Source organism: Phocoena sinus, chromosome 20 (assembly GCF_008692025.1).
Source record: "Phocoena sinus isolate mPhoSin1 chromosome 20, mPhoSin1.pri, whole genome shotgun sequence".
Classification (NCBI taxonomy): Eukaryota; Metazoa; Chordata; class Mammalia; order Artiodactyla; family Phocoenidae; genus Phocoena; species Phocoena sinus.
The window spans coordinates 11,682,967-11,944,158 of NC_045782.1; the positions used below are offsets into that span (position 1 = coordinate 11,682,967).

The 261,192-nt window shown below is 49.3% G+C and overlaps 10 protein-coding genes across 19 annotated transcripts; 7 read left to right on the plus strand and 3 right to left on the minus strand.

The window, feature by feature from the left end:
• Window positions 1–684: 684 nt before the first annotated feature.
• On the plus strand, window positions 685–32,614 carry NCBP3 (nuclear cap binding subunit 3). 3 transcript variants are annotated; one of them, XM_032615550.1, is made up of 14 exons: window positions 685–1,041; window positions 3,007–3,072; window positions 4,971–5,076; window positions 13,878–14,003; window positions 15,820–15,948; window positions 16,160–16,236; window positions 16,979–17,087; window positions 19,436–19,535; window positions 19,835–19,938; window positions 22,042–22,336; window positions 23,848–24,002; window positions 25,504–25,669; window positions 26,796–26,954; window positions 27,421–32,614. In XM_032615550.1, the coding sequence occupies exons 1-14, from the start codon at window positions 859–861 to the stop codon at window positions 27,527–27,529; spliced, it is 1,884 nt and encodes a 627-aa protein (XP_032471441.1). In that variant the 5' UTR covers window positions 685–858; the 3' UTR covers window positions 27,530–32,614. The 3 variants fall into 3 exon arrangements, with proteins under 3 accessions (XP_032471441.1, XP_032471440.1, XP_032471442.1); XM_032615549.1 differs by having other exon boundaries at window positions 692–1,041; window positions 25,504–25,665; window positions 26,792–26,954; XM_032615551.1 differs by having other exon boundaries at window positions 692–1,041; window positions 25,504–25,665; window positions 26,792–32,614.
• Window positions 27,520–97,452, plus strand: ITGAE (integrin subunit alpha E). Its single transcript, XM_032615537.1, has 31 exons — window positions 27,520–27,583; window positions 51,219–51,339; window positions 58,936–59,027; window positions 60,263–60,330; window positions 60,683–60,800; window positions 61,023–61,166; window positions 61,579–61,694; window positions 62,294–62,445; window positions 63,649–63,802; window positions 64,331–64,481; window positions 64,987–65,054; window positions 66,338–66,473; window positions 67,014–67,156; window positions 67,521–67,661; window positions 68,329–68,565; window positions 69,582–69,712; window positions 71,354–71,484; window positions 72,691–72,854; window positions 74,252–74,380; window positions 77,630–77,703; window positions 80,919–81,051; window positions 83,096–83,194; window positions 83,715–83,794; window positions 84,492–84,569; window positions 85,090–85,153; window positions 85,236–85,343; window positions 88,751–88,807; window positions 89,124–89,219; window positions 90,829–90,924; window positions 95,448–95,558; window positions 96,503–97,452. Exons 1-31 carry the CDS (start codon window positions 27,547–27,549, stop codon window positions 96,596–96,598), a joined length of 3,525 nt encoding a protein of 1,174 aa, XP_032471428.1. The 5' UTR covers window positions 27,520–27,546; the 3' UTR covers window positions 96,599–97,452.
• HASPIN (histone H3 associated protein kinase) lies at window positions 85,584–88,570 on the minus strand. The gene has a single exon (XM_032615548.1). It carries the CDS (start codon window positions 88,541–88,543, stop codon window positions 86,198–86,200), a length of 2,346 nt encoding a protein of 781 aa, XP_032471439.1. The 5' UTR covers window positions 88,544–88,570; the 3' UTR covers window positions 85,584–86,197.
• Window positions 97,453–113,790: 16,338 nt separating the features above from the next.
• Window positions 113,791–128,593, plus strand: P2RX5 (purinergic receptor P2X 5). Of its 5 annotated transcripts, none has more exons than XR_004347269.1 (14): window positions 113,791–114,451; window positions 118,003–118,041; window positions 118,425–118,575; window positions 119,211–119,282; window positions 119,568–119,643; window positions 119,730–119,826; window positions 120,085–120,165; window positions 120,409–120,547; window positions 121,010–121,146; window positions 121,603–121,696; window positions 121,846–121,911; window positions 123,943–124,025; window positions 124,227–124,975; window positions 126,418–128,593. XR_004347269.1 is itself a non-coding variant. In XM_032615556.1 (14 exons), the coding sequence occupies exons 1-14, from the start codon at window positions 114,315–114,317 to the stop codon at window positions 126,485–126,487; spliced, it is 1,392 nt and encodes a 463-aa protein (XP_032471447.1). In that variant the 5' UTR covers window positions 113,796–114,314; the 3' UTR covers window positions 126,488–128,593. The 5 variants fall into 5 exon arrangements, 2 of the variants coding, with proteins under 2 accessions (XP_032471447.1, XP_032471448.1); XM_032615556.1 differs by having other exon boundaries at window positions 113,796–114,451; window positions 124,826–124,975; XR_004347270.1 differs by lacking the exon at window positions 118,003–118,041 and having other exon boundaries at window positions 113,793–114,451.
• A 13,144-nt stretch (window positions 128,594–141,737) lies between these two features.
• Window positions 141,738–146,225, minus strand: EMC6 (ER membrane protein complex subunit 6). The gene is made up of 2 exons (XM_032615564.1): window positions 142,504–146,225; window positions 141,738–142,316 (listed from the first exon to the last, which is right to left on the minus strand). Exon 2 carries the CDS (start codon window positions 142,266–142,268, stop codon window positions 141,936–141,938), a length of 333 nt encoding a protein of 110 aa, XP_032471455.1. The 5' UTR covers window positions 142,269–142,316; window positions 142,504–146,225; the 3' UTR covers window positions 141,738–141,935.
• On the plus strand, window positions 142,786–148,101 carry TAX1BP3 (Tax1 binding protein 3). The gene is made up of 4 exons (XM_032615563.1): window positions 142,786–142,920; window positions 146,236–146,355; window positions 146,748–146,825; window positions 147,132–148,101. Exons 1-4 carry the CDS (start codon window positions 142,882–142,884, stop codon window positions 147,267–147,269), a joined length of 375 nt encoding a protein of 124 aa, XP_032471454.1. The 5' UTR covers window positions 142,786–142,881; the 3' UTR covers window positions 147,270–148,101.
• CTNS (cystinosin, lysosomal cystine transporter) lies at window positions 147,888–168,063 on the minus strand. Of its 3 annotated transcripts, none has more exons than XM_032615558.1 (12): window positions 167,924–168,063; window positions 166,250–166,505; window positions 165,099–165,178; window positions 161,068–161,146; window positions 159,800–159,884; window positions 155,345–155,448; window positions 155,096–155,227; window positions 154,078–154,177; window positions 153,868–153,987; window positions 152,635–152,805; window positions 150,739–150,856; window positions 147,888–150,473 (listed from the first exon to the last, which is right to left on the minus strand). In XM_032615558.1, exons 2-12 carry the CDS (start codon window positions 166,294–166,296, stop codon window positions 150,340–150,342), a joined length of 1,170 nt encoding a protein of 389 aa, XP_032471449.1. In that variant the 5' UTR covers window positions 166,297–166,505; window positions 167,924–168,063; the 3' UTR covers window positions 147,888–150,339. The 3 variants fall into 3 exon arrangements, with proteins under 3 accessions (XP_032471449.1, XP_032471451.1, XP_032471450.1); XM_032615560.1 differs by having other exon boundaries at window positions 149,057–150,473; window positions 166,320–166,505; window positions 167,924–168,016; XM_032615559.1 differs by lacking the exon at window positions 166,250–166,505 and having other exon boundaries at window positions 149,057–150,473; window positions 167,924–168,030.
• Window positions 168,064–168,444: 381 nt separating this feature from the next.
• Window positions 168,445–189,814, plus strand: SHPK (sedoheptulokinase). The gene is made up of 7 exons (XM_032617555.1): window positions 168,445–168,687; window positions 172,094–172,235; window positions 178,075–178,258; window positions 178,800–178,952; window positions 180,214–180,389; window positions 184,341–184,541; window positions 186,989–189,814. The coding sequence occupies exons 1-7, from the start codon at window positions 168,520–168,522 to the stop codon at window positions 187,399–187,401; spliced, it is 1,437 nt and encodes a 478-aa protein (XP_032473446.1). The 5' UTR covers window positions 168,445–168,519; the 3' UTR covers window positions 187,402–189,814.
• A 1,698-nt stretch (window positions 189,815–191,512) lies between these two features.
• Window positions 191,513–223,403, plus strand: TRPV1 (transient receptor potential cation channel subfamily V member 1). Its single transcript, XM_032616759.1, has 16 exons — window positions 191,513–191,690; window positions 199,993–200,311; window positions 201,051–201,205; window positions 201,280–201,432; window positions 201,814–201,954; window positions 202,100–202,398; window positions 203,262–203,441; window positions 206,217–206,375; window positions 207,238–207,333; window positions 208,762–208,832; window positions 211,921–212,086; window positions 212,484–212,550; window positions 215,398–215,720; window positions 216,628–216,755; window positions 217,371–217,486; window positions 223,231–223,403. The coding sequence occupies exons 2-16, from the start codon at window positions 200,025–200,027 to the stop codon at window positions 223,401–223,403; spliced, it is 2,514 nt and encodes an 837-aa protein (XP_032472650.1). The 5' UTR covers window positions 191,513–191,690; window positions 199,993–200,024.
• A 6,253-nt stretch (window positions 223,404–229,656) lies between these two features.
• Window positions 229,657–255,397, plus strand: TRPV3 (transient receptor potential cation channel subfamily V member 3). 2 transcript variants are annotated; one of them, XM_032617589.1, is made up of 17 exons: window positions 229,657–229,772; window positions 234,369–234,473; window positions 234,643–234,729; window positions 235,656–235,810; window positions 236,577–236,753; window positions 238,971–239,111; window positions 241,278–241,558; window positions 243,632–243,808; window positions 244,747–244,905; window positions 245,622–245,717; window positions 246,756–246,829; window positions 248,997–249,162; window positions 250,559–250,625; window positions 252,353–252,627; window positions 253,663–253,775; window positions 254,977–255,056; window positions 255,300–255,397. In XM_032617589.1, the coding sequence occupies exons 1-17, from the start codon at window positions 229,657–229,659 to the stop codon at window positions 255,395–255,397; spliced, it is 2,367 nt and encodes a 788-aa protein (XP_032473480.1). The 2 variants fall into 2 exon arrangements, with proteins under 2 accessions (XP_032473480.1, XP_032473481.1); XM_032617590.1 differs by having other exon boundaries at window positions 255,303–255,397.
• Window positions 255,398–261,192: the final 5,795 nt, after the last annotated feature.

Genomic DNA, 261,192 nt, shown 5'->3' on the forward strand with positions numbered 1-261,192 from the left:
TGGGAAGACAGACCAGAAAGGGGTCAGAACTAGCTCAAGGTAACACAGGGAGGAAGGTGCAAAATCAGGACTCAAAGCAAAAACTGACCAGTGGCGCCCTCTGGAAGCCTAGAGGACACTCCCTCTCTCCCAACCAGGTTCTTGTTAGAAATGTCCGCAAGAAACCATGCTCAGAAGTCTCCAGTAAACCGAGCCCTTGGGAGACACGAAATTAGCGTTCAAGCTCACTACCCTCTTGGAGTCTCAATTTTGCGGTATGTAAAATGGGCCAACTATGGGGAGACTTGAGACAAAGGTTGTCAAGGCAAGTGCATTGTAAACCTACAGACTTGCCCAGAAGTGACAGACCAAGGCTCATTCTGGTTGCTAAGGCTCGCATCCGGATTTTGTCCTTTAAATAGCCTGTCACCTTGGGTAAATTTCAATGCCTCAGTTTCCTTAAATGTGAAATGGGGATAGTAAAAGTAGAAACTTCATAGGGTTGTTGTAAGGATTCAAGCACTTGGAACAGTCACTGGCAGGTAATGATAATTCAGTAAAATTAGCTTTGATACAAGTTTACTGCTCAAGGTGTAGCTAATTTCTAAGCCCAGACTGTAGCGAACTGCTCCAGGCCCCGCAGGGGGGTGGCCCTCCAGCAGGCCCTGCCTCCGTTCCCATTCGGTCCCGCCTCCTCTTCACCAGATCCGCTCCAGCCGTCCAGGGTTCCTCCCACCACCAGAGGGCGTCGGCGCTGAAGAGAGCCTTCTAGCCGCAGCAGGCGACGCTCTAGGTAGCGGCTGCTCCGTGGCCTGTGGCAGTGGCGCTCTAGCCCGCGGTGTGCGGGCGAGCTCTCAGTGGTGCGGCCGGCGGGCGGCGATGGCGGCCGTACGGGGCCTGCGAGTGTCGGTGAAGGCGGAGGTCCCGGCGGGGCCGGCCTTGGGGCCACCGTCGCCTGAAGCAGAGTCAGGTTTGGACCGCGGCGAGCCGGAGCCCATGGAGGTGGAGGAGGGCGAGCTGGAGGTCGTGCCGGTTCGGCGCTCGCTAAAGGAACTGATCCCGGTACGGGCGGGGGGCGGGGGCGAGGGCGAGGAGGAGGTCGCTGAGCGAGTGTCCCGCGCCGGTGGGGGCCGGAAGGGGAGGTGGCCGGGGCTGGGGGAAGTCTGGGTGAAGGGATGTGGGGGGCGAGCGCCCGGGGGGCGGGGGCGCCAGGCTTGAGCAGAGACGGGCAGCGAGAGAAAGGACGCTGGGGCGCCCGGAAATGGGTGTTGAGGGGGCTGGAGGAGGTGGGGAAGAGCTGGGGGGTAGTTGAGGACACCCCCTTCGCTGCCCCTCGGAGTCAGTCTGTGCAAGAGTGTGAATGAGGAGGGGTTGGGTTTATTTGGGGGCTTGAGATAAAGGGCGAGCCCCGGGCGGGAACAGAACCAGGAGCGGCCCAGAAAGAACTGTCGAGTGGCGCGGGCATCCAGGTCTCTTTGTGGGTCCTACTCCGGTGGAGCTGGTGTCTGTTAAACATAGCACTCGCGGTTTCCCTTGGGAGAGCTGGGCTTGTCAGCTGCAGAAACTCTGTGTTTCTGTTGTGACTTGAGGGTCATCTTGTCCCCGCGCGGCTCCGCTGTTACACCGTGGCTCCAGCATCTCACCCTTAATGAAAACAAAACATCAGTGAACCAGCAGTGGTCCTTGGTCCCTCTTTTATCACGATGGGGATGCTGAGAGGTGTTTTTGCTTTTGGTTTGGTGGTCTTGTGTCCGGTTCTTAGGGCTGGTCTCAGGCCTGCATGGCTTCTCTCATGTACTTAATTTCTCACCTAACATGGACTACTTTTTAGCACATGTCTGCTAGTCTGGCTTTTAAATTAAGATTATGGAAAAAGATTTTTAAAAAAAAAGGTAAGAGCACTAAAGACAGTAAATTATAGTGACTCTGGCAACAACAACTAACATAGTGGCATTTTACCATTTACTACATTATATCATTTAAAATATCACTGAGGTTGTGAAGTAGGTGTTATCATCCCTTCATTCCTTCAGTTCAACATGTACTTATTGCGTCCCCCACTTAGTGCCAGCCACAGTCCTAGGCACTTGACCAAGATCAAGACCAGACTGTGTCCTGGCGTTTATGTTCCAGTTGGGGGGACACAAGTAAACTAATAATTTACGGTAGTGGTGAGTGCTGTGGAGAGAATAAAGCATGTTAATGGGATGGAAGTGTGCAGAGGGCAGGGAGGGTGTGCAGAGCAGGAAGCAGAATGGCATAGGATGGTCAGCAAAGTCCTCTGAGATGGTGAAATTTAAGCTGAACCCTAGGTGACAAAAAGGAGCCGTCCATGTGAAGATTTGGAAGAGAGCGTTCCCAGCAGGGGCAACAGTAAGTGCAGAGGCTCTGAGATGGGCACAAGATTGTTTTGTTGGAGAAAGGTCAAGTTCTGTAGCACAAGTGGGAGAGCAGTTAAAAGAGGTCAGAAAGGTAGGCGGATACCACAGAGGAAACCTAGGCCCAGAGAGGCCAAAGGAATTGTACAGTGTCATGTAATCAGTGAACGTCAGAGCTGTGATATGAGTCCCCAGGCTTCCAAATCCCATCCTATTTTCATTGCGCTGTGCTGTGTTTTCCCCAGAAGGTCGAGGTGAGTCCTGACTTCCTGCATTTTGGTGAAGACTTGTGCTCCATCTGGTGGCCTGGCACAATGAATTTGTCTAGTCTGGGTTGGGGAGATAAGTGACTGTGCCTCATCTTGGATATTTTTCATGAACGCCTTTAGATTTTCATTTACACGGATACCTTCAGTAGATGGAATTACTTTATGTTGTGGCTAGGCCTAGAAAAGCCTTCCTGGTATAGTAGTTGATTGCTACATGGAGCCACTGGGACAGGCTTCCCCATGATATGAGGTTGTCGGGGCGGGGGAAGGATTGCTGAAAAGAACGACTCTCCAGAAGGAATGGGTTGTCAGGCTGTTGTTTATCATGTGCTGGTCGTCCGTTGCTCGTTAGCAATTCTCACCCGTCCCCTTCTTGTTAGGACACAAGCAGAAGATATGAAAACAAGGCTGGCAGCTTCATCACTGGAATCGATGTCACCTCCAAGGTAAGACAGACCACGATTAATTTATTCATTTTGAGAAGCAGGTGAACTTAATGAACGAATCTCTAGGAGAACAGCAATTACCCTTTACCTCCTTTTTTCTTTTGCTGTTGGATTGAAACTTTTTTTTAGGTTTAAATTTTGTGTTTTACCGTGATGGCTTCCTGCATCCTGAGAACATTGAGACAGCATTTGTGTGTCGTTGAATCCATGAGAAGATGTAATCACTGTACCGAGATGCCTGTAATTAACCACATCCAAGAAAAAGTTCTGCGCTGGAGTGCTTTTTTTGTGCTGTCCATTCTTTAAAAATGTGTAAACTGTTTCCACTTTAAATGAAGTAAAACATCAAAGTGCCTTGCACGTAGTAAGCCCTTAGTAAACGTCTTTATTCCTCACTGGTTGAGGCCAAGAAAAATACGATTTCCTGAATGTGTGTGTGTGGCTAAACTTTGAAGGCCAAGTGGACTGAATTATTCCCAGTACCTGGGAGTATTGCCTTTTATCTAGTGATTGCTGTTACTAGATTACCAGCTTCACTGTAACTCCTCACAGAACGAAACATATTATTTTCTTTACAATAAACAGTTGATACTTATTTATTGCTTTAATTGCTGATGATATTCAGCTTAAACATTGTTTCTGACTTTAATGTGTGCAGTTAAGTTTCGAACAGAGTTTAAGTTACAATTCTGAATAAATAATACTGTGTTACTATATTGGATGTGTGAAAGCAAAAATAAAAATAAGTATGTCATGCTAACTTTTTTGTGTTTTATCTGGGTCTCAATCTCTGATTGCTTAAAGGCCAAAAGAAGGAACTGATCATCTTTTTTGACAAGAAAATAGAATAAAGTGAAGATGTTTTCTTTTTGTAATTGAAAAAGAAGTATACAGGACTCTTCTTAAGCCCACACCATTTACCATTATATGAAGCAAATATATGGGGGAAAGGGTGGTAGCCAAGAATTGGTACTTCAGTCTTACTAAAGGAAGGTAGATTAGTTGTTTCCACTGGGAAAACTTAAGTGAAGAAAATTAGCATAACTATTGGGAAATAACAGAATTGTTGCTGCTTTACCAATCCCCACAAGCTTTCTATAGTCAGACCTTCAATTAGTGTGGCAAAGTCGATATACAATTAGTGAAGCTTCCTAAAAGCTATCAGAAACCCATAGTTGGACCTGGGTTTATTTTACCTCTTGGAAAAAAAATTTAGGAAACTGATTCTTTTGTTTTTTAGAGAGCATCAATGCTTCTTGTCACTTACAGATGAAAACTGGCAATTCCATGGGCACAAGTTTAGAATAGAGGAGAGAGTTTCTTTGCTTCAATGTTATTTTCAAATGCAGAAAAAGCTTTAGGGAGTGGACTGCTCAGGCAGACATAATGTGATAGGTGTGATTACCATGCACACAGACTTTGTGAAATGGGGGTGGTGGGGGTGCTTCTAGAAATAGCACTGAGATCAGAAGATCTGCCCCTTATTAACTGAAGTGCCTCTGGCAAACCTTTTAACTTCCTTTGTGCCTCAGTTTCTGCACCCGAAAAATTGGAATGTTAAGATTGTTTAGATATAATTTGTTTACAAGATTTCTAATAATAAATGTCAAACCATTATTCATTACTCACTGAATCAACAAATATTCATTGAATTCCTACTGTGTCCCGGATACAGTGATAGGCAATGAATCATTGTAGAGATTATTACAAATTATAACACTATTAGTGTATACCCTCCCAGTCATTGACTGTGAATATCTAGTTCTTTGCAAAAATTATTAAAGGCACAGTGTTGCTTATTTCTTCTAAGTTACTTGTCACTGATGCATCATTTTGTGTTTGTGATTTAACTTTCCTCTTCCATGTTTCACTTCTTTGGCTTTTTCTATACCTTCTAGGAAGCAATTGAAAAGAAAGAACAGCGAGCTAAGCGCTTCCATTTTCGCTCAGAAGTAAATCTTGCCCAAAGAAATGTAGCCTTGGACCGAGACATGATGAAGAAAGGTACAGGGTGTTCGGGGGGAATTTTTCCACATTCTCCCAGAGAATGACTTTTCCCTGCCAGGGCCTCATGCTTCTGGCCTTGCCTTGCATGTCCAGTCCTCATCCAGATACTGCCAAAGGAAGGAACTGGTGAATTCCCCATTTCTGAGGTGACCTGTTAAAGTTGAGCTGCATTAGCTGTCTCTCAGATGTCAGAGCTAGGAAGGAGATTGTCTTCTCTGAGAAGCCCCAGAGAACGTCACCTAGTTGGAGGCAGAGCTGAGATTAGAGCTGTGCTTCTATGGACTCTTACTCATTTTCTGCTTTTAACATAGAAGTGTTAACTTTTCTTTGCCTTTAAATATAGTGGGAGTGTATCACAGTGAGACTGTCTTTTAGGGGAGTCAGATTGGTCGGGGGGATACCATTAATACTTCGGTTGATACAGGCTTGTGATTTTATTTTATTTTTGTGTTTTGTTAGGGTAAGTATCATGCTTCCTGAAATTCACCCTGAATTATCTAGTAACCTACCCCAGTTTTCGAAAGCAATTTATGAATAGAGGGGAAAATTATTATTACCCTTTTAGTGAGTTCACAGTCATATTTATTATTCCATAAGTGCAAATGACCGCCCTCTGTTGTATTTGCAAATTTGGGATTTGTGACGGGCTTAATAGGCAGCCTTCTGAATGCATGTTAAAGGTCTGTGCTCTGCTGTGTGAGTTTCTCTAGGCTTGCTTGTTTGATGAAAACATGTTGAATGAATGAAAGAATAGCGACTATTTGTTGGGAACTTGCTCTCTTACCAGGCACTGTGTTAATTAGCGGGTTACATATTTGTTTCGTACTCATTTCTCACAACAACCCCATGAGGAATGTATTTTTATGCCTATTTTACAAAGGAAACAGGCCCAAAGAAGTTAAATAAATGCCCAGGTTTACACAGCTAGTAAAAGTAGAGTCAGGGTTAGAACCTGATAAACCAGATAAACCCAGGTTTATCTGACTCTAAAGCCTTGCTGTTAACTACTTTGCTCTGTTGCCTTACAATATGTGATATGACACCAGAGACCCAAACCTCATTCCGTGCCAGTGGACAGAGTAGCTTGGACACAGAGCTCAACTCTGGATGCTGCTTTACTCCTTTTTTCTGCATAATGAGTTCAGTTTGGAAATACGACCTTGCTTCCCTTGCAGGCCAGGCGTCCAGGCATCTGCTTGAGTGGATTTTTCTGTTTCAGAAAAAGTCCTGTGAAGGCATAGGCATTCATGTGCCTGCACAGTCTAGACAAGGCAGGTGTCGGAGGCCTTTCTTACAGCTCCACCTTGAAAGCCCCCCTGTTTCCTTCTAGTCCCGTAAGCAGTCCTTGTGACATCTTGCTTCTGACCTTGCTCATGCCTGTCGCTCTGTTGATTTGCCCCTCCTTGTCCCATGCTTTTTCGTTTCAGATGTCACTGCCTCTGTGAAGCATCCCTAATTACCCACTTCAGCCTCTCTTCCCACCTGTGTTGGGGCTCTTTAGAGTGCTGAGCCCTCCTGGGATCTAGTCTCAGTTCCTTAGTGAATGCGGGCGAGTTAGTGAACCTTTTTAGGTCTCACTTTCCTTGTTGTAAAATGGGAATAGGATACCTTCCTGAAAATGATCACTTTCGGGGTTAAATTTTAATTAAAAAAAAATGTTTTTTTGAAAAGTAATCCCGATCTCATGGTTTTAAAGATTCTCTTAAAAACAATAGATCTGCCTGGAATGTCAGTTGCTCATTACAACCTGTTTTTTGATCCAGGAAGCAGCATGGTTTTGGAGTGTGTTCTTGAACTCCAGAGAACCCTGCTGCCTTTCCCAGATCAATTTAAATTAGAGTGGGGGAATGGGTTTGGATAGATCTCAGAGATAGTTATTATTTTTATATCTCCTCAGGTAATTCTAATGTGCAGTCAGGATTGAGAACCACTGGTGTTGTGGTTAAGAGCGTGGGTTCTGAAGTCTGACTGCCTGTATTCAAATCCTGACTTGTCACTTTCTAGCTCTTTGACCTTAGGTAAGTTGTTTAGCCTCTAAGAACCTCAGTTTCCTCATCTGGAAAGGCAGGATAACGTTCTTATAGGGTGGTTGGGAGGCTCTGACAAAATGTTACGATTCTTAGAGTGGTGTCTGGCATATAGTAAATGTTAGTTATTATTATTATCTGGCATTCTCCATCTTCCAAACAGTCATCTAAGTGGTCCAGCCTCTTGGGAGAATGGGGACATTGGAATAAGCATCTTGATTCCTGCAGCCACAGTAGGTGTCAAGTTATTTCTTCTTATTAATATCAACAGTAATAAAATATACCATTTGATAAATGCTTACTATGTGCCAATCACTGTGCTATGTGGTTAGCTTATCTTCCAACAACCCTGTTGCGGGGAACGTATTTATCATTTCTGTTTTACTGGTGAGGAAAGTAAGGCGCTGAGAGGTTGAGAAACTTGCTCAAGGTCCCACAGGTAGTAAGTAGCAAGGCTGGGGTTCGAAGGCTGGTCTGACTGAACCCTGTGTTCCTGATCTCTGCCAGCTTCAGGGATGTGGTTTGGGATGCGCTGCACTAGGCCAGTCCTCATCGAGAGTAACTCGCTACTTTTGAGTGACAGTGTCAAGCAGCTTCTCTTTATCTCCAAGATCAAAGCTCTCATGGTTGGAAAGGACCTTAGAGGTCATCTGGATCCCACCTCCTGCCCAGTGCTGCAGGCCTTTGGGCAGAGTTCCCCCGTGGTCCTTTGGCCTCTGCCTGAACATTTCCTAGTGGTGGCATGAGAACTATTTATGAAGCAGTCAGTCTTTTTGTCTTTGTTTTAATTAAGGCATGCACACTGTTTATTTATTTATCTTTCTTTCTTTCTTTTTTTTTTTTTTTTTTTGGCCGCACCCTGTGGCATGTGAGATTTTAGTTCCCTAACCAGGGATCGGATCTGTGCCCCCTGCAATGGAAGCGCATAGTCTTAACCACTGGACCTCCAGGGAAGTCCCCACGGTCTTATTTTTGGATACTTCTTCATGTTGAACAAAAATTGCTTTCTAGTAATTTCTGTCTATTAGTTACTGTGTAACTCTTAGAACAACATTAAGTCCTTTCCTCATTCACACAGTAACTCTTCAGGTGAAGGAATGGACAGCCCATTCCCTAAACTTTCTTATGCGGCATGACTTTCTGGTCTCCCTCCTATAGACCCTTCCCAGTTTCTAAATGTCCTTCACCAGATGAGGTACAGGTTCCAGATTTGGTTGGATTCGTGCAATGCATGGCAGGACTCTGACCACGGTTTCTGTCCCAGCCATTTCATAGTAGTCATCTTCTAGTCAACCAAAGCACCAGTTCTTTCCCTCAGGAAGTGCACCTATCAAAACAGTCTTTCTCATCTTGTACTTGAGACATTTTAAAGAGTTGCCTTTTTATTTATCCCTATTAAATTATATCTTGATTTCAAGACTCCATTTCAGCTTACGGAGTTAATTTTCATCTTGACTCTGCCTTTCAGCATTTTAGCTGCACTCCTCACTTTGTTATGCATGGCTTCTGCATCTTTATCCAGTTGTTGGTAAATGTCAAACAGGATAATCCCGTATCATGCCATGACACACAGATCCGTGAATTATAGTCTTATTCTGTTATCAGGCCCACCTATCATTTTATTGTCATGGGGAACTAGATGACATGCCTTAATAAACTTGAGATAGAACATGTCTGTGGTATTCTTTGAATTTCTTGGCCTGCTAATCCAATCAAAAAAGAAATGAGGTTAGCTGGCTTGCTTCTTAGTGAACTCATGTCATTTCCTATGGGAGAGACTTAGTTTCTTAAGGGATCAGAGATTCTGTCTGATAAGCTATTTTTTAAAAATTTCCGAGAATGACAATCTTTTGCATCGTTTGGGAATTTCTCTTTTCCTCTTTTCTGAAAATCAGTACGGGCTTAGTCCTTCTCGAGGCTTTAGGGTGCCTCGCTCCATCCCTGCGGCTTTCTAGAGATTACTGCCTAGTTCTGAAGTCACTGGTTAGTACAGTGGGGCGCAGTTCTAGCTTCGAAGACTCAAATCTGTTAAAACTATTTCTGAAGCCCTTCTTGTCACCTATCTTGGGTTTTAGTTCTCACTTAATGATAGCTATTCTACTGCCCTTCAGTAGTACAGCAAAATAGATCAACAGTTCTGCCCTTTTCCCCAAAGCAACGTTGCTCCAAACACTTGGGAAAAAAAAAACCCACCATTGCCACACACACACACACACACACACCCCCACACCCCCATCCCCGCCGTGCCGCTTGGCTTGTAGGATCTTAGTTCCCTGACCTGGGATTTAACCCGGGGCCATGGCAGTGAAAGCGCTGAGTCCTAACCACTGGACCACCAGGGAAGTCCCCCATTGGCATTTTTTTTTTTTTTGCGGTACGTGGGCCTCTCACTGCTGTGGCCTCTCCCATTGCAGAGCACAGGCTCCGGACGCGCAGGCTCAGCGGCCATGGCTCACGGGCCCAGCCGCTCCGCGGCATGTGGGATCTTCCCAGACCGGGGCACGAACCCGCGTCCCCTGCATCGGCAGGTGGACTCTCAACCACTGCGCCACCAGGGAAGCCCCCACCATTGGCATTTTTGATGAGCCTGTTTGCTCTGGACTGTAACCTTTTCTTCATCAGATGTTAGACAAACAATTCGTGTCCACCAAAGAAAATTTGGAAAGTAAAGTAAGAAGAAAAATTGCCCACAGCGCACCACCCAAATGCAGTCATTGTCAACATGTTGTGCATTTCCTTCTAATCTTTTCTGGGTATGGACTTGTTTTTGCTTTTCCCTTTGTAGTCCTACTGCTTTCTTCCTTTTTCACTTGACAGTCTGTCATCAGCATTTTCCATGTTATTATAGAGCCTGATGTAGTCTTTCAGATTCGTACATTTCTTACATTTGTTCTCTTCTATTGGTAATTTACCCTTTATCTGTCTCCCATATGTGTTCTTTGGTGAGTTGTGCTCACCTAAGCTTTGTTGCTTTCTCTTTTCTTGGGATCACCGCTCATACTCTGAGTCACTGTATTTAGTGTCTTCCAAATTCTTTGATCATCCTAATCTGAGGCTTTGAAATTGGCTACTTTTTCTCTGGATTTTCAGAAATCTGCTTTCTTAAAGACTTGAGTTTTGTGTCCTACGACCTGTCATTCATTGTCTTCTTTCCTGTTGGAAAACCCAAGATGATTCCCTCACCACCTTGCTTGTAGTCAACACTCAGTAAATGCCCGGTTCTCATTCCCCAGTTCATTTGTTCACTGCCACCTCAGCAATTAGTCCTTTCTCATCATCTGGGCATAAATCTAGGCGCCTTCTTTGTTGCTTTGTTTTATTTTAAGCAGTGACATTGCAGGCTTCCATCAGATCTTAAGCTTGTCTCATATATGGTTAAATCCTTCATATCAGCATCTCCTACAAGATTTTCTTCTGCCTGCTCCTCAGTCTGATTCCTCTACCCTCGCCAGGAGCTCTTCTTGTTGTTTACCCTCTTCAAAACCATCTCTTTACTTCCCAAAGGATTTTTTCCTCCAAAATCATGGCTTTTAGCTTGAAGAACTGAGAAGATCCCCTGGGCTACCTCTTCAGTTTCCCATCCTGCGTGGTAGAGTTACTCTGCATGTCCAGTGTGGACATCCATCTCATTTGGGGTTCTGTTCATTGTTGCACTGCTGGTCACTAATAAGGACTTGCTAAGGATTCATAAGTCTTTTTTTTTTTTTTTTTTGGCCGCACCATGCAGCATGCGGGATCTTAGTTCCCTGAGCAGGGATTGAACTCATCCCCTCAGCAGTGGAAGCACAGATTCTTAACCACTGGACCACCAGGGAAGTCCCAGGATTCATAAGTCTTGATGGTATCTCTGTCTTCATGAATCTGAGTTGGCAGGAAGATACTTACCTGATTTATTCTGCCCACCCCTAATGGGCTCCCATTAAACCTATCTTTTACTCTTCAAAATGACAAAAAAAAAAAATTTAAAAAGAACTTTTATCTGAAAGTATTCACATGTATTTCAAGTTCATTTGTTTTAAATAAAATATATGACATATAAAAACATACTTAGGAGTAATGGATGCTGAATTCTTTTTTTTTTAAATTAATTTATTTTTTTGACTGTGTTGTGTCTTCATTGCTGCACGTGGGCTTTCTCTAGTCGCGGAGAGCAGGGGCTACTCTTCGTTGCGCAGGCTTCTCGTTGCAGTGGCTTGTCTTGTTGCGGAGCACGGGCTCTAGGCGCGCGGGCTTCAGTAATTGTGGCACGCGAGCTCAGTAGTTGTGGTGCACGGGCTTAGTTGCTCCGTGGCATGTGGGATCTTCCCGGACCAGGGCTCGAGCCTGTGTCCCCTGCATCGGCAGGCGGATTCTTAACCACTGCGCCACCAGGGAAGTCCCAGATGCTGACTTCTTGACTGAACTACTTTGGAGAAGCTCGGGGAGAGAAGGGACGTGGAGCACTTACACAGGCCCTAGGGGTTTTTTTTGTTTGTTTTTGTTTTTAAATTTATTTATTTATTTATTTTTGGCTGCGTTGGGTCTTCGTTGCTGCGCACGGGCTTTCTCTAGTTGTGGCGAGTGGGGGCTACTCTTCGTTGCGGTACGCAGGCTTCTCATTGCAGTGGCTTCTCTTGTTGCAGGCCATGTGCTCTAGTCACCCAGGCTTCAGGAGTTGTGGCTCACAGGCTCAGTAGTTGTGGCTCGCGGGCTCTAGAGCACAGGCTCAGTAGTTGTGGTGCATGGGCTTAGTTGCTCTGCGGCATGTGGGATCTTCCCAGACCAGGGCTCAAACCCGTGTCCCCTGCACTGGCAGGCGGATTCTTAACCACTGCACCACCAGGGAAGCCCGGGCCCTAGTTTCATATGTAGTGTTTTATTTGCCTCAAATCTTTTTTTTTTTTTGTGGTACGCGGGCCTCTCACTGTTGTGGCCTCTCCCATTGCGGAGCACAGGCTCTGGACGCACAGGCTCAGCGGCCATGGCTCACGGGCCCAGCCGCTCCACGGCATGTGGGATCTTCCCGGACCGGGTCACGAACCCGTGTCCCCTGCATCGGCAGGCAGACCCTCAACCACTGCACCACCAGGGAAGCCCTATTTGCCTCAAATCTTTTTAAGAATTTAAGCGTAAAGCTAGGTGGTAGATATACAGGTATTTTAAAAATATTTTTTCTTTGTTGATATATTTGCGTATTTCACAATTAAAAAGATTAAATGAGATAATGTGCTTAAAGTATTTAGTAAAAAATTAGCACAATTCTGGTAAGGCTGAGGTTCCTTTAGACCACAGCCTTCAATGTTTCTTCCTTCCCAGAGGTAACAGCTCTTATCAGTGTGGAGTGAATTATTCCAGACTTTCTTCTATGTATTTGTGTACACAAATATATACCCTTAGAAAATATATGGTGATATTTATGTTTTAATTTTTTTAATGTATGTATTTTTCTGCAGCTTTTTTTCACTCAGTAATGTGTCTTAGAATCTTTCCATGGTATATAATAAATTATCTCATTGTTTTTAACTGCTTAATATTCTATAATATGGATAAACCATGATTCATTTAATATGGATAAACCATAATTTATTACTCTGATAGCTACTGAGTTATTAAAATAGTGCTGCAACAAACATCTTTGTGTGGACCACTCTGTGAACCCATGTGTGTTTAGGATAGATACTGAAGAGAATTCCTTTGCGTATAGGGCATGTGCTTAATTACATTTGTAATAGACACTCCTAGTTGCCCTTCAGAGTGGCTGTGGCAGTTCACACTCCCACCAGCAGAGGGAGGGGCTTTTTCCTCCACACTGCCACCAATTGATACTAAAAGACATGAATTAAAAACATAGTCAGTGGGCTTCCCTGATGGCACAGTGGTTAAGAATCCGCCTGCCAACGTAGGGGATACGGGTTCAAGCCCTGGTTCGGGAAGATCCCACATGCTGCGGAGCAACTAAGCCCGTGCGCCACAACTACTGAGTCTGTGTTCTAGAGCCCGTGAGCCACAATTACTGAAGCCCGCATGCCTAGAGCCTGTGCTCTGCAACAAGAGAAGCCCACGCACCGCAACGAAAAGTAGTCCCCGCTCACCACAACTAGAGAAAGCCCGTGTGCAGCAACGAAGACCCAACGCAGCCAAAAATAAATAAATTAAAAAAACAAACAAACAAAAAAACCTGGTCAGTGAAAACTGATACCTTGTCTTAAGGTGGATTATCCTGATAGTAGTGAGGTCAACCATCTCTTCATGTTTATTGGCCTTTTCTGTTTCTTTTTGTGTGAATTGCCTGCTCATGTCCTCTGCCCATTTTTATTTGGGGCTGTCATTTTCTATTGATTTGTAGGATTTCTTTGCTCTACTTTCGTACTTTGCTTTACATCCAGGGGCAGTGCCTCTTCTTCTTCTCAGAACTGTCTTGACTGTCGCACATTTCTCATTGACATATCTTTAAAAAATTTTAGAATCGGTGTATCAAGTTCAATGAATAATCCTGTTGAATTCGGTATTGCTTTTATCATTACAGGTCATTTTGAGACGAGGTGTCATGTATATAATCAACACCATTTGTTTAATCTTCCTCAGCCTAATAAGCCCATTCTGAATAGTCATTTATTTAATGCTATTGCTGTGTGATAAAAATTAAAATAGTTTACCTTACTGTCAAGTCTCATTTTCTTTTGAAATAATTATTATCTCTTTCAGCATATTTCTTTTTAAAATACCTATTATCTGAACTGTTACAACGGGCTACTGGTGGATTGTGCAACAGCAGGTGTCTTGTTTTTCTAGCAATCCCCAAAGTGAGACTGGAGACAATCTACATTTGCGGCGTAGATGAGATGAGTACCCAGGATGTCTTTTCCTATTTTAAAGAATATCCTCCGGCCCACATTGAGTGGTTGGATGATACCTCCTGTAAGTAACCCAGGTTACTTGAATATGCTTCTATTTATGATTTTAAAATAATTTTTGCCATCTCAAATGGTGAATGATTTTGGCCAGACTATGTCTAACCTCTGCCTTTAGCCTAGGAGAGAAAAAATTGCTCACTGCTGAGAACCAGAGTGCGTTAACCAGTCTGCCAGATCGTACTCCATGCGTATTCTAAGTCAGCTCAGAGGTGGTTATCCGGCCTCTAGGAGGATGGTTGTTGGCAGCTGAGTCCAGGGTACATGACTGAGGCCTCTCTTAACACCCACAGTTTCCCAACAAAGGGGTGGGTCCAACTGCATAGACTTGGGGCTGCATTTTCAGGGCTTTAGACTTTGTCATTGCAACTTGCCATACAGCTTTTCAGAGGGCTATCTCTGACCTAGAACTAGACCAGAACCCTCTGACACAGTGCCAGACCTCTCATCTCTGCTTGCTTTGGACTGTGTTTTCTGGAGCTTCATCTGCTGGCCCTAATCTGGGGGCTGTTCCACTTGTGAGCTAACTGTAATTTTTAACTTGCATCCCCTCTCCAAGTCTGGCCTGACCTTTGGTACCCACTCTGCTGGCTTCTTGTCTTGTCTCACTTCTAGTCTGGCTTTACTTTCTGCCAGTGTGCTGACCTGCTTTTCCCGGCTGCTTTCTTAGATGTTAATTCATTGAAAGAAGAAGAAGCGTGACTGAGTAAAAGTTTTTCTCCTTTTTTCTTAACTTAGACCATCCAAATCAGGGGATGGCAAGCCTTTTTTATAAAGGGCTGGATGATAAATATTGTAGGCTTTGCAGGCCATACAGTCTCTGTGGAATCTACCCAACTTTGCCGTTGTAGCGTGAAAGCAGCCATAGACAATATAACTGAATGAGCGTGGCTGTTCTCTGTAGAACTTTGTTTACAAAAACAGGTGGCAGGTGTGTAGTTTATTATACGTTAGTTATAACTAAATAAAGCCGGTTCAAGTATAAATAGATAAATGGATGGGTGATGGATGGATGGATGAATGAATCAATGATAGCAGGTGGTGGGCTGGATTTGCTAACGCCTGATTTATCTAATGAAAACTGTAGCTAAGGGATGTTAGAGTCAGAGGAACCCTTAGAATCATCCAGTTCACCTATCTCGTATTGTACATCAGAAACTGAGAAACAGAAGCGGGAGGTGATTTGCTCAAGACCATGTGGCATATTATTAACAAAGATGAGAATCTTTAGACCTTCATTTCCCAAACTGAGATACAGGAGTGACATAAGTTTGAGAAACGCTGCTTTAAAGTTAAACTTCTCAAAAACCTTTTCTTGCTAAATTCTCTTAAAGAAGCAAATTAAATTGATTGCTGCAAAGCCAGGTGGCTGTCACGCCTGCCATCGTCACCCACACTTCACAGTAGGGAAACATCATTTAGCATGTCTGGATAACAAGGAACAGCAGAGGGCTTCCATGTAGGGGGCAGTAGAATAAAGGATAATCTAAATTTATTTGAGAATTTTCACCATCATCATCATCAAGAACTGCTAACACTTATGTATAACAGCCACTGTATACCAGGCAGTTTTAATATACAGAACTCCTTTTCATGGAGTACTTGACCATTATTTTGTGGACCCAGTTTGGGAATGTAGCTCTAGGTTGATTTTATCAAAGAAGTTTTACTACCAGGTTCTGTAGTTCCTTTCATTCGTTGGTGTGTACATTTACTGATGCCAGTCCATACCTGAATGAGACTTTAGCAGTGAATATGATGTAGTCTCTGTTCTCAAGAAACTTAACCGTTTGGATGTGATGTAACGTGTTATCTTATTTTAGGTAACGTGGTTTGGTTGGATGAAATGACAGCCACACGAGCCCTTATCAATATGAGTTCCCTGCCAGCCCTGGATAAGATAAGAAGCAGGGATGCCAATGAGGACAAGTCGTCTGAGAAAAGTAAAAAAGGTAACTGACCACAAAGGAGGGACTTTGGGGCTAAAAGTCCTGTCCTTTACAACTTGAGTTTCTGTGCAGTGTTATACAGCATCTCATCGCCAGTTATTTCTGAAATAAGCTATGATGCTTTGGATCATTAGTAAAGAGGAGGAGAAAATATTAGACTTAGCATGTATGAGATGGAGTTAAGATTCATCTTGTCCCTCACGTTCCATTTTAGACAAGCAGGAAGACAGTTCCGATGACGATGAGGCTGAAGAAGGAGAAGTTGAAGATGAGAACGCAAGTGATGTAGAGGTCAGTGAGAGGGCAAAGGTGTCTGTAAGGTTTCACTGTAAACAACTGCTTACTGTCTTGGTATTTAAGCCTTAAAGACTTAATACAGTACGTTGTGTTCTTCCTCTGGCTTTCACCGTTATACCTCCTGAGGGGGCACCAGGCTCTTGGCCTTTAAGTTCGTGTGGCTATAATGAATGATTCATCTTGAGATCTTAGTACTCACACTTCTGTATGAAAGGAAATGGTTTTATTGAGAAATCCTTTGAAATGCTATCAAATCAGTAAAATTAAGGAATAGCAAGTAATGGCATATTTCCTAATGGCATATGTACTATTGTTGGAAATATTAAAGTGTATTCATTTTAAAATTATTTATTAAATGCCTACCATATACCAAATTCTAGGTGCTGGGGGTATAGCGTCAAGCAAAACAAAGTCCTTGCCCTTTCGGAGCCTACATTCTAGTGGGGTAGACAGACAATACACTGATACACAGATATGTAATATAATGTCAGGAAGTGATGAGTGCTGTGAAGAAAAATAAAGAAGGGTAAGCAGATAGAGAATGATGGAGACGATTCTTTTAGACAAGGTGGTCAGCGAAGACCTCTGACTTAGACATCCTGCAGAGGAACTGGTGCTGTAATGCTGGTGGGTATTAGTAAAGGTAGATTGCTTTCTTAATCAGTGGTAACTTTGCTGCTGAATGAATATGAAAAAGGCTTTAATTTTTATGTCGAAAATGCTCTTTTTTCTTAAGTTGGACACGTTGTCTCAGGTAGAAGAAGAATCTCTGCTAAGAAATGATCTTCGTCCAGCGAACAAACTTGCTAAAGGAAATAGGTTATTCATGAGATTTGCTACAAAAGGTAAATGATAATTGGTATTGATTTTTATTTATTTTTATTTTTAATCAAAGTGATTTTTATTGAGTGACACCTCTCTTGAATCAGAACTTAGGTCAAGTAATCTGCAAGCTCCTTCAAACTATAATATTCTGTGCTTATAAAATCAATGACTTGCTGCCTGAGTTGGAATTTCACACATTGAAAGTGAATATTATTTGTATACTTTTGTGGTTTCTAGCTAAAGTAAGTTATTTTCTGTCAAAGCTGGTTTGTCCCATGTGCTTTTCAGCCAGTTTATCATCTGAACTATGAAAACTTTAAAACTGTATTTTAGGTATCATAGCAGTATCTTCCTGGACATTGCTAGTAGTGCCATTCAACTCTCATTCTCTAAAGAATTAAATTAAAAGCCTCTTAACAATTCATAAGGCTTTTTACACATAATGATTTGGGTACACATTTAATAATGTGTGTGTGGTGGGTGGGGGGTTGAGTCAGTTGAGAGTTAATTGGAAATGACAACTCTTCACCCCTGAATACTTCAGTAAGTATTTCTGAAGAACAAGGACTTTGTTTTACACACAGTTATCAAAATCAGGGAACTCAGCATTAATACAATACTGTTACCTAATTCGGAGTCCACATTCAGATTGTACCAGCTCCCCACTCTGTATATTTAAACTACCCGGGGGAGAAAAAAACTGCCTGGCACACAGTGAGTGCTGTGTAAGTGTTAAGAGTTCATGCTGCTGCTGCTGCTGCTGACAATGACGATTATCAAATACATTGGGATTATTCTTTATACTACTCCCCCGCTGAACTAGGATCCACTCTAGGACTGGGTGTTTAAGTCTGCCATGTCGCCTTAGTCTCCCTCAATATGGAACTACTCCTTTGTTTTCCTTGACTGGGACATTTTTAAAGAGGACGGGCTCATTATTTTATAGGCTGCCCCTTAGTTTGTCTGATGTCTCCTAATTAAGTTCGGGTTGTGCGTTTGTACCACAGAAGTGACATTGTGTCACTTTCAGTGCATCATATCAGGAGGCACATTGTGTTTATTTATCCCCTTCCTGAGGATGTTAGCTTTTATCACTTGGTTAAGGTAATGATCGCCAGGTTTCTCCACTATAAAGTTACTCTTTTTCCATTTATAATTTAAAGGTTTGTGGGGAGATGCTTTGAGGTTATGTAAATAGCCTGTTCCTCATCCAGCTTCCATGCAGTAGCTTTAGATCCATTGATGACTTTTCAGCTCTCTCATTTATTAGTTGGCAGTCTGCCGTAAGGAAGAGCTTTCCCTTTGTACCCATTTGTTGATGTATTTACTTACCTTTTTTACTTATATCAGTTTAGATTCATGGAGTTTTATTCAGTGGGTTATCATCCGTTCTATCATTATTTTGATTCACAAATTATTTTGGATTTGGCCAGTAGAGCCTCTTCAAACTGTGTTCTTGTGACACGCCTTCGTGATTCTTTGAGTTCTTTCTTTATGGCACAATAAAACATCTTGTTTTGCCAGACTCAACTTGTACTTTCCCTGCCCCAGATCTGGAATCAGCCATTTCTCCAAGGAGCTGGTGGGCATGTTTTTTGTAGGGTGCACATTCTGGTTTGTGACACCAAGTTTATCTCTAGCACTGGGTACATTCCCATTGGTGTTCATCCGTTGCGTTCAGTGAGTGCCCAGGGAGCTGTCAAGAGACCTTTATATTATGAAAATATGTGTGCTCACTGACCACCTTTTCTTCCTGTTAACTGGCATTTTAACTTGATAAATGGGGTCTTTTCTTCATTTACTTATTCGAGGGACCATTTGTGTGCATTCTGGATATATGGTGCTCTGCTGTTTTCCTTAAGCCATTTTGAGGAACATCACGGTAAACTGGAAAAAAAATGGTTTGCCCAATACATGGACCTGTGTATAATCTGTTTCTTTGACCCTGATTCTGTGTTATTGGAGTGTTGTCATTCAGAAATGAATATCATCTTTCAGGGGGCAGTGAAAATGCCGCCTCTTCTAAAAGCCTTTTTGATTCCTGAACGCTGGTGATAAGTGATGCTCCCTTGTGCTTCTTGGAGCCTAGTATATTGTATTGTTGTTAATAGTATTTTCTCTATGGAGTCAGCTCCCTAACAGCAGCTTAACCTCCCTCACCTCTGAGTTTTGCTCCACCCCCTCCACAAGGCACTGCGTTAGGAGGCGCTCAGAGAGTGAGTGTTTCTAGTGCGTCCTCCCCTTTTGTCGGCTGATTGTGCTGATCTGATCCCAGCCACGAAAAACATTCTTTTTTTTTTTTTTAAACCCATTCTACATTGTCTTCACACTCACAGGAAATCCTTGGTAACTTGTAATTAATTTTTAGATGACAAAAAGGAACTTGGAGCAGCGAGAAGAAGTCAGTATTACATGAAATATGGGAATCCAAATTACGGAGGCATGAAAGGAATTCTTAGTAATTCTTGGTGAGTCCAAAACCTTAAAATACAATAGTTTAAATAGTACGTAAGCTTTTCATAATCCTTCAGTTGGTATTCTGCAGTGGAATGTCAATACCATATGTAGACGTGAAGGAAAACAGGAAGAAAGAATTCAAGATTTTTAACTGTGGTAAATGGTGTGAGAATGCTGACTTTCAGTTTCATGTGAAATATCTCAGTTTCAGCACCTAACATTGTGTCAGGGTGTAGTTGAAATTAACTAGTGGATTTCAAGGCCCTTCCTGCTGGTTTTTGATTATGTGCTTGTTTTGGCAATGTTGCAGGAAGCGAAGATACCATTCCCGTCGCATTCAGCGGGATGTGATCAAGAAGAGAGCCCTGATTGGGGACGACGTTGGCTTGACATCCTATGAACACCGACATTCTGGTAGTTGCCTGCTCAGCTCTTGGGTAGACACGTGTTTGGCTCCTGAAATCATATTTTTATTCTTAATACAGTCTCTTAAGGTTCCAAACTTTATCATCCTCTCTTCCTTGCCCTCACCCTCTGCCAACATATAGGAAAGTAAGTCAAGTCACAATTAATTTGAAATTGCCCTGTACAAAGAGGTCAAATGATTTTATAAAAGCCGTTCTAACAATAAAGGCAAGATGTAGGAAAAATTAAAACTTTTCTTAGGAATCTAATTTTCCTATTAATATCAAAAGCGTGAAAAAAAATTCTTTAAATTATTTTGTTGGATGAGTTGATTTGATCGTTCCTTTGTCTGATGAAAATAAGCTGCTATGTTTAGCGTTCTGTGCTTTATTGGCTTGTGCACGTGAATGCCTCAGTAAAGTGGGATATCATGACTTGGGTTTCATTTTGTTTCTTCCTTCTTTTTTCTTTTTTTTTTCTTTTTCTCTTCCTCTCTCTCCCTTCCCTCCCCCCACCCTCCCTATCCCCCCTCCTCCCTTCCTTCCTTCCTTCCTTCCTTCCGTCCTTCCTTTTGGTGCTTATTGTGAAAGAACCATTTTCATTATGTTTTATAAAGATTTATTTATTTTGAATCTGATCTGTGAAAATCTTCTATATGCTTTGTAGAACCAGCCAAGTCAGCATACAAACACAGAATAACACGCATACACATTTATCATTGTAATAGGGACAGGGAGAGATGAAATCTCTACATTTTAATTTCATGTGAATATCCAAACTTGTATATTTGAAATCTGCAGCTTAACGCACATACTTTTCTGATACACAGTTAGGCTTTTCCAATTTCAGTTACTTTTATTTTCATTATATAATCTTTATATTCATATTAAAGAAATTAAAAAACAAATTGCCTCTAATTCTAGCACTCCAAGATTAACAACTGATTTCATTTTACATTTTTCCTTTGTCTCTTTTCACAATAAATACTGTAATAACTGTTGTGGACATATATTTTATATTCTGCTTCAAGCATTCCACTTACAAGCATTTTTCCATGACTTTTAAAGGTACATTTCATTATTCATGGCGGTTATGTTCTATAAAGTCACCGTGATCATTGAAAACCATTCAGAGACTCTAATCACACCATTTTTTTTCTTTTTTTGTGGTACGCGGGCCTCTCACTGTTGTGGCCTCTCCCGTTGCGGAGTACAGGCTCCGGATGCGCAGGCTCAGCGCCCATGGCTCACGGGCCAAGCTGCTCCACAGCATGTGGGATCTTCCCGGACCGGGGCACGAACCCGTGTCCCCTGCATCTGCAGGCATACTCTCAACCACTGCGCCACCCGGGAAGCCCTAATCACACCATTTTTGTCAACTGATCAATATATAACTTTGTTTGATGTGTCTTTCTGCTTAAAGACACCTCATTTACTACATACTGTTGATTCATTAACATTGGACTCGAGGCCAGCAGCAGTGTAACTCATGCCCGAGCAAAGCTTATCTATCTAACACACGTATTTTCTCCATACGGCTCGTCACAGCCTTATTGTGTTTAGGAACACTAGACAGCTTTGGAACTATGCTCAGAGGCTATTTTAAACAAGGAAATCACCAATAAAAGCCACAAAAGTGTTAAAAAGTAGCACTCACAGGACTGCAAAAAGGACACTTGTTTACAGTGTGAGAGATAAAACAAAAAAGATGTGGCTTTGCTTGCCCGCAGCTGGGAACATGCATGGCTGGTGCCTCAAATTTTTTGCTGCTCCTATGCATGTCCACAAATGACCACGAAAGTGCCATGGGTTTTGATTCTGGAGTGACACATACAATTGGCAAATTCACAAATACAGACTCTGTGAATAATGATGAGGGTCTGTATTTTAGATAACTTTGTAATATGGCATCAGGCTGCTCGTTCATACTTTACCTAGACATTCTTTGTTGTCGGGATCAGAATGGTAACCAGATTAGCACTATTGAACATAATGCCCCAATAAACTCTAAGGATGGGAATCCCATCTTTTAAAAAGGTCACTGATGTAGGATAGAAAATTGGATTTGTTAGTTTTAGGGCTTTTCCTAATGTTTTTTGGTTAAATTCCTTAGGACTAGTGAATGTTCCTGAGGAACCCATCGAGGAGGAGGAAGAGGAGGAGGAGGAAGAGGAGGAGCAGGACATGGATGCTGATGACAGGGTGGTGGTGGAGTACCACGAGGAGCTCCCAGCCCTCAAGCAGACCCGGGAGCGGAGCACCTCTAGGCGGTCCAGTGCCAGCAGCTCAGACTCAGATGAGATGGACTATGATCTCGAACTGAAAATGATTTCCACCCCTTCGCCAAAGAAGAGCATGAAAATGACGATGTATGCGGACGAAGTGGAATCTCAGCTGAAAAATATCAGGTAAAAATATTTTTTTCTTTTTATCAGTGCTGGCTTTTAATTTGATTTAAAAAATTACTAAGTTCTTCTTAATACCAATTACTAACTTCTTCTTAATGCCTCTTAATTTTATATCCACTTTTATGTTTTCTAATTTCAGTCCTTTGTAGAATTTGAATAAAAGCATCTGATTTTTCCTCTTAATGTACGAGAGGTGATCTTTGTTATAAAAGCTATAGACGATATAGAAAGTGAAGTCACCTGTAATCTCCTCTTCTAAGAGAACGACTGTTAGCAATTGGGTGAATTACTTTCCTGCTAGTTTTATGTGTATACATAACACATAGAGAAATTATAGATATCTTTGTACAAAAATTAAGTTATACTGTTTATCTTGTTTTGACATATGCTTTTTCCATTTAATGTAGTGTAGACATCTGCTAATTTTTCAAGTGTATGCAGTCCATTGTTTTGAAAGTGTCATTGTTTATTTAACCAATCCCTTATTGATGGAGGTTTCTGTTTTGTTTTTTTTTCCCTTGGCTGCGCCATGCGGCTCACAGGATCTTAGTTCCCCAACCAGCGATCAAACCTGGGCCCTCGGCAGTGAAAGAGCAGTGCCCTAACCACTGGGATGCCAGGGGATTCCCTGGATTTCTGTTTTCTTACTGTTGCAACAACTAGATAAATTCTAGTTACTGCATAAGTCAAGGCACGTGTTTTAAAATGTGATGTTGCTAAATTTCCTTCCAAAAAGGTTTTACTCAAATTACCACCTGTTGCCTACAGAGTTCACCAACCTTAGGTATTATCACTCTGATTTTTGCTATTCATGGACGAAAAAATACAGTTATTTTAATATGCGTTCTTTGATGACCAGTGGAGCTGAGCAGATTCCTGAGGGCAGATCGCATATGCATGGCTCAGAGAGGGCTCGAGGCTGGGGTGCTCTCTAAGAGTTCTTGATGGTGTGTTTGGGAAAAGGGAAGAAAAAACTTTTAAGCTGGTTGGTTTGTATGGCCTTGTTCACATCCTTATTTTTAGTTTTCAGAGAACTTTCCAGTGGCAAATGCTGCCGAATAATGGAACCCGTCCCCTGACATGGTGGGAGAGGTCTTTGGCAGAGACGCCTGTCCTTTAACGAAAGGGGTTGTAGACTCCGTTGTGTCTAGACTGTAGCCAGATCACAGCCTGGGTGAGCAGAGGCCTCCAGCCCTCTGCAGGCCTCTACTTAGCGTTTGTCCCAGGAAGAGGGGGCTCGCAGGTACGTGCTCTGCGATAGCTTGCAGATGCCGTGTGCGGAAACCACCCTGGAAGACTCAGGGGCCTGCTCAACCCCAAGCAGCCTCTTTACAGCAGGCTGGTCCTGGCTTTTGTAAGCAAATAATTACTGGTTTATGGTGTTGTAAGTGAATGTTGGCCATGTTAGATTGGGTTTCTTAAATTGTTTTTCCAGAGTGTATGAGATTGTTGTATGAGTGTTATCCCACAGTTCAAGTTGGTTTACTGTTCCCCCACCCCCCTTTTTAAAGGAACTCCATGAAGGCAGATACTCTATCTACAAGCAATATAAAAAACCGAATTGGTAACAAATTAACACCTGAGAAATTTGCAGATGTCCGACATTTGTTAGATGAAAAACGTCAACACACACGTCCACGGCCACCTGGCAGCAGTACTAAAACAGGTATTGTTGAGTTGTGTATCTGGGCTTCATTCTGAGTTCCAGAAAGCAAATGCAGACAGGGATAGGTTCTTGGATAAAACGCTGTCATTTACGGACCAATTTAGTAGTCCTGATTCATCACTTCTAAATTTTGGGTTAGGCATTGGCACTTTAGGACATGAAATTTAATCAGACTTTTGCAATACTCGTTTTCGATATTTTTGTCCCAAACAGTTATTTTACTCTGTATGTCATTGGTATACTTTATACATAAGGATAATAGAAATTAACTCGGGTTGTTGTATAAATGGTTAAGAGTTTGAACTGGTTAGTTTATATGTGCAAACACGCATATAGTGGGTACTTGGCCATGCCTGCTATGTGCCAGGGCTAGATGCTGGGAGTGTTAGAAGTCTTTGCAGGGGATGCAAAGTAATCATAGAACTCAGATGGAAAAACATAAGGGCACACATTCAGGTAATTCCACCTGAAGCAGAATGGAGTAAGTGCTGTGATAGGGCACTGTAAGCAGTGGGCTGTGGGAGCAGAGCGGGGAGGTGGATCTGTTGGGGGAAGATCTGTTGTGGGATGCTTCTCAGAGCATGTGGCTGTGGAGTGAGGCCTCGGAGAGGAAATAGGATCTCAGTTGGCAAACCTCATTTGTTGAGGCGGGAAGTAACATGATCTTATATCTATTTTAGAAGGTAACTTGGTGGAGGCGTAGCGTGTGACAGAGAGCTAAGTAAGTAACAAGGACCTGAACTAGATCAGGGACAGTGGAGGCAGAACTGATGACAGTGTCAGCCTTGGAGAGGAAGAAGACTCAGCGCTGGGAATTGCGGGAGGAAAGGGAGAGAAGCCAAGGGGCCCAGGCCTGAGGGGCTGAAAGATGGGGGTGCTGTCCTCAGAGAGCATAGGCAAGGTGGGTGAAAGCCCAGCACAGGGACTTGTTAATAAATGTGTTTTTGTGGTTGCTGTTATTGTGAGAAGGAGCTCAGGAGGACAGGCAGGTTTCTGGGGGGGGCGGGGCTTGGAGGAAAAACAAATACGATTTGGGACATCTTCCCTTGATCCTTTGCTTTTTGTCAGTCTCATTACAACTATTGTTCAATGTAATAGTTTATTGAGAACTTCTTACATGTTCAGAGATTGCGGCTTCTGTCCTCAGGGAGCGTGCAGTATTTCTTGTCAGCCGAAATGTTCGTAAATCATTTGCTCTGCTTGATCCTACTACAGAAAACACAAAGCGGACAATTCTGCCTCAGAAGTTCCTTTCTGGAGCAGTCAGCTAAGGTTTTTTTCCCCCTGTGAGCCCCTGGGGATTCTCATTTGAATTTTCCCAGAGAATCCAGACTCTGTAGAGGGAAGGCTCTTAAAAGCTTGGTTGTGCTGGGCCCCATGTCCAGCACGTGTCTTAAATCTCAGGGAGATTTGGTACCAGGTCCTGCAGAGATCTCAGGTTGACAGTACAGATAGCAAAGCATACGCACGTGGTCACGGTAGTACTTTTTTCTTTTTCTAGATATACGCCAGCGATTAGGAAAAAGACCACATTCTCCGGAAAAGGCTTTTAGTGGTAACCCAGTCGTTCGGAGAGAGCCCTTTTCTGATGTACATAGTAGGCTAGGTGTTCCCAGGCAAGATGTTAAAGGCCTCTACTCTGATACTCGGGAGAAGAAATCAGGTTGGTAACACTGAAAACTGATGGGGAAGGGAATTGGGTAAGAGCAGAGACAATGGGTGTAGCACAGAAATACTTTGTTAGCAGAAGGCAGGAAATAGCATATGACCAAAATAAATTACTTTTCCTCTTTCATTATAGTCATCATCATCATCATCGTCATCGTAATGGTAACAGTGTGGAAAATTTAGAAAATGGGAAAGAAAACCCACCCCTGATTCTTTCTGTTTAACACAGATACTTTTTAGTTTCATGCTATTCCAGTCTTTGCCCATATAAATATACTGTTATTTTCATATATCATCTTATCATAGGCATTTTTCCACATTGTTACAGCTCTTATAAATAAAACTTTTTTTTTTTTTTTTTTTTTGCGGTACGCGGGCCTCTCACGGTTGTGACCTCTCCCGTTGCGGAGCACAGGCTCCGGACGCGCAGGCTCAATGGCCATGGCTCACGGGCCCAGCCGCTCTGCGGCATGTGGGATCTTCCCGGACCGGGGCACGAACCCGTGTCCCCTGCATCGGCGGGCGGGCTCTCAACCACTGCGCCACCAGGGAAGCCCTTATAAATAAAACTTTTAATTGCCTTACAGAGTGTCTATCTTATGAAATTCTGTGTATTTCTCTATTGTTAACTATTAATATTTGAAAAATTAATGGAGAGTGGGCAGAATCTGAAAGTTGACAGTGTAGCAGGCCCATCAGTTTGCAGAATGTTGTAGCTGGGAAGATCTGGGAATGGCCCAGTCCTGGCAGAATGAAGTTGTCCACGGACGGGATGGTGAGTCTCACCAGGCAGGGGCAGGTGTAGTATAAGCAGCCTCCCAGGTGATTCTGATGTGCCTAGCATGGGGTAGGGTGGGGTCGGGGGGGCACATATCCCCGAGCTGAGAGAATCTCCCGTTGGGTCCAGTTGTCTCAGTCTGCAGGCAGGGGACTGCAGCCAGGGAAAGGAGAGGATCTGCCCAAGGCTGCACCATGGTTGCAGGTGCCACGGACAAGCCCCCAGCCGCCCTGCTGGCTCCACCCCCGCCCCCCGCCCCGTGCTTCCTGCATGTCAGGTGTTGCCAGTGCCCCTGTTTCTCAACATCGACTGCCAGAGCTGAAATGCCTTCTCACCCAAACAGGTAGTTTATGGAATCGCTTAGGATCTGCACCCAAGACCAAAGAAAAGAACACGAAGAAAGTGGATCACAGGGCGCCCGGCACAGAGGAAGATGACTCCGAGCTGCAGAGGGCATGGGGGGCTCTGATTAAGGAGAAAGAACAGTCTCGCCAAAAGAAGAGCCGGTTAGATAACTTACCATCTCTCCAGATTGAAGTTAGTCGGGAAAGCAGCTCTGGTTCAGAGGCAGAGTCCTGATGCCCTGGGGGCCCAAGGCAGCTGCCCTGAAGCCTGACGTTCTTTTGCAGGGTGGGGTGCACAGTAGGAACCCCCCGTGCGGGAGTTGGCGCCCCTCCCGTTCTGGCTCACGCAGTCACCCTCCGCTCTTGCTACTTCAGCAAGACATCTTAAGAATGTGACATGTTTTGAAGGGCATCTATCTAATCTTTTGCTGCAGAGTTACAGTTCTGGGCCCTCATTTCTTTTCCCACCACCCCACAAGCTTTACCCTTTGAGGAAAAGGCAGCCCTCCAGATTTTGTAGACATTTTTCTTAATATTTTTAACCTTGTGTCTTTTAAAAGAAATGTTTTACACAGTTCATCCAAAGAGCAGAGAACTGAACTTCTCACTATTGCCTTGGCCCTGACAGCTGTTACCAGCACCCTTTTCCCAAGAAAAGTCAATTCCCAGGTGCTTATTGGACAGCCTTCGAGGGGGAAGATGAGGGAAGCTGCCAGCTCACCCTTCCAGGATCCTAGTGTGGGGGCCGAATCTCATGGACCTGACCTCAGAGGTGCACCCGTGCCGCCCAGGTAGATAAGAGCCGCAGCGTCGATCGCCCTTCGTTCCTCCCTGGGGATTTCTGTTAGGGGGCCTTGTTAGCAATCAGCTTGCAGTGAAGATCAAGTTCAGTGCTGTGGGATTTTTAGGAACAAAAAACTGTGACTTTGGGGTGGATTTTTGTGCTAGGGGTGGGGTCATGGGTTAATGTTGAACAATTTTTAAGTCTGTATTATGTTTAAAAAATATTAATGATTTAAAAGTTTAAATTTTTAATTTTTATATGTGAAAATATTTCCTTTTGGCTACGAGGGAAGCTCAAGTGGTGTCTTCTTATGTGCTGTTAAATATATATTATATACTTTGGAAGAAGGCAAAGAGGGGAGCCGCATTATTTTTAAATGATCCCAACTGTATAGTCTGTCTGTTGTACATAGAGCTTAACTTGCTTTTTGGCCGCTGTAGGGAAAAAAACCCATCCACCTGAGAGGGGAACCTGTCATTTATTTTCACTTCAGAAGTGATACACTGATATTTATTCTTTCTGTCTCCAAGTTCTGGCACTTGAAGACTTTTTCAAAACTGGCAAATAAGATAATAGTTACAGAAATTTTAGTTCATTTATTTCTAAACTCCTTTCAGATTATTTTACCATGAGAAGGTGGTAGGTTATTTTGTCTTCCTGTCTGATTTTTATTTTGAAGTATTTAGTGTTGTATTCCTCTGCAGGCTTAAAAATAGTGTCTTACTTCAATTCAGTAGAGCTTAGGAGTTAAAGACAATAAAGCCTGTGTTGCTTGTGTGATGTCACAATCCCTCACCTGTCTGGAATGTTCAGCACCCAGTGCAGCTCAGGGTCTAGAGCTCTTTGCTCTGCCTGAGCTAACGGTCACATGATTAGTTGATGGCAGTGCGGTGCGGTGTAGGGCGGAATGAACGCTTTGTTTAATAAAGAAAGGTGGGGAGACTTGAGAGTTGCAACAAGAACTGTGTTGTCCATATTTTGTTGGTTAACCTGCTTTTTCCCTCCCTGTAGAAAGATGAGAGCATGTAACCATGATATGTTTCAGCTTCCTAGTGGGATTCTAGGAAAGAGCTGGTTCTGGTTTCCCTGCCAGTTGAGACCTGAGGTTTCTGAGGTTTCTCAACTCTTTGCCCATGAAGCACACAGCTGGGAACCAGGTTCTTGAGGAGGGGCCAGGGTCTGGGCGGTTGGTCAAGTGAGAAGTGCAGGGGCTGTAGAGTCAGAGACGCCGACCCCTGGCTCTGCTCCGTGGGCCTGAGCCTCAGTTTCCCCTTCTAGCAAATGAATGGGCTGGTACCAGAGCCGCTGGCTTCGTTGGTGCGTCTTAATGATGTTTTGCTGTCTCAGAGCAGTGGCTGCAGCGGGCTGGCCAGCACCAGTGTCTGTGGCAGGTGCGGGGAGGGTCAAGGAGACAACTGAGGGTGTGCATGAGGTTGTGGACGGGACTACCCCCACCCCACTCCAGTCTCTGGGCCATTAGTGAGACAAAGAGGTCCCCGTGGTCAGGGTCCCCACTGACATGCTCTCTGCAGTGTTCAGAAAACTCCCCTTCTCAGACTTTCCCTTGTGTTTCCCAGTCATGACCCTTTCCCACCAGTAGTTCAGGCCCACTTGTCCCATGGCCTTTCAGCCCTCACCAGTCTTTTGCTAGGGATCAAGGAAGGCTTTCAGGAGGGGCGGTGGTGTGTAGTTAAAACTGTTGTGACCAAGAAAAATGCCTACTTCAGCAGCCTTGCAGTTCTCACAACCACGCACAGCCCAGAAAATTACCTTTAAAGACGATAAGTTTTATTTCCCAAAGTTACTGGCCTTGGCCTCTCACTCTCCAGCCCACTCGAGCACTCGGATCTTGCAGCGTCTTGCGAGTGTTCTGGAAGCCCAGGCCCTTTCCTGGGAGTTGGGGAGCAAAGGTGGACAGTCGGTTTAGTCTTCACACATATGAGATTTTAGATACGTTTTGCTGCTTGATAATAATTACAGATACCTCATTTCTGTTTTCCACTCTCCACCTTGGGAGAGGTGCCAACTACCCAGGAGAGCTTGTGGAGCCCAGCACACAATGGAACCCCTCCTCCCCTGGCCTCCTCTAGCCTGACCCCATGAGTCCCTCGCCTTAGGTCAGAAACTGTCTTCTCCCACTCCATCCCTGCAGCAGCCTCTTTACTGGTTCCTCTCCCCTGTCTCTCCTTCTCCATTCTGCACACTGCAGCTGGGATGAACTTTCAGTGTTGCTAGCAGCTTCACTGAGGTGTAATTCACATGGCATACAGTTCACCCATTTAAAGTGTACATTTCCGTGGCTCCTTGTATATCCACGGAGTTGTGCATCCATTGCCATAATCAATGTTAGAATATTTTCATCATCAAAAAGAAACCCTGTACCCATTCGCAGTACCCCATTCCCTGTTCCCCACTGGCAACCACTAACTACTTTTTGTGTCTATGGATTTATCTGTTCTGAACATTTCATATAAATGGAAATCCTACACTTTGTGGCTGTTTGTGACTGGTTTCTTTAACTAAACATACTTTTGAGGTTCATCCATGTTGTAATATATATCAGTACTTCGTTTCTTTCTATTGCTGAGTAATGTTCCATCGTATGGATATACCATATTTTGTTTAGCCATTCATCAGTTGATGGACCGGTGGGTTGTTTCTACTTTTTGGCTGTTACGAATAAGGCTGCTGTGAAAATTCATGTACAAGTTTTTACATGGACATATGTTTTCATTACTCTTGGGTTATATACCTAGGAGTGGAATTGCTGGGTCCTCTGGTATCTCTATCTTTAACCTTTGAAGAGCTGCCAGACCGTTTTTCCAAGTGGCTGCATCATTTTCCATTCCCCCCAGCAACGTATGAGGGTTCCAGTTTTTCCACATCTTTGTCAAGACTTGTTATGTTTCGATGTGAATTGGTATCTCATTATGGTTTTGATTTGCATTTCCTTGATGACTAATGATGTTGGGCATCTTTTCATGTGCTTCAGGATGAACATTCTTACGAAGGTCATTCCTATTACTCCTCTGCCTAAAAGCATCACCATTGCCGATGGGATAAATTCTGAACTCGTTTGACAGCTCACGAGGCTGGTCAAGATCTAGCCTCTGGCAGTATCTCTAGCCTCTTCTCCCCATCCTCCCCGACCTTCTGCCTGCTGGTTTCCTGGAGGCATCTTGATCTCACCAGCCTCCCAGACTTTGCTCAGTGCTGTTCCTCCCCCCAGTGACCCCCTGGTCCTCTCCTCATCCCACTTAAGCTTTGCCTTCTCCTCTCCCTCATCCTCAAGGACTTACAAACCTCTCCAGGAAGCTACCTGCAACTTCCAGAGCAAGGTTATTGGCCCTGTTACGTGTCCCGTGGTACTGCCACGAAGGAGTCTTGTTACATTCCAGGGTTAGGTTATAAAGTCATGCCTAGGATAAAAATTGAGTGTAATCAAAACTCCTTTCAGACACCTTGAGGAAGGCGCCATGTTGAAGACCATTCTCGCAGGGTGCAGTGCGGCTGGTTCCTGCCTGTGCAGGAATAGGTCACAGTTTCTTTCGCTGAGCACCAGGAGAAGTGGTTAGCCTGCAAATAGGGCCGTGTTATGCAAGCAACACTTATTTGTAGGTGTTAGACTCACACTCAGGCGAGCAGTTCGCTTTTGAAGAGGCTCTTGGGAACTGAGACAGGCCATGGGAGCAGCAGGGGCACAAGCTCACCTCTGGCCCTCCCGCCTGTCTGCTCAGGGAGCGGAGTGGCAGATGGAATGGCCCAAATGACTTAAAACTGTTTTCCTTGACTTTTTTTTTTCCTAATTTTTTCAGACAAATACCATAATGTTTGCCTAAGTGAAATATGTATGTAATGCCAAATCTCTGTACCCCCTCAAGCCAGCACACCGGTACACTGGATCGCAGTTCCGTCTTCCTACTTTGTCTTCTTGTTAGACTGTGAGCTCCGTGAGAGCAGGGCCACATCTGGCTTGGTCATGGGCTTCCCCAGTCCGAGTGCCGTGCCTGGCACCTGGCAGATCCCCTGTACACATAGCTGGATGTGTGAATTCCCCAGCTGCTGGAGCAGCTCCATTCTCTGAAGCCCCGGCATCCTCTTACAGGCTAGTCCTCGTGGTTCTGCCTTGTACACACAACACTTTATTTTCATGTTTTGTTTTCCCTGCTAGCAGCCCCTGTGAGCAGGCTTCTTCATGTTGTTATCTCTGTTCTTCCTACCAGGCCAGTCCAGAGTAAATGGTGCCTAAAAAGTGTTTGGCAAATGAATGAATTGTGGGAACCCAACCCAGCTCTGGCACCTTTGTCTGCAGGCTAGTCTGCTTCTAGCGGAGACTACCACATTCAAAAAAGAGGAAGGTTGTTCACAAGTGCATAAATCGCGCTTGCATAAGAAAGAATCTCATTAAGTAGACCTCCATGAAGTTCAAATTTTGATGATCTGGCTATATCTGAGCTGAAGCTTACCTGGCTTTGTAAAGAATTTGCTAGAGAGTCATGTAGATAATCCAGAATATTTTTTAGAAAGCATTCATCTGCACCCAGGAGACCAAGAAAGGAAGCCTGCGGGTGGATCAGAGGCCCCAAAGAGAGACTGCTGGGCCGATTCTTAGCATCTGATCCAATTGGTGAGGAAGTGACAGCAGCCCAAAGAAGACACAAAGAAACAACTCGTTCCTGGCAACAACTCTTTTGCCTAAAGTAGGCTTCCCACTGTCGCGCGGAGCAGTTTTAAAGTTACGGTGAAATGCTAACAGGCAATTTGGATTAAAGTTAACAGCAAATGACGGCTTCACAGGTTAATTAATTGCTGCACAAATAAGTTGATGTACAAGTATTTGCTTTTAAATCTTACACAATAAGAAGTAAATTAGAAGTCAAACCATTTTTTTCTTTGAAGAACTAAAAGGACAGAATGTCTTTGATGAACTTGGGAACAGCATACTGGCTTCAAGGCAGACTGTTGTTGTGTAGTCTGGCCAATAATAATGTAGAACTTTTCTTACATGTTTATAAAATAAATCTTAGAAGAAAAATAATCCTGTAGCCTTTTTAAAAACAATGAAATTCTATGAACGTTTCACAGAACTTGGATGTTCCTGGGAGCGGTCAGGGAAATGCTGGCTCAGAAGCTTATTGCAAATAGTGGTGAGGCATTGCAGTGGGCTTTTGCTCTGCTATAAATACAACTCTAGGGTATGGGTGGTCTTTAACCCACCAAAGTCAGCACCCGGGGTTCTTACCTGGTTTTGTTGGAGCAATTCCAGAGGCCCCCTCTGGATGACAGAGTCTTCAGTAGTTGAGATTTTGTTACCTCAGACTGTGTCACCCCTGCCTCGGGACCAGTGTTGGTTAGAGCAAGGGACCACACCATCGACAGGAGAGGTGATGAGGCCTTCCCGTCCCTCCCTGGGGCTGTCATGTGTTTAATGCGTCACCTCTTAGTGGCAAGAGTTCGTCAGAGGGCCCGTGAGCAGGAGACGGCACTGTTTTGCTCAGGTAGAATGTCTTTTGTGGGGGGGGGGGTCAAATGGGGTGACGGCTGGGGCTGGGCCCGCAGCCTTGGGGACTCGTTCTATCTCATCTGCAGACTTGAAAAAACCCAAACGAGTCCCTTCGCTTCTTGGGACCTCAGCGTCCCTGCCTGTCAGATGAAGGGCTCAGGTGGGATGACCTCCAGGTTTCCTTCTAGTGCTAATGTCAGTTCTAGGATCTTTGCTGAGGTTTCCCAAGGAGCATCAGGAGTGTAAGTTGGACGGGAAGGAGTTGGGGGCAAGCAAGAGGCCTAAGCCCTTGCACCCTTGGTTCCATGAGCCGGTGCGACACCCCCGCTCCAGCCCTCCGTTATGAAAGGAGAAGGAGATCCTCTCCCTTGCTCCCTTCCCCGCTTGGCCCCCCTTCCCCAGTGCACACACACACCATTCTGTGTTTTACTTGGGAGATTTTTTAGGAGGTAGCCCAGTGTCTTAATCAGCTCAAGCTGCTATAACAAAATACCATGGACTGGGTGGCTTAAATAACAGAAACTTATTTTCTCACGGTCTAAAAGTAGAAGTCCAGGATCAGGGTGCTAGTAGTTGGGTTCGCACGAGGCCTCTCTTCCTGGCTTGCAGACAGCATCTCACTGTGTGCTCACATGGCCTTTCCTTGGTGCGTGTACTTGGAGAGAGAGATGTCTCTTCTTCTTCTCAAGCCACCAAGCCTATTGGATTAGGGCCCTACCTTTTTTTTTTTTTTTTAATTTTATTTATTTTTGTCTGCATTAGGTCTTCATTGCTGTTCGCGAGCTTTCTCTAGTTGCGGAGAGCGGGGGCTACTCTTCGTTGCGGTGCGCGGGCTTCTCGTTGCGGTGGCTTCTCTTGTTGCGGAGCACGGGCTCTAGGCGCATGGCTTCAGTAGTTGTGGCTCGCAGGCTCAGTAGTCGTGGCTTGTGGGCTCTAGAGTGCAGGCTCCATAGTTGTGGTGCATGGGCTTAGTTGCTCCATGGCATGTGGGTTCTTCCCCGACCAGGGCTCGAACCCGTGTCCCCTGCACTGGCAGACAGATTCTTATTCAGTGTGCCACCAGGGAAGTCCTGGGCCCTACCTTTTTGATCTTAATTATCTGCTAAAGGCTCTATCTCCAAATGTAGTCACATTGGGGGTTATGGCGTCAACATATGAATTTGGGGAGGGGGGCACAGTTCAGTCCATGGCACCCAGTAATGCAAGGGTCCCAGTGTGTGTTTGTGGAATGAGGTCACTGCTTTTTAAAAGCTCACAGACTGGGAGGGATTTTGATCCATGGGTCTGAAGGCAGTAGGGTTTGTAGTTCAGAGTCCTGGTTCTGGAGGAAACAGACCCATTTGACTGAGTCCACCTCGGCCACTTACTAGCCCTACGGCCTTGGGCAGATTACTTAACCTCTGTCTCTGAGCCAGCATCCCCATCTGCAAAATCGGGGTAACCAAGTACGGTGGCTGTGAGGGTCAGACGAGGGCTTGCGCGGAAGCCCTTGGCACTGAGTCTGCGTCCCCTCCTGACGCTCAGTCAATGCGAGTGATTACCACTGCTTTTCAGTCTTCCCGGAGCCCCTTTGCCAGCTCTGTCCTCTGCTGCAGTCCCTTGTCTAGTCTCAGTAACATCCTCACTCTTCCAAACGCCCTCCTCCCAGCCTCCTAGGACTCAGAAGGCAAGTGGGTAATTAGAAATATTTCCTGTGTCTGGGGGCGATGAGGCAGGCCTGTGGGGACAGCCCCCATCCCCTGGTGAGTTGTGCTCTCCACTCACTCTCCAGACAAAGCAGTTGGTCCTTTCACCTCAGGCTGAACATGTGTCCTCCATCCCCTAACTTTTAAAACTGTTTATTGTGAATTAATTTAACAATTACAGAATAGTTTCGAGGGTAGAACAAGGAACATTTTGCCACATTTCATTATTCATTCTTTTCTTCCTCCCCTCCCTCCCCCCTCACCCCCTTGTCCCCCACCAGCCACGAACTGTTTGAGAATTACCTGCCTACATCGCGTCCCTTTACTCCCTAAATGTAATACTTTAGTGTACATTTTCTAAGAACAAGGACATTCTCTCATATGACCAGAGTATTGTTATCAAATTCAGGAAATGTATAATTTTAATCAGTACAATAGTACCTAATCCACGGTTCATGCTTCAATTTTGCCAACTGTCCCAATAATGTTCTTTTCTGGTCTAGGATACAATCCAGGATCACACACTACAGTTAATATCCTGTCTTTAGTCTCTTATAATGTGGAGCAATTCCTTTGCCTTTCTTTGTCTTTTATGATGTTGACGTTTTTGAAGTGTTCAGTCCGGTCATGTTGTAGAATTCCCTCAAGTTGGTCCCTTACCATTTGTTTAAAGTAAAATGAGTTAAGAAGCCATTTTCACATTGCTTTTGGATGTAGCTACTGAATGCCCAGCCTTGCATTAGGCTCTGTGAACCGGGAGCATTATATAGCCTGGCTCTGACTTAGGACCTTAAGTCTGGGTTTGTGGGGACAGCAGTTACTGTCAGAAGGGCTTGAAGGGCCCCTGCGTGCTCGTGATTAGCGGTCAGCTGTGCCGGCACCAGCAAGCTTGGAAAATACATCTCGGATGGATGCAGGATGAGTCAGCATTCTGCAAGTCTCCAAAGATGCAGAAAATGGCCCTGCACCTGTTCCAGCATCCACTCATCAACTTTGCCTGGCCTCCAGAGATGTCCTAAAGTTCACACTCCAAACCAAAGTCCTGTTTTCTCTCAGAAACCTCCAGCAGGCTGCAGTCGTGGGTTCCAGCCTGTCCTTACTGCTGCTCTGCTCTGCGGCCTGGGTCTGTTCTCTCCCGCTCTGGGCCAGTGGTGGGAGGGGAGCCCCTCCTTGCTCTGCCAAGTGCCCCTGGCACTGGGAACAGGGAGGGAAAGAGTCACTGAGCCCTGAGTGTGGGAAGACAGCCAGCACCCTGGCCTGTGACGAGGTTAAGCCAACTTGGGGTGATCTTCGTCGTGATCTGGCAGACAACTCATCAGACCTGGAGCTTTGCTTTTTCATCTGTTTAACTTCTCTGTTGGATGGTATGTACTGTGAAAAACAGTGAATCGTAATCTCTATTCAAACAACCGCGTAACATCAGGGAACTATCGTGCTAGTTGGAGGTATTTTGTCAGACCAAAGCAAACAATGCAAGAATGTTATAAGTGACATCAGTCTTTACAGAACTTTGGCCAAGCAGGCTTTCCCTGTGAGAAACAAGATAAAATTGATTTTCATCTAGTCATTAAGTCATCACCATTGTCTGCTGTGTTTTAACACTTATATTAACACTTCAAAGTGCTCTCCCTGGAGATGCAGGCATTCATGTGAGAGAGACATAGAGTCCCCTGCCTTTTTGGTTGTAAATTAATTAAAATTAAATAAAATTGAAAATTCAGTTCCTCAGTGACTGGTGACATTTCAAGGGCTCAGTAGCCACATGTGGCTAGGGGCTCCCATGTTGGACCGTGCGGCTCTAGACCCTCATCGCCGAGTTCTGTTGGACAGCGCTGCTCTGCACGGCCAACAGTCTGGGAAGTAGAGGTGCGGGAGAGACTTCCTTCTGCGACAGACGTGGTCACACAGGGAAAATTGGACAGATCGTGAAGTTGGCATTTAAGTATGACTGCAGGCTGTTGGCAGTGTGTCCTCTGGGCTGCTGGGTTGGATCAAAGGTGTGCTGAAAGATGCATGGAGTGTCACTTCTTCCGTTGTTCTGGTAGCCCAGAGCTCTGTTAGGTTAGTTCCATATCATGGGCTGTAGTCAGGTGTTAAAGAGAATGCAGCCAAAGCTGCACTGAGGCAGCGATTCAGGCAGCTCGTGGGTCTTTCCACTCACCTGACCCTCTGCAGTCTCAGGGCCTGGCGTGCGCAGCCGAGTGTCGGAGCCCCGAGCTGTGAGGGTGCTTTCTGTAGGAAGGACCCCGGGCCAGGCGCTGGGGTGAGGTGTGTAGTGGCAGGTTCCGGGGCAGGGCATGGGGCTGGGACCCACCCACGTGGGTGATAAACAACGGCTGGATTAATACTGCTCCTGCACCTCACACATGTGCTGCTGAGATCGTCCAGCCCTGTTCCCGGGCCAGACCTCGGCTCACTGTTCCACCAAAGTGTGGGTGATGGGGCAGGGCTGGCTGGTGTCTCTGAGCTCCCAGGACCCAGCCCACAACTGCTGAGGAAGCCACGCAGCCAGCCGTGTACAAGTGAAGCGTCTGTGTCTACTTGAAAGTGCCTGCCTGCCTGTGGTCCTTGCCTGTGTGTGCGCCTCTGTCCCCGCCTCCTGGCTGCCCGAGCCCTGGAGCTGCGGAGGGAAGCTGAGCAAGTCGAGGCCCACGCCGCTGCCTCTGCTCCAGCTAGGATGTGGCTCTTCCACACTCTGCTCTGCGTGACCAGTAAGTCAGCCTCACCCCCTGCCCCGAGGGGCTGCACAGCCTGTCCATCTGCGTGTCTCTGGTGGGGCTCAGAGCCTGAGGGCAGAGAAAGTCTGGGGACTCCCCCTGGAAGCCCGTCTTGCTCCGTGGGTCAGACCCCCAGGTAGGAAGGACCTCTGAGGCTCTGTTGGCTGCCGACAGCGTGTGGCTTTGGACTCCAGGGCTCTGCCTCCTGTTCCTCCCGCCAGCTCCCCTCCCCATGCAGGCCCTCTCCCCTGGAACCCACTCCAGGCAGCCCCTCAGGTCTGTGCCAAGCTTGTCCCCAGAGTGTGGAGGCTGGTGCGGCCCACCCGCCCAGCGGAGCCCCCCGGTTTAGCTGAGGAGGGTGAGGACCCCGTGCGCAGGTGAGCACTGATGAGAGACCGTGCGGCGAACGCGTGGGGGGAGCCTGCTTCCTGTTCCTGACGTTAGGGCCCCTGAGAGAACCTGTATGGGGGAGGGGACACTCCCTCTCCACTGCTTGGGGTCCCATATGGCCTTTAAAACTCCTCTGGAAAACCCCTTGGGGCAAGCCAAGCCAGGAGCCTGCACCTAGCCACTAGGCCCCAGGGATGAGAATAAGCGTGGTCAGCGAGCCCCTGGGCACTGCTCAGATCCAGCCTGAGGCGAGGGTGGTCCTGTGTAGTGATCTGGCAGGCTTCCCGGGGGCCTCCTGCGCTGGCCAGGAGCTGGTCAGAAGAATGAGACTGGACATCAGGCAGGTGTAGCTTCAGGGCTGCTGGGAGCCTGAGTTCTCCCCAAGGATGGGTGGGGGCTAGCTAGTGAACGCCAGACAGTGGCTGAGAGCTGAGGCCAGGCTGGGAGGGGGCTCAGAATTAGCACCCACCATGGGGCCAGATCACCCAAGAGGCAGGCCAAACGTGCATGGGGCACGAGCAAAGCATACATTTTTGGATACCTTTTAATATTTGATATTTTAAAAACATCAAAAGAGTCATCGTGGAAAGATCAAAACTTTGTTGAACTTCCTTTTCCTTATTTTACAGTTTAGACTTCCCTTTACTTTCAGTTACATATGGTGTGTGGAGAAGGTCTCAATGCTTTTTATGGTTTATGGCTTTGATCCCCCATCACCAAGTGTGTCCATACCCTGGTCCACCCCATCCCAGTAGAGAGGAGGTGACTGAGGCCCAGAGAGGGGTAATGACTGGCCATAGTTACAAGCAAGTACTAGTAGAAGCGGGGCTCAAGCCCAAGCCTCTGCCTGCCTCCCAGCTCTAGAATACCCCATGGCCTGGGACACTAACCCTGGTGTCACTCTGGTCTCCTGCTTGTCTCTGTCTCCTGTGGCCTCTGGAAAGACCATCTATCACCCCAGCACCTTTTTCAGCAATGTCAATCCAGATGACATTTATCAAACCCCTTCTGAGGCTAAGGCACTCCCCAGGCTGACCGACAGCAGAGAGCAAGATGGAGCAGACTTGCAATGAAATCACTTACCCCGCTTGGCTATGCTATGGGCTGGGGGTAAGATCAGGGCCCCAGCAGCGCCAGTCTGAGTGGGAGAAATGAAACTGTGACAGTTCTTCTCCAAGCTGTGAGGTCCTGAGATTTAGGGATGGACCAATCATGAAGAGCTTCCTGGAGGAAGTGAGATTGGCGCTGAGTCTTAAGGGCTGGAGAGAGTCTGAGAAAGTGACAAGGAGATGCCAGGGAGGGTGGAGGAACCCCTCAGACGGTGACCCCACGCCCAGGGCCCTGCATCCTGTGCCTGGCTGCACCTCCCTAGGCTGGAGAGAATCCAAACCGTTCCTGGCCTGACCTTCCACCCTTCCCAAGCACCCACTGTGGTGATGCCCACTTCTCATCAGTGTGAGCAGATGAGATAACATCAGTTGTCTGAGACAGTCAGATGTAGACACAAACACACTGAAACCCCGGAGCTGCCCATCTCGTCCTGCTACCATGCAGCCTGCTGTTCTGAGGTCAGTCTTCACCCTGACTCATTCTGTGACCACAGCCACTCACTTCTCCCCCCAGGGTCTCAGAGGTTGCATTTACATCGCTCGTGTGAGGAAGGGAACTGTGCTAGTGGCCTGTAAAACCTTACAATGGTACACGAGCCAGCAGTCCAGGGCCGGCTCTGCTGTTGCACCAACTTCAGGCTGGGGCCTGGGGCCCTGCTGCGTCCTGCTGGGGGAGTGGGGAGGTGTCAGACCTGCCTCTGCCCGGGGCACAACCCCAGACCTGAGTGCAAGTGTGTGATGGGAAACCTTGGCCATTGAGGATGGGGGACTGTAGTGTCCACGGTGGCCCTGAGGATGGAGGAGGTGCTTAGCAAGTGCAGACAGGTGGTGCGGGGTGAGAGGGAGGCTTTCTGTGCAGGAGAAACAGTATGGACAGAGACCCGGGTGTGAGGAGTGTGTTTAAGGAGACACAGGGTGAGGTTTGAGTGGGAACAGAAGGCTGTCTGCTCTGACGCTGCCTGCGCCCCACAACCAGGACACGCTGGGCCCTAGTGGGGAGCAGGCCACACACACACAATAACCCTGACCCTCTGTCCCCAGCCAGAGGGCCCACTGAGAGTGCCTTCAGCTGACACACAGGGGATGGGGAAAGGGCATCCCAGGCAGAGGTAAGACAAGCACAGTGTTCGTGGGCCAGCCGGGTGTGGAGAGCGGTCCACGCAGGAGCCAGACGCCTCCGACCTTCTCTGGGAGGCTGGCTTGGGGAGTAGCTGGGGGCCATGCGGGTGGTCAGGGTGCTGGTGGAGAGTGTGGGGGCCCTAGAGTGCCAGGCTGAGGGAGCTCGGGCCACACCCTGAGGGCAGTGGGAAGGCCAGCAGGCCCCTAGCCTGGAGGTGACAACGGGACGTGCCTGTGGTGTAGAAGGCAGAGTCCTGGAGAAAGGGGAGGCAGACAGGCCCGTGAGGAGCCGCTGCTGAGGTCCCATCCAGGGGGGTTGGGGCAGGAGGGCATGGGGAGGGAGAGACACTTACGAGAAATGTTTAGGAGGAAGAAGCACTTTAGCACAGAGCACAACACTGTCTGCTCTAGACCATGGTTATTAGGTAGCCTGTGAAGGGGGCCAGGGTGGGGGACCGAGGTATGAGGTTTGGGGCTGAGACGATGAGGCTCAACATGGAAGACCCAGGCGGGTGGGTGGAGGGTGAGCTGCCCCACGGGACAGGCGGCCTGCAGACCTTTCTGGGTGCTCTGGACTGGGCGTCAGGAAGGCTGAATCTAGTCCTAGCTCTATGGCCCAGCGCCTTGTATACGTGCGGGCAAACCATTCCCTGCCCTGCATCCACCCCTCCGGGTTCAGTTTGCTAAACGGAGAACAGTACTGTGAGAATGTGTATTTAAACTGCCTGGTGTGATGGGGGAGATAGGGGGTGGGTGCAGGCAGTGGTGGCTGACAGGATGGAGGGGACTCTGACTCAGCGGGCCTGTGTGGCCGGGACAGCTTGGAGAGGTGGCCCTGTGGGCGCTGTGGTGACAGGCTCCGGTTCAGCCAGGCTCTCACCACTAGCAGCCCAAGAAGGGGCCTTGAGCTGGCGGGCAAGGCTGTCAGAGAACGTGGCAGGCCTCCCTGGTGGTTATGGCACTGACATTAGCACCCACATACTGAGCCTGCAAGATGTCAGATGCTGCGCCCGGCCTTGCCCCACTAGTCTGCACGGTCCCACGTCACAGATGGGGAGACTGGGGTGAAGTGACAAGCCCAAGGTCCTTCGGGGACTCCGTGGCAGAGCGAGGATTTGAACTCAGGACTGTCTCCCTCCTGGGCTCATGCTCTCTTCTCTGAGTCGAAGTGGGAAGTGGGAAGAGAGGGGGTCCCCTGATGGAGGCACAGCCCGAGCAGAGGGACCACGGCAGGGGCCTGGGGGAAGTCTGCCCCAGCAAGGCGGCCCACGCCTGGTGGACCCCAGGCACTGGCTGGCTTTGTGGGAAAGCTCAGCGGACCCGGTGACACTCCTGAACACACACACACACATAAATATGTTCTTACTGACCTAATTATCAGCTCGATAACCCAGAGCTCTGCCCCAGCTCTGAGCTGCTGGCACGACAGGGAGCCAGGTCTCTGTTTACAACATACCCCCCCACCACCACCACAGTGCCTCCAGCTTTTATTAAAGGCTTTAGAAATAGGCAGACCTGGGCCCCAGACACAAATTACAATTTGCTGATGGGCCATGAGCAATCACCTGACCTCTCTGAGCCTCAGCACCTGAGTGTGGTACCTGGAAGACAGCAGGTGGTCAAGGAAGGTGGCTGTAATGGTCTCTCTGCTTATCTCCTCCCCTTTCCCACCCCTCAAGAATCTTGCACCAAGATCCCACCGTTGAACAAGGCAACATGGGGATGTGGGGGGTGGGGTAGGGGATGAGGAATCTCTGTCCCTCTTTGATGTTTCCAGGACACTTCATCTGGGCCTGGCACTCTGCTGAACGGGACTCAGTGGTTGGGGGTGTGTCATGGGTGACTCAAATCAGATTACAGTTTTGGGGAGACAGACTTTATCACAGACACGATTTAGTCAGAGCCAGACAGAGACCTCACAGGATGCCGAGGGAGCTCAGGGACCACTGGGGTACTCTGGCTGAGAATCTGGATTGGCTCCTGGGGCAGGGCCCCAAAGGATGGGGTAGAGGTGGGAGAGTGATGAGGAAGGCACATTGGGCAGAGGGAACCGCTTGTGCAAAGGCCCTGCGGCGGGTGGTATGCAGATGGTGTTCAGGAAGTGGGGTGTTGAGCCAGAGAGCAGAGCTGGCAGAGGGGACACTGGGCTGGGCAGGGAGGTACCATGGATGCCGGGGGAGGAGGCTGGACTTACCACAGGGGTTTCAATTCATGTCTCTTAAGTCACACAGATGGTAAAAAGGGGAAAGAATGCCTTCCAGTCACCCCTTGTAAGAAGTGGGTAGTTCTACCTTTTTAGTTTTTTTGACCTGCCCCATTATTTTAAAACAAGTTTTATTTTAGCACATGGTGTATTTTTATGAGTCACCACCAATCATTCCGGGCAAGGCAGAGGTATAAAGGGAAAGGAATAAAGTACAGATGTCTATTTTGTGCCAGGCTTGGGGAAGGGGACTGGGAATTGAGAGGAGAGAGTGGACACTACCCTCTCACAGGGTGCCTGCTCCTTCAGCCTTTGGAAGGTTGGGTTTTTTTTTTTTTAATGTTTTATTTATTTCAGCTGCACAGGGTCTTAGTTGCGGCACGCAGGATCTTTTAGTTGCAGCATGTGGGCTCTTAGTTGTGGCATGTATGTGGGTTGTAGTTCCCGACCAGGGATCGAGCCCAGGCCCCCTGCATTGGGAGCGCAGAGTCTTACACCCTGGATCACCAGGGAAGTCCCTGGAAGGTTGGTTTTTAACAAAGTTTTAAGCATGTACAAAACTAAAGCAAATAACATTAATAAACCCAATATACCCATCACCCAGATGACACAGCTATCAAGATCTTGCCGCGCTTGCTGCATTTATGTGTTTCACTGTCCCTTTTTGTTTCCTTTGCCAAAGTATTTTGAAGCCTTGCTGCTCACAGTTTGGTCTGGGGACCAACAGCAGCTTGGCATCACTTAGCGGCTGTCAGACTAGGATCTTAGCACCACTCCCTGACCTACCGAATCAGAATCTGCATTTTTTTTTTTTTTTTTTTTTTGTTTTTTTGCGGTACGCGGGCCTCTCGCTGTTGTGGCCTCTCCCGTTGCGGAGCACAGGCTCCGGACGCGCAGGCTCAGCGGCCATGGCTCACGGGCCCAGCCGCTCTGTGGCATGTGAGATCTTCCCGGACCGGGGCACGAACCCGTGTCCCCTGCATCGGCAGGCGGACCCTCAACCACTGCGCCACCAGGGAAGCCCTGCATTTTTAAGAATATACTTGGATGATTCATTTGCACATTAATGTTTCGGAAGCATTGTTTGAAAGAAAATCCCCAGCATCAGTCATTTCACCCTTCAGTACTTCAATACGCATTTCTGAAGTACTTGGGGATGTTTTCTTACACAGCCATAATGTTCTCATCACCCAACAAAATTAATAGTAATTCTTTGGTATCATCTAATACCCAGTTCCTAACTCAAATCTTCCTGACTCTCTCAAAATGTCTGTTTCTAACAGTTCAGATCAAGAGCCAAACAAGACCCACACACCACGTGTGGTTGCTATGCCTTTCTTAGTAGAGAGTGACCCCCTTGCTCATTTTTGAGGTTTGTGTGTCTGTTTCACATCTTCTCTTTACTGCAGAGCGCAGCTGCTTGTCTTGCAGAACATCTTGCAGGGTTTGTGCGTTTGCTTCCTCTCGATGTGATTTGTCCTTCAATCCCCTACATTACCCGAAACTTGGAAGTTAGGGCTAATGCCTTCATTAAATTCAGGTTTAACTTTTTTGGCGAGCATCCTCTAAACAATCAGGAGGATTTTGCCATACGTCCTGCATTTATCTCACTCCCTTTTTTCTGTTTCCTTTGCCGACGTATTTTAGAGAGTTGCTTCTCAGTGTGGTCTGATGACTGGCAGCCTGGGCATCACATGGGAGCTGTTAGAAATGCAGCGTCTTGGGCCCCAGTATTCTTCCTAGGGGGTCACACTAGGAGGCACACATGCCTGGGGGGCCCACTCATAGCGGCACTGAGATGAACTAGTGGGCTGGGGTCGGGGGGGGGCGGTCAGCTTAATTGTGAAGTGCTCTATCAAAATTTCATCTAAGTAGTTTTATCCATTGATGATCGTGGCCTGAATTAATTGTATTTCGTTATGACTTGGAAAATTGTGTTTTTATGGTTCTATTATTCCTTCCGCATTCATTAGTAACGATTCTTCTGTAAAGAACTTTTTCTCGTCAACTAGGACCATTTGGTGACCCTGAAATGCAGCGCATACTGGAAAGGCAAGAAAATTGCTTAATGCTTTTCCTTTAATAGTCAATTTTCAGAGTAAGGGCATAATGCCGTCATTACTTCCAATGGTGAAAAATGCAGCGTTTTGATTTGTTTTTGTTTTCTCTCTGTCTTTTAAGTACCATTATGAACCCCTGGAATTTTTGTGTATTCAGTGTGCTTCAGACACTTGCAATTATTACTTTTTTATTGAACTGTAGTTAATTTACAATACTGAGCTAGTTTCAGGCGTACAGCAAAGTGATCCCGTTATACATACATACATATACATATATATTCTTTTCATATTCTTTTAATTATAGTTTATTACAAGATATTGAACATAGCTCCCTGTGGTATACAGTAAATCCTTGTTGTTTACCTATTTTATATATAGTGGTGTGTATCTGTTAATCCCAAACTCCTAATTTATCCCTCCCCGCTCCCCACAATTATTATTTTTTAATGTAAACTTTTTTGAAGACAACACATGCAAAAATGGACAAATTCAGATCAGTGAATTTTCAGATTAAATCAAATCCACATGCTGATACCAATTTCGAGAAACAGAGGACATTACCAACATCCCAGAAGTACCTCCCATGGCCCCTTCCAGTTATTACCTTACCCCCAAGAGTAACCACTCTCCTGACGTCTGATACCATGGATTAGTTTGCCTGTTTTGAACTTTGTATAAATGGAATTATACAGTATGTTCTGTTTTGCTCCTGTATTTATGAGATCCAACCCACCTTGTTGTTGATTATTTTCATTGCTGTAGAGTATTCCACTGGTGAATATACCACAGCATATTTTTCTACTGTTGATGGATATCTGGGTTGTTCCAGTTTGGGGTTGTTATGAATAGTGAGGCTATGAAAATTCTTGTACATATCTTTTTGTGAATATATGAACACATTTCTATTGGGTTTTTGCCTTAGGGTAGGATTGCTGGGTTATGAGTTATGCATGTGCTCAGCTTTAGTTGATAACTACCAAACGGTTTTCTAAAGTGATTGTACCGATTTACATTCCCACCAGCAGTATTTGAGGGTTCTGATAGCTCCACATCATTGTCAGCACTTGGTATTTTCTTTTTCATTTTAGCCTTTCTGGTGGTTGTGTAGTGGTATCACATGGTGATCTCAGTTTGCCTTTCTGTGAAGTCTAATGGTGCCTTCTCATATGATTGCTGGCTATTTGGATAATCTCTTCTGTGAAATATCCTTTTTCTGTTGGCTTACATGACTTTTTCTGTTGATCTGTAGGAACTCTACAGATTCTGATAGGAATCTTTTGTCAGATGTTTGTATTGCAAACATCTCTCTCTCCGTGGCTTGCCTCTTCATTCTTAATGATGTCTTTTGATAAACAGAAGTTCTTAAGTTTAATGAAGTTCAGCTTATCAATTCTTGCCTTTATAGCTAGTGTTTTTTGTGTCCTGTTTAAAAAATATCTGTCTACCCCAAGGTCCTTTGTTTTCTCTTAAAAGCTTCATTGTTTCCTTTTTCATATTTAGATATATGGTCTATCTAAGTCCACATTTAAATCTTCAGTTCATCAGGAACTGACTTTTTGTGTGTGATGTGAGAGAAGAGTCAAGATTAATTTTTTTTTCAATATTGATATCCAAGTGACCCAGCACCATTTATTTAAAAGAGCATCCTTTCACCACTGTTCCTCACCGTCACCTTTGTCATAAATCAGGTGCCCATATGTTTCTGGACTCTCTGTCCCATTGATCTATTTTCTATCCTTGTGCCAATATAATTCTGTTTTAATAACTATAAATTTATAATAATCTTGATGAATGATAAGTCCCCAAATTTTGTTATTCTTCTTCAAGAGTGCCTGAATATTCTTGCCCTTTGCATTTTCATATAAATGTTTAAAATTGGCTTGTGAACATCACCCTTCCCCCAGTAATTTGCTAGGATGTTGATTGTGGTTGTATTGAAGCTATAGATCAATATAGTGATAACTGACAACAACACGGAATCTTCTAATTCATGAACATCATCTGTTCCTTCATTTTAGATCTTTAATCTCCCCCAATCTTTTAATAGTTCTTAGTGTAGAGGTTTTGCATATGTCTAGTTAGAGTTACTCTTAGACATCTGATTTTTTTATGGCTTTTGTTAACGGCGTCTTTTAAACTTTTTCATTCTTCATTTGATCATTGATGGTTCATAGAAATACAATGGTTCTTTGTATTTTGCCTCTGTATCCCATGACCTTGCTCAGGGCACTTATTAATTCTCAATGTCTGTGGATCTGTTGGATTTTTCAATCTACTTAATCATGTCATCTGCAAATAATGACAGTTTTATTTTTTTCCTTTTTAATCTTTGTGCTCTGTATTTTTTCTTTTTTCTTACTTCTGTAAAACCTCCAGTAAAATGTTGAATAGAGGTGGTATGAGTGAGCATCCCTGTTTCATTTCTGATTTTAGGGGGAAAGCTTTCAATAACTCACCAATAAGAATGATGTTGGGAATTCCCTGGTGGTCCAGTGGTTGGTTAGGACTCCATGCTTTCACTGCCGAGGGCATGGGTTCAATCCCTGTTCGGGGTAATGAGATCCCACAAGCTGCGTGGCATAAAATTAAAAAATTTTAAAAATAAAATAAAATAACTCTGGCAGTCCAGTGGTTAAGACTCTGCACTTCCACCGCAGGGGGCACGGGTTCTATTCCTGGTTGCAGAACTAAGATCCCACGTGCCGCGTGGTATGGCCAAAAATTTTTTAAAAAATAAAAATTAAAAACAAAGAATGATGTTTTCTGAAGGATTTTTGTGGATATTCTTGATTAAAGACATTCCCTTCTATTCCTAGTTTGCTATGAATTTTTAAAATTACAAATCAGTATTGTATTTTATCAAATACCTTTTTCAGCATCTATCATAATGATCATATGATTTTTTTTCTCCTCTTTTTTCTGTTAAAAAACGTGATAAATAAATTGATTCTTTTCGAATGTCACACCTCTCTTGCATTCCTGAAATAAACTCCACTTGGTTGTAAGGTATTATGCTTTTTATATACCCCTGGGTTTGATTTGCTAATGTTTTGTTTAGCAGTATTGCACCTACGTTAAAGAGAGAGATGGCTAATTTTCCTTTCATGTGTCGCTCTTGTCAGGTGCTAATATCAATGTCATGCTGGCCCTACAAAATGATTGGAAAGTGTTCTCTCATCTTCTCTTCCCTGGAACAGTTCATGTAAGATTGGTGTTGCTTCTTTACGTGTTTGGGAGAGCTCACTAGTGAAGCCATCTGGACCTGGAGTTAATGGATTCAGTTTTTAAAATTTGGGATTATTCAGATTTCACTTCTTTTGTCAGTTTTGGTAAATTTACTTTTCAAAGAATCTGTCCTTTTCACCTAAATTGTCAAGCTCACTGGCATAAAGTTGTATATACTATCCTCTTATTATTTCATAAATGTCTTAGGCTCTGTTCTGATGTCCTCTTTTCATTCATATTGGTAATTTATGTGTTTGCCTTTTTTATTTTTCTTGGTCAGTGTTGCTAGGGGTTTTTATCAGTTATATTACTCTTTCTAAAAACCAAACTTTAGCTTTGTTGATTTTCCCTACTGTAGGTTAGTTTTCTATTTCACTGATATATGCTCATGTCTTTATTTCTTCCTGTACTTTCTCTGGGCTTGATTTGCTATTCGTTTAGCTTTTTGAGAAGGAATATTAGATAACTGGTTTTCAGCCTTTCTTTTTTTTTTAATTTTTTTTTTTTAGCATATGCATTTAAGGCTCTGCGTTTCCCCTAAACACTGCTTTAACTGTATCACACAAGTTTTGATTTGTCCTATGTTAATTCTCATTCAGTTCAAAATATTTTAAAGTTTCCATTATGATTTTATCTTTGGCCCTAGATTATTTAGAAGTACATTGCTTAATTTCCAAGAAGTTAGAATTTTAAGCAGTGGAATAGCATGCTTTTAAAAATTCTTTCTGGCAACTGGTACAAAAAGGATGTACCCAGAGGGAGAAGTCTTGGAAGAGAAAGGTCAGGAGACTAATGAATGGGTCCAAGCAGGAGACAGTAAGGTCAATGGGGCAGAACTGAGTCCCTGGAGGCGCCAAAACGCACATGAGAATGATAAAGGTGGTATTTCAAATCTGCAGGGATAATATGAGCTATTTGAGAAGTAATGTTGAGACAATTTCATCTTGGGGGGAGAAAAAGTAAAGCTGGATATATGCAAAAATAAAGTCTAGATGAATCAAAGACTCAAGCATAAGAAATGAAACAAAGAAAATATCGAAGAAAACATGAGTGAATTATATAATCTCTGAGTGGGGAAGCGTGACACAAAACTCGAGTCATACAGGAAGAATAATTTGACTACATAATAAATGCAGATGTGGGGAAAAATATAAGCCAGTCAAACAGAGAGCTAAGTGAGAAACAGTCTCTAACACATTGACAATTTCTTTTGGACAAAAAGCTCTTATAAATTAGTAAGAAAACAATAAAGACCTCATAAAAATGGATAATGTATATGAATAAGCAGGAAACAAACTTATAATAAGAGGCTTGACTTTACTCATAATTTAAAAAATAGATTTTTTTTTCAAATTTTCTTTTTTTTTAAAGAGCTGGGCTTTTAAAAATTTTTATTTAATTGTTTTTTTGGCTGTGTGTTGAGTCTTCGTTGCTGCACGCAGGCTTTCTCTAGTTGCGGCGAGCGGGGGCTGTTCTTCCTTGAGGTGCGCAGGCTTCTCATTGCAGTGGCTCCTCTTGTCGCGGAGCATGGGCTCTAGGCGCACGTGGGCTTCAGTAGTTGTGGCACGCGGGTTCAGTAATTGGGGCACGCGGGCTTCAGTAGTTGTGGCACACAGGATCAGTAGTTGTGGCACGTGGGCTTCAGTAGTTGTGGCTCGTGGGCTCCAGAGCGCAGGCTCAGTAGCTGTGGTGCCCGGGCTTAGTTGCTTCGCGGCATGTGGGATCTTCCTGGACCAGCACTCAAACCCGTGTCCCCTGCATTGGCAGGCGGATTCTTAACCACTGTGCCACCAGGGAAGACCTAAAAAATAGTTTGGGAACAAAATGATGAGATACTCTTTTTTTTTTTTTTTTTTTTTTTTGGTTTTTTTTTTTTTTTTTTTGCGGTACGCTGGCCTCTCACTGTTGTGGCCTCTCCCGTTGCAGAGCATAGGCTCCGGACGCGCAGGCTCAGCGGCCATGGCTCACGGGCCCAGCCGCTCCGCGGCATGTGGGATCCTCCCGGACCGGGGCACGAACCCGCGTCCCCTGCATCGGCAGGCGGACTCCCAACCACTGCGCCACCAGGGAAGCCCGAGATACTCTTTTAAAACAAGGATGAGGAGGTCCGCACAGTCTGCTCAAGAGATGCTGTGAGGAAATAGGCCTTCCATTCTGTTGTTGGAATATGAATTGGCGCAGCCTCTTTGGGGGACAATCTGTCTGTATCAATTTTCCCCCCAAAATTTTTAGTGAAGAATTTCAAACGTACAGAAAATTTGAAAAACTTGTGCAGCGGACAACCACATACAACACTTAGATCTTACAATGTATAGATTTTGCAATATATATATTTTTGTATATTACGTATATGTAAAATATGTGTGATAGTGCAAATATAACAAAATGTTGACAATTGTAATTGACATATATAAAAATATGTTTATTTATATCCATCTATATATAAACATCCATCCATATATATTCATCTATCCATCCATCAAGCCGTCTTATATTTTGAAGCATTTCAATGTAAATTGCAGACATCAGCACACTTCATCCCTAAGCATTTCATCATACATATCAGCTAGAGTTCAGTGTTTCCTTATAGTTCTTTTTTTTTTTTTTTTGGAGGTAAAATTTACCTACAGTGAAACACACAAATTTTAAGTGGACCATCTGATGTATTTTTGACAATGCACACCTTTGTAATCCAAACCCCTATAGAGATATAGGATATTTCCATCACCCCAGGAAGCTCCTTTCTGCTCCTTCCCGGTTAATCTCCATCCTGCATTAGCCCAGGCAATATTTTCTTTTGCTATAGATTAGTTTTGCTGGTTCTAGAACAGCATATAAATGGAATCATACAGTAGATACTCTTTTATATAAGACTTCTTTCACTGAGCATAACGATATTCATGATTCACCCATCTTGCTGTGTGTGTCAATTGTTCGTTCCTTTTTACTCCTGCGTAGTATTCCATTGTCTGAATATGTCAGTTTATCAATTCCCCAGTTGATGGACATTTGGGTTGTTTCCAGTTTGGGACTGTTACAAATAAAGCTGCTATAAACATTCTTTTTCTGAGGTATTTTTGAGGACATGTGTTTTCTCTTGGGTTACTTGATGGGCAGGTACGTAGACAGAATGTATGCAGACCCTCACCCTGGGGCCCGTAGTCTATTTTAACTTTGGTACATGACACGGTGATGAGCATGTGCTCCGTGGCAGGTATAGAAAGTGCACAGTGGGAGGTGTGAGAAGGTAGCAAGTGCTCTGGGACAGAACCAAGGAAGGCCTCCTGGAGGAGGGGGTCTTGGTGCCAACACAGCTTGGTTTAGTGGGAGGACCAGGAGCTCTGGGTCAGACACGCCTGCATTCCAGTCTTATTCCCATGGAAAAAAGGTTCTTGGTAGCGGGGGGACTTCCCTGGTGGTCCAGTGGTTAAGATTCCACACTTCCACTGCATGGGGCATGGGTTTGATCCCTGGTCAGGGAACTAAGATCCCACATGCCATGTGGTTCATCAAAAAAAAAAAAATCCTTGGGAGTCTTGCTTTCTTCATCTGTAAAATGGAGATAGTGACAATGCAGGATGTGATGGAATAACGGTGCCTCTTTTGTTAAATGTTCTTTTTTTCTCTTCAGGCCTGGCTCCCCTGGCCACCTTCAATGTGGACATGGTCCAGACCTGGGTGACTCCCAAGGGAGACGTCCCCTACGTGCTCAGCTCACTTCTGCATCAGGACTCCAGCACCAACCAGACCTGGTGAGTGGGGCCCGGCGCGCGGGGCGGGGTGTGTGAGGACTGATGAGTCCTTGCGGAGCCTGAGAAGGCCCCCAGACAAGCCCTGGGCAACCCACACCCCAGCAGGGGAGAGGCCGTTAGCTCAGGGCCCGTTCTCCCAGCCCCGGCCCCTCTCCTCACCCTGGCCTCTCTGGGGGTGGGGGAGGGGAGGCTAAAAAACTTTTAAAATAAAGTTTATCAAGGCTCTTTTGTCTGTTACAAAAGTAACGTGCTCAACATAGAAATTTTGGACAGTGACGGAAAATATTTCCTTTAAATGGAAAATATGAGGCAGGCGGGTGTGGTGGTTACGAGGAGGCTGTGCATCTGGTCGCCGTGGTTCGGTGACAGCTTCGCTCTGTATTTATAGCAAGGCACGCAACCCCCAGCCTCAGTTTCTCATCTCTGCAGTGGGGGTGATTATTTTCCTACCTCACAGGGTTGTTGCAAAGAGTATTTGAGTTCATGCATGTAAAGTGTTTGGCACAATTTCTGGCCAAATTTAAGATCAATACGCATTACTTTGTATTTTAAACTTCTCATCTGTACCCACCCATTAGATAAGTAAAACATTTTAAGTCTGATAGCATTCTGCTGGTAAGGATGTGGTGAAACAGGAACTTGTAGGAATGTGAGTTGGTATAACCACCTGGGAGAATCATTTTGCCGTATCAGATAGAGCTGAGGATGCAGGCGGCCCTTGATTCAGTGAATCCACCTCCAGATACCAACCCTAGGGAACTTTGGGGGCACACCTAGAGACATTGACTGGGACATTGTTTTGAAATAAGCATCATCAGAAAAATGGAAGACATAAGGTGTGAATCATACAATGCGACACTGAAAGCAGGTAAAATGAATGAATTGAGTGCAGTGGTTATGAACCGGATCAGCCTCGAAACACATTGTAAAATGCAAAAGACAAGTTGTAGAATTATTTGTACCATGGCCCTTCACTCCGCAAGCATTTATACAATAACAACTACTGTGTACCAGGCCCTGAGGGAACAGTGGTGAGCAAAGCAGACACAAATCCTTATGCTTGGGGGAAATAGACACTAAGCAAATAAATCAAATGTAGATTCTGTCAGATGGAGGTAGTGGTGGTGTGCTGATTAGGGACATGTCTTTGGTTTTAGGAGAAGTTCTGCAGTGAAGGGTCACGACACACACTCCAACGTCCTCTGTTGTCACCAAGATGACGTTTAGAGCTGCTCATTTTAAAGCCAGGGTTCAGTCAGAGTTCCTGTGTTGTGTATCGTGGCTGTATCTCTTTAGTCTCCCTTACTCTAGAGCAGCCCTTCCTCTCCCTGTCCTGTTCGTGGCAGGGCTCTTTCTGTGCTTGCTCCACTGCCCAGCTGCCCCTGGCTGGTTCCCTACCCCGCCCCTCACCTGCCGCTGCTTTGCTTTGCTTCTGGTCCACGGTGAGGGGTTTCCTTCAGACCCAGCAACCCTGAGCCATGAGCCCAGGGTCCAGATAGCTTTGGGGCAGAGTCAGGTGAGGCACTCAGGGCTCCTGGCTGAGTGGAGCTCTGTTTGGTAGCAGATGGGTGGGCAGTGGTGGCTCCCGAGGCAGCCTCATAGCCCTGGACTTGGGCCATGGCCACGCCAGCCAAGCGGGCTCGGACCCTATGCTTGATTTCCTCACTGTCCAGTGAAGAGGCTGGTGACCATTAGATTTAAGTGGTGAGGGCAGGGCCCATTCACTCATTCATTCATTCATCAGTATTTATGGAGCATCTACTCAGCGCCAGGCAAAGCTAGGGGGATAAGATACTAAAGGAGACAGTCCATGCCCTCATGGAGCTCCCAGGCTCTTGTGGGAAACAGACAAGTTGGTCGATGACAGGAAGAGTGAAGACTGCTCTGTGGGGACATCCAGGGTGCGTTGGGGACATAGAGGCACGTGTGTCCTTCAGCCAAAGGATGTACCTTGACACTGGGACTTAGGGGCTGAGTAGGAATTAGTGTGAGAAGGCATGGGAGGGGGAATCGGGGCTGAGAGCTGCTTGGTCAGAAGTCTGGAAGCCAGCCTGAGCCAGGTGCGGGGGCTGGGAAGGTGTTGGTGGCTGAAACTGAGCGTGATGAGACATTGGATGGGGGAGGTGGGCCATGCTTTGTCAGCCGGCACAAAGGTTTGGGGAGCCTGAAAGGCTTGAAGGGTGGTGAGAAGGTTGTTAGGAATGTTCTGGTTCCAGGAAGAATTAGAGGGAAGCATTGCTCGTGTTTTGTCTTGATAAAGTTCTGTTGCTGCACTATTGCACAGAAAACTGCACGTCATCAGAGTGCCGCTCAGTGAATGTTCACAAAGTGAGCCACCCACGTAAGCAGCGTCCAGATCGAGGCAGAACAGGACCAGCCTCGCATAAGCCCCCTGCAGCCATGTGCTCCCTTCCACGCACATCCCAGGCGAGAGTTAACCCCCGCTCCCACCCCCGGCCCAGCTCTGCACTTTCTTTCACTGGGTGAATGCACTTCTTTTTATTAGGCACAGGGTGCCCAGCAGTGGAATTGCTGGATCGTGGCTTCTACGCTGGGTCAGCATTCAGTTTTCACAAAGTTTGCAATGTGTGAGCGTCCTGCACTCCCCGCACTCATCAAGGTCGAGGCCGGGTTTCGGCCATGCTGTGACCATCTCCTGCCGAGCCCCCTCCCTCCAGTACCCCAGCAGGGCCCTCACCACTCCAGCTTCAGACCCAACAGACTTTAACCCCCCTCCCTCAGAAGCCAAGCCAAGGGCTTCCCTGGTGGTGCAGTGGTTGGGAATCTGCCTGCCAACACGGGGGACACCTTTTCGAGCCCTGGTCTGGGAAGATCCCGCATGCGGTGGAGCAACTAAGCCCGTGCGCCACAACTACTGAGCCTGCGCTCTGGAGCCCGTGAGCCACAACTATGGAGCCCACGTGCCACAACTATGGAGCCCACGTGCCTAGAGCCCGTGCTCCGCAACAAGACAAGCCACTGCAATGAGAAGCCCGGGCACCTCAACGAGGAGTGGCCCCCACTCGCCGCAACTAGAGAAAGCCCACGTGCAGCAACGAAGACCCAACACAGCCAAAAATTAATAAATTTATATATTAAAAACAAATGCCAAGCTGAAAGGCCACAGTGGAAGAGGGGACTTTGAAGTATCCAGAGCAGAAGGCTCCGAGCCCCCCAGGGATGGGGGGAAGAGCCCACTTGGGCCCAAGAAAACCTCCCTGGACACCTGCTGAAGCAGAGAGGGTCTCACGGGTTTGAACGTGCACCGGGGAAGGATGTGGTGGGAGGCACCTCTGGGTTCCTGCCTCAAACCTTGGAGCCTGAGACCACGGGCTGCTGCACAGGGCAGGAAACGCGCTTCTGGCCGCCCCGGCCGCAGAGGAACAGGCTGGGCTCCTCGTGCAAGGACCACACGTGCCTCTTTCTCCCTCATGTTGTTTCTACGTAAGTTGTAACAGCCAGGGCTGGCAGCATCATGGACTTGGCCGCTGCAGCGGGGTGGAGTGGAATATAACGAAGGCCTTCCCCCTGGGCGGTATGGGAATAGACTCTGAGGACAGAGATGAGTTACAGCTGGGTGAAGCCAGGAGATGGGCTGCACTCAGCCCAGGTGTGATAGGGTCCCTGGGGCTGTCAGCTGATGGTGAGCTCAGTTATAGTTTAGTTTGCCAGCCACTCAGTCGGTAAACCTGGAGATCAAGAGACCACCCACCATGGTGGAGGTGGTTAAAGGGGCGGGCGGCAGAGGCAGCTCAGACGGGGCCCCGGGCCCCCGGCATTGCGTGACTGTGATATGGGTGGCAACCTTGGGTTCTGCAGTGAACAGCCTGTGCAGCTGTACATGGTGGTCTCTCAAGAACTCACAGTCTAGGTGGGAACAAAGGCCAAGGATAAGGGTAGGTGTCCAGTGGTGAGGGCTTCCTGGAGGGCTTGGAGGGGTCAAGGTGCTCCTTCTTTTGGGAAAAGATTTCCTGAGGAGCTGGCACTTGGGAAGGTCGTTCTGCAGGAAAAGGAGCCGAAAGGCATTGCAAGCGGAAGCAACAGCTTGGGCCAAGGCCTAAAGGAGGAGGGAGAGCTGAGGCTATTCCAGGCCTGCACCTACCCCACCAAGACGTGGCTGGGTTGGATCCCAGTTCTGAGCCCACCTTTACGGGGGAGCAGAGAATAAGGTGCTGGGCCCAGGGCTGAGACTCAGGCTGGGAGGGGTCTGCGGAAAGAGGCAAAGTTGTTGAGCAGGCGACCTAATTTAGGGGCTCAGCTGCAAGCCCACAGAGCTCAGCTGCACGTGGTCCTCTGCCCCTCAGCCTTGCCCCAGATTAGCCCCCTCATGTGCTGCCTCGGCTGTTGTTCAGTCGTCATTTAACAGATGTTTACCAAACCCCTGCTCTGTGCCAGCCACTGTTCCAGGTGCTGGAAATAACATGGCAAACGAGAGGCAAGGGGAACTTGGGGAACTTGGGAGGTCTTGGACTTGGTTCACTGTTACCAAGCTCCTCTCCCCGTAGACTGTAAGTTTCCTTGGGGAACTTAGAGTCTAGGGGGAGAGACTGATAATAAACAGTAAACAGGATGCTATCAAACGGGGACAAGTTCTGGGAAGGAAATAAATGGGACGATGCAGAGCAGAGTAACTGGGTTGTGAGGTGAGGCTGGTTGGAGAAAGCATTTGTGAGGAGGTGACAGTTAAGCGAGGCCAAGGAATAAGAATGAGCCAGGTTGGGGAGAGAGGGGGCGCAGCAAGGCAGAGGGCCCAAGCCAGGAAAGAGCTGGGGGCAGCCTAGGAACGGAAGCCGGCCAGTGCGGGGCTAGAGCTTGGAGAGCAAAGGAGCAGGAGGGGAGTCTCAGCGGTGGGGAGGTGCTAGATCGTGCAGGGCCCCGTGGGCTGCAGCAAGGGGTGTGGACTCTTCACCTAAGTGCACGGGAGGCAGCTGAAACAGGGCAGTGACGTGGTGTAATCTACAAGGGTAAATTTATTTTATTTTATTTAAACATTTATTTATTATTTACTTATTTTCCTGTGCCGGTCTTAGCTGAGGCACGTAGGATCTTTGTTGCGGCATGCATGTGAGATCTAGTTCCCCGACCAGGGATCGAACCCGGACCCGCTGCATTGGGAGCTCGGAGTCTTACCCACTGGACCACCAGGGAAGTCCCAAGAGCAAATTTAAAAAACAAACAACAGAAAAAAATAACAGGGGGCTATTACTACACACCAGGCAAGATGATGGTGGCAGGGGAAACAGAAGAGATGTTCTCTATATATAGAGATATATATATATATCTATATATATATAGATATATATATATATCTCTATATATAGAGATATAGTTTGGAGGAAGAACCAACAGGGTTTACTGATGGATTTGATGAAGGGGATGAGTGAAAAGCCGAAGCAAGGGTGCCCCCAGGCTTTGGACTTCAGAACATAGTGGTTGGTGGTGCCATGTATTGTGTCAGGGAAGATGGAACGGTTCAGTTCAGGCAATGGAGAGCAAGACCATAGTTCTGTTTCGAACGTTCTAAGTTTGAGATGCCTATTAGACAATGGGCAGTTGTTTATTTATTAGTTTCCTAGGGCTGCTATAACAATTCATCACAAACTTAGTGGCTTAAAACAGCACAAATGACTATCTTACAGTTTGGGAGGTCAGATGTCCAAAGAGGGTTTTACTGAGCTGAAATCAAGGCATTAGCAGGGCTGTGTTCCTTCTAGAGCCTCAAGGGGAGGATCTGTTTCCTCACTTCCTTTGGGTTCTAGGCGCTGCCTGCATTCCTTGGCTTGTGGCCCCTTCCTCCATTTTTTTTTTTTTTTTTTTTTTTTTTTTTTTTTTTTTTTTTTTTTGCGGCTCCGGACGCGCAGGCTCAGCGTCCATGGCTCACGGGCCCAGCCGCTCCGCGGCATGTGGGATCCTCCCGGACCGGGGCACGAACCCGTGTCCCCTGCATCAGCAGGCGGACTCTCAACCACTGCGCCACCAGGGAAGCCCCCTTCCTCCATTTTTAAAGGGTCTGATAAGGACCCTTGTGATTACATTGGGCCTACCTAGATAATCCAGTATAAATTCCCCAACACAAGATCTTTAACTTAATCTACGAAGTCCCTTTTGCCATAAAAAGTAGCGTATTCCTGGGCTCTGGGGGTTAGGACATGGACTTCTCTGGGCGGGGCAGGTCATTATTCTGCTTTCTAGAGCTGCGCTGGTCTGGCTTCTGGTGGAGGGATGCTAGCATTGCAGATATAAAGGTGGGAATGTCAGCATTGATAGGTGTATTGAAGCCAGGGATTGGAGGGGGGATCAATCACCAGGGAGAGTGTGTGGGCGAGGAAAACAGGGACCCAGCCCCGGGACACCAGTGACATTTAGAAGTCAGACAGTGAATGAGCAAGCAAAGGAGTTTGAGAAGGAGTAGTGAGAGAGGTCAGGGGAACCAAAAAGAAAGTGGTTCAAGGGAGAGACGGTTACTTCTGCCCCGGGCTGTTGAGAGGTTGAGGAAGATGAGGGCAGAAAGGTGTCCCTTGGGTCTGACGATGTGTGGACCACCACTGACCTTGACAGGACCCGTCGGGGTGGAAGTCAGCTTGGGCTGGGGTAAGCTGGGTAGGGCACACACACAGGTGTAGATTTTATTATTATCCTGTCACCCATGGAGATAAGTGAATGATACGTTTCATATTTTTTTTAAACATCAAGTAACGGGAGGTGAGGAAGTGGAAACATGACCTCGTTCCTGGCCCCCAAACCACTGTAACTCATCATGACTTGTCTAATCCCCTTTATAAAGCTTCCCCTTTATAAAGCTTCCCCTTTATAAAGTCCTCCGTGGCTTCCTACTGCCCTCAGCATAAAACCTTGGACTTGGTTCAGTGTTATCAAGCTCAGCCTCGGGCCCCTTCCCCAACAGCCCCTACTCACAGCTCCTAGGATGGGGAGCTCTCTCCCTGTCTCGGGGCAGTCCTGATCCTCCCTGGGCAGCATGCACACGGAATGTTTAGGCTGACGCTGGCTCTCTACTGTCTCCCTGGGCAGGAGGCAGAGTTTGCCATTGGGAATCACATCTCCTGAGGCTGCCTTAACCAGGCTGAGGGGCCCAGAACCTCCAGTTCTGACCTGCCCCTAGGAGAGGGGCACAAGTGTGCTCTTCTCAGGAAGTGCTGTCACTGGGGCCAGGTGGGGCAGGCGCCCTTGCAGCCACTAGGAAGGCAACAGAAGGAAGGCTTCTGTCCCCAGCAGAAGCAACTGTGCCGCTGGTGGCTTCCTAGTTCCCCCCACCGCCATCAAAGAGCAGCGAGTGCTTATTTACCACCAATATCACCCCATTTCTGTCAGGGTAGGCCAGCAGGCAGAGAGGGGATGCACTTAGCCATTTCCTGCCTGGAGCTGTGCAAAGGTTGAGCCCATGCCTCCCTCGTAATGCAGATCCACCATCCTGGGCTGGGAGCCTGCCTGCCTTTCCAGGTCTGGTCTTCTCCATAGTTTTCCCCACAGGGAACCTGTGGGTCTGTGGGCCTGGAATGGAAGGACTGTGTCTGGGCAGGTAGGGAGGAAAAGGGAATCGCTGACCAGCTCAACTTTGCTGCCAACTCTTTCGCTCAGGCTCCTGGTAACCAGCCCCAGGACCAGCAGGACGGCAGGGCCCCTGTATCAGTGTTCCCTCATTCAGGATGAGCTCCATTGCCAGCCAGTAGGTAAGTCAGCCCCTGCTCCCGGGAATGCTCCCAGGACCTCCTTTCTAGGAATCCCACTCATCCAGCCCAACCATTGCAGTCTCTCCACCCTAGCCTCCACCACCAGCCACAGCAAGCCTTCCATCCTGGTGCCCAGTCCCATCCCCACCCAACCCTAACCCCCAGCCCACCTTTCCGGACCCAATCCTAACAACAAAAATGAAACCTAAAATGGATGGAGTGCTTACTGAGTCACCTGACACTCTGCTAAGTGGTTCGCGGACTTTTAATCCTTAAAACCACACCATTTTACAGAAGAGAAAGCTACAGTTCAGAGAAGTCCTTTGGTTTCCACTGTGACTAAGGTCCCGCATCTGAGCAGCACCACAGACGCAAACCCAACTCCACCCGATTCCAAATCCCAACCTACCGCAACTCACCACGCCTCAGTGGAACCCGCGCCCCCGCAATCTAACTGTGGCCATCCTAGCGCCTAGCGTGGGGTCTGCCATATATTAGGCGCTCAATAATGCTGTTTGAATGAACAAAGGAATGGACCTAATTCGCTCGTTGACCAAACTCCCCCCATTCTGCCCAGCCCAACTGAAGGCCCACTTTGCTGACGACCGTTGGGCCATGTCAGGTGGAGTCCTGGTCTCTGTGGGAGGGGCTGTGTTGAACAGCCTCCATCTCTGCATCAGAAGGGCACACAGTCCGGCAGGGTGACTGAGTGATCCTGGGACTCAAAAATGCAAGTCTCCTGAGGCCCACAGTGGGGCGGGAGGGGAAGGAGCTACACTTCTGCCCCTGGGGATGTGGGGCAGTAAGATTCCCCGGAGACAGGACTCTGAGAGGGGAGAGTTCATTGGATTCTAGGGCCAGTCCCCCAGCCTCTTGCCATTCCTCCCTGGTGCTGCGCACACCTGCCAGCTGGTGCTTCTCTGCCTGCCTGCCCAGCAGCCCAGGGGCCCCTGGACGACCAGCACCAGGTCTAGGTGTTTCTGGATCCCTATCACCATCTGTCGCAGGCTGGGCACAGAGCAGACATCACGGGGCATATGTGGAATGAGACACCGAATGAGCCTGGGAGAGAGGCCTATCCTTGAAGGCCCCCCGCATCCAGCTTCTAGAGGATGCTCTGAGTGGCCAGCTCTTCCTCATGGGGCTTTGACCAAGATGGCCCTGTGCCCTCTGGCCTTGGCTCCTGGGTTGCCTCCCAGCATTCCTCCCTCCTTACCTGGGCCTCACTGTTTCAGAGAATGTCCCCATCCCAAAGGGGAGGTACCGTGGAGTGACAGTTGTCCGGAACCACCATGGTGTCTTGGTGAGTATGCGTGGCGAGGGAGGATGGAGGGCCTTGGGGAGCTGGTGCTACCCCTGTGGTTGACCGTGGTGGATACCAGTCCTGACTGGCGTGTTATTCTCAGGGCTGAGCCCAGCTGTATCCCCGGCAGCCCCAGGGCTGACAGCGGCTCTGAGCTGGGTACTCCATGTGACCCAGCACACTGACCCTGGCAGCGACTCCTACCCCTGGTGAGGGGTGAGCACGCTGTCCCTGCGTCCCCTGCCTGGTTGAGCCACTGGGTTCTGACGTGGGGGTGTGGGTGTGGCTGCGACGAGGGGGCCTGGGCTGGGGGTGACCGGGGCTTTCCCCTCCTTTTCTCCCCCTCCTCTAGATCTGCATTCAAGTGACGACCCGGTGGCCCCAGAGCCTCAGCTCAGAGCTCACAGGCAACTGCATCCTGCTGGCCCCTGACCTCCGTCCCCGTGCCCAGGTCTACTTCTCCGACCTTGGTAAGGACTGGACCCTCGTTGGACAGCTCTGAAGGGATATCCTGGGGTCTGCAAGAAGAGGCGCCAGCCCGTGGTAGATGCAGAGGGACACAGAGGCCCGAAGAGGGCAAGGCAGGCTTAGGCCCCATGTGAAGGAACCAGGGCAGATCTAAGAGCAGGCTTACCTGGAGGTGAACGAGGAGGCCATCTGACTCTGAGCACTTCCGTGTGTACTTTTTAAAGAAAAATTACTGGACCCTGATGTCCCTGTGGATGCTGGAGACTGCTCCAGGAACAAAAAAGGCAGCATGGAGAACACAGCCAGGCCGCGCCGGGAATTGAAGGTGGAGGAGGAGGAGACAGAGGACGAGGACGAGGAGGCAGCTGGTGAGAAGAGGCAAATCTGGTTGCTCCCAGAGCTGTCACAGCTGACTCCCTAGGCTGGAGACCTCCAGGGCTGAGGTGTGCCTAGGTCCAAGAGATGGAGAGCAGTGGCTGGATTCTACAGGCCTGGCCAGTCCCAGCCCTGTCTCTCTCCATCTTACAGCTGGGAAAACTGAGGCCCAGAGAGTGGGGGTGCTGGGAGTGACTCACGCAGCAAGTCAGAGCCTGAGCAGGTTCTGGCTCTCTCTCTGCCTCTGAGACAAAGGCTTCCCTCTTGGGAGTGGCACCGATGCCCTCCCTGAACTGAGCCCTCAGGGCTTGAACTGGGTGGGTGCCCTTCAGGGCAGGACGAGTTGCCCTCACTCCTGCCCCAGATGCCAAGCCCACTCCTGACCTGTTCCCTGTCTTGGCCCAGGCACCGAGATCGCCATCATCCTGGATGGCTCAGGAAGCATCGATCCCCCAGACTTCCAGAGAGCTAAAGACTTCATCTCCAACATGATGAAGAACATCTATGAGAAGTGCTTTGAGGTGGGCTTCCCTAAGGGCTGGACTCACACAGCTTGTGTGTTATCTACCTCTGGGAACAAACCACCTCAAAACATCCACCAGCGATCTGCTCTCCTTCTATCGGGTCAGCTGTTCGGTCTGGGCTCAGCTGGGTGGTTCTTTTGCTGGTCTTGCCTAGAGTTATTCCTGCAGCTGCAGACACGTGGTTGTTTGACTGGACCCTAAGATGCCCTTGCTTGTCTGGACCATGTGTCTCCAGCAGCCCAGCCCAACTCTTTCATGGCAAGCACTTTCCAAACCTCTGATTATATCACATTTGCTGATGTCCCATTGGCCAAAGCAAGTCACCTGGCCTATCCCGGAGTCAGTGTGGAAGAGGGGGACTACACAGGGACACGGATTCAAGGAGAAGTCTGTGATTCACTGGGAGCCATTACTATCATACCTTCCTCCACCCCCACTGGCTTAGAGATTTCCCTCTGCCTGAGTATTTCCTCCTGCCCAGAAACTAGGAGGAATGAGTGGATTCTTCCACTGCTTCCAGGCGGAGCCATCTAAGGGGCAGGGGTGGCCTTGGGCAACTCTGCCAAACTCCTTCCCTCTCGGCCCCTCCCCTGCAGTGCAACTTTGCCCTGGTGCAGTATGGGGGAGTCATCCAGACAGAGCTTGACCTTCAGGACAGCCAAGACGTTACAGCCTCCCTCGCCAGAGTCCAGAACATCACTCAAGTGGGGAGTGTCACCAAGACTGCCTCTGCCATGCAGCATGTCCTGTGAGTGTGAGGGCAACAGAATTACCTGTACACCTACTGAGTGCCAGTCCACGGCCCTGCCCAGAGGCTCTGAGGCATCCTACCTGGAGAAGGTGGCTGGACAGACTGTGTAGAGGAGAGGGTCAGGGTTCAGGCTCTTCCTTGGCTGAAAGGGGACACTGAGGTATTCCAACCCAGCCTTGACTGATAGATGACACCCCAAGACAGTCCTCCAAAGACTCCTGCGAGCAGCAGTAGGGCACGGTGCTTATCAGAGGGGCTTAGTGGGCAGCAGGCTCCCTGGGTTCAGTCCCAGCAACAGTTTGTACTCTTGAGACCTTGGGCGAGTTGCCTAACTGCTCTATGCTTCAATTTTCTCACTTTTTTTTTTTTTTTTTTTTGCGGTATGCGGGCCTCTCACTGCTGTGGCCTCTCCCGTTGCGGAGCACAGGCTCCGGACGCGCAGGCTCAGCGGCCGTGGCTCACGGGCCCAGCCGCTCCGCGGTACGTGGGATCCTCCCGGACCGGGGCACGAACCCGTGTCCCCTTACATCAGCAGGCAGACTCTCAACCACTGCGCTGCCAGGGAAGCCTCAATTTTCTCACTTTTAAAATGAGAATAATAGGGAATTCCCTGGTAGTCCAGTGGTTAGGACTTGGCGCTTTCACTGCTGAGGCCAGGGTTCAGTCCCTGGTCGGGGAACTAAGATCCTGCAAGCCGCAAGGCGTGGCCAGTAATAATGATTAATAATAATAGTAATAGTACTTGCCTTAAAATATGTACGGTGCATACAGAGTGCCTGGCGTCTAAGTTCTATGTAAATCTTAGCCGCTGTTTTTAATATCATTATTATTCCCACACATACACACGAGGAATAGACTCCAGTGCTGTCCAGCACCTTTCTTTTTCTTTTTTTAAAAATAAATTTATTTATTTACTTATTTTTGGCTGCATTGGGTCTTCGTTGCTGTGCACTGGCTTTCTCTAGTTGTCCAGCACCTTTCTATTGGGGGCAGGTGAGGGGTAAGAAGGCCTGTGTTGCAGCCTCACCTCCACCCGCGCAGCTGTGTACCCAGGGACATCACCACCCCTCTTTGGGCCTTTGTTCTCCCAGGAGGGCTCCTTAATCCTCTTCAATTCTAAAACAGGTCAGTGAATAAAATCTCCCCAGGGCTCAGTCATCCCTTTGGCAAAGTTCTTTCCCTTTACTCTCCCCGATTTAGAGACAACATCTTCACACCAAGCCATGGCTCTAGAGAAAAGGCATCCAAGGTCATGGTGGTGCTCACTGATGGGGACATATTCGGGGACCCCCTCAACCTCACAACTGTCATCGACTCCACAGAGATGCAAGGTGTTGAGCGCTTTGCCATTGGGGTAAGAACTAGGTGCTGGGGGTACCTCGTGACCCTGTGCAGCCTGGGGTGGGGAGAAGCCAGGGCTCCTAGAAGGGCTTCAGTAAGCAGCTTACCCAAACCCTGCTGCACCCACAAACACCAACTTCTCTTCTTTCAGCCCCCGTGTCCCATGCACCCTGCACTCCCCACCCCACTCAGGGTCTTCCCCGAAGACGGCTCATTTCCCAGTGGTGGTCACAGCTCACTCGCCCAGCAGTGATGAGGAGAGCAGTGGACACCCTGGGAGCCCACAGGAGGGATGTCAGGGAAGGTTCCAGGAGGAGCGGGTGCTGAGCTGAGTCTCGGAGGACAAAGAGGAGTAGCTGACGTAGGGCACAGGGGAGGCGGGAAGGGCTCTGCAGGCAGAGGGAATAGCGTGGGCAGGGGTGAGGAGCCGGTGTGTTCAGGAAAACACACGTAGAGTGTGTGGAAGAACAGGGAGCAGGGAAAGAAGGAGGCCTGGAGAGCCCTCGCGGTGCTGGCCCACTGACCCAGGGCCTCTGTGCAGGTGGGAGATGCATTTAATAAAACTAGGGCGTACAACGAGCTGAAGCTGATCGCCTCGGACCCCGATGAGGACCATGCCTTCAAGGTGACCAACTACTCAGCGCTGGATGGGCTGCTGAGCAAACTGCAACAGAGCATCATTAGCGTGGAAGGTGAGGCTCCAGGTCCCTGGCCACCCTGCGGCAGCCCCCTCGGCATTCAGCAGGAGGCCCGAGGCCCACGCTCCAGCCCTACTCCAGTCCTCCCTCCATGTGGCACTCTGGCGACTCCTGTCACCTCTCTGAGCCTCAGCTGTTCCATCTCTAAAAAGGCAACAATATCCCCAGCCTTCCTCACTTCCCCCAAATTCCATGAAACTCTGATGAGAAGCTCTTTCTGGTACTGGAGGAAGAAGGGTGACTGGGGCATGATTCCTGCTCCCAGGAGCTCCCAGGTGAGGAAACTGAGGCCCAGGAAGAGGGAGGGGACGGCCCTCTTCCCAGCTATGCTGCCAGTAGCTACTAAAGCAGGACCCAGATCTCTACTCCAACCTGATGCTCCTCCCATCCTACCAGAACCTCCTTCCCTCTGGGAGGAGGCCAAGCCGGACCCTTCCCTGACTTGGTTTCTCCCTTCACCTTGGCCCACAGCAGTCTCACTGGGCTTCTTGGCTTCCAGGCACGGTCGGAGATGCCCTCCACTACCAGCTGGCACAGGTCGGGTTCAGCGCCCAGATCCTGGACGAGGTACGTGGCCGACTCAGCACCAGGCAGGCTCTCCACAGAGGAGGGGCCCCGGCGGCTCCCAGGGACTCAGGGTCCCCTGGCTCTCAGTGCCCTGTGGTGAGGCCTCTGAAGGAGCCAATTTAAGATTTTTTTTTTTCATAGAGATTTTTTGATGTGAACCATTTTTAAAGTCTTTATTGAATTTGTTACAATATTGCTTCTGTTTTATATTTTGTTTCTTTGGCCCCGAGGCATGTGGGATCTTAGCTCCCCAACCCGGGATCAAACCTGCGCGCCCTGCATTGGAAGGCAAAGTCTTAACCACTGGACCACCAGGGAAGTCCCATGAAAGAGCCATTTTAGGACAAAGGAAAACACTTCTGTGTGCTCGCCCTAACTTGGACCTTTGAGGTCGAGGAGAGAATGGCCCTGTTTATAACAGGAGGTCATTTCGTCCTGCGCTCAAGGATTAAGTGCTTCCTTAACACAGACTGGTAATACCCAGGCCTGGGTGGGCTTACCTACCAAGCCGGGTACTTCTCCCCACCAGAGGCCCTGTTCCCCACAGACGGGGAGGGATACGGGCAGTGAGGACACCGTCCTTGCATGTGGTGGAAGCGCGGTTAGCACATCAGTCGACACAGGTGGGCCTTGGGTGCCAGACTCAGGCTGTGCAGACTTGGAGGACATGAGCCCCATTTTGCTCAGTCGTACTTTTTTTTTTTAATTTAATTTATTTATTTTTGGCTGTGTTGGGTCTTCGTTGCTGCACGTGGGCTTTCTCTAGTTGCAGCGAGTGGGGGATTCACTTGCGGAGCACAGGCTCTAGGCACGCAGGCTTCAGTAATTGTGGCACGAGGGCTCAGTAGTTGTGGCTCGTGGACTCTAGAGCACAGGCTCAGTAGTTGTGGCGCACTGGCTTAGTTGCTCTGCGGGATGTGGGATCTTCCCGGATCAGGGCTTGAACCTGTGTCCCCTGCATTGGCAAGCGGATTCTTAACCACTGTACCACCAGGGAAGTCCCTCAGTCATACTTTTTAAAATGCTCAATATCTGGGCCCCGGGTTGGATTTCTGCCCCAGGGGTTGCTGGTACTGGAGGGACAGCTGCCCTGACAGGGTCATGGGTACAAGGCAGGAACCCAGTGTTTGCCTCTCGCCTTCCTCCTGCGTCTCTGGCCGGGTGCACTGAATGCCCGTCATCCCCCCTGCAAGGTCTGCTGTGCTGGCAGGTAGACCCGACGCCACCCTGGCTGGCCCTGGGTCCCTCCCGCTCAGATGGCCGCCAACCCTTGTCCCCTGCAGGGGCAGGTGCTGCTCGGTGCTGTAGGGGCCTTCGACTGGTCGGGGGGCACGCTGTTCTACAACATGAGCAGCCGCAAGGGCCGCTTCCTGAACCAGACGGCGGTGGATGCCAAGGCTGTGCAGTACAGCTACCTGGGTGAGGGCGGGGCCTGGAGGCTACCTGGGTGTGGGCGGGGCCTGTACAGGGACACAGGCTGCAGTGCACTTCCTAGCTGGGGAGGGCCCAGGTCGGTCACACGGACTGAGGGAAGGGCCCCACTTAGGGAGCCTGAGGCTGCGAATTAGGCTTGCTTGGTACCAAAGCGCCAGGTCCCGGCAGCTGCCTAGGGAGGTAGGGCCTCTCTGTTAGTAATGGCAGTGGGTGACCCTTCACCCCTCCTCAGTCTTCATGCACTGCGTCTGTGATGAACGTGTGTGGAGTGCATTTTGAGTGAAGCTGTATGTATGATCGTGTGTGTCTGTCCCATCTGTATAGTGGGACACACGTGTGTGAGCAGCCGCATGGGTAAGTGGAGCCACTGCTGATGATTTTAAAAGGATGTGGAAGATAGTCTCTCCATTTTTGCCTCCCTGCCCAAGCTACTTCGAAGTCCTGGCTGGGAAGGGGGGCGGGGCAAAGGAGTGGCCCGATGGGAGATCCTGATGACAGTTCCACATCCCCCCCCCCCACCAACAGGTTACTCGGTGGCGTTGCTGCACAAGGCCTGTGGCCTCTCCTATGTGGCAGGGGCTCCACAGCACAAGCGGCAAGGGGCTGTGTTTGAGCTCCGGAAGGAGAGCAGAGAGACCAACTTTGTACCAGTGCTGGAGGGCGAGCAGGTACTGCTGGAGAAGGACCCCCGCCCCCGTTATTACAGATAGGGATCTGGAGGTCCCAGAGGGAAAGGGGTGGGCTCCAGGGCACACAGTGGGTTGGGGACCCAGCCTGGGCAGAACTCAGGTCTCAGAACTCAGCCTCTGCCCCGGCTCTGCGTGTCTGAGCGCCAGCTGGTTTCCCCCATCGTGGGGGATCAGGCTGTTCACCCAGTCTCCTGTGTTATTCTGGTGAACAAATTGATCTGGTCTGACCCGAAGTTGGTGGCCCAGGAAGAGCAAGAGCAGAAGTCCAGCGTTTCTGAGGGCTCTGGCGGTGGCGGCTGCCTCCCCAGCACTCCCTGTGAGCTGCGTTCCCTCTGGCCTGTAGATGGGGTCCTATTTTGGCTCTGAGCTGTGCCCTGTGGACGTCGACATGGATGGGACCACAGACTTGTTGCTGGTGGCCGCCCCATTTTACCACATTCAAGGCGAGGAGGGCAGAGTCTACATGTACCGTGTGAACAAGCAGGTGGGAGAGTCACCATCTTCGCAAGGTGGCTGAGGCTGTGGCTGCTCAGCCTGGGGCCGAGGTGACAGAGGCTGGGAGCGCCCCGGCCCTGCCTTGTACCAGAGGGCGGTGATGGGGAGCTCAGGGTGGATGGCAGCCTGGTGAGGCGACTGCTTCCCTCCGTCCCCTCCCCCACTTTCTTACTTCCCGCACCCCATCATCTCATGTTGATGATGATGACATCGCAAATAGCTGCACGGTTGACAAAGCGCATCCTGTCTGTGATCTCACTTGTTTCTCACAGTAACTATGGGAGGTAGCTGTTACTCCCATTTTACAGATGAGAAAACTGAGGCTCAGTGATGTTGAAACTTGCTCCAGTTTATAGAGCAAGTGTGTGGTGGAGCCAAGGCGAGAAGCCAGGCCTCCTGATCGCCAGCCCAGTACCCCAATCATGGGAGCAGAGGGTTGCAGCTCTTGGTCCTGGACTGCAAGGCAGGAGGACTCCAGCTTCACCACTAACTCACTGTGCAGACTTGGGAAGGTCTCTTGCCTCTTCTGAGCCACAGGCTCCCTCCCTGCTGGAGAATCAGAATCAACAAGTCCTTGAGCATACTCCCTGGGGTGGCAGTGGGGTGGGCACCCCGCATCCCTGTCTTGAGGGCTGAGCTGCCTCTCTGCCTTACAGGATGGTTCCTTCTCCTTGGTACGCACGCTGAGTGGCCACCCCAGGTTAACTTATGCGCGATTTGGCTTTGCCATGGCGACCGTGGGGGATATCAGTCAGGATGAGCTCACAGATGTGGCCATCGGGGCCCCCCTGGAAGACTTTGGGGCAGATGATGGTGTAGGCTTCGGCAGCGTGTACATCTACAATGGACACTCTGTCAACCAGCTGGCTGACCTCTCTACCAACCAGCCACAGGTGATCCGCAGGGCTCTCTCTTGCCTCTACTCTGGGACTCTGACCTTCCCCAGATATGATGGCCTGAGACCCAAGCCAGCTCCAGTCCTAAGTGCCAGGCAGGTCCCAGAGGGTTGAAGGACAGAAGTCACTTGGAGGTTCTCACCTCAGACCCTTCCAGTGGGGCTAGAGGTTGTGGCAACATCCATGTACTTTCCTGACCTGTGACTCCCTCCTTCTTTGGCATTCCTGACCACGGACCTGCCTCAGATCCTCTTTCCTCTCTCTGTCCCTTCTCTGGCTCCCGTCTCCCACCCAACCCCTCCCCCCACCCCAAGCCTAGCTCTCACCCCCCAGGAATCCATTGCCAACTTCCACGCTACATCTTTTATGGGCACTTTCACTCACATCCAGCTGCAGTTTCTCTCCAAGCTTCAGTCCTGTGTGTCCAGCTGCTCCTGAGCCCCTCACCTGGATGGCCTCCAGCATCTCACTCTCAGGATGCCCAGCTGAAAGCATCCTCTTCCCCCTAGACCTGCTGCTCCTCTGAGCCCTACCCCTCCACTGCTCACAGCAGAAACCCGGGCTAATCCCGGACCTCAGCTCAACGCATCAGCCTCTGCCTCCTAAAGATGCTACTGTCTCCCAAATCCAGCCCCTCCTCTCCATCCCCACCACCCCTGCCCTGGCTCCTTCCTCTTCCCCATCTTCCTTCAGTGGTGTTTCTGAAACGTAGTTCAGAGCCACCCTCGCCTCAGCCCCACATGAGGACTGCTTGTGCCCAGTACTCCCTGTGCCCACTGCACTGACCCCTGACTGTTTCCTGGGACGACCCTACTCTTCCCCACCCCCTGCTGTCCTTTCTCCCTGTCAAGCCCCACCCCCCTTCAAGCCTCCCTGGGAGAACCTTGACGTTTTCTTTCCAGTTCCTCGGCTGATGGCTCCCTGGGGTGGGGACAAAGGGTAGTCTGCTGATTGAATTAAGCCAAAAGGAAACCCCTCTCCGTCCCTGACACCTTGTGCTTCTCGATCCACAGAGGATCAGAGCCTCAGTGGTGGCCCCAGGACTGCAGTACTTCGGCACGTCGGTGGCAGGTGGCTTAGATTTCAGTGGCGACGGCCTTGCTGACATCGCCGTGGGCGCTCTGGGCCGGGCGGCTGTGCTCCGGTAGGGGTCTGCTGTGGCAGCTTCACCCAGGTGCCCTGCCCTAAGTGACCTCGTGAAGACACCAGGCGCTGAGGGGAGGGAGTAAGTGCAGTGGTTGAGGGCGCCGGCTCTGCCCAGCAGGGTTTGAACCTCAGCTTGCACTTAACGGTGTGCCCTTGGACAGAATTTCTAAGTCCCAATTTTCTTATCTATAAATGGGAATAACAGTGCACCTCCCTCACAGAGTTATGAGGACTGAGAGGATCTATGCACAGTATTTAGCACGGTGCTCAGTGATGGCTGCTATGACTACTATTATTAATTTCAGAGCTTCTGTGCCCCACCCCTAAGTGAGTGATCTAGTCCCATGGCTATAAATAATCTGGCGGGGCACCAGTCTGCCCTGTGCTCTCTGTGAAGCTCCAGACTCGGCTGTTTATTCAACACAGGCATCGCAAAGTCACCATGTCTAAAAATGGACTCACCAAAAAAAAAAAAAACAAAACAAAAAAGGGGACTTCTCTGACGGTCCAGTGGTTAGGACTCGGTGCTTTTGCTGCAGAGGGCATGGGTTCAGTCCCTGGTCAGGGAACTAAGATCCCACAAACCCCATGGGGCAGCCAAAAAAAAAAAAAAAAGCACTCATTCCCACCCGCCCTTCCTTCTCCCCACCTGCCCCTCCCTGGGCTTCCCATCTCAGCCAAGGGTGCCATTTGTTCAGGATAAAAACCCAAGAGTCATCCTTGATTCCTCCTTTTCCTTTCTCTGCCATCCCACCAACAAGTTTTGGTTGGCTCTACCTCCAAAGTACTTCCTAGTAGTTCATAACATTGTCACCTCTTGCCTGGACCACTGCCATGGCATCCTTCCCTGCTTTCACTGCCTGTGCTCCATTTTCCACACAGCAGCCAGAGAGACCCTTTCATTCTGCTGCTCAAAACCCCTCAGTGGTTCCCACTTAGAGTAAAATCGAAATTCCTTACCATGGCCTGGCCCTGCAGACCCCTCCATCCCCACCACTAGTTACTACTCTCTGTCTCACTAATTGTGCCCTAGTTATGCTGACTTTTGTGTTCCTCAAACAAAGCAAACTCATTCCTACCACAGGCCCTTTGTATCAGCTGTGCTTTCTGCCTGTAACGCAGTTCCCCTAGATCTTCACAGAGCGGGCTCTTTCTCGGTAACAGAGCTCAACTTAAATGTCTCCTCATTTGTGAGGCCATCCCTGACCACCAGCTAAGTAGCCCCCAGTCTCTATTACCTTATCCTATTTTGTTTATTTCTTTAGTTAGTTATTTTTTGGCCACACTGCGCGGCATGTAGGATCTCAGTTCCCTGAGCAGGGATCGAACCCGGGCCCCCTGCAATGGAAGCACAGAGTCTTAACCACTGGACTGACAGGGAAGTCCCAATCCTATTTTATTTTTATCATAGCATTTCCTGTACATAGGATTTTCCTGTTTCTTCTTGTTTATCTGCTTGTTGTCTGTTTTCCCACTAGAGCAGGGCTTATCTCTTTCCCTGTAGTATCCTGAAGACTCAGAATAGCACTTGGCATAAGCGAGGTGTTCAATGTATATTCACTGAATGAAGGAAGAGCCCAGGCACCGATCCAGAAGTCCTGTGGTCCCTTCTCATGGTCCTCTTTGCTGTCTTGTTTAGCTCAAGACCTGTGGTTCGTCTGAAGCTGTCCATGACCTTCACCCCCAAGGCACTGCCCATTGGCTTCTACAGCAACGTGAATGTGACTTTGTGTTTTGAAATCAGCTATGTGTCCCCAGCTGCTGAGTCAGGTAACAGGCAGCCTAGCTGACCCGTCCAGTGCTGTGGTCAGTCCCTGTTGGCTTCAGTGGGGGGCAGGAAAAGAGGGCTGGGTGGGGGCGGGGTGTTATGAAATCCCTCTGTTAGACTTTAGCTCCTTTGACCTTAGGTTCAATTTAATGGGAACCGCCCCAGAAAAGGGTGATCTGCTGTCAAGTCCACACTCTGAAGGGGTCTCTCTGATCCTGTTGGGAAAAGGGGCACTGGATCCCTTGCTTGGGTTGAAGGGTTGAGTTTCTGAAAGAAGACTCAAAAAAGGCCGGCACTTTTCCATCTCCACCTACTGTGCCCACGCCTGTGTGTGTGCGTAGGGCTCCTGAGAAGTGCCTGTCCTCCTTCTCCCTGATTTACATCTTCTCCCCTTCCCTGCTCACCGTGTCTCCCTGGCCCAGGGGGATTGGATAACCTGCCGGAGGCCTGGCCTCCCTTCCCAACCCCTTAGTTGGCACTGGTTGGGAGAACTTCCAGAAGGCATGGCTTTCACAGCCCAGGTGCTCACCGCCAACCCAAGAGATCCCCGCCAGAACAACCCCCCAGCAACCGTCCCCAGGGCTCAGTCTCTCAGTAACAATCCTGGGGATGTCTTCCTGCAGGTCAGAATGTACTCTCCCAGGTGGGCTGGCTTTCCTGCAAGAGCCCATGATCAAATCTGTTAATTAGGAAAGGGCAGGCCTATCCGTTCCAGCTGTATAGGCTGAAAGGTTCAGGCCACAGAGCCCGCATGGCAGCTGCTGGGTGGCTGTGTGACACTGGGAGGGCGTCTTTCACTCTCTGGGCCCTGGTTTCTTTTCTCCACAGTGAGGGAGCTGGCCCAGGTAGGCTACAAGGTGCTTCCAGCTCTGCTGTCCTCAGGTTTTACTCTGTGGTTTCTCTCTCCATTCCTTGACTTTTTGCTCCTCCTCATTTCCCCCCTCAATCCCAGCCTCCTCCCTAAGCGCTTCTTCCCCTAGGGAAGACTGACTCAGCCCCTGGGATGTGCTGCTCCAGGTTTGGGGCTGGTGCACTGAGGGACCCTAGCTGGGTGCCAGAAGACATGAGGAAAAGTACCTTTGAAATGAAGAAGAAACTTGGGGAAGTGCCTACGTGGGGGCACCACTCAGGAGGGACTCATGGGAGGGCCCTCTGTCTGGGGCTTGCCCATCCCAGTCTCATCAGGAAGACCTGGTCTTCATTCCCAGGCCTCAAAGAGACCTCTCTGAACTTCACTTTGGACGTGGATGTGGTGAAGCAGAGGAAAAGGCTGCAGTGTTCAGATGAGAGGCTGTGTCAGAGCTCCCTTAGGGAGTGGGGCACGGGCCCCCGTCTCTGTGAGCCCTTCCTGCTGGTTCCCACAGAGGGAGAGGTAAGTGGAGGAGTTTCCAAAAAAGTCTAGAGGGGTCTGTATTGTTGAGAAAAGAACTGAGGTGCATGCAATGAAGCAAACGTACCCATACACACAAATGAGGCAACTGAAATAATCATAATAGATTAAGAACCGGATGATGGGGGAATTCCCTGGCGGACCAGTGGTTAGTACTCTGTGCTTTCACTGCTGAGGGCCCGGATTCAATCCCTGGTCAGGGAACTAAGATCCCACAAGCAGCACGATGCGGCCAAAAAAAAAACCACATGATGGCATGGGAGGTGGGAGTCATGGTACCAGAAATCCAAGTTAAAGAAACCTACCGAGGGACTTCCCTGGCGGTCCAGTGGTTAAGACTCCTCACTTGCACTGCAGGGGGCGTGGGTTCGATCCCTGGCTGGGAACTAAGATCCCGCATGCTGTGCAGAGTGGCCAGAAAGAAAAGAAACCTACCGAAACTGAACGCTAAGTAGATCTCTGAGCTTCCTAGAAACTGGACAAAGAGGGAAATTCTCTAATTGCTGACATTTTTCTTGGTAATAAATTGGAAATAACAGGGCTCCCTCCCTCACCTGATAATAAAAGTGGGGCAGAGGTCCCTTGCGTGAGTCAACATCAGAAAACCTGAACGAGAGAAAGTAGAAATAGAAAGACAAAAGTTGTGATTTACAAAAGTTTACTCCCGACAAATGTGCCTAGAGACATGAAAGATGTATTTGTCAGGACCCAGAGCCTGACAGGACCCAGAGTTGTGGACCTAAAAGGATCATTTAGTCCAATAAACTCGTAAATTATGCTTCTGAATACACATCTGTTCCCATGTGTGTTGACTGTTAAATGGATTAAGAACGAGTTTCTAGCAAATCTGTGGCTTCCTTAAATAAAGCATAACTACCTTTTCCACCTGGGAATCGTGCTCACCTACTCTCAGGTGTTCAAAGCTCCCACCTGGCAAAAAGGCTCAATAAACAAAGAGAATGGCAAACAGCATCCCAGCCTATCTCCTGGTCTTCAGTTTTTATTTCTCTAGTATATCCTCCATGTTGCTTGGAGAAAGATCTTTGTAAACACAGATGTGACCGTGACTCTTCCCTTTCGTGGCTCCCCTTTGTACTCTGAATAAAACCCAGGCCAGTTTTTAACTCCTAACGGCCAGAATCCCATTGTGATTGGGGCAGGAACCATAAGGAGTTACGGTGCCCAAGGCCATGGCAGATCAAGGGAGATTTTCCTAGTGCTCTTCACAGCCGGGCCTATTTGGAAGAGGCTTCAGAATCCTGGCTTACCACTTTCATTGTTTATTTCTTATTGTGACTGCATCAAAGTTAAAAGTATTCTCCTTGTCATCTTCTCCCCCACATCCAACTCCAACCCTGCATTCCTTGGTGACTCTGCAGCTCTGTCAGGAGGACTGCTTCTCCAACATCAGTGTCAAGGTCAGCTACCAACTCCAGACCCCCGAGGGCCGGAGGGACCATCCCCAGCCTATCCTGGACTTCTATGCTGAGCCCTCTGCCATCTTCCAGGTGACTCAGCTCAGCCCAGACTCTTCTGGGAGCCATCCCCCTAAAAGTACCTGCTCCCCTATCTTCAAAGAATGTTAAAGTTGGGAGGGTCTTCAGACAGCATTTAGGCCCCTCACTGTACAAAGGAGGATATAGAGTTCCTGAGATGGTGTTAATTTGCCCAGGACCTCACTGGTGGGTAATACACGTCTCCAAACCACCCCCAAGGCTCGTTCTTTTATGTTCACAAAAAGTGCCTGCTACGTATTTAATGAAGCATATGAATACATTGCCCACCTTGGCAAGAGTCTCTGACAACGGTGTGGTGAGGGTCCTGTGTGGGGACTGGACTGGAGCCCACCTGCCCCGCGCTGCAGAGAGGATGCCCTTTGGCATACCTGCCTGCCCAGGTCCTGCCCAGGCCTTCAGGCTGAATGGCCCACCAGACCTATACCCTAGCAGATGGATAGTGTCACAGAAAACTTTTCTCATAACTACAGGAAATCAGAGAGGGAAAAAAAACAGTAAAATTTCTTGATTCTATGATATCTAAGGAGATTTTGTTCCCACTCAGGCCCTGGCCCCCTGGGGTATGCTGTCAGTATTCATTTAGACAGTCTTATGGGGTACAGAAAAATCAGCAGGATCAAAGAAGTGATAACATGAGCATTGAAAAGTAATAATTACAGTTAGCTGGAATGCATTGAACCTCCAAAAATAAAAATAAGCCAAAAGTAGTTCATGCTGGCACAGAAAAGCTTCAGGTAGCAGAAGTATATTTCTAGGTAATCATAGGACGCTCACAACTGTCCAATATTTGTACAAGAATGCTCTATATTAATTCAGTTATGTAAGCCTTCAGCTCCAGTTTTGGTTAACACCCAATGCATCAGTCACGAATGGTAAATAGAAATAAGAGAACAACATAATCAGGGTGACTGTTCCTATCGCTCGTCTGCCCAGGAAGAGGGAGGATCAGGTTCCCGATGAGCAAAGATTCTCATTTTAATTTTTCAGGCAAATTTATTCTAATAGTATATTAATTTTCTAAATTTTAAAAATTTGGCATTGACAGATAGTTCAGAAAAGACTGGGAGAGCTAATAATAAAGTTTTGTCAATAAGCGGATTATCACTAATTATATATATTCTGTTTTAAGAAAACTTTAGTTTGAAATATTTTGCTTACTAAAAAGTTAGAATTAAAAAAAAAAAAAAAAAGTTAGAATTGTCCAAAGAATTCCCATCCTTTATCCAGATTCCCCAAATGTTAACATTTTAACCTCTTATCACATTTGCTTTATTCTCTGTCTCTCTCTATATATATACAAAATCTCATATATATCTTACATATATACATATGTAGTCTCAGAAATTTATATTTCTGAACCATTTGAGAGTTAGTTACAGATATGATGCGTCTTTACTCCCAATACTTCAATGTGTATTTCCTAAAAAACAAAGACACTGTCTTACATAACCACAGTACAATGATCAAAATCGAAATTTACAATGAAGAAATACTATAATCTACAAGCTTTATTCAGATACCACCAGTTGTCCTATTAATGTCCTTTTCAGCAAAAGAAAAAAAATTTTTTCTGGACCAGGATAATGCATTACTTTTGTTTAGTCTCCTTTAATCTCGAATAATTTCTCAATCTTTCTTTGTCTTTTTTTTTTTTTTTTTTTTTTTTTTTTTTTTTTTTTTTTTTTTTTTTTTTGCGGTACGCGGGCCTCTTACTGCTGTGGTCTCTCCAGACGCACAGGCTCAGCAGCCATGGCTCACGGACCCAGCCGCTCCGCGGCATGTGGGATCTTCCTGGACCGGGGCACGAACCCATGTCCCCTGCATTAGCAGGCAGACTCTCAATCACTGCGCCACCAGGGAAGCCCCTCTTTCTTTGTCTTTAATGACCTTACATTCTTGAAGGGTACAGGCCAGTTATACTGTAGAATGTTCCTCAGCCTGTCTTTGTCTGATGTTTCCTCATGGTTAGATTCAGGTTATGCATTTTGGGCAGGAATATCCCAGAAATGAAGTCTCACCCCTCTAAGTGCATCGTATCCGAGGCACATCATGTTCATTTGTCCCATTTCTGGTGCTATTTCCCTTTGTAATTAATAAGTATCTTATGGGGAGATGCTTTGAGACTATGCATATATCCTGTTTAACATCCATTCAGGATTCTTACCTTAATCAATTATTAGTTTGATGGTTTGGCAAAGAGGTTTTAAAAAAACCATCCCACTGATAAAATGGATGAGGAGAAATGATTTGGTGTTAGGTTAGGCACATAGATGTTTCCAGAGAATGAGTTCTAGCTGGGAGCTTAGGGTGTTATAATCGTGCTGAAAGAGAGCAGACTGCTTGGCTGTATTAAAAACAAAACTAAAGAAACCTGCCCCCAATTGTTGACCCAGTCAGATAGAGCTCCAAGCTCTGACTCCTGTGAACTGCATCTCCCTTCTCTGGGAAGCAGAAGGTTTTCTTCCTAGCTCTGGGCTCCCATTCTAGCTCCAGGTCATGGAAACAGTCCTTGCTGCTGTTTAATAAAGCTGCTGTGATGGTCACTGGCTGCTGGGAAGATAAATGCAGAGATTCCCCAGTTAGAGAGCTGGCTGTGGTTCCTTCAGAATAAAAAATAGACCAGCTCCTTTACAAAACTTGATTTTTCAGCCTGAGCTGGAGCTTTTCAACCTTGACTGGGCCTTTTGGACCCAGTGCGACTTTCTGAATTTGTTTGGTGTAGGCAAGATTGCAAGGTGGAATATTTAACCTACAGAGAAGACTAGCCATGGGGGTAGAGGACCTCACAGGACTGGACCTTGACAATATTTGGTTATTTACCCCCTTTTGTCCCCTGCTGTTGCTGCTCTACTTAAGAGGACTAAGGAAGCTTTTCTTCACCTGGGTTTTCCTCCCCCAAATGTTCAAAATAGTGAGTTGTGAGTGTTGCTGCTTAATTAGCATAATATGAAAGTGACAGGCATTCCCACCGTTTCACAAAGGTCACCCCATTTTTGACCTTGGCCAGTGGCCTGACGCATGGTACCTGTGTTGTAGGACCAAGCACATCCCCATCCCTGACAAGCCAAGGAATGTCACAGTCACAGCTCTCACGGCCTTGTGGACACAACCCCAGCCTGTCAGCCTTCACCTGCACTTCTCAGAGTCAGCAGGAGGGACAGGAATGTGCTAAGGAGGTCATGAAGCAAGGGGGGGATGGCGGGGTCCCTGGGCTGACCCTGCCTCTCTGTCTGGTTACAGCTGCCCTATGAGAAGGCCTGCAAGGATAAGCTGTTCTGTGTCGCTGAGCTGCAGTTGGCCACCACCCTCTCTCAGTGAGTTGAATCCAGTCGTCACGTTTTCTGCAGTTAACTTCCTCCTGAAGGCTTACCTGGGCAAACCCCTCACCAGGACGGACCGCTCACTTCCTCCCCCTTCCCCTCATGGCCCACAAAGGGCTTCTGCACGTATTATCTCTTGCTTCCCCACCCACCCAGTGAGGGAGGCAAGACAGAAATTTGTATTCCTATTTTATAGATGAGGCAGCAGACTCAGTAGTTGAGGGCCTGTGTGGGGTCACATGATCATTGGGTGGGCTTACACCCAGGTCTCTGGACATCCCGGACAACGCTATTTTCGTGAACTCAGTGTCTCTCCCCCTAGGACCACCTCAGTTAGAGGTAACCTCTTCCCTGGCTCACCTCTTAACCAGATTACTTAATTCATTGCATATTTATGGAGCATCTCCTCTGTGCCCAGCACTCTAGGTGCTAGAGATACATCAGTAAACAACACACAAAAATCCCGGCCCTTCTGGTGCTTTTAGGGGGAGAAGATAATAAATAAGTCAACTTTGTGTTGATGAGATGTATCAATACTATGAAGAGAAAGAAGGCAGGGAAGGTGGGACAGAATGCCGGGGGGAGGAGGGGTGGCAGTTTTAAATAGAGGGGTCAGGAGAATGTTCACGGAGAAGGTGACATTTGGGTGCGTGCAAGAGGAAGTGGAGGAATGAACTCTGCGGGTGTCTGAAGGTAGAGCACCTGCAAATGCCCTGGAGATGGGAGGAAGAGCCAGGACGCCAGCATGGTTGCAGTAGATGAGGGAGGGAGAGGTCACGTGAGGGGAGGAAAGGTCATACGTGGCTGCATCTCCATGAGGACTTTTACCGCGAGCTGAGAAGTCAGAGGAATGACATGACCATGCACTTTAACAGGACCATTCTTGCTGCTGTGTTGAGAGTAGACTGTAGGAGCAAAGGTGGAGGCGGAGCAGTAGTAAGGAGCTATTGCAGTAACTCGGGTGAGAAGTGATGTGACTTAGGCCAGGATGGTAGCAATGAAGGTGGTTATATTTTGAAGTTAGAGCCCACAGGATTGGATGACAGATTGGATGTGGGGAGTGAGAGGAAGAGAGGGGTCTAGGAAGTCTTTCAACGCTTCAGCCTGAGCATCTAGAACTGTGCTGTCCAATACAATAGGCTCTGGTCACACTTGGTTATTTAAATTGAAATTAATTAAAATTAAATTTTAGTTCCTTAGTTGCACTGGGCCCATTTCATGTGCTCAGGATCCGCATATGGCTAGTGGTATTAAACAGCACAGAATAGGTCATTTTCACTACTGCCAAAGTTCTGTCGGACCACACTGCATTCTAGAATGATGGTGATGTCAAGAACTGAATTAGGGAAGTTTTTGGAAGAATTGGTTTGGAAGGCAGGGTGGGGAGGAAGAGATCATGAGTTTGGTTTTGGACATGTGGTGGTCTTAAAATGCCTTCCCTGACTCCTACTGCTGTGTGTGTAACATGGCACTGATGGCCAGCTGGCCGGAGTTGGCATCTTTGGGGAAGAGCACTGTTCTCTGAGTCCTGGTAAGCCTTCTCATAGACATTTGCAGGACTTGTGTTTCAGATGTGGATGGCTTAGCGCTGCCCCTCTCAGTCACTAAGGATCCAATTCAAGGCTTTTGAGTGCTTTGGAAGCCAGCCTAACAAGGAGACGCAGTTGTTTCTAACAGGGAATTAATTACAGCCGAGAAAGCCCTCCCAGCCACGTCCTTGTGAAGTAGACAGTGAAACAGCTGGCCCTACATCACCCCCTAGTGTTCACAGCCAGTAGTCTCTTCTTTTTTCAAAAGTATTGAACCTAATCCTTAGCAACCAAATGTCTCAATGGCTTTGACCTTTTTTGTGGACATGGATCTCCTAAAGAATCTAAGGGAGACTACAGAGCTTTCTCCCTAGAAGATCACACTTGCATACATTGGTGTTTGCATTTGGGGCCCTCTGAAACTGCCCCGGCCCTCAGGTTGAGAACCCCTGGTAAATATTCCAGTGACTCTCAGATCTCTCTCCTGGGCTCTAGAAAAGGATACCTTACTGACATGTCAACATCTCTGCCTTCCTATCCTCTGGGCACCTCTCATCATGCCCTGGACTGAACCCATCTGATCAACTTCCGCCCTCTGGTCTTCCCCCTGTGTTCTCTCCCTCATGACTAGCCCCACTCGGTCATCCAAGCTGGAAATTCAGGAGGCATCCTCGACTCCTCTCTCGTTTTTGTGCTGCTTGCAAGCACGGCCTTATCACCTCTGGTTTCTACCCCATCCCCATCCCCACTACTACTGTCTGATTTCAGGCCTGTATCATCTCCCAGATGGATCCCCACACAGGCTCTGCCTCTGCCCCCTCTAGCCCTCCAATCTATCCTTTTCTCAGCTGTGATAAAAACAAAAACAACACAACAAGACACAGGTCACATTACTCTCGAGAGCTGCACATTCCATCTTTGAACCTTTCAGAGGGTTAGAAAGTTTTCTTTGTTGTTAATATGTTTCCCTGTAGGTCTCAATTACTGAGGGGCCCCATGGTGCCTCAGCGGATGGAAAGAAGCACTTACACGTCCCCAAGTCTTCTCCAGGCTGAAGAGATTCATGTTTTAACCCACAGTCTTTAAATTGGAAGGGCCGGGATGATTTTGTGGGTAGGAAGGCTGAGGCCAAGACAGGGGCAGGGGCAGCATCTGTCCCCCATGTGCTGTTTGTCCCACGTCGAGCAGCGTGTCTGGCACAGAGAAAGTCTTCTGTAAATGTACGTGAGATGGATGAATTTGTGTCACGAAGTACGTTGCCTGGGGTCACAGCGCGTTGGTGGTTGAAAGAGGGTTTAGATCCAATTCTCCCAACTCCCTTTTGAGGCTGCTGGACCTCAGGCAAGTCAGTTAGCCTCCCTTGGCTTCTGATCCCTTCTCTATAGAACAGATAGCAACTGTACTATTTCATAGGGTTATTACAAGGATTAGCTGAGCGTGTGAAGCATTTAACACAGTCCTTGACACATAGTAAACATTACATGAATGGTCATGTCTCACAGCAGCTGAGGTATGGCAGTCCAGATGTTTGCTTATGTTGAGGGGAAGAAAATCTAGGCTAAATGTATCCTTTAAGCAATTTATCTAAGGAGTTAGTTTAAAAGGTGCTGTTGTATTGCACTGAGGTTTGTACAGATTAAATAAACTGGTAACATTTATCTATTTGCCTACCCTGTGCAGGCAGGAATTGGTGGTGGGTCTCACAAAGGAGCTGAGCATGAACATTAGCCTAACCAACTCTGGGGAAGATTCCTACATGACAAGCATGGCTTTGAATTACCCCAGAAACTTGCAGTTTAAGAGGATACAAAAGGTAACTATGACAGCGTTTGGGAACCACACTGCTCGTGGCTTTCCCTTCTGGCATACTTGCTTTGTTATGGCAACCTCCTAACTCTGCCTCTGGCCTCACCCTGGTCCATCCACTAAATGATTATTAACTAGATGGATTCCCGCCCCCCTCTAATCCAACCATATGCCATGGATCCAATCACATCATTCTCTGCTTTAAAAATCTTCAATGGTGCTATTTTGCTGCCTAATCACTCCTTTTGCTTGCAGCCTTTTTTTTTTAAATAAATTTTTTTTTTTTTTTTTTTTTTTTTTTTGCGGTACGTGGGCCTCTCACTGTTGTGGCCTCTTCCGTTGTGGAGCACAGGCTCCGGACGCGCAGGCTCAGCGGCCATGGCTCACGGGCCCAGCCGCTCCGTGGCATGTGGGATCTTCCCGGACTGGTGCATGAACCCGCGTCCCCTGCATCGGCAGGCGGACCCTCAACCACTGCGCCACCAGGGAAGCCCCTAAATAAATTTATTTATTTTATTTATTCATTTTTGGCTGCATTGGGTCTTTGTCGCTGCACGCGGGCTTCCTCTAGTTGCGGTGAGCGGGGGCTACTCTTCATGCAGTATGTGGTCTTCTCATTGCGGTGGCTCTCTTGTTGTGGAACGTGGGCTCTAGGTGCGCAGGCTTCAGTTGTTGTGGCACGCGGGCTCAGTAGTTGTGGCTCACGTGCTCTAGAGCACAGGCTCAGTAGTTACGGCACACGGGATTAGTTGCTCCGTGGCATGTGGGATCTTCCCGGACCAGGGCTCAAACCCGTGTCCCCTGCATTGATTGGCAGGCGGATTCTTAACCACTGCACCACCAGGGAAGTCCCCTTGCAGCCTTTCTTAACTAGAGTTCTGAGAGAGAAATAATCTCTAATAAAATAGCTTGGACTGGAAAGTAAGAGTCTGCTTGGCCTTTCATCAGCCTGGGATCACAGACTCAAAGCCAGCTGCAAGATACTAGGAAACAGTATTTCTTCCAAGAACACCCTGCAGCTGTAAAGTATTGTAACACTGAGAAATTTTGTTCCCTAAAATCATAGGCAGTCAGAAACTTTGCTGTTTGAAGTTTTATCTGTAATTATGAAACCATCTTACTCTTGCCTGGAGAGTCTAAGCCACTTTGACAAAGAGAAGCACTCTCATTTTCCATCTGAGGCTTGGAGCTTAAGATAAAATGTTTCTGCACATAACTTTCCACATTCACCTTAATAGTTTCCAAGGACATGGGTCCCTGAGTCCACTTTGCAGTCCAGACCTGATGCTGAGTGGCCTTTTACACACAGCCCTGCTTTGTTTTGGGCCTATCAAAACACTGCTTTGTTTACATTTCCCCTGAACTCCACCTTTCCCCAGAATCCTTTAATAACTGTCTTTTCCTTTGTTTGGTGAGATACACCACAGTGCAGTTTTCCTCATTGTAATGAGTCAACAAACCTGGCTTTGTCATACTACGACTGTGTCCCTAGTGGTCTGAGGCTATCTGGGCTAAGACAGCATCCATTACATGAGAAGAATGCCATGATCTAAGCATCTAGAATGGAACTAGATGCCGCATCCTTGGGAGAATTAAGAAAATAGTAGTTACTCAAGTCATTTTCTGTATTCAGTGGTCTGGATGAGGAAGCATGGCTGAAAAAGGCTGCATGGCAGTGCTTGGGCTCATGCTGGCCTTGCAGCCTGGCTCAGTACATGAAATCTGCATTGGTCCAAGGCCCAGTTCAGATGTCTCCTTCCCCATGAAGACTTTGAATCCTCCTAGTTGGACCTCATCTTTCTCTACTGCTTTTCTCTGTACTGCTCTCACAGAACCACTCCTTAGGCCTTGTATTTAAATTCCTCAACCATCTAGCATTCAGCCCTTACTGCCCAGCTTGTGAGGGAGACAAGGACAGTCTGATTTATTTGTGTCCCTTGCTCCTGGCAAGGTGTCTGGCATGTTGAATTGGTGTGAGGAATCTGCTCCTTTTTTTGCCGTTTAAAATCAATGTCAAAAACAAAACAAAACAACGTCTTTTATGTTAACAGCCTCCTTCTCCAAACATTCAGTGCGATGACCCTAAGCCAACTGCTTCTGTCCTGGTCATGAACTGCAAGATCGGTCACCCCACACTCAAGAGGTCATCTGTGAGTCTGTTTTGATTGGCTGACTCTTCTCACTACCCTGGGATTGGTGTCTTCTACTTCCCAGTCTCATTAGAATCTCAGTTGCAGTCTCCACACTTCTCTTAGAGTGCTCAGAGCGGCCAAGCGTGCTCTGAAAGTGGGGAGTGGTGGGGGTGAGGGATACAGCCACAGATAAATGGTTGACACACCCCAGTACAGCAGAGTGAAGCTGGGTGCAGTATGGAAGGAGCATCAGACCCAAAGTTATGAGTCCCTGATCTGCCACTGATGATCTCTGTGCTGTGGGAAATCTCTGAAGCAGCTTCCTCAACTGTAAAGGGGAATAATCCTGTCTGCCCCACTCACTCCATCTTGACATTGTGAGGCTTAACGTGGAATAACGGACCTTGAAGCATGCTGTGCTACAAAAACATGAGGAGTATGAATTATGTTTCCCAGGTCTGTTTAGTTAGTAGGAAGCAGTTTGAGTTGTGAGTGGTATAAAGGAGAATCAAGTGACCTTTTTTGTTTGTTTAAACAGGCAAACTTTTCATTAGTTTGGCAGCTGGAGGAGAGTGCCTTTCCAAACAGGACAGCCGACATCGCTGTGACAGTCACCAAGTAAGTAATGCCTGTGTTACAGCAGGCCCAGCCTGTAGCCCTGCAAGAAGCCTCCCTCCCATGTGCGTGCATAATAGCTCTGGCTCTCTCACTGCCCAGGAAGGGGAACCTCAGTGAGCCCTGAGAAGGCACGTGTGTCCCTGCTGTGACTTGGCTTTCCCTTCTTGTTATCGAAGATATTTAAAATGTTCTTTTACTGACAAAGTGAAACTATGGTATGGTCTGGAAGAATGAGCTTTGGACTGGAGCTCTAATTCTGGTTCATTTAACTTCAGAGAAGCTCTGTCTTCTGCAAAACCTCTATGTTTGGGGTAGAGTCGGGTACGGTGTTGGGAAAATTCTCAAACGGGTGAGTCTGCCCCCAGGGGCAACGCCCGAAGACACTTGACTGGCACCACTTCGGGCGGGTGCTACTGGCATCTAGTGGGAAGAGGCCTGGAACATTGCTTAACATCCTACAATATACAGAACAGCCTCTCACAAAGACTTATCTGGCCCCAAATGTCAATATTATCAAGGTTGAGAAACCCTTTTAAAATCAGTTTCTCTAAGTATGGTCTTCTAGAGCGTCTTCTGCACTCTAATTGCTTATCTCCCAGAGTCTTTTCTATCTGACCCCCAGTGATCCCAGGAAGCCAAGGTAAGAAGCCATGTGTACAAAGCAGGTGTGCTGTAAACTGACATTCTTATTTCCTAGTTCCAATGAAAGAAGGTCTTTGGTCAGTAAGACCCACAGCCTTCATTTCAAACATGCCTTCATTGCAGTTCTTCCCAAGTAAGTACTTCCAAGGGGCCCACACCTGCGAGACAGCTTCAGGCATTTTCTCTTGTGGGTGGAACTTGTGGTCAGGGTAGATGTGGGCATTGCCCTTCCCTGAGAGGAGGCTGCTTAGAACCCAGGCGCCCAATGACGTCTAGGGCACTAACAGTTGGGTCCTAGAAACCCCATGGTCATAATCAAAGGAGGAGCAGTGCCAACTGGTCTTGATACAAAAGGGAACTGATGTGATGCTAAGGAGGGAAGAGAGGGGCTATGGGATTGGGAAGAAAGGAAGGAAAAAAGTAAGGCCACTCTAAGGCATTATAATTAGATACAGAACCAGCCCAAATATACAGAATTCGAATATTCTAACCTGATCCCAACTGCCCTACCACCACCTTACATTTTGATATTCAGCTTTGATCCCTGTTAAGGATCAGGTGCCCTCTGTCTTAGTGTATCCAACTGGTAGCATTGAGGTTTTTTAAAATGTGAAAGGGGCCTTGAGACCTAACCCATGTCCTCTCAAATGCAGACCATCAGTGACGTACATGAACACAAGCCAGGGGCTTTCCCACCACAAAGAGTTCCTCTTCAATGTAAGTGCTGTGCTTGTCATTGCAAAGCCACAGGTGGCAAAGCAACACCAGCCGTGACTTCCCGCTCTGATTTATTTTGCAGATACATGGGGAGAACCTCTTTGGAGCCGAGTTCCAGCTGCAAATTTGTGTTCCAGTTAAATTACAAGGTTTCCAGGTCATAAGAGTGAAGAACCTGACCAAGACTCAGGTACATAGAGGTGGTTCTATATCACCATCACATCTCTTTCCAGAGTGACTGTGGATTCTCAAAGGTATAAAAACTAGAACTCTAGAAAAGAAGTAGAAAAAGATTAGTTAACCTGGGAACACATTTTAGGAGTAAATTACCAAAGTCATGTTCACAAGGAATATTAACCACTCAGCCCTTAAAACGACATTCCAGTTTTTCTTCCCTTGATGAAAAAATAAGCAAAATTCAAACATTTTGAGTAGCCATGGAGAAATTTATTTTCCATTGGAAAATCATCAATAAATTCTGCTTCTCTTTGTGATTGGCAAATGAGCTTGATAAACGTGGCACTTCTCACACTTCTCCCTATAAACTGCCTACCATCTTCCTTCCTGCTTGCCTTCCAGTCTGTCTGCCTAGGACTCTGCTCTGCTACGGCCTCTTTGCTCTCAGCTGGCTCCTCGTCTGTCAAAGCCAGCCTTATGACACCTACAGCAACAGGCTCTGATCGGTTTGACAGCTGAGGCCATGGGCTTTCCTTTTTTTTCCTGCTCAGGCTACATAAAGTGTCAAGGCTCAAAAAGGAAAATGTGGAAAGGAATTTACAAAATTGAGTCTGCTGACCGAAAGAGGGCTTTTCAGTTGTAAACACTTGTTCTCATGTATAGTTTATTTTTAAAGAGTATTTGTTAAGTTTAAACATTTCAACAAACATTTCAGCTTCCACTTGGAAACAAAATTCTTGTTTGAAAAGCTGATTGGAAACCTGTAAGAACAGGAATCCCACCCTGCTGTGGGAATAGAGGTTAAAAACGGCATCAGGGGCTTCCAGACCTGTGCCCTCTCCTTTGGGAGCAGTCAGCAACCCCAGCTTACTTAAACAGACTGTGCTGGCAGAGCAGGTCTGTGGCAGAGCTGAAGTTCAACATAGTCTGATGGAAATGCTTGATCTTTCTCCTCATTTTCTTCAAGGCAGGGGTGTTACCTTTGCTCTTGAAGGTCATTTGTTTCAGGATCTTATCTGTGAGGTAGTGTAGCCAGAGCACGTTGTTATAAGGGTGATATTCGTCCCAGCAGTTGTTGTTTTCCTTCCTCATCAGCCTGTAGATCTCAAACTGGTAGTCACCTTCTCCTGTAAACAGGTCTTGGTCCATGGAAATGTCACAGAAAACCACGATCCCGTCCCGCTCCAGGCGTGACAGGGTGTAGTCGATGATGTTGACCTGTAGCCCTTGGGTGGGGATGGAGCTCGTCTTCCCATTGAGGGTGTAGTGGAGCTCTTTGAGGCTGGTTTTCTTTAAGAGCACGTTCCCCCAGTGCAAGTCTCGGTGCTCAAAGTTCAGCGATGCCTCTGCCACTGCAAGGGACGCAGTGATCTGGTGCAGAATGCTCTTTGCAGTGGCGATGGAGGACAGCTTCGTTCTCATTTGCTCTAAGTCGATCCCTCCAAACTCAAATTCCAGCACGATGAAGAGCTGGTCTTCCTCAAAAAAGTCAGGCCGGTCATTTGCAGACCCTTTGGTTGAGTTATAGCGATCCCAGGCCTGGAGGAGCAAGGGAGGGTAAGATCCTTGAACACAGTGTACCGAGTTCAGCCCAATGAAGCCTTCTGTACGGTTGCATACCTCATCAGACAAGAGGCTCAACTCTTTGGAGATGATGATCTCTGGCAGGATTTCCTCAAAAGTTTTCTGATGAGCTCCATTGACTAACTTCTGTCCTTCAATAGCAATGATTTTTAGGGCTACAGGTGTGTGGTTAGCAACTGTTTGAAACACTTCACCAAACACCCCTTCCCCAATCTTCTCACAGCATTCCAGTTTTTCTGAGGAAAGGCAGTCGCTGAAGGGGACAGGACCCTCCTGACTGCATTCCCCATAAACCTTTTGTGCGTCGGATGCCTTTTTGTCTGTGGCATGTAGTGTCTTTAAGGGGGTGAGCAAATACATGGAGGAGAAGTGCCAAGGGTACAGGGCACTGTTTGTTCTGTTTGTGGCAGGAAGGTTTGCATATTCTGGTACGAGGGACTCAGAGAGAGAACTGGCAATGGTGTAGATGCTGCACGCTTCTGACACGGAGGTCACCATCTTCTTCCTGTGCAAGCTGAAGGAGGCCCTGGCTTTGCTCCAAGAGCAGGCATTCTGTAAACGAGTCAGGTCCTGGGTGACGAATGAATCTTTTTCCATCTTTTGGCCTTTTTTAAAGTGGTGGTGATGGTGGAGGGAGGTTTCTGCTGTCTCTTGATGCTTCCTTTTCCGGCTTGGCCCGGTTCTCTCGGGCCTGTTGCTTTTCCCAGGTGCCATACCGCGCTTGCACCCACGGGCCTCCCCGTATTCTATCTGGACAGCCTCCTGAGACCCGGCCTCTCGACCGGAGTCCTGGTCCGTGGCCCTCTGCTTACCCGTGCTGTGTGAACCTGGGCTCTCCAGCCTCCTCCTCACCAGTTCCCTGTCACAGCAGGACTCCCGCATATTCTTCCCATCTGGCCCAAGCTCAGAATCCTCAGGATTTCCTGAGTCCAAAAAGCTACAGAGAGCTGACCTGAGGCCGGCACGGGCTTGGTGGGCCAACCTGCTGAGCCTGCCTCCTGCTGTCTCTGCCTCCTGGGAACAGGGGAGAGGCTCCTGGTCCAGGGAGGCTTCTGGGAGGTGGAGGCCGCTCGGAGCTTCAGAGGCTGCATCCAGAAAGGCGGAGGGGTCGGTACAGATGCTGTCTCCTGGCGCAGGGGACCTGGGGCCGGGAGAGGCCGGAGAACTCAACAGGGAGGCACTGGTGCTCAGCTCGCCGCCGTCCCTGGGCTGGCCGCACACACTGAGGTCCGGGCTCAGGAGGCCCGGGTGGCCGTTGGGGAAGGGCGGCGGTCCGAGCGGCCCGCAGGGGGTGCTGCACTTATGCGGGCACCGCGGTCGCAGCCTCAGGCGTCTCGGGGTCGCGATCAGACTCGGCCGGTCCTTGGAGAGTCGGCCGCCAGCGCGCCTCCGCCGCTGACCCACCGGGCTGCCGGGGAAGTCGGGGTCGTCAGGATCGTCGGAGACGACAGACGGCGAGGGGCCGCCGCCGCTGGCGTCGCTGCTACTGCTGCTGAATAAATGCTTCTGGTCTTGCGGCGGGAACCACTGCACCACTGCCTGGCCCGGACGCCGCCGCGGCCCCCCGCCGCCAGCTACCCCATACGTTCTAAAGAGCCGACTCCCGGGTCGCCGGAGTGACGCCGCCATCGCCGACACCCGCCAGGCGGTTCAAATGCAAACACCGCGAGACTTCTTAGAGACGCAGAGCCGGCCCGCCGGCTCGCCTGCCCGCCGGGTCCTAGCGCCCGGCCTCGCGCCCGCAAATCACGATGGGTCTCGCGGGAAGTGGGAGAGGGCGGATAACTATGGCGGTTTGAGTTTCTGAAGGCGTCGCGGGAATGGGTCTTGTTTCAGGCTCACACTGTGTGCACCCAGAGTCCGGAGCGCGTTTGTGGGAGCGACCGGGTTCAGGTGAGCGCGGTCGTCCGAGAGGCCGGGGCGGGGCGGCAGGGAGGGAGAGGGCCTGAAGCGGGCGACGTGAGACGCACGGATTCTACTTTTCCGAGGTTTCCCCTGAAAGCACAGGCGGGGCGGTCCCAAGGCGCCCCTTAGCCTCTACCCTGGGTCACGTTTGCCAGGGTTGCGGCTTTGCTCGAGCCAAGTGAGCGCAGAAACTGCTCACACCCTCTATTCCGGGACCTAGAGGTGCTCTGTGTGCCAAGTGTTAAAATTCTCGGCTTTTCCACCCGAAGAGGAATTGTGCCAACTAACACACACCTTCTTCTAGCATGTGGAAGAATGGCATTCAGTGAGCTGTAACGTCACCTCGGATAAAGAAAATGTAACCGTGGCTGCAGAGGTCTCCTTGAGTCAATCAGAACAGGTACTTGAGATCTGATTATCCTGCTGTTACCCTAAGAAGGATAATAGCGTCTCCAAATACAACGTGTCCAAAACAGGTCTCTTGATCCACCTCCTAACCCAACCTGTTGCTTACCCACTTACTCAGGGTTACTAACTAGGGTAACTTATTCGGGTTAGTTACTAGGAATTCTAGGAATTACTTGCGACTCCTTTTCTTACATCCCCGTATCTGTACCAGCAGCAAGCTCTGTGATTCTACCCCCCCACCCCGCCCAGTATATTCTAAATCCATTCACTTCTCTCCATCTCCACTGGTACTGTTGTAGTTCAGGGGTTTACCCAATAAACCCAATAAACTCTTACTGGGTTTATTGCAGTAACCTTCTCTCTGCTCTTCTTGCCTCTGCTTTTGCCATACCCTCTACAAACGTTCTTCATATAACAGCTATGTTTTAAAAGAAAACACTGTGCCACTTATCTGCTTTTAATAAAAGTTTGAATACACTTAGATTAAAATTTGTCTCTTTCAGTGGTGTGCAAGGCACCCTATGATCTGGTCTCTGCTTGCTTCTTCAACTTAATCTCCTAGTACTCGGCTCTTCCCTGCTTTTTTTTTTTTTTTTTTTTGCAGTACGCGGGCCTCTCACTGTTGTGGCCTCTCCCGTTGCGGAGCACAGGCTCCGGACGCGCAGGCTCAGGAGCCAGAGTGGCATGTGGGATCTTCCCGGACTGGGGCACGAACCCGTGTCCCCTGCATCAGCAGGCGGACTCTCAACCACTGCGCCACCAGGGAAGCCCTTCCCAGCTTTTTATACTCCAGTTTGCCAATATTGTTCTGGCCACAGGATCTTTGTACTTGCCGTTCCTTTTGCATGACACTGCTTTTCTCATAGATCTTGTATGTATGTGGTTTCTTCTTATATTTAACTCACATGTTACCTCTTAGGCCTTACCTGATGACTCATTCAAAAGTAGGGACTAGAGCTTCCCTGGTGGCGCAGTGGTTGAGAGTTCGCCTGCCGATGCAGGCGACAAGGGTTCGTGCCCCGGTCCGGGAAGATCTCACATGCTGCGGAGCGGCTGGGCCCGTGAGCCATGGCCGCTGACACTGCGCGTCCGGAGCCTGTGCTCCGCAACGCGAGAGGCCACAACAGTGAGAGGCCGACGTACCGCGAAAAAAAAAAAAAAAAAATAGTAGGGACTGAAGTCTAGTTTAACATCTTGTGATGATCCAGGTGAGAATGATGAGATCTCAGCTGAAGAAGTAGCAATGAGGATGGAGAAAAAGGGACAGGTGCAAGAGAGGCTAAAAAAAGAATCATCAACAACTGACTTGGGGCATGTGGGTAGGTCAGTAAGGGTGTGGCATGAAGTAAAGGATAAGGGAAAAGAAGTTGAGGTATAACTGCAGGTTTCTTGCTTGGGTAACTTTGTGATTGCTGAGGAAATACTGGAGAAGGAACACGTTTAAAGGGACAGATGATGAGTGCTGTCCAAGAACAGTAAGTCTGTTTTGAATCAACTATACTCCAATAAAATTTTTTTTAGAAGTTAACTAAAAAAAAAAAAAAGAACAGTAAGTCCATGTCTAAAATGTGTTTCGTTTTTTTTTCTTCCGCATCTTATAGTTACGAAGAGATGTGACTGAGCTGCACATCCTTGGTGAAATATCTTTCAACAAATCTCTATTTGAGGGGCTCAATGCAGAGAACCATAGAACTAAGGTAATCCCTGGCTGTCTTCTCGTTCTCTGGGTGATGTCCTGGGAAAACTGTGCCTGGCCTCAGCGCCCCTGTACAGACACTTGGCTGTTGCCCTCTTCCTGTTTTAGTCTTATCACCTCTGATCTTGACTCTGCCAGCAACTGCCTCCGTGACCTTGAGTTACTCAGCTTCTGCCTCAGTTTTTCTGTCTCTGAAATGAGGCAACTGAATAAGAGGCCTAAGCAGAGGAAGTCTCAGTTGAAATAACTAGGCTGGAATCAGCAGCTATATATACTTTGATTTGAAAATGTATTTTTTTTTAAATTTCTTAGGTGAGAAATTTGGGGGGAGGGGGTATATAACAACTCTCTTCTTAGTGTGTGGTATCAGTGTTTAGTTACAATGTCGCACAGTTACAATACTCAGGAATGCATATTTTTTTTATAAGTCTTAGACTAAGTACTAGAACTCTTGGATTCGTTTTGCAGAAGAATGACTGCAAGTCAGACTGACCTTTGTGATCTGTGGGCCGAATACTGTGTGTGCCACCCTGAGTTGTCATTCTTGTTGACACTCACCTAGATGTGCTGCCGGTGTCAGAGATTGTCCATCTGTGAGCTCTGTAGTTAGGCATGATTCAGTATCGGAGGGAATGTCAAGAGGGTGAGACTGGATCGCTAAACATTAGGTCCTCTGATTTCCTCCCTGGAGGAAGGGAAAGGTGCAGTTCTCCAAACATGTCAGGAAAAACATTTCCTTTTATTTTTAAGTATTTCTGATACAGAAAATGATATGGAAGAAAGAGAAGTGCCCCATTATCCCATTGCTCAGACTTTTTTTCTTTTTAAATAGAAAAGCAAGAAAATCCAAGCCTTACACAAAGATCCCAAGCAAAAAATAATGGTTCCTTTACTTCCCCCTTTCCACACCCCTGATTCCCTCTTCCCAAAGGGAATTACTGTTAACAGTTTCTTACATGCACATTCTTAAATAATTTATGTATAAATTTCCCCCTTTTACTTACTGATGCTTTTATTTCTATAGCATAGAGTCCCCACAGTGATTTTCCTTTTTTAAAATTCAAGATCCCAAGCAAAGTATTTACATTTCAGCTGCAAGACACTAGCACTAATGTACCATAAAGGCCTCTGTTGTTTATCCAGTGAGGGAGGCAGACCAGTGTCAATGGGCTGGCCCCTTTGAATCTTGTGCTCTACCCTCCGTGTGCTGGGGACGCCTTCCCTTGTGGCTGCCACAAAGTTGCCACTTCCACTTCTCCCAGCGATATAGTTTCACATGGCAGTATACAAAATAGGAAGCCAAGAGGTCAGTAGCAAAAGGAGTTTTTCCTCATTTGTCTTCCCTTTTCTTGCCTTTTTTTTTTTTTTTGGCTGTACTACGTGTGACCTGTGGGATCTGAGTTTCCCAACCAGGGACTGAACCCATGTCCACTGCAGTGGAAGCGCAGCGTCCTAGCCATTGCACTGCCAGGGAATTTCAGCCTTCTCTTTTCAAGGACAATTTTCCTAAAAACTCCTAGCAGATAATCTCCTTGTAACTTATTATTGAGAACTAGATCTCGTGTCAGTCACTGGCAAAGTGGGATGACTTTGTCATGATCAGCTTAGACCAGTCATGACTTCTGAACAAACTAGGAAAGGAGAGAATGGCTGTTGGGTGGGCCACCAAGAGTGTTTTCTACAAGCAGGGGTATTCTGTGTCCTGCTTCTCCCTTCACCTCTACTAGGACACCTTTAGGGCACTTTAGGAACCTGTGGTTTTGGAAGAGGAAAAAAGGAAGAGGCTTTGAGAAATAGGAATACTTCTACTCAAACCTGACATGTTACATTACTGTCATCTTGGGACTTCCTATCATTACTTTCTGAAACCTCAGGTTCTCAAGTCTTCTCCCCATACTCCCCGCTGCCTTTACTCTTCCATGAAGGAAAAAAACAGCTCTCTCCCTGTTCTTCTTCTCTGTTGTGTTGCTCCCTCGCTATTCCCAAGGCCCAGAACTTAAGTTCAGCTTATATGAGTTAAACAGTGCCTGGAGGGTCAACCCTTGGAAGTGTTTATGACTTAATTGGAAGAGGCCTCAAAGGTAAATTTGTCCAGCCTTCCACCCCATACAGAAATTCTGTCCGAAGCATCCCTGACCTTGGTGCTTGAACACTTGGATGAAGGGAATTCAGTGTTTTGGGCAGGCAGAGGTGTCTTGATGGCCTTCTGGCCGTGGTCTGTGTGCTGGGCACAACTTGGGAGGGCCATGTCTGGGTCTCACTTGGGAAGCACGTCCCCTGGGTTTTCCACTTGAGCCCTGGGATGGAGAGAGCCTCTGGACAGCAATGCTGGGGTGGCTTCTAATGGAAGGGCTTTTCAATAGTACACGTGGACGCCATTCTGCATTTATTACTGTGTCACTGACATTAGTCTGGTGAAGAGCAGACCCTTATCTTTGTCGTGTATTTCATGTCAGAAAATGTCCTATCAGTCATTAGGCAAGATCAAAAAGAGTTGTCAGAACAGAGTTGGAAGGGACTTAGAAATCATTTTGAAGATGGTGAGCTTGGGGCATACCTGGATGTAGAATCTTGATTTTCCGTCTTTCAGTGTTCTTTAAACCCTAGAGATCTTAATTTGTTGGGACCCTCTATTAAACTGTCAGAGGCTCCTTAATAGAACCTCTCTCTCTCGCTCTCGCTCTCGCTCTCGCTCTCGCTTTTGCTCTCTCCCTCTCTCTTTCCCTCTCTCGTTCTCTTGTCTCTCACACACACACAAACAGAAGGTCACAGTTTCCTGGCAGACATAACTCTTCTAGATAAGAGACCAAAATAGTTTGTATAAAATATTTTGGTCATCAGATAATTTTACTGTGCTCTGGTTTTTTTTTCCTTTGGTTTTGTCTTTAGTTTTTGTTTTCTTTGCTTTTCGAGGATTCTGTTGCTATCTGTAGCTCAGAGATTCTTTCCTCAGCCATGTCCAGTCTACTAATGAGCGCATCATAGGCATTCATTTCCTGTTACAGCGGGTTTTCATCTCTAACGTTTCTTTTTGCTGCTTTCTTAGGATTTCCATCTGTCCACTAACATTGCCCGCCTGCTCGTTTTCTTTGTTCATGTGTGCTGACTGCGCTAACCGTTAGAGCCCTTAGCGTATTCATCATGGTTGTTTCAAATTCCTGCTCTGATAATTCCAGCATTCTCGCCGTGTCTGGTTCTGATGCTTGCTCTGTCTCTTCAAGTTGTTTTTTTGCTTTTTGGTATGCCTGGTAATTTTCTCTTGGTAGCTGGACATGCTGTACCAGGTAAAAGGAAATGCTGTAGACGGACCTTCATGAATGTGGTGAGGTGTTGGGGAGGGGCAGTGTGCTGTCCTTCTGTGATTAGGCCTCAGTCTTTTAATGAGCCTGTGCCTCTGGACTGCGAACTTCACCCCTGTTTCTCAGTCTTATTCAACCCCATTAGGTGGGACAGGATGGCTAGAGTGGGCTTGAGTTGGGTACTTCCCTTCCCCCAGGATAGTTAGGCTCTGATATTACCCAGCAGGTTAGGCTAGTTAACTAGTTTCCCCTGAGGACAGGCCTTGTTAAGATGAGGGTTCTCTGGCTTATTTCAAAATGGTTCCTCTTCCCCTCCCCCTGCTGGAAGCATGAAGGGTTTTTTCTCCAGTGTATACTGTGGGAACCTGGTCAAGCTCCTGGAGAAAACCTCAGCCCCGCGACTGGGTTTCCTGGAGTTGGTAAGCCCCAGGGTTGTGAGCACTGTGCTTCCAGCAGCCCATCAGTTGCAGTTCAGGTTTTCCTTCCCTGGTGCTGGTGAGCCTCTGCTCTCTGTGTCAGTCTCTGTCTCTCCCTCCGCTCTTGGGGGCAGCAATGTGCCTTGTGGCCTCCGCTCTCTCAGGGATCCAAAAATTGTTGATTTTTCAGTTTGTTCAGCTTTTTACTTGTTAGCATGGAGTGGTGACTCTCAAGCTCCTTACATGTGGAAGCAGAAACCACAAATCTCATCAGATAATTTTAGGTGCTGCATCAGAAATGTTTAGCTTTTTGCTTTACTGTCATCAGTTTTTTTTTTTATATATATATACTAAAAACCATTGGTGTGTACACTTTTCAAAAAAAATTCCATTGGTATTTATTTATTTATTTTACTTTTGGCTGTGTTGGGTCTTCGTTGCTGCGTGTGGGGGCTACTCTTTGTTGCATTGCGTGGGCTTCTCATTGCAGTGGCTTCTCTTGTTGCAGAGCACGGCTCTAGGCGTGCAGGCTTCAGTAGTTGTGGCATGTGGGCTCAGTAGTTGTGGTGCACAGGCTTAGTTTCTCCGCGGCATGTGGAATCTTCCTGGACCAGGGCTTGAACCTGTGTCCCCTGCATTGGCAGGTGGATTCTTAACCACTGCGCCACCAGCGAAGTTCCCTGTCATCAGTTTTGATCAATACACTGTATGTTGCCAAGTTCTCACATTTTGCTCCTTAAAATAACGTGAAATTTTTTTCTCCTTTTGCCTTACCTGACTTATTGGATGATCTGTTTGTTTTGTTCCAGATCACTGTCATCTTCCTGAAAGATGAGGAGGCGTATTCTCTCTCTCTCATTATTAAAAGCAGTGTTGGTGGCCTTCTGGTTTTGATCGTGATTATAGTCATCCTAGTCAAGGTCGGTTCCACTCATGTTCGTAAAGGTTCTGGTGTTGGGCACAGTCCTCCTTAGGACAGCCAGCCTCTGACCTAGAGCAGCTTCCCTGGCCTCGTGACCACCTTTCCCTCTTCCTTCAGCCACAGGCCTGTTGAGGCAAATGAGTAAGACAGTTTCTGTCTGAAAAAGATAAAGATCTAACTGAAGAATTGGAGTACCGAGATATTTTCCTAAAACGAACCTGATTGTCGTTCCCCTATTTAAGTCCTTTCCTTTCCTTCCCCTGTTTTGATGTTCAGACTCTTTCACTGCTATTCAAGACCTTCCACTCTGGCCTCTACTTTCTCCACCTTTAAGTCTTGCTTTTTTCTCAGCGCACTGAACTAAATAGGTTCGTGTCTGTGTTTGCAGTTAGGCTCTCTACACCCGTAAGCCCTTTCCTTCTTTTTGACTTGCTCTCACTCTTCCCTTAAAACTCAACCCATAGATTCCTGAGTCCTCTGAGCTGAGCTTTATGCTTTTCCTTTGAGCTCCCCTCTAGAAACCCTTCCAAGGGGCAGTCGTCACACTCTATTCCAGTTAGTTCCCTTCTCACTAGGTTGTGAGTTTCTTGATGTGTAGGAGGCTGTACTTGATCTCTTTCTACCCTCAGCCCGGTAGGCTGAGTACTTTTACATAGATATATGACCCAATACAGCTGAAACTGAAGTACTTTGCAGAATTAGTTAAGTTGAAAAGGTTAAAGTGCTCTGGGGGTTCAGAGGAAGGTGGAAAATCTCTTCTGACTGGGGACTGAGCACAGGAAAGGCAGTATTTAAGACGGGTCTTGAAGGATTGGGTTATCAGGAGAGATTCAGAGGAAGCAGAGGAGCATGGGGGCTCTTTTGGCAACAACCAGGTAGATGGTTTTCTAAAGCAGATGGTTAGGTTAGGCCTGTAATCGGGCTTCCCTCCCTTTGTTTTAGTGTGGCTTTTTTAAAAGAAAATACCAACAACGGAACTTGGAGAGAATAAGGAAGGCCCAGCTGAAATCAGAGAATCTACTGGAAGAAGAAAATTAGACCAGCTTCCTCATCCATTGGGAGAGAGTACCAGCCAGTCCTGGAGATTTCTAGAGACTGGGTGTCATGTGGGTTACTTTTCCTTTAGGATGATCGAGAGCAGAATCTAGCACATTGTTTTGTGGAATGTTGTTTTTTAACCATACATTGTCCCCAAAGTGTCTGTGCATTGTGCAAAAATGAAACTTGGGAGACATTTGGTATTAAATAAAACTGTTTTCTTTACAGAAGTGCCTTTAACATGCAAATATAATATACTTTGTGATTCCCGCCCCCGCCCCCCGCCCCCCAAGAGGAGGTTATGCAGTTATGCAGCATTTCCCAGCCTTATTTGCCTAAGAGTGCTTTTTTCCTGCTGTTTCTGTTAACATCTTCCAAAATAGTGTTCCACAAAGTATATCTTGGGGAAAGTGGTAGAAAGCAGCTCCTAGTTTGGCATTTTCAGATCCTAAGATGTGGCCTATTATTTCAAATGAGGCCACAAAAAAGCACCCCAGAACAAATGTAAAAAGTGGAAAAACGGAGGTCACCAAAACAGGAACAAGGTGGGAGAGGAGAAGACCAGGACTTTGTTTTGTAGTGTCTACTTAACATCCTGTGCTGGTCCTCGCCTGGCTTCCTCCTGAGTGAATTGCTCAGGGGACCATCGTGCCTCCGTGAGAGAGCACTCGCTCATCCACAGGAGGAGGTGGAACCAAGAGTAGGGCCTAGTTACAGGCTGGCTTTGCTCTTAGTATCCGATTTTATTTCATTTGTATGCTCCATGCTGTTAAAACTTGGCCCTATCTCCCTACTCCCAAACCTGCAGTGGAACAGTCTTTGTTTTCATGGGTAATAAAAGTCATTGCAAGTAATTATTTCATTTGTATGCTCCATGCTGTTAAAACTTGGCCATATCTCCCTACTCCCAAACCTGCAGTGGAACAGTCTTTGTTTTCATGGGTAATAAAAGTCATTGCAAGTAATTAAACGGTGCAGAAGTATATAATGTAGAAAGTAATCTCTCTGATCCCTTGGTCTTCTTTATCTAATTCAGGTGCTTTCATTGTTATTTCTTCTAAATTTTGATTTTTTTCTAAAATTTATGTAGGTATAAGGTGTGAATTAGGGAATTTAACCTGAGTTTTTTTTTTCCCGGTGCATAACTGATTTTCTTTTTTATTTTTTTTTTCTTTATTTTTTTTGGCTGCGTTGGGTCTTCGTTACTGTGCACAGGCTTTGTCTAGTTGTGGCGAGCAGGGGCTAATCCTAGTTGTGGTGCATGGGCCTCTCATTGCAGTGGCCTCTCTTACTGCAGAGCCCGGGCTCTAGGCGCACGGGCCTCAGCAGTTGTGGCATGCAGGCTCAGTAGTTCTGGCTCGTGGGCTCTAGAGCGCAGGCTCAGTAGTTGTGGTGTACGGACTTAGTTGCTCCGCGGCGTGTGGGATCTTCCCAGACCAGGGTTCGAACTCGTGTTCCCTGCATTGGCAGGCGGATTCTTAACCACTGCGCCACCAGGGAAGTCCCGGTTTCTGTTTTCTTGATGACCTAAAGTCTAACTATATTATTATTTCCAGATGAATAACAGTTTATCATTATTCAAATATATATTAGAATATATATACTAGTGTGTATACACACACAGACACAGACACACACACACACACACACACACACACACAAGTGGAAATCTAGTTTTGTTTCATTGATCTGTTTGTTCCTATGCCAGTACCACAGTGGAAGGAACCACAATTTTTAGCATTATGCAAATAAAAAGTTCAAAACAGCAGAAAGGGATCTAAAAAATGAAAAGGCAGTCTCCCTCTCCTCTCCCACCTCTAATGTCTCTTTCCAAAAGCAACCACTGTTAATGGTTTTTCACATATTCCTTCAAAATATTCCTACGCATATTACCAGTGTAAACGTTTTCAGTGAGATTGAATTTTTTGCAGTGTTCCACCCCTTGCTGTTTCATCTGATAGACCTTAGAAAAGTCTTCCACTAGCAGCACCTGCAGATCTACCCCGTTCTTTTTAACAGCTCCATAGTATACTGTGTTACATGCGGATGTGTCGGAGTTTACTTGTGAAGTCCCCACAGGTATTTAGGTTATTTCCATTTCTTTTTTTATTACAAAGAAAAGGTGCGACGAACATCTTTAAACAGGTATCCTGGCACGCTTTTCAAGTATAGTGATGGGTAAGTTCTCACAATTACTGACTCAAAGGTTATGTGCATTTAAAGTTTCGATATATGGGACATCCCTGCTGGTCCAGTCGTTAAGACTCTGCGCTTCCAGTGCAGGGAGCTTAGGTTCGATCCCTGGTCAGGGAACTAAGATCCCACATGCCACGTGGTGCAGCTTCTAGAAACAAAATTAAATTAAATTAAATTAAAAATTTTTTAAAACATAAAATGTTTCAACATATGATGTGACTTGACCTGCAAAAAAGTTTACCAGTTTTCAGTCCCACTTAGAATATATGTAAGTGCCACTCTGTGCCCTTGCCACCACTGGGCATCATCAAATTTTAACTTTTGCTAATCTGATCAGTGTGGAAATGGTATTCTGTTTTTGATATCAGCCTTCTTTTTAACCTTGCAGTAAATTTTGATTATCTGATAGAGCATTTTCATTCTTTTTTTTTTTTAAATTATTGATTGTGTTTTTTCAGGTAGTTCATAGTATCAGTTTTTCAGAATCCCAAAAGAAACCTTTTGGGGTTTTAATTTAAATGTACAGATTAAGTTGGGGAGAATTATTATCTTTATAGTATTATCTTCTTACTTAGAAATATGGCATTTCTGGCCTGTCGTCTTCTGAGATGGCCCACACTCTGTGGAGTGTGTTTCTCTCTAAATGAATCCACTTCTTACCTATGAAAAAAAGAAAAAGAAAAAAAAGAAAGAAGTATGGCATTTCTCCACTTGCTGAGATTTTTAAAAACACCCTGCAACGAGATTTGTAATTTTCTTCAGAGAGGTCCTAATTTACAAAGATTTTAATTTCCAGCTGTATTATATTTTGTGTTTACATTTTTATATTTTTTATTGCTACTCTGAAAAATACCCTTTTCCCCCCTGACTGATTATATAGAGTTTGTGTTTAATTGGTTGTTTTGAATATTTATCTTATCTGCCATCTTACTGGACTCTTTTTTAATAGCTTTTCTGTTGATTTCAAAATCCTGTCTGCACAGAATGGTAATTTGGAGTCTTTCTGATATGCTTTTTCTCATCCTTACGTCTTTGGCTGGAACTTGTGGGGCTCCGAGCAGTTACCTCTGGGCCTGACTTTCATGGGAGCTTTGCATGCTCTCTGCCTGCCTCACAGCCTGCCCTCGGTCCCACTCCCTGCCACTCTGCCTCTGGGTGGTCACTGGGGCTTGGTTGGGGTCCCGTCTGCTTCTCATGGAGCCCTTTATCTTTCCTGTCTGGGACGATCAGCTTTTCTGTTGATCAGAATCCATCTGCTTTATTTGTTTCAGGAATTCCTTGAAACAAATTGGTCCCTTTATTATACAATTCTCTGTTTTTCAGTGCAGCTACATTTATTAATGTATCTTATTTACAGACACATGTTGTATTGCACTTTCCTTTATTGGGTTTTGCAGGTACTGCATTTTTTACAGACTGATGGTTTGTGGCAGCCCTGTGTTGAACAAATCTGTCAGCACCATTTTTCCAACAGCATTTGCTCACTTCATGTCTCTGTCACGTTTTTGGTAATTTCTGAAATATTTCAAACTTTTATTACATTTGTTATGGTGATCTGTGATCTTTGATGTTACTCTTGTAATTTTTTTAATTTTAAAATTAAGGTATGTACATTGTTGTGTTAGACATAATGCTATGACACACTTAATAGACTACAGTATAGTGTAAACATAACTTTTATATGGACTGGGAAACCAAAAATTTGTATGACTCACTTTATCATGATATTTGCTTCATTGTGGTGGTCTGGAACCGAACTTGCAATATCTCTGAGGTGTGCCTTTGAAGGAAGAGAAAGAAGTAAGTTTGCTTAGGTGTTTCCCTCTTGTTGGGCTCAGGAGTTGTGTCCAAGTTTTCATTATTATAGGTGACTTGTAGTCCCTGCTTTTATACTTTTTTTTTTATAGCAAATAAGATCCCACTTCGGTTGTAACAGCCAAGACTTACATTGACCATCTGTAAGCTATTGACTGACTGAGCTGGGCTGACCTGACTGGGTTAGACCAGTGTCCTTGTAGTCAGGAGACTTTGTAAGGGACCAGTCTGTGAGGAGGAAGAGACGTAAATGGAGCCATGGTTACACTGTATAAATTCATGTGCTGCTGGCTTGGGCCAGCGCCTTGTCTTTCTTCTAAAAGATGCCCATCTAGTGCCAGACCTTCCCCATTTCCTGTTCAGCCTCCTCTGCCTGGGAACAGGACATGCCAAAGCTTGCAGAGGTCCAAGGACAGTGGGTCATGTCACAGGGCCAGTGTCCCGGCCAGAAAAGGACTAAGATGGGGCCAGCTGGACACTAGCATGGGGGAAAGTGCCCCTGTGGTTTCTCTTGTTTTCATCTCCCCGGCTACAGGCTAGTGAGCGCGGATTCAAATAACCTCTCTCAGGATAACATCTGAACTTTGAATTTGATTGTTGGAGGGATGAAATAAGCAGATGTGAATATCTAAATTGGTCAAACTATTTAGGCCTAATTAGACATTGAGAAAGGAGCATTCCGTTCAGCCAAGCCCAGCAGTCTAAAATTGTCTGTACTAGTACATTTAGTCCGTGCACATTTTCTCTAATATCCACACAAGGAGGGATATTTGGTTAAGATCAGGCTTTAGGTATTTTGGGGTCTCCTAGCCGTAATTATAACCTTGCAATAGTGCCAGAATTTTACCATTACTTTAAGAACAGCTCTAGTAAATGGAATCAAGGGAATCTTAATCACTTCAGGAAGGGCAGTTGTTCAAATGTCAAGAGTTCAGGAGGTAGCTGGATGCACCTAAATAGACAGTTCCCAACTCCAGTTGACTTTATTTTGATTAGTGGAAGGACGTTTTGAAAAGTATGTAAGTAATACATAGATAACACTCTCAGAGTGAGATCAGAGTGAAAAGTGAAAATATGCTTTAGTCACAACCTTGCCGCATCCCGTGCCCCTCCTTAGAAGCTGAGGTCAGCTGGCTTAGCATGTGTCCTTCCAGACCATATTCGGTGCTTTTGTAAATATTCACATATGTACATATACAAGTACATGGGTTTTTGGGTTTTGTTTTATGTGTGTTTTACATAAACAGGATCATAACTTCTACCATTTGTGATAATTTATGACCATTTTCAAGGAGCCAGTGTCAGAGACAAAATGCTGCTGCTGAATGCAGGTTTGGGGGGAGAGGGAGAGGCAACACCCTGGGTTAATGTGTGTTTGGGGAAATCAATAACTTAAATTTGTGTAGGTCATTTCGCTTTGTAAAGCTTTCTCCAGAAGTGGACTTAAACACATTTGGTAATTGCCCTTCAATGCCAAATAGCTTTCCAGAAAGATTGAACCACATTATCAGCAGCGTGAACGAGCCTGGGATCTCTGTTTTTACTTTGTTTGCTTAATGGGTATATAATTGTAGCTTTACTTTCCTTTTTATTTTTTTTTTTAATATCGGCAAGACCATGTATTTTCCCATGAAATGAGATTTTTTTTTTTTTTTTTTTGCAATCAGAACAAATTTAATTCTTTTCTTCCGGTTTTACTGAGATACAACTGGCATACAGCACTGTGTAAGTTTAAGGTGTACAACATAATGACTTGATTTACGTACGTCATGAGGTGATTACCACAGCAAATTTAGCGAGCATGCATCTTCTCCTATAGATTTAAAATTAAAGAAATAGAAAAAAATTTTCTTCTTGTGAGAGAACGCTTAGGATTTACTCTTAACAGCTTTCATATACAACAAATTTCCTTTTTGATTAAAAAATTGAATAGGTAAAGATTATGATTATGATACTTCTCGAGTCACATCTGGAAGCCCAAGATATACCCGACAATGTAGAATAGAATTATCTAGAGATAAATTCACAAGACAGATCCAGAAGTCATAACATGAAACAAAGGAGTCTGGAGGTAGAAAAGAAATAAGTAGAGAAGTAATCGTCTTTCTGAGTCCCAGGCAGGATTAACGTAAGAATATATGTGTAGACACACGTTGATGAAATTCCTGAAGACCAAGGATAAGGACGAATCTTAAAGTTTTGAGACCCAAAGAACAGATTATTTATTTGCAATGGAAAGAGAATCAATTAGCTTCAGACTTTTTTTTTTTATCAGCAACACTAACAGTTAAATTCCTGGAGCAACATTTGTAGAATCCTGAGGGAAGAAGACTAAGGCCCCAAAATCACTAACCAGGAAAAGACATCATTCATTCGTCAGGGCAAAATAAACATTGTCACAAGTGCAGGCATTTAAGAAGTATTCTGTCCATGTACTTACCTGAGGACAGCACTTGGGGAAATACTCTATCAAATGACAGTTGGTTCAGAACAGAAATCCCAAGATAGGGAAAGACAAAAAGGAGAGGAATAATGGGAGCAGCGAATCTTGCAATATATATATTATTAAAGTTAAATAGATAATAATGATGTGACTAGGACTTTGTAATATAAATGCTAAGTAGGGACTTTTGAAATAGAAGAGTCATCCTTTAAAGAAAAACTTAACGGTAACCTAGAACTAAAGCTTCTGTCCTGTTCGGGGTTGAGGGAGGTGTGAGCAGCTATAGATGCTTGGTGCATGTGTGTTAAAAATACATATAGTATAAAAATACATGTTGTATAAAAAAAATACATGTTGTATAACATTTGTTTAAATTAATTTATTTTTGGCTGCGTTGGGTCTTCGTTGCTATGCACGGACTTTCTCTAGTTGCGGCGAGTGGGGGCTACTCTTCGTTGTGGTGTGTGGGCCTCTCATTGCGGTGGCTTCTCTTGTTGTCGAGCACGGGCTCTAGGAGTGTGGGCTTCAGTAGTTGTGGCATGTGGGCTCAGTAGTTGTGGCTCGCGGGCTCTAGAGCGCAGGCTCAGTAGTTGTGGCACATGGGCTTAGTTGCTCCCCGGCATGAGGGATCTTCCCGGACCAGGGCTCGAACCCATATCCCCTGCATTTGCAGGCGGATTCTTAACCACTGCGCCACCAGGGAAGCCCCCACATATTGTATAACATTATTATTTTCTTTTGATAGAATATATATATTTGAAGATGACTCAGGAATATATAGGCATGAGCTGATCTTTAAAGCACAGTAGGACTTCAAAACTGACAGGAAAGAAAGACAAGCAGAGGAATGACAGGGAGGAAAAAGGAACAGGAATAAATGACAGGGACGAAAATGGCTAATTCAGCAAAAGTAAGAAGAAGGAAAGTGAGATTGTATTTAAGATGGAAGGAATAAAACCAAGTACATTAATTACTTCCCTAAGCGTGAATGCACTCAGGAGACAGAGACTGTCAGATGGGCTGAAAAGTCAGATTCAAATGTGTATTATTTGTTTTTGTTTTTGTTTTTTTTTGCGGTATGCGGGCCTCTCACTGTTGTGACCTCTCCTGTTGCGGAGCGCAGGCTCAGCGGCCATGGCCCACGGGCCCAGCCGCTCCACGGCACTTGGGATCTTCCTGGACCGGGGCACGAACCTGTGTCCCCTGCATCGGCAGGCGGACTCTCAACCACTGCGCCACCAAGGAAGCCCAAATGTGTATTATTTGAAGAAACACTTGTAAAACAAGATAACAAGCAATTTGAAAAATAGATAAAGATATTGGGAAAATGCAAACAAAAATGAAGGAGGGGTGGCAATTTTCATATTTGAAAAAGCAGAATTCAGTGTCCAAAACAATCAGGACAAAGAGAGGCATATGTAGTGTCCTTCCAATCGCTCCTGGATGGCATCTGGCACTTTCTGGTCTTAGGGCAGTCTCGTTGTCTGGTATTAAAGATGAAGTCTAAATTAAAACAAAACTTGAATTTTTTACAACAGCAAATTAAAGGAGAAAAACAATTAGGTTATATGAAAAATGCTACAAAGGCATTTGATAACACTTAGCAACTTTTCCTAATAAAACTTCTAAGTAGGTTAGGAAGGGAAGGAAGTTATTGCATAATGATAAAGACATTTACCAAAAATTTTTAGCAAATATACTAAATGGCAAATTTCTGAGGCTGTTTCCTTAAAATCAGGCACAGGAGGTACTTACTCTTAATAATGTGATTCATTATTTGTAGAGATCTGGTCTGATGAAATAGATAAGGGTATGAAATAATTTTGTAATATTAGAAAAGCATAATTTGCCTGTAATTGTAGAGGTCTCAAAAACCCATGAGAATCTAGTAAAAGATTACTAGAATTAAAAAGAGAATTTGTAAAGTGGTATAAGAATTTATAAGAAGTTATAAAGTTACATAAGACACAAACTGATAAGTTGGGTTTTGTTTATGTTTTTCTTATTGTTTTTATTTTTAATATGAGTAGTAGCCAGTTAGAAATGGACAGGGGAAAATACACCGCTTATAATACACACCTCATACATTTAAATTTAACAAAATGTTAAAGAACCTAAATAAAAGAAATGTGAAATCTTACTGAAGGACACAAAGTAAGATCTGCACATATGGCAGGCCACACCAAGTTCCTGAATCGGAAGGCTTACTGTCATAGCTACATAAATTTTTCCTAAAATAATATTTCCATGCATTGCAGTTTTCTTTTTTCATTTGAATCTATTATAGATATATTCACTTACATGAATCTATAAACATTTTCTTCAAAATTTTTAATTTTTAAATTTAATTTTATTTATTTTTTTATACAGCAGGTTCTTGTTAGTCATCCATTTTATACACATCAGTGTATACATGTCAATCCCAATCGCCCATTTCATCACACCACCACCCCCAGCCCCCGCCACTTTCCCCCGTTGGTGTCCATACATTTGTTCTCTACATCTGTGTCTCAATTTCTGCCCTGCAAACCGGTTCATCTGTACCATTTTTATAGGTTCTACATGTATGCGTTAATATATGATATTTGTTTTTCTCTTTCTGACTTACTTCACTCGGTATGACAGTCTCTAGACCCATCCACGTCTCAACAAATGACCCAATTTCGTTCCTTTTTATGGCTGAGTAATATTCCCTTGTGTATATGTACCACATCTTCTTTATCCATTCATCTGTTGATGGGCATCTAGGTTGCTTCCGTGACCTGGCTATTGTAAATAGTGCTGCAGTGAACATTGGGGTGCATGTGTCCTTTTGAATTATGGTTTTCTCTGGGTATATGCCCAGTAGTGGGGTTGCTGGATCATATGGTAATTCTATTTTTAGTTTTTTAAGGACCCTCCATACTGTTCTCCATAGTGGCTGTATCAATTTACATTCCTACCAACAGTGCAAGAGGGTTCCCTTTTCTCCACACCCTGTCCAGCATTTGTTGTTTGTAGATTTTCTGATGATGCCCATTCTAACTGGTGTGAGGCGATACCTCATTGTAGTTTTGATTTGCATTTCTCTAATAATTAGTGATGTTGAGCAGCTTTTCATGTGCTTCTTGCCCATCTGTATGTCTTCTTTGGAGAAATGGCTATTTAGGTCTTCTGCCCATTTTTGGATTGGGTTGTTTGTTTTTTTAATATTGAGCTGCATGAGCTGTTTATGTATTTTGGAGATTAATCCTTTGTCCATTGATTCGTTTGCAAATATTTTCTCCCATCTGAGGGTTGTCTTTTCGTCTTGTTTGTAGTTTCCTTTGCTTTACAAAAGCTTTTAAGTTTCATTAGGTCCCATTTGTTTATTTTTGTTTTTATTTCCATTACTCTAGGAGGTGGGTCAAAAAAGGTCTTGCTGTGATTTATGTCTAAGAGTGTTCTTCCTATGTTTTCCTCTAAGAGTTTTATAGTGTCCAGTCTTACATTTAGGTGTCTAATCCATTTTGAGTTGATTTTTTTTGTATGGTGTTAGGGAGTGTTCTAATTTCATTCTTTTACATGTAGTTGTCCAGTTTTCCCAGCACCACTTATTGAAGAGACTGTCTTTTCTCCATTGTATATCCTTGCCTCCTTTGTCATAGATTAGTTAACCATAGGTGTGTGGGTTTATCTCTGGGCTTTCTATCTTGTTCCATTGATCTATGTTTCTGTTTTTGTGCCAGTACCATATTGTCTTGATTACTGTAGCTTTATAGTATCGTCTGAAGTCAGGGAGTCTGATTCCTCCAGCTCTATTTCTTTCCCTCAAGACTGCTTTGGCTATTCGGGGAATTTTGCGTCTCCATCCAAATTTTAAGAGTTTTTGTTCTAGTTCCATAAAAAATGCCATTGGTAATTTGATAGGGATTGCATTGAATCTGTAGATTGCTTTGGGTAGTATAGTCATTTTCACAATATTGATTCTTCCAATCCAAGAACATGGTATATCTCTCCATCTGTTGGTATCATCTTTAATTTCTTTCACCAGTGTCTTATAGTTTTCTGCATTCAGGTCTTTTGTCTCCCTTGGTAGGTTTATTCCTAGGTATTTATTCTTTTTGTTGCAGTGGTAAATGAGAGTGTTTCCTTAATTTCTCTTTCAGATTTTTCATCATTAGTGTATAGGAATGCAAGAGATTTCTGTGCATTAATTTTGTATCCTGCAAGTAAGAGTGATTTGACTTAGAATTAGAGAGCAATGTGCTCTCCAGAAGTGGGGAAACTGAGTCTTGCAGATTTGCTGCTGGGCATTAGGAAGCAAGTAGTATTGCTGGTGGTCTGTCTAAACGAGGAACTCTTCCTAAGTATCACAGGGAAGACAGGACCAGGGTGCCAGCCTCCAGGAGAGGCAGCTGGCAGCTCTGCTCCCCCTCCCTCTGCCCCAGGATTGGATTCTGGGTCTGGTTGGTCAACTCCTAGGACCTGTAACAGCTGCAGTCCTGAGTGGTCGGGGGACTGCAGGTGTGCTCTCTGGAGGCGTCTTCTCTGCAGGGTCTGGGAAGGGGGCTGGGCTAGCCCTGCCCAGAGCGCTGGCAGATGCTCTCGAGCTCCTGGCCTTGTTTCCTGGGTTTGACTAGTGTCCTACCCTGGGGTAAGTTTTTCTTTCTTTTTATTTTTTTCAGGAACAGTGAATTTATTTATTCTCTTCACGTGGTAATGGTTCATACTCATGATAACAGAATTCAAACAGTGCAAAAATCAGTCTCCCTCATGCCCCAGGCCCCCAGTTGTCCTTTTTTTTTTTTCCTCTGAGAAAACCAGGATTACCAGTTTCTTTTTTCTGTGCATTCTTCAAGAGAGAGTTTATGCATATAAAAACATCCTTTAAAATTGCAAATCGTAGTATATAATGTATACACTCTTCTGTATTTTGCTTTTTTTCATTTACTAATCTATCTTGGAGATCATTTTATATGAACTGGAAATCTATTTTATTCTTTTTAATGGATGGTTTATTGTCCTGTGTATCTGTTTTGGGAGGTACCATAATTTATTTAACTACACCATTATTGATTAACATTTAAGTTGTTTGTAGTATTTTGCCACTTGTGTATTGGAGCAGGTGTAATTGTGAGCAAAGATGAATGTGGTCAGGAATTTTTTTCCTCTCTTTAGAGCTGTGAGGTCTGAGATTGACGTTGGACTGCTGGGGTGGGAGAAAACACCACTGGCCCACTGTGGTTCTGCAGACCTTTTAGATTTCCTAGTCTGGGAAAGGCTACCAGCCTAACTCCTGGATTCTACACTGGAGCTTGGGGTCCTTTGCCTCCTAGGTGAAGAACTCACGGGTAGAGTAGCAAGTTAAGGACACTAGAACCTCTAGGTCAGGGGTTCCTAACTTGTTTGTTTGCCATAGACCCGTTTGGCGATCTGCTGAAGCCTAGGGACGGCTTCTCAGATAATTTCCCAGCATTTTATTGTGAACATCTTCAAACATACAGAAAAATTGAATTTCACACTGAACACCTGGCTTCTTCCATTAACATTTTACTATGCTTGCTTTATCGTATTTTTCCATCAGCTTGTTTTTAAATATATAAGTTTATAAAGAACCAGTTATATTGAAACAGTGATCAGAATATTAAAAAAAATTTTATGGAGATACATACTTCTTTATTAAGAAAGGAAAATGGGGAAATATGTGTAATTTCTACTGTTGTTAAGATACAGGCACTGCAAATACTCCTGTGGTTTGTTGCCTACATTCATAATTGAAGGAAATGGTAAATTTCAGTTAAAGTGTAGTAAAAATAAATACGTAACCTATTTTTCCATCCAGCTTCACAGACCTACTCTGTTTAGGCTGGGTCACTTAAGAAAAAGCATCTGTTCTACCCCAGGCTTTGTCCTTTTGCAGCCATCTATCAGTCACTCCAGGCACCATTAGCTGTTCCTGGAGGAGGAAACAACTTGCCCGAGGCCATCAGCTAGTTTAAGGAGGAATCTTCAGGTCTAATGTTTTTCCACAGAGGCTTCATTACGGGCGGGCAGGGTGTAGGGCAGCAGCAGCTAGGGGGTAGTGGAGGTTCACAGGCGTTGCTGGGGAAGAGGCACAGGTGGAGCTCAGCACGTCAGGTTCCTGGGCTCTACCCACTAAGGGTCCTGATGCTCTAGTCCGGCTTGGGCTTGCGAATTGGCTTTTGGGGCAAGCACTCTGGGTGAGCTTTGATGTCAAGACCCACACCCTGTGAGCTACTAGTTAATGAGCTCAGGGTTTGTTCATCTGATTACACTTTGTCAGTGGGTAGCGCTCAGCACAGACTTGGAGTCTTGATGACTGACAAGTTGCTTCAGGAGACAAATGTAACATAATGCTCTAGTAGAGTTATCTCTGTTGAAATATTCTAGAAATACACACTCAAAGATAAAGGCTTAGCCACTCTACTCTTGACACTTCAAATATGCAGGCTAATGGGTAGAGGCTGGATGATCAGGAATCACCCTTCCCCCCTTCCTCCTTCCCTCCCTCCCCCCATCCCCCCTTCTCTTCTGGATGACCACTTATCTCATTATAGACCCAGTGGAGCAGGGTGGTAAAGCCTTTTCTGCCTTCATCGCCCTATAGGACAGATAAGGTGTGCACTCAGCTGTAACTCCCTGAAACATACAGATCAGATCCTGTCCTTTGGGAATTTAGAGGAGGGGGATCCAGGAGGCCTCTGTGAAGGAGACAAAGCGCTGTAAAGGCTGAGCCTTGAAGCCATGAAGTACTGAGGAGAGACCCGCCTGAGCAGAGGCACAGGGGTTGGAAAGCGTGGGATGTGATAAAGCTGTCAGTCGGTTCCCCTGAAGCTGGTGTTTGTAAAGGGCTCGTGAGGCCAGAAAGGCAGGTGGGTATAGAGACTGCAACAAAGAGGAAGAATCTATGGGAGGACTGAGTGCAGGAGCTGTGGACGCCGCACCCACTCTCGGGTTTCACACGAGGATGTCCCGCGTGCTCGCGGTTCATCACTACGGTCCTGTGAACTCGAGGAGACAGAGGTGGGATGGCCGAGGGCTGTTTCACGAAGGTGGGGAGAACCCCGCAGGGAGCACAAGCAGGGCCGTCTTGCTAGACCGTGCGCCGTGTCCGTGCTGGCGCCGCTGTGTGGGTTTGGTTGGTTTGAGTTTGAATCTTTATCCTTTTCAGTGCCCAGTGAGCCAGCATTTGACGTTTAGTCTTTTAAAGTGACACCTCAGTGGAGTTTTTCCCCAGGTCACATTCTGAGAACTGAGTAATGAGTAAGAACCCATCACTTAAGACAGGACTCAGAAATGCTTCCTGCGGAGACAGGCTTCCTTCTTCCTGTTGACTCTTCTAAGCAACATTAGTATCTGCTATTTCTTTTTTTAAAAAATTTTTAATCTTTATTGGAGTCTAATTGCTTCACCATACTGTGTTTGTTGATGTAGCACAACAAAGGGAATCAGCCATGTGCACACGCGTGTCCCCACATCCCCTCCCTCTTGAGCCTCCCTCCCGCCCTCCCTGTCCCACCCCTCTAGGTCATCACAGAGCGCCAAGCTGATCTCCCTGTGCTCTGCGGCTGCTTCCCACCAGCCAATATTTGACATTAGTTAGTGTGTATATGTCAATGCTACTCCCACATTAGCCCAGCTGCGCCCTCCCACCCCAAGTCCTCAAGTCCATTTTCTATGTCTACCTCTATTCCTGCGCTGCAGCTAGGTTTGTCAGAACCATTTTTTTTTTAAGATTCCATATGTATGCGTTAGCATATGGTGTTTGTTTTTCGCTTTCTGACTGACTTCACTCTGCTCACCATTGCTAATTATTAGAGAAATGCAGATCAAAACTACAATGAGGTAGTCATGCCAGTCAGAATGGCCATTATCAAAAAATCTAGAAACAGTAAATGCTGGAGAGGGTGTGATGAAAAGGGAACCCTCCTGCACTGTTGGTGGGAATGTAAATTGATACAGCCACTATGGAGAACAGTATGGAGTTTCCTTAAAAAACTACAAACAGAACTACCATATGACCCAGCAATCCCACTACTGGGCATATACCCTGAGAAATACTATTTCTTAAATGGACCAGTAATGTCTGTTAATGGAATGTGTTTATCAAAGCAGGACTCCTCCGAGCAAAAGAAAAATTAAAGGATGAATTGCTTCATGAAACCCTTTCCGTGCCACGCCTCTCCCACTCTTGTCCCTTCTAGGTCGTCCAGGATATTTCGGGCTCTGAAGGAGGGCTCTCCTTGCCTTGTGATGACTTCCTTTTGTGCCCTAGGACAGATTCAGATTTCCTATCTCAGGCCTCGTTTGAGCCCTCCTCTCCTCTGGGGTGGGAAATTGAACCTCTCCTCCAAGGACGTTATTTGATGAGATTTGTATTTTATTTCTCTTTTGCTTCCTTTTAATTTTTTGGAGAATATTTTCTGAGTTCATTTAATAATTTCCCATCACTTCACTGCAGCTACCTTAAATCATCCAACGAGACAGTCTTACGAACCAGATGAGATTGGTCAGTCCCTTCACTGCCAGCCCCTTTCTTTAAGGTGGACGACAGTCATTATAATGAAGCGTGATGTGGATGCCTTTGGGGGAGGAGAGGGAAGGGGGCTTTGACTACTTTGAGAACTAGCCATTCCCCCCGACCCCTGACTTACTACTTGCTAAGCTGATAAGCATTTGCCCGGTAGTGGTGGCAGATCATTTGAACAGGGTGCCTGTTGAGATGGGTTAGGTAGAGGCTGGAAGAACCACTCAGAGACAGCAGGCAGTTTTCATTCGAGTGGAGAATTCATCTGGGATTTGGAAACACCCCTGACTTGAACTTCTAATAATGCAAACGTAAAAAGCAGACTCTGGTACTTCCCTGGCGGCCCAGTGGTTAAGACTTGGCACTTCCACTGCAGTGGGTGCAGGTTCGATCCCTGGTAATGGGAACTTCTGCACGTGCGGCCAGTAAAAAAGCAAAGACCCCTGCTCCCACTTTGGGTATAACGGGAGTTAGATCTGAACGTGGGGAGGTGAGCCGGCCCCAGTGATGCGGAGGTAGGTTGCAGATACTTAGGTTTGCAGCTCCAGGGAAGTATTTTTCACATTGTTTTGACCATGACCCACAAGAATATATTACACGTCATTGTACGCACACACATGCTTCAAACAAACATTTCACCAAACTGTCTACACTTACTTCCTTAAACACACTCTGATATTTTCTTTTTGTGAATATGCTGGTTGGAACCCAGTAAACTGATGTCCTGACCCACTGATGGGTCTGGATCTAGCCTGAGAAGCTGTGAGGGAGCCCACAAGGAGGGGTCTGGCCCTGGCCCTGAGAGCAGCGCTTTCCCCTTTGGATGTCCCTCGTTGGCTGTAAAGCACCTGGATAGTTCTGTCGGAAACTGCAGCCTGGTCTTGGCTGGGCCTGGGGGGTTCAGGAGGGGCTGCCCACACTGGAGGGCAAACAAGAGCAGGTTGGTGGGCCTCCTCATAAGGCGTGGTGTCACTCCACTGAGGCTGCATCTCCTCTGAGTGCTGGAGAGCTGTGTGAGGGGAGGGCTGAGGAAGAGGCTGGCAGGAGAGTGAGGAAGGGAGGCCTGGTGACAATTCCTAAGCCTTTTCCCCAGGATGATGTCAGCTTCCAAAATCCCCAGCCATGACTGGAACAGGGCAGCAGCGGAAATCTCCCTGTTTAAAACGTCAGGCCTGAGTTTCACTCAACAAATATGTACTGACATATTATGTAGCAGTCATAGCGGTGGGCATGGGATGCAGAGATGTCCAAAGGCAAGGTCCCCGCCCTCCTGGAGCTTACCGTCTTAGTGGGGGACACAGACAATAAGTAAATAAGATCATATTCAAGAGTGACAGGGGCTCTAAGGGAATAAGAAGGGGTAATGGGATAGAAAGTGTTTGGGGTGGAGGTGCTTTTGGTGGGTGGTCGTAAGAACAGGACTTTTTTTTTTTTTTTTAAGGAAATGGCATTTGAATTGAAATTGATGAACAGTTGCAAAAATCTGTGCTTCCGAAATGGCAGCTTGAGAGCAAAATACAGATTTGCAGGTCCCATCCTAGCCTTAAGGGAATGAAAATATTTGGGGCAGGGCCCAGGAATTTGCATTTTTCTTCCAAATGATACCCATGCTCACTAAAACTGGAGACGTGCTGCCCTGGGGCTTTTACTTTGAGAGGAGGTCACACCTGGTGAACTTTAGGGTCCCTTCTAACTCCCAACTCCCAGAGCCTGTGGTTCAGGGAAGGGAACTTATTCCTGTGTGAGAGCCAGGCTACAGAGAGGAGCAGGACCACGTCCGGTCAGACTGCAGGATGGCAGCGAGTGAAATGCGGAAAACGAGCGTGCACAGCCCAGCACACACGTGCACACGCACACCGAGCTCACCCAGGACCCCGCCTCTCGATGGCTGTCCCACGTTCTGAACCTGATCTTCACAGAGGTGTCCTCATCTGTGTTCCCACTGCCTCTAATTTAATTCCACCGTCCGTGAGGGGTTGCAGATTCAGCAGCTTCGGTGAGGTCCATCTCTTGCTTTGGGAGCATTTCCACAGCTGGCCCCCGCCCTCTCTCCAGGCATCTTTAAGGTCCCAGGCCTCGGCTGCCTGTCTCCCCATCCCCACCCCACCCAACCTCCCTGCCCTACAGAGTTCTCCGTGCTCTGGCCACTGGGGCGTGCCTGGCAACTGACTTCCCCGGAGTGTGGGGCTTAAACGGGACGGCCACAGCTGCTGCAGTAGGAACGCGCGCTTCATCCCAGCCCCCATCCTGTGAGGGGAGGGCGAGGGTTGCCCCAGGGAGCAAGAAAAATCAAGAAAGCTGTTTGTATCTTTCTGTCAATGCTCTTTATCCCGTCTTCGCCTCCACTTCCTGTGTTGTAGGCCCCCTCCCCTGGCCTCAGTTTCCCCGGCCATTCAATAGGAGGAACCCCTGGATTTCTTTAGGGGCGGAGAAGGGGCGTTGCTTCCAAAGGAGACCCTCTTCTCACCGCACCCCTCCCGGGCGGCGATCGCCGGGAGGGCCCTCGCAGACCAGTGGCCGGGCGGCGGCCCGGCGGTGTCACTGTCACAGTCAGGGGAGGAGGCAAGGTCGCAGTCTGAGGCCCCCGCCTGGCCTCGGGCGGCGCTGCCGCGGCCTCGCCAAGCGCCGGACCCCGCCCGGTGAGCCGCGCACCCGGGCGCAGCGGTGCCCACACTGGAGGCCGGGCGGCGGCGGGGGCGGCTCCATGCGGTACACGTGTGGCGACGCGATCGCGGGCCAGGTGAGCCGGCGCCATGGGGCAGGCGGGCTGCAAGGGGCTCTACCAGTCGCTCTTCGACTACAAGACCGAGAAGTACGTCATCGCCAAGAATAAGAAGGTGGGCCTGCTCTACCGGCTGCTGCAGGTCTCCATCCTGACCTACCTGGTGGTGTGAGTTCTCCGGGGCTCGGGGCTCGGGGCTCGGGGAGGGGGAAGGGCCGGCTGGGGCCGCAGCTGTGGTCTCCGGGGGCTGGGAATTGGCCTCGGGGCGCGGGGGGTGCCCTGTGATTGGGTTCTGGGACCCTGCTCGGGAAGGCGGCCCTTCTTGTACCGTTGGGCTTAAGGGTGGGGGGTAAGAAGGGAGCCCTCAACTCCCCAGCGGCTCTTGAGGTGATGAGATGCGCCGGGGTTCCTGGGGCCCCCCCATTTGTGAGGCTTTCCGTGGGCAGTTCTTTTCTCCAGGGCTGGGGCCGCCAGTGCTAGGGCTTTGGGAAGGGGGCGAGGCTGCAGGGGCTTGGGCTGCAGCTGTCATGGCAGCCTCCCTGGGCCCTAGCCCGGGCTGGCCCAGGCCGGCCCCCGGTGGTTTATTTATAGTCACTGAGCTCAGTGCCAGGCTCCCGGCAGGGGCAACTCAGGAGCCGGGCATGTCCCAGAACTCCCTTCTGGCTGGCTCGCCCCACCTGCGGCTGGCCTCTCTGGGGGTCCTGCCCCAAAACCCTCTACGCTCCCTGGCACCCAGCTCTCCTGTCTGCCCCCCTCCCCCGCCCTGCAGGAGCTGGCACCATCAACTGAGGGGCAGCTCCTTGGGGTCAGCCAGGCACTGTTCAGAGGCCTCACCCCCAAGCAGGGAGTGGACAGGCGGAGAGGAAATGACACCAGACAACTGGGATGCGGATGTGCCTCTTTTATTCCTTCAGTTTAATGCTGTTGAGTCCCTCCTACTTCCTGACTTGGGGAGCAGTAGAGGCTCCTCCAGGGAGGGCAGCCCTGACCTCACCTCACTCCCACCCGGAGGCTGGGCTTCATCCCCGGGCTTCATCCCTAAGACACCTGGCTGCCCCCGACCTGAGGGCCTTCTGTCTTACTGCTCCTCAGCCAGGCTTCCCTTTCCTCCCCCACGTCGTTAGCGCCCACTCATCCTTCACACCTGGGTTCTCGCATGCTCCTCCCCAGAATTCCCACAATGTAATTACGTGCTTATTCAGGGGATCATTTGCTTAACGTTCGTGCTGACTGCCCTTGTCAGCCTGGGGATGCCATGAGGGCGGGGCCTGCCTGGTATCCCCTAACTGCTTAGGGGACAGGTGTGAAATGAACGAGTGAATGAATGGTGGTTGTTCCTTGAGTATTTGCTGAATGTTTCTGTCCAGGCCAGGCCCAGTGTGTCGCTACTAAAATGGCTGGTTGGCTCAAGGGTCCCAACCCTCTCAGAGGTCCTTAGAGATGGGACAGCCTAGGGCCCCAGGACATGCCAGCTCTGCCCCCAGAGATGAGGGTGGAAGCATCCTGGTTGCTGCCTGGGAGAGGCAGGGCATCCCACAGCACTGCTGCAGGACCTCAGGAAGGTGGCTTCCTGCCCTCTTCTGGCTGCAGTTTTCCCAACTTTACCAAGGGGGGTGACCTGGACAATCTCTAATTAACAGTAACCTCAGTAATAAGTTGATGTTATATTCATTGAGCTCCTCCTCTGTGCCTGGCACTCGCTGTGCTAAGCCATTTACGTGTGCCGTCTCGTTAAAAAAATTTTTTTTTTATATTTTGATGTAATTTACACTCAGAAAAGTTTTAAGAGTAGTACAGTTTTTTTAATGCCCTTCACCTAGATTCCTCAAATGTTAACATTTTACTACATTTGTGTTTTCCTTATCCCTTTCTCTTTCTATGTGTGTGTATACATGTGCAACTTTTTTCTGTTGAGTAGGTTGCAGGCGTGATGTCTCTTGATTCCTAAATTCTTCCATGGGTATTTCTTAAAAACAAGGAATCTCTTATTTAATGAAGTAAAAGCATGAAAATTCGGGAATTAACATAAAAATATTATCATCTAAGCAATAGACCTTTTGTAAATTGTCCCCCAAATTACCTTTATAGGAAAAGAAAATCCGAAATCATGCCTTGTGTTCAGTTGTCATGTCTCCTTTAATCTGGAATCACTCCTGAGTCTGTCTTTGTATCTTATGACACTGACGTTTTTTGGAGAGTGCAGGATCTTTTAAAAACCATTTTTAAATTGAGGTAAAACTCATATAGCATGTAGTTCATCATTTCAACCATGTTAAATTACACAATTCAGTGGGTTTTAGTACATTCACAATGTTGTACAACCATCACCACTGTCTAATTCCAGGACGTTTCCATCACCCCCAAAAGAAGCCTGTGTCTATTAACAGTCATTTGCAATTCTCCCCTACCACCATCCCTCCCTTGGTAACCACTAATCTACTTTTTGTCTCTATAGCCCATTCTGGACATTTCATATAAATCAGATCATTACAACATGTGGCCTTTTTTTGTCTGGCTTCTTTCACTTAGCATAATGTTTTCAAGATTTATACATACTGTAGCCTGTGTCAGTAAGTTATTCCTTTAATTGCTGAATAATACCTCATTGTGTGGATACACCACATTTTGCTTATGCATTCATCTGCTGGACATTTGGATTGTTTCTACTTTTTGGCTATTAGGAATAACGCTGCTAAGAACATTCATGTGTAAGTTTGTGTGTGGATATATGATTTCAATTATCTTGGTTATATACTGAGGAGTGGAATTGCTGGGTCATATAGTAACCTTTGGAGCAACTACCCAACTGCTTTCCACAGCACCTACATCTTTTCACATTCCCACCAGCAAGTACCAATTTTTCTGCATCCTCACCAACACTTGTTATTTCCCATTTTTTGGATTACAGCTGTCTTACTGGGTGTGAAGTACTATCTCACTGTGTTTTTTGATTTGCATTTCCTGACTAAAGATGTTGCGCATCTTTTCACGGGCTTATTGGCCATTTGTATCTCTTTCTTGGAGAAATATCTATTCAAATCCTTAGCCCATATTTAAATTGGATTACTTGTCTTTTTTATTGTTGAGTTGTAAGACTTCTTTGTATATTCTGGGTACTAGACCCTTATCAGTTATGTGAGTCACAAATATCTTCTCCCATTCTCTGGGTTGTCTTTTCACTTTGTTGATAGTTTTTTTTTTTTTTTTTTTTTTTAATTTTATTCTTGGTGACTTTCGGAAGTTTGCCAATAGAACCTCCTCATAAGTAAACTCTGGAATTCACATGTACTCTTTTTGTTGTTGTTGTTGGGGGTAGGAGTTTATTAATTTATTTTTGCTATGTTGGGCCTTCATTTCTGTGTGAGGGCATTCTCTAGTTGCGGCAAGCGGAGGCCACTCTTCATCGCGGTGCGCGGACCTCTCACCGTCGCAGCCTCTCGTTAAGGAGCACAGGCTCCAGACGCGCAGGCTCAGTAGTTGTGGCTCATGGGCCTAGTTGCTCTGTGGCATGTGGGATCCTCCCAGACCAGGGCTCGAACCCGTGTCTCCTGCATTAGCAGGCAGATTCTCAACAACTGCGCCACCAGGGAAGCCCCGATAGTGTCCTTTGATGCACAAAAAAGTTCTTAATTTGGATCAAGTCCAACTTACTATTTCTTCTTTTGTTGCTTGTGTTTTGGGTGTCAAAGAGTACAGGATTTTGCACTCTAATTTTGTAGAATCTCCCGCAATTTGGATCTGTCTGAGGTCTCCTCATGGTAAGTTCCAGGTTGTACACCATGTCCTTTAACCATCCTCACCCCTCTGGAAGGAGGTGCACTTAGCCCTGTGTTGACCCCCAGAGTTCATTGGCTCACCCGGGGTCACATGGCAAGTGTGGGTCGAGCCGGTTTCATCCCAGGCTTGCCCAGCTGCAGGGCCTTGGCTCCTGAGAGCAGCAGCCTCTCGCTTCTGGGGTTGCTTGTCACCTCTGCTGCTTGCAGGACTGGCTTTCAGGCGGCAGAGGGAGTTGTGACTCCTGCCCGGGAGCTGGTGGGAAAGGTGGAGCCCCAAGCCTGACCCCTCCACACCCTGGGGGCCTGAGGAAACTTCCTGAGGGCAGCAATGAGGCTGACGCCCACCTGCTTGCCCCTCCCTGCAGTTGGGTGTTCCTGGTGAAGAAGTGTTACCAAGACACGGACACATCCCTGCAGAGCAGCATCATCACCAAAGTCAAGGGTGTGACCTTCACCAACACCTCAGAGCTTGGGGAGCGGCTCTGGGATGTTGCCGACTATGTCATCCCACCCCAGGTCTGAGCCCCACCCAGCACAAGGGCCCAGGCTGGCAGGGTCTGGATCCGGGTGGGTGACATGGGAAAGTGCTTGGGGAGCCAGGGACCTCCATTCACTGTCTCCCTTGGCCTGGGATGGCTGCAGGGTTTGCAGATAGACTCTGCCCAGGTCCTTTACCCCATGCCAAACCCCAGCCCTCCCCAACTGTGCCTTACGGGGCTGCTCTGTTCCCATGAAACCCTGAGTCTGTTGAAACCAAATGGGACCCAGAGAACTTCCAGGTCAGTGTGAGTCAGGTGGCCTGGCACCGAGAGCCCTGCCCTTATATTGGCCACTGTCCCTGGGAGCAGTTCCCTGTGCCGGGGCCGGGCCATCTCATCACTGCCCCTTCTCCTCTCTCCCCTCCTGTATCTCAGCTTGGACCCTGGGGGCTGAGGTCAGAATGGTTTGGGGTTGTGGGCATGGAAGAGACCCCTCTAAGCATACCTGCTCTGGGATTCCGAGGTCAGTAGGCTCGTGGGTGGGATCCACTGATTCGTGGCCTCAGTGTCTGCAACACCCATGCAGAGATCCCACCACCTGCCAGGCAGCCCCGGGAAGGGGGGACCCCAGATGGCAGGAGGGGGTTCCTCAACCTCCCTCTGGTTTCTCAGGGAGAGAATGTCTTCTTTGTAATCACCAACCTGGTCGTGACCCCCAACCAGCGGCAGGAAACCTGTGCCGAGGTGCGTCTTGGTGCAGAGAGCTGGGGAGGGGGTGGGAGAGCTGCCAGCAGTACTTGGGGTCCACCCCTCTCCTGAGGCAGGGGTGTCGACCCCCTCCAAGGGCCCTGCGGGATGTGTGCACCAGCGTGCATACCTGCATTATTCAGGGGAGAAGCAGGTTCTCAAGGGGTGAGCAGCCACAGGCAAGGGAGGAACCCCTGGCCTCACCCTGGGATGGGACCTGGTTCTGAGAAGGGGTCCCTGCAAGCACCTGCCCCCTGCCAGGCACCCTTTCTCTCCTGGCAGAGTGAAAGCATTCCGGATGCCTTGTGCTATGAGGACAGCGACTGCCCTCCTGGGGAGCCTGTTGTGGCTGGAAATGGTGAGGCCTGGAGTAGACACGGCTGGGGGCAGAAGGGGAGTTGGAACCAGGAGGTTCCTGGCGTTGTCCTTCTCCCACCCCTGCAGGAGTGAGGACTGGCCGCTGCCTGTGGGCGGGGAGTGAGCAAAAGGGCACCTGTGAGATCTTCGCCTGGTGCCCGGTGGAGACAAAGTCCAGGCCAGCGTGAGTGGCTGTAACCTCGGGACCCTGAGGAGTTACCCAGTCCTGGGCAGCGGGTCCCAGCCCAATGGTGGAGACGTGTCCTGGGGGAGAAGCCAGGGCACCCCACAAAGGCCCCAGGACCACCCCGACATGATCAAATTGACTGTCCTTTGCAAAGGCTCCAGGGCACCCAGGGAGCACACAGGCTTCAGCCTCCGCACAGGCATGGAGGGGGCGGGGTAGGGCCTCCTGAGCAGACTGTCCTGCCTTGGTTTTCAGAAAGCCACTCCTGGGCGAAGCTGAAGACTTCACTGTTTACATAAAGAACTTCATTCGTTTCCCCAAATTCAACTTCTCCAAGTACGTGGGCCCGTGTGTATGGGACACTGTGTGGAATGACCCACCGGGTGATGAGGGGGCACCCTTTCCCATGCAGTGGCGGCAGGGCTGTGTCCTTTCGTACTGGAGGATGTTGGGGGGTGGGAAAGCAGTCAGGATCTGAGGGGCTTTAGTCAAGGGCTCAGTGTGGGTCACGCCCGGTTTCTGGCCTGGGAACAGCGAGTCTCACCTTCCTTTCACTGGCTCTTCATGGCCTCCACCCAGGACAAATGTGCTGGACACCACAGACAGAGCTTTCCTGAAGTCCTGTAAATTTGGCCCCAAGGACCCCTACTGCCCCATCTTCCGACTTGGGTCTGTGGTCAGCTGGACGGGGAGCAGCTTCCAGGAGATAGCTGTGCAGGTGGGTGGTGGGGCTGGCCGGCTCTGGGCTTGAGCTCTGCAGTGAGGAGGGGGTGTGGAGGAGGACCCTCGCCATGGGGTGGCCCTGCAGTCACCTGCCCATGGACTGTCTTAGAATTAGCTGTGCTGCACACTTGCACCTGCGTCTGGCTCTGAGTCCAGGGGCATCAGCTGAAACCGAGCCAGGAGCCCCACTGGCACCCTGGCTGTGGTGTGAGGTGCCAGTAGGTGCTCGCTCGGGTCATTCATTCCCTTCTCCCTGGAGCATGAAGCAGGAGGATATGGGCTGTTAGCGACGCACTTTTCTCAGTCACCCCAGAGGTGTGAACCCTGGGCCTTCTTCCCTCCCAGAAGGATGCTCCAGTGGGGCCAACCCCCTGCCTGAGCTCTCCACGAAGAGCTGGTCTGTGACTTGTATCTCCAGAAAGTTCTGTGCACTGATTCTTGTCTCTTTTGCATCAAGGGTGGTGTGATAGGAATTCAGATTGAATGGGACTGTGATCTTGATAGAGCTCCCTCTGAATGTTACCCTCGCTATTATTTTAACCGTCTGGACAACAGATTTTCAGAAAACTCTCTTTCTTCTGGGTACAACTTCAGGTAACTGGGGCTAAGTCTGCCACCTTATGACCCTCTCCACGTTTCGTGTCCTTGCCTGGGTGCCAGCGCTATGACACCCCTTCCTGGGGGTGGGTGTCAGAGTGGGAGGTACAGGGAGGCTGCCAGGGGGCCTCTGGGAGAGAAGCATCGGCCATGGCTCTGGACTTGCCCTGAAGCTGAGGCCTGGGTCAGGCCCATCAGTGCCTTGGTGGTCCGGGTTGGCCCAGCAGTCGTGGGAAAGCCCTTGCCTCTTGGGGAGCGTCTGGCAAGAACTTCAAAGATCTGAACGAACCTTTTATGTCACGTCAGCAAGGGGGTCTCCAACCTTTCCTGGGCCTGCTGAATGCCAGGGTCCTGGCGTGGGGGGATTATAAACCTCCAAGGTAGTGGAGCCTGTGTTGCCAAACAGGGAAGACACAGGTAGGCCGAGGGCTCCCCAAGCCATGTCTCCCCCAGGTTTGCCAAGTATTACCGAGACGCAGCTGGGGTGGAGCTCCGCACGCTGTTTAAAGCCTACGGGATCCGCTTTGATGTGATGGTGAACGGCAAGGTGTGTGGGTGAGGCTCCCCTTCTGAAGCTGGGTAGGTCCTGCGAGGGTGGGGCATGCTGGGGGGACCCCATGTTGGCTCTGGGGGAGTCCCTGGGTATCCCGCTGTCCTGCTGCCTTCCTCACCCCACCTTGTCTCTCTGTGCTCCAGGCAGGGAAGTTCAACATCATCCCCACAGTCATCAACGTGGGCTCAGGGGTGGCGCTCATGGGTGTGGTGAGTACCTCTCCCCCACCCCCTTTACCCTCTGAGCACCCGCGGGGGCGGGCAGCAGGGACACTGCCCCACGGGAGTTGTCCCAGTGCTCCAGAAAGAACCAGAACTGGGGAGGTGAGTGCGGATGGGGGTGAAGGGCGGAGGGCTCTCTGGGACTTCGCAGCCCCCAGGTGGCCGTGACTACCTGGGCTTCTCTTTCCAGAGCCAGAGAGGCTTCTGCCTGTGGCTCTGCAGCTGAGGGGGGTTCTCTGGGATCCTGCGCAGCCTTGTCTCCACTTCTGCTAAAGAGAGGCAGGATCCGGCTATACACAGAGCTTCTCAGCCGCAGCCCTGTTGACACGTAGGGCCAGATCACTTTTTTTGTGGGGTGACTGTGTGCATTGTAGAGTGTCTGACAGCATCCTCAGCCTCTACCCACCAGACGCCAGCAGCACCTTCCCCCACAGTTGTGACGGCCAATAATGTCTCCAGACGTCGCCAAACTGCCCCCCGGTTGTGAATCACGGGGCTGAAAAATGAGAGGCAGGGAAGTCGGGCTGTAGTCCAGGTCTGTCCCTTCAGTTGGGCAGAGGGGCCACCGGAGAGGAAGTAACAGCTGGAGGGCAGGGAAAGGCTTCCTCTGGATCTTTCATGCCCCTTTGTTTTTCTGGAAGTTTTTTAAAGACAAGGCAGTCATCAGAGTGGCTCACACCCATACCAGCAAGCCACTTGCCAAGGTTTCTGGCAGCCTTGTCCCTGGTTCCTCTGCCCAGGAGGTCACAGCAGCCCCATGGGGGCTTCCAGGGGGACCTAGGACTGACTTCTTATTGAGACCAGGAACTGACTTCTTATTGAGACCAGGAACACCATGTCCTGTAGCAGGACTCAAAGAGGCCATGCTCCTGAGAGGTGGTCAGTGGATGAAAGTGGGCCCCAAGGGCCTCCTCTTAACTGCAGCAACATTGTTGGGAAGCCCTGCACGTTTACATAGGTAACTTCCCGAGACAGGGGCCACCTTCAGACATCACTTTCTTATGATGGGGGTAAATCAGAACACAGGCATCTGGGGACACACTTGTGAAATGAAGGTAAGGGGGAAAAGTGGTAGAGGCTGGGTGGGGGGTGAGAGGAGTGTTCTCTGTGGAACAAGGAATTGATAACCTTTTTGGCATCTGGGGGGGGGGGTGGTATGGCAGGGAAGGTTGTGCAATGCCCAGGGTCAGAGGACCTGCTTCACCTGTGGTCCTCCATCAACCCTCTCCCACCCCCCCCCCGCCCCCTCCTCTCTGTGCAGTGGGTGGAGTCGCCCTCTGGTGGAGGAGACTGGTATTTGCGCCATCCACTCTGGTCTGAAGAGCTTGTGTTCAGGTGTCAGTGGGTCGGTCCGCTGGGTTGGCTCAGCTCTCCTCATCTTTCCTTGACCGCTGCTGTGGTGTCCTTGTTGTTCAGATACCCTCCAGTCCCTCTCTCACTGCCTACTAGAGGGATCTTCCCGCAATGCCAGAATTCTGTTCCTGGCCCTGCTCCCAGGCATGACGAGCCTGTTCCTCTGCAGTGCCCTTCCTGGGCGTTTTTTCCTTTTTCCTTTTATAAAATCCTATTCAGCCCGAAGACTCAGCCCAGATGTTCCTCCCCAGGCTGAGTAGGGTCCCAACTTCTCTCTGCTGCCCCTGCTCCTGTCCCCATCATGGGACATTGTCACTGTCTTAATTTATATGCCCGCCTCCTGCACCAGAGGGGGAGTCCCCAGAGAGTCTCATTGGCTTACTCTTTCCCGCACCCCAGGGCAGTGCTCAGCAGACACTGGCAGAAGGCGTGATCCGACGGGATCAGGGTAGTGCGGGGTGCTCAACCTGAGGGGTCAGACGGGCCACTGGCTAACTCTGGCTCTACCATGGAGCAGCTTTGTGGCCTTGGACAAAGATGCCTCTTTCTGAGCGCAGCCCCCCTCAGGGGTTGCTGCAGGATCAAATGGGATGTAGTTGGTGTCAAGTGGCCGGGTGCTCTCTGGAAGTCTAGGATCCTGAGTCAGGGACCCCAACTCTTTTGCAGGGGTCTTTCTTCTGCGACTTGGTACTCATCTACTTCATCAAAAAGAGCCACTTTTACCGAGACAAGAAATATGAGGAAGTGAGGTCAGTTATGCTTCCAACTAGCGGCCCTCGGGGAGCCCACTAGGTCAGCCTCTCCCGCTCCCGGGCTCAGAACTCTTACCCTGGTTTTATGTCGGCGTTTGGCGGGTAGAGGCAGGGCTGAATACGGGGAGCTCCCTTGGAAGGGCTGGGTAAGGCAGAATGTTCTGAGTACCGGCTCTACAAAACTGGATTCTACTTCAGAGCAGCTGGCAGAAGACAAGACCACCCAGGCCATGGGCAGGAGACCTCGTTTCCAGGCCTGGCCCTGCCACTGTCTCCCCAGGTGACTTTGGACCAGTCCCAGGCCGCCTTGGGCCTCACTTTCTCTCTCTGTGAGATGAGAGAAAGTGTTGGTTTACATACAGTGCTTTCCAGCACCTACAATTTTAGGATTCTTGGACTTGGTGGTCCTGGTGAGCTGGGGTTGAGGGAAGTGGAGTGGTAAGGGAAGGAAAAAAAACGGATTTCCCCCCCTCACTCTGGGGGCCTAGGGCAGTGTGTGTGTGTGTGTGTGTGTGTGTGTGTGTGTGTTTTCAGAGGAGCTGGGACGGGAAATGCACCGGGCGTTGCTCCCTCACTCCCACCCCAACCTGGGACAGGGCGGAGGGCCAGCCTGCATCATCTGCCTGGACTGAACCCCAGCCCTGGTTCTCTGGCTGAGCCCTGAGCCCTGACTGCACCTGCCACCCCTGCTGAGCTGCTGGGGGAAGAGGGGCGCCCCCTGCAGGGCGAGCAGCTCACCAGTCCCAGGGAGGAGGTGGGACCCACAGGCCAGGGTTAATGGGTCATGTCCTGCCCAGGGACCTAGAGGTCCTCGCCCGAATGGCAGAGTCCTCGCAGCAGAGCGTGGCCCCGGACGCGGCGGGGTTGGCGGAGCAGCCAGAGGTGCAGGATGGAGTCGGCGCCCAGGAGAATGGCTGTGTGTGCCGGCAGCTCCTCCAGCCTGCCAGGTGAGGGGCTGCCCAGCCGAGGGCCAGGAATGAGGCCCGCAGAGACAGCCCAGCTGGCTACTGTGCTCCCTGCTCTGGGTGACCTGGCCCCAAGGCAGGATGCCAGGGACCCAGCAGAGCCCATCCAAGCTGGACTCGGGGGGAGGGGTGCTGGTGGTGCTTTAGCCCCTCCACGATGCCTGTTACCCTCCGGTACCCCTGAGCGACCACAAACCTGTCTGCTTGCTATGCTGTGCCCACGTTAAGACAGTAACAGTACTATCATTTACTCAGGCTTACTCTGCTGGGCACTGCTCTGAGTTCTTTGTACATGTGAACTCTTTTCAGCAACCTAATGAGGTGGACATTAATATCTCCTGTTCTAATGAGGAAACTGAGGCTCAGGGAGGTCAAGTAACTTGCTCAAGTCACACAGCTAATAAATGGCAGAGCTGGGATTTGAACCTGGGCAGTGGGTTCCTAGAATCCAGTTCTCCATCAGGTTGTTTTGCCTTACCGGCCCATCATCCCTCCACGCCTCATCAGATGCCTCCCCCTAAGCTCCTCTTTGATGTGGAAATTCTGGAGCTGCCCTAGCCTGAGGACAGTGGTGGCTGTGCTGACAGGTGACCTGCAGGCGACCCTTCCCTGAGCACTGCCCAGAAGCCCCGGGCAGCCTGGCGCTTTCTGTAGACCTGACCACAGCCTGGCGTGGGAGGGAGCCCTGGGCTGAGTCAGGAGGCAGCCCTCAGGCCTGCTCTGCTTCCCTGCCTCGCTATGTGCCCCTGAGCAGGTGCCTGGCCCTTTCTGGGCCTGTTTTCCTTTTTGTTCTGGGGGGGGGGCTGGACACAGGGGAACCTCCAGCTCAGTAGGGTTCCCTGACTCTCCTCTCGTGAACTACGTCAGAGGCGTTCACTGACCTGGGGCTGGCTGCCCTCTGCTTCGAGCTTCCATTCTCTGCTGACTCAGCGATTGGCAGCCTCCAGTGGGGAGCTGGGCCTGGGCAGGGAAAGGGAGAGCGGTAAGCCAGGATGGAGAGGGAAGGCAAAGGATGGAGAGGAGTGAGGAAAGAACAATGGAGAGGCTGGAAGATCTGTTGGGGTAGGCCTGTGCCAGCAGCCCCCCACACGCTCCCTGTCACTTCCTGGGTGCTCACCTGAGCTCCTTCGCCTACAAGAGCAAAGAGCGGTTGCCCTGCTGGTCTTGGCCAGCCTCGCCTGTTGCTGTGGGGCCGCAGCGGCTGCTCATTGCTGGGCCAGCTCCCGAGGCCGCGGCCTGAGCGCCTCCCCGTGCCTGGGCTGCGGCCAGGGAGCCCTCAGACTGCTGCTGTGAACGCTCACTGCCTGCCGCGCTGCCAGCCAGAGGCTTCTGCAGGCGGAGCCTGCCTTTAGGGAGGCCGTCCCTGCCTGCAGGGCTCCCAAGCGTCCTCTGTGCCCTGTGTGCCCCCACCCGCCCACACACAGGTCTGGCCACCAGGGGAATGGAAAGGTGAATGTGGAGCAGCTGCAGAACCTGCAGACCGTGGAGGCATAGCCAGAGCTGTTGGCTGACAGCAGATTTGGTGAAGATTTGAGGGCAGAACTGCCCACAGCTCTGACCTGGGAAGAGTCATCGTCATCCACATGGGACGGGGCTTCCAGGCACAACCCTCTCTCCTGCGCTTTGGGATCCTGCTACAAGCCTTTTGTTGTGTGTGTGCGGAGGGGAGCCTCCCAGTGGCCACAGTGGCTCATGCAGAAGAGGCCCTGGGGAGGGGAAGGGTGGAGGGCAGGCCAGGGGCCTAGAGTGTCTTCATTTTTCCTGAGAACTTAGTAGGGCATTCAGTTATTCATTCATACAACGAACACTGATGCCTGCTACGGGCTGGGCCCTGTCCAAAAGATGCTTGAATGAGACACTGACCTGGCCCCCAGGGAGGGGGGCATGTATGTAATTCCCTTCAGAGCCGACAGACATGACAGCTGGGCCCAGGACTCTGGCCTTCCTCCAGCTTCTAGCTGAGACCTGCACAAATCCCTAGAGCGAATGATGGCTCCTCAGAGAAGGACCTTGGCCAACACCCAAGGAGACATGTGGCCTTGCCCTCAGGGGTGAAATTTAAAGGTGGCCAAGGAGGCAACTGGGAAAGGACTGGACCTGTGAGGAGGCAGCTGGCCATGAGGAAGGAGAGCCTCGGGAAGCTCAGGGGATAGCGTCTCACCCAGATGGGAGACACATCTGCCTGTGTGGTTTGGCTCTCACTGTTCTGTGGGGCTTGCAGTGTCCCTGCCCGGCTTCCCTCCCTGTCTCCTCTAGGGCTCCATCTGAAGGGCTAATGAGATGATGAATGGCGCTCAGTCGTCAGGTGGAAACAGTTGTTACTAGGTTGGCCTTCAACCCCCTCCCTCAGTGGCTGTAAAGCACTGCTACTGAAGTGTGGTCTGGACCAGCAGCATCCGCATCGTCTGGGAGCTTGTTAGAAATGCAGTCTCAGGCCCCTCCCTCATCCCCCTAAATCAGAACCTGCATTTCAGCAAGACTCCCAGGTGATTCATGCGCACGTGAAAGGTTGAGAAGCAGTGCTTGAGGAGATATACAAAACCTGGTTCTCAAAAGGTCAGTTTTGGTGAGTGGCATCAATTTCCAGGTCAGACTTAGCGCAAGCTACCTTGAGACCAAGCAGATTCCCCCCTTCCCTCCCTTGGGAAAGTGGCATTATGCTCAATTCATTTAAATTAAAATATTTTGACTAGGTCATACTTAAATGACTCAAAATTTAAGAGGTACAAAAGAACAGAAGTGAAAAGCTTCCCTCCCACCCGTCCCAGAGGCAACCTGTGTTACCAATTCCAAGAGGCTCACCTGTCTTGCTGAGAATCCACTGGGTTACTCACGCCTTCCCTCAGGAAATGAATTTTTCCTGCCGCCTGCAGTCAGACCAAGTCTCCTCTGTCAGATGCAAGAGAATATGCTGGGCTAGGGAGCCGGCTGGCTCGCTTCTCCCTCTGCACTGGCTGAGGAGCCCCAGCGAAAACGCAAGGGGAGGGGTCTAGAACTCAATCATGGTTGTTGAAACCAGCTGGCAGCCCAGGCCTGCAGTGCTGCCCGTCACCCAGCAAGCCTGGGTGCTGTGTGAGCACCTGCCCTGACTCGAGGGAGGACTCTGGGAGGACTCTGGTTCTCCTCCGCACAGAGCGGGGAGAAAACATCCTTCCACTGGGGCCTTTGGACAAGAGGGTTGGAGGGGTGGAAAGGTCTCTGGCGAGGCTGGCCTCTGGGGCACAGGGGCGTGGTCCCCAGAACTGGACCCCTTCTAGATCAAGCAGCTCCTCCCCTGGGCTGCTAGGTGACCTGTCAGCAAGCCCAACCTGCTGTCTGAAGAGAAAAGTGAAAACTCCAGGTGATTTGCTGTGGTTTCACTTCCTCTCTAAGGCTAACCCTTGGATATGATAACACAGCATGTTACTTATATGTCTGGGAGTGAAAAGGGCAGGGGTCACGGCCACTGAGGAGCTGGGTCTGGCTTCTTCTAACCTGCTTTTGGAATCACTTGGCAGCAGCCGTAACACTTCGGGACAGCTGTGCTATTTGTTTCATACTGGAATGGAAATGTCTCCCTACAGCTACTCCTTCACAGTCAGTAAATATTTATTGAGTGCCTGTTGTGTCAGGTGTCGCACTAAATGCTGGTGACACAGTGCGAGCAGCACAGAAACGGTCCCTGCCCAGGTGCTCAGAGTCTAGAGGTCACATATCAATCACAAACGGGATGGGGTGCTTTGAGAGTCCTCAGTGAGGAGGGGCCAGGTTTCCACAAGGAAGTGACACACAAGTTGAAGTCAGAGAGGTTAGTAGCAGTGTAACTAGGTGATGGGGGAAGCATCCAGGTCAGGGAACCGCATGTAGAAAAGACGTGAGAAAGAGCAACTGAGGAATTGGAATGCAGACGGTGTCACTGGAGCAGCTTCTGTGAGGCTTTCATCAAGTTAACGTTCTTTAATTTTAAGGGTTGCCCCTTTAAACTTACTGCCATGGAGGACTTAACCTAACTGTTTCTTCAAGTCCAGCAAAGCTTTCCAGGTGGCCTCTCCCGTACATGTCAGAGGCCCCATGTTCAGGAAGCCAGACTGGCCAGTGGCCCCCATCAAAGCTTCTGGATGGTGTCACAGCCAGTTCCCATGCTTTTGAACAGCATCACCCCTGCCCACGTTTTTGCAGAAACTTGGTGAATGAGTGGGAGGCTCATTAATCTTACAGAAACTGGCTTTGAAGTGGGAAGAAGAGAAGCAGGAACTTGAGCACTTTGCAAACTTGGGAAAGCCCCTTTCCCTCGGTGTACCTCATCAGGAAGATGATCATGCTAGCCTCTCAAGATCTTTCCATGCTGACATTTCAGTATCACAAGAATTGTCTATGCTTATGTTCAAGCCCTGGCCTAAAGCCATCTACCTATTCCATGCCTTTGGAATACCATGATGCTGGCCAATGGGAAAGTTTCAAATTGGGTGCTATTAACGTGACATCATAGGGACCAGCCATTGAAAGAGCAAAGTGCGGGCTTCCCTGGTGGCGCAGTAATTGAGAATCCGCCTGCCAGTGCAGGGGACATGGGTTCGAGCCCTGGTCCGGGAAGATCCCACATGCCCCGGAGCAACTGGGCCCGTGCACCACAACTACTGAGCCTGCGCTCTAGAGCCCGTGAGCCACAGCAACTGAGGCCCGCGCACCTAGAACCCGTGCTCCGCAACAGGAGAGGCCACCGCAATGCGGCGAAGAGTGGCCCCCACTCACTGCAACTAGAGAAAAACCCGCAGGCAGCAACGAAGACCCAGTGCAGCCAAAAATAAATTTATATATATAAAAAAAAAGCGCAAAGTGCCCTTTACTCCTGATGCAGTGGTCATCAGGACTGATCAGTCACGGATGCCTTTTTGTGCCCCCCAAGCCCATCAGTTCCTTTCTCAGTGGCTAGCTGACCCCTGGGGATAAAGGGGGGGAATGTGACTTCCTCCAGGTGTCTCTGAGTACCCCAGATAGGGTCTGCAGTGCCCTGGGAAGTCCTTAAATCACCCCATTTGGAATGGCATCTTGCACGTCTGGAAAAGGGCTCCACTTGGTTCCAACCTGCCCCCCACCTCTCCAAGTGGTACAACTCTCCTCAGAGCATATTCTCCAGTGGACCCAAGAATGCTCTCTACAAAAGATACCTTTCTTTCAGCTGTTTCCCCTTAGGCCAGCACACAGAATTAAAGGGGGGAGATATCAAGCATTTTCTGGGTCCTGACCAGTATATGTATTTTCTGACATTTTAATTTGGTTATAAAATAAAAGGTGTTAACTTTAAATGTGTCCTGATCTTTTCTCCTTCATATTTTCATGGATACCTGGTGTTTTAGAGGAAAATGTAAAGAAGGCAAGACCAAAAGAGGCAGACACAAGAAACAAATAGTGAGCAATATATTACTTTCCTTACTGTCTTGCAAAGAAATTCAAATGAAAGGAAACTCTTTAAATGAGCAAACATTAAAGGACTAGGAAGGCACTGATAAAACTGGTCCTTTTCATTTAATGAGTATAATCTGATAAAACTCTGGAAAGCATTTGGAAACAAGTTTTTATCTTTTAGTAGCTTACTAAATTCCCTCAAAATGATATAGATGTGAAGACATGCACTGCAGTCTTTTTTATAATAACATTTCAAACAATTTTACTGCCCAACAATAGAGGAATGGTTAAGTAAATCAGCTCACTTTTCGCCATGCCCCCCAGCAGGACTCACCCTGCATCAGGACTGAACCCTCCCTTCCCACTTAGAGAAGTCCCTGAAAGGACCAGGGAGGTTGGGAGAGGGGGTGGGGTGTGTAAACCATGAACGTGAGCATCTTCATTGGTGGTCAGAGAAAGGGTTCAGAGGTGGTCACTGGGAGAAGGAGGCAAAGCTATCACCTCAGCCGCTTCCTGGCTTCATGTGAAAACATCTGGTCCAGAGCCCAAAATGGGATTCAGGAGGCCTGGGCCTCTAGTATTGGTCACAGGTCACCACCTACTATCTGTAAAAGGGGACCTGAATTCAAGTTCTCAGATCTAAATCTGATTCTTTTCTAAAAGTCCCAATCTGATCACATTGCTTCTAGCTAAAACTTTCAAAGGCTCCCCCCAATTGCTATTAGTATCAAGGGCAAACTGTAATTGAGCAAGACCCTATGTGGCCTTCCCAGGACAGAATGTCCTCCACATGCCTCCTGTCTGTAGAAAAACTTTAGCTTCCTAGGCTTTCCCCCAGTTCCAAAGAATAAATTTAATCAGAGAAGGGAGAAAACACAGAAAGAAAGGAAAACAGTCAAGCAAGACAAAATAATAGCTAAACTAAGTCAAAGACCTTTAGTTCCTCCTCAAGGGCTATAGATAACATTCTGAGCCACGTCCTTTGAGCTGTTTTGCAGATAATGACACCCTCACCAGGTGGAAGAAGTTAACTGTGTGCTGCCCACAAGCAGTAGACCCCAGACCTGTTAGAACCAGAAGGTTGATGATGTTGGCTCCTGGTCACCTCAACAGCAACCAATCAGAAGACTGTCCACAGGCTGATCACGCACCCTGCAACCCTCTCCCTCACCCTGTCTTAAAAAACCTTTCCCTGAAAGCCATCAGGGAGTTTGGGCCTTTTGAGCACTAGCTGCCTGGTCTCCTTGCTTTGCGCCTGCAATAAGCACTGCACTTTCCTTCACCGCAACCCAGTGTACGTAGATTGGTTTTACCGTGCATGGACAAGTGGACCCAAGTTTAGTTCTGCAGCGAGACCTCCCACTGTGCTCTACCTCAGGGCCTCTTCTAACTTTTCAGACACAGGCCAAACTCCTTTGTTCTCACTGGCCCTCACACATGCACTTTCTTGCAAGTAACCCCTTCTCCACACTTGACTGTTACTCAACCTTTGCATCCTAGTTGTAATGTTATTTCCTCAAAGAAGCTACCCCATGGGCTTCCCTGGTGACTCAGTGGTTAAGAATCTGCTTGCCAATGTAGGGGACACAGGTTTGAGCCCTGGTCGGGGAAGATCCCACATGCCGCGGAGATACTAAGCCCGTGCGCCACAACTACTGAGCCTGTGCTCTACAGCCCGTGAGCCACAGCTACTGAGCCCACATGCTACAACTACTGAAGCCTGTGCGCCTAGACCCCATGCTACGCAACAAGAAAAGCCACCGCAATGAGAAGCCCATCAATACAACTAGAGAAAGCCCGTGTGCAGCAACAAAGATGCAATGCAGCCAAAAATAAATAAATAAGTAAATTGAGAGATTGGTTCAAGATGGCGGAGTAGAAGGACGTGCTTGCACTCCCTCTTGCGAGAGCATCGGAATCACAACCAACTGCTGAACAGTCATCGACAGGAAGACGCTGGAACTCACCAAAAAAGATGCCCCACATCCAAAGACAAAGGAGAAGCCACAACGAGACTGGTAGGAGGGGCACAATCACAATAAAATCAAATCCCATAACTGCTGGGTGGGTGACTCACAGACTGGAGAACACTTATACCACAGAAGTCCACCCACTGGAGTGAAGGTTCTGAGCCCATCAGGCTTCCCAACGTGATGTCCAGCAACGGGAGGAGGCATTCCTAGAGAATCAGACTTTGAAGGCCAGCAGGATTTGATTGCAGGACTTCGACAGGACTGGGGGAAACAGAGACTCCACGCTTGGAGGGCACACACAAAGTAGTGTGCGCATCGGGACCCAGGGGAAGGAGCAGTGACCCCACAGGAGACTGAACCAGACCTACCTGCTAGTGTTGGAGGGTCTCCTGCAGAGGCAGGGGCGGGGGGGTGGGGTGGGGGGGTGGCGGCTGTGTCTTACTGTGAGGACAAGGACACTGGCAGCAGAAGTTCTGGGAAGTACTCCTTGGCGTGAGCCATCCCAGAGTCCTCCATTAGCCCCATCAAAGAGCGGGTAGGCTCCAGTGTTGGGTTGCCTCAGGGCAAACAACCAACAGGGAGGGAACCCAGCCCCAACCATCAGCAGACAAGCGGTTTAGGATTAAAGTTTTACTGAGCTCTGCCCACCAGAGCAACAGCCAGCTGTACCCACCACAAGTCCCTCCCATCAGGAAACTTGCACAAGCCTCTTAGATAGCCTCATCCACCAGAGGGCAGACAGCAGAAACAAGAACTACAATCCTGCAGCCTGTGGAACAAAAACCACATTCACAGAAAGATAGACAAGATGAAAAGGCAGAGGTCTATGTACCAGATGAAGGAACAAGAAAAAAAACCCAGAAAAACAACTAAATGAAGTGGATATAGGCAACCTTCCAGAAAAAGAATTCAAAATAATGATAGTGAAGATGATCCAGGACCTCGGAAAAAGAATGGAGGCAAAGATCAAGAAGATGCAAGAAATGTTTAACAAAGACCTAGAAGAATTAAAGAACAAACAAACAGAGATGAACAATACAATAACTGAAATGAAAACTACACTAGATGGAATCAATAGCAGAATAACTGAGGCAGAAGAACGGATAAATGACCTGGAAGACAGAATGGTGGAATTCACTGCTGCAGAACAGAGTAAAGAAAAAAGGATGAAAAGAAATGAAGACAGCCTAAAAGACCTCTGGGACAACATTAAATGCAACAACATTCACATTATAGGGGTCCCAGAAGGAGAAGAGAGAGAGAAAGGACCAGAGAAAATATTTGAAGAGATTACAGTCAAAAACTTCCCTAACATGGGAAAGGTAATAGCCACCAAAGTCCAGGAAGTGCAGAAAGTCCCATACAGGATAAACCCAAGGAGAAACAGGCCCGGACACATAGTAATCAAACTGGCAAAAATTAAAGACAACGAAAAATTATTGAAAGCAGCAAGGGAAAAACGACAAATAACATACAAGGGAGCTCCCATAAGGTTGAGAGCTGATTTCTCAGCAGAAACTCTACAAGCCAGAAGGGAGTGGCATGACATATTCAAAGTGATGAATATGTAACCTACAACCAAGATTGGCAAGGATCCTGGCAACGATCTCATTCAGATACAATGGAGAAATCAAAAGCTTTACAGACAAGCAAAAGCTAAAAGAATTCAGCACCACCAAACCAGCTCTACAACAAATGCTAAAGGAACTTCTCTAAGTGGGAAACACAAGAAAAGGACCTACAAAAACAAACCCAAAACACTTAAGAAAATGATAATAGGAACATACATATCGATAATTACCTTAAACGTGAATGGATTAAATGCTCCAACCAAAAGACACAGGCTCACTGAATGGATACAAAAACAAGACCCATATATCTGCTGTCTACAAGAGACCCGCTTCAGACCTAGGGACACATACAGACTGAAAGTGAGGGGACGGAAAAAGATATTCCAAGCAAATGGAAATCAAAAGAAAGCTGGAGTAGCAATACTCATATCAGATAAAATAGACTTTAAAATAAAGAATGTTACAAGAGACAAGGAAGGACACTACATACTGATCAAGGGATCAATTCAAGAAGAAGATGTAACAATTATAAATATATATGCACCCAACATAGGAGCACCTCAATACATAAGACAACTGCTAACAGCTATAAAGGAGGAAATTGACAGTAACACAGTAATAGTGGGGGACTTTAACACCTCACTTACACCAATGGACAGATCATCCAAACAGAAAATTAATAAGGAAACACAAGCTTCAAATGACACAACAGACCAGACAGATTTAATTGATATTTATAGTACATTCCATCCAAAAACAGCAGATTACACTTTCTTCTCAAGTGCACACGAAACATTCTCCAGGATAGATCACATTTTGGGTCACATATCAAGCCTGAGTAAATTTAAGAAAACTGAAATCATATCAAGCATCTTTTCTGACCACAACACTATGAGATTAGAAATCAATTACAGGGGAAAAAAAACATAAAAAAACACAAACACATGGAGGCTAAACAATATGTTACTAAATAACCAAGAGATCACTGAAGATATCAAAGACGAAATCAGAAAATACCTAGAGACAAATGACAATGAAAACACGACGATCCAAAACCTATGGGATGCAGCAAAAGCAGTTCTAAGAGGGAAGTTTATAGCAATACAATCCTACCTCAAGAAACAACAAACATCTCAAGTAAACAATCTAACCTTACACCTAAAGGAACTAGAGGAAAAAGAACAAACAAAACCCAAAGTTAGTAGAAGGAAAGAAGTCATAAAGACCAGAGCAGAAATAAATGAAATAGAAACAAACAAACAAAAAAAAATAGCAAAGATCAATAAAACTAAGAGCTGGTTCTTTGAGAAGATAAACAAAATTGATAAACCATTAGCCAGACTCATCAAGAGGGAAAGTACTCAAATCAATAAATTTAGAAATGAAAAAAAAGTTACAACAGACACCGCAGAAATACAAAGCATCCTAAGAGACTACTACAAGCAACTCTATGCCGATAAAATGGACAACCTGGAAGAAACGGACAAATTCTTAGAAAGGTAGAACCTTATAAGACTGAACCAGGAAGAAATAGGAAATATGAACAGACCAATCACAAGTAATGAAATTGAAACTGTGATTAAAAATCTTCCAAAAACAAAAGTCCAGCACCAGATTCCATCAAACATTCAGAGACGAGCTAACACCCATCCTTCTCAAACTCTTCCAAAAAACTGCAGAGGAAGGAACACTCCCAAACTCATTCTATGAGGCCACCATCACCCTGACACCAAAACCAGACAAAGATACTACAAAAGAAAGGAAATTACAGACCAATTTCACTGAGGAATACAGATGCAAAAATCCTCAACAAAATACTAGCAAACAGAATCCAACAACACATTAAAAGGATCATACACCATGATCAAGTGGGATTTATCCCACCGATGCAAGGATTCTTCAATATACACAAATCAATCAATGTGATACACCATATTAACAAATTGAAGAATAAAAACCATATGATCATCTCAATAGATGCAGAAAAAGCTTTTGACAAAATTCAACACCCATTTATGATAAAAATTCTCCAGAAAGTGGGCATAGAAGGAACCTACCTCAACATAATAAAGGCCATATATGACAAACCCACAGCAAACATCATTCTCAATGGTGAAAAACTGAAAGCATTTCTTCTAAGATCAGGAACGAGACAAGGGTGTCCATTCTCAGGACTATTATTCAACATAGTTTTGGAAGTCCTAGCCACTGCAATCAGAGAAGAAAAAGAAATAAAAGGAATACAAATTGGTAAAGAAGAAGTAAAACTGTCACTGTTTCCAGATGACATGATACTATACATAGAGAATCCTAAAGATGCCACCAGAAAACTATTAGAGCTAATCAATGAATTTGGCAAAGTTGCAGGATACAAAATTAATACACAGAAATCTTTTGCACTCCTATACACTAATGATGAAAAATCTGAAAGAGAAATTAAGGAAACATTCCTATTTACCCCTGCAACAAAAAGAATAAAATACCTAGGAATAAACCTACCTAGGGAGACAAAAGACCTGTATGCAGAAAACTATAGGGCTTCCCTGGTGGTGCAGTGGTTAAGAATCCGCCTGCCAGGCTCCCTGACTTCAGACTATACTACAAAGCTACAGTAATCAAGCCAGTATGGTACTGGCACAAAAACAGAAATATAGATCAATGGAACAGGATAGAAAGCCCAGAGATAAACCCATACACATATGGTCACCTTATCTTTGATAAAGGAGGCAAGAATATACAATGGACAAAAGACAGCCTCTTCAATAAGTGGCGCTGGGAAAACTGGACAGCTATATGTAAAAGTATGAGATTAGATCACTCCCTAACACCATACACAAAAATAAGCTCAAAATGGATTAAAGACCTAAATGTAAGGCCAGAAACTATCAAACTCTTAGAGGAAAACATAGGCAGAACGCTCTGTGACATAAATCACAGCAAGATCCTTTTTGACCCACCTCCTAGAGAAATGGAAATAAAAACAAAAATAAACAAATGGGACCTAATGAAACTTCAAAGCTTTTGCACAGCAAAGGAAACCATAAACAAGACCAAAAGACAACCCTCAGAATGGGAGAAAATATTTGCAAATGAAGCAACTGACAAAGGATTAATCTCTAAAATTTATAAGCAGCTCATGCAGCTCAATAACAAAAAAAACAAACAACCCAATCCAAAAATGGGCAGAAGACCTAAACAGACATTTCTCCAAATAAGATATACAGATTGCCAACAAACACATGAAAGAATGCTCAACATCATTAATCATTAGAGAAATGCAAATCAAAACTACAATGAGATATCATCTCACACCGGTCAGAATGGCCATCATCAAAAAATCCAGAAACAATAAATGCTGGAGAGGGTGTGGAGAAAAGGGGAACACTCTTGCACTGCTGGTGGGAATGTGAATTGGTACAGCCACTATGGAGAACAGTATGGAGGTTCCTTAAAAAACTACAAATAGAACTACCATATGACCCAGTAATCCCACTACTGGGCATATACCCTGAGAAAACCATAATTCAAAGAGTCATGTACCAAAATGTTCATTGCAGTTCTATTTACAATAGCCCGAAGATAGAAACAACCTAAGTGTCCATTATCGGATGAATGGATAAAGAAGATGTGGCACATATATACAATGGAATATTAGCCATAAAAAGAAATGAAACTGAGCTATTTGTAATGAGGTGGATGGACCTAGAGTCTGTCATACAGAGTGAATTAAGTCAGAAAGAGAAAGACAAATACCATATGCTAACACATATATATGGAATTTAAGGGAAAAAAAGATGTCATGAAGAAGCCAGGGGTAAGACAGGAATAAAGACACAGACCTACTGGAGAATGGACTTGAGGATATGGGGAGCGGGAAGGGTAAGCTGTGACAAAGCAAGAGAGTGGCATGGACATATATACACTACCAAATGTAAAATAGATAGCTAGTGGGAAGCAGCCACATAGCACAGGGAGATCAGCTCGGTGCTCTGTGACCACCTAGAGGGGTGGGATAGGGAGGGTGGGAGGGAGGGAGATGCAAGAGGGAAGAGATATGGGAACATATGTATATGTATAACTGATTCACTTTGTTATAAAGCAGAAACTAACACACCATCGTAAAGCAATTATACTCCAATAAAGATGTAAATAAAACAAAAAACAAACAAAAAATCCGCCTGCCAATGCAGGGGACACGGGTTCAATCCCTGCTCCGGGAAGATCCCACATGCGGAGCAACTAAGCCCATGCGTGACAACTACTGAGCCTGCGCTCTAGAGCCCGCGAGCCATAACTACTGAAGCCTGCGTGCCTAGAGCCCGTGCTCTGCAACAAGAGAAGCTACTGCAGGGCTTCCCTGGTGGCGCAGTGGTTAAGAGTCCGCCTGCCGATGCAGGGGACACGGTTTCATGCCCCGGTCCGGGAAGATCCCACATGCCGCGGAGTGGCTGGGCCCGTGAGCCATGGCCACTGAGCCTGCGTGTCCAGAGCCTGTGCTCCACAATGAGAGAGGCCACAGCAGCGAGGTCTGTGTACCGCTAAAAAAATAAATAAATAAAAATAAAAAATAAAAAAAAGATGATACCAACAGATGGAGAGATATACCATGTTCTTGGATTGGAAGAATCAATATTGTGAAAATGACTATACTACCCAAAGCAATCTACAGATTCAGTGCAATCCCAGATTCAGTGCAAAAAATCCCAATGGCATTTTTTGCAGAACTAGAACAAAAAAATCTTAAAATTTGGATGGAGACACAAAATTCCCCAAATAGCCAAAGCGGTCTTGAGGGAAAAAAACAGCTGGAGGAATCAGACTCCCTGACTTCAGACTATACTACAAAGCTACAGTAATCAAGACAATATGGTACTGGCACAAAAACAGAAATATAGATCAATGGAACAGGATAGAAAGCCCAGAGATAAACCCACACACCTATGGTTAACTAATCTATGACAAAGGAGGCAAGGATATACAATGGAGAAAAGACAGTCTCTTCAATAAGTGGTGCTGGGAAAACTGGACAACTACATGTAAGAATGAAATTAGAACACTCCCTAACACCATACACAAAAAATAAACTCAAAATGGATTAGAGACCTAAATGTAAGACTGGACACTATAAAACTCTTAAAGGAAAACATAGGAAGAACACTCCTTGACATAAATCACAGCAAGATCTTTTTTGACCCACCTCCTGGAGTAATGGAAATAAAAACAAAATAAACAAATGGGACCTAATGAAACTTAAAAGCTTTTGTAAAGCAAAGGAAACTACAAACAAGACGAAAAGACAACCCTCAGATGGGAGAAAATATTTGCAAACGAATCATCGGACAAAGGATTAATCTCCAAAATATATAAACACCTCATGCAGCTCAATATTAAAAAAACAAATAACCGAATCCAAAAATGGGCAGAAGACCTAAATAGACATTTCTCCAAAGAAGACATACAGATGGCCAAGAAGCACATGAAAAGCTGCCCAACATCACTAATTATTAGAGAAATGCAAATCAAAACTACAATGAGGTATCACTTCACATCAGTTAGAATGGGCATCATCAGAAAATCTACAAACAAATGCTGGAGCGGGTGTGGAGAGAAGGGAACCCTCTTGCACTGTTGGTGGGAATGTAAATTGCTACAGCCACTATGGAGAACAGTATGGAGGTTCCTTAAAAACCTAAAAACAGAATTACCATATGACCCAGCAATCCCACTACTGGGCATATACCCAGAGAAATCATAATTCAAAAAGACACATGCACCCCAATGTTCACTGCAGCACTATCTACAATAGCCAGGTCATGGAAGCAACCTAAATGCCCACTGACAGACAAATGGATAAAGAAGATGTGGTACATAGGAATATTACTCAGCCATAAAAAGGAATGAAATTGGGTCATTTGTAGAGACATGGATGAACCTAGAGACTGTCATACAGAGTGAAGTAAGTCAGAAAGAGAAAAACAAATATCATATATTAACGCACATATGTGGAACCTAGAAAATGGTACAGATGAACCAGTTTGCAGGGCAGAAATTGAGACACAGATGTAGAGAACAAACGTATGGACACCAAGTGGGGAAAGTGGCAGGGGGGTAGTCGTGGTGGTGGTGGTGGTGGTGGGATGAATTGGGAGTTTCAGATTGCCATATATACATTAGTATGTATAAAATGGATAACTAATAAGAACCTGCTATATAGGGCTTCCCTGGTGGCGCAGTGGTTGAGAGTCCGCCTGCCGATGCAGGGGACACAGGTTCGTGCCCCGGTCCGGGAAGATCCCACATGCCGCAGAGCGGCTGGGCCCGTGAGCCATGGCTTCTGAGCCTGCGCGTCAGGAGCCTGTGCTCCGAAACGGGAGAGGCCACAACAGTGAGAGACCCACGTACCGCTAATAAAAAAAAAAAGAAAAACAAAAGAACCTGCTGTATAAAAAAATAAAATTAAAAAAAAAAAAAAGCTACCCCACAACCTGGGTTAGGTTTGGGGCTCCCGTGTTCTTTTTTTTTTTTTTACAATGATTCTTTGGTATCATCTAGTAGTCGGTTCATAACCAGATTTCTCTGATTCCAGAAATGTTCTTTTACAGTTAGCTTGTTTAAATCAGATTCTGAATGTGGCTATGAATCTTCATTCTGAAATTCTTCTCTTTTTTTTTTTTAAAAGGGCTTGAAATGCTTATTTATTTAATTTTGGCTGTGTTGGGTCTTCATTTCTGTGCGAGGGCTTTCTCTAGCTGTGGCAAGCGGGGGCCACTCTTCATCGCGGTGCACGGGCCTCTCACTATCGCAGCCTCTCTTGTTGCGGACCACAGGCTCCAGATGCGCAGGCTCAGTAATTGTGGCTCACGGGCCCAGTTGCTCCGCGGCATGTGGGATCTTCCCAGACCAGGGCTCGAACGCATGTCCCCTGCATTGGCAGATTGGCAGGCAGATTCTCAACCACTGTGCCACCAGGGAAGCCCTCCCGTGTACTTTCTTCGTAGCTTTTATAATCTATTTGTGAAATCAGGTAATGCTGGTCTTCCCAGTTAAAACTATAAATTCCACAAGCAACGTGTTCCTTACTTAACGCTAACGCAATATTTATTTCTCAATTAAATGTATGCATTTTATTCTAAGATAAGCCTCCTGACAGGAAGGGATCATGGACCAGCATATAGGCAGAGGCATTTACACTCTAGACAAGCCCATAGATTAGCTTAATCAATCAGTCTGTTTAATTCTTACTAGACAGAGTCTAGAAAAAAAGAGCTTGCTTTTTAAAAACTGAAAACAGCTAGCTCTAACTAGGTGAAATGGAACTGAAATGACACCACTCATACCTTGAGAGTAGTGGTTGGGAGGGAAGGCTGGGTTCTGAAAAGGTAGTCAGCCAATACAGTAAGAGCAATTAAGAGACCTACATTTGAATCCTGGCTCTGCCTCTTCCTAGCTGTGCCTCCTCCGGCAGAGGTATTTAGCCTCTCTGAGACTCAGGTTCATCAATGGGGAATAATAATCACATGTACTCCATAAGGACATTGCTAGAATTAACGAAGTAACGAGTAAAAGGTACAAGGTACAATGCTTGGCATACAAGGCACACTTAATAAACATTAACTGCTATTAATTCTCAGGATGTTAACGATAAGTTCTCTCCTTATTCAGGCCCTAGTGGCCCCTCTCTGAGGGGCTATGTGTAAATGCAAGGAGAGGACAGAAAACTAAGGCGCAGTCCCAGCTCTCCCGGAGTCAATACCGGGCGATTTTGCACCCATGGCAGACAGGTGGTACGCGTTAAGGTAGGAAGAAAACTCCACAAAGGGTCTCACGCTTCATTTAATCTGTAGAACAGTACAGACTCTTCGTCTTAAGATATAAATTACTTATACCGTTACAGGACAAGCGGCGACTCCAACAATTTAAAAACTAGGTAAGTCTACCTGGTGTTAATTTCTGGCAACAGTCCCCCCAATCTGTTTTGTTTTTTTTTTTTTTAAAGTCATCCCTGCCCACGTTTCAGTAGACGTGCACCATGCCGTAGAGGAATGTCCAGAACAGGACGTAAGTGAAGAGGCCTCCAATGAGACCTCCTGTAAAGAGAGGTCTTCGCGACTTAAAGTATTTGTTCCACCTCCTTCCCGCCTTGAGAATTAAGAGCAGGGAGAGCAGGATGGAGGCCAGCAGGTAGAAGATGAAGCCGTAGAGGCCGGTGAGGCCGAGGATGCCGGCCGTGGCCCCTGACAGCGCCGACACTGAGGTCCGGCAGTAATCCAGGACGGCGGCGTTGCCCCGCACAGCGGCCTCGCTGATGAACGGCGGCCCCTCCCGCTTGGCCACCACAGCGGCCATCGCACCCGCCCGGGCTCGGCCTCTGCTTTCTCGTGGAGCAACGCGGGGCTGCGGAGAGAACCAAGTTACAGGTGGCGCCCGGAGCGTGGCGACTTGGGTTCGCGCCGCCCCTCCCCCCGGGGCTGCGGAGACCTCGCACCCCTCAGTCTCGGACCTTCGAAAAACGCTGAAAAGGCTGAGGGCTCGGGGTTGCTGGCGGCACATCTGCATTTCCCACCCAGACTCGCCCAGTTACCTGGAACCCGGCGGCAGACGCAGTAGCTCGGCGCTCCCTCAGACAGCCCGTGGTACTGACTCCCGCGGCGCCATCTTGCACTGGAGGATGCTGGGACGGCCCAGCCTGCGCAGTCGCCAGGAACTCGCACCCGCCCTCTGGCGCATGCGCCGCGGGCGCCCTGAGCACGCTCCACCCCTCTCTCCGCTTTTCTATGCGCGCGCTGGAACTTCCGAAAGCCCGAGAGCGCTCCGGCCGGTGATTGGCTGGAGCGTCGTTAACTATTCATGAGGGGGCGGGCCGGGCTGGTTGGCCTTTGTTAACTAGAGAGGGCGAGGCCTTAGGGATTTTCGCTGCGGGCTTCACTGAGTGGTGTTTGGTAACCTGATTGGGGTCGAGATGTCCTACGTCCCGGGCCAGCCGGTCACCGCCGTGGTGGTGAGTGGTCTCGCGCGGGCTCCTCCTCGTCTTGGCTTGACCCCACTTTGCAGATAGGTAAACTGACACCTCAAACACGTTGACAAAGCGTCGAGCCCGGGTCTCCTAAAAACCCGCAGCTAGAGCTCCGGTTCCCGCTTTGCCGGAGCGGAGCCGCGGTCTTACCCAGCCATGCAGCAGAGATGGCTGGGACCCAAGCGCCTCCTGAGGAGCCGGGATCGAGGCCAGACTCCGCGCACCAACGCCGCCGCGTTGGGCTCCTCTCAGCCGGCCAGGGCAGGGAAGATTGAGGAGAAAGGCCCCTGCTGTGGGAGTCCGGGAAAGCTCCCACTTCCCGGATCTGTGTCCCCAGCCGGGCAGCCGCGGGTGGCGGGCGCCAGCTCCGACGTCCATGAGTCGCAGCCTCTGGAATGAGGAAGTGCTTCCTCCACTCCAGCCGGCGCCGCCGCCCAGAGGGAGACTTGCGGGGTGGAGGTGGTCGGGGCCAACATAGCTGCCCCTCCCCCCTCCCCTGCGGCCTTTCCTTCTGGGACCCATCGCCGCCCGGTCCAGAGTGAAGGCTCATACAACTGGTTCGATCCTGCTCCGAACGTTCCCTGGAACCCCAGCCCTTGGGGCAAAGTCCAGGTCCCCTACCTGGCACTTGGGGCCTGAGGAGACCCTTTGGGGTCAGCTCAGCCCTCTGTTTCCTCCCTTGGCTGGTCTTGGGTGCCAAGTGCTATTAGAATAGGCAAAGTGAGGCTGGGACATTAGACCCAGATACCAATGCCACAGCTGGATGGGGCCTGGAGGCCCACTCTGTGGCTAAGGTGGGGAAATTGAGTCCCAGAGAGAAGTCTGGTCATGCTCAGTCGTGTGAAGAAGCCCTTAGGAAGGAGCCAGGTCTCTGAGAAGAAATGCCTGCTGGGCAGGGCACGGGTCAGGTGGAAGCCCTAGTCCTGGGGCCCTGGGACTGGCTGTAGTATCTCAGATGGGTGTGTTGGGGACTCCTGCAGTCAGGTGGCGTGACCAGGGAGCCACTGATAAAGCTGACACATGAGGGTCAGCTTAGAGCACCAGCTCAGGCCTGGGCTAGGAGGAAACATTGTTGGACCTGCTGACAGCTGTCCTCAGCTTCACCCTGGCTGCCCCAGCCTGCCTTTTCCAGCTCTCTAGCTGCCCCAGAGAGAAGGGGTCATGTTTGCTCCTTAGCTGGAAAAAAGGGGTACAGGTGGGGAACCAGAGAGGGGCAGTAACCTGCCTGACCTCACCCAGCAAGTCAGTGACGGGGCCTTGTCTCCCAGTCCTAAAGCCTGTACTTCTTTCTGATCTTAAGGGTGAGTCAAAGGTGCACAAAGGTGTGTGTCAGAGGAGGCAGAGGCAGGCCTGGAGGAGCGCACACGTTTGCACATGAGGACCTAGATCCAGTGGGCCTCAGGTGTCACGCTTCCCACAACCCCCTTACTGCAGGTCATGACTGGTCCCCGGGCCTTCCTCAAAACTCTAGGACCATGACCTTCCCATTCTTCTCACACTAAGAACATGTCTGAATACGGTGGGTGGGGTCTGGCCTCTCCCTCTTGTGTCTTGGATTGGGGATGGGGGTGGAAGATGCTCCTTCCTACCCTGTGCCCTCTCCCATGTAGTCAACATTTTGAGAATGTTAAAACCATTTTGGCCTCTCCTCTGAACTCTGGCTCCATAGGCCTGTCTACCCTCTGGACACCTGCCTGAATGGCTCCTGGCTCTCTAGCTCAAGATGCTCCTTCTCGTCTCGGGTCCCCATCTGGGAGATGGTTGTGTTCAGCCAGGCCAGGTGGCCAGCCAGGAGCTTGCCTTGGCTCCTTTCGGCCATGAACAGTCTGGAGCCTGTTGATCTCACTTCCTATGTAGCTCGTGTCCCCTGGCCTCCACATCCCACCTCTGTGAAGACATCTTTTCTCTTACCGACTGCCTGAGTGGTCATTCTAGCATCACACCTGATCATGATCTACCATCAGGCCCGACTCCAGCCCTACTCCCCAATTTCTGAGAGCTCCAGTGGGCCTAGAATCAAGGTCAGGTGGCCAAAATCCTGGTCAGCCCAATGCCTTGCCTGGTGCTCCTTTGTGAAGCCCCTCAAGTCCAGATCAAGTCACCTTTTGCTTTGTGTTTTTCTTCTTTCTGTTAAAACTGTCAACTTTGGGGGTGGGGCAGTCAGTCTGGCTCCCAGCATCTGGTGACTGGAGGGTGGCTGCTGAGGGCTTTGAAAGGAGCTTGGGGGCTTCCCTGGTGGCGCACTGGTTGAGAATCCACCTGCCAATGCAGGGGACACGGGTTCGAGCCCTGGTCTGGGAGGATCCCACATGCCGCGGAGCAATTAGGCCCGTGAGCCACAACTACTGAGCCTGTGCATCTGGAGCCTGTGCTCCGCAACAAGAGAGGCCGCGACAGTGAGAGGCCCGCGCACCGCGATGAAGAGTGGCCCCTGCTCGCCGCAACTAGAGAAAACCCTCACACAGAAACGAAGACCCAACACAGCCAAATAAATAAATAAAATAAATTTAAAGAAAAAAAAAAAGAAATAAAGGAGCTTGGCACAGATGGGGACCACAACCTCGGAGTATGGTGGGAGAGCCCTAGGCCCCTCCTCCACCTCCTCCACTGCACAAGAGCAGGGCCTGGGGCTTAGGGAGACACCCCCTCCCTCTGGGCCAGTCTCCTGGGCCTGCACTCCTCAGCCTTCCTGACCTGGGCTCAGCCTCATCTCACCTCCCAGTTCCAGTCCTGCGCTGTACACTCCGGTCTCATGGACATGTATCCATAGCACCTTCAAGCCTCCGCTCCTGTTCCTTTGGCCATGATAGCCTTCCTCCTTTCTGTGCAAGTTTGATCTCTGCTTTTCCCGAGCATCTCCGGGCTTGCCCTTGACAGGGCTGGCTCAGCAATCCGAGCTGCCTCAGCAGTGTGCCTGCATTTTTTTTTCAGGGCCTGACCTCTCCTGCCCTGTGTGGTCCCTCCCCTGGGACATAGGCCCTTCTTCAGAGCAGCCAAAGCACCCTGGCTTTTGGGCCAGGAGGGGCTTAGCATGTGTTGAGAAGGCTGGTGCCTGAGACAGAGGAAGCTGGGAGAGGTTGGGACTGAGGGTTGTGTGGGTGGGTTGATGTGGCTGAGTTATGAGTCTCAACCCCCCAGCCTGCCAGGCTGGTGACCAGCTGGATTCCTGAAGGAGGCCCTGGGCCCCACCCCCGTGGCATGGCTCAGCCTACCCAGCCGCCTGAGGCTGCTGCAGGGGACACAGACCACATTTGCTCTCCATACCCACTCATCCCCAACTCATTTTTTTATCTTTGCCAGCAAAGAGTTGAAATTCACAAGTTGCGTCAAGGTGAGAACTTAATCCTGGGCTTCAGCATTGGAGGTGGAATTGACCAGGATCCCTCCCAGAATCCTTTCTCAGAAGACAAGACGGACAAGGTGAGGAGGACTAGGGTCTGGGGACCTCTCGGTGGGGCACAGAGGCCTGAGATGGTAGGTCTCTGCTTCCTGGGCTTTTGTGGAAGGAGCAGACCTCATCTCTCTCAAACGGTCCTCTCTAAGAAGGTCCAAGAAATGATCTGGTGGGAATAAGTAGGGGTGGGCCTCCCAGCACTAGGAAGCCCTGCTCAGACAGAGCCCAGGAGGCTAGCAGCAGGGGCTGTAGCATCCATGGGGCTATTCTACTTCCCCCTTGGCTGTTCGACACAGCTTGTGCTGGGGGATACTGGGTGCGGGACAGACGGCTAGGAGTATGCCATGCTGGGCTTCGCTCTGTGGATAAGAGGCCGGTGCAGTGACCCCAGTGCTTGACTTGGGCTGTCTCTTCCCAGGGCATTTACGTCACACGGGTATCTGAAGGAGGCCCTGCGGAAATTGCTGGGCTGCAGATTGGGGACAAGATCATGCAGGTAACAGATGTCCCAAAGGAGGAAAACAAGGTTTGGGCCAGAGGGTCTAAAGCACTTGGGGGTGGCGGGGCTGCCCCTGCCTGCCTGGGCACCTGGGAGAATCACCGAAGTCGTTTTGGAGCCCATACTGGCGTCGCCCCCAGAGGAAGCTGGCTCTCCGCTGTGTGTGCGTGTGAGGGGTGCTTGGCATCCCCCAGCCCAGGCACGTCAGTCAGCTTGGGAGACCCAGGCCTCCCAAAGCCTGTCCTACTTTCAAATCCCAGAAGGTGGCAAGCTGAGGTGGGCTGTGTTCTCTCCCTGGGCCAGGTGAACGGCTGGGACATGACCATGGTCACACACGACCAGGCCCGGAAGCGGCTCACCAAGCGCTCGGAGGAGGTGGTGCGTCTGTTGGTGACGCGGCAGTCGCTGCAGAAGGCCGTGCAGCAGTCCATGCTGTCCTAGCAGCCGCCAGGGCCCCTGACGCATGCCTGCCCGCCCTTTGTACAGCGACACCACTTCCATGCTCTGTCTGCCCCTCGTCCTGGCTTCTGCTCGTTGCTGGGCCCCCGCCTAGAAGGGCAAGAGCTGGTCCCAGAGGCCTGACCTGCCTTCCCCTCTCCCACCATGGGCCCGAAGCTCTGGGACCAGCTCTCTCCCTTGGACACTGAGGATTAGAAACAAGGGCCTGGAGCCGAGTTGGAGTCAGTCTCCAATCTGTGACCAAGGCTTGGCCCCCAGACCCTGCTGCCGGGCCACAGCAGGCGAGCAGGGGGCCCCCCTTCCTGAGAACACCATGTAGCTGGGAAACACAGGGCTGGGCACTGCCCCCCGTGTCTTGGCTCTGCAGTGCCTGTGCCCCATCCTTTTCCCTGTGTTTCCCAGCGGGGATTCGACTCACTACCAGAGACGCTATAAAGGTTTGTCCGGATGGAAGCCAGGCAGGCTCGCAGCTCACCCCGTTGCACTCCCGCCCCCCAAGGGGTGGGGGCCTCCCCAGGGTTCACCTACTTACAGGATTCAGCTGAGGTTTGAGGCTGACATTTCAGGGCAGTTCTCAGGATTGCCATTTTCCTCTATGCCTTTGGGTTTAACGTTTGTATTTTTTTAATCACAACTTTGATACAAAGTGGTTTTATCGTACTCTTTGAAGATGCCAGTTCAACTTTCGAATTCGGCTAATTCACATCTGGGAATTACTCTCAGCAAGGGAACCAGCCTTGCTTTGGTTACTGTGGAAATGGGGCAGTAGGAAGCCACCCCACGTCTTGTGCCCAATAAACAGTGCTGGAATTCATTCATCAGAGGTCTTTGCTGAGACATGAGGTAGGGATATTTGGGGGTGAATTGTGAGAGAGCTTTGGTTGTGAGGCTGGCTGACTTGGCCCCTGCTGCTCTGGACGAAGCCCAACTATCCCCAAGGCCGCTGACGCTGTGCTTGCCCAGGGCCGCCCGCGTGGGAACGTCTGGGAGTACCTTCACTGGAACTGGGCCAGGAACCCCCAACTTCCCTCGCATAACCTAGCCTCAGCTCCTATTGGGGAGGGACCTCATGGACACCAAGGGAGAACATCCACCCCCTAAGACTCTTAAGAGCATTCAGTTTAGCACAGCCAGAGATGCAGCCCCAAATGTTTCCAGGGGCTGTGACCTGAGGAGATGGGGGGGGGAAGCTGGGGAGCACTGAGGCCTTTGCTTGGCCAGCACTGGCTGCATTACCAGCTCTGGGAATTGTTGCCACTCATGGACCCACCTAGCACTGCCAAGTCAGATTTTTGCAATCTCCCACCTTTAAAGTGTGGTACCCAATCACAGACTGGGTGGCCCAAATAAAACAGGCGTGTGGGCCTGGTCAAGCTGCAATTTCTGCTTTAGGGAAACAAGATCCTAAGTTCTTTGATACTTATACCTGGCTAGACGATCTGGAAGACTTCCTCCCCCACCCTTCTCCCACGTGCCCTTAAAGACCTCATCCAACCCGTGCTCACAACCACAGCCTGAGTGCCATGCCCTTGGTAATGCAGACAGGGTCCCTGCGGGACCTACCTGGCCCTGAGCAGGTAGGCATCTTGTGCCACCCAACAGAGATCCCCTGATGAAATGCTGGGCCGGCACGCAGCCATCTTGGAATCAGCGAACTTCAAAATCCCACACATTTCCTTACACGAGTGACTGAGGCTGTCTCCCTAAGCCCCAAGGACTTGGTTCTGAAGCCAACACCCCTGCCTCCTGCATCTGGCAAATGCTCAGTGTGCAGAGGAAATGAATCAGGTTTAATTAAGGACAGAAGCCCCTCATGTTGATCTCGTGGTTAACTACGAGAGTGGATTGACAAGCTCATGGCATGTACAAGGCACGTCCTGGGACCCTCCCCTCCTCCAAAGGAAGGACAACTGCTTGGAGTGGGAAAGGAGGGGCTTTGGGATCAGGTTGGGCCCATAAGGATTGTGTAAGTTGGTCTTCAGTCCTTATCTGAGGCTCCTGAATAGCCACAAATTGGTGAGTCTCAGGTAGGGGTCTGGGGAGGGAAGGGGGCCTGCCCTCCCCATCAGGGGAGCTGTTTTCACCACCTGGCAAGTCTAACAGGCGTCTAAGGCACAGACTGGTGTGTGTGTGTGTGTGTCCAGACTCAGGGTAAGGAGCAGTTGGAGGGGCTTGGGGCCTGACTATGGGTAAGTGGAGATAGGCAGCAGCAGAAGAAAGTAAGCCACTCACTTCCAAAACATCCCTCTGAAAAATCCAAAAGGGTCGTTAGTGTGATAAGGATCCAGAGAGTATTGGATGTGAGCCCAGTTCTGAACCAATCTGTTGGGTACCTCAAGGCTCAGAAATACTGTTTCTTTACCAGAGCCTGGCCTGGGCCACCTGTGATTGCAGTCGTGAAAGTGGGTTTACGTAGAATTGAGTGTCAGGACAGTGAGCGCTCAGAGAATGCAGCCTTCAGAGGAGGTACCCAAGGCCTAACCCCAAAGTCCTACCCCCCTGCCACCAGCTCCAGCACCTCGGGTCTATTGGCCACGGCACCTGGCTGCTTGGTCTCTGAACACAGCAGTGGCAGCAAAGCACCCTTGGCTCTTCCAGCTGCAAGGTCAGTCCTTCAAGCTGCTTCTAGAAACACTCGTTGCTTGGGGCCAGGCCTTTGGCTCCAAGCTCAGTGCTCAATCCTGCCTGGGACGGCTGCCTGAAGCCTTGAAGAAAATAGAGATACAGCATCAAGATGCAGGAGGGCCAGATGCCTGGCCAGCAAGGCCTGGGAGGGGCTGAGACCTCTGGGGAGTCTGGGAGGGGCCGCCAGTGGTCTGGCCATTAATCTCGGCACACAGTCAGGTGCCTATCCCAGAGGCAGGTTCCTCCCTGGCCTGGAAGAGTCCTGGACGAAAGCAGGCTGGTTCAGGTTCAAGGAGTTTGGCCCTGAGGAAGAGTGCTTCTCCGCATGGAGCCAGCCCGGCACTCCAGACGGCTTTTTCAGCCTTCCTGGTGGAAACTTGCCCACCAGGGCCCAGGGCCTGGGCTGTTTCCGCTGGGTCCCTGGGAGCTAGTTCAGCTGGTCATACCCTGGTTTCTTTCTGTACAAGCAGAAATGCTGGATGAAGAAGACAACATCGAAGAAGATGGAGAAGATGCCGAGGCCAAACTTGGTCGGGTCTCCAAAGATCAGCGTCCACTGGTCTGTTAGCAGCCAGAAGGGATGGGGTTGGTTTTGGTTTTAGGTTGGCAGCCCCTGAAGCAGCTGGAGCACGTGGGGCTGTGGGGGTGGGGGGGGGGCGGGGGTGCTCATCTGCCCAGGAAACCACAAATCCTCTAGCTGCCAAAGCCCCGAGGTGAGCCTCACCTTGGGGGCTGGGACTGGCTAGGATTCCCCGCGTGGGGGAGGGGTGGTTTCCAGGAAGCCTGGCCCCGCCCTGTGCCTCTAGCTGCCTGCCGGCTGACTCACCGTTGTTGTAGGATTGGAGGGACATCTGCAGGAGGCTGAAGCTGCCCCCAGTGAAGTCCAGAAGCACGTTGCCAATGCTCCAGCCCTCGGTGCTTTTGTAGTAAAAGTTCAAGTAGGCCTGGGCCAGACAGACAGATGGAGGGCGGTGAGGGGGCTGAGTGGCGGCCTCCTGCACCTCGTGACCGCGCTCCAAACAAGAGCGGCTCTCATTCCTCCCACTCATGCGCTTGGACCTCAGCTCCAAAAACACAGTGACCTTTGGGCTCCGACAAGCCTCGACTGAGGGCACAGTTTGGGCGGGTCCTGGGGTCTCCTCTGCGTGCTCAGCAAACAGCCCTCCTCCTCCTTCCCTTGCACCTCCCAAACTCCGGCAGAGGGATGGGGAGCTGCTGCCTCTCCATCTTCTTCAGCCCTCCTTATCCTGGCTTTCCAGCAACTCTGATTTTTCTACTCACCTTCAAATGGAGAATCTCCCCAAACTCAGCCTGGACTGAATTCATGTTGTGCTTATGAACATGGCCTGGGAGTCTGATGGCCTGGTTTGGAATCCCAGCTCCACCATCGGAGGAGCTATGTTACCGTGGGAGAGTGACTTGAGTTCTCCCAGCCTTAGTCTCCCCATCTGCAGAGTGGACTTAACTCCCTCCTCAGCCCTGGTTGGGCTCTAGGGCCTCCACCTCGGGCTTCCCAGGTCCAGCCCACTTGCACATCGCCCCTCTTCCTGCTGCCAGTGCCCTCTGGGCTTCTCTGACCGTTGACCTCCCTCCCCACCACCCGGGGGGACGGCTTGGCCTCTGTAGTGGTCTTCTCCCGGTTAGCCACCTGTCAGTTCCCCTTCTTTGCCCTCTCCCACCCTCTTCTGTATTTGCTGCCACCTCTCCAGTCCTGGACGGTTCCAAACATCTCTAACTGGGGCTCCTGCCTCCCAGGTTTCCCAGGCCCAAGCCTCCCCACGCTCAGGGACTGAGGCCCCACTTCCCCCAGAGCCATGCCCAGACTCTGAAGCCACCTTCCCAAGCGCCCTGGGACCTGGTCCCGCCTTCCTAGCTTCACAGTGCTCCACCCGCAAGGTCTTCTGTGCCTGTGCCTTTGTGCAGGCTACCCCGGCCTGGAGCGCCCCTTCTCTCTTGTCCACAGAACTGAGTCCTGCTCATCCTTAAGCGGATGGCTCTGTTTCCATGCCCTCCAGGGTACTGGCCCTGACCCTCGCCAAAATGCTCTCCTTCCTGGGCCCATGGAACACAAGGTTCCCTGTGCTGGGAAGGCGAGTTAAAGGCAAGGGCCTAGATTCAGCCTGCAGTTAGCAGTTCTTCTACACCTGACCCTCTCCCGGGCCATTCCGCCTGTGGGGCAAGCTGTGTTTGACTCTTAGGCTGTGTCTGACCCAGCTCTGAATAGGACTGTTTGAGTACTCGAGGGAGGATGCTAAGGGCTCACAACGAGGACCCTGAATGGTGGTGGGTTCCCCCCTCCCACCTCATCTTCTTGGTACCCTGCTGTGGCTCATCAGGGTCATCAGTTGGTGGTAATGGGTGGTGGTGGTAGGGTGGGGGGGCAAAGCTGAAGTCATTAGAAAGGTGGGGCTGGAGAGAGATGGGAGTGACTTGTACAACCCTTGACTCTCAGAGCTGAGCGTGAGTCAGAGAAGCGGCCACTGACTTCCCCGTGGGATTCCCGGCCCCTGGGAAGAGCAGGTACTGGTCACAGCCGGTTTTCTGTGAGGCCCCACTCCTGCTGGGCTTGCCGGCCTCCTCCCTGTAGCTTTCCATCCACATCTCACCCCGGCCAGAAGCTGCCCCAAGGGAGCCGGGTCCAGGGTCTGTGTCTCATCCCTCTCACGCTAACGGCCAGACCCTGGAGGTACCTGTGGAAAAGGCGGGCAGACCCTGGAGGTACCTGTGGAAAATACTTGACCAGCGTCACTGCCAGCTTGATGTAGGAGAAGCAGAAGAGAAACTGCAGCCACGTGGTGGCCCTGACTGCGGCCATGATCAGGGTGATGAGTGTGAAGAGCCAGGAGAGCACGAGGAAGCCGATGGCCAGCCAGGACACCCGCTGGTTGCCTCGCTGAGGATGAGACAGGGCAGGGGAAGGGATGGGTGGGGTGCAGAGAGCCCAGCACCAACTGCACCTTGTCACTATCAGGGTCTCTGGTTCCATCCTCTTGGACCTGAAGAGCCCGTTTGCTTCCTGTTCCCATGTTGCAGAGCGGGGTCCCTCTCAGAGCCCACCAGGAGTGAAGGGTGCTGGGGACATGGCCCCCATCATGCTGGAGGCCTGGCACCTCATCTCGGCCCAGGCTCCTTCCACGACCCCAGGGACCCTGACTGGCTCTGGAATCTCTTTCCCAAAAGCAGGCCTCCCTCATCTAACCTTCTCAGCAAATGGTAAGAAAACCTAGAAGATTCGTGAAGGTGGGGGCCAAACAGCTCTGGCCGGCCTTGTGTGTGGGAAGAGAACTCCCCAAGGGAAGTGGTGCACCCACAGGGAAGTGAAAGGAAACAGTAGCATCAGCGATGCCCTGAAATACGCACTAACTCACGACGTCCTTCCCTGCTGAGACAGCAGACAGCCCTCCAGCAGCACAGCTGTGCCCGGGCTCCTCAGCCCGGCCCCCAGAGCCCCCCAGGGCCTCTCCTGCTCCCTCCACCGCCACCCTTGCCACCCCATCTGCTCACAGTCCCTCTCGCTGCTCCCTGGCCTTCACAGTTCTGTCCGCCAGCTGGGGTGCCCCACCCTGGCCCTCTTCCGCATCGCCATGGGAACTTCACTCATCCCTCGGACCACAGCTCAGTGCCCTCTTTCCCCCTCCTGCCTGGCTGAGTCGCGGGGCCCACGAGCTACCTGTGCTCTCCCTGCCCGCTCAGCTCTCAGCCTGCTGGGTCATCACTGCCTCCGTCTGTGTCCCTCACCCCAGACCTGGGGCGGCCTGAGGACTTGGGCTTACGGGGTGTTCCCTGTGCCCAGCAACGGGGTCTGGATAATAGGCCAGCAGATGTGAGTGAGTGGACACATTTCCCTTCTGGGGGTTTCCATGTCTCCTGTAAAACGGCAGGTATGGGCTGCAGGTGCTGCCGGGTGTTGGCCTGGGCAGCGCGGGCTGCGGCGGGTGCCAGGGTCACTGCTCACCTCGTACAGGAAGCACTGCACGACGATAACCAGGGTGAGGGCAACCGCGTGCAGGCTGAAGAAGACGTCATTACTGTCCACGGGGTTCACGCCATTGGGGTATTTGAGGAGAAACTGCTCCTGTTTGGGAGTGGGGAGAAGCTGGGGGGTGAGGGGTGGCCAGACCACCGGACAGCTTGGACTGGGCTGCAGGGGTGAGCAGGGCGGTACCTGGATGGAGGGCACCCAGAGGAGGCCAATGTTGAACACGCTGTAGGCCACGAAGCCCATCAGGTTCAGGGCCACGAAGTCAAAGCTCAGACCCACGACACTGAGGAGGGGGGGCGGGGGGATGGGGAGACAAAGCAGAGCAGGGGGTGAGACTAGGGGCCGCCGGGGGCTGGAGGGGACAGAGCTCCCAGCACACAGGAAGGAGGGCCTGGCTCCCTCAAGGAGAGCACAGTCCTCAGGTCCCTTTCCATGCCACCCCCAATGCCACCGAACCCCACCCTCCTGGGATTGTCTGGAGGCTTCCTGCAGAGAGGAGGCGCCTCCCTCCCTGGTTCCCAGCTCAGCAGCCCCTCAGAGGCCCACGTTCCTTGGTGGTCTAGGTGTCCTTGGTGCATGATGCCTGGGCCCTTGCCTTTTTTTGCGGTACGCAGGCCTCTCACTGTTGTGGCCTCTCCCATTGCAGAGCACAGGCTCTGGACGCGCAGGCCCAGCGGCCATGGCTTACGGGCCCAGCCGCTCCACGGCATGTGGGATCTTCCCGGACCGGGGCACGAACCCGCGTCCCCTGCATCGGCAGGCGGACTCTCAACCACTGCGCCACCAGGGAAGCCCTGGGCCCTTGTCTTTAAAATCAAGGTGGGCCGGTTTTCGTCTCTGAGGCCGAAGGATCCAACTCCTGCACTGGGGCACAACTTGACACTAATTCCTCCAGGGCTCCGTGGACCAGGAGCCCAGCAGATTCAGGTGGGCTCCTCCCACCCAGCCCCTTCTCCACTTCCACTGAGAAGCCCCATTGTGTTGCTTTTGCAGGGAGGGGCTGAACTGCACAAGAGACCAAATGCCCAGCACTGCAAGTCCTACACAGGCGCTTAGAACTTTCACATCAGACCACTTTTAAGAAAGGACAGGAAGAAAGAAGAGCAGAGGGGTAAGTCAGAACCCAGGCTGCCCACAGCCTCGTGGGAATGCCTATCCTACCGGCCCCAGGTGAAGCTGCACGAGAAGCTCCGTGGGTTACCTTTTCCGCCTCCAGTTGGCGATCCCCTGCGGGTAGAAGGAGACGGACCAGGCCACAAAGTAGATCCAGCCGATCACTTGGTTTATGATGCTGACGACATTGCTGTGGATCACGGAGAAGAGTATCCTTGGGCTGGAGAGAAGGTGGGGACCGGGATGAGCTGGGGCTGGACTTCTGGAGGAAACCCCACGTGCCAGCACCATCCCCCTTCTCATCATTTAGGGCCCATACGGGCAGAGGCCAGCCTACCTGGTCTGGTTGGAGTGATTTCCATGCAGATAAGTGGTAACTTGTCCAACATTTTGAGACGTCACTTGAAAAGAGGAATCTGTCACGCCGGGAGGGACCACAACCTGTTAGGAAAACTGAATCAGGTCCAGCGCCCCGGAGTTATTGGGACCCCAGCTCCAGGCCATGCACTAGGGAATGGAGGGACAGGTCACACACAGCCCCTGCCTTCTAGGAGCTTCCTAACAGGAGGGAGAAATGCTGGACTCATCAGCCAGCTGGAACCCCCACACATCAGTGTCAGACTCCCCTGGCTTATCTCTGAGGGATGGTGGGAGGGCCCTCTTCATCTCACTAGCCATTCGATCTCGGGCAACTTATTTGAGCTCTGATCTCGGTTTGCTTATCTGTAAAAGGGGATAACACAAGTGTCTACCTTACAGGGCTGCTCTGAACGATATAATGTCCATAAAGCTTACAGCACCGAGCCTGACACGCAGCAAGCTGTGAAGTGGTTACCGTCACTACTACCCTACGATGACTGCTATTACCTCTACTTCCGTTACTACGGACGGCTCTTCCAGATCCACAGAGGAATGTCTGCCCCACGCCCAGCCTGGCTGCCAAGCGACAAACAGAAGAGGTGCACACACCAGACGCCCGGCAGGGAGAACATCCTTACCCTCATTTCTGCCCAATATTCATAGAAAGCTCTGCTCCAAGAAACAGTACTTGGAGGCCTACCTGCAACTTCTGACCTCCCAATCATGCTTCCTGATGCTCTCAAATCCCGAGTGTGGCAGGGAGTGGGATGATACCTTTACTGAACCACACTGTCCCCCATCTCTCTGTTCCCTGGATGATGCTTCAGGCCCCGCCTTCCACCCATGTTGTGGGCACCGTGAGGATGCGGCTCACTGGATGGCAGTGGCTTCTTCAGGGACCCTTGAACACTGTCTTTCTGCTCTCATCCCCAGAAATCGGGGGCTTTGGCAGGACAATTGAAATGGCGTAAGTGGCTGCTGCAAAGCCTGGGATCCAGTTCGTGGCCGATGTCTCGTGAGCTACGTCTTCATGACACGTACTACTCTTGGCTCTTTTACTTTCCCATCCTCATTTGTTCTTATTTTTAGCAGATTTTCCTGGCAACTGTTGTTTGCATATTTCTAAGTGGCCACCAGGTCCCTTGTAGAACTAGGTAAGAGGAAAATCTTCCAATTGGAAATTAACTGATACAAGGCAGAATGAAATCATAACAATTGCTTTTAATTTTTTTATTAATTTTTATTTTTGGCTGCGTTGGGTCTTCATTGCTGGATGTGGGCTTTCTCTAGTTGTGTCGACGGCCTTCTCACTGTGGTGGCTTCTCTTGTTGCAGAACACGGGTTCTAGGCGTGCAGGCTTCAGTAGCTGTGGCACGTGGGCTTAGTTGCTCCGTGGCATGTGGGATCTTCCCGGACCAGGGCTCGAACCTGTGTCCCCTGCATTGGCAGGTGGATTCCTAACCACTGCGCCACCAGGGAAGTCCTGCTTTTAATTTTTTTAATCAATAAACTTTATCTTTTAGAGCAGTTTTAGGTCCACAGCAAAATTTATTGCTATCTTTTTTCTGAGTGCTTTCTTTCTATGTGCCAGCTGCAATCCTAGACATTTCATACTTGCTACTGCTTTTAATCCTCACAGCCCTGTCAAGGAGACATTATTAACCTTCTGTCCACAGATGAGGAAACTGAGATGTGTCGGGGTGATGTACCTCACCTGTGGTTCACAGCGCAGGCTCCTAGACCGCCTGCCTGACCCCCAAGTTCTACCCAGTGGTTTCCAAAGGCACAGGGAGTAGACAGGAGTAGTTAGAGAAAGGGATGGGTCAAGGAGGCATAAGCCTGGAAGAGTGGGTTGGTGCCCAGATAGGTCATTCTACAAATGGATCTGCCACCATTACGCTAAAAAAAATTTAAAAAAAAAAATTGAACTAGGGACTTACCTAGTGGCGCAGTGGTTAAGAACCTGCTAACGTGGGGGACAAGCGTTCAAACCTTGGTCCGGGAAGTTCCACATGCCATGGAGCAACTAAGCCCGTTCACCACAAGTACTGAGCCTGCGCTCTAGAGCCCGTGCGCCGCAACTACTGAAGCCCGCGTGCCTAGAACCCGTGCTCCACAACAAGAGAAGCCACTGCAATAAGAAGCCCGCACACCACAACGAAGAGTAGCCTCCGCTCGCCACAACTAGGGAAAGCCTGTGCACAGCAACGAAGACCCAACTCAGCCAAAAATAAATAAATAAATAAAATTCTTAAAAAAAAAAAAAGAACTATAACATAGGTGCAGAAAAGTGCACCTAGCACCCAGATCAAGAATTGGAACATTTCCAGACCCCAGAAGCCGTGTTCTGTTCCCTTTTGGTCACCGCTGATCCCAAAAGGAAACTAGTATTTTTTTTTTTTTTTTTACTATAGGAGTATTTTATTTATTTATTTGTACAGCAGGTTCTTATTAGTTATCTATTTTATACATATTAGTGTGTACATGTCAATCCCAATTCATTCCCCCACCCCTGCCCCCGCTTTCCCCCCTTGGTGTCCATATGTTTGTTCTCTACATGTGTGTCTCTATTTCTCCTTTGCAAACTGGTTGGGAAACCACTCTTCTAACACCATAGATTTGCTTTGTCTGTGTTTGCACTTTAATCATACAGTCCAGGCTTTTTTTTTTTTTTTTGGCTTAATGTTATGCTTGACTTTCACTTATTTTATTTATTTACTTAAATTTTTTATTTTATTATTATTTTTTTTTGCGGTACGCAGGCCTCTCACTGTTGTGGCCTCTCCCGTTGCGGAGCACAGGCTCTAGACGCACAGGCTCAGCAGCCATGGCTCACGGGCCCAGCTGCTCTGCGGCGTGTGGGATCTTCCCAGACCGGGGCACGAACCCGTGTCCCCTGCATCGGCAGGCAGATTCTCAACCACTGCGCCACCAGGGAAGCCCTCACTTATTTTTAAAAGATTAATCTTTCCCTTAGATGTTTGGCCCTTTAAGTAATCAGCGTCCTTTCCTCAGAGTCTAAATTTGATCTGTGGATCAAGCCAGACCTCTGAGGGCTAAATACCACAACCTGTTCTTAGAGCCAACGGCTTTTCTTACCCTGCAGCAGGCCTCATATCCCGGGGCAGGAGGGGGAGGCTGTGGGAAATGGCCCTATGAGATGAGACTCCCCTCTCACTCAGGTCCTTTAGGTAGAAGCTCTTTATCTGATCATGAGTCAATACTGTTTGCTTGCTAGGGGGCTCAGAGCTGATTTGCAGCTCATTTCTACAACCACACAGGGCCTCATGCTGAGCCTCATGGCTATCAATTTCATCCCTGTGTTCATCTTGTCTGGTTTCTTTTCCCCCCTACTGATTTGTTTTAAAATCAGGTTGATTGGTAATTGGCTCAAAACCTTGGTAAGGTGGAAGCAGGGTATGTATTAACAGATAAATATATAAAGACTATAAATAGTCATCACTATTATATCAGACAGCCTCTGGGCCTCTGGCACTGGTTTTTGGAAATAACACTCATCCAATGGGATCTCAGAACAGTGCTTTGCAAACTTTAATGTGGACCCAAATCATCTGGGGAATCTTGCTTATATGCAGATTTTTAATCAGTAGGTCTGGGATAGGGCATTTCTAAAAAGTTTTAGCGGGGAGGGATAAATTAGGAGTTTGGGATTAACATATACACACTATTATATATAAAATAGATAACCAACAAGGACCTACTGTGTAACACAGGGAATTACATTCAATATTTTGTAATAACCTATAAGGGAAAAGAATCTGAAAAAGAATATATACATAAAAAAATATATATACATATGTGTATGTATAACCGAATCACTTTGCTGTACACCTGAAACTAACATAACATTGTAAATCAGCTATACTTCAATTAAAAAGAAAATAGGGGCTTCCCTGGTGGCGCAGTGGTTAAGAGTCCGCCTGCTGATGCAGGGGACGCGGGTTCGTGCCCCGGTCTGGGAGGATCCCACATGCCGCGGAGCCATGGCCACTGAGCCTGCGCGTCCGGAGCCTGTGCTCTGCAACGTGAGAGGCCACAACAGCGAGAGGCCCGTGTACAGCAAAAAAAAAAAAAAGAAAAAGAAAAGATTTTAAAGCAGAGACAATTCTCCTAGTCCGTGGTTGCTCTTTGAGCAGCAATGTCTTAAAAAACCATCTTAAGAATTTCTTCTACATTCTCAGAACCATTTCTGCCTCAGATTTCTTACCATCACCTTCCTAATTCCATCTACATAGCATAAAAAGTCCATCCTCAAAGAGACTAACAAAGCCCAAATCTGAGATTTCTAGAATAATAGGACAGGGGCAGCCCACGGTATAAAACCAAGGTGGCCTATTTACACAAGCACTGAGTTAAAACATGTTTTGTTATCCATTAGTTTTCTGCCCATCAGTTATGATTCATTACTTACTTCATCAGGGAGCTGAAGGATAGTAATGTTTTTTGAACGAAATGTGATTTCAAAAGTGATCACCAAGGTTGCATTTAAAGGACGCCTGTGGAGGACAAGAGTCTGGTTACTGCTGAGAAGCTGTACTCTTTGAGATCTCAACCAGCCCTCTGGATTTCACAGCAGGCCTGTCATTTCTCAAGCAATTAGGGTGAGGCACTGCTATGTGCTTGGCCCTGGGGGGTTGAGAGGTGGGGTCCCTGTGGCCAGTGAGAACACGAGAAGGTGAGAAACTGGCTGTGAATGCCACATGAGGTGTCCAGAGGCCGACAGGACCATGGCATCTGCTCTGGTGGGAAAGGCTTCTGAGAAGGGTCAGGTGGCAGGGAGCAGCATCCCCGGAAAGCAGTGAGATATGTCTGAGCGGGAGCAGCCCATAGGGACCTCAAGTCTGGGCTTAGGGGCCTGGAGTTAATTTGGAAGGCGGTGGAAAGCCGCTTAAGGATTCTGCAGAGGGGAGAGTTGTGCTGAGAGGGTGATGTGTCAGATTCACAAGGTGTCGATGTGCAGAAATGGCAGGATCTGGGGATGGAATGCGGGTCTGTTAGGGAGCCTTGGTCCCAAAGCTTTGGTTTGAGATCAGACGTCCCGGGAGAGGTGAGGGAAAGGGAGAAGGGTAAAGAGAAAAAAATAACAGCGTTCCAGATCTTCATCTTGGGGAATCCTCATGGCTGGGAGGCAAGAGTTGGACAAAGCAGGGAAGGATACAGAGGAGGTAGGCTCTCTGGCACGGTCTGGACTAGGTCGGCACCCTTGTGTGGGAACCAGCAGAGGGCAGCTAGAGAGACTCTCAGACAAGCCTCAGCAGGAGCGCTGCACAGTGGGATCCACCCAATGCAGTTGGATGTGATCTCAGAAGCACTGCCAAGCGACTTAGCTCCTTGCCCCCAACCTCCAGGGCTCTCTTCAAATATTTCGAACCTTGGAAAGGACCACTTGGAAGTCTGGCATCAATTGCTGGTCACTCAAGGACTCTTCTCAGCTGGGGAAAAGGCTCACGTGTCATCCTCCTCCCGCTGGAACCAAGGATTCAGCGGTTGGGGAGAGAGAGACTTTGGGACCTCGGTCTGCAGCCTAGGGCCGCTGCCTTTCTTTGCTTGGCTCGTCTTAAAGTGAAGAGGCAAGGGCATCACACTTAAAATATGAACAGACTGAGCCAGGGGTCAGCCCTGACCCAGCTGTGGGGCGAACGAGCTGGGCTGAGGACAAAGCTGGGCCTGGGAACTTACGGGAGGGAGATGCTGACGTTGGTGGAGCTTCCATTTTCCAGCTTCACGGTGGGAGGAACAGAGAAGTTGACTGTGGACTCTGGAACGACCCAAATCAGTGGCATGAGTCATGAGGTCAGAGAACTCAGGCCCACTGAGATGCTGGGAGGAGGGCCCCTGACACTTGAACTTGAGAAGTCTGATTTATAACCACCTCTATCCCCTAGGCAAAGACTCTGAGATTCTGAGGGGTTAAGTAAGTGATGGGACTGGAAATGTCCTTGTTATGCTCTCTCCGCTCCTGCTGCCAGAAACAGAGGGAGACACAGGCCTGAGGAGGAGATGCTGTAACCTCCTCCTCTCCCACCGATGAGCTCCGAGGGTCTGTAGGAGTCACCCAGAAATAGAAACCATGGAGCCCCAAAACTGGTCCCAGTTTTTGGCCCAACTGGCCCAAAGAAAATCAAGCCACAATCTGGGACTGGAACACGTGGGCTTAAACCACCTCTTCAGATGGAAAGCACAATGGCTTCCTCTATTCATGGAGCTAAACTGGCCCTGCAAAACCGGTCCTGTCCCTTCCTGTAGTCTCAGAGAGACACCTGGGGCCCAGCTAACCTGTTTCTAAAGAACCGCCTTTGGGCTCCTGTACAAACCCAGCTCACCCCATTCATTGATCCCCTTCCGGAGGCTGACTCTGCTGGGGATGCGGGAGACTGGTGAACAGTACACAGTTGCACTATGGGAGATTTCTTCTTGGCATTAAGATGCTAACTCAGGAGGTAGACAGATAGGCCTCGGGGGTGAGGGAGGAAGCAGGCTTGGGAAACCAAACACTCCAGGACAACTTGGCCACAGACCAGGAGTGAGTTAGCTTCTCTCTGACCTCTTCCTGTGTTCTCTGGGCAGTCCCGGTGCCCCAGGTGTTCTCAATGCCCCAGGAACGTGTCTACTTCACCTCCCTCACCTGAGGGCCTTCGCAGCCTAAGGTGTGATCATGAACATAGACTGGGCTGGGAAGTGGGGGTGTCCACAGGGGAAAGCAGGTGCTCAGTTTGATGAAGATGGTCCTTGTGTGGGTAGTGGCTACAGGTGGGGCCTAGGTCTCCCTCTTCCTCCAGGTCTCCCCAGACCCCTCAAAGGCAGAGACGAAGAACTGAAATTTTAGATGCTCAGGTTGGAAGGAAACTTAAAAGTTCCCTAATTCAACCTCCACTGTCTGAGCCCCTTCTCAGTCCTCCTCCCTAGTAGTTTCTCTTCCTCTGTCCAGACACCTCGGGGGGGGGGGGGAGTGCGGAGAGTAACCTCATCTCCTCCAAGGGAACCTGCCAGCCTGAAACTTGCACTCCGGGGCCTGGCTCTGTGACCCGGGACCTCTCAGACCCCACCTGAGCCGCCTTGTCCAGGCTGGCCTGCAGGTGGATGCAGATGCAGGCTCTGGCCCATGCCTGCAAGTCTCCAAGCAGATTCCCACAGTCGGTTGCAGTCCCCACCCTGGCCCTTGGGAGGCCAAGCTGCTCAGAGCAGAGGAGGATGGTCCCCACCCACCACCCCCTCCTTAGGTATATCTTTGGGGCCTGGAGGCAGCTCTGCCCCTCCTTGTTCACACTCACCTCTCTCATACCAGCCCGAGGCTCTGTTCTGGGCTGCACAGCTGAGGTAGGAGGACTTAAAGGTCCCTGCTGTTACTTTCTACCTAGAGCCTGAGGACCACATCAGATAAGCAAGACCCTGCCCAGGACAGGGATACTGAAAGTGATGCCAGGTAGCCACCCACATTCTGGGTCCCTTGGGGCTCTGCTGGGACTGTGGTCAGGGTGAGTGGGAGATCCGCACGGCCTTAACTCTTCCAGACTTTGCACTCTAAAAAAGGAGGTTGTGAGCTCTCAGAGAACCAGGTCAGAGTTCAACCACTTCCCCTCACTTAGCCCCAAGGAAGATGGCAGCGCTCAGCAGCTGAGAGACTGGGCTCTGGGTCACACAGTTCCCTCCTGGCTCTGTCACTTCCTAGCTGTGTGACCGAGAGTAAGGTATTTAACCTCCCTGAGCCTCCATTTCCTCACCTGTGAAATGGAGAGCACAGCACTACCTCCCTCCCAGGGGCACTGTGAAGATAAAGCGTGGTGACGTCTGTGATGCAATTTCCACACAGCCTGAGTGTGAAATAATTGCTGGTGACTATTCTTATCATCATGTAAACCCTGCAGGACATTTTTTAGCCCAAGATGGGAGGCAGTTAGCAAGCTGGCATCATATCATATCCTGGGAAAGCATGTTTTAAAGTTTGCCCCAGGGCAGGAGTCTCTGGACACCACATCCGAATAACCAAATGAGTCTTGGTGAGACTACCTGAAGGTTCCCCCAAGGAGAGTCTTTGCATTTTAAAAACCAATCCTTATTGGCACATCTCCCACTATGCCTCCCACCCCACGCCAGCCACTCTGCTGTACTGTGAACTCCCATTCTGAAATTACTATAACAGTGAGAGACGGGCAACGTGATCCCTATTTCGGATAGAAGAAAGTGGAGAAACCCATGAGGGCAAGTGTCCTGCTCACACAGCTCAGAAACGGTAGAGGCAAGATTTAAACCTAGGCCAGCCTGGTCCAGAGCGCAGGTCCTTGCCACTAGGTGGCAGCACCTCAAGATTCCACCCAAAGAAGTCAGGGGCAAAAAAGATCTCATCATTGGTCCTCTATTACCACTCCCGAAAGCAGAAACAAGTTTGGGAGAGACTTCTACCCTCCTTGGGCCTAAGTCAGCCCTCTGTATAATCGAGTGGTGGCAGTTGGATTTGTTCTTCTTTCCTAGGGCAGTGCATTAGCATGACTAATGGAGCTTTATTTAAAGCAGGCCAAGGCTCATGTACACACTTTGGGGCCTTAGTCCCAGACAATATGATCTGGCAGGTCTGGAGTGGGGCTCTGGCATTCGTATGGAAGAACACCGGACTCCATGGTGTTCTTTCTTTCTTGGAAGAAACCTCTTCTTTCTCGGAACTTGCTTACCCGCAAGGTGTGACTACAAAGGTGACATGACTGATTGTTTAACAAACCTGGAAGAGCTGATCAGATGACCTGTGTTTTCTCAGAGGCTCAAGAGGCCAAATAATTGGAGCAGTGCACCCACTGCGCGTGGCTCTTGGGAAGCTTTGGCAAGGGTTTGCACAGTTCGTGTAAGGTTAATTTGGAAACTTTAGCTGGGGGTTTTAAGATGTATTTGATTTGTTTTTGGCTGCGCTGCAAGGCTTGTGGGATCTTAGTTCCCTGACCAGGGATTGAACCCGGGCCCTTGGCAGTGAAAGCACCAAGTCCTAACCACTGGACTGCCAGGGAATTCCCAAGATGTATTTGATTTTTGACAACAGCCAGATGATCAAAATAATGGGCCTGGTGTCCATGGAGGCTCTACGCAGCTTTTTGTGGAAGGAATTTCAGCAATGTTTGGGCAGTGGAGAATCGATGGAATGATACAGGCCTCTAAGGGCCCTGCTCTGAAGGTCAAGCCTCACAAGGATGCACAAACCCTGACGTGTTTTTCGACAACCAGCCTGAATTCTGTGAGGCCCCTAGCCCTGCTTCATTCTGGTTCCTCGGTCCCTGTCTAAGGGAAGAGCTTTCTTATCATACCGGGCGATGCCGGGCAGGCTCCTCAGGTGTCTACCGCTTGGCAGAACCAGGTGCAACAAGGTGGCCACCTCACCTGCTTCTGCAACATCTCCCAGGACCCATAACTCCCCTCTCTGAGGTCTACAGGGTGGGAACACAAGCTCTTCTCTACACATATTATCCCAGATTTTCAGAGGTCCACAGTTTGATGTTGGTGATACAGAAAAGGGAATAGGGACCCCGGGGCAGAAGGCTAATTATCTGTGGAACTATCTGGCTCCCTGTAAAACTCCTGGACTCCAGACCTCGGTCTGCTCCACTCGCTGGGTGCCCACCTGGCCAAGGGGCAGGCAGACACATGCAAGCTGGATGGTCCTGAACTTTTGGCGGCAAACAAGTCAGGCTACTTACTCCATTTCCCTCTTTATCCACTTCTAAACTTACCACATTTCTCTATTAGCTTCAGGGGAAAAAGGCTAAAAATAACCAGCCACCTCCTTATCATGTTCCTCGATTTCAATGAACTAGGAAGAAAAACAAACAGCAAGAGAAGTTCAGGTTAAAGTTGGATCAGCTCAGCAACAAGTGGACAATAAGCCACCTGGAACCACGGCACGGACAGTTCCTAAAGGACTTCCACTTCAATGGGCTTTGTATCACCAGCTTGGAGAAGGGGACCCCAGGGAGGACTTATCTTTCTTTGACATGTGGGGAAATGGGCTCAGAGAGGCTAAGTGGGTTGTGTAAGGTCCCACCCTGAGGAAGTGGACAAATGCTGAATTTTTCCCTCTTCAACTGCTTTGTGCAACCTAGTAAACAGAAAGAAAGAATGCAGCCTTATTGGCTGGGGGTTCTTTTTTCCAGAAGATATTAAAACTGTGGTCAGATATTTGACTTTGTGAACCTACAAACCTTAAGGAAATTAACTTCATTTCCTGTCCTGGGATAAGCGTCTATGGGTTAATGCCACCAACTGACCCTTGAGTAGGACATTTTCGTTTAACAAGTGTCACTTCTCTGGGACCGGCGGGGATCATTCACAAAGGGGACCCAGTGTGGGACAAGCCCCAGATCAGCCCCGTGGCAGCTCATTGGTTAAGTGAAGGAGATGGGTTGCTGCGTACCCATAACCCCCACGCACAACAGGTGAACCAAGGGTCAAGATGGGGCAGGTGAGCTTAAGTATCTGTAACTTGGCTTCCACATGCTGCTTCAGTGTACAGTGCTCTGCCCCGCCACCTGTGACAGCCTCTGGGGATTTCTGCAGACTGTTGGAGAGCCACGAGAGGTCTGTGTGGAAATATCCCTGCCCCCCGCTCTGGTTTCAGTTTCCCCAAAAGGCCTCAAGAACCCTCCTGATACTCCCCTTCCTCGAAAAAGTCTCCCTGACTGCTTCAGCCTGCCTGACCTCCACTGCCCCTCCGTCTCCTCCAGGGGCCTCTCTGCCTGCTGCAGCTCCCCCGATCATTGGGTCTTATCTCAGGAGCTTTCCCACCTGCCGGCACCCATCTCCCCACTCTCTGGCCTCCTCTGGGGGCCTTGCCCTTGGCGCTGTATCCCCGTGCTCTCTGCCCCTCTGCTTTCTGTACCCTGACCTGCGGGAAATTGCTCTCCTGTGTATGTGGAATGACCCCCCTCTCATTCTTGCCACTCTCTGCTCTTCACATTTGCTGACGTCCTCAAGCTCAGGATTCAGTTTGTTCCCCAGGGCAGAGTCTGGGTTTTCCTTGAGAACTCAGGCGCAGAATCAGGCCTAACCGGCTCCTCTCTCATTCCACAGGATTGGAATGTAGACTGAGGAACTCAAACTCTTGGACAGCAGAAGTTCCCTGGTCCTAGACGCTGACACACCTTGGAAGAAAGACATTAGGACAAATATAAGACGAACTTGAAAGATATGTGGTCGATGACAATGTTTGAAAAAGATCAGGTTAAAATTATACCCAGGGACTTCCCTAGTGGTCCAGTGGGTAAGACTGCGCACTCCCAAACAGGGGGCCCGGGTTTGACCCCTGGCAGGGGAACCAGATTCCGCATGCATGCCGCAACTAAGAGTCCGCATGCCGCAACTAAAGATCCTGCGTGCCGCAACTAAGACCTGGCACAGCATGCATGCGTGCATAAATAAATAAAATATTAAAAATTATAATTATACACAAAAACTAGTGTTTTGTGAATGCTACGAGGTAGAAATGGAGAATTTCACCACAATGGGCTCTGTCTGACATGCTGCTCTTCCTGTGTAAGTTCTATTGATATATTCTAGGCCTCGCTCAGATGCCACCTGCTTCAAGAAGCCTCCCACTCCCAATCCCCTCCCAGGGGAAACCTGGGGTCAGGGGTTTCCTGTGGTAGCTCCACTTGGTCAGGTATCTGGTTAATCCTGTCACCTTTTGTACAACCTGGAACTCCCTGGATCTTCTTCTCTTGGAGAAGTAAAACAGATAGTGGCGAGGAATGTGTGCCCTGGAGAGTGACTGCACAGGTTTGAACCTGAGCTCCCCATTTATTAGCTGTGTGACTCTGGGGTGCTGCTTAACCTCCTCAAGCTCCAATTTCCTAAAGTGAAAACAGGGACAGTGGGAACTAAATCATAGGACTTAAATGAAATGACATGTTAAGCACCATTCTGGTCCTTTTATCAGCAGTATTAAAATTTCAAGGGGAAGGGGTTGGTAAGAAAAAAAGGATGAGAAACAATGATGTAAAGTAAATACAGCTGTTGCCTAGGGCACTTAGCAGGCTCTCACAAAGCCTAGGTTGTAATTTTCCTCAACATTGTTGAAAAAGTCAGGGCCCAGTAGTCCTCCCTTCCTCCAGCTTGAAAGGCCCGGAGGGCGGGGCCGGGTCTCGTCCTGCCCACTCCCCCGTAGCCCAGCCCGGCGCTCAGCACCCCAAAAGGAGTTCCTGACGTGGTCCTCTCAGTGTCTCCCCTCTGCCAAGCAATCTGCAAACTCTGCGACCCAGATTCAGGCAGCAACTAAGCAGAAAGCGGGGAAAGGACGCTAACCTGCACTGGAACAGAGCCTCCCACACCACCTCGCCAGCCCGGTGTCCCCTGCCTCCACTACCACCCGAGCCCTTCAACCCGGGTGCTGTCCGGTGCCTCGAGGCCGGGGCTAGTGGCCGGGGAAGGAACCCTGGCGCGGCTGAGGGAGGCTGGACGCGCGGCAGGCTGCCCAACTGACTTGCTGTGCCAGTCTCTAGGCCTCAGGGGGCCCGCCTGGGAAACGAGGCGGGGAGGCTGTCGGGGCCGCGTCGGCTCTCACCTGAGGTCCTCTAGGCTCAGGGGACCGACCAGACGGGACGCAGGAGCCGCTTCGGACCGTACCAGCTTCCTCCGGCCGGCTTGACTTAGTGTGGGGCGGACCAGAAGTCACCTGACTCGAGCCACCTGATCCGCGGAGTACAGGTCTCGGCGCGGTGCACCCTGGGAGCTGTAGTTTTCCCGCGTCTCAGCGAGACAGTTTGGGGCTGGGGAGGAGCGGAGGGGCTCAGGCAACTTGGCAGGCTCGGATATGTGGGAGGGTTAAGTCACTATTAGGGTCACAGAAGCTCTCGCATCCCCCAGCGAGACTCGGGGTACTGGTACTTTGGTGAGCAAGGCCGAAGCCTCGGGCCACATCGCAAACCCTGCCCTGCGGGGCGGGGCCTGTAGGTTCCGCCTTCCACCGCGGCTCCGCCTATAACCGGGGACCGTCGTGCGCGGTGCGCGGGACTCGGCCTTCCTCAACCAATGGGAAGACGAGAATTCGTCGTGTTGAGCGTGGCTGGAAAGATTGGCAGGCGAGGCCCCGCCTCGGCGCCTCTGTCCCGGGTGAAGTGTGCTGGAAGGTGCGCCCCGGCCCCAGACTCAATCGCTGTCATGGCTGCACGGTCTGTCACTCTCGGCATCGACCTGGGCACCACGTCTGTGAAGGCGGCCCTGGTGGAGGCCGCGCGCGGCGACCCTTCTGGGTTCGTGGTACTGGCGAGCTGTGCCCGGCCTGCGCGGGCCGAGACTGCGGCCCAGAGCGCGGCGGCGGGGCCCCAGGTGAGGCAGCGCCCTGGAGCCTCGCCGCCTCCAGGAGCCTCCAGACACCCTCTTCCTCCTTAGAGAAGTCTCCCTGACTGCTCCAGCCTGCCTGATCTCTGCCTGCCCGCTGCAACTCCCTCGATCCGATAGATCTCCTCCCAGGAGCTTTCCCACCTGCTGGCACCGATCGCCCCACTCTCGGGCCTTCTTTGGGAGCCTTGACCTTGGTGCTATATCCCCGTGCTCTCTGCCCTCCACTTTCTGTATCCTGACCTGCAGGAAATTGCTCTCCTGCATATGGAGCGATCTCAGGCTGCCTTCTCATTCTCGCGGCTCTCTGCTCCTCACATCTGCAGGTGTCCTCAAATTCAGGATTCAGCTTGTTCCCTAGGGCGGTGTCTGGGTTTTCCTTGAGAAATCAGACGCAAAATCCAGCGTAACCTGCTGCTCTCTCATCCTGCAGGAGTGGATTGTGGGTGGAGGAACTCAAACACTTGGACAGCAAAAGTCCCCTGGCCCCAAAGGCTGAGATACCTTGGAAGAAAGACGCCAGGACAGATAGACATTGAGAGATACCTCAATTAAAATGTTAGAAAAAGGTCAGATTGATAATTCTACACGAAAACTAGTGTTTTGTGAAAGCTACAATATAGAAATGGAGAATTTCACCACAGTGGGCTCAATTGCAAGTTGTGGGTTCAGAAAGGATGTCAATCCTCAGAGATGGATTCCATTAATTCCTTGAAAAAGGTAGCTCTATGTTCAGTTCATTGATAATACAGATTAATATCAAGGAACTTTCTGTGTATCCTCATGACATTTTTTTTTTCCCTGGATCTCAGCTTGTTCTTATAATTGAAATAGATGACCTCTATGGCCCCTTCCAGCCACAAACCTCGATTTTCTGAGCCAAACCCCACTCCCAATAGCTTTGTTTTTCACAAGCTCTTGCCACATACCTGGACTCAGTCCTTTAGGGTTCAGAGTCCATCCTGATCAGAAGCATTTCAGAGGATAAAGATTTCAGGAGCACTTCGCATTTTCATAGAGCCTTTCAAAATTAGCTTGGTTGGGGCATCAGGACATTTTAGAATGATTATCTCACTTCATGGACCATGAAGTGGAGGCAAAGTCAGCTCTGACCCTGTGGGGGTAAGCAGCAGAGCTGCGATTACAGGGGTGGGTTTTAGGCAGTGCCCTTTTCTCTTGAAATAGGGCCACTTCTTGAAAACTACTTTCCCCACTTCCCCCAGCGTCCAGCACAGTGTTCTGTGTTTACAGGCACGCCCAGTGCTCCACACCTGCCTAAGGGGGGGTTTAGGGGAGGCCGGTAATAGCCCCCCTTGCATCCTCCACATGTGTGTTGTGCTCTGGGACAAACAGCCTTGTTGTAATTTCACCTATAGCAGGATTTCTTCAGCTTGGCACTGTTGATGTTTGGAGGTTGGATGATTCTTTGTTGTGGGGTGCTGTCCTGTGCGTTGTAGGATGTTTAGCGACACCCCTGGCCTCTAACCCACTGTATGCCAGTAGAACCCTCCTCCCCAGCTGAGACACCCAAAAATGCCTCCATATTGCCAAATGCCCCCGAGGGGACAAAAATCATCCCTGGGGTAAACACTACTGATCCATAGAAACACCTGGTGGCTCTGTTCTTTCCTCATGTCCATATTTCTCACTCTTTAGAAGCATTGTGTACTCCATGGTCAACTTTGGCAGCTATGTGGAAGGTCAGACTTTTAGCTCTTTGCAACTTTAAAATATCAAGATTTTTGAGGGAAGCTCTGTGACCCTTTCTGTGTTATGAATTTTCCCTGTCTGGGCCTCAGTTTCCCCATCTGTAAAAAGGGGTGTGGGGGAGGAGGGTTGAATGAGTTCCTAAATTCTTTTTTCAAATCTGAATTTCTAGCATCTGATCTGAATGTAGACCACTTGATATTCTGAATCAAGGAATGGGGGCAGCGCCTTTCCTGTGACATTGTGGGTGTATCCACTGTCTGTCCAAGAATTGCTCCCCCATCACATTCACCACTAAAACTCCCCACATACTGAGTGCCTCCTTGCCTTCACTCCCCTCTGGCCTGTTTCACTCCTCTGCTGTCCTTACCTACACAGCTTACCCACCCTAGGCCCATTTTAAACAGCAGCTCCTCTGTCCTGCGTTCATGTACCATCTGGGTTCATGCCACGTGGGAACTCTTTAAACCAGCACTGTGCAGTGCAAATGTGAGCCACACGCGTAATTTTCAACTTTCTGGTGCCCGTATCAAAAAATAGTAAAAAGGAACTGTAAAATTAAGTTTCATTGCTTATTATTTTAACCCAATGGATCCAAACATATCATTTCCATATGTAATAATCAATATAGAATTATTAATGAGATATTGTGCTTTTTTTTTCATACTAAATCTGAAATCTGGTGTGTAGATTTCAATTGAGACTAGCTGTGTGTAGCTGATGACTGGCATGTTGGACAGGGCAGGTGTAAACAATGCCTCTTCCCTGCTTCCTTCTTCCTTTGCCCGCTGTCTTATTTCTTCCCTCCTGGGGGATCATGCATAGCCATGCATCTCCTCTCTGCCCCATCTTTTACTGCTCGCTCAGTTCTACTGTAGTCTCTCCTGCATAAAGAGTCTTGTTAGGATGTAGGGTTGCCTCCTCAACGAAATGCTCTGTGTTCCCTCTCCTCTCCTTCCCCAGCCCTACCCCTCCTCACCTTTCTTCTTTCTTCTCCTTCGATCATGTTTGTTTGGAGCCAAGAACTGCCACAGCCCAAGGCCAGCAGGCTGACAAATGAAGGCTTAACTCCAAGGAGGGGAGGCCTGCACTGCCCCCCGGAACAAATGCAAGCCCTCAGGGCATTCGGGAAATGTTTGCCAGATGGATGAACTGGAGCAAACACTAGGGCTGGTCCTCAGGTGCTTTAGTCCAGGAAGCCTTTCTTGCCTACACCTTTCCTGCTGGGTTCCTCCCTGCTGTGTTCCATCCTTCCTCTACCCCAATGCTCCATTGTGCCTTGCCAAAGACCTTTGCCTTATTTCTTCTTGCAGCATGGTCTTTCTTGTGTTTTCCTGTCCTGCTGGACAGTAAGCTCCTGTAGGGCAGGGCAGTGCTTTTCTCAGCTCAGACTCTTCCACGGCAGCGGGCAGAGCCCAGGCCATTGGCTGAACTTAACCCACAGAAGCGCCTCATCTGTGAAGGGAGAAGTGGGACCTCGCCCACCACGTTCCTACTCCAGGCCCCGCTGGAGGTGGTGGAGAACCCTCAGGCCCACACCCCCTCCTTGAGGCCCCTCGGCAGGTCCTGGAAGTGACCTCGGTGGAATTAGGTGGGCAGCCACCACCCAGGAAGTCCCTGGCGCCTCTGCCCTCCTTCCCCTGCCTGTGTGTGTACCTCTGTCCAACGTATCCTGTTCTGTTTCCAGGGGCAAGAGCAGGATGTGAGGAGAATCATCCAGGCCCTCCACGAGTGCCTTGCTGCCCTTCCCCGGCAGCAGCTCTGCAAGGTCTGTGGCATTGGAGTGTCAGGACAGATGCACGGAGTCATGTTCTGGAAAACAGGCCAAGGTATGCTGAGCTTGGGGGTGATCACGTGCTGTTAACAGTCACCCTGTGATCTCAGGTGGCCTCGGCCTGCAGCGGCTTGAAGCAGGGTTTTGGTTGCCCTGGCCAGAGACTGAAGTGCTGAATCCTAGCCACTAGACCACCAGGGACCAGCAGCCAGTGATAAGGCTCTAGCCCGTCGGCTTTGTAGAAATGAATTTCCACAAAGAGACAGAAAGTAGTGAAACAAGTAAAGTGTTTATTAGGAGGAAAAAGGGTGCGTGTGTATAGACACACAGGCAGGCTCAGAGGGGCAGAGGCTCGCGCCCTCGTGGTAGTTTGAATCACTTATATGGGGCATTTCTTCTGATTTCCCTTGGCCAATCATCTTGCTTTGACTGGCTCTGAGTCCTTATTTGGTTTATCTCAGGGTCCTCCCCTGTGTGTGCACACATCTCTTAGGCAAGATGGATTCTAGCAAAGAGGCCTACGGGTAGGTTGACATCACCTACTATGGAGTGGCACCCCTTCCCTTTTTGACCCCCGAGGAGCCTTTCTGTGCACGTGTACTTGAGAAGGGCTCCTTGATCTCGAGAATGAGGAATATGTGGTCTCTTTATCTTTTATCTGGACAGCCCTCAACTCTTCGCTCCGCTATTACCTTCATCTTGGAGTATCTGTCCGCAGGGGACAGACTCCAGCTGCTCAGCCTGGGGCCCTTTTATCTCCTGTCTCCCCTGGAACCAGAAAAGGGCTGCCAAGGGCTCTCTGTGAAGGGTCAGGTTGTACTGCTGCCTCTTGCATGTTGTGTACATCCTGTCCTGTTCAAAGGATGTAATGAAGTGAACTGTCCACTCACACATTATTCATGAACAGGGAGAGGGAGAAGAGTGAGTTCTCTCTGATTCTCTGTTGGATTCAGTGGAGTGGATCTTCCACAGCCTTCCCTTTCTTTGCGCCAGTGTCTTGGAGCATCAGTGCCAACAACCAAGAGATTAGTGTAGCTGTAGATTCCAAGACGCAGAGGACACTCTTCTGAATTTAGGCAAAGTTTTTGTTGTTTAACATAATCACAGATGTTTGTGATTTTTCAGTCCCAGGGCACATCCTTTTCATGGGCACAGTTGCTAAGCATCATTTAGTTGGTCGTCTTCTTTCAGGAGGTCTGCCACAATGCAGAGGTGGGTGGCCTGTTCTGTTTGGCCTCTAGGAGGAGTATTAAGCCAGGAAAACAGCAGTGAGCACTTCGCATGCCAGGTGCTGAGCTAAGTATGTTACCTGTGCGATCTCATTGAATTTTCCCAACACCCTTATGACATGGGTTACATTACTCTCCCTCTTGTGCAGATGAGACCCGGAGGTTCAGAGAGGATAAAATAATATGCTCAGGGTCACGTGGCAGCAAGTAGCAACTCCAGCTTTTCTCTTTTTTAATTAATTAATTAATTTTTTTTTTTTTCCGGTACGCGGGTCTCTCACTGCTGTGGCCTCTCCCGTTGCGGAGCACAGGCTCCGGCCGCCCAGGCTCAGCGGCCATGGCTCACAGGCCCAGCCGCTCTGCGGCATGTGGGATCCTCCTGGACCGGGGCATGAACCCGTGTCCCCTGCATCGGCAGGCGGACTCCCAACCACTGCGCCACCAGGGAAGCCCAATTAATTAATTTTTACTTTTGGCTGCGTTGGGTCTTTGTTACTGCGCGCGGGCTTTCTCTGGTTGCGGCGAGCGGGGACTTCTCTTGTTGCGGAGCACGGGCTCTAGGAGTGCGGGCTTCAGTAGTTGTAGCACGCAGGTTCAGTAGTTGTGGCTCACGGGCTTAGTTACTCCACGGCATGTGGGATCTTCCCGGACCAGGGCTCGAACCCGTGTCCCCTGCATTGGCAGGCGGATTCTTAACCACTGTGCCACCAAGGAAGTCCCGTGACTCCAGCTTTTGAACTCAAGTCTGTCTGACTTCAGACACTGAACTTTGAAAGTCTCCGGGGAGGACCAGAGTCACAGGAGGACACACTAGCTCAATGAAGGGAGGAATTTCCCAACGGAATATCCAAGGAAGGATTAGGTTCCCGTAGGAAGTTATTAGCTGCTGTTATGGCAAGTGTTAAAAAAAATTTTTTTTTTAAATTATAGAAAGTTCGACATAGACGTAAAAGTAGGGAGAACAGCATTATGAACTGACACATACCCATCATCCAGCTTCAAAACTATCAACTTTTTACTGCAGGTGTTTTAAGCATAGTATGGATGGCTACTTTGCAGGGTGGAGGTTGGACATTGGATTCACCCCTCCTCTGCCTAGAGGATCAGTGATTCTGATTCCCCTGGGCCAAGTGAGTGGTGACTTGCCTCTCGGTGGCTTGACAGGGGTCTGGTGGTGCATCCTTTGATCAGTCCCCAGGGGGGGCCTGGGTGACTGCAGAAGCCCACCCAGGCTCTCCCCCTCCTCCTCTCCCTTTGTCTGCCTGTCGTCAGGCCAGCTGGGACCGCGGGAGCTGCTCGGCTCCAATCCCCAGCAGGAACGAAAGGCCAGTTCTGGTGTTAGAGCTGACCTCTCAGGGGGAGTCTAGGTTGTAAAAGTTTTTAAACTCCTTAATTTTGCATTAACGAGAATAAACGTCCTTTTAATACTAAAACCCTTCCCAAAGAGGACAGCAGAGATCTAATGATTGTGCTCCGGTCACACGCCTTCCTTTCTGCCCATCTCCTGGCCTCTGTAACGACCACACAAACCATCGCTCACATCGGTGGAGAGAGCTGCTTAATATTTCATGGGGCCCACCTGCATGCCTTCTTGTTTTGGTTTCAGTTTCTGGGAAGGAGAGCCACTGTTTGACGATGATACCTGCTTAGCAGAGTGAGTGAAATCATATTTGAGATAAAGTCGTTCTGCTTTTAATAGCGGCTGTAATTCAGTTTGGTTTCGGAACCGACAATATATGAGGCTCTGTGCTGGGCCCCGCGGGAGACATAGAAACAGGATGCAGCCCTCGTCTTCCAGGGCTCGCTCAAGGCAGTCAACACAGACAGGCACCAGTAACCTGAGCGGAGAGCTAAGTGCTTCCACAAGGGTGCCAATTGGAGAAGAGAGGGAGTGACTAGTGTCTTCTGAGAGGCCTGTGGTTACACCAGTTTCCACATTCCATTTTCAGGCTCAGTAATAGCAGGAGAGAAGTGGGGATCATAAAATCAAGCTAAAAAGCCAGGAGCAGACAGGGAGAAATTATTCACTAGTATATAGTAGACAAAGGACGAATATGGGTGCATATAAAGAACAAATAACAAAGAAAGGACCAATGGCCCTGTGGAAAAATGGGCAGAGGAAACCAACAGGCAATTCCTAGAAGAGGAAATACAAATAGCTAATAAGCATATGAAAAGATGCTCGGTGTCATTAGGAATTAGGAAAATGCAGAGGAAAACAACAATGAGAAATCATTTTCCACCCACTGGATTGTAAGAAAGCAGTTTCAGAATGTCAAGAGTTGGCAAAGGGGGTGGAATATTGGTTTTTTAAAATATCACTCCTGGTAGTATGTATTAGCTTGGCCGTTTCAGAGGGCAGTTTGGCAGGGTGTTAAAAATAAGAGAGTTGGGCTTCCCTGGTGGCGCAGTGGTTGAGAGTCCGCCTGCCGATGCAGGGGACACGGGTTCGTGCCCAGGTCCGGGAAGATCCCACATGCTGCGGAGCGGCTGGGCCCGTGAGCCATGGCCGCTGAGCCTGCGCGTCCGGAGCCTGTGCTCCGTAACGGGAGAGGCCACAACAGTGAGAGGCCCGCGTACCGCAAAAAAAAAAAAAAAAAAGATAAGAGAATTATAGCAACTACAGGAAGAAAACTTCCAACTGAACTAATATGAAACCCATTTGCTAATTGCCGGGAGTGAGGATAAAGCTTTTAAATTATACACTGTAAAAATAAGAGTTACTATGACTCAGTGGCCCTACTACTTAAAATCTGTTCAGGAAAAGGACTTTAACATGTATATGCAAAAGAGGCATAATCACGGTCACTCATGACATCCTTGTTTATTGTAGTGAAAACTGTGACGTTTCCTCATGGGGGAGTGGTTAAATAAATGTTGGTACCTCACGTTGTAGGATGGTATGCAGTAGTTGAAAAGAATAAGGTGCGTTCACATGTACTAACGTGGAAGGAATTCCAGGACATGTTGCTGGATGGTAAAAACAACCACTAGAAAAATACATACAGTATAGTACTATTTGTTTTTAAAAGACAGACAAAACCAAAATATAATAAAACCCAGCCCAAATCAACCAAACCAAAGAGAATATGTTGTGTGAGTATAAAAACCCAACAACGGGACTTCCCTGGCGGTCCAGTGGTTAAGACTCCACGCTTCCAGTGCAGGAGGTGCAGATTCGATCCCTGGTCAGGGAACTAAGATCCCACGTGCTGCGCGGCCAAAAAAAAAAAAAAAAAACTCTACAAGTACTAACAGTGACAGGAAGGGGGCTGGGACTCTGATGGGGATGGTCAAGCAGGCCTTTTGCTTTATCTGTAATATTTGAACATTTTATATTGAGAATGCCTTCACTTATCATTTGTATAATTAAAAAATTTTTTAAATTATTATTATTGCCAAAAAAAAGAAGAAAGTGAGAGAAAGAACATCCATCAGGCCAGATTCTGGAACAGACTGGACTTGAATCCTGCCTCTACCACTTAGTAGCTATGTGATCTTTGACAAGATTTTTTAAAGCTTCTCTAAGTTTCATATGTCTTATGTGAAAATGGGGATAAATATCACACCTATGTTGTAAGGCTAATATGTAGATTAAAAAAATTAATATTTTTAAAGTGCTTTGAACAATACCTGGTACATGGTAGGAACTCCGTATTTATTTTATAACAGAAACAAAATAGTCCTAAAAGTAAAAAGAGGAGAAAGGGTCAAAAGAGTTTTGGAAGCAGATAAAAGGGTTGAAGAAAAAGCTTCAGATTTCCAGCTTTAGGGCTGGGATAAGAATTCCAGCTTTAGGCAGAAACATAGTTGTGAGGGTGGACCACCCCATCCCCAGCTTACTCCCTCCTCCTGGGTGAAACTTAGTAAGCTTCAGGTGCATATTATCTGTGACCGCTTCCCTGCTCTTCTTTTTTTTTTTTTTTAAATGATTTTTATTGGCGTATAGTTGATTTACAATGTGTTAGTTTCTGCTGTACAGCAAAGTGAATCAGTTATACATATACATATATCCAGTCTTTTTTAGCTGCTTTTCCCATATAGGTCATTACAGAGGGATTGAGTACAGTTCCCTGTGCTATACAGTAGGTCCTTTCTTTTCTTTCTTTCTTTCTTTTTTTTTTTTTAAGGCCGCACCTTGGGGCCTGTGGAATCTTAGTTCCCTGACCAGGGATTGAACTGGACCCTCAGCAGTGAAAGCACTGAGTCCTAACCACTGGACCGCCAGGTCCTTATTAGTTAGGTCCTTATTAGTTATCTATTTTATACATAGCATTGTATATATCTGAATCCCAATCTCCCAATTTATCTCTCCCCCACCCCATTCCACCCTGGTAACCATAAGTTTGTTTTCTACGTCTGTGACTCTATTTCTGTTTTGTAAATAAGTTAATTTGTACCTCTTTTTTTTTTTTTTTTAGATTCCACATATAAGTGATATCATATGATATCACTTGCCTTTCTCTGTCTGCCTTACTTCACTCAGTATGACAATCTCTAGGTCCATCCACTCTCTGCTTTTGGCCAGAACCCCTGAGTGTGAGTGAAGCATTGTCATGGGTGACAAAGTCTGTCCTATAACCTCACTAGCAGAGTAGTCTCAAGGACATGCTGGTGCCAGTCCGTTGCTCTTTTCTCCATTTTTGGTCATCTCCTTCGTTCCAGGTTGTGAATGGACTGAGGCAGGGGCTGCCCCTGTGTTCGAGCCCAGAGCCGTGAGCCACCTGGTAACGTGGCAGGATGGCCGGTGTGGCAGAGAGTTCCTGGCTTCTCTGCCCCGGCCAGAGTCTCATCTCAGTGTGGCCACGGGGTTTGGCTGCGCAACCATCTTCTGGCTTTTGAAAAATAGGTACGGACACCTGTTGTTTGAATTGGGTGGCGGATTTGCAGGGGAACGAGAGTGGCTAGGGAGCTGTACCGCTAGCTGGTCAGCATCACTCCACGTGCTGGATTGTCCCTCAGTGAGTGTGGCCCAGCACAGGGTATAGTCACAAGTCTTAGACTTGGTCTACCACTGCTTCATTTTGCAGAGGGCTCTTATTGGTTATCTGATTCTCACCTAGAGGGGGAAAGAAGAGACCCGAGAGGGCAAGGGACTTGCCAAGGATCACATGATGGGTTCACGGTGGGATCAGGGCTGCTGAGAACGGCTGATGTCCTGCTTTCCCAGGCATGGTGTGTCCTCCTATGTGTACCCTCCCCTAAGGCTGACTCTGGCCAGCTTGGCTTGGAGGGGTTGGGAGGTTCAGCTGCTAGGGATCCACAGCCTGTGGGGTTCTGACTGCTACCCAGCTATGCCATGTCTAGTCCACACTGCCCACAGTTAGGTGCAGCACATGCTTTCAAGTCAATATTAAACCACGTTGAATTGTTTGGGGTATGAAAAACAGCCCAGAGTTCCTGAAGTCCTACGATGCAGCTGGCACTATCCATGACTATGTGGTTGCCATGCTGTGTGGCTTGACAAGACCCCTGATGTCCGACCAGAACGCCGCTAGCTGGGGATATTTCAACACCAGGAGCCAAAGCTGGAACTTGGAGACGTGAGTATAACCATGCAGGCTGGCTCGAGGCTGAAGGGCAGCACCTCTAAAGTGGGAGCGTTAGTGGGGCTTTCCCATCTGGGAATAATGGAGGATTCCACGAGGCCAAAATCAGGCTCCAACACCCTCCAGCCTGTTCCAGTCCCCGGGCATGGGTGGGCCTTACTGTAAGTGAAGTTCTTGGGGAGGGGCGCCACCCACCACGCCGTGCTGCCTGCTCCTCCACTGTTGTCCAGACCTAGGGTGGGCTCCCCAGTTCTGTCTGTGTCCTGAGCCAGCCCGTAGATTCCAAAGAACAGCATTCATTCTTTAACATATTATTTTATTTTTTTAACTTTTTATTTTATATTGGAGTATAGTTGATTAACCATGTTGTGTTAGTTTCAGGTGTACAGCAACGTGATTCAGTTATACATATACATGTATCTATTCTTTTTCAAATTCTTTTCCCGTTTAGTTTGTTACATAATATTGAGCAGAGTTCCCTGTGCTATACAGTAGGTCCTTGTGGGTTATCCATTTTAAATATAGCAGTGGGTACATGTCAATCCCAAATTCCCTAACTATCTCTCTCCCCCACCCTAATGTATTTTAAAATAGGGTTAAGAAATGGAAGTACTAGGCTTAAGGGATGCCTTTTAAGTTCCCTTTAAGCAATCATTTGCCTTTTCAGGTCCAGCAGTCCAGTGCCCTATAAGTTCACTGCCTTCAGGGTCCAAATTCTGAGCTCTGTAATAAAACAAAAAGCACCTGGTAGTTCAGGTAAAGGACTTTCCAGCATGTTTTATAAAACTGGCAGCCCCGTGTTCACTAACCACGAGTGATGGATGCATTTGGTATTCAGGAGACTGATGGGTTTGACTTTGGTTTGGCCTGTGCTAACCAGCTGTGACTTTGCTCTAAAACTCCAGCTTCCTCCCTTTGCACAGTGTTTGCTCTCCCTTCAAATGCAGGAGGCTGGATGCCGATGAAATCTGCTTCTTATCCAGTCCCTTCTGACCACCTCTGCTCAAACTGGTTGTGTTCTTCTCCAAGAGGCCCATCCCAAGCTCTTGAAAGCCAGGGTTCACTCTTTAAATAACTCAAGGCTTTTCCTCATGGTTTAAAAAAAGCCAAAGAGGCCCTCTGTGAACACACTGGATTCTGCCCTCCCTTCTTGAATGTGTATCCTATTGCGCTTTCCGTTGCTGAGTTTCCTGGAAACAACAGAAAACAGAAAACCAAGCACCAGGTAGATATGCTGTCCACTTTTGGTTTGCAGACTGAGGGACGCAGGCTTTCCCGTCCACCTACTGCCGGACGTCACCGACCCTGGCAACGTGGCAGGCAGAACTTCCCAGGCCTGGTTTGAGATCCCAAAGGGGACACAGGTGGGAGTGGCCTTGGGGGATTTGCAGGCCTCTGTCTATTCCTGTATGGCCCAAAGGACAGACGCAGGTAAGTCTGTCTTTGGTTCTCTCCTCAGACTTCTACTGGGGCCTCCTAAGCCCCAGCTCTGTGCCAGGGTCCGAGGGGCACACATAGCCAGCAGTCGCAGCGTCCTCTTGACCATTATGTTACAAACATGAAAAACACCCTCATCCCTACAGGTGAAGCCCCTGCCCCGGGAGCTTACAATTCAGCAGGGCAATTTCTGTCCTGACCACACAGTCTGTGCCTTTCTTCTCTAGAGACAGGTGAGGGAAATGACTCTCTCTAGTTGGCTGGTTTCTATGTGTCTCCATGACCAAGAAAATAGATTATTATTCAATAGGTTAGGGGTTTTGTTATTGTGTGTTTGTCAACGAAAGTTCCTCGGATCTGAGTAGAAGCGCAGACGTCCCTGTGTTCCATGTAAGAGAGTCACAGTGAAGGGGAGACAGCAATCCAGGGCAGGGGCTGGCAAAGTTTTCCTGTAAAGGGCCAGATTGTAAATATTTTAAGCTTTGTGGGCCATTTTGTTTCTATCGTAACTACTTAACAGCTGTTGGAGCAGGAAAGCAGCCATAGCCAATGCATAAGTGAGTGGGTATAGCTGTGTTCCAATAAAACTTTATTTATAGAGGCTGAAATGTGAATTTCATAAAATTTTCATGTGTCATGAAATATTCTTCTCCTCTTCATTTCTTTTCAACCTTTTAAAAAGGTAAGAACACGCTACTGGGATTGTAAAATGGTGCAGTCCCTTTGGAAAACTGTCTAGCAGTTCTTCAAAAGTTAAACATGGAATTACCATGGGACCCTGCCATTCCACTCCTATGTGTATACTCAAAAGAATTGAAAACACATGTCCGCACAAAAAACGTGTACACAAATGTTCCTAGCAGCCTTATTCATAATAGCCAAAATGTAGAAACAACCTAAATGCCCATCGACTGATAAATGGATTTTTAAAATGTGGTGTATCCACAGAGCTAAAATGCCATAACATGTGAATGAAAGTGAAAGGCCACATACTATATTATTCCATTCCTGTGAAATGTCCAGAATATTGGCAAATCCATAGAGATAGAAAGCAGATTCATGGTTGTCTAGGGCTGGGACATGGGGTTGATTGCTAACCAGTATGGGATTTCTTTCTGGAGTGGTGAAAATGTCCCAAAATTAGATCTCAGTGATGTTTGTACAACTCTGTGAATATACTAAAAAGCACAGAACTGTACACTTTAAAAGGGTGCATTTTATGGTGAATTTTCTGAATTACATCTCAATAAAGCTATCATTTTAAAAAAAATGGAAGAGACTTTCTTAGCTCCTGGGCCATACAAAAACAGATGGCAGGCTGGACAAGGCCTGGGGGCTGTCGTTGGCCCCTCCTGGGGCTGGGGTAGACTTTGGGTCTGCCTCCCCGAGCAGGGTGATTGCAGGCTGTGTGTCTCATTTGATCCTCAGGGCAGCCTGGCTGAGTGGGCCCACTTTGAGAGCCTCGCCTTGTTATCAACGGGAACAGAGAAGTCATTCATCTTACTCGGATTTTCTTTGTCATCACATCTTTTTTTTCCTCCATCAGTTAGAACTATTACAATTTAACCTTGAGTTTAAAAACTCTGACCAGCGTATCCTCTGAAGCAGTAGTTTATTCCTATTTCAGTACATTCTTAAAAACTAAAATTTCAAGTGACTTTTTGTTTTGTTTTTGGTAGTAATTCCTCTTAATTCAAGATTAGGTGAGAGGGAAAGGTGAGATTCTGCCACTTAAAAAAAGTTTTTTTTTTGAGGTATAGTTGATTTACAATGTTGTGTTAGTTTCAGGTGTATAACAAAGTGAATCTGTTATACATATATCCAGATTCTGCCACTTTTGTTTGCACAAATATGTGATAAAATCTTTTAAGGTCAAAAACCCCGTCTTTTTCTCCTGAATTTTCTCCCTGAGCCCTTGTCATCATCCAAAATGAGGATGATGATGCCTTTCTCATGGGGCAGTTGTTGTGATGCACTGGGATGGTGCCTATAAAGAGCCTGGCCCGGGGCTTCCCTGGTGGCGCAGTGGTTGAGAGTCTGCCTGCCGATGTAGGGGACGCGGGTTCGTGTTCCGGTCCGGGAAGATCCCACATGCCGCGGAGCGGCTGGGCCTGTGAGCTATGGCCGCTGGGCCTGCGTGTCCGGAGCCTGTGCTCCGCAACGGGAGAGGCCACAACAGTAAGAGGCCCGCGTACCACAAAAAAAAAAAAAAAAAAAAAAAGAGCCTGGCCCTTTCCTCCTACCTGGTAGTCTTCAAATCTTAGGCTGTTCCCTCCACAGAGAGCTGTCATGTGCCTGGATATAACTGTCCTTTCTAGATGGTGAGTGAGGGGCTGGTCAAATGGGAAGAAGCTAAGATTTAGGCTCCATCTTCACTGAGCTGGTTGTGGTCTCTGGTTCTAGACTGGGGCTGCTGGCCTGTGCCCAGCTGTGCGGTGTCCATGGGCAAGGCTGGTCGGCCCCCTTCACTGACACTTCCCCCCGAGGGGATAGGTGGAGGGCACGATGCTTCTGGTTTATCGTCATGGTGAAAGTCTTGATGTGGCAGGAAGTCAAGTTTATTGACTTTCTGAGATTTGTTTTCACTCTCCTTGCCTCTGCCTCCCAGGAGGTAGGATAGTTGGATGCTGACCTCAGTTAGTTTAGCCCCAAAAGACTGAGAGGAACAGGCCTTCTGGCCAGGTCTCGTGAGAAATGGAGGAGAGACTCCTGGGACAGTCTGTAGGCTCTGGCCTCCATCTAGAGGAGAAAATCATCCCCTCTGTTCTAGGTCTGGGAGCGTCCCCCCTGCTGGTGGAGGGAGGTTGAGAAGCACACCTTGGCAATGGGGAGGAGGTGGTACCCACCAAAAATGAATGAAACCTCCCAAAGAATAAAACACTTGGGCTGAGGTCTGGACTCTCTATGAATAGTAGCTTATTGCTGTGTAACAAATCGCTCCAATACTTAGTAGCCTAAAACAGCAAACACTTATTATCTCACACAGTTTCTGAGAGTCAGGCGTCTAGGTGTGGCTGGATTGCAATCATACTGTCAGGCAGCTGGGGCTGCAGTCATCTGAAGGCTTGACTGGGCTGGAGGATCCACTTCTCAGCTCACTCATGTGGCTCTTGGCAGGAGGCCTCAGCTCCTTGTAGGTGTTGGAGGACAGAGGGAATGAAAAGTACCCACCGAACTGAGAATGCATCTTGAGACTGAAAAATGAGGCAGGCGGCTCCATATAATCAATGGGTCCGTTTATTTTAGGGTAACTTACAGAGTGGGATCAGGCAGAAAATGATCTGGAAGCATTGGCAGCTGCACCACCAAGGGGCCTGTGGGACAGTTTTATAGTTAACCTAGGATGTGAGGGTGGGTGCCTGGAAACAGGACATACACTCCTAAGTTAAGATGATTGAATGGGTAACTAGTCTCATGGGCTCTGGGAATACATCAGCAAAAGTCAGCATAGTTTGGGAACTAACAGAGCATAGAGGCCACCTGGCCCTAACCGTTGTTAAACAATATCTACTAACTACAAAGCCCTTGACGACAGAGAAGTGATTCACCACCTAGTACAGTCCTGGGTGGGGTCAGCGGAAGGACAGGAGGGACCGTACGGGCTCAAGATGGGGTCAGTTATGCCAGCAACCATCCAGTGGGCCTCTCCATAGGGCTGCTCACGACGTGGTACGTGCCTCCCCTGGAGCAAGTGATCAAGAGGGAAGCTGCAGTGCCCTTTTATGACCTGGTCTCCAGAGTCACACACTGTCACTTCTGCTTTACTCTCTTCATTAGAAGCCAGTCACTGAGTCCAGCCCACACTCAGGGGTGGAGGACTAGGCCCTTCCTCCTGAAAGGAGGAGTATCCAGGAATCTGTGGCACGCTCTCCGACCCTGTTGTGACTTGTGGCCTCTGAGTTAGCCCAACAGGCCTAACCTCTGCTTTCTTTGGACCACATCCAGTTCTCAACATCAGCACCTCGGTGCAGCTGGTAGCCTCCATGCCTTCAGGGTTCCAGCCAGTGCAGACTCCAGACCCTGCAGCTCCAGTCGCCTACTTCCCGTACTTTGACAGGACCTACCTGGCGGTGGCAGCATCACTCAATGGGGGCAACGTGCTGGCCATGTTCGTCCACATGCTGGTCCAGTGGATGGCGGATCTAGGTAAGGGTGGCCCACACAGGTGTGTTCTCTGCTTGTCCTTTCTATGTGGCAGTCCTGGTGCTGAATGTGCTGTAAGTTTCTAGATTCTTGTCTCAGACCCAGCCAGATTCTAGCACATTCCCTCTGTCCTTAGGGATCTGAGCTTGTAGCCTTCTTTCATCTTCTGAGCTGCCATCACCTACTCTTTTTTATTTTTATTTTTTTTGCGGTACGCGGGCCTCTCCCTGCTGTGGCGTCTCCCGTTGCGGAGCACAGGCTCCGGACGCGCAAGCTCAGCGGCCATGGCTCACGGGCCCAGCCACTCTGCGGCATGTGGGATCTTCCCGGACCGGGGCACGAACCCGTGTCCCCTGCATCGGCAGGCGGACTCTCAACCACTGCGCCACCAGGGAAGCCCATACTCTCTTTTTTGAGGCGCATCTTCTCTTCTAACCTTAACTGTGGAGTATCCTAATAGTCTCCTGGCTCTCCCTGGCCCCGCTATTATTTTCTCTGTCAGTAACCTTGCATTTGAGGTTTGCCTTCTGATGGCTACAGACAGCGGAGAATAAAATGATCAAACATGAATGAGTGAAAAGACTGGTAGCACTTATTCCTGGCAAGTAGCACCTCTCCTCCTTCCTTGGAAGGGTCCCTGGAAACTCTGACGTCTTCCTGCTCTCTTCAGGGTGGAATTGATCAGGCCTTCCTCTGCTCTGCATTTACAGAGAAAGATGTAACCTCTTTCTTCCAGGACAGGTTCCCTTTCTAAGTACTTAGGGTAGAAATGAAATTTCTGGCCAGCTGTCTAGAAATAGGGAAATCATGCTTATCAGATGCATGGGTCACTTGTAGGAGCTCGAAATCAGGTCATTCCAGGAAACATCCAACAGAATAACTAGGTGGGGCACAGGCCACAGGGAGCACCTGGGAAGTTCATACTGGTCATGCAGACAGGTGTTGCTGACCCACGTCAGTCCTTCCAGGCTGGCTGGGGGTGTCAGGATTGCGGGTAAGTTCTGCCCCCCTTGGCTGGGAATCCCTCAGGAATGCTCCATTTAAAGAACAGAACTTTGGGGCTTCCCTGGTGGCGCAGTGGTTGGGAGTCCGCCTGCTGATGCAGAGGACGTGGGTTCGTGCCCCAGTCTGGGAAGATCCTGCATGCCGCGGAGCGGCTGGGCCCGTGAGCCATGGCGGCTGGGCCTGCGCGTCCGGAGCCTGTGCTCCGCAGCGGGAGAGGCCACAGTAGTGAGAGGCCCGCGTACCGCAAAGAAAAAAAAAAAAACAGAACTTTGATCTTGTTTTGCCTTGAATCAAGAAAGGTTTTAAAGATGCAGAACCAGTCATCAGAACCTTCAGGCAAGCCCTTTACTCAGATATTGCTTTAAATGGGTTGAGTCTGTCGACTGTTTACTGAGTTGGCTGGTGTTTCTATTTATACAGAAGTGACTGTTTTGCTCAGCCCTGAAAGAGTAGGTAATACTTAAATTTTCTCTAAGATTTTCAAAAAGAAAAGTCTTTTACATTTTCGTGGTTCTTATTTTGATGAAACAGAGGGTGCTTTGAAGGCTAGTAGTTTATATAACTTAACCTCCTATGAAATGTCTACATTGTTTCATTTGATTGAAAAAAATATTTTTTTTTCTTTCTCATTCCTGAGGGTGTATAGTTGAGTTTGTATAAGTTAAATGTGCTGACGTTGAGACTCCTTGGGGACTTTTGGCCATACATTGGAAATACTCGTGGAGTTTTAAAAACAATATTGATGTCCTAGTTTCACCCCCAGAAAAGCTGATTATCTGGCTTGGGGGAGAGGAGTGGGGCCTGAGCACGGCATTTTATAAAAGTTCCTCAGGTGATCCTGATGCTCTCAAGTGTTGGTAAGCACTGATCTAGAACCTTCTACTCAAAAAGCGTGGTCCTCAGGCCAGCTGCACTGGCTTCCTCTGGGAGCTGATGACAAGTGCAGAATCTCAGGCCCCACCCCAGGCACACTGAATCAGAAGCTGTGTTTTAATAAGATCCCTGAGTGATTCACATGCATATTCAACTCTGAGCTCTGGTCTAGACTGGTTGTTCGTAACCTCTGCCGAGGGGCAGGCTAGACTGTGATCAGCACTGTGGTCCTGGGATTCCTGTGACACTAATAACAGGTGTGATGATACTTACTGATCAGTGTATGCATTGGGTCCACTTAGGACCAAGAGTCCCACAGCTGCGGCATGGTAAGGACTCACAGCAGCGCTTACGAGATCTCTCCTTGAAGATTGGGCTGGGGTCTGTAATGAGAAAGGCGGCTGGGGTCTGGAGCAGAGCACAGCTAGCCAGAATATTTGAGCCCTGAGCTGGGAAGCAGCCAGCCACAGTGAGGAGAGGCAGCAAGTCAACCTATCCTTGCCCCCTGGTAACTCTATAGCCTGCAGCGAGGGGATGCATGAACTCACACAGGCCTTCTCTGTTCCTGGCAGGCCTGGAGGTTGAAGAATCCACTGTGTACTCACGCATGATCCAGGCTGCTGCACAGCAGAAAGACACCTGCCTAACCATCACTCCAACAGTGCTGGGCGAGAGGCACCTGCCAGACCAGCTGGCCTCAGTGACCAGAATCTCCTCCTCTGACCTCTCCTTGGGGCACGTGACCCGGGCCCTGTGCAGAGGCATCGTTCAGAACCTGCACTCAATGCTTCCTTTTCAGCAGCTCCAAGAGTGGGGCGTGGAGCGGGTGATCGGCAGTGGGAGTGCGCTGTCCAGGAACGAGGTGCTGAAGCAGGAGGTGCAGAGGGCTTTCCCCTTCCCAGTGTCCTATGGGCAGGACGTAGATGCAGCTGTAGGGGCCGCTCTGGTTATGCTCCAGAGAAACCTTAACCAGCAGGAGTATTAGCACACTCATTGGCCAAAGGACTGTTGCGAAGTTTATCTAATTAACGTTCCTCTCCTTATCTTGGGATCATGCTTTTCCTGGACAGCTCTGTGGGCGGTTTTAAGCAATGCTTATTCTCAGGCCATCGTTTTGACCAAGAACCAATCTTCAGGGCACACTCTAATAATGCAGCCAGGAGTCATCAACCAGATCCCAAATCAGTGCCTTCTGAAAGAGACTCACCTGAGAGCTGGTTGCAAATGTAAATGTGGGAGAGACGGAGAGAAAGGGAAAGATGGGTCACATGTACTGTTGGAAGAGTCTTCCCTACTGGATTGTGCCACGTGACCCTGAGGCCCCTTTCCCAATCTTGTTCTTCTCTGGCCACAGCCAGCTAGCTGGGGCAGAAGGTGACCCAAGGACAGTGATGTAGGCTGGCTGAGATGAAGATGCAGGGATCTGTGCTGGCCTTCTTGCCATGTACCTCCCCTCCAAGGAGAGCCTGCTTGGTGCTGCCATGGTTCCTCACAACACAGCTGGCTTGAAGACACAGAACAGAGAAGAAAACGTGGATGGCATGACCAGCCAAGGGGACAGATGCTGCATAACGCCACCGTTCAGGCATGTTGTTCCCAAGAGTCTGACCAGACACCAGCAAGACTCTTTTCCAAGAGTGTGTCTGTGCAGCAGTGTGTTTTTGCCCCTGTGCATCCCTGGGAAGCCTTCCAAGGGAAGGGATGCAGCTGCACATGCTCCTGTTAGAGAGAAAGCAGAGAGAATCCCTTGTCCCAAATGCCCCAGCTCTTCTTTCTCTTGGTGTGGGCCTTGCTGGCCCGCCATGTGTGCCTGGCTCGCGGAAACATCCCACTTGAGTCGGCATCTCTGCAGGGATCCCAGAGCATCTTAAACCTTCCCGTGGTTGGTAGGATGACCATGGAATGGCTTCCAGGAGAGGGCCACCATCGCTGTGTCTACTTCCACACTCCCAAGGGTGATCCCAGGTCCCTGACTCTGAGGCACCTGGGCGACTGTGACTTTGGGAAGCAGTCATGACTCTTTGTGAATGCCACGTTATGTGATTGTCTGAAACTCTTAATCTGCCTGGCTGTGCTGATTGAATTTCAGATACTAAAGTTCATTCTTCCAGAGCCTTGTCCCTTTAGTGAAACACACCTCTCTGCATTGGGAAGACTATAAATCTGGCACTGCCACAGGGTTTGGGAGGTTGGACATAACTCTGGGGATCATTTGTAGAAACCCTGCCTGCCCCATGGTTCTGCCGGGACAAGCAGTTGCAGATCACTCAGGAACGTCATGTAATTGTTCTCTTGGCCAGAATGAGTTGACACCATTATTTTGAGAGAGAAGTCACCTCGGGATGGGCCAAAGGATAGCAGAGAGCCCTGTCCATCAGGAGGAAATGGCCCTCCGATGTCAGGGAGGCAGCCTGTCTTGCATTCCCAGGATGCTGTGGTTGGAATCTAAATATAAATTAGGAGCTGGATCGGTATCCTGCAAAGCACCATAACTCTCTGTCCCCTTTCCGCATGTCCAGTCTACCTCTGAGGGCTAAGCCTTGCACAGTCCAAGCTTGCCAGCTGGTGGTCCTGTTGTCATTTCTATTGCACTTGGCCTGGAGCCTCTGCAGGGGTTTGAGTACAGCTGCCAGGGCCTCATTTCTCCAGCCTGAAGTCATAAACCACTCGTTGCTTCTGCTCTCATTCTCAGGAGGTACCATTCTGATCCTCAGATGAGGAGCTGGGTTATTAGGGCTGTTTGCCAACACCCTGATCTTAAGCACATGGTAGGCTGGCACTTCCCCACCTGATTTGCTTTGGCCAGTAAAACGTCAACAGAAGTTTGTCGCCTCCAGGCAGAAGCCCTTTGGAGCCAATGTGGGATTTGCCACACTCTGTTCCCTTTGCTGTAAGGGACCTGGGGTATCCCAGAGAGGAGGCTCTGCTGCTCTGGGTCCCACATGAGGGCAATGTGGTGTAGAGCCCTCACCAAACAGCCAGTGACTCATAGTGTGACTGAGAAATAAACCTTTGATGTTTGATGCTACTGAGATTTGGGAGCTGTTTGTTACCACAGGATAACTTAGTTCATCCTGACTGCTACAGCCATGGTAGACACTATGCCTGAGAAGTCCCAGCATAGACCCAGGTGAATCATATTTATGAAGCATCTACTAGGAGATGGGTGTTCTATCAGGCACGGTGACGTATTGTTGAATTCCCCTCACTAGGGAATGAAATAAACGCTATAACAGATTTACCCACACGCCCAGAAGGAGGAGCAATTCATTCTTCATGCAAGCGATATCGAAAAAAGAAACCTTGGAAAGTTTCAGTCCATTGCTACTAACAAAAGTTAGCAGGTCTTTTTGTTTGTTTGTTTGTTTGTTGCGGTACGCGGGCCTCTCACTGTTGTAGCCTCTCCCGTTGCGGAGCACAGCCTCCGGACGCGCAGGCTCAGCGGCCGTGGCTCACGGGTCCAGCCGCGCCGCGGCATGTGGGATCTTCCCGGACCGGGGCACGAGCCTGTGTCCCCTGCATCAGCAGGCGGACTCCCAACCACTGCGCCACCAGGGAAGCCCAAGTTAGCGTTTTTTGAGTACCTACAATGGACTAGAAGCTAATCTGGACTCCACTTGTTTGAACTCATTTGATCTTCACAGGAATCCTAGAAGGTGGATGTATTATCCCCATTTCACAGATGAAGAAACCGAAACACAAAAACGTTAAGTAACTTATGTAAGATCACGACTCTAGGATTCCAAACCCAGAGCCCGCTTTCTTTGTTATTCTAGGCAACGAGGTCAGGTTAGGCAAATGTGTTTATGTTAAAGTGATTGGCCTGACCAGGGTGTGTGAATTGTCTGGTGTCACTTGGTCATAGGGCAGGTGCAAGGGTGTCGTGGGAGTGGTGGCTGGAAATGTTGGGCAGACGGAGAAGGGTGGTGGATGCCAGAGAGTTTGGACTTTCTCCTGTGGGCAGTGGAGGGGAGGGAGGGGATTGGGGATTCTTGGGCTTTGGGAGAATAGCTGGCAGTGTGTATTCTGGATTGGAGGGTGGATGTTAGGAGAAGGGTCCCAATTAGAGGAACCTAGAAAACAGCCTGTGAGAGATGGTGAGGCTAGAACCAGCCAGGGGCAGAGGAGTGAACGCCAGCCCTCCGGCTCGCTCCCCTGTCCCGGCCACACACACTATCCTTTGGCCTTTGACTACATACATATGATGTTTACGTGGCTTTCATGTTCTCTGTTTTCCTTTTCTTCTCAAGTGGACTGAAAGCTCCTTGGGGGCAGGGTCCCTATTAGGTGTTCTCTGCCCCGTCCTCCTCCTGCATCTGAACTTGGGCTGAGGTCCACCTCACAAGGCAGAACGCTACACCTTGGCCAAGGCCTGACTGATGCCATCCGCCAGCTGCAGTCCCCCTGCAGCATATTTGCCACCGGATTACAACTGCATCCAGGACCTCGCTCAGTGTTTGCTGTTGGCACGGCCTGTTGGCTCCTGGTTTGTACCTGTTACAGGGAGCCCCACCCTGTAAGCGTCAGAGAGAGCCTAGCAGGTCTTCCTCCTTATCCATCACAACCTCCTGGAGGGCAGAGACCACCCTATTCACCCTAGCCACCGCTCTGGGTGCGCAAAGTGCACAGTGGGCCTCAGGAAAGAGGGTGGGTCACACCTGACCACTTCTCAGGCGTGATTAGATGAACAGGCCACATCTTTGAAAGTGAGATGTTCTTGGTATAGAGATGCTCATTGCGTGACTCATGAACATTAAGGAAATCTTGTTTTTTTTCATCAGAAAACAATTAGTCACCACCTCGAGCTAATGGCCGGATACAGTTCAGCAGTCAGCAGATGTGAGCTGAAATAATGAGGAGATGTACAACCCCCCAGAACTGCCTGGAGACTTACCAGCTCACAGAGCCCATTCACATCCATATCCTTGCTAATCCCCAGCAAAGCCCCTGAAAGCAGGCCGGGCAGGTGCTCTCACCTGTGTTGTGGATGAAGAAGCAGGCCCGGAGCTTCAGCTACCGCCCAAGTTCAAGCAGCTGGCGTCTGACACAGCTGGGCCTCTTCACTCCTGCTTCCATTCTCTGCCTGCACCCCGCCAACCACTTCTCACTCTGTTCTGGTCCCTCTCTCTGGGTCCCAGCTCTGCAGAGCAGGGCTCAGCCATGGGGTGCCGAGTGGATGTCGGCTCCCTCCCCAGCTCAGATGCCCAGCTCATCTGCTTCTGTAGCACACAGACCCCCCTCCCAGAGCCCTCCCCTCTACGGGAGCTGACTCTTGTGAGTACTGCTGACACTAACGCACAGACCAAATGCGAAAAGGAAAGTAGTTTTCTTCCAGGTTTGCTGTTTTCCATCTGAATCTTGGACCCCTGAAGCCATTTAAAATTTGGGAGGCAAGACGCATAAATCAGGACAAGATTTAGAAATCTCAGTGCAAGATTTAGAAAGCTCAAGACAAACTAGTAGTGTTGTCACTGTCCTTGGTGGGGGCGTGGGCGTTACGGGCACCTGCGGTCGTGTCTTCACCAGTCTCCGTGGGGCTGGGTCTAGCACGGCCTGCTTCCCACCAGGTTCCTCCCGAGGTGGCAGGATGAGTGTTCCCGACTTTGGTAATCAGCCTTTTTCAGCACATGGGAGTTTGCTGGTTTCTAGCTGTGCCAGAAAGTCTGGCTTCCAATCTGAGAAGAGCCCAGGTGGATGAAAAAAATCTATTAGGCTCCCATTGCCAGGGTCAGTGTGCCCCACGGTGGTAACACAGAGGGAGAGAGAGACCTGTGGCCATTATTGACGTTAGCAGTTTTAGCCTAGGTCACACCAGATGGGGCCCAACCACCTGCTGTGAGACCTCCAGCGCTTTCCCGTGCTGCCTCTGGTACCCATCAGAGCTTGGAGGGAGTGCCCCTTCCCAGAAGTCATCATTAAAACATGATCTACTTACAAAGAGTTTTAATGGGCACGTCATTACATAGATCCAAGAACACAGTGTTTCAAATTACGACCCAGAAACCACACTGATGGTGGTGAGGCCCAGCCCTGAGGTCCCGTCCCAACACTGTTTCCTGAACTTTAGTGGAACCACTCAGGGCAGGTGCTGTTCAGATAAAGCCGGGCCAGCGTGCACCTTTGGGAAAGGCACGGAGTTAGGCTTGGAGAAGGGAAACGGAGGGCGCCGGAGCCTGTGTCGCCCAGGAGCCGTTAAAATCTGCAAAGCCGGGTGCAAACATCAAAGAAGTTAAAGCCCAATACAAATTTTAGGAAGCTCCAGCTGAGACTAGTACGGTTGTCACTGTTCTTGGGCAGGTTACATAGCCTGTCTGCTCTTCATTTCCTCATCTCCAAGGTGGGAACAAAATTGTACTCACCTCGTGAAACTTTGCAAGGGTCCAATGAGAGAGTGCCTATAAAGTGCTTATCCCAGAACCTGGCACTCTGTCTGCCGTTATTGTTGTCATTGTGATCAAATGTACCAGCAGGCCCAGGAAGGCATCGTTTGGAGGAGGTGGGATTTGAATGATAGGATCTCAGCATCCATAGGTCTCACCTGACACTTGGGCCGTAACGGTGGGTTGAGTGGGATGGATGTTGGGCAGAGGGAGGGCGGAGGAAAAGCGTGGAGGCAGGCACCGTGGGTGTGGCTGGGGAGGAGGTGTGTCTAGGTGACAGGAGGAGGTGGGCCACGGTGGGAGAGGGGACCGGGGATGTGGGCTCAGGGTGCCAGGTGGAGGGGTGGGGTCTTGATTGGTAAGGGGGCCACGATCAGGACAATGTTCTAGGACTAGGGACTGGGAGGTGGCAGGCTGGGAAGCCTAGACTGGGGAAAGGAGGCACTTCTGGGGCTTCTGGTGAGAACTGTCTGCCAGCTGCCGTGAGGGATGGACGTGTGCCACAGAAACAGCCCAGACAGTGAGGACAGAGAAGAAGAGGGTCGAGAGGACAAAGCATGCCGGACTTGGTGACCAGAAGAAAGTTGGTGCCTTTATAGGCAGGGGCATTGAGGGGAGGGAATGTCGGGGGAAGAGGGGTCCATCTTGGGATGTGCTGAGGGGAAGGGGTTTGCAGTCTTTACCTGGAGATACCGGGAGGCAGGGATGGAGCCCAGGGGAGAGGGCAGGGCTGGACGCCTGGGTGAAGGAGTCGCTGGCTTGGGAATGTCAGGTGGGGTTCTTGGAGGAGTGAGGGTCTCAGAGAGGGGAAGGAGGAGGTAAGGGTCCCGAGGAGCACCTGTGTGGAGGGGAAAGGCTTGGCAAGGAGAGGCAGCCAAGGAGACCAACATGGAGCTGTCGGGGAAGGAGGAGAAGGGCCAGGATTTCCCCTGCAGCCCTCGGAGCGTGTGCGGTACCAGGTAGACTCTGGGATGTTGTCAGCCCCAATGGCTCTGTTACAAAGGGGACACATTTAGTGACAAGTGTTGTCCTCACCAGAGGCAAAAATCACCTTGGAGGCTAAGGGGACGGTCCTGGTGGAGAAGTGTGACCCACCACTTTGCTGGACATTGCTCCCTGGGCTGGCCGGTTCTCTCAGTGCCTTCCTCAGATGTCTCCCTCCCTGTGCCTGGGGGCAGCTCAGGGCTGAGACCCCGGCCTGGCCCAGGCAGCGTGTGAGCCAGGGGCTGTGCCTGACCCAGTGTCTGCATGGCACTGTCTCCATACCGAGGTGTATTTAATGCCACTCAACTGTACACTTAAAAATGCTTAAAACGGTAACTTTTAAGTTATACATATTTTACCACAATTTCCAAAAAAAAAAAAAAAGAATGAATTCCAAGTTTCATTTATTCAAAAATTAATTTTTTTAAATTTTTATTTATTTATGGCTGTGTTGGGTCTTCGTTTCTGTGCGAGGGCTTTCTCTAGTTGCAGCAAGTGGGGGCCACTCTTCATCGCGGTGCGCAGGCCTCTCACTATCGCGGCCTCTCTTGTTGCGGAGCACAGGCTCCAGACATGCAGGCTCAGTAATTGTGGCTCACGGGCCCAGCTGCTCCGCGGCATGTGGGATCTTCCCAGACCGGGGCTCGAACCCGTGTCCCCTGCATTGGCAGGCGGATTCTCAACCACTGCGCCACCAGGGACCCCCTCAAAATTAATTTTTTTGGAGTATAGCTGATTTACAATGTCGTGTTAGTTTCTGCAGTACGGCAAAGTGAATCAGTTATACATACACATATATCCCCTCTTTTTTAGATTCTATTCCCATATAGGCCATTACAGAGTATTGAGTAGAGTTCCCTGCACTATACAGTAAGTTCTTAGTCGTTCTAAAATTTCATTTTATTTTATTTTTTATTTTTGTTTTGGCTGTGCAGCATGTGGGATCTTAGTTCCCTGACCAGGGATCTAAGCTGAGCCCACTGCAGTGGAAGCTGAGTCTTAACCACCGGACCGCCAGGGAAGTCCCCCAAGTTTCATTTTAATTGAAGCATTTTAGCTTCAATTTTAGGCACATATCAAACGGCACACATATGAAAAGGTGTACAAGCAGGGGACATGGTATGGCGTGGTGGAATGGGCCTGGCTTCCTGGCCCAACCAGCAGTGTGACTTGGGCAATCATCTAATCGCTAGATGTCACAGATTTCTCATCTGTAAAATAGCTACGACAGTCTTTACCCTCCCACTGTGCCGGGTTGTTGCGTGGCCTAGGAGAGTGGGTGGTGAAATCTTTTTGTAAACTGTAGGAAGTCATGCCGGATCCATGTGATGTCTGCACTTCAGTGTCTGACTCAGGGGTCGGAGCTCGTAAGCTACTCCAGGCAGGGCTACAATGGGCCTTTCTGGCACATGGCCGCTCTTTTCAGGCCGTGTCTGACCCGCAGCTTATTGGAGTCCTATTGAGTTCCCAGGGGCAGCTGCTAGGTCAGCCTCTCAGGCATTTTGGGTGGCAGCCTGTATGCACACCTGGAAAGACTTTGAGACTTTTCTCAACCAGTTTCCGGGAGGGAATGAAGCCCTATTGGAAGTGATGAATTAACTTTTCCCTTGTTCCTTTAGGGTCATACTAGGAGGCGTTAGAAAATAAACCCTCATCATTTGCTGTGTTCTGTGGTTCCGTGAGGAACCCCAATTGAGAAAGGCCGGAACTGGCAGATGTAGAAGTGCCCCCACCATCATCCCTGCCCCAGATTTGGGCACACAGGGAATGAGAGGCCCAAGAGAGCCAGGCACTTGTTCAAGGTCACACAGAGTTGGTGCAAAGGCAGCACTCAAAACCAGGAGGCCCCTAATTGCCAGGCCAGGATTGCAGGATGGGTGACACGACCCTTTCCATTCCTTCTGCATTTTGAAAATGGAGCAGTGCTCCATTTACATCTCTGGCTGTGAAAGTGCATTTGTTGAGCTGTTTCCCCAGACCACCCGGTCTGCAAGAGTGGTGGGTTTGGGAGGCCTGAGCAGCGCCCTTCTTCCTTGAGAGCTGAGGTCACCAGCTCTGGCTTGTTCTGGGCTGCGTGTGGCTAATTGCATTGTGGCCCCAGCACTAAGTGGTTTCTGAAAAAAAGGGCAAAAATGATGGGAAAGACTTTGGGGTCCACTGGGAATCGGAGCCTCAGCAACAGCGGCTGCTACCATTGCTGGAAACGTTTTCCTTGAGTGCCAGAGGGCGCCCACAGCCCATCCCTGTCAGTGCGGAGCAGCCGCAGCCCGGGGAGGGGCCGTGAACCCTCACGGAGGGAGGCAGGGGAGGCACCTCTTCTCCCCACAGCAGCTCAACTCTCCCTACGAGTGGAACGGCCTTTGAGCTCACCGCGCCTGCTGAGTCTGGGGTGTGCCTGCATCTAGCTGGTGAGTCCCTTTTGTAGTTGGATGTTCGCTTTTAGAAACATCTAAAAGCGTTTGACAGCATAGTGAGCTGTCAAAAGCTGGGGTATGCCTCTTCCCAGCTGTGTGACTACGGGCTGTTCAACTAGCCTCTCGGCGCCTCACTTACCCCATCTGAAACCTGGGGATAATAACAGTGGCTTCCTCAAAGCCCATGGTGAGTCTTAAGTGGTGCCGGAGTCGTAGGGCACTTATCCTAGCTAATCGTGAGCACTTGGTAAGCGATGGTGGAGGTTGCTATTATCACTGTGTATCATCTGAACCAGGGGCATCCTGGGGTGAAGAAGCTTTGGCTGCTGCAGAGGCCAGCGGTTCGTGGCTGGAGGATTCAGTGCGTAGTCCTCTCTGGAGTGAGGGAGCGCTGGGCCGGCAGGCAGGAGCCCTGGGTCCTTGTCTAGCCTCCACTCTGTTTTTGGTAGTGTTCCTCTGGCTCTTCGTCCACGGGTTGCAAACCCAGCTCTCCATCCCTCTTTAGGAGATGCTCAGTAGGAGACGAGAATGATCAAGGCCGGGTGCTAGACCAGCTCCCAAAAGCCCGAACGGAAGCCCGACGCAGATGGATGCTTTGGGCAGAGAGGGGAGGAGAAGAGCTGTACCCCAGGATGTCTCACCTGGACTGGGGAGAGGGGAAGGGAGGCCTCTCCCAGGTGATGGGCAGTGTCCTTCCTGGCTCTAGAGTTGAGAAAGACCCGGAGGCCAAACCAGGCCTTTGCTGGGCAGAGTCTTTTCTCGAGACCATCCTTTAGTCCAGATGGGTGAATTTGTGAATCTTATGTAAAACAGAAACACCATCTCCATCAGACACCCCAAATCGCCGTTGGAAATTCCCCCAACTCTGTAGAATGTTTGGCTCTGACAGGTGCATTGCCATGGGGCGCACGTGCTGGGCACACCTCAGGCCTGGCAGTGCAGACTATCTTGCCCCTGTTCACCGCCCCCCACCCCCAGCCTAGAGCAAATGGCCTCTTAGTCCCTGTCCCTCCCTCTGTCCTGGGAGAAGCTTGGTTTCCAGTAGGGAATCAGGTGCAGGGCCTGCAGGGAAGATTCAGGGTTTGTTGACTGACTGACTGATAGCACTGTGTGGGCTGCTTCATGCTTACTGAGTTTGGTTAGATTTGGACAAGTCAGAGAATGAGGCAAAGCTGCAAGAAAGAACAGCACTGAAAGGTCTGTTGAGGCTCCTGCTAATAGGTGCTCTCTTGTCGGGCTGTTAAGAGCTGCTAGCTGGGAAGCAGGTTTATTTTTGGTTTTGCAGCCAGCCTTATCCAGAGGGAGACATTCCTGGGAGAGCCAGGCCTGGCATATGGCCTGGACCTGATTTGTGTTTGTTGTGGGGTTTTGAGCTTCCTGGGATGCTTGTTTTGAGCAGGAGGGTGCTGCAGGTTTGGGGCTTCTGAATGAAAGGGCATTGTCCCCACCTGCCTGGCCCCAGGGCTGGGAGGGCCTGGTCTGATTGGCCCCCAGCTCTTGGTGTGTGGTCTGGGGCTGATTTTCATGACTGAGAAAGAGCCCTGAGCCTTCCGGTGGGGGGGTAGAGTGCTAGAGAGGCTCGGGGGCCAGGCTGCCTGGGATCAAATCCAGGTTCCACCTTTTACTAACTGTGTGACCTCAGGTAAGTAATATAATTGCTCTGTGCCTCAGTTTCCTCATCCGTAAAAGATTTCCCTCTTAGAGATGTGAGAATAAAGCGAGTGAATGCCTGTAAAGTGTTAGAACAGTGTTTTCCTTTGCACAGCATGGGCTCAAACACATCAATTCCTCTGATTCTCATTAGCCTCCTGTGCCTTTTAATCGCCAATACGATGCCCATCCTATGAACAGGCCTCGATGGGAAGCTTCTCATGGCTTCCTGCCATCTGAGCAGTAATGTCCACATCTTGTTCCTTGGCGTTCAGGGCTGACAGCCATCTGGTTCCGACCCCACTGACTTCCTCTTCATCAGCTGCTCTGGGGGTCTCCATCCTCTTCCCTAGTCCCAGCTCAGCCTTGTTCCATTTCCAGGCCCAGCTCATCTGTCACCTCCTCCACGAAGACTTCTTCAGCACCCCGGGCCCTGCTGTGGTTCCCCTGCCCCAGCCAGCACCTGGTTTCTGTCTCCAATGGGGTCTCAGTCCTCTCTGTGCCCCCAGCACAGGGCTGGGCACCCAGTAGTGTCAGTGGATGGGTGTTGAATGATGGGATGCACACATGGGTGTTGGTTGGAAATGGGGCATACTTCCTGCAGCAGGGTTTCCACCTAATGGATGAATCAGAGAAAGACTCAGGCCCTCCTGAATGCAGAACAACAGGCAGGAGTGGAAACGAGCCTGTAGTCATCGTCTGTCCTATTCACAGGATGCGAAATGGTAAGGCTGCCTCTTTTTCCGCGTGGATCTGGGCATCAGATCATAGTCGAGTTATTGTCACAGCCCAGTCACATGCTCTGAGTTTTCACTGCCTGAACTTTCACTTGAACATGCAGGCTTGAGAAGCCTCCCATTCCTTCAGTGGCTGTTTTCTGGAATCCGGCCACTGCCGGAACATGAATCTCTCTAACTTCCTATGGAAATGGGAGCCAGAGGGTCTGTATCTGATCTCATTCCTTTCCCAGCACAGCTTTTTTTTTCGTAAAGACATGGATCTGGTAAGTGCCCTGCCCAGGTGGAGTTCACAGGGCAGGGTGCGGAGATAACGGTGAGGCATAGAAATTGCTAGACTGCATGGTAGACGGTGCTAAGAGGGCTGTGAGGAGGGATGAAATGAACTGGGCCCCTCTGGAGGGGGAGGGGAGCAGCACGATGAGTGCAGGGATTAGGGGACGTGGAGGAAGTGGCATCAGTGGGGAGGTGGCATCTAAGTGGTGGTGCGGTTTGGACAAGAGGAGAAGGAGGAAAAAGCACCCCATGTGGAGGCATTGTGGAGGCCAAGGTCCCTGAGATGTGGGACAGCGCTGGGTACCAGGGAGTGATGGTGCCCAGTCGGGAGGGGAAGAGTAGGAAAGGAGGTTAAGAAAGAGTGGAAAACAGTATCAACAGCAGTTTACAGCCATAGGTGCTGGCACCAGCTGCCAGTGTAAGTCCAGGTGTTCAGGCCTAGAAGGCTCACCGGCGCTGAATCACTTAAAGTCTAAAAGTTCAGGGCCAGGATGCTTGAAATACACTGATTTCACAAAGATGACAAAAAGTGCAAAAAATCCCCTGCAAACTCAACAGTTGCAGCAGCCAGGTCGAAGAGCAAAGGTAGGAGAGTGCGTGGCTGATTGGGGGTGTGGGTGACACACAGCACCCAATGGCCCATGCAGTGTGGAGTGTGAGTGCCGGTCTCTGCCAGCAGCCACCTTGCTCCTGGGGACGCAGACTGCTCGGCTCTTTGGGGCTGAGCCATCCTGAGCTCCTCCCCAGATGCACAGCCAGAGATTAGCCTCTCCTCCTGTTTACCGTATTCTGATCTTGGAGGGAGGCAGAGCAGTGGTTATCATCCCTACACTGCAGACAAGGCAACTGAGGCCCAGAGAAGAGGAGGAACCATCCATCCTGATGGTTCCAAGCTGGGGGCTCATTCATTCCTGGAGGCTGCTGGCCATGGGGCTGCTAGGCCTGCTCCCCCTGAGGCCTCTGGGGTGGGAGGTACAACACCCCTGAAAGCTTCCTTTCTGGAAGGCTGGGGGCAGGAGCTGTCGGACTTCTGGGCTGTCCTGCTTCACAGGAGCCTTTGCAACAAGGGCAGTGGGGGCTAGGGTCATGCAGCCCTCCAGCTGGGAGCAAACCCGATCTTGGTGGCTGCCCGCAGGCCGCCTCTTGGGCCACAGAGGATCTGGCAGGATGAAGAAATGGGGGAGCTCAGACTTACGGGAATCTCAGGACCTGCGTCAAGAGGACTCCTGCCCAGAGCCCCTAGATGGAGACCCTAACTCCAGGCCAGCTCCAGCCAAGCCCCACAGCTTCCCTGTGGCCAAGAGCCGCAGCCGGCTCTTTGGAAAGGGTGATTCGGAGGACACATCCCTCATGGACTGCTCTTATGAGGAAGGTCAGCTGGCATCCTGCCCGGCCATCACAGTCAGCCCTGTTGTCACCGTCCAGAGGCCTGGGGATGGTCCCACCTGTGCCAGGTAAGCTGCATCTGGAGCTCAGCCTTCCTCTCCACCAGGAGCCTAACTGGCCCAGCTGGCTGAGGCCCCAGCCATGGAGACACCATGTGATACTCGAGTTTATGGGCTGAAGGTCATAGAGCTAGGGAGCTGGGGGGCCTCCAGAGGTCGCCTGGTCCAGCGTCTGTACTCATAGGACCTTCGGGACATGTGGCCACACATGCTGGTGTATATGCTGATCCTAGCTGCTGGCTGATCTCTGGGTCCAGCCCGAATCGTGAGGACTCTAAGTTGGAAGGCTCAGGCGCAGCATGCTTTTAGACAGAGTGCGAAACAGTTCCAGTGAGAGCGCACCAGCCCTCCCACCTCCCCCGAAGCAGGACAGGGACTGCACAGGGCTGGATGGCTTCTGTGGCCCTGTGAGGATGCTTTTTCACTTAGCAGAGGCCAGCCAAACCCCTGCCCTCCATCCCCTCCAGGCTCCCCCAGCCTCTGAGCAGGCAGAGAAGTGAGTGGCCCGGGTATTGGAGGAAGTGGAGCCTGCAAAGACTTTCTAGATGATGCCTACACACAGGGTGGGGACACAACAGGGGTACACGCGCCCCACTGTTCCCTGTTACAGCCTGGACTGAGCGGTGGGTTTTGTATCGTGTTTTTTCCCCTTTTGGTTTGCCTCGGGGTTTAGTTGTGCCCCCTGACAGGTTCTGAAGGCCTCAGGGCTGAGACCGAGTGTGAGACGAAGGTGTTTTCTGGTCCATAGGCAGCCATCCCAGGACTCTGCTGCCGAGAACCTCAAGCTCTATGATCGCAGGAAGATCTTTGAAGCTGTTGCTCAGAATAACTGTGAAGAGCTGGAGAGCCTGCTGCTCTTTCTGAAGAATAGCAAGAAGCAGCTCACGGACAGCGAATTCAAAGGTGGCCCGGAAGCTGCCGGGTCCCGGGAGCAGCCCCGCCGTGCTGCCTGCTCTGACCCCCACTTTGTCTTGCAGACCCGGACACAGGGAAGACCTGCCTGCTGAAAGCCATGCTCAACCTGCACGACGGGCAGAACGACACCATCCCCCTTCTCCTGGAGATCGCCCGGCAGACGGACAGCCTGAAGGAGCTGGTCAACGCCAGCTACACGGATGGCTACTACAAGGGTGAGGGAGGCCCGGGTGGCATGGCTCTGCCCACAAGTTTGCCTGGAGCCAGGAGGGCACTGTCATGCCCGGGAAAGGCTCTGAGCTCCTTACTCTCTGTCCAGCCACTGAGTTGGGATCTCCTCATCCTGGGGGTCCCTGCACCCCCCCACCCCCCACCGCCAATGGCTTGGTGCTCCTTACACTTGGGCCATTTTGATTCCTTCAGCTCCCAGTCTGGTGTTCCCTGTTCTGGGGGTCTCTACTCCTGCCTCAGGGCCTCCTTGGGCCTCCTTTGGTGGGGGGTCATGCTGCATGTTCTGCCCACGCCCACCCCGGCACCTGTCCGGGCAGCCCCCGCAGGACGATGAGCACAAAGCCAACAGCACGCGTCCTCCACAGGCCAGACGGCACTGCACATTGCCATCGAGAGACGGAACATGGCACTGGTGACCCTCCTGGTGGAGAACGGGGCCGACGTCCAGGCCGCGGCCAATGGGGACTTCTTTAAGAAAACCAAAGGGCGGCCTGGCTTCTATTTTGGTGGGGAGACCACGCGGTAGACACTTGGCTTTTTGATGATTGCTAAGGGGAGGTTTGAGGTGGAGACGGGGGGAGTTGGAGGCTGGGTGGTGCAAGGGCCAGTCTCTTCCTGGGGAAGCCCACCGCTTGCCTGTGTTGGCTGCAGGTGAGCTGCCCCTCTCCCTGGCTGCGTGCACCAACCAGCTGGGCACCGTGAAGTTCCTGCTGCAGAACTCCTGGCAGTCGGCCGACATCAGCGCCAGGGACTCGGTGGGCAACACTGTGCTACATGCGCTGGTGGAGGTGGCTGACAACACAGCCGACAACACCAAGTTTGTGACGAGCATGTACAATGAGATTCTGATCCTGGGGGCCAGACTGCACCCCGCACTGAAGCTGGAGGAGCTCACCAACAAGAAGGGGCTGACGCCGTTGGCTCTGGCTGCCAGCAGTGGGAAGATCGGGGTAGGGAGGGGGCATCATGCCTGAGCAGGGGGTGCTGTGGGAGGGGCCTGCCTACCTTCCTAAGCTTCTGACATCGCCACCGCGCAGAGCCCTGATGCTGCCCCACCAGCCTGTAGAGGGAGGGCAGGGGGCAGTAGAGTCAGCCAGGGGAATTGTGAGATGCTGAGCAGAATTCATCAGCTCACACGCGGCCGTTTCTGATTTCCAACTCTGAGCATCACCGACAAGACACAGAATGGGGGTGGGGCGCTGGGGTCTGGGGATGGGGGTGGGTTGAGCTGAGGGTGAAATGGAAAGAGAAACTGTTGGTGTTTTTTCATGGAAGATAGGACTTTTGGGTGATATGGGGTCCTAATGGGGTGGGGCAGGCCCAAGCCTGTGGATGATGTCAGGCCATGGAAGGCTGAAGGTGGGTCTGGGCAATTGGGAACTGGAGGGGAAGGGGCTTCTCAGTACCAGAGGATTCTGGGAGCTTGACTGTTCATACTGAGTCTCTTAGGATGAGAACATTGGTTTTATAACCTTTATAACCTTGGTTTTATTTCTTGGATTTTATTTCCTTCTGGCTTGAGGTTTTCTAGAATGGACCACTGCAGTCCTTCACTGTGAGATGGGAGAAATGGGGGGCCAGGTGTGATCAGGTGATGGGTCCGATGTGGCTGCAGTTGGGGTCTGAGGCAGTGGGAAGTTGATCTTGATGGTGGTCAGGAGGCTGCTAGATCGGGGTGGGGCTCTCCTGGGGCTTGGCCGGGGTCTCCAATGGGCTGGGAAACAGAATTATTCTTGGAGCAGGGCTGGTAGGGAATGCAGCCTGCGCAGGGCCCCAGGCTGGCCTCTAACAGGCTCTTGTATCCCTGCGGCAGGTCCTGGCCTATATTCTCCAGAGGGAGATCCAGGAGCCCGAGTGCAGGCACCTGTCCAGGAAGTTCACCGAGTGGGCCTACGGGCCCGTGCACTCCTCACTGTATGACCTGTCCTGCATCGACACCTGTGAGAAGAACTCAGTGCTGGAGGTGATTGCCTACAGCAGCAGTGAGACACCTGTGAGTGGGCTGAGGCTGGGACCCAGCCAGGAAGGGCTTCGGGTCTCACTGCACGCCAGCCCCTACTCCCACTCCCTAATCTGGCTCTGGCCCCTCCCATCAATGGAAACCTGCTACCCGGGGCCTACACCCTGCGGTCTCATCTCCCCATTCATTCCCGCCGAATGTCTTCTTGCATCATACAGTCAATATATGATAATATTCCCATAAAACTTAAATATTTCAAAAATACATAGACAAGAAAAGAATCCTCCTTTTCTACCATATAAAAACACGTAGCTTCATTTTGTTTATATAAATGGGATTATACTATATATAGTACAGAACAACCATGTTTTTCACTTAGTGGCATGTTTTATTTTTTAATTTTTTAAACTTTTTATTTTGGCTGCGCTGCTTGGCTTGCAAGATCTTCCCCGACCGGGGATCGGACCCGGGCCCCCTTCAGTGGAAGCACAGAGTTCTAACCACTGGACCGCCAGAGAAGTCCCTGTAGATAGTTTTATATCAGCACACATGAGTCTGCTTTATTAAAAAAAATTACTGCAAGTATTCCATAGAAGGAATGGGGTGTAAATATCCACAGAATGACATTTGAGTTATTTCGTTGTTTTTTTTTTTTCCTACTACAATGCTACCGGCCACTTGGCATGGGTTTGAGAATTTTTCTATGAAGGACACCTGGAACTGGAATTGCTAAGTCAGAAAGTATGGCCTCCAGAAAGATTTCATGAATGTACTTGCCCACCACCCATGGGTACACATCTACTTGTGTCCTTGCCAACCTGGGTATTACCAATCTTTTTTTTTTAACCTAGTTTAAGCCCATGGAGTCCAAAATGCTATCTCATTGATGTCTTTTTTTTTTTTTTTTTTTGCGGTACGCGGGCCTCTCACTGCTGTGGCCTCTCCCGTTGCCGAGCACAGGCTCCGGACGCGCAGGCTCAGCGGCCATGGCTCACGGGCGCAGCCGCTCCGCGGCATGTGGGATCTTCCCGGACCGGGGCACGAACCTGTGTCCCCTGCATCGGCAGGCAGACTCTCAACCACTGCGCCACCAGGGAAGCCCTCATTGATGTCTTAATTCTTGTTTTCTTGCTTACCGTGGGGCTGAGAATTTTTTCATGTGTTTTCAACCATTCATATTTCTTTGGTAGATTTCCTGTTCCTTGTCCTTTGCCATCTCTTCTACTGGACTGTTTGCCTTACTCTTTCAGTGTGTAGATGCTCTTGTTACGAAATGAATTGATCCTTTCCCTATTGCACATGTTTCAGATATTTTATTTTCTCCTAGTCTCTTGCAAACTTCATTTGCACCATTTGCTTATACAGAGTTTTCATTTTGAGAGCCGAATTGGTTAGACTTTTTCTTTCATAGCTTTTGTGACTTGTATCTTGCTTTGGAAAGCCTTTTCCACTTCAAGATTGCACGCACATCTTCCAATACTTATATTTAGTTCCTTTGTAGGTATTTTATGTTTGGCTTTTAAATTTATCAAGAATTGATTTTTGTGTATGTGTGAGGTAGGTGTCTTACTTATTTTGTTTACAGATGAGGGTCCCAATGCCACTTAATGAAAAGTTTATCCTGCCACCACTGCTGTCCCATCTTTCTAAGGTGACAGATGCTCCAGGCCCTGAGGCTGACTTTGGGGGCTGTAGTCTGTGCTGTTGGTGATGATGGGCTGCCATGATGTCTCACAGGGCAGAGGCTGCATTTACAGGGATAGAATCCAGAGGAGGGAGAGGCCTGGCTTGCTTTGTTCTGTCCTGTCAGCTCCCACCTGGGCTGCCATGCTGAATCTGGGCCTCTGACTCAGAATCCCTGATGTAAGTGTTCCCAGAGGGCTGGCCCAGGTAGGAAACAACCTCAAGAAGGACTGGGGTGTTTGGCCTAGAGAGGAGAAGGCTCTGGGGCCACGGCTGCCATCTGCACATCTCTGGAGGCTTTCAAGGGCTGGAATGCAGTACTGGGGTCCCGAGTGCAGAGCGGGGACCACTGGTGGGAAGCAGAGAAGACCAACTTTACTACAGAGAGCAGAATTTCCCGACAAGCTTCTTGGGGCAGCAGAGAGCTTCCCATCCCCAAAGGTATTCAAGAAGACACTGAACATGGTCCTTATTTGGGGAACTCCAGCTTGGGTCAGAGTTGCACTCAATGGCCCAAAAAGTCTAGGATGACCTGATTTTGGCTCATCCACATCCTAGGAATACTTGAACTTTACAGAGAGCTCGTTGATGTGAGACTTTTGCCCCAAAGCAATACTTGTAATGGTGGTATCCCAGGCACTGGGCCCACTCACGGCAGGAAAGACTTCCCCGTTCCCTTCAGTCTCATGCATAGGTAATTGCCACTCCCACCTGGATAGGCTGTCTGACTCAGGGCCGGAAATGGGAGAATTAAGGAATTCAGAGGCCTCTCCCTCAGCAGCCTCAGGCTAAGCTCTGCCTGTGCCAGCCTCGTCCCGATACTGTGGGAACAGCAAGGATGTAGGCTCTTGGGAGAGCGTTATTACGGAGAGTGGGCGTAGAATGTCGGGTGACACTGGTACGCTCTTGAGTGTCAGGGGCTCTTAGGGTCACGTGTCCAATTTCACCCCTTGTTCGCTGCACAACAGAGACACTGAGGCCCACAGGGTGGGCCACGTGGGGAGCCGGCCGTGACCCTCCGCTGCTGTCCGAGCTGAGGGTGTAGCCTGCAGAGACGTGGGTGTGATGTGGTCCTGCGAGTCGGGTCCGGGGTGGGTGAGCCTCACTCCTCTTTGCTCCCCTTAGAATCGCCATGACATGCTCTTAGTGGAGCCGCTCAACCGCCTTCTGCAGGACAAGTGGGACAGATTCGTCAAGCGCATCTTCTACTTCAACTTCTTCATCTACTGTCTGTATATGATTATCTTCACCACGGTCGCCTACTACAGGCCTGTGGAAGGCCGGGTGCGCCTGAGGCTCAGGCCTCTGCGGGGGACAAGGGGAGGGGACGGGCGTTCCTGTAAGACCCCAAGACCATGGGCCCAGGCCAGACCCTGGAGACATGGAAGAGTCACCTGGAGATCTTACGTCCCTGTGCTCAGTCCTCCCTCTCCTGGTCGTCTCACACCCCTCTCCTGTTCTCAGCCCCTCCTTTAGCCTCTGGGTTCTGAGAGGCTGAGCCTGTGGTCGCTGAGGTCCCTGATTGCAGAGGGGCAGTGCTAGGTTAGAAAGGATGCAGGAACTTATTAAACATGGATGCTTATTAAAGTCCGTGCTTATTAAACATGGATGATAGGCTGGAAGGAAACCCACTCTGGAGCACTGTGGCTGAAACACAAGGACGACACACACACGTGCGTGCGCGCACACGTGCGTGCGTGTGTGTGTTTGACGGTGACGTCTCTCCCTCCACCATCCGTGGGGAACCTTGACAGTTCTGGGAGACCAGGGGTTCGCCATAGGCTGTGGGAACAGCAGGAAGCACATGACATTGGATCTGTAAGGGTGCCTCCACCTAATGCCACCACGGTCCTCCCAGCCAAGCAGAGCTCCAGGTTAGGACATCATCCAGGAGACAGCACAGTATAGTAAGGACACTCCTCTTAGCAGCTGGAAGCTGCCACTTTGGAAATCAGGTCCCACAGAGGGGCCTCCTTGCAGGTGTCCCCATAATTATGCATTGTCTTTATTTGTGTCTCTCTCTCCTGATGGAGGCTGAGCCTCTCCAGAAGGGGCTGGGTCTCAATCGCAGGGCTCTGTGCCAGGTAAATGTTTGTTGAATGAATGAATGAGTGAATGGAATCACTAACTTCTCTGCCCTTTGCAGCCTCCCTTTAAGCTGAAACACACCGTTGGGGGCTATTTCCGAGTCACTGGAGAGATTCTTTCTGTAGCAGGGGGAGTCTACTTTTTTTTCCGAGGGGTAAGCATTCCTTCCAACTCCGTGAGTTTCCACTATCACCAAAACAAAAAGTCAAGAGACTCACTCAGCGTTCACCCACTTTTTAGTTCATCAGCCACATAATGGCCCTGATAGAGGAGCTTAGAGATGCACAGGTGAAGATGAGATCCCTCAGGCATTCACGGCTGTGGGAGGGTGCAGGTTTGCCCAGTGGGTCCCTGCAGACCCAGGGCAGTCATGCTTGAAGACAGGCAGTCAGGGCTCTCCACTGAATGTAATATTTAATTACAGAGATAGAGTGGAAGCCTCTTAAGAGACAGGATCATGACTAGTAGTTGTTTAATTAATTGAAACAGCCCATTATAGCTCTGAATAATGAAAGAAATCTATATGTATACTGGAACCATTTTATTTTAACTAAAAACTCAAACATGCATATTCCTTGGCCGTTCTTCTAATATATGTGGAACCACTGTTGCATGTACAAATGGACCTGAATGCAGAATTTGAGATTATTGTGATTTTTTTCCTTTAATCTTTTTTTTTTTTTGCGGTACGCGGGCCTCTCACCTCTGTGGCCTCTCCCGCTGCGGAGCACAGGCTCCGGATGCGCAAGCTCAGCGGCCGTGGCTCACGGGCCCAGCTGCTCCGCGGCATGTGGGATCCTCCCGGACGGGGGCACGAACCCGCGGCAGGCGGACTCTCAACCACTGCGCCACCAGGGAAGCCCCCCCTTAATCTTTTTTTTTTTTTCCCCCTTAATCTTTTTGATCTAAGCTACACCTCTTTTTTTTTTTTTTTTTTTTCAGTAACTCACCTTTAAGGAGTCTTTCCAAATCACTGGACTCTGTCTTCACAGAAACAACTGTTCCTGTTTATTTTCACCCTCCTAGTTTATATTTTAGTAAAGTACAAAGCTGCAGTAGCAAGTGCAGTGGGCAAAAAGCATTATTGGCAAACAGGATTAACCAGTGGGAGGGCAAGGCGGGTATGGGTGTCCTGGAGGGGAGCATGCACCGTGGGCATCAGTCAGAATGTTTTCGGGGAGTGGAGAGCACTGGTTTATCCTGGAGAGTTAGTTCGGTGGAGGATGGTTAAAGAATTTTTACTGTAATTCAAACTTCTTTAAGAAAATTAGGAAGAAAAAGTACAAATTAAAAAGAAGGAAAAAAAATCACCCAATTCCATCATTCAAGCACAGCAATTAATAACATTTTGGTGGTTTTCCTTCCCATCTTTGCTTCTAGGTATAGCTGTAATTCCACTCTATTTTAAAAAATCTTCCGACCGAGTACATAACATTACCCCACTAGCCTGACCCATCCTGTTCCACTGTCTTCATTATCTTTGCTTTGATGCACTCCCATGGTCCATCGTGGCTCCATTTAGGAAGCATTCTGGGCGCTCACCATTTAACCTTTCCTGGGATCTTACTCTGTTTACCTGCAGATTCAATATTTCCTGCAGAGACGGCCATCACTGAAGACCTTATTTGTGGACAGCTACAGTGAGATGCTTTTGTAAGTGATACTGACTCTTATGCCTCTGTAGCAGATAGCATCTTTTGGCCATGAGACCTGGGGTTACAGCAATCAGCTCATTCTCACTCATTCTCTCACATCCGCTGGGCCTGGAACATAGTAGGGCTTCACAAGCATGTTGAATGAATAATGGAAGGCACCCAATAAACGTTTGTCGGGTGAGGAATACTGAGGGTCCACTCTGTGCCAGGTATGTTCCAGGTGCTAGGGAATTTCTTTTAAATCTGGCACATCTGAAAATATTTCTACTATACCTTCACGTTTGATTGATAGCGAGGTTGGTTATAAAATTCTTTTAAAATTTTGAAGATATTTCTCCATTTTTTCTTTGCTTTCAATATTAAAGGTGACAAGTCCAAAGCCATTCTGATTCTGAATCCTCTTTTAAGACCTGTTTTGGTTTTTCTCTTCGTAAACCTATAGTATCTTCTGTTTATTCCTAGTGTTTGGAAACTTGATGTTTCTTGATGCAGATTTGTTTTTATCCAATGTTCTGGGTACTTAGTGGGCTCTTTCAATCTATAAATTTATGTCCTTTATTTTTTTGTATATTTTCTTGAATTATTTCTTGATCTCTCTTCTGGAACTCCTGTGATTTGTATATTGAACCTCCTGACTTAGTCCTGAACTAGTTCTTACATTTTTTTCACTTGTGTTCTCTTTATTTTTGTCTCTTCTTTCTGGGAGGTTCAAATCAATTTTAATTTCCAGCCTTTCTATTGAGTTTATTATTTATTTTTATTTTTATTTTTTTTGAGTTTATTATTTTTGATATCATGTTTTTAATTCCTAAGTGCTCTTTTAAAAAAATTCTATTTGTTCCCTTTTTCTTTTTTTTTAATAAGTTTATTTATTTATTTATTTTTGGCTGCGTTGGGTCCTTGTTGCTGCACGTGGGCTTTCTCTAGTTGTGGCGAGCCGGGGTTTCTCTTTGTTGCAGTGTGCGGGCTTCTCATTGTGGTTGCTTCTCTTGTTGCGGAGCACAGGCTCTAGGCGTGCGGTCTTCAACAGTTGTGACTCACAGGCTCCAGAGCGCAGGCTCAGTAGTTGTGGTGCACGGGCCTAGTTGCTCTGCGGCATGTGGGATCCTCCTGGACCAGGGCTTGAACCTGTGTCCCCTGCACTGGTAGGTGGATTGTTAACCACTGCGCCACCAGGGAAGCTCCTATTTGTTCCCTTTTATAACACTTTATTCTTGTTTCATGGATGCAATATCTTCTTTTGTCTGTCTACGACTATTAAGATAGTTTTTGGTAATTTTTTTCTTTTTGCGTAGCTTTTGTTTTCTCCAAATTGTTGATTCCCATTTGCTTGTTTTGTTCTCTCTTTCACGTAGAGGCCATTCTCAGAATATTTGGAAATCTTTGATGTCTGCTCATGATTAAGAGTGGAGGATTGAAAAGCTGGTTGGAAGCTCTTAATGTGTGAATGAGGCTTATCTTTTTTTTTTTTTTTTTTTTTGCGGTATGCGGGCCTCTCACTGTTGCGGCCTCTCCCGTTGCGGAGCACAGGCTCCGGACGCGCAGGCTCAGCAGCCATGGCTCACGGGCCCAGCCGGCATGTGGGATCTTCCCGGACCAGGGCACGAACCCGTGTCCCCTGCATCGGCAGGCAGACTCTCAACCACTGCGCCACCAGGGAAGCCCGGTGCTTATCAATTTTTAGCTGCATTATAGTCTGGTCTAGATAAACAATTTGTTGGAGAATGTCCAAAGTCAATCTGTTGCATCTTTTCAATCTTCTATCCGGAGGGAAGAAGTCTAGCTGCCAGCTTCCTGAGAGCTGAGTGGAGAAGAGGGCTTTACGTAATGTCTTTTATAGAAATCACATAATCTCCTGTTTTGGGTGAAATACCAATGCTTTCTTGGGTGTCTGATGAAACCGGGTCCAAAGACCCTCTGCTTTATCCTCTTCAGAGACAGCACCTCCACTCTTACTCACGTCAGGTCTCTTCACCTCCCCTCGAAAGCCTTTTGAGTTTCCTTGATGAAACGAGTTGGTTCTCAGGTTTCCGCACTATGGATTTGGCTTTGGCTTTCTTGGGTCTGCTAGGTCAGTTTCCATGTGTTCACTACGTCCCAGCTTCCAGAATTCCTAGGTGGGGACTCCATTTGCCTATGTCAACTGGCGTCAGTTCTTATTTTGGCCAAGGGTCTGCAGATGCCGAGGAATAGTTTTTCTTTGCAGCGGAACTCCAATTGACGAGCCAGTTTAGGGGCACTAGTTTTCAGTACACTCACATCAGCACAGCGGTGACTTTTTGCTGGGTTCTCACACACAAATGGGAGGTTGGGTGGTCAGTGCAGGCTTCTGTGTTAGTGCAGCTGTTGGGCGGGCACTTCCGGGAGGAGGCCGTGATGAACAAGGAGACCTGCGACGAATAAGTAAAGAAGGGACCACTGAGCAGACCCTGTCACAGGATCGTCGTAGGATAATGATCATAGGATCGTCCAGACGTCCTCCAGCCTGTCCAGGGCTCCGACTAGGGCAGCCCTCACCAGACTAAAGAGTGAAAGGACGTCTTCCCTGGCTCCTCACCTGAGTTTGAGGACCAGCAGACTCTACCTGTGGTTCTTTCAGGCGAGCGCAGCCTAGACCTCCTCAGAGGCCTAGGCCTCCTAGGTTCTCTGTTGTCCGTGAGGTTATTGTTCCCAGGGACTGGGCAGGGAGGCTATTGGAGCTACAGCCCTGTTTCTCAGCCTTTTTTCATTATTGCCTTTTTAGAAATTTTTTTTCCTGATTGCCCCTCCCATGAAATCTCCTACTGCAAATGTACTATGTATGCGTTTATGTGCTGTATTTGTATCTGTGTTTTGTGTGTAAAAAGGATAAGATTTGGCACGTGCAACACCCCCTCCCCCCGCCCCCCGAACTGATTTTTGCCTCTTGGGAGCGATACTCCTCCCACTGAGACTCATGGGCTAAAGGAGGGAGGACAGCCATCCCCAGCTCACCCGTGGTCTGGGGCTGTGCCTCTGAGGAGAGGTCCAGGCATCTGGGGTCTTGTCTGTGAGGGTGCAGGCCCCCCGGTGCCCATGGACAGGGCTTGCTGTCCCTCCCCCGTCAGCTTCGTGCAGTCGCTGTTCATGCTGGGGACCGTTGTGCTATACTTCTGCCACTGCAAGGAGTACGTGGCCTCCATGGTTTTCTCCCTGGCCATGGGCTGGACCAACATGCTCTACTACACCCGCGGCTTCCAGCAGATGGGCATCTATGCTGTCATGATTGAGAAGGTGGGTGCCGGTGCCGGAGCGGTTCTCCGCAGAGCCCGTTTACCTCCTGAGTGTGTGGGACCCGGTCCCACACACTCCATCCACCCTCTGTGCGTTGTCTGGGGAGGTGCTGCTTTAAGACCCAGTTTTGCAGAGAATTCCCCAACAACTGAAACTTGACCTGCCACATGCCAGGCCCCCCTCTCCCACCAGAAAAAGGCCCATGGGCAGGGGGCGGGGGGAGCTGTGGTGACTCCCTCATGACACCTGAGCTGAAAACCACCAAACCAAACCTACCTGTCTGTCCTCTGATTCCACTTGGGCTCAAGATGAACCCCCAGGCCGACACAGTCCTGGCCCTTCTCTTGGCCCCTCCTGGGCCTTGATTTGCTTCTGACAAGCCTGCTCTCTCCCGCAGATGATCCTGAGAGACCTGTGTCGCTTCATGTTTGTTTACCTCGTTTTCTTATTTGGGTTTTCCACAGGTAACGGGCTTGGTCAGGGCTGGTGGGGGGCAGGGGGTCCCGCTGACCTCAGCTTCCTGAGGACCCTGCAGGGCTGGGTGGGGAGAGACCCACCGGGGTGTGTGTCTGCAGGTGACAGAGCAGATGGACAGTGAATACACTGAAATAGTAGAACTTAGAAATTGATTCATAAAAGATTTTAAGTCATTTTAGAGGTATGAAGTGCTGCTTACCTATAGTATAGCTGCATTTTGGCTCAATTAAACTTTTTAAAAATTTTGATGTTATTTCAGAAAAGCCACAAGAATAGTGCAAATAACTTCTCTATAGTCTTTACTCAGATTCCCCAAATTTTACCACATTTAAAAAATCACTTTCTCTCCGAGCTACACACACACACACACACACACACACAGACACACGCGCGCACACACACACACACACACTACACCATACTTAAAAGAACAGAGTGAGTTGCAGACATGATCAGTCCTTTACCGCTAAATACTTCAGTGTGTATTTCCTAAAAACAAGAACATTCACTTACATAAACACAGCATAATGATCAAAATCAGGAAATCAATACCAATACAGGACTATTAGCTCATTTCCAGCCTTATTCAAATTTCACCAATTGTCCTAAAAATATCTTTTACAGAAATGAAAATCCCAGATCACGCATTACATTCACTTGTCAAGTCTGTTTAGTCTCCTTCAGTTGGGAGCAGTTCCTCAATCTTTCCTTCTCTTTTGTGATCTTAGCATTTTTATTGAGTAAAGACCAGTTTTTACAATGTCTCTCAGTTTGTGTCTGTCTGATGTTTCCTCACAATTAGATTTCGGTATACGTGTTTGGTCAGAATATCAGTGAAGTAATGTGTGTCTTCCTTATATCAAGAGTCCCGTGATGTCTGTCTGTCCCATTTCTGATGATAACTTTGTGGTTCTTGTTTTAGAATTGAAGTATAATTGATTTACAATATTGTGTTAGTTTCAGGTGTATAGCAAAGTGATTCAGTTACACACATATATGTATGTTTTTTCAGGTTATTTTCCATTATAGTTTATTACAAAATATTGAATATAGTTCCCTATGCTATACAGTATATCCTCATTGTTTATCTATTTTATGTGTAGCAGTTTGTATTTATTAATCCCATACTCCTAATTTATCCCTCCCCTCTTCCCTTTCCCCTTTAATAATGGTAAGTTTTGTTTTCTATGTCTGTGAGTCTGTTTCTGTTTTGCTTATAGATTCATTAATATTATTTTTTAGCTTACACATATTAGTGGTACCATATACTATTTGTCTTTCTCTGTCTGACTTACTTCACTTAGTATGATAATCTCTAGGTCCATCCATGTTGCTGAAAATGGCAATATTTCATTCTTTTTTATGGCTGAGTAATATTCCATTGTATATATATATATGTACCACATCTTCTTTATCCATTCATCTGTCAATGGGCACTTAGGTTGCTTCCATGTCTTGGTTATTGTAGATAGTGATGCTATGAACATTGGAGTACATGTATCTTTTTGAGTTAGAACTTCTGTTTTTTCCAGATATATGCCCAGGAGTAGGATTCCTGGATCATATGGTAGCTCTATTTTTCGTTTTTTAAGGAAACTCAATACTGTTTTCCATAGTAGCTGCACCAATTTACATTCCCTCTGGTGATGTTAACTTTGGTTACCTGGTTTCGGTAGGTCTACCAGATTTATCCACTGTCAGGTTATTATCTTTCCCTTTGTAATTGATAAGTAATTTGTGAGGTGATGCCTTGAGACTGTAAATATCCTGTTTCTCATCAAACTTTCTCCCAGTGGTTTTAGCATCCACTAATGGTTCCCACCTGAATCACCTGATCCTGTGATGGTTGCCAAATGATAATTTTCTAATTTATTCTTTCTACGTTTGTTAGCTGGCATTCTATTGTCTGGAAGAGCTTTCCCTACAGTAATGTAATGGAAGGGGTTTCCATTCTCCTACATTGATTTATTTATTTACATCAGTAGGGCCTCTTTGATTCTTTTGTGTGTGTGTGGATTCTCACTTTGTGAAGTGGGTTATAACTCCTTACTATTATCATTTCTTTTCATGCTCAAATTCTCTGAGACATAGTCATTAGGAGTCCCTTGCAGCTGGCTCCTGTGCCCTTTTGACACACCACATCATTTTCTTAGCAACTGAGTCCTGCTTTGATCCCCATCTGAGTCTTACTGTTACATGGTTCACGTGGTATCCTGTCTGGGAGTGATGGGCAGCTTTGACTGGAAGGGATCTCATAGGGATTAGTGTGGGCTCTGGCCCTTGGTCTGAGCCACAGGAGGGGATAAGGCCAAGGGGCTTATGCAGTAACCATGGGGCACAACTGCTACAGAAGCTCTCAGGCTCTGGAGTACATCTCCCAAAGAAGAGTACAGAAGGCAGCAAGAAGCCATTCTGATCTGAGCTGCTTAGCCCTCATGGTTCTGGAATGGGCTGGCTCTGGGCTACCCTCTAAGGGGCACAGGCAGACAAAGATGTGACTGAGAAAGTAGATGTGGACCCAGGGCTGGCATGTAAGGTTGGGCAGCTTGTGCCCTGCACACATGTGGCTGTATCACATTGTGCATATATATTTATTTTAGCATTTTTTTCCCCTAGCAGATGATGATAAAACTTTTCTATTAATAAAACAGTATATTATGACAAACTGATAGTTTTGAAGAAGGGAGTGCTTTTAAAAACAAAAATCACACAAAGGTGCCTCACAGCCAAGCCAGAGTTCCTGCCGCAGACCCATCCTGGGGGTAGTGGGTGTGCATGTTGGGGAACCTGGGGTCTTGGCTTCCATCCAGCCACATGTTCCCCATGCCCTACAGCGGTGGTGACACTGATTGAGGATGGGAAGAATGGCTCCGTGTCGGCTGAGCTGACGTCGCACAGGTGGCGAGGTCCCGGCTGCCGGCCGTCCGACAGCTCCTACAACAGCCTGTACTCCACGTGTCTGGAGCTGTTCAAGTTCACCATCGGCATGGGTGACCTGGAGTTCACGGAGAACTATGACTTCAAGGCTGTCTTTGTCACCCTGTTACTGGCCTATGTGATTCTCACATACATCCTCCTGCTCAACATGCTCATTGCCCTCATGGGCGAGACGGTCAACAAGATCGCCCAGGAGAGCAAGAACATCTGGAAGCTGCAGGTGGGTGCTTGGCGGGGTGTGTGCAGCGCAAGGGGGTCCCCTGCACGCTTTAGGGAGGGTGCAGAGAGCCTAGCCAGGCCGCGGGCTCAGGCAGCAGCCTCTCCCTCAGTTGGCTCCCCCTGGCTCCTCCCACAGGGGTCCCTGCCCAGGGTCACCAGCGGGTGTTTGCAGACTCTGTGTCTACTGTGGGCTGGGCAGTCCCTGCGGGGAGGAGATGGAGGGTTCAGCCCCACGGGGGTGCCTGTTGCAGAGGAACTCCATCTAGAGTGGGCACCAGAGACCAGACTCGGGAAGCAGCTAATGTGGGATGGGCCCTGAGAGCTGCATCTTTGAGACACCTGGTCTACATCTGCCTTTCCAACTAATAAAAAAAAAGCATCATTGTTATTAAGTAGCACTGGCTCTACACCAGGTACTGTTCTAAGTGTCTTACGTACATGCTCTCTTTAATCCTACAATAATGCTACCAAGAGGGCACTCTCACTCTCCCCGTTTTTGGGTGAAGGCACGAGGCATAGAGAAGTTAGGTATCTGTGTCCAAGGTAGCCAGGACTCGGCACAGGCAGTCTCACCCCCGAGCCTCTGCTCTTAGCCACTACACCACGTTGCCCCTTTGTGAGCTCCTCAGGGGAGGAACTGGGGCTGGCACACTCCATCTAACTCATGGTTGCCCTGCCCAGACCCGGAAGGCACCAGCAGTGCCTGTGCAGGTCTGAGCTCCATCCATGAAATGTGCACCCACCTGGCTGTGGGAACCAGCCTGGTGCAGAGGGTTCTGGAGATCCGGCTCGGAGGCGCAGGGACAGGGAGAGACCCTGCAGACGCTGATCTTGGCAGGTGACACTGGCAGCCAGGGGCGGCTCCTGGATGAACCCTCTGCCCCTCTGCCCTTTGTGTCGTCCTGCAGAGAGCCATCACCATCCTGGACACGGAGAAGAGCTTCCTTAAGTGTATGAGGAAGGCCTTTCGCTCAGGCAAGCTGCTGCAGGTGGGGTACACAGCTGACGGCAAGGACGACTACAGGTGGTGTTTCAGGTAATTCCCAGGCAAGAATCAAAGCTTGGGGAACTTGGGGGCTAAGCTATGGATATTGGAACCCACCCAGAATCAGCTGTGGGTACAGAGGCCTAACTCAGGGCTCACCTGTGGGCCTGGGGATTCACCCAGAGCCAGCTGTGGGTACAGGGGCCATTCCAGGGCTTAGCATGGGTATGGAGGACCCACCTGGAACCACCTGTGGGAACAACATAAGCCTTTCTCAGGGTCTCTTGGGCCCAGTCATGAACATAAAGGACTCTCCCAAGGCAGCTGTAGGTACAGGGGCTGCCCTAGGGGTTGACTGTGGGCATAGGGGCCCCACCATAGATCCCAGATGGTGGGACCCAGACGTGAAATACTGGTAAATGAGGTGTCCAGAAGGGGTCACCTAGCGATCAGGGTCGGAACCAGGAATCCAATCTTTAAAGTTCCTGGGTCCCACAGTGTGGTCAGAGAACTCATCTTCAGGGGTGGTGTCCAAAAGGCAGGCCCCTCTGTGCCCTCCTCTCGCCAGCTGTGTCTCCCCATCCTGGTCTATGGGCATGGCCTGCAGGGCGGGGAAGCTGGCCGTGGACCACCAGCTCCCTGCTCCCTCACCTCCTCCCCTTGCAGGGTGGATGAGGTGAACTGGACCACCTGGAACACCAACGTGGGCATCATCAATGAAGACCCGGGCAACTGTGAGGGCATCAAACGCACCCTGAGCTTCTCCCTGCGGTCGGGCCGAGGTGAGGGGAAGGTGGGCAGTTGAAGCCTTGGGGTCTCCCACTCCTGGAGCAGCCCCAGGTGTCAGCCACCCACATACTCATGGGTGCTCCCGTGTTCTCTTGCGTAGCCCGCTGCTCTGTGTGCCCGTGCCCGCTGGCTCTGCACGGCCCCCTGGTTGTCAGTGCCCCAGAGGGAGCCGTCAGCCCACGTCCAGCCTCCCTGTGGATGCCCTGTCTCCTCTTCCCCAGTCCTCACACCCAGCGTCTGTCCTCAGCTCCGTGAGGCTTACGGACACAAACAGGGACTCTCACCCGGCCCAACACATCCAGGCAGGCAGAGGAGGGAAGAGTGGGAGGAGAAAATGTACACCTTGAACAGAGGAGCCCCATGGAAAATCACTACCAGAAAAAGTCCTTTCATCATTAATAGTAAACATTTTAACAGTGGACATGAAATGAAAGGTCTAATGGAAGATATTTACCTAAAAATGAGGCAAACCTAGTCTTATATTGAACACATTTTGAGTTATAATTACAACCCTGCACTAAGTCTGTTTTTCTTTTTTTTTAAAGTTGTGGTAAAATATATATAACATGAAAGTTACCATTTCAATCACTTTTTTCAAAGTGTACAATTTGGTGGCATTAATTATATCCACAGTGTTGTGTAAGCATCACCCTTACCTATTTCCAAAATGTTTTCATTATTCCAAACAGAAACTCTGTACCCATTCAGCAGTTATCTCCATTTCGCCCTCCTCCCAGCCCCTCTATTCTACTTTCTGTCTCTATGTATTTCCCTATTCTAGGTACTTCGTATAAGAGGAATCACACAATATTTGTCCTTTTGTGTCTGACTCGATAATGCTCCATGGAATGTATACACCATATTTTACTCATCCATTCATCTGTTCACTGACATTAGTATTGTTTTCACCTTTTAGCCTAGTGTGAATAATCCTGTGAACACTACTGTACAAGATTCTTTTTGATTTCCAAATATCCAGTCTTTTGGGTGGTAGTAGAACTGCTGGATCATGTGGTAATTCTAGGTTTAACTTTTTTGAGGAGCTGTCAAACTGTCTTCCAAAGCAGCTGAGTCATTTTACATTCCCACCAGCAACGTACCAGGGTTTCATTTCCTCACCTACACTTGTTATTTCCTGTTTTCATTTTGATTAGAGCCATCCTAATAGATGTGAAGTAGTACCTCATTGATTTACATTTCCATAATGACTAATGATTTTGAACATCTTTTCATGTGCTTATTTGCCATCTATAGATATTCTTTGGAGAAATGCCTATTCAAGCCCTTTGCCCGTTAAAAAAAATGTTTTTTATAGGAGTTCTTTGTAACTTTCGGATATTAATTCTTTATCAGATATATGATTTGTCAATATTTTCTCCTGTTCTGTGAGTTGCCCTTTGATGTACAAAACGTTTATTTTGATGAAGCCCAATTTATCTATTATTTTCCATTGTTGCCTATTCTTTTGGGGTAATATCCAATAAATCATTGTCAAATCCAATGTCAGGAAGATTGTCCCCTGTGTTGTTTTTGTTTTTTTTTTTTTTTAAGAGTTTTGTAGTTTTAGCTCCCTAACATTTTTAAGTTGCTATAAACCTTGGACTGTTTCACAGAGTTCTGACTGCATTGGTTCTAAAGTTTCTGCCTTTTAAAAAAATGTTTTTGTGGAGGCATGGGTGTTTAGAGCTGCCTACTTTGCCAATTTGCTGATGTTGCTAATTCTTTTCTTTAATTTTTAAAAACAAATTTATTTATTTTATTCATTTATTTTTGGCTGCGTTGGGTCTCGGTTGCTGTGTACAGGCTTTCTCTGGTTGCGGCGAGCGGGGCCTACTCTTCGTTGCGGCGCACAGGCTTCCCATTGTGGTGGCTTCTCTTGTTGCAGAGCACGGGCTCTAGGCACGCAGGCTCAGTAGTTGTGGCTCACAGGCTCAGTAGTTGTGACGCACGGGCTTAGTTGCTCCTCGGCATGTGGGAATCTTCCCGGGCCAGGGCTCGAAACTGTGTTCCCTGCATTGGCAGGCAGATTCTTAATCACTGTGCCACCGGGGAAGCCCAATGTTGCTAATTCTTAAATGAACAAATGAATCAAGTGTTGATAGTTATTTTATTTTATTTTTTTGGCTCTCTCGGGGAAAGGGCATGATTTTTCAGGCAAACTTGCCTGTTAGCATGACACTGCATGTTTGATATTGCTTCATAGAGAAGCTCATTTTTTATATTTCACAAACTTTAAAAAGTATACTTTATTGAGATGTAATTTACATACAATAAAATGCACACATTTTAAATGCACAGTTTGATAAGTTTTTGACAAATGTACGCACTCAGGCAACCACTACCCCACTCAAGATACAGAACATTTCCATCATCCCAGAAAGACCCTCATGCCCCTTTGTAGTCAATTCCACCTTCCCCATCCCAGGTAAATATCTAATTTCTATCAGTACAGATTAGTTTTATATCAGCTTTTGTTTACCTGAAAATGTTGATTTCATCTTCATGTTTGAAGGATATTTTCATTGGATATAGAATTCTAGGTTAACAGGGTTTTTTTTGTTGCTGTTGTTTTTAATTTTAACACTTAAACTGTGATCCTCTGCTGTCCTCTGGCCTCCACTGTTTCTGATGAAAATTCACCCATAATTTGCACTGCTGTTCTCCTGTCTGTAGTGTGTCTCCCCCCCTCCCCCCCGCCCCCGCCCCCAACCCCAGCCCCAGCTGCTTTCAAAACATTCTCTTCATCTTTGCTTTTCAGCAGTTTGACTAAGATATGCTTAGGTGTGGTTTTCTTTGGTTTTATTCTGCTTGGGGTTTGCTGAGCTTCTTGGATCTGTACATCAATATGTTTGGAAACTATATACACTTTGCTTTAGTCTCCCTATCTGCTCCTTTTACATGCATGGTAGACCATTTGATATTGTCCTGTGGGTTTCATTTGTTCATTCCTCCTCAATTTTTTTCTATTTCTCAAATTTGATAATTTCTATTGATCTGTCTCCAAATTCATTGACACTTTCCTCAGTCATCTCTAAACTGCTATTAAGCCCTTCCAGTGAATATTACATTTCAAGTGTTAGGCTATTGGTTATGGAATTTCTATTGGTGTCAGTTTCTATTGACTGTTTTTTTCCTGGCTGTGAGTCACATTTCCTTGTTTCTTGTATGTCTAGTAACTTTAAATTGTATACTGGGCATCGTAATAATATGTTGTAGAGACAGTTGATTGAATTTTTATCCTAGTTGGCAGTTCAGTTATTGATGAATCACCTTGAACTTGTGTAGGCTTAGTTTTAACCTTTATTGTGGTAGGCCTGTGGAAATTCCAAGGTGTTTGCCAATCCCATCAAACTTGTAGGACTCAACCTCCAAACTGTTTCCACTGTGGATCTTGTCGGGCCTTGGTTAGAGGCTTTTTAGGGTGGCTCTTGAGTAGATCTTACTTTAGTGTGTGTACAGTAAGTAGGGTATTTCTGGTATTTTAGCTTGATCCTCAGAGCAGAAAAAGGGTGGTGAGGAGGTCTCTCCACTGGCTGGGCTGGATCTCCAATATCCCTCAGTACGGCTCAACTTCTGGTGTCTCTGTCCCACTTTCAACCCCATAGCATCCACCGTCTGAGAAGCCTGTGCAAGTACAGCCCAACTGTCAGCCAAGGACTCGGGGGGACCCCACCCCAAAGACTTCTGGACCTCTACCCCTACAGCTCCCTTCTTCCTCATCTCCTGCACCCTGTCCCACAGATTCTAGCTGCTTCGGCTGCTCCCTTCTTCCTTAGCTCAGAGGCACTGCTACACCCTGCTCAGACTCCAGCTCACTGCACTGTAGTCTGAGAACTTGTCCCTAAGCAACACGTTGGGGCGACCACAGGGCTCACCCTGTGAATCTCACTTCTCTCGGCAATTGCAGCTTCTCAGTCTGTTGTCTGATGCCTGAAGACACTTGCTGCATGTATTTTGTCCAGTTTCATGATTGTTTATAGCAGGATGGCTAGCCCAGTACTAGATACTCCATCAGAGCTGGAAGCGGAAATCTATTTTATTAAGAGGCTTACTTTTGGAAAACTACTCAAGGGCTTCATCAGTGTTCCCAAGGGCCTCCTGCAGTCCTATACTTTCCCCACAAGTTTCATTAGAAGCACTCCCCGTGTCATGTCATAACACTTATTATCTCTTTTTTGGTTGTTAACTGGTCCAGCTTCACCACAGAGCCGTTCAAAGATGGCTTTGCAAGTGAGTTGAGTAGTTTTCCAACGTTGCGCTCATTGATTTCATGAAACCACACACCTTTTTACAAGATGTGCTGTTTCACTTTGCAGTTGATTTGCACTGTGTTTGCATGACATTGTTGGCTGTTGGAGGCATCACACATTCACTGTGCTATTAATAAAGACATTGATCCGGTGGCAGGGATACACACACACTCATGTTACTTGGGGAGGGGCTAGGAGATGGTTAGAGGATCCCTGGTTTCACACCTATGCTTAATTAGGGAGTATTTCCTGAGGATTTTGCTTTCCTATACAACCTCGTAACAGTGGAAACTCCCGTAATGAATAATCAGATTATTCAGGTAACAAGGAACTCTCCCCACCCACATAGCACTAGTGATTGGGAAGGCGTGAGGGAGCGCAAGAGAGAAAGGGCAGGGAGGAAAGTGGTCAGTAGCTGAGCTAGGGAGAGCACGTGAGGGGGTCTTCGTATCAGGACTGTGGGAAGCAGGCACTGGGAGCCCCATGCCTGCTTTGAGGGCCCAGGGACTGGAGCTGGGCCAAGCGGTCTCTGAGGAGGGGTATCCCCACCATCCATCCAGCCAGAAGATGGTATCTTCAGTGAGCACCTGGCCTGTCTCCCCGTGGAGGCTTCCTGCTTCTATGCCTTCCCTGAAACATCCTCCTGGTGCTTGCATCAGGCTGTGGTGAACGGGGGGCAGGCCAGTGTCAGCCTGCTGGCCCAGGGGAAACCCGAGGCCTGGAGAATTCAGCTGGGAGGCCACAGTGGGCCCAGCCTCCCACATTCCCGATGCCTTTGAGATGTGACCAGTGCAGGGCACCAGCAGAGGAGCTGAATTGTGGCCTGAGGGCGAAAGGTGTGAATTTAGGCCGGTTTTCTAGAAAGATCAGACCCAAGATGGCCAGCCAGAGGCAAGCGGAAGGAGAGCACGTACAGCTGTTCCTCTTGGCTGTCACTTCTCTGAGGTTGCTGCGGGGAGGGAGGGGCTGGAGATCGCTCTGGGGGTGACAGTGGGTCCTCCTCAGGGGCTTCCTGGGATTTCAGGCCACACATGAGAGCCCACGTCAAGGCCCAGTGTCACCATGGTTCCCTTGGCATTGTTCCCAATCTGCTATTCCCTGGTGGGGCCTGAACCCCAAATCCTCATTCTTTGGCTGGGGTTCATCACCCTGCAGCTGACCTGGTGTGGAGCCGCTCCCAGGGCAGCCCCAGCATTGCTCTCCCTCCCACATGGGCAGGGAGGAAACCGAGGCTGAAAGCAGCAAGCACCGGCCAATCCTGAGGCCACAAGCGAGTCAGGGTGGGGCCGGGGAGGAGAATTTAGGAGCTGCCAGAGCAGATGAGCCTCCTTGATCAGGTGAGGAAAGAGGAAATGGCACTGATCCCTGTGTTCCGGAAGCACCGACGTGCTTGTGCCCCCTTTTATCTGGAGGGTGGTAAGGCCAGCAAACGGCTGTTTGGTATCGTTTTGCTGCTTCCAAAGCAGTAATAGTTTTCCATCTTTCAGCTGCAGGGAGGAACTGGAAGAACTTTGCCCTGGTTCCCCTCTTAAGAGATGCAAGTACTCGAGAAAGACACCCTGCCCGGCCTGAGGAAGTTCATCTGAAGCACTTCGCGGGGTCCCTCAAGCCAGAAGATGCCGAGATCCTCAAGGATTCTGCTGCTTTAGGGGAGAAGTGAGGGACCACACAGGGTGCTCTCCACCCTGTGGGCCTTAGGAAAGCCCACTGTCTCTGGTAAGAGGGTGTGTAGGGGCCACCAGTGATGCTTCAGCAGCCTGGCCCTACCAGCACCCTCCTCGCAGGCCCTTTCCTAGACCGCACGGAACAAGCTGCAGGAGGCATTGCTGGATGCACGGGTAGAGATAGTCACGCCACCCTTACTGTCCCCAGCTGACTCTCCTAACACAAAAGGATATTGCTTTCCAGTTTTTACTGACTTTGTCAAACATGGCGAATGAGAAATCACCACGTGCATGTATGCGATGCCCCAGTTTCCTTTGATTTTATATTCCTGGGAGTGAAAGGCAGCGATGCCCAGGGAAACACCTTTTAGAACAAAACACTTCTTTGAGATAAAATGCCGAAGCCCTTGTCTATTTTGTCCTTAATATCTCCCCTGTCCAGAGTGGTCTGGGGGTGACGATGGTTGCTCCTCCGAGAAGGTGGGGGAACCTGGCCCCATTCTCAGCTCTGCCAGAATCAGGTGTTTCCGGAGTGACTCCCTCCTTCTGTGTGATCCATCACAGTTCCAAAAATATTAGCTCTATCGCTGTTCAAATAAAAGTACAGAACCATGTCCCAAAGCCACGTGGCAAGAATTTTTTTTAATGATCTTCCCTCTGTAGTGGTCATAATCCTGCTCGCCTACAGTGATACCTACTTCCACCTCTACCCATCCTGCCATCCATCAGATAAGTACAGAAATAAATACATATGTCATATCAAGTGTGAACTCCATGTCAGTCATTGAGCCGGCGTAGCTCATTGGCTCCGTGTGTTCTGTGTGTGCACATGTGTGTGTGTGTGTGCGTGTGTGTACTACCTTGTATGGCTAGGAGCCTCTGGTCATGCTTTAGTTGTTACCCGTGGGTGAGGGCACTCCTGCATGCATACACCTATAATAGTTAGCAAACTGTGGGCCAGGGACCAAGTCTGGCCCGCCACCTGTTTTGGTTAACAAACTTTTATTAGAACACAAGGCAACCTTTCATTTCTGTACCGTCTCTGGCAGCTTTCATGCTACAACACAGAGCTGAGCAGTTGTAACAGACTGAATAGCTTGCAAAGCCTAAAATATTTCCTTTCTGGCCCTTTATGGAAAAGTGTGAGGATCCCTGCTTTACGGACTAGAATGTAAGAAAGAATGATTTAGAAAAGCCCTCTGTCCCAAACACTGGCGAGTTTTGTTATGTCTGTGGCGTGTGGAATGAGCTGCCTAGTCGTGAAATTGTTGGATGTTGATTCCCAAGATGAAAGATGACATTAGCTGCGGCCGGGCTTCAGCCCTTTTGTGAGAAGTCTATCTGGAGGGAACACTGGGACCCCCTCCTCCAAGTTCTCCAGCAGCACGTCTACCTCCACACACAAGCCCAGCAGAGGATCCTGAGTCTGGTTGACGAAGCGGCCAGGCGTGTAGTGAGCCATGGCCGGACCATGGCAAATGAGCATAGCAGAAGAACACTGACGGCTAGAACGAAGGGAGTGTTTATGTGATGTGCTCCATGTTCATTATCCTGTAAGCCTCCTAATCGCCCATGAAGAGCTATTATTAGCTCCATTTTATAGATGAGAAAACTGAGACTGGAACAGTTAGTAAGTTTACACAGCGAGTAAACAGCAATGCCTGGGTCTGACCCCAGGCAAATGTGACTCCAAAGCCAGAACTTGACTGTGGTGCCAGGTTGCATGGCAGAGAACGGGCTGGGGCATGACAGCCTAGCCCAGGGTTGGAAGGGAGACGTGCGGGCTTCTGCTTCCTGTTTGGGTTTGGGACTCCTTGCTTTACCCGTAGGCCTTCCTCAGAAAACGTGCAGACATTAGATATTTTCAAATGTCTGCAAATTGGATCAAACCTCCAAACTCAGCGCTGGAAGGAATCTTGTGGGTGTTCTTTTGTAAAATGAATGATTACAACCTTTGTGTAAACCCGGGTTGTTTAAAGGAGGACACACCTGCAACTAGCTTGGTCTTTTTTATCTGTCGCTGTCTCTTGATCTCTCTCAGTTCCCATGTCCTCCACTCTCCATCACTCGGAGGCAGCATGAGTCACCACCCAGAATCCCTGACGGGCGGGCTGCTCAGCTCTGCTAAACCAGGGACAGCTGTGGCCACTGGGATGCAGACGGACCCGCTGCTGACCATTGGGTGGGTCTGCTCAGGCCTGAGGACGCTGATGGAGCTCTGCCTGGCTCCTGGTCCCCCCTCCTTGCTCACGCCAAGTGGGGCATTTTCTAGAGCAGGTCAAGAGATCGGCCCCCTCCCTGGCTGCACCCCCTCCCCCGAGACCCCTCCTCTCCCTTCTCCCTTCTCCTTCCTGGAGGAGGGGGTACCTGTGGGCCTGCATCCCGGGCCTGATGTCTGCAGGGCTTGGGAGGTGTGTGTGTGTGTGTGGGGGGGGTCTTCTCAACACTTGCCTGGTGTGTCCCCCCTAAGGGGTCAGGACTGACTCAGTGGCCTGGGGCCACTCAGTCGGCCGGACTTGAGTTTAGATGTTGCCCAAGATCGTCACCACAGCTTGAACGTGCCTGTGTCTCTTGCCTCTGAGTGCCTGCTCCGTGGCTCTCCCCGCGTAGACTGTCCTCCCTCCTCCCAAGTCCAACCCAAATGCTCTTCTCTGAACCCCTCCCCCACCTCCCATAAGAAGCACTTCCTCCTCCTGGGCGGCTTGAGTCCTCTCTGTCCTTGTAACCTGTCCCGTGGGGTTACAGTTGCTGCCCGAGCCCCGCTGCCGCGTGGCTTACAGCTCCTTGAGGGTAGAGACCACTTTCCCCAGTTCGGAACCCCACGCTGGCCCCTGGCTTCCTCGCCTGGCCTCCCACTGTAGGCTCTCATGATGTGTTGGATTAAATAGGACTGAATGCAGACCAGCCCCTGCTCCACACACAGCAGAGGGGGCTCCCTTTTCTCCTTGCTGGGCACACTGTGTACCTTTGGGTGGGAAACAGAGGCCTTCTTAGCCAGCCTGGCTATTGAGAAAATGTGCTAACACAAGGCAAAATACAGATGCCGAGATTGGGCAACAGCCTCACCCTTAGGGCTCAGAGGCAGTCAGCCCAAAGCAAGCAGGGAGGGGTGAGGGGCTGAGTCAGGAGGGGCAATTAATGGAGCAATAGAGGGCGGACTGTGTTTGGTCCAACACCTGGCTTTAATGGAGTTTCAGGCAGTGATGAGATTGCGATGTGCGCTTAGGAACTTTGAGGCTCCTTTGACTTAAACTGCAAAAGCAGCCCCCTACTTCACCCACACCTGAAGCCTGTTGGCCCCGGAGCCTGGTTTTCTGCCCCTTACTGGCCACAGGTGGGAAGCATTGAATGGGGACTTCTTCTGTCTCTGAGCAGACTTGATCCCAGACTTTGAAGGACGGAAAACAAGTCTTGGGGGTGGCCTTTGTGAGGTCAACCAGGCCAGCCCTTGGCTGTGGCGTTGCCTCCCAGGGGTCGGGGCTGAGCCCTCGACAGTTCATTTGTCCCGCCTACCAGCAGGATCTCTGACTTCTCACAGCATCCTTGGGAAGCAGTTATTACGAGGCCCATGACGGGAAGCATCAAATACAGGAAAGGGAAGAGTTGGGACCAAAACTTCAGGCTCAGTACCTGCTGCCTCCCCTGCCTTCTCCTGGGCCGGGGTGAGGCTGCCCTGTGGGTGTGGGGCTGACTCAGGCAGGGCAGGTGGGCGGTGGGCGGGCGTGGCAGCTGTGGCTGGTGGGCGTGGCCTGCCTGACATCAAGGGCAGGTGACCCAGCAAGTTCTGCCTCTGACGCCTCATTCCAGCCATCCCTCTGTCTCTGATGAGAGCCTCTCACCACCTCAGCTATAATCCCACTGGGGGGCCTTGGCCCCCTACACATGCGGTGATCTGAGGACAACCACTGCCACCTGGACCTCACCAGGTGAGTCTTGCCGAACAGGTAGCCAGTGCCCTCCAAGGCCGCAGGGTGCCCAGAGCGAGGACCTCAGGTGTCCCTCTGCCAATTGGCCTCAGGGGAGGGCTGGGAGGGAGCTTGGGTCTCTAGCAGGGAAAACAAAGCTGAACGTGAGCTCTTGGCCACAGGGAGTGTGTGAGAGCACAGGGTATGATGGATGTGGGAAACTTTCCCCTCCCTGAGGTTTGGGGATATTGGGGTGCGAGGACATCATAGCTGCCCAGGGCAGAGGTGAGGCTCCTGTCACCCCCACAGGCCCCAGGGACGTGGCTCTCCAGGGCAGCAGTGTGATGGGAGCTCAGGATGGGATGAGATGGCCCCAGAGCTTGAGACGGACAGGGCCCAGGCGGCTCATAGGAGCTGAGTCAGCAAGCCCTGGACGGAGGGTGGGCCCTGTGGCCCCCGGGCCTGGTCAGTCTCCCAGGAAAGGCCATTCCAGTCGGTACCAGGTCTTGGGAGGCACTTCCCAGGTGAGGACGCCCAATCCCAGATAGAGTGAGGGCCAGGCCTGCAAGAGAGTCCAGCAGGTGGGAACGCAGGTTTATGGGGTGACTCAGGGAGCTAATTAGAGCTGCTGCAGTCCCCGACCAGAGTTCTCTGACCCCCTCCTGCTCCAGCAGCCCAGGACTGTCCCGTACTCACCAGGCAGGGCAGAGAAAATGGAGCAGCCGGTGGTCATGGATGAGAGATGTAGGGGACCATTCAACCCATTTTTCAGAAGGGAAAACAGAGGCCCAGGGAGCGGTAAGGGACATGCCCTCCATCCCTCTCTTCCAGTGTTGGCCCAGCCCAGCCTTTAGCCCCACAGGTCATTTTGGGCTGAGGGAGGTGGTAAAGGCAGCCCATCCTTATCAGGCTGTGATTGTGGATACGGCCTGGGACCTGTGTGCTGAGGATCCTCTCCCAACAGGATGCTTAAGGCCTCCTCAGAGCTCCCTAACTCTAGGTGCCTACACGCCGGGGCACCCCCTGGATGACGTTCCTCTCCCAAGATTGCTCACGTTTAGTGGGGTGGGGCGCGCGGGCAGAGGGAGGAGGCTCTCCCATTTCCAAGTCTCACTGCAGTCTGCAGTCAGCCAGGCCCAGACACTGCCTCCAGGGGGCTCTCCTATTTGGGTCAGGATCACCAATGGCCCAAGCTCCACCCAGAAGAAGAGGTGGGCTCTTCTTATGGAAATCACCGCCCCGCCCCCCTGCCCCGGCTCCCTGTGACTCTGAGGGAGTTTGTCTGAGGGTGGCTTAAGCTGAGAATGGCCCCCGCTCACTGCAGAGTCACCTCCTGTCCCCACAGCCCTCTCCCCTGCCCACCTCTTCCTCTATGGCCAGCCCGCCTCCCCGCTGGCCGCCACGGCTTCCTCGTCCTGGCCTCTGGTCTCCTCCATCCCCCTTGTGCCGTCTCCTGTAGGACCTGGGTCCCTCTCACGCCCCCGCTGTCCCCAGGTTCAGCCACAGCTCCTACTACAGGCCCAACCTCTTCCCAAGCCTCTTACCACCCACGGGTCCAGCCATACCAGCTCCTTGCCACTCGCCAAACTTTCTTGAGCCCTGGTCTTTGCTCAGGCTGTCGCCTCTGCCTGGACAGCCCTGCCTCCAACAGAAAGCTCGAAGTTCCCCTCAGTCTCCTTGGAAGACATATCAGTTCCTCTCCCCAGGACCTCCCTCCAAGCCCCGCATGGGGTCCAGCCCTTACCGAGCATCAGTAAAGCAGGTCTGGACAGAGGGAGCTGGGGCTCAGCTGCTCCCTCCAGGTGGACAGATAGCCACGTAGCTTGTTACACTCGGCTTTGGGGGGGGGAGAAATATGATCAGCGTGTTAGTGGCAGAGAGCACCAGGGGGTGAGAAATTAAAAAGCCGGAGCGGCCTGAGGCTGTGTTACTAGGAGCATAGTGTCTAGAGGAAAGGAGGTGACAGTCCTGCTCTGTCGAGGAGAATTCTAAACACAAAACCTGGGAGGGATGTTCAAAAAGCAGAGCTAATTCTCAGGAATCCACCTGGAGATTGGTGGGGCTGGAGAGGATGTCTGGAGAGAGGTCAAGGGCATGGTGACCTCTACATGGAAGGTCTGCTGGGCTCTCCTAGGACCCAGAGGAGCAGGGGTGCTGAAGCGGGGGGCAGGGGAAGCTGCGGGGACAGTCTCCCTGTCCCTGAGAAGGGGTGGTGGCCTGGGAAGGCAGAGTGAGCTCCCCGTCCCGGGGTGTATGAGCAGGGGCCATATGGTGCTCCATGGGGGTCTGAAGCTCCTTTCTGTCCCTTCAGCCTGAGCATCTGTGCTGTGGTTGTGTTCCAGCCATGGATGCCCACCCGAAGGAGATTGTGCCTCTCATGGGCAGAATAGCCACTATGTCCAGTGGGAACGCTGCCATCCTGCAGGAGAAGAGGCTGGCAGAGATCACCCCCACCAAGAGGTAGGACCAGCAGGTTCAGGCCTGGGTGCTCTGCTGTGAGGGGCACAGGAGGGGCCTGGCACCCACCTTCAGGGACCCCTTGCCTGGGGTGGACCTGAGAATCTCAGTCTCATCTGGGGTGGCCTGGTGCCCAGCCAGGTATAATGGGGGGTGTAGGGGGGGACAGCACTGCATACTCTGGGGTTGAGCTCGGGAGGTTAGTATGACTGGAATAATCAAGGGAGGCCTCCCTGGGGGCCCAGGGGCACCAAGGCAGAAACATTCAGAAAGGCTCCTGGGGGAGGTGGGGAGTTGCTGGAGCCCGAGATAAGGAGCAGAAAGATGGGTGGAAATTCCAGGTAGCAGGGACCCCCTACAGCATACGTTTTTCAAGTCCACTGGGTACTTAGCCAGGTAATTCAGGCTCTCCAACCCCGCCTGTGTAAGAGGGATACCAGCCACGGCACCAGCCCACGGAGTAACAGTTAATTGCAATTGTACCGACAACGTGCTGGGCACGGCGCATGTTGGCGCTGATAATGTTCTGTTACCTTGAACTTTGTCTTCATTGGTGTCGTTGTCACTGTCACGCCCCAGGGCCCCTGGAAACTGCACAGGGCTGGGACAGTTATGACCACTTCCCAGTTGAGGACACGGAGGTGGCGGGAGCAGAGAAAGTCCTTCTCCGGGGTCACAGCTGGCCCCTGAGCTGTCTCCACTGCAGTCCCCGCCTGGGCCGATTCGGTGTCCCTCAAGCCTGAATGCCCCTCCTTCAACCCCGCGGCACTTCCCTTGGACCCGGGTGGGCCCCCGGGTCTAGGTTGGCCCATTTGCCCTGCCTCTTCGGCCCCTGTCCCAGGCCCCTTCTTGGACCGAGGTGAGCCTGGTGCTTTCCCTTCTCTTGATTTGAGTAGAAATTGCTGAGGCCTTCTGTGCATGAGGCGGGGGGCTGGGCCCAGGCTGGGCATGAACACCTGCCCCTGTTCACAGTCTGGATGGTGAGGGGCCTCCAGGGAGAAAGTGGGGAGTGGCCTGGAGAGAGGGTGAACTAGGCGGGGCCAGGCCTGAGGAGGGGCAGGTCGTTCTGATCCTGTGGGCATGTCGTTGAGGAGCTGCTGTTACAGTGGATGGTGGCAGGTGGACAGGAAGGGAGAAGGCAGAGGCTTGGGGCAGGAACCAGTGAGGAATCCCATGGGACTAAAGTGCCAGGTGGGTGAGGGTGTCTTTGGGGGGATAAGTCCCACCGGGGCTGGGTCTTGGCAGTCAGTTAAGGACATTGGACAATTGGGGGTAGTGGGGAGCCATGGAGGGATTTTGTGTGAGAGGGAGGGCATGGCAAGATTTGCATTTTAGAAAGGATACTCTGGGTGATCTGTGTGGGTGATGGATTGGAGGGGAGTCTGTTGTGACTATTGCCCACGTGACAGGTGGTGAGCCTGGTGGTGAGGGATGGAGAAACAGGCACAGATCAGAGAAGTATTAGGATAGTGGAGTCTGCCGGATCAACTCTGGGAGGGGAGGGAGGAGGACCGAGAGACATCCCGTCCTCCGGTGGGGGGACCTGGAGGGGTGATGGGGCCACCTCTGACATGAGCACTTCAGAGGAGCAGGAACAAGGGCAGGAGGAAGGAGCCAAGTTCAGGTGTGAAATGTTGGCTGAGAGGTTCCAGAGGCTCATTCAGGTGGAAGCTCCATCCTGGAGCGCAGGAGAGAAAACTGGGTGGATGTGGAGACCAGACAGGTGTCGGGGGCCCATGTGGGAAGCCTGGGTCTGGGAGGGCTTGTCTGGGTAGTAGCAGAGATATCTTGGATCTAAGCCACCAGCACTGCCCTCCTGCCTCCTTTCCCCCTTCCCTCCCCTCTCACTTTCCCAGGGGAGGTTTGGACCTCAGAGAAGGACTGAGGACAGAGTTTCAGGAAAATCCCAGATTCTTCCTGCAGTCGGGCTGCCCTTCTGAGCCCATCCTGGCTCATGAACTTAGTTCCAGGGTCAGCTCTGCCAACGGCCCCCGCCCAGCTAAGGGCCTGGTGTGAGGTGTGACCTTTGTCTCATGAATCGGTGGTCCCTTCTCCTTCCCAAGGCTCTTTGAGGGACCTCATGTGCCTACTTCTCCCCAGACCCCAAAGGTTTGGGCAACTCCCTCAGAACGGAGTATAGGATTCAGGTTTAGAAAGAAAAAGAAAAGAAAATATTATATGTCAGAAGGCAGTTCTGACCACTAAGGAAATATGTACTAATGGGGGAATTGAAGGCACCAAGAAATCTAGATTGGGGAGAAATTTTTGGACCTGGAGCTTTTTCTGAAGCATCATACCCCTCCCTGTGAGTGACTGCTATGGTTACCTCCCCCTGGGCGTCACCTTGCCCAGGGACACAGACACAGGCCATGAAGGCTGCAGAGGCACTGGCCTTGAAGCTCAGAGCACTTGGGCTTTTCTTTGGACAAAGTAGGAGAGATAAGCTCCTCCCCAGGCCTGAGTCCGCCTGGGGATTGTTCTCTGCCTTCAAAGGAACAGAAATGTGGGAGGAATTGTACAGAGCTGTCTGTCTGCGCATCTGAGTTAACAGCACCTAGGTGGTGGTGCCTTTCTGGCTGGGTCAAAGTAGGAATAAACAAACAGCACCTACTGCAAGTTAGGAGCCAGGATGTCACCTGGCCAAGACCTTGCTGTCTGCTCATGCTGGTGGATGAGATATGGCACATGCAGCGGCAAGTAGGGCAGGCATGGGACAGGCCCTCGTGGTCTAGCAGCTCCCTGTCCCAGGAGTTAGGTCCTTACATACAGCTGGGTCCTTTCCAGCTCAGCTCTCACCGTCCACCTTCCCAGCCGCTGAAGCCCTCCTTCCTCAGTCACAGCCCTCAACTTCCTGTTGAGGGATGCAACCTCACAACTTTTACAGTTTAAGGGTGTGTTGGTCTGTCTGATTATTGGTCTCTCCATCTATCACCTATCTACCCACCCAAGTATTCATTCCTCAGACAGTCATCCATCCATCCATTCATCCTTCCAACCATCCATCATCTACCTATCTATTCATCCGTCCACTCATGTGTCCAACCAGCCATTCTTTTTTCCACTCCTTTATCTTTCACCTATCCATCCTTACACTCAGCCATTGTTAGGTCTTCTGAGCATCACGACAAATGTTGGGTTCTAGAGAATTAGGACGATGCAATTGTAGTTTCTGCTGTTGAAGAACTTACAGCCAAGGGACAGTGTGTTATTGCCTAGAGCAGCGATCCCCAACATTTTTGGCACCAGGGGCTGTTTTTGTGGAAGACGGTTTTTCCAAGGACCGGGGGGGAGGATGGTTTCGGGATGATTCAAGCGCATTCCATTTATCGTGCACTTTATTTCTATATTATTTCATCAGCTCCACCTCAGATCATCAGGCATTAGAGCCCAGGGGTTTGGGACCCCTGGTCTAGAGCAAGAAAAGCAATGGCCTTACTGTGCTATAATCTGGTCTGATCCTTGGGGCCAGTTCTTACCAACCCACTGAAACAAGAGCTTTGTGAGGGGAGGAATTTTTGTCTACTTGTTTACCACTGTATCCGCAGCTTCTAGAATATTGTACATGCTCAGTAAATATTTGTTGAGTAAATGCACTACTGAACCCAGATAAGTAGGGTGGGATGGAGGTCAGGGCAGGAGCTGGACCTATTGTCCTCGGGAAACACCTGCAGGTGTGGGAGTTGGGCTCTGCCTGGAGATAGTCAGCAAATCTCAACCAGGATGTTTTGCTAGTAGATGTGTTTGTTAGTCGCTGGGTCAGAGCTGCCATAGTGGTGTGGTGACGACTTTGGGGTGGCAGTTCTGGGGTACTGCCGGGGTGCAGGGAAAGGTGATCTCACAGGATGACCTCTGATGCCCATTTCAGCTGGACGGTCCCTAAGTAGACAGTCCTAGAGCAGCACTGGCTCCAGAGTCCAGGTCTTTTTGTTTTGTTTTGTTTTTTTTTTTTTTTTTTTTTTTTTTTTTTGCGGCACGCGGGCCTCTCACTGCTGTGGCCTCTCCCGTTGCGGAGCACAGGCTCTGGACGCGCAGGCTCAGCGGCCATGGCTCACGGGCCCAGCTGCTCCACGGCATGTGGGATCTTCCTGGACCGGGGCACGAACCCGTGTCCCCCGCATCGGCAGGCGGACTCTCAACCACTGCGCCACCAGGGAAGCCCCAGAGTCCAGGTCTTAAGGATCATGTAGCCCAACCATTTTCCATCCGGTGAGGACACTTGGTCCAGAGAAGGCCAGTGACCTCCTGGGGTCACACGAGAGGAGAGGCAGAGGCAGAGCCAGACTAGAACCCAGGCCTCGGGCTACCAGCTAGGGGTTTGCTCCTCCCTTTGTCTTCTCTTTTGGAAGAATGATTTGATTTTAGGTCAAGTCAGAAGGTTCCTCTTGATAGGCAGGAGACAGGCAGGTGGGGGGGCCAATGTATCAGGGAGCCTTGCCCTCACACCATTTATGCCGCATTTCTGGACTAGCTCTGAGCCTTCCAGGCTTGCCTGGGAGTGAGCACTCCGTGAGATGGGCACCCTCGACAGTGGGGTTGCAGGACACACAGGTGGACAGGCCCTGTCCCAGCTCTAATGGCCTTGCTTGGGTGTCCCCCCAGTGCACACTTCTTCCTGGAGATAGAAGGGTTCGAGCCCAGCTCCGCTGTCACCAAGACCTCTCCCCTCATCTTCTCCAAGCCCATGGACTCCAACATCCGGCAATGGTGAGTACTGCGACCCGCCAGCCCGCCACCCCTGCCCTGGCCCAGCCCTCAGCTCTCGCGGGCGGGCAGTGACTCGCCCTGGGCCACACAGCCAGGCCTGCTTGGGGCATACTACCATTGTCCATTTAAAAACTTGTCCCTCTCTCTGTCCTCCCCATTCCGCCAGCAGCCTCCCTGGCAGCTGTGATGACATGGACTCCCCACATTCTCCTCAGGATGACGTGACAGAGACCCCATTTAATCCCAACAGTCCCAGGTGAGCCTGGCCCTTCCCCTCCTCCCACCATGCCCACCAGGCAGGTGCCAGAGGGACAGGAACCAGGACCCTGCAGGAAAGAGAAAGAGGCCAATCCTGGGGTGCAAATGTCTGGGCCTATAGCTATGGCATGTAGGTCATTTTTCGGGGGGAAGGGAGTATTACATTTTATGAAAGTAATACCCATTCACTATAAAACATCCGGACAGCAGTGTGCAGTGGAATGAGAACTTAACGCAATGCCATATACATAAATTAAAAATATATGCCTGTAGGGGACTTCCCTGGCGGTCCAGTGGTTAAGACTTCGCCTCCCAATGCAGGGGTGCCAGTTCCATCCCCGGTAGGGAGCTAAGATCCCACACGCCTCGCAGCCAAAAACCCAAAACATAAAACAGAAGGAATGTTGTAACAAATTCAACCAAGACTTTAAAAAAAACATACATGCATGTAGCCATCAAACATCAATGTGCATTTTGCAAGAACACGCACAAACAAAAGGATACACATCACGCATTACCGTGGCTGCCTATTTGGAGTGTAGGGGTGGGGAGAGAGAGATGAAAAATATTCAAACAACACAGAATATGAAAGTGAAATTTCCCTTCCTCTGATCTCATTCTTTCGAGGTAATCAGGATGAACAGTTAGGCACGTATCTTTCCTGATCATTACTATGTGGATCCAAAGATACAGTTTGATAAAATGTGCTTGCGTTTGGGTTAGAAGCGGAGCAGCACAGGGCAACATGAATCCCAGCACCTCCGCCCACCCCCCAGCACTAAAGGAGGGGATTTCAGGCACTGTGACAGGCACGTGCAGACGGTGGGGGCTGGCGCCGAGCCCCCCGTAGGCACAGCGGCTTTGGAGGGGTAACGGGAGACAGTGGTGCACGTGTGGTGAGTTGGAAACATTTTCTGGCCTCAGTGCAAACCTGGCCCAGCAAGAGCAGAGGCATAGAAAGAAGCGGCTGAAGAGGCACATCTTTGCAGCTGTGTCGGAGGGCTGCGTGGAGCAGCTGCTGGAGCTGCTGATGGAGCTACAAGAGCTTTGCGAGCAGTGCCACAGCCTGGAGGTGCCTGGTCAGTGGCTGGCCCTGGCAGAGGGTGCAGGGCTGGGGGTCCTGCTTGGCTCCTGCTGTCCACCTACCCACTGCCCTCCCACCCCGCCCTCCAGCCTTAACTGCCGGGCTGGCAACTTCGAACCTGATTCTGAGGGCAATGTGGAGCCATGGAAGGGCTTAGACAGGTGACGGTGGAGGATGGGGATAAAACTGGAGAAGACCGCCATTCAGGCAGGGTTGGGACTCCAGTGGCAGGGCTGGGGAGGGGGGAACAGCCCTTCTGGGAGTGGCACTGGTAGGACTCCAGGACGTGAGGAGTGAGTCCAGGGTGGTGCCATTTGGACTTGGGAGACTTGGTGGCTTGTGGGGCCCGAGCTGTCTCGGGGACCAGGAGAGTAGCAAGTTAAATGGAAGGGGGTGAAGTCTATTTGCAGGAAACCGGGGTGTGGGGTGGTGGCCTGGAGATTTCTGAGCTGGACAGTGGGAAGCCAGGCCGTGGGTGGGATTGGAGACGGTGGGAAGGCAAAGAGCAAAAGGTCTCTGATAAGGCTCTGGGCAGCTCACCGAGGGGGAGGAGCCAGCAAGGAGGCGGGAGGAGGAAGAGATGGACAGGGCAGAGGGGAGCGGGGAGTTCAGGGCAGGGAGCTCCGTGGAGAGCCCGCGGCAGGTTCTTGAGGTCTGCGCCGCAGCCGCCACACCCCGGCCTCCCTTTCTCGGTGCCGGGAGGACCAAGGGCAGCCGGGGTCCCCCTGTGCAGTGGCTCCATCCTGCGACCCTGCCTGCAGACTTCCTCATGCGCAAGCTGACAGCCTTGGACACGGGGAAGACCTGCCTGATGAAGGCCTTGTTGAACATCAACCCCAGCACCAAGGAGATTGTGCGGATCCTGCTCGCCTTCGCTGAGGAGAACAACATCCTAGACAGGTTCATCAACGCCAAGTACACGGAGGAGGCCTTCGAAGGTACCCGCCTGCGGGAGGGGCTGTGCAGATGGCGATTTCTGGCGGTGGTGGGGCACAGGCACTGCTGTCGCGGAAGCCCAAAGCACTTAGTGTGGTGCCCGGCACCTTCCTTCATTCTGCAAGCAATCTTGACCTCTGGCTGCGTGTGCCAGGCAGTGTTTTTGGTCCCAGAACACAGGAGTGAACAAGACAGATGAAGGCTGATCTTCTAAATAAGGCAATTTAAAAATTGATGAAAAGAAAATTACAAAAAAACCAAAAGATAATGTCATCAGAAGTAATTGGGGATGGGCAACTTTAGTGTGGATGGTCAGAGAGGTGACCTTTGACCCGAAGCCAGCACGATGAGAAGGATCCAGAACAAAGCAAGGGCGAAAGCCTGAGATGGGACTGAGCTTGACAGGGCTGAGGGATGGCAAGAAGGCTGGAGAGCTGGGCAGGGCCAACACATAAGTAACCATTAGTATCGCCATTATCCTCATCATTATTAACAGCCCCATTTGGGACTCAGTTTTGTGGCTTCTCTCTTAGGTGGTCTGGAGAGGGGGCAGGGAGACCAAACTCAGGAAGTCTGTTGTGAATAACCAGTAAGGTGCGTCTTTGAGTTTTTGGAGTCAGTAAACATCCCACTAGGATCTTATGACGCGCTCGTGTCAAAAATGATTGGCTCAAGAATAACTGGATGCCATCTTACTGATATGTCGAGGGTGCTAAACATCTCAGCTTTTTGCAGGTGGGAGTCTGGCTTGGGCCCTTAACTTTTCTTGTGGGAGAAAGTTATTTTATTTGTACTTATTTATTACCATTATTATTTGTTTTTGCCAGTCTGGTGGGTGAAAAGTATGAACTCATTGGGTTCAAATTTTCATCTTCCCGATTACCAGTAATTCCAAACATCTTTCATTTCCTGTATTGTCTGTGTGTATTTTCTTCTCTGTGAGGTGCTTGTTAATAATAGTTTCTCAGTTTTCTTTTAGGTTGTTTGTCTTTTTATTGATTTGTAGGAGCTCTTAATCCATTATGGACTTTTAAATGCACCATTGCCTCTTTTATACATCTCAAATATTTCCCCCAGCCTATCACTTGTCTTTTAACTTTCTTTAAGATGTCTTTTGAAATACAGAAATTTTAAATTTTTTTGGAAGCAAATATGTCAGTGTTTTCTTTATGGCTTCAGAATTTTGGATTTTGCTTAAGAAGTCTTAAGAGGGTTTTCCCTCCAAAAAGGTTATTAACAATTTTCCAGTTTTAAAAAATGCTTAGTTCTTTGATCCACCAGGACTTTGTTTTTATGTATGGCATGTTGGCAGCTCTTTGGAAAATGCTGTTTCTGGTGTAATGTTCTGAGACACCGGCCCCCGCACCCCCAGCCCTCTGGTCTCTCCTGTCTGGAGGTTCTGTAGGCTCCACCAACCGTGTCGATGTCCCTCCCCCACCCCCCTCCCTGCTGCTTCTCCCCTGTTCCGTTTCTCAGTCACCAGAGTATCATCCACCCAGCACCCAGGCCAGATGCCTGGACCTTACCTGAGACAGCCTTTGTCCCCCATCCCCAACAGACCATCCTGAGGACTCTTTCTCCCAAGGATCTTTGGGTCCATTGGATGGACAGCTTCTCACAAGTCTGAGCTCCTTCTAACACATCCTCCAATTTTGCAGCCAGAGTGCTTTGAAAATACACATGTACAAAACCCAAAACTCTGATCATGTCACTTCCCTGCTTCAATGCCTTCCGTGCCTTCCCATATCCTTTGGGATAAAGTTCTAACCTCTTAACCTGGCTTACGAGGCCTTGAGTCAGCCCCATCCAGCCTGGCTAAACTTACCCCTTAGTTTCGAGGCCACTCTGGGAAGCCCCCCAACCCCTTAGGCTGTGTTAAGAGCTCCTCTGGATACCACAGACCCTGCACCTCCCCATATCATAACGCTCAATTCGCAGGGAGACTGTGAGCTTCCTGAGGACAAGAATCAAAACGGCATCCCATGTTCTGCTGTGTTCCCATTGCCTGGCTGTGGGCCACAGAGCAGATGCTCCACGAATAATCCCTGCTTCCACGCAAAAATGAATGAAGCTGGGCGACACAGACCAGGCAGGCAGCTAGTATTTCTCCACGGTTCGGTGGAGGATACAGAGGACAGAGAGGGGAATAGGCCAGAGGGGGTGTGTCACCCCCGGTCCCAGCCGCTGAGCGCAACCGCCCACCCCTGTCCTGTCCGCAGGGCAGACGGCGCTGAACATCGCCATCGAGCGGCGGCAGGGAGACATCGCCGCGGTGCTCATCGAGGCCGGCGCCGACGTCAACGCCCACGCCAAGGGCGTCTTCTTCAACCCCAAGTACCAGCACGAAGGCTTCTACTTCGGTGGGTGCCGCCGCCCCGGGTTGGGGTCTGGGTGCGAGAGGGGCGGAGGGCGAGGCGGGGCTTCTGCCCATAGAAGTGCTAGCAGGCAGGGGAGACCCCACTGCCAATCTCTGCTGGCTCAGTTGTGTCCGAGGCCCTGGAGGACAGAGCCGGGACCAGGGTGGCGTCAGGGGCAGATCCACCTGAACAGGACCGCCAGGCTGGAGACCGGCACTTGAGAGGATGGGGAGCCTGCATTCGGGGAGTGTCACCTGGTGGTGTTAGAGGACCCACAGACATTCACCTGAGCAGCCCCCGGTAGGGAACATAGACCTGGGAGGGAGAGCAAGGAGAGAGCCCTAACTTACAAAGAGCAGACAGGTTCTGAGAAGGGAAATGACTTGCGCCAGTGTAGTATGGAACGGATGTAGGCATCCTGCCTGCCAGCTCTGGCCTCTGTCCCCTGTGTACAATGCCTCTCAGGGCTGCAAACAGGAGTCAAAACTAAGGGGACAAAAACTCCCTGACTGACACTTTAGGGGGTCCAAAAGCAACTGGTGTTAGGCCATCCCAGGTGAAAAAAATTTTTTTAATGTGTTATTTAGATACAGTGAAGTTCACCCATTTTAATGTACACTTCTGTTCATTTCCACAAACGCGCACAGTTGCATAACCATCACTGTGATCAGGACAGGGGACAAACAGCTCCATCACACCAAAAAATTGCCTGATACAACTTTGTAGTTAACTCCTCCTCCTTGCCCAGGCCCTGACTGATGACCACTGACCTGTTTTCTCTTCTGGATGGTTTTTTAGTCAGCAGGACTAAATGGGTCTGGATGGCCTTGAGGACAGGGTCTTGTCCAGTCAGACCTGGCTGGGAAACATCTGTTGGGTGGGATGAAGAGAGGTAACAGGATGGAGATTTGGGGGGAAGCAGCAGGAGACCTGATGTCCAGCCCTGGTTCTGTCCCCGGTTTGCTGTGTGACCAAGTGTGAGTCACTTGCCTTCTCTTTTCTCAACATTGATTGTTTACTATATGTACCAGGCATTGTTCTAGGTATTTGAAATATATCTGTGAACAAAACCAAGATCTCTACCCTCATGGAACTTGCATTCTAGATGGGAGAGAGACCATCAATAATGGATATAACAAATAAGAATGTTATGTAATATGTTAGAAAATAACAAGTGCTATTGAAAAAAAAAAAAAGTAAAGCAGGGGGGACTTCCCTGGTGGTGCAGTGATTAAGAATCCGCCTGCCAATGCAGGGACAAGGGTACGATCCCAGGTCCGGGAAGATCCCACATGCCGCGGAGCAGCTAAGCCTGTGTGCCACGACTACTGAGGCTGTGCTCTAGAGCCCGCGAGCCACGACTGCTGAGCCCGTGTGCCACAACTACTGAAGCCCACGCGCCTAGAGCCCATGCTCTGCAACAAGAGAAGCCACCACAATGAGAAGCTCGCGCACCACAGTGAAGAGTAGCCCTGGTTCACGGCAACTAGAGAAAGCCCGTGTGCATCAACGAAGACCCAAAGGAGCCAAAAATAAAATAAATAAAATAAAAAAATAAATAAGTTAAAAAAAAAAAAGACAGCTCAAAAAAAAAAAAAGTAGTAAAGCAGGGGAAGGAGATCAGGAATTCTGGGCCAGGAAGGAGCTGGGTTTCCATTTTAAAAGGGCAGTTAGGGTGAATGATTCATTGAAAAGGTGACATTAGAGCAAAGACTCACAGGTGGTGAGGTAGGGAGTGATGCAGGTATCTAAGGAACAGCACTACTGGAAGAGGGAACAGCCTGTGCAAAGCCCCTGAGGTAGAAAAGTGCCTGTGTGTGCTTGAGGGAAAGGAAGAAGGCCATTGTGGCTGGAGGGGAGCGAGTGAGGGGGAGAGGAGGAGGTGACGTCAGAAGATGTAGGGCCTTGTAGGCTGTCATTGGAATTTGAGCTTTTGTTCTGGGTGAGGTGAGCCTTATGTATTAGTAGGATCAGTCTGGCTTCTGTGTTGAGGATAGTGTTGGAGGGCCAGGGTAGTAGCAGGGAGACCGGTTAGGAGTTTGTTGCAATGATCCAGCTTCAGTCTCCCACTCCTGCTGAGATGGGCAGGATAAGCCCCATTCCTAGAACTTGGGGAATCACCGCTCTGGTCCAGGAGAGAACCGAGCCCCTGTGCTCCCCCTCCCCCAGGCGAGACACCCCTGGCCCTGGCAGCCTGCACCAACCAACCCGAGATCGTGGAGCTGCTGATGGGCAACGAGCAGACGGACATCACCTCGCAGGACTCACGGGGAAACAACATCCTCCATGCTCTGGTGACGGTGGCTGAGGACTTCAGGACGCAGAATGACTTCGTCAAGCACATGTACGACGTGATCCTGCTCAGGAGTGGCAACTGGGAGCTGGAGACCATGCGCAACAATGACGGCCTCACGCCGCTGCAGCTGGCTGCCAAGATGGGCAAGGCCGAGGTGGGTGAGGCCCGGGGCCGGCGGGAGGGCCTTCTGAGTGGCCGACTGCACGGACCACGGACAGGCAGCACGTGGGCGCAGCCTCTGGACTTCAGGCCCTAGCATTCTGGGTTTCTGTCTCCTGCCCTGGGACCCCCTTGCCGGGGCCAGAGTGGAGGAGTCTTAAGGCTGCGGTGACTCAGGCTTTGCGGCCGAGGATTCCTGCGCGGTGAGGCACCCAAGCGGAGGCTGAGTGTCTGACCCTGGGGGCCTTCAGCCTCTTATGAGGACGGGAGTCCCCGAACGTCTGCTCTGGATCCAAAGCCAGCTGGCCGCTGGTCCCTGACTCTGGAGAGACCCCAGCCTGCCTGTCAGGTTGAAACATTGAGCCAAGTCCCCAGCAGAGGATGGGGCTGCTCGTGGCTCTCTGTGCCCTTGTGATGTGGCTGAGGAACTCAAGTTAACTGGGAGCTTGGTGAAGACTCAGCTGGGGTGGGCTCCCATCTCTATCTGTAGTGGGAGCCACGGCTTGGTCTGGTTTCAAGGTCAGGACTCATCATGGCAAAGCTGCCCCTGAGCGTCCACATCTTGAGCCCTGGGAGGGGACCGTGGCTCCTGGGAGGCTGCAGGAGGGCACTGGGTAGGGTGGGGACTGTGGAGCCATCACAGCTGTGCCAACCTCAGGGCAACTGAGGAGGGAGGTGGTGCCCCGAGGGCCTTGGGTCCCGTCCCAGTGCTCGGGGCTGGTGCCCACAAGGGACCTTTTCATTCTCTTGTGGGAGGAGGAAGAGGTGCAGAACAGCTTTGACAGAGGAGGAATTGTGTGCCTGCCTCGCCCATCTCCTGCCCACCCCAAGGACACAGCTTCCTGGGAGCTTTGAGGAGAGTCAGACTGTGGTCGCAAGTCAGAACTTTCTCCAAGGACCACTGTGCCATGTGTTTGTCCCTGGGGAGGGCCCAGGGATGAAGCTTCCTGCATGGAGCATGGCCCCCTGACCCCTGGTTCCCCAGAGGATAATGTGTCCCTCCACCCACACCCACCACTTCTTGCCAGTCTTGGGAAGCCGCCTGCACCCTTCCTGGCCCCTCCTCTCCTTCATTCAGTGTTCTTTGGAAACTTTTCCGGATGCTGCCCAAGTTGGCCACTATGCTGGGAGCAGAGGGTGCAGTCATACTTGAGACACAGACCATGTCCTCAGGCTCTTGTAGCCTGGGGCGCAGGAAGGGGAGACGTGCCTTATCCCTAGGAGCTCCCTGCCTGGGCTGTAGAGACTAGGATCCCGTGCGAGATGAGATGGGAACCCCACTGGGTCACATGAGATCAGGGCTCTGACACTGTCCTGCCCATTAGGACCCTCCTCCTGGGCCTTGGGCTGGTGCCCCAGGACGTTCTGCCCCCATCTTATTGTACCCAGGGCTCGCTTTCGGGAACTAGTGAGCTCTCCATCTTGCCTGCACTTTGGAACCACCCAGGAAGCTTTACAAGACGCAGATTCCCGAGTCCCACCTCCAGAGATTTGGATTGAGTTAGTCAGTGGTGTGGGAATTCTAAATGTTCCCCAGTGACCCTAACATGTAGCAGAGAGCAAGCTCGCTGACCTAGAGCGTGGGTCCCACGGGCCTCTCTGAAAGGCTGGTGTCATACATCACCCTCTGACTGGCCAGAGCAGTGAGCCTCAACTGACAGGGTCTGACAGAGGGTGGGATGGGGAAGCTGGAGAAACTTCCAGCTGCTTCTCAAGTCCAGGCCAAACAGAAATTATTTCTCAAAATTGTCAGTTCCTGGATTCTTCCCGGAACAGACTCCCCAGCTGGTGCAAGGATGATTATGCAGCCCTCTTAAGCGTGCAAAAGGCCTACACGCCTCTTGTCTCTGTTATTCACAATGCCTGGTGTGACGGGCAGGTCAGCGAGCTTTGTGCCCATCCCACAGATAAAGCGGGGGCCGGGGGTCACAGTGACAGGCACTCGGCCTGACTCAGTCCATCCCTGGTGGGAGCCTCTTCCCAGGCCCTGTCTGCCTGGGGCAGACCCAGCGGTCTTCGCCCCAAACCCTGTCCAGCGGCTGATGGTTGTGACTCTTCCTCTCCCCAGATCCTGAAGTACATCCTCAGCCGTGAGATCAAGGAGAAGCGGCTCCGGAGCCTGTCCAGGAAGTTCACCGACTGGGCCTACGGGCCAGTGTCGTCCTCGCTCTACGACCTCACCAATGTGGACACCATGACCGACAACTCGGTGCTGAAAATCATCGTCTACAACACCAACATCGATGTGGGTCTCCCGGGTGGGCTGGGGAAGGTCAGAGGGTAGCAGGCTGGGCCCCAGGCCAGGGAGGCCCTGGGAAGACCCCTCGCTACTAGCCAGACATGTCTGCAGCCCCCATTCCTTAGCCTTAGTGGGCGGGGTCTGGGGTGGGTGCTGGGGCCACCTGTTCCCAGCTGACCTTGTGGTGGGGGTCTCCTGGCCCCATAATCCTGGGCAGGGTTGGGGGGGGTGTAGACCTTCTCCATCTTGTTTCCCCCCGACTCCTTCTATTGGTTCCATATGGTCAGGCTTAGAATCCCCTCTTCCCCCAAACCTGGCCCCAAATAAGGGTCAGGGAGTACACAGTTTGAGCAATCAGGGAGGCCTTTCTGGAGGAGGCATAGCTGGGAAGTCAGTGAGGCTGAAGGAGGAAAGAGAAGATCAGCAGCGGGAAGTTTCTGGCTCTTGGAGGAAAGTGAGGAAACACATCTTTCACATTTTACCAAGAGTTGTGCTTCCCAGAGCCTGCCTTGCCCGGGATCTCCCTGGCCCTCACAGCAGCCTGACTGGTAGGGCAGGGATTGAGATCAGTCTTACTGACGAGGCGGCTGAGGCCCAGAGAGGGTCAGGGGTTTTCCTAGGGTCACACAGTGAAGGAGGGCCCAGGAGGGGCCAGACACCAGTCGTGGCCCTGGCCTCCCTTCTAGCCCTCCCTCCCCACCGTGCCTCAGATCCCCTTGGCAAAAGCACCAAGCTCTGTGTCTTTCGGGTGCTGTCTGGGTGCGCTGGAATGGAACCTCAGGAGCTAGAAATGACCTCTCCCAACATTTCCAGCCAAAACAGTTCATTGCCTCCTTCTGCCAGGGGCAGTGGTGACTCAGAGCTTCCTTTGAAATGAGGGCCCTCCGGAAATGGTCCCTTCCTCTGTCTCATCTCCATGGTGACTTGAGCCGCTCTACCCCCAGAACCGGCATGAGATGCTGACCCTGGAGCCCCTGCACACGCTGCTGCATATGAAGTGGAAGAAGTTTGCCAAGTACATGTTCTTCCTGTCCTTCTGCTCCTATTTCTTCTACAACATCATCCTGACCTTCATCTCCTACTACCACGCCCGGGGGGAGGAGGTAAGTGGGCCCCTTGAAGTGGGGGATGGGTTGGTCAGCACTGCTGGACCCTGGAGCCACCCTATGTGCCTATGGAGAAACTGAGGCCCAGAGAGGTCAAGAGCTGTGCATGGGGTCCCCCGGTTTTCATGCTTCAACAGTGTCTTGGACACCAAATACGTCACCAGCGCCTGGTTGAGCTCAACCCCAGGTGCTCAGCCCCAGGCTGACCCCTGCTGCGGAATTAGGAGCCCCAGGCCCTGCCCGGGCTCCATGTCTAAATCTGGAGCTGGTTGGGTGTTTTTGCTGTGAGGGCCATGGGAGAAAATGGGAGGAGGTGGAAGTCACTTGGAGAAGCATTCCCAGCACTCTGGGTCTCGGTTCCCCATCCATTTACACGAGGCACGGAGTCTTGGCTTTAACTGTGTTATGAGGCCCTGTGAGTGTCTGGATACAGATGGAACAGATAAATGCCAAGAGGTATGAGAGGGCTGTTAGCGTGGATTGGATCGTGCTTCTCACCGCACAATTCTGGGTTTCCACTCTGGGCAGGGGAGGCAGGGGCTGGGGGCTGCAGTTCCTTTTTGGCCCTGTACAGAGATGCGGCTTTGTGCTGGCCTCTGGCCCAGCTTGAGGGTTGGGCACGTGTATGTGCGTGGTCCCCCCGGAGGTGGCGCTACCCCTACCTTCCTCACTCCCAATCCTGCACCCATCCATTCCTCTCCCTTCCTCCGCAGGCCCTGTCACACCCCTTCGGATACAAGATGTGGTGGCTGCAGCTCTTAGGAAGGATGCTTGTGCTTATCTGGGCCATGTGCATTTCTGTGAAAGAGGTGAGTAGGTCACCAAGCCCTCCTGGACTGCCCTGTGAGGCAGGCAGGGTGACAGCAAGCTCTGCTACTACTGCTGGGAGACTTTGGGGAGGCATTTCCTTTTTAACCTTTAGATTTACATAAACAAGCAAGCTTATCCTACCTAGTTTATCTATCCATTCCTCCAACCATCTGCCCATCTATCTGCCAGTTATCTACACTCCCAGCCACTCAGTGTCCCATCTTCCCTGCCCCTCCATCCACCCATCCAATCACCTGCCCTCTCTCATCAACCCAGCCACTCATTCATCCATTTAAACACCCACTCATCCTTACCCACTGTCCTTCCATCCTTCATCCAACCATCTTTCCATCTGTTTGTCAGTCGATCTACCCATTCATCCATCCAACCAGTGAATCAGCAGGTATATTCTGAACACCTTCAATGTGGGGCTCTGGAGGAGATGATAGGGATGGAGGGAATCTGCCCTCTTTGAGTTCATAGTCTGGTAGGGATTTCAGATGGACACAAATAGCTAGACTTTAACATAGACTGTGAAAAGACCTGATGTTGGGCTCGGACCCGTGCTCAGAAGAAGAGATGACTTTTATTGGCAGTGGGGGGGGGGGCAGGAAGGCTTGAAGGCAGAGATGGCACTTACTCTGGTAGGGGAGGGTTGGCATGAGGACACTGGGGAGAAGGTATTACAGGACAGGTGTGGGGAACAGCATGAACAAAGGCTCAGAGGCTGGAAAGCTAGGCCATATTTGGGGAATGGCAGGTAACTGTATGGTTCTGCTGCTTTGTGGGTTCTGGGGTGATTACGGGGGTGAGAGTAAGAGACGTGAGAAGATCAGGGGGAGCAGGCACTCTTACCCTGGGGTCGCCTCTGTCCCCCAGGCACAAGTGCCCTTCCATATCCCTCACCTGGGCTCTGGCTGGGCCTTCACATACTTCCCTGTTCCTGAGTCTCAGTCCTGGGGAAACGCCCCCCTTCCCCAAATCCTCCAGCGAGGGGCATGAAGAGGGGGCAGCTTTTCTTTCCTTTCTGGCCTCAGGGCATCGCGATCTTCCTGCTGAGACCCTCAGATATGCAGTCCATCCTCTCGGATGCCTGGTTTCACTTTGTCTTGTAAGTAGGTCTGTCCCCTTGGTCACCACCTCACAGGCAAGGCTGAAGTCCTGTATGATGGCTGCTGTGTCCCTCTGCAATAGCCACCCTACCGTGTCACCTGTCCCTGTCATTTCGCCAAGTCACATGGCCAGGGACCTCCTCTCTCCTTTCTGGTAAGAGAGGCACATAGATGCCCATGGAGAGGACCAGAAAACACTAGGACAGTGCCCACCATCTGGTTGCAGGGATAGCTGACTGCACCCTGCCACAGAGCCCTGGGCGGCAGCCAGCACAGAGAAGGCATGTTTATTTTTTCTGAAGGGACACTCCAGGCCAGTTCCTCCTGGCTGTCGTTTTGGACCCTGGCAGGTCAGGACTGGAAGGTACTTGAGAAATCATTGAGTCTCATCTTTAGGCATGAAAACCGAGGCTCAGGGCTTCCCTGGTGGCGCAGTGGTTGGGAGTCCGCCTGCCGATGCAGGGGACGTGGGTTCGTGTCCCGGTCTGGGAGGATCCCACGTGCCGCGGAGCAGCTGGGCCCGTGAGCCATGGCCGCTGAGCCTGCGCGTCCGGAGCCTGTGCTCCGCAACGGGAGAGGCCACAACGGTGAGAGGACCGTGTACCGCAAAAAAACAAAACAAAACCGAGGCTCAGAGCAGGGAAGTGAGTCATGTCGGGTCAGGCGGAGCTTCAGTCGTGAAGCTCAAGCCAGCCCAGTTTCCCAGTCAGCCTCATCCCAAGCTTGTGCAGGGCTGACTACTGTAGGCTCTAGCCAGAAAGCTCAGCTCAGCAGCCTCTCTGAATGAGGTCTTGTGCCGAGGATTACGTAATCCCTGTCGCTAAATGAAAGGAGGATTATGTAACCCCTGTCATGTGCAGAGGATTACGTAACTCCTGTCTCTAAATAAATAATGGAAAAGGATCTGCAGCTTGAGATGAAGAATGTTAGGCTCCATGGCTCTGTAGACCCCACCAAAGGCCCTATTCTGAGCATTTGGGAGGCTGGGTCTATAAGACCTTGAATCTTGGCCTGATGTTTCCAAATACCTATTAAGTATGTACCTGCCTTCCAGAAGCATGAGCTAAGTTCTTCATCTCTTTGGGCAGGTGGGGCCCCCTGATGCTGCAGTGAATGAATAAGCCAGGTGCAGCACTGCCCAGGGTGCAAGTCACATATGAGTCTGTCACCTTGGAGAAACTGTGACGATTCCGGAGAAAAATCCATTTGTACAGCCACTGGCTTTGGCACAGACGGAAGGCACCAGTGCCATGTCCTGTTCTTCCGCTTCTTCATTGTTTTCTTAGTGTAGAGGAACGTGTAAACATGCTTCCTCACTTCAGTCCCAAACGCCCTGCTCACCCAAACGTTTGCTTTTCACTGCACAAGGAAATCAAAGTTGCCTGTGTCCTAACTTTAACTAGTTAGATATTTTGTAATTGTGGAGACTACCTGATGTTATAAGCAAGAGAGGGTTTCTATCCAGATGTCTGCATAACTGATGGTGTTACACACTGTTTAGGAGTAGATTTTGATCTTGTATGTTTGGTACTTATTGTACTTTAAACATTTCAAGTTGTGGTATAATACACGTAACACAAAGGTTAAAACATCTTAACCATTTTAAGTGTACAGTTTAGTACTCTTAAGTACATTCGCATTGTTGCACAATCTCCTTTCAGCAAACCTATTATATAGCATGTATTGTAGTTTTTTAAAGGATTTCTCAAAATAGGTTACGGGGGACTTTTGTTATGATTGACTTTTGAGTATAGATGTCAGCTTTTGTCATTTTGGTTAAAAATGCAATCATTTACCACATCCTCAGTCTACCCCAGTGTACCCCAACCCATGTGGGGGTCAGAAATCACATGGGTGATTTAAAAAACATACAGCCTCCTGGGCAGCACCCTGGGCCTTCTGAACCAGAATCTCCTGGGCCCTGGGGATCTGTATCTTTAAAAAGTCCTTGTCAACTGCAACCAGCACTGACTTGCATCTAGCAATGCAGTCTGCAAGGCTGGATTTTAGACGTGGTCCAGCAGATCTGCGGAAGCCTTATCTGTCTCTTCAGCACCAGCCACCAGGGTAACTATTCAGGATTTAAGGGAGGTTGGAGGATTTGGACATCTCTGCCCTGATGCCAAGAAGTAAGTAAGGCCCTTGTCTCCTGTGTCTCCTGAACAGTTTTGTCCAAGCTGTGCTTGTGATACTGTCTGTCCTCTTGTACTTGTTTGCCTGCAAAGAGTACCTCGCCTGCCTCGTGCTGGCCATGGCCCTGGGCTGGGCGAACATGCTCTACTACACGCGGGGATTCCAGTCCATGGGCATGTACAGCGTCATGATCCAGAAGGTGTGTTGGGGCTGCCGAGGGTCAGAGATGGGCAGGGAGGGCCTTCCGAGAAGGCCCATTTTTCAGATGGGGAAATTGAGGTCTGGAGAGGAAAAGAGACTTGCCCTAGAGACAGGCCACTGCTCTTTCTCCCAAATACCGTGGTCTCCCTTTGCCTTTGGTCAGGCTCTCTAGGAGGGAAAATATGTATATATAATATGTTATATATATACACGTAGATATGTTTATTATATATGTTTACCATATAAAGGATGTGCAGCACATAAGTTACAAACAATAATAAAATATACAGTGCCTTTTGTTGTGAATTCCACATGGCTAGTTGAGTCTCACCGAATAGTTTGTTGATTTTGGTTGAACTCATATCTGTTTGCCAACCTATGGTTGCAATTGACAAAGTGAGTGTTTTGCCAGCATAAATGCTGGTATTTTCCTCTGCTTTAAGGAGTAAGATGAAAGGGAAACAATGAAGACTTGTGTTGAAACTGCATTTGTTTGTCAGTGATGCTGAGCCATTTATCTGCTGAACTGGATAATAGTTTTCAAATACTAGAAGAATATTTCATCAACGTTTTTGTGCTATTCCCACTATTAACAGCTACAGATAGGACACATTTTTAAAGTTTAATCGGCTTAACATTTTGTCCATCGTTGTCTTAAGTCTAGATCTAGATGATCAACAATCTCTGATTTGTAGCTTTTACCAATTTCCATGGTGTAAATATTCCCACCATGGCTGACTTCCAGCTACCAATGCGATGTCACTGAATACAGAATTGGGAAGGGATGCACAGTAATGCACCATTATATAGTGTTTCCACCATATGGTTATGAGAAATAAATAGCCTTAAAAGCCTAGATAATTATAAAATGTAGTAAAGTCACTCGGAAGTGATGCGTTTTGAACATTTATTGTCTTTGTTTCTAATGCAATTTAGTTGGTTATAAGTTTACACAATTCAATTCTTAGTCATGGCTGTGTTTAACAACGAGCTCAGAAAATTCATGAAAGCGAGACAGTCAGCTCTTGTGAGCTGGTGCGAGCTCGGCCCAGCACACTGCGGCCCCCAGGAAGTGTGAGGATTCCAGATGTGAGTTTCTGTGAGGAAAGGTGCTTATGTGCAGCCTGAATCAGCAGGGACAGAAACAGACTGTGTTCTAGGAGGGAGGAGGGTGGAGAGCAGGAACAGAAGAGAAGTCTTTCTGGAGGAGGTGGGCCCAGCGCTGAGCTGTGGAGACAGCATCAGGAGGACCTGGCGAGGGTCGCAGAAGAGTGGCCCGAGTGCGGGCATGGTTAGAGTGCGAACCCAGGAGAGGGTGGGAAGCAGTCAGGAAATCAGTGTATGATGAATCTGTGCTCCAACCTTACCCTTGAATTGTGTTTCTTTCTTTGTAGGTCATTTTACATGATGTTCTGAAGTTCTTGTTTGTATATATCGTGTTCTTATTTGGATTTGGAGTAGGTAATTGGTTTATAAATAATAGTAACTCCCTCATTTGTAAAACACTTTACACAGATGTCAGCATGACAAAGCACACAGGAGCCTCAGCAACAATTATTTCGGCCACGGGTGGAACACTTTCCGTGGTTAGCATTTCCCAACCATTATCTCTTTACTTCTCGTGACATCTTGACCAAGGGGGGAGTCATCATCATCCCTGACCATAAGGCCACTGAGGCTTAGAGACTCCAGGGTTTGAACTGGTGGCTTTTATCCAACCACCCTGTGTGGTATGCCTCCCACCTTTACATCCATCACCCTATGCGGCTCTCACAGCCTCAGATAGGCTTGGCAGCTTTTCGGCCCCATTTTACAGATGGAGAAGCTAAAGTCTGCAGAAATTTGATTGATGGTCTTTGAAAAATAGGAGTAGAGTAATGCATTGAGATAACCTCCTTTGGCCCTCCACATCACATTACTGTCATAGTTTGCTGCAGATGTATCTGTGAGAGCCTCTGGTCTGCTGGGACCAGGGATGGGAAACCCCTCTTGAAAACCTCTCCATTTACACCTAGAGACTGTCATACAGAGTGGAGTAAGTCAGAAAGAGAAAAACGAATATCGTTTATTAACGCATATATGTGGAATCTGAAGAAATTGGTATAGATGATCTTACTTACAAAGCAGAAATAGAGACACAGATGTAGAGAACAAATGTATGTATACCAAGGGGGAAAGGCGGGGGGTGGGATGAATTGGGAGATTGGGATTGACATATATACATTATTGATGCTACGTATAAAATAGAGAACTAATGAGAACCTACTGTATAGCCCAGGGAACTCTACTCAGTGCTCTGTGGTGACTTAAATGACAAGGAAATCCAGAAAAGAGGGGATGTGTGTATACACATAGCTGATTCACTTTGCTGTACAGTATAAACTAACACAATATTGTAAAGCAAGTGTACTCCGATAAAAAAGAAAAAACACCTCTCCATTTACAACAGAGGGAACAGCATAACCTGATTTTATTTCTAACCTCTGCATAAAGAGATATCATTTTATTTTCCCAAGCCGGTTTTTCTTCCCCTAGTTATCACTGGCATTTGAAGGTAGGCAGCTGTTCCCATCTGTCTGGTACCTTTTCTGGGTCACAGTTTGCTTATTTATTTGCTCCTTCACTTGTTTGTTTATTCATCCGTCCATTTCCTCCCTGATTAATCTGATCATTCATTCATTCATCCATCCGTCCATTCATTCAGTAATGAGCCACTGCTGTAGTGCGTTGGGGAGAAGAGAAGAAAGAGTCCCAGGCCTTGACCAGAGGTCTTGCCACAGAGCATTAGGAAGAGACTCAGGACAGTCTTGGGGGATACAACCCAAGCTACAGGAAGTTGGGAGCTCAAAGCCTGGTTGAGGAGCCAGAGACACACAGATTATAGATTGTAATTATCGACCGTGCAAGCCCATGATAGATCAAGGGCTGAATGGTGGGGTAGAGAGAAGAGTTTGGGCTTTGTTAGGCAGAAAGGGCTTTCTGCCCTTTCTGTCAAGGCAGAGCACCAGCCTGATGAAGCTTCCGGAGGAGCTGAGGCTGGAGATGTAATTTAAATAGCTGGAGAGAAGGAGGCAGCAGGCCTGCGGTCTGTGTGTGTGGGCATCGGTGTACATGCAGGCATGCACGGGTTTATTGGGTAATTAACCAGACAGAGAGGCTGCAGAGAACACCCTGTTATGTCTTCCCAGCCCTGGCCTCGCTGATCGAGAAGTGTTCCAAAGACAATGAGGACTGCAGCTCCTATGGCAGCTTCAGCGACACGGTGCTGGAACTCTTCAAGCTCACCATAGGCCTGGGTGACCTGAAGATCCAGCAGAACTCCAAGTACCCCATCCTCTTCCTGTTCCTGCTCATCACCTATGTCACCCTCACCTTCGTCCTCCTCCTCAATATGCTCATTGCCCTGATGGGGGAGACTGTGGAGAACATCTCCAAGGAGAGTGAGCGCATCTGGCGCCTACAGGTGACCTTGGCAGAGTCTTTCTATGGGAGCCCTCATGGGGACTCAGTTCAGCACATGGCACCAGTGGATCTGGGGTGGGGCCTGGAAATCTGCATAAGCCCCCTGTGCTTGGCCAGGTTTGAGGAAGCTAGGTTTCTGGGGTATAAGGTCTAGGGAGTGTGGCTGGACAACAGCACGTGTGAGAGGAGCTCAGGCTTATGGGTGTGCTGTGCTCAGAGTCAATGGTGTGATATGTGGATGTTGAAGCGTGGCCTTAGGTTGCATTAAGAGGAGTAGGTATAGGACAACGTCCTTAGGTATAAGACAATGGAGGTGACAGTTCTGCTCTCCTCCAGTACTCCTCACATGCTGTGGGCCTTACACACGGAGGATACTAACCCCAGGATGATCCAGAGGTAGTGACCAGGCATGTTACGCTTCCTACATAAATGGTGTAAGAAGAGCGTGACAGTTCCTTCAGATATCTGCAGAGCTACTTGTGAAAGGGGGAGCAGCTTCCTTCTGTGGTCCAAGAGGCAGAAATGAGGTATATGGGGCAACAACAGGGAAAAAAGCTTTGATTTGACACAAGGAAGTTACTAATGATTAGGGCCTTCTTAATTGGATTGCTGTTAATATTCAGGAGAGATTGGACAAATTATTGCCGGGAAAATTGCCGAGGGGACTCTAAGCCTGACATGGGGCTAGGACCGCATGAAGTCCTCCTGGAAACTCCCTTCCTGGTGGGATCCCAGGATCCTAACATTTTCAGTTAGGCAGCTCTGGACTTCCAGAAACATTGTTTATGTGACGTTTAAAACGATTTGAACACCTTTCCCAGACTCACTGGGTGTTCATTTTTGAATTCTGTAGGTTAGCCAGATCCTCAGGATCTATGCATTAAGCATTCCATGCAGGTGGAGTGGGCTGTTTGGTGTGTGTGCACGTGTGTATATGTGTGTGTGTGCGGGCGTGCGGGCGCATCCAACGCTCACACGGAGCCGTGCTCCTGGGCTGGCTCCTGAGAGATGCACTTAGGCTCGTTTATGTCCCCAGAGAGCCAGGACGATCTTGGAGTTCGAGAAAATGTTACCAGAATGGCTGAGGAGCAGATTCCAGATGGGAGAGCTGTGTAAAGTGGCAGAGCAAGATTTCCGACTGTGTTTGCGGTAACAAAGGGAGAAGGGCCCTTTGGTGATGCTTTCTGGGTGGGTGAAGAGAGATGAGTTGGTGAATGTTAGTGAAATGATGCTGCCATTTGCTTGCCAGACCACGGTCTGTTCTGCCTCCTCAGAAGATGGAATTTGCTCTCTCGGGGTCGCTGGCCCAGGGATAGACTTTCTAAGCCTCAGAAGGGAGAAGGAGACTCTGCCCTTTTGGAGGTGCCTCCATGGCCTCGCCCTGCCCAGTGTCTGCCTTAGAAGAGATTTGCCAGCCTGGCACTATTTGTCCTTCTGAGAGGCACATTCTGTCACAGGCAAATGGAAAGTGAGACAGCTACTTTTGACAGATGTCAAGCTTTTTGATTTTTAAAAAAGTACTTGCACGTGCCCTGACCCTCTTTTCTGATGGGTCGGTCTACCTCTTCCGACCCCCTGTCTGACTGCCTGACCCTGCAGACTGCCTTCTTGGAGTATAATTGTACCTTGACCCACTTCTATGACTGAAACCCCTCCCCGCCCCGCTCTGCCCCAGGAACCATCATTTCAACTATAATAGTTACCCTAATAGATATGTCTAATTTTGACACCCTCACTCTAGAGATGTTCTGTGAATATGAACTTCAACCAAACTATCTTCTCCACTTCCAATCCAGTACCTTAGACACTGCCTACTCTTTTGGGTTCTGAACCCTGACCTTCTTCTCTTTTTATAAAAAAAATTTGGGGCCACACCCCGCAGCATGTGGGACCTTAGTTCTCCAACCAGGGATCAAACCCCTGCATTGGGAGGAGGAGTCTTAACCATTGGACTGCCGGGCAAGTCCCCTAACCATCTTCTCTTAGTGCAACCTTAACCCTAGCTGGACTTCATGCCCTCACATCTTCTCAGCCCGAGCCTGCCCCACTCTCCTTCCTTCCCTCCTTCTCCGTGGGCTGCCTCCCCGAGTCAGGCACAGCCCCTGCTGGCTGAAGATGTCCCCTTTACACCTCTCTGAGCTTCTGGGTCCCACACCCTGGGAGGAGACTGATCCTGGAGGCCTGGGAAAATGGAGATTCGGGCAGGTTTCAAGCCTTAACAACACTGATGTGACCACATGGGGCAGGAATGCCCTTGATCCCTGTGGAGGACTCCCCAAACGTTGTGCTACTTGTTTGCATTTAATGAGGTGCACTTGGGGAGTAGTGAGAATGATTATCACACCCACAGGATCAACGAGGTGAAGTGGACTGAATGGAAAACTCACGTCTCTTTCCTCAATGAAGATCCGGGACCCGGGAGACGGACAGGTACCGCTGCTGTCAGGAAGCGTGACACCCACTCCTTTCTGACCACGTGACCCCAGGCACACCAAGTCGGAGGGCCGTGATTTTCCCCATCTGTAAAACGGGAGGGTTGAATTAATTCCTTCCAGCTCTACTGTTTTCTAACCTGAGTTGGAATAACTTCTAAGGCAGGTGGTGGACTGAGACCTGGAGGTACAACTTGCAGAACACTGTTTCTGTAAAATAGTGTTTTTTGTTTTTTTTAAGCAGATTTCAACAAAATCCAAGATTCTTCCAGGAACAACAGCAAAACTACCCTCAATGCATTTGACGAAATAGATGAAGTTCCGGAAACCTCAGTGTAGAAGAAGAGCCCAGAGCTCGTGTGCATGTGGGCCGTCTGAGGCTGGAGGCTGGGTTCTGGACTTGGTGCTGCGGGCTTTGCAGAGTAATGGAGCCTGGCTCCACCTGCAGAGACAAGGAAAGCACCCTCATGCTGGACGGGTGGCTGAACCGAGGGGGCAGTTGTCAGTTTGAGTGGGAAACACCCTGGACTTTGTTATTCGGCAAACAGTTTGTATAAACCCACAGCCAGCAGTCCTGAGCCTGGGAGTCCCAGGAGTCCCTGAATCCTGGGTGAAGTCTCTGCGTTCACCAACTGCAGGTCCATTTGGCTGGGAGAGAGGGTGGCAGGGCAGGGGCGGGGGCCCGAGGAGCAGGGAGAGGAGTCTTCTGCCAAGGTCCCCAGCCCCAGCCTGCGCATTCTACCATCTCCCTTATTGTACCTGGGTCTCCTGAATTTAAGGGACGCTTGATGCATCCCAGAATGTGCAGGGGACTGAGCTAAGCCGGGTATCCTGGGACTGGAGGAGAATGAGCTTCTGGAGCCTTCAGGGAGAAGGAAAACACCAATGAGTGGCCTTTGTACTCAAGGTTCAAACTGTTTCCAACTGAGACGTTTCTAGTAGCATAATTAACACAGGGTTTTTCTTTTCCATAGAGAAAGGCTTTTTCAGTTTTAAATGAAAATTACTTCAAATGAAGCATGTGATTTTAAAGCTGAGAAATAGATTTTAGGATTTGGGGCTGGAGGCAAGTATTATATACTTGGCCTCGGGGTGGCCAGAGCAAGGACAAAAAGCGCATAAAATTCCACAAGAGACACACCAGGCAGGGACTACCATCTGGGTGAAAGATCTTGGCTGTTTTCCTTGTCCCAGCCCTGCAACAGTGCATGCCTCTAAGTTGGGATCATGGCTTCGACTGAAATGGAAATAGCAGCTGCTCTATTTACATGGTCTTGAATCTCAGAGGTTACTCTTATCCGCCAGTATTTCTCACTGGAGGAATTTAACAAAATACCTGAAATGCTCTGGTATTAAATATTTTTGTTAACTGTGAAGTTTGAAGTGGAGGAGAAGGCATTTGAGAAAGGAGTGCTTGCCAAGATGTGCGGCTTATTTTTAGATTCTCATCCTCTGATTTTTCTCCCCCCTGAAATCACACAGAGTCACTTTGGGGGGCAGAGGTGAAGTGGAGATAGTAGAAATGTTCCAGGTTACTGGAGCCTAAAGAACCATAAAATCCACTCTGCCTCATTTATCTGGTAATAGATTCATGTGGGAATTTTTGAGGTGGAATTATAACGCTATTAACCATGAATTTTAATTTTAAGTGGCACAAAAACCATTCGGCTTTTAGATAACTTGGCTATTGGCTAGTTAATCTGACTTGAGGCAAACTAAGGAGTACAGGCCAAGCAGTCCACTCTCGGCCTTCTTCTCCGCTCTGGGCTGCTCTATGCACCAGCTTACCTGGGTGGGTAGAAACTTGGCCCTCGTGCCCCTGATGGGCTGGGTCAGGGAGAGATGCCATGAGTGGAGGATGTAGCCTTAGAGCCGTAAAATCTGCAGCAGCCCCTGTGCTCTCGGATGACCCAGGGAGCCAACCAGCGCTCTAAGCTGTAGTGGTCAGGCCAAGCTCAAGTGTGAGCAGGGGAGGAAGGGGCTAGGCATGTTCCCCAGAGAAGGGAAGCTGTGGGGAGATTGTCCCAGAGGCAGGGGGAGCAGATGTGTTCCAGATGGGCAGAGCTAGTGCCAAAAGTTGGAAATTTCAGGAAAAAAATTTTAGTTCAGTTCAGTCCAGCAACTGCTCCAGATATTGGGGATATTTAAACAGAAGCTGGTTGAGCATTTATTAAGGATATTGTTAAAGATCACAATCGAATGAACTCGAAGGTCCTTTTAGCCTGGAGATTAGCATGCTGTGTCTGGAATTACCTGCTTGCATTCATCCTGAACATATGCCCTGGTTTGAAGGGCAGCTGTTTGGATCGATGGCACCAGGCTCTACACCATGCAGCTGGGAATTCAGATATGTTTTGATTTGGATATGAATGGATAAAGCCGTATGGTTCTCCATTTCCCACTTGAACGAAAGCTGGGACGTTAGACAGACAGAAATCAGTAACTGGATCTTTGCCTTCTTACATGTATGGAGACCTGTCTGTGGATCTGGATGGAATTTGCTGGCAGGACCATTTTCTATACTGAATCTTCTCCCTGACAGTGGCATCCCCCAAAGGTTTTCAGCCTAGATGGTCTCAGCCTAGGTAGGTTTACCAAGGAAAGCAATGAGTCAAAGAGCATTGGCTTAAAAGGACCAGTTCTCTTATTTTACACCTGGAGACTAAAGCTCCAAAAGGAAAGTGGACTTGTTCAAAGTCGTGCAGGAGGTCGTATCAGAGCTGTCGGAGCTGGAGTGTTCTGATTCTGGACCACAGATAGCCCCCTGCACGATTTTTATTTTAGCACAGTTATTCGGTAAATCTGAGTCTGCCTTTGTGGTTGACGTATGTGAGGGTACGAGAGCTTTTTGCTCAGAGGATTCATGCTGGCAGTCTGCACTGTCCCTGTGATCCCCACGATGGGTTTAAAATTGAAGTGTGTGCATACAGGTGTGTACAAAACCACACACCACGCCACACTGAATCCACAGGTGTATCAGGACATCTTAAATGATTCACATTTCAGTAATTTAGGGCGAAGGCATTTTCCGGGGGTGGAATCTCCCACACTCAGATAACAGTTTTGGCTGGAAATTTTCCTTTAACTAAACTCTGCTTCAGGAAGAATCCATTATTTTAGAAATTATGTGATATATCTGTTTTGAATAAAAAAGGTGCTTACTTTCCTCCTTGCCGGGGTGGGAGAAGGAGTTCAAGGCCGTACTGTGAAGTCATTATGCTTGTAGAGGGCTCCTGCCTGCCCTGGAGCCCAGGGTTGTTGACCTTCTTTTCCTTCCACGAGGCCTGGTGAGCTAAGTCCTTTTGCTCTGGGTAGGGCCCCAGTAGATGGGACGTCATCTGGGCCTGTAAGTCATACTTGATCTCTGCATGATTTATACGTTTTTTACTGTGCTCTTGGTCCCAAACACAGAATTGTCACCTTGTTCTCATTGGATGTGCCTGATCCTTGCAAATTCCTTTTACATCTTGTTTTTAGTGTTGTGTGTGTGTGAAACTCTGTGTTCAAGAAAGAAGTCATAAATGCAGTAAGAACATCTTAGTGCCATTGAAGAAATGCTTTTATGATTTCTAATAAATATTTATTTTGCCTTGTTATGATCATGTTTTATCCTTGTCTTAGGTGTGCCACTATGAAGACTGACTAGAAATCGTAGGATGTTGCTTAACATGAGTGGATAAAGGGAAGGCCACTTTTCAGACCTAAAATATTATTATTGGTCCCAGCTCAGCACACTAAGACATGCCACCTTTGTGCAGCATTTACATCTCAAAGTATATCACGTCCAGTACCCCCATTTTAACCACTCACTAGCTCTGGAAGTAATTTGAGTAAAAGGAGACCTAGAGATTTTAAGTGACATGCCCAAGGAATCACAGCCTGAAAACCTTATAGGTTCAGGTAATATGACCCCAAGCAGGGGGTCCATCCATAGAAATCCCTCCTGTCTATCTCACAGGACCTTTATTTATAAGGAGGCAATAAGGGAATGGACAGGAAAGAGCTGATATTATTACTATCATTATTGCCCAACATATATGTATGTGCATTTTTGCATTCTTTTGAGTTATTTTGAAAGAATGGCAGTTCTCAACTTGAATGCCAAGATGCTGCTGTGCCTTGAAGGGGTTGCAGAACTTGCAAACAATTTATTAATAAGTGATGTGCTGCATTTGGTCAATTACTTAATCCAAACGATTCCCAGAATAACACCCTTCACTGGGATATGTCTTCTCGAGTGGCAAGGAAATGGAATTGTACACAATCCACATCCTAGCTCAAACAGGTTTCAGTCTATAATCTAGGAATGTGCCATCCATGGAAACATTCCGGGTAGACTGATAGAAAAAGGGTGGAAGCCCCTGTTGTAGTATATATTCTGGGAGTGGGATGCCTAGGTCAATGAGGATAAACAGTTTTATGACTTTGATACTGTGAAAAATTATCTTCCAAAGATATTTTGCAATTTTTTCAGCCTTTGAGATTGTATGATTCCCTATTTACAAAGTGCTTTCATTCATATTGGTTATCTTAATCCACTGTTTTTTAGATGGCTTGTTTAATTTTTATTTTTTTATTATTACTTTTGGCTGCATTGGGTCTTCGTTGCTGCACGCAGGCTTTCACTAGTTGCGGCGAGCGGGGGCTACTCTTCATTGTGGTGTGTGGGCTTCTCACTGTGGTGGCTTCTCTTGTTGCAGAGCATGGGCTCTAGGCATGCGGGTTTCAGTAGTTGTGGCATGCAGGCTCAGTAGTTGTGGCTCATGGGTTCTAGAGCGCAGGCTCAGTAGTTGTGGTGCACGGGCTTAGTTGCTCTGCGGCATGTGGGATCTTCCCAGACCAGGGCTTGAACCCGTGTCCCCTGCAGTGGCAGGCGGATTCTTAACCACTGTGCCACCAGGGAAGTCCCTGTAGACGGTTTGATGAGTATTCTTTCTCCATTCAATAGGTGGGGAAATTGAGACTTGGAGAGAGATGGAATGACAGGTAAAGGTCACAGTGCTTTTTCCTGGGCCGAGGATCCAGGTTCTCTGAGGTGTACTGGTACGCACTAGTCCAGTAGTGTCAATGAGCTCACATAACAAAGTGGTTTAGCCTAGCCTGAGTCACATTTAAGAATAAGTGGAATCCAGGTAAAGGGAGTGTGGTGGTGGGATAGGGTTTCAATAAGAGGGAACAACATGGGCAAAGACCATGTTGTAGTAGGGAGCTTGGTGCATTTGAGGACGGAGAAGCCTTTGTGGCCACATTGCTGGGAAAAAGGGCTGCAGAGGTAGGCAGAGGCTAGAGCACATAGGACTCGTCCACCTGTGGGGAGGCTTTGAGATTTCCTATCAAGGGTGAGGGGAAACCACCCAAAGCTTTCACACAACGGGATTATTGAATTTCCTTTTTTTTTTTTTTTTTTTTTTTTTTTTTTTGCGGTACGCGGGCCTCTCACTGTTGTGGCCTCTCCCGTTGCGGAGCACAGGCTCCGGATGCGCAGGCTCAGCGGCCATGGCTCACGGGCCCAGCCGCTCCGCGGCACGCGGGATCTTCCCGGACTGGGGCACGAACCCGTGTCCCCTGCATTGGCAGGGGGACTCTCAACCACTGCGCCACCAGGGAAGCCCGAATTTCCCTTTTTTCCCCATAGGGTTGCTGGCTTAAAAGGGTGTAATTTTCCATCCGCCATCATTTGGCATATAGTGACAGTCTGAAGAGTGTGGCATGGAGTAAAATTCTACCTGGGAGTGATGGGGACACTCAGGACGTGACTGGGAAAGAAGGCAAGAAGGCGAAGAGGAGGCAGAGACATTGGTGGAATATGAAGACATTTCAGTAGAGAAGGAATGGTTGAGCACGCTCATTTACTCACCTGAACTTTATCAGGCATTTAGTAGGTTACAGGTGCTGAAAAAGACACTGGTAATGTCCCCAAGTTTGGATGGAAGCAGAGAGGGTCAAAGGGGCAAGCCAAGAAAGGCTTTATAGATGAAATGAGAGTCGAGTTGCATTTGGAAGAAAAAAATAGGAATTTGCTAACACGAGGTCTTGTGGGGGAGGGGCAGGGATGGAGGAAGGGAAGGGAAGGGAGAAAATTCTAGGTAGAAAGGCCAGTCTGTGTGAAGACACGCAAAGCCCACCGGAACAGA

Bases quoted from the DNA above. Each gene is read 5' to 3' on its own strand.
- HASPIN (XM_032615548.1), bottom strand. From the start codon at position 88,543: ATGGCGGCGTCACTCCGGCGACCCGGGAGTCGGCTCTTTAGAACGTAT.
- ITGAE (XM_032615537.1), top strand. From the start codon at position 27,547: ATGGACCTGACCTCAGAGGTGCACCCGTGCCGCCCAG. The intron at 51,340-58,935 runs GTGAGTGGGGCC...TCTTTCGCTCAG, and splicing joins TCCAGCACCAACCAGACCTG to GCTCCTGGTAACCAGCCCCA. The intron at 95,559-96,502 runs GTCGGTTCCACT...CCTTTGTTTTAG, and splicing joins TTATAGTCATCCTAGTCAAG to TGTGGCTTTTTTAAAAGAAA.
- EMC6 (XM_032615564.1), bottom strand. From the start codon at position 142,268: ATGGCCGCTGTGGTGGCCAAGCGGGAGGGGCCGCCGTTCATCAGCGAG.
- TAX1BP3 (XM_032615563.1), top strand. From the start codon at position 142,882: ATGTCCTACGTCCCGGGCCAGCCGGTCACCGCCGTGGTG. The intron at 146,356-146,747 runs GTGAGGAGGACT...GTCTCTTCCCAG, and splicing joins CAGAAGACAAGACGGACAAG to GGCATTTACGTCACACGGGT. The intron at 146,826-147,131 runs GTAACAGATGTC...TCCCTGGGCCAG, and splicing joins TTGGGGACAAGATCATGCAG to GTGAACGGCTGGGACATGAC.
- NCBP3 (XM_032615550.1), top strand. From the start codon at position 859: ATGGCGGCCGTACGGGGCCTGCGAGTGTCGGTGAAGGCGGAGGTCCCG. The intron at 1,042-3,006 runs GTACGGGCGGGG...CCTTCTTGTTAG, and splicing joins CGCTAAAGGAACTGATCCCG to GACACAAGCAGAAGATATGA. The intron at 26,955-27,420 runs GTTAGATAACTT...TGGCCCTGACAG, and splicing joins TCTCGCCAAAAGAAGAGCCG to CTGTTACCAGCACCCTTTTC.
- CTNS (XM_032615558.1), bottom strand. From the start codon at position 166,296: ATGAGAGGGGGGTCATTCCACATACACAGGAGAGCAATTTCCCGCAG. The intron at 154,178-155,095 runs GTAACCCACGGA...CCCCCTCCTCAG, and splicing joins GCCAACTGGAGGCGGAAAAG to TGTCGTGGGTCTGAGCTTTG. The intron at 150,474-150,738 runs GTGAGTCAGCCG...GGCTGCTAACAG, and splicing joins CCTCCAATCCTACAACAACG to ACCAGTGGACGCTGATCTTT.
- TRPV3 (XM_032617589.1), top strand. From the start codon at position 229,657: ATGGATGCCCACCCGAAGGAGATTGTGCCTCTCATGGGCAGAATAGCC. The intron at 229,773-234,368 runs GTAGGACCAGCA...GTGTCCCCCCAG, and splicing joins GAGATCACCCCCACCAAGAG to TGCACACTTCTTCCTGGAGA. The intron at 236,754-238,970 runs GTACCCGCCTGC...TCCTGTCCGCAG, and splicing joins CACGGAGGAGGCCTTCGAAG to GGCAGACGGCGCTGAACATC.
- TRPV1 (XM_032616759.1), top strand. From the start codon at position 200,025: ATGAAGAAATGGGGGAGCTCAGACTTACGGGAATCTCAGGACCTGCGT. The intron at 200,312-201,050 runs GTAAGCTGCATC...TCTGGTCCATAG, and splicing joins GATGGTCCCACCTGTGCCAG to GCAGCCATCCCAGGACTCTG. The intron at 203,442-206,216 runs GTGAGTGGGCTG...TGCTCCCCTTAG, and splicing joins ACAGCAGCAGTGAGACACCT to AATCGCCATGACATGCTCTT.
- SHPK (XM_032617555.1), top strand. From the start codon at position 168,520: ATGGCTGCACGGTCTGTCACTCTCGGCATCGACCTGGGCACCACGTCT. The intron at 180,390-184,340 runs GTAAGTCTGTCT...GACCACATCCAG, and splicing joins GGCCCAAAGGACAGACGCAG to TTCTCAACATCAGCACCTCG. The intron at 184,542-186,988 runs GTAAGGGTGGCC...TGTTCCTGGCAG, and splicing joins CCAGTGGATGGCGGATCTAG to GCCTGGAGGTTGAAGAATCC.
- P2RX5 (XM_032615556.1), top strand. From the start codon at position 114,315: ATGGGGCAGGCGGGCTGCAAGGGGCTCTACCAGTCGCTCTTCGACTAC. The intron at 121,697-121,845 runs GTGTGTGGGTGA...TCTGTGCTCCAG, and splicing joins ATGTGATGGTGAACGGCAAG to GCAGGGAAGTTCAACATCAT. The intron at 124,026-124,825 runs GTCAGTTATGCT...TGTCCTGCCCAG, and splicing joins AAGAAATATGAGGAAGTGAG to GGACCTAGAGGTCCTCGCCC.